The 241,319-nt window shown below is 39.3% G+C and overlaps 9 protein-coding genes across 15 annotated transcripts; 7 read left to right on the top strand and 2 right to left on the bottom strand.

Moving 5' to 3' along the window:
* Positions 1 to 18,401: 18,401 nt before the first annotated feature.
* On the top strand, positions 18,402 to 26,312 carry rcn1 (reticulocalbin 1, EF-hand calcium binding domain). The gene is made up of 6 exons (XM_031756956.2): positions 18,402 to 18,920; positions 20,939 to 21,132; positions 21,260 to 21,438; positions 23,543 to 23,603; positions 24,809 to 25,008; positions 25,365 to 26,312. The coding sequence occupies exons 1-6, from the start codon at positions 18,694 to 18,696 to the stop codon at positions 25,470 to 25,472; spliced, it is 969 nt and encodes a 322-aa protein (XP_031612816.1). The 5' UTR covers positions 18,402 to 18,693; the 3' UTR covers positions 25,473 to 26,312.
* A 6,202-nt stretch (positions 26,313 to 32,514) lies between these two features.
* Positions 32,515 to 40,738, bottom strand: wt1b (WT1 transcription factor b). 5 transcript variants are annotated; one of them, XM_039611412.1, is made up of 10 exons: positions 40,601 to 40,738; positions 39,892 to 40,366; positions 38,554 to 38,676; positions 37,710 to 37,809; positions 36,379 to 36,459; positions 35,762 to 35,867; positions 35,532 to 35,679; positions 35,346 to 35,435; positions 34,609 to 34,701; positions 32,515 to 34,478 (listed from the first exon to the last, which is right to left on the bottom strand). In XM_039611412.1, exons 2-10 carry the CDS (start codon positions 40,298 to 40,300, stop codon positions 34,357 to 34,359), a joined length of 1,272 nt encoding a protein of 423 aa, XP_039467346.1. In that variant the 5' UTR covers positions 40,301 to 40,366; positions 40,601 to 40,738; the 3' UTR covers positions 32,515 to 34,356. The 5 variants fall into 5 exon arrangements, with proteins under 5 accessions (XP_039467346.1, XP_031612818.1, XP_039467335.1 ...); XM_031756958.2 differs by having other exon boundaries at positions 40,557 to 40,713; XM_039611401.1 differs by having other exon boundaries at positions 40,466 to 40,675.
* A 9,987-nt stretch (positions 40,739 to 50,725) lies between these two features.
* On the top strand, positions 50,726 to 55,812 carry eif3m (eukaryotic translation initiation factor 3, subunit M). The gene is made up of 11 exons (XM_031756933.2): positions 50,726 to 50,877; positions 51,522 to 51,654; positions 52,170 to 52,308; positions 52,406 to 52,529; positions 52,680 to 52,774; positions 52,926 to 53,009; positions 53,102 to 53,201; positions 53,665 to 53,746; positions 54,197 to 54,340; positions 55,043 to 55,103; positions 55,584 to 55,812. Exons 1-11 carry the CDS (start codon positions 50,836 to 50,838, stop codon positions 55,705 to 55,707), a joined length of 1,128 nt encoding a protein of 375 aa, XP_031612793.1. The 5' UTR covers positions 50,726 to 50,835; the 3' UTR covers positions 55,708 to 55,812.
* A 3,622-nt stretch (positions 55,813 to 59,434) lies between these two features.
* prrg4 (proline rich Gla (G-carboxyglutamic acid) 4 (transmembrane)) lies at positions 59,435 to 63,355 on the top strand. Its single transcript, XM_031756936.2, has 6 exons — positions 59,435 to 60,023; positions 60,138 to 60,301; positions 60,395 to 60,422; positions 61,263 to 61,404; positions 61,865 to 62,035; positions 62,154 to 63,355. Exons 1-6 carry the CDS (start codon positions 59,918 to 59,920, stop codon positions 62,179 to 62,181), a joined length of 639 nt encoding a protein of 212 aa, XP_031612796.1. The 5' UTR covers positions 59,435 to 59,917; the 3' UTR covers positions 62,182 to 63,355.
* A 1,442-nt stretch (positions 63,356 to 64,797) lies between these two features.
* qser1 (glutamine and serine rich 1) lies at positions 64,798 to 79,496 on the top strand. Its single transcript, XM_031756926.2, has 13 exons — positions 64,798 to 65,378; positions 67,580 to 67,689; positions 67,826 to 67,963; positions 69,291 to 72,587; positions 72,925 to 73,247; positions 73,447 to 73,563; positions 73,646 to 73,779; positions 73,873 to 74,054; positions 74,167 to 74,304; positions 74,419 to 74,516; positions 77,456 to 77,602; positions 77,780 to 77,875; positions 78,052 to 79,496. Exons 1-13 carry the CDS (start codon positions 65,269 to 65,271, stop codon positions 78,190 to 78,192), a joined length of 5,031 nt encoding a protein of 1,676 aa, XP_031612786.1. The 5' UTR covers positions 64,798 to 65,268; the 3' UTR covers positions 78,193 to 79,496.
* Positions 79,497 to 84,770: 5,274 nt separating this feature from the next.
* depdc7a (DEP domain containing 7, paralog a) lies at positions 84,771 to 92,589 on the top strand. The gene is made up of 9 exons (XM_031756951.2): positions 84,771 to 84,939; positions 87,030 to 87,492; positions 89,156 to 89,262; positions 89,378 to 89,570; positions 90,063 to 90,283; positions 90,410 to 90,552; positions 90,630 to 90,755; positions 90,904 to 90,982; positions 91,105 to 92,589. Exons 2-9 carry the CDS (start codon positions 87,038 to 87,040, stop codon positions 91,326 to 91,328), a joined length of 1,548 nt encoding a protein of 515 aa, XP_031612811.1. The 5' UTR covers positions 84,771 to 84,939; positions 87,030 to 87,037; the 3' UTR covers positions 91,329 to 92,589.
* A 222-nt stretch (positions 92,590 to 92,811) lies between these two features.
* cstf3 (cleavage stimulation factor, 3' pre-RNA, subunit 3) lies at positions 92,812 to 103,441 on the bottom strand. Its single transcript, XM_031756928.2, has 20 exons — positions 103,202 to 103,441; positions 102,492 to 102,596; positions 102,225 to 102,320; positions 97,419 to 97,451; positions 96,744 to 96,841; positions 96,597 to 96,663; positions 96,474 to 96,508; positions 96,265 to 96,391; positions 96,089 to 96,166; positions 95,814 to 95,976; positions 95,454 to 95,563; positions 95,205 to 95,321; positions 94,893 to 95,111; positions 94,695 to 94,797; positions 94,502 to 94,571; positions 94,208 to 94,403; positions 93,944 to 94,094; positions 93,734 to 93,828; positions 93,541 to 93,601; positions 92,812 to 93,363 (listed from the first exon to the last, which is right to left on the bottom strand). The coding sequence occupies exons 1-20, from the start codon at positions 103,226 to 103,228 to the stop codon at positions 93,164 to 93,166; spliced, it is 2,151 nt and encodes a 716-aa protein (XP_031612788.1). The 5' UTR covers positions 103,229 to 103,441; the 3' UTR covers positions 92,812 to 93,163.
* A 1,938-nt stretch (positions 103,442 to 105,379) lies between these two features.
* On the top strand, positions 105,380 to 146,674 carry hipk3b (homeodomain interacting protein kinase 3b). 2 transcript variants are annotated; one of them, XM_031756945.2, is made up of 16 exons: positions 105,380 to 105,714; positions 114,085 to 115,387; positions 130,180 to 130,303; positions 134,154 to 134,273; positions 134,754 to 134,840; positions 135,359 to 135,543; positions 135,629 to 135,788; positions 137,028 to 137,151; positions 137,275 to 137,396; positions 137,635 to 137,759; positions 138,424 to 138,591; positions 138,682 to 139,002; positions 139,092 to 139,238; positions 139,427 to 139,689; positions 140,782 to 140,921; positions 141,713 to 146,674. In XM_031756945.2, the coding sequence occupies exons 1-16, from the start codon at positions 105,642 to 105,644 to the stop codon at positions 142,181 to 142,183; spliced, it is 3,933 nt and encodes a 1,310-aa protein (XP_031612805.1). In that variant the 5' UTR covers positions 105,380 to 105,641; the 3' UTR covers positions 142,184 to 146,674. The 2 variants fall into 2 exon arrangements, with proteins under 2 accessions (XP_031612805.1, XP_031612804.1); XM_031756944.2 differs by having other exon boundaries at positions 137,272 to 137,396.
* A 1,579-nt stretch (positions 146,675 to 148,253) lies between these two features.
* On the top strand, positions 148,254 to 202,625 carry kiaa1549lb (KIAA1549-like b). Of its 2 annotated transcripts, XM_039611369.1 has the most exons (23): positions 148,254 to 148,740; positions 170,212 to 170,565; positions 173,563 to 174,048; positions 174,174 to 174,289; positions 178,316 to 178,535; positions 178,849 to 178,982; positions 179,574 to 179,742; positions 183,643 to 183,702; positions 184,888 to 185,039; positions 185,512 to 185,683; positions 186,253 to 186,416; positions 186,875 to 186,910; positions 188,460 to 188,650; positions 193,620 to 193,750; positions 194,654 to 194,778; positions 195,306 to 195,535; positions 196,334 to 196,466; positions 196,636 to 196,674; positions 199,190 to 199,558; positions 199,644 to 199,735; positions 200,053 to 200,201; positions 200,398 to 200,549; positions 201,817 to 202,625. In XM_039611369.1, exons 1-23 carry the CDS (start codon positions 148,521 to 148,523, stop codon positions 202,078 to 202,080), a joined length of 4,158 nt encoding a protein of 1,385 aa, XP_039467303.1. In that variant the 5' UTR covers positions 148,254 to 148,520; the 3' UTR covers positions 202,081 to 202,625. The 2 variants fall into 2 exon arrangements, with proteins under 2 accessions (XP_039467303.1, XP_039467308.1); XM_039611374.1 differs by lacking the exon at positions 196,636 to 196,674.
* The last annotated feature ends 38,694 nt before the right edge of the window (positions 202,626 to 241,319 follow it).

Here is a 241,319-nt window from a genome sequence, read left to right as displayed (position 1 = left end):
CATGCTCAGAGCGCAACAGGTGAGGGGGGAACGGATGCAGGAAAGTCCCACTCGGGGTCTATAGATGCCCCCTGGCTGCTCCTCATGACGTACTCCGGCTGTAAGGCTAAACACGTTTGCAGAGCTAGGTAATTACATTACTTATATTTGTAGACAATCCCAGTGTTTTAGTCCGCGCTAAAACCTTTTTATTTCTACAGCCCTATAAAGTTGTCACTGTGACTCATAATGGGGGCTTTAGTTTCCCTTTTACTAAGGCAGGCTAAAAGCCTCAAATCCTATTTCACAACCTCTGATGTTTGTGTCAATTTGAACAAGACTGAGTAAATGGGCAACCGCGCCACCGCTTGTCTCTCAGGAAGAGACCGGGGCAGCGCAGGTACGGGCCAGTCAGGACTGGCTGTGTTTGGGCCATTATTTAGAGGAACAGCCATTAAGAGGCCTTGATACTGTGCAACGCAGCAGGGTGCTCGACATCCGCGCTGGAAACCGCACGGCTTGGTCCCTGCTTATCAGGCTGTCAATAAAACGAGATGGGATACAGCGGTCGAGCCAGGTGCTCCCTTTCCCTTCCCACACAGCCCCGCTCTCCAGAAGCAGATCAGGCGTAAACGCAAATCTGTCCAGCCGGTTTTCCCTCTGCCGTCACCACGCTGCTACACAAACCAACCTTTCTCTCTCTCCCTCTCCCCCCTCTTTCTCTCTGTGTCCCACACACACACACACACACACACACACACACACACACACACACACACACACACACACACACACACACACACACACACACACACACACACACACGCACATTAAAATCATACTGTCAGTTTCTGAATTTTTATGTCAGTAGGGAAACAATTTTGCAACTCAAATATTTAAGATAGCAAATATCGACCCACATTTGCATGCGATCCCAGTCTTTACGCCTATACTGCATATTTAACAACCACGGACACTCCAGCCAAAGTTAAATACCTGACATTATTTAGGCCTACAGTGAAGATGCTGACGTGAAGGGGTCTGTAAGGATAACACGCGTGAAACTTGGATTTAAACTACAGTAGCTCAACCCTGCCCGGGCTTTCCAGGGAGATGCCAATCTCTTGCTCTCTGTGACTGATCAAATTTAAAACAAATTGTGTAATGATCGACCTCCCTTCTCTAGCCATGCAGAACATTATGTTGCCATAGCCTACGCCTCATGAGCTTATTGTTTACTGTCGCTGTAGCAGACAGAGAAAAATGTCCAGGGGACCGAGCACGTTACCAGAAAGCAGAGGGTGCACGCAGAGCTGATGCTGCGTTCAAAGGGGGCATTTCATCCATCTAAATTAGGATTAATTGCAATGGAGATAAGGAGGTAAGTTCTATTTGAACCTCGCGTTTAAACTTGCTTCAAACGAGAATTTGTTAGAATATTTCTTGTACATTTAGTCTTAGGATTTTTTTTTTAGAGCATATTGTTTTTATTTAGCGTCAAGAATATCTTGCTGGGCCCACATGAGTTTAAATAAGACCAAAGTTAGTCAACCACTCCAACCTGCTGAAGTGATTAAACTGCCAGGCCCAGTTCATGCGCTCTCCGCCACTCAAACATCTGGCATGTAGTGTGAAAATGTTTAAGTTGCACATCTGATATTTACAATTTAAAACTACAATGTCCAAAGATAATGTATCATAATTAGCCCACCCCCTCAGCCGACGCACGCATACACGTGCACAGACACATATTCCTCGTTTCGGTCCTTTCTTTCCCCTGTGTGAAATGTTTTAATAAGCCCTACACGCTCTGTGTGCAGAGTTTGATTTGTTTTCTCTCCATGCTCCCCGGCCCTGGATCGAGACATTAGCCGAATTCCCCCGGGGTGATTGGATGCAATTTGTCCGGAGTAGACAGGCACGTCCTGGATGTTAGGAATTCACTTTGGCTCAACGTGACAAGTCTGACTTCGATCTACAATCGCATCTGCAGTGCAGGGAGCGGAAAGATTCAATGCCATTAAGTGTTCTTCTGCCCCCTTTTTTGCGAAGTAACGAGATCATCCATTTGCTTACAAATATTCATAACAGTTCATTTTGCGAAACCTCCAATCTCCTAGTGAGGCCTGTGTGGAGCGTTAAATGTGGGCTGCTCATGGTCAGTTAGGCTGGAGAGAGAAGTCAAAGAGGCGATATTATGCCCCCCAAATCTGTGACCCTTTAAATTAGATTAAAGATTGACAGTGGTCTGAAGTTAAAAATAATAATAATAATAATAATAATAGCAAAGTGTTAAGACTGACACCTGCCACTCAGACTTGACTGTGATTGATTCTGATGCTTCGTGCTGGCAACAATAATGTTGCTGTTTTGCGCAGGGCTGAGTAGGCGCATTTATCACTCACTTGCCAGGAGTGGCTGAAGTCAGTGTCCGTGTCGCGCTGTGAGCTGACAGGGGAAAATGGGAGCTAACGAGGTTGTCAGATGTCCTGACAAGACAAATGAGAGCTCGTCACTCCCTGCGCTTTAATAACGTTTAATGGAAACGTATTGCGCCGTTCAAAATAAAGTGTTACACGTACCGGGGTCTGATGGCGACGCAGTTAATTACGCACGGCGAGGTAAATTACGCATCAGCTAAAGGGTGTTGGCATGGATTCAGAACCACCAAACAGGACTATCTATATAAAAAACCTATGATTTGTAGGTAATAGAGCAACCCGACCTTGGATTTTGTTGTTACTTTCAACAGCTAATTAGACCAAGCACATAATTAAAAGACGTTTTCAACATGTGGCCAGTTTAGTCACAATGAAGGTCTTTCTTTTCAAAGATTATCTTAGCAACTGTTGGAAGAAATGTTTGTGTGGAAAATAGAAAAGCACTGAGAGGGAGAGCTTAAATGTGACAAAACAGATTCGTACGCATCAACATTTACCTGGCTAATAAATCAAATATAAATCAAAGATCTAACATGTTGGACTGACTGGGTAGTTCTTGACCTGTTAAGTATATTATGTCATTAAAACCTTAAAGCATGTTTCTAACTTCAATTCAGACCTCGTAGATGGAAATTATTTTTATTATAGATTTCACATATCTTATTTTGAGGAGTAATTATTTTTCTTCCAACGCGCCTACATAAAATTTAGTTCTTTAGGAGTTTTTTATTTATTTATTTGTTTAAATAATAACTTCACTAATTTGTATGTAGAGCTGGGTTCAAATCCAGACAAGACTCGAAGTGTTTTATGGTGAAATGTAACACTTGTCACCAGTCACAAGCTTTGCAGTGGTCTGCGCTAAGAGGGTTTCACCATTACTCATGCTAGGATTGTGGTCTGACTGTATTTTTGTGAATAACATTGAGCACTGAGGTTGTGCATTCTTCTGTGTAATTCATGGTGTGCGATATAGTCAACACACGGTATGGTAGTTGTGGTCATGATACATAATCCCCAGGGCTGGCAGAAGCTGGGCTTCAGCATGCTGCTGAGACAATTTATCTGGGTCTGCGTTGTATTGTTAATATTTGGTTAACCCGCCTGATAGTGTAATTGATGTGCCGTGCACTGCAAGCAGCTGCTCTGTCTTTCCGTGTTGGTTTAAAATGATATTTGCTTGATCAGCTGACTCGGGATAACTAGAATAACCGATGATTGGTAAATGCAGGAGATCATCGCACGTCAATGAAAACAATCTGACTGAGTCAAGTCCGCCGTTTTAGTAACGACCAGGTGGACAAAAATATCTGAGCATCATACAAATAAAACTCAGCAGAGTAATGATGCTTCCACAAAGCCTAGGATCCTGTAATGTAATCTAAAAAGTGAGCGAGGTAGGGTTATACACCCTAGTTTCAACGAGCATGATAAGTGACAAGTGTATAAAAATCTTATTCGACATGGCTCCTTTCGGTGAAGGAGGCGGGCTGTGCGCGTAAAAATAGACATTACTTCGCTAATGCCATCACCTGGCCTCTGGCACTTTTCTATGCAGGGTCGGAACACCTGCTGCAGAGGAGCAGAGGATCCGAGAAGGGGAGGTAATTAGACAAGATAGATAGATAGATAGATAGATAGATAGATAGATAGATAGATAGATAGATAGATAGATAGATAGATAGATAGATAGATAGATAGATAGATAGATAGATAGATAGATAGATAGATAGATAGATAGATAGATAGATGTGGAGCACAGGCCAGTGACCCTATAGCTTCCAGCAACAGAGGAGACAGAACATAAAACACCAAATGTGACAAACTCAACGCAGATCTGTGTGATATGTATAAATGGATGCCGCGGCACAAGGCTGTACATGAACTCACACAGATAACTGGGCTATGTAAAACAACACACACTAAATCAGGCAATAACGACGACAAACCGTCTGGAAAATAGACGCACATAGTGCAGCAAGAAATCACTTCTTCCTCCCCTCTCCCTCCTTCTCCTTGTCTGGATGACAAATCCTATCCTGGAGTAAATATTTTGAGGATAATTGAACTGATTGTTATTTGCAAGTTTCTCTGTCTTGAATATAAAAGCTGCGGCGTGCCTGTGCGCAGTCATAATGACTTTCAGACCATTGGCAAGATATATTCATAATGTGGCGACTCTTAAGTCGCTAATATGCAATTCTGCTGAATATGTCAGGACGCATTATTGATTTGGCTTTTCTGTCTCTTTGGCGAGCCGCAAATGTTCTTTTAACACTGGAAATGGGAGTTATAAGAGGGCTGCAAAGACTCTGAAACGTCGCAAAACAGAAGAAGCTGACCTCTCCGCTACTTTTAAGAAAGCTCACTAGAGCTCACTAAAAGCTCTGTAAAGCCTGCCAAATTCTGAAGGGTAAAAGCAAAAAAAAAAAAAAACGTAGGAATTGTAGCCATGTTCTAGACAAACGCGAAAAAAAAAACCTGTGAAAATTGTGTTTGACAACATGTTTGTATCTTATTCCAGAGACACTTTGTTGTACCTTGAACATATAGATTATTGAGGACTTCTCTGAGAAAAATACGGATGATTTTCGGGTCACTGCTTCCCTATTGATCTTATTCACTCCATCCTTTACAGTCCGGTTATTCAGCAGCACCCCGCTGTGGATACACACTACATTTCAGTCTATACAGTGTTAAGCCGACATACTGGCTACAGAAAGCCTCTGCACAAACCGCGGAACGTTTCTAAATCTAATCACAAACGAACCGTAATTAGACAAGTAATTACCGGCGTAATTAACAGCCTCTTTCTGCTCGCTGTGCTTTGATATGGACGGGCAGCGAGCTCTGCGCTTTATGGCACACAGGCAGCAGCGGCGGATAAAGTCTTTATTATTATTACTGGAAACCCATCTGGTAATAGCCTTGCCCGAGACCTCCTCCCCCCTAATCAAGGTTTTAATTAAAGACGGTTGAGGGCCACGGAGAACAAGAAGGCCAGTAATTAAGACTAACATTGGACCCTAACAGATGCAACCCTCCTCCTGCGTTGGTGCAAAAAAAAAAAAAAAAAAAAAAAACACAAACCAAGACTCGCACAGTCTTTTATGTATGGATGTAATATTCAATAAATCGTGATGGATGAAGTGTGGTTTGCGGTTGCTGCTCATCATGATGCATCACGACGCGAAATGAAAGCACAAACTCATTTAAATACAACTATTTTCTCGTGTAACTTGCACTGGGTTAAAATTTGAAGTATAATTATGTCAGAGTAGAAAATGGGACAAAACTCTATCCTTGACACTAACAAGGCAGGTTAGTTGTGCGTATAGGTCCCGATATACAATAAAGTATTAAACTTTAATCTGAGATCAGAGGTACGTGCCCATTTACTGAGCGGAGACGCGGTGGTTATGGTGTTTGTTTTCATATTTCTTTGACATGTATTGATTTGAAGACAGCTGCATAGGTTTTTGTAGCAGGAGAGAGCCCCCGGTCACCCTGCATTAGCGTCATGCCTGCGCATTAGCGCGACACTGAGGGTCCAAGCAGGACACATCACACATCAACGCAAGATTTTGGTTCAGTGTGCCGGTAACAGTTGATATTGCATATTATTAACTCATTTCAATCTAACAAAAGCAATTCGCTTTATTGGGTCAACGGTTGAATTTTAGAGTCTTCCTGTGTTTCAGGTATATATTGTGCGTAAAAGTGCACCTGGAACATTACACTTTAAGCCTCTGCTCCCGATAAGCTCACACCACACCCAATCACATAGGCCACGCTGTTTCAGAAACAATGACAACTCTGGCACTTGTGGTGATGAATGTTCACATTTGCTTCGGTCAATCCTCATTGATTCATTTTCTACCCTGTAAGCGCGCGCCAACGCTCTTACATACTAAGAGTCTTTCTCCATAAGTTGCACCCTAAAAGTAAAGGTTTGCCCCTCTTCAGATGGGCAGACAGATGGGCAGAAGTTTAGCCAAAATCTCCCGCAAAGTTCTCTGGCTGCTCAGCCACCACTGGAGAAACCTACACGAGATTGCACTTTGGCTTCTCGAGCTATACTTGGACAAACGACAATCCACCGTGTGGTTTTAAAGTAAAACGCTCAGATGGAAAGAGTCCATCCCTATTCAACTTTTCCCTAAAAGATTGCAAGAACGAGAACTCCAGCCAAAACAGTCTCCATGCTTAAACTTTCCTCTTACTGCTGCAGAGACACGTGTGCGGTCTATATTTCGTAATATGCTACTGACACACAACCTACTATATTTCTTCCATACACTGCACAGTTAAGACTTCACCTCAGTGATATACTATACTATTTAAGAACAGTCTTTGCTAACAATAAAACAGCGCAATTTCACCAAACCTTCACAATAAAACTCATGAATACCATTTCGAACTACATATTAAGCTCAGTCTAAATCATAGCAAACATTCAAAACTTGGCCTGCAAGCCGCAGCTGCTCTCAGCTCCACTGGCAGCGTCATCGCGCTTCATCATTGCCACTTGTGGAGCTTTTCTGCCCCCTAGCGCCGAATTAGACATCCACAAAAATTCATATAATGTTGCAGAGTGTAAATACCGAAACGTGCCGCTGAGTTAATTTGTACTCTCCTGACCAAAACTGACCTGGCGCAGTTTGTAATCAACTCAACTGGTAGACATTGTGCCGAATGATTGCTTTCACTGTTTGAGTCCACTATTTATGTTCTGGCTCGAATTAGGCTGTAGGATTTAATTAAAACTTGGTTGTTTCGTTCATTTGTTTGTTATGTTTATGCATGTTTGGCATCATTGTTCAGGAAGGCCGAATGGAGACGCAGATTTTATATACAGACTTTTGTTTTAAGATCCACATAAGATGACGATATGTATACCGACCTTCCTGCAAGAACACTGACATCATCATTTATGATGTCAGTGTGAAGTCTTATAAAAACCTACATTCATGAACAATTTCAATATATACAATTAAATGTTCTGTAGTTTACTAGAGTTTTTAAACCGAGACATTTTCATGCATCTGTTCAAATATGAAAATCTTAATAGCTTCTGACAAATATTGTCTTTTTGTCATTTTCACACATCGTGCAGTGATGCAGTTAATATATGTACAGAGTTCCCCATTGAGTCAACAGACCTGTCATATCACTTCACAGTTTACTTTGGCAGACTGCATGCATCCATCTACTTGTCAAATTCTAATACTGCTATAAACAGTGTGTGGCTTGAATAGGTCAGTTTATAATATCTGGCACACTGGCTAATGAAATTATAGATATGTGTAAGAAGAAAAAGATTAGAGATTTACTATTATATATTTCTGAATCAGCTATAAATATCCCAAACAATAAAAGAAAGAAAAGATACAACAGACCACTGTCAACTTAGTTAATTTAAAGCTTTACTGACAAGTTATCTAAGGGCTTTATGCACAAATCATACTTCTCACACCCTCTGAAATAATATAGTAGTCTTGAAAAAAACACTAATATTTAAGTGGTGTGAAGAATAAATGACCATTAAACTTCAAAATGAATCAGAGTGTACAGAAAGGTTCCTGGTTTGAGCTGTTTGGGCTGACTTCAGGGTAACTAAAAACCTACAAAGCCTGATTTTGACTGGGTATCAGTTCATTATGTAGACTTTAAGTTTTAGTCAGTGATCTATCAATGAGTGTAGCAAACTTTTCCTATTTAAACTGCAAAACATTTGCTTGAGTTTTCCTACTCTTTGTTGCCGTTTCCTTCACGAACACTGACCAGTGGCCAGAACTAACCCATCTTTTTTTTTTTATTACAGCTACATCACTTGTTACAGGAGAGCAGTTCTGTAAATCTTTCTGCTCCAGGTACATAAGAAGGAAGCAAGCAATTATCCTTAATATCCCAGTAATGTAAAAAGAATGAGACTTAATTTTCCATCTGGTTGCATGGTGAGAAATGTCAAATGTATTGGATTGAAACCGTTGTTTTAATCATTAAGGGAGAACGGTGAAGGTTGATGAAGAGGTATTAAGGTTTTGCTGCTCATGCATAATTTAGTCTATTGATCAGGTGGGTCTGAAGCTCATGCAGCTTTCATATGTATGTCCTACTTTGATCATTTTGTCAATCTTCCAAAGTGTGAAAGTGCTTTAGAATTTGGAATATAGATTGCAATGGCCTGTAAGGGAATATTATACTAACATTAAAGGTGAATATTTTCATGATATTTTCGCTTGACCCATAGTTATGGCATTGACAATAGTCGCACACATACATTCACCTTAGTTCACTGCAGAATTTTGTCATGTAATGGAAATGTGCTTCCCTTGGAGAATCTCCATCTTTTCCTCTCTCCCTCTGTCCCGCTCTTTCTCACTCTATGCATGGAGGGAGGCTGGCATTTACTTGACAATTTCTGCCTTTAAGTGCACGCTTTAAGTGCAGTGTTTTTATCTACACCTAAGATAGCTACAGACCAGGACAATTTAACAGGCAATTTAACTGACCGTGTGTTAGTGAAGCTGTCTGAGTCCCACTCTTTGCCAAAGCGCCATGGCATGATGGATGTAGGCAGTCTGGGCTAGGTGAAAAGACGCACACACACAGACGCATACAAACACACACACAATCCTACTGAATAGTGAGATACACAGACACACACCGCCCTGCCATATTTTCCCAATACAAACGCATATGGGCCCATCCACAGCCAACCCCCTTCCATTAAGTCAACATCTTGTGCTGGCGGTTGGAACAGTGAAGGGCTGGAGTCAGGTCGTCCAAATCCGTCAGTAAGAGGAGGCATAGGCGTTTGTCATCCTCCTCTCTGGGCACCATCCTCCTGGAAGAGAGAAAGGGGGGACAGAGGGTGGTGGAGCTACGAAGCATCTGGCTCTAGTAGCTCCAGCTGCAGGGAGAGAAGGGGGACAGGAGCTGCGCTGCAGCCCAGGGGAGACACTCTTTTTGCAGCCAAAACCTCTCCACTATTCTATCTGCTGGATGAGGGAGCGGAGAAGCAAGTCAGTGAAAGAGTTTGCAAGAGCTGTTAATAACCTAAAGAGTGGAAGCAATAGTAGTACACTAAAAAGACAGATATTTAGTTTCTTAATTACTTTATACTTAAGTTCCACTGATGTAGTGTTTCAGTTATGATTTGTTAATGCTCTGAGAAGATGAATCTCGTTACATCACATACTATTAAGGTCTTTGTAGTAGTGCTCATCTACTAGAGTGTCCTCGGCCACAGAAATGACCCTGCAGCGCAAAAGCTGGAAAACAGTATTTGTGGCATGTGCACACCCTTGAGCACGGTTTTCCCTCAAACATGCCACAGTGTAAAGAAGGTGTAAAGAAAGTATTGTAATGCCAACTGACTAGAAAGTTGAACCAGAGGAAAATGTCACCCGAATGATGACCCATAAATCACAGGCCACAGTCATGCAGCCAAAGCCTAGAGACACCCTTTAGCATCTAGCGTCAGCACACACACAAATGATGTTTAGCCAGTGGCGGGCATTTAGCACCAGACTCCATCAACTCTGAGGGTGCTTTGTCACATATCTATGGATGATTCAGAGCCCGGAGACAGCATTTAGTATTAGCACTTAATGTTCCACTGTGTTCCAGGGTTTGTTTTCTGGCTATATAGTTATGCTGATTGAAGAAAGGAGATCAAATTATGTTTTGAGGGATTGGATGAGAGGACCTCAGAGGGGCAACACATGCATTGCTCTCTTATTGTGAAGTGTGACCTTTATGGAGGGAAGATCTAGGGGCCGAAAGAGTCCCTCTGCTCAATCTGAGATATCCGCTAGGATTAATTAACCCCATTCTTCCATTAGGCCATTGGGATTGCTAATTAGGTTGAAAGAAGTCCTGCAGGAGTCTCCACATACTGTCTCTCTGATCTCTGCCAGGTGTATTGACTTCATATTAAGTGCTGCTTTTCAACTGGGGCATCTTTATATTTTTATTTGCCGTTGTAGAACTAGAAAGATGTTAGGGAGCAATGGGAAAGATGTGGTGGGACAAGCAGCAGAGGTCTACAGCCAAACTAGTGAAGCGGTTCATGGGCAGTACTTTAATATCCAAAGCACTTCTCATTAAACCATCATAGTGTCTTTACCCTTGGGACTTGAGCCACTCCAGCCACACTTCACATGTGGTCGAGACAATTGGCAAACAAGTAACAAACACAAAACAAAGAATTCAGTGGTTTTGAACATCTCTGAAAAACAAAAATCTCCCTGTTCTTCCACACCATGGCCTTAACCACACTGTGAAGATCCTGTTATGGTTAGCCAGAGAAACAAATGAAATTAGCAGCACAGATCACAAGCATCTGTTAGATGTCACTAATGATATGTCAAGGGGGCTGCCGTGCGCTATTGTTCCGATCGCCTATAGATGCACGTCTGTGTAATCTGATAAATGAGTGAACATAAATTCGCCGCTCTTTTTCTGAAACCGGACCATTACTGTCAATCACGTAGACGGCTACAGCGAGCCAGAGGCTGCCGGCTCGCACAACAAGCACTGGTCCCCACAGTCTCATGATGACGGTCCCCAGACAGTCTGCTGTAACAGCTCCAGCTAATCTTCTTTTCATGGTCTTCATTACGACCTGTCAGAACATAAATTGACAGTAAATTGCCATGTTTATTAACACTGCACTAAAACAGCATCCTTAACTCTCCTGCCCCCTCGTGCAAATGTTAACATTTAACAGTGACCAAGAGGATCAATTAAGATGCGGCATGAAATCATGCTGCGCTCAGAACAAATGCTCTCGAACAGACGCACACACATATAGAGGTCCCCGCATTCACAATTCCACCTTAATATGCCTCCTCAAAGATTATGTCCTCTGTTGATGACCCCCCTTTGAAAACCTATTCAGACAGACACTTGCTTGCCACATATTTTCAGCTCGAGTAACGCTGGAAAGGAAGGGCCATGCTTCACGGAGCACTGCATCAACAGAGTCTAGAGTCTGAGACTTGCAGCGGCCTTTGCCATATAACACAGTAATTACTAGATCAAATCTGTTCAAATTGAAGCAACGCTGTTCTGTGATCCCTCCTATACTAATCAGCACACTGAGGTATGGCTGTGCGACTATAAATTGCTGACTTAATTAAAACCAGGACCTCTCTGTCATCTAATTACAGGGAGAAAAGGTTATTGCTTCAATGCAATTTTCCAAATATGATTCCTTCACAGTTATTAAAGGCTCAGGCGTCGTTTATTGTTTCAGATTTTTCAATATGGAAATGGCCCCGGTGACAGACGTAATGACTCGGGGAAAACGCTTCATCTCGATACTGGCCTGGCACGGCCATTTGTCTAAGATAAGTGGAGCGGACAGGAACGGGGGAAATGTCATGGGAGGTATCCCATGATTGCCTCCACTTTACAGTTGTCATTAAACAGAGCAAAGGTTTCTTTTCTCCTGTGTGGCAGCAATGAGAAGTTTATTAATCTATTGAGTATAGTGAGGGCGGTGAGTTATTGTTACTATGAAAATTCACAAGGGAAGAGGAAAATTGTTTAATTCTGTGATGAGAGACTCTGTGTTCGCTGTTATTGTTCCGCTCTAATCACTATTCCACCTCAAATCTTCCACAACCTGAAACCTGACAACAGCAACAACAACAAGAAACATATTAATGAGAAAAAAGCAGAGGGAAATCCCAAGAACGCAAACCAAACAATTTAGTGGATAAACTGTATTTACCACAAAAGTGGTAAATACAGTGAAGAAATCAGTGAAGAAAAAATGCAGAAAAAAAAGTTATTTTTTAAGTAATAGTTTAAATCATTTTCTTAAACATAAAAAATACATTTAAAAAATACAAGTGGAACTTCAACAGTGTACTGTCTGTAAAGTCTCACTTCATAGTATGTTGAGTATGTCCACTTAGAGTGCCTCTATAACTCTTTAGTGCTTTAAACTAAGCTTCTAAAGCTGTTTCCACCCTGCAGTCTTTTCTAGACATTACTTAATCAGATATTAAGCAGTCTTTAACATGCAGATCCTTAAGACAAAGTTCACAGCTTCTCCCGCATTCATTACCCAGGTACCCTTGGCTAAACCAGACAGCATGGTTAGCAATCGTTGCCACTGTTTTTGTCTTGATTTCAAATCCAGGCAGAGCCCTGCTCTATGGATTTTGCATGTTCTTCGTGTGTTTGTGTGAGCTCCGGTTTAATAATAATGTATACTTTATTGATCCCCCGTGGGGAAATTCCTCTCTGCATTTAACCCATTCACTCAGTGAAGCAGTGTGCAGGGACGGTATCTTGCTCAGGGGTACCTCAGGGTAGCCGTTCAGTGGATTCGAATCCCTGACCTTCCGATCATGGGGCGACCACGCTACCAACTGAGCTATCCCCGCCCCTCCTAGGTTTCTCCTGGGATCTGATAACAGGCTGCCTAATTTGACCTGGGACACTCTTATAAAAGAGGCTTTTAATCTCAAGTCTCACTTCTTTGATAAAGGTAAACATAAAATGAAAAATCAAAAAGTTTGTATAAAGGAGTGAGAAACTGTATGACATGGACTATGTGTGAGAAAGAGCAACTTCACACAAGGTCACATCCACAGATGACATAACATAGATTAAGGGTCTGAAAAACCAACGTGGAAGTGCTTTAAACCAGCATTCTTATAATGATCGGCAGAGGGGTGACTCTTTTGGTCTTCCAAAAAAGAATCCCGGTTGTAGAGAAATCCATGTCAAATCTGCCCTCAACACTTTCCTGACAACTTTACGGCCTCAATCGGTAGTTTCAGGTCATACTGAATAAAACAAGAAACCAATGAGTGTGTCGTATCCTCAAGTCAGATCCACCTCTCGCTGATCCCATCTACTTTCAAAACACCAAGATGATGACGATGAACGCGCTCAGCTTGACGTTTCATAACGGGGCTTCACTATCAAATGAGTGACGCCACAGCACGATCAATCTTTTACGTGAATGGGAGTACAGCTCAGTTCTTTCTCATAATCTTCATTTTGGCAACATTCTCAGTTTTTGTGTGTTAGTGAAATACATCATGAGGCTTCTCATTTAACATTAAAATCATTGCATAAGTCTGCATTGTTTTATTTTATTTAGTTAGTTTTTTGTCGCCTTTGTGGCTCAGAGTTACAGAAAAGAGAACCACGTAGTCCTGAGCTGCAACTGAAAGACATCAGACAACAAAAAAGGGAAAAAATGACATTAAAAAGCAAACATAGACAAGTTTCTAGCTTCTCTGTCTTCAAAAGCTTAAAGAAGATACTTGATAATACTAGTAAATGAAATGTTGCAGGCATGACTTCAGGTATACAGTAAACAGCAATTTTAAAAAAAAGAGCTACAATTATATTTACTGTCAAACTCACTTCCATTGTGCACGATCTCAGTTATTTATAACCTTTTAATTATTCAGATGCTCTGATTAATTGCTGTTGCTTAATCAAACTAACAAAGCTGTTGTCGCACCAAAAGAAGATCAAAAATCTGATAAATGCAGTGTGTGTCTGTAAGCGCGGGGCAAAAAGAGGCCATAACTGAACTGAATTTTCTGGACACTAATGCTCTGTGTCTCCCACCATAGGGTTTTCTTAATTACATTAACCAAATGCATTCTGCAGTGTGTGCAATCTCATGGTTAACTGAACACGCCCGTAGCTGCAGCCCCCTCCCTGTTCTATTCCTTGGTGAAATATTCATGTTGAAAGCCACTCTTGCCATCCACTTTCTCCTTCCAACATGTTAATGCCCGCTGTTGTTCAGCCATGCTACCATTGTTTGAGAGTATAGTCTTCGGCATACAGGTAACACCTAAAAATCTGCCCCTGTTGTGTGATCTAAAGTTAATGAAAGGGTCCAACTATCAATCCTACTAAGACCATCATCATCACCAAGATAAAAATCCTGTATTCTTGTATATCCATATGTATCTTTAGGAAATGCATCTCTTTGGGAAAACACATTTGTATTTCTTCATGTCTGCACAGCACACTGATTCAAATTGACCAGGCAGGACTAATTTAAATACATTAACTATTCATTAATTGAATAAAGAGGCTAGTTGGCCCCAGGGCCTCTTTATAATCATAAACTGGGGTGTACTGTTTATGCAAAACAGCAAAGTGCCATGTGCTGGCTTATTATGCTAATGATGAATGGCAAAATACATGTTTCTCCTGCCCACAAAGGAGGATTAGGCATGGCAGTGTCAGCAAGTTGTTTCCAGGGTACAGAGTCTGTTCTTCCATATTACCTCATGTTGAGATGGGGCTCAGTAATGTGATTCTTTTCGTTTTCTTCACGTGGATGTGATCACACACCCCTCGCTACACCAACTCTTCCTCTACCTCGAAACATTATATCGCAAGGACTTAACTAAACTGGATGACTTCACACTCTCGCATTGACTTATGAAGTTATCTGTAGTTGAAGCAATCTTTTAACTTTCCACATTCTCAGATATTGTTTATGATCCAAAACCCATGCTCTTTATTTCTTAAACTGAAAAAAATTAACTTAAAAACTACTTTAATTAAAATGACTAAAACCTAAACTAATTTAAGTAAATACTCAAATCTACAGTGCTGTGCAAAAGTCTTGAATCAGCCTCACACTTCTTTATAACAGAGTGTTCTTCAACATATCCTGGGCTCTCATACAGAAGCTTTCTTGTCATTTGTTGAAGTAGTCTTCATTAATAGTTCTCCAGGCTTCTTGAAGGACACTCAAAGCTCATCTTTGGATGTTGGCTGCCTTTTGTTCCCTTCTCAGTCAAGATGATCCCACATTGCCTCAATAATGTTGAGGTCCAGGCTCTGGGGAGGGCTATCCATGGATGGATGGATGTCAAATCCATTGATTTGACAAAATCTCCAACACTACTGGCTGATATGTGGTATGATATACAATATGTGACATATGCGATATGTTATACAATATAACAGTCTTCGGAAAGTTGTGTTGTGCAGAAGTCAGGTTGGTACACAGCTGCCAAACCTATTTGAATTCAATTGAATTCAATTTTATTTATATAGCGCCAAATCACAACAACGGTCGCCTCAAGGCGCTTTATATTGTACAGTAGATCCTACAATAATAGATACAGAGAAAAACCCAACAATCATATGACCCCCTATGAGCAACCACTTTGGCGACAGTGGGAAGGAAAAACTCCCTTTTAACAGGAAGAAACCTCCGGCAGAACCAGGCTCAGGGAGGGGCGGGGCCATCTGCTGCGACCGGTTGGGGTGAGAGAAGCAAGACAGGATAAAAGACATGCTGTGGAAGAGAGACAGAGATTAATAACAAGTATGATTCAATGCAGAGAGGTCTGTTAACACATAGTGAGTGAGAAAGGTGACTGGAAAGGAAAAACTCAATGCATCATGGGAATAACCCGGCAGCCTGAAAGAGGGGCCTGAAAACTGAAGGCTCTCCTTCCCATTCTACTTTTAAATACTCTAGGAGTATTAGTATTTAACACTATTTGACAACTGTTAAAATTCATATTATGGCGAGAACCAATCAGCTAAGTAAAGAGAAACGACAGTCCATCATTACTTTGAGAACTGAAGGTCAGTCAGTCCAGAAAATTGCTAAAACTTTGAAGTGTAGTCACAAAAACCATCAAGCACTAAGACAAAACTGGCTCACATGAGGACCACCCCTGGAAAGGAAGGAGTCACCTCCGCTGCTGAGGATAAATTCATCTGAGTCACCAGCCTCAGAATTCGCAAGTTAACAGCACCTCAGATTAGAGCCCAGATAAATGCCACACAGAGTTCCAGTAGCAGACACATCTCTACATCAACTGTTCAGAGGAGATCATGCGAATCAGGCCTTTTATGGTCAAATAGCTGCTAAGAAGCCACTACTAAGGAAAAGCAGCAAGCACAAAAGATTTGTTTGGGCCAAGAAACACAAGTACGGACATTACAGTAGAAATCTGTACTTTGGTCTGATGAGTCCAAATTTGAGATCTTTGGTTCCACCCGCCGTGTCTTTGTGCGACGCAGAAAAGGTGATCGGATGGTCTCTATGTGCATGGTTCCCACCGTGAAGCATGGTGGAGGAGGTGTGATGGTGTGGGGATGCTTCGCTGGTGACACTGTTGGGGATTTATTCAAAACTGAAGGCACACTGAACCAGCATGGCTACCACAGCATCCTGCAGCGACATGCCATCCCATCCAGTTTGCATTTGACCCCAAACATACCTCCAGGCAGTGTAAGGGCTATTTAACCAAGAAGGAGAGTTAGCCCCCAAAGCATTTCTTTGGGGCCAGTATCCCAGTGCTGCACCAGATGGCCTGGCCTCCACAGTCACCTGACCTAAACCCAATTGAGATGGTTTGGGATGAGATGGACCGCAGAGTCAAGGCAATAGGGCCAACAATTGCTCAGCATCTCTGAGAACTCCTTCAAGACTGTTGGAAAACCATTTCAAGTGACGACCTCATGAAGCTCATCGTGAGAACGCCAAGAGTGTGAAAAGCAGTAATCAAAGCAAAGGGTGGCTATTTTGAAGAATGTAAAATATAAAACAGGTTTTTAGTTACTTCACAATTTTTTGTTTACTACTACATAATTCCATATGTGTTCATTAATAGTTTTAATGCCTTCAGTGAGAATCTACAATGTAAATAGCCGTAAAAATAATGAAAAACAAATAAATCACAAGGCGTGTCTAAACTTTTGACTCGTAGTGTACATACATACATACATACATACATACATATCTTCTCTACTCAACACAGGAAATAATAGAGGCTACATCCGCTCAGCTAACCATCCAACTCGTTTCCAGAAAGCAGTTTAAAAATCAAGGGCATTAAGGGGATACATTAGTGCACATGGCATGAGTGACACACACATCTATGAAGGGATTATCACTGATGAATAATAAATCAGGTTTTGGAACAACATATGCTGCCAGGCTTTGTCTTTTTCAGGCAACACCTTGCCAAACCACGTTCTGCACATGAGTACAAGAGTAAAAGACAGTGGATGCTGAACCGGCCTGCCTGTCATTCACCCATTGAAAACGTTTTGGAGATTATGAAATACAAAATGTAACAAAAGCAAGCAGCTCAAACTACAGCGATTGGCCTCCTCAGCTTCCAGATGCTTAAGTCTTTAGAAATATGTTTCTGAAAGCATGTTCGAATCAGCATTTTTTTTAAATGTCCCAGTTTCAACATCTGATAGGCTATGTTGTCTTTTTATTACTAAATATAGTGCCTGGCCAGTACATAACATTCCTACTAGTCACCCTCCCTTCCTTCATTTTCTCCAACACTCTCAGACACACTAACACACACACACACACACACACACACACACACAGACACATTCAAAGATATTCCACAGCTGTTATCTTAACAAGACTTTAACTGTGTCATGATGCAACAGTTATTCATTCAGTTTCTATAGCAGCTAACATATAGAATAATCCATCTAAATACAGTAAGCAGTACTCGTAAACTACTATAGTACATTTTACGGATTCAAGGAACTTTACCCTCAAACAAACATCAAACACTGAAATCAGTTCCAGCATGTTTTACCTTAAACGTTTTACACTGTAGCAGCGAGCTGCATACTTGTGACTGATGATGTTTTTAGACAGCAATGGGTTATTTATATCCCTGTACATCCGCGTAGCTGTGCACACAGCCTTTTCATTTCAAATGCACCTTATTACAAGTTGGCACAAAACACTTAAACAGTTCCCTAAGACTGTGTGTGTTACTCCCGTTCTCACTGGTTGCTCACTGACCCACGTTGACTCTCCTGCTCTGGTCGTTCGTCAGCTTGCAACGTGGCGCCCGAATCCCTCTCGTGTTACCGACATCCCGTGGACCAATGGGGGGGATTCTGGCAGTGGTTGAGGCTGGGGCCTGCATGAAACGGAGCCTGTGAATGGCTGTACGTAAGGCGGCAGGAAATCCCTGTTTGGTTGCATCCCTTTCATTGGGATAAGGGACAGGATTGCCTAAAACTGTGAGGACCGTAGGTGTTTATGGAGGACCTGTTTGCGGGCGCAGGTTGCGTTTCGTGGGTGTTTGAACATTGCTGCAACATTGTTGCGCTCCGCCGCTGAAGACAGGACAAAAAGTCGGCGTTTAGCGGTCCAGCAGTGAAAGGAGCTACACAGCCGCTTGATCATTGTGTGTTGTGGTGTTGTAGGCCCGTTTTGGAGATCGCTGTGCCCTCTGAGAGAAGTCAGGTTGAACACAGACTGATGGCCGGCTTCAGCTTCAGCTTCGTGTGCGCTGTGCTCCTCTGCGCCGCTGTGGCGCAGACCAAGCCGACGCTGAGAAAAGAGAGAGTTCATCATGAGCCAGAGCTAAGCAGGCAAGCCCACGAAGACAATAAGAGCTTCCAGTATGACCATGAGGCCTTTCTGGGCAAAGAGGAGGCCAAAACATTTGATCAGCTCACCCCTGAAGAGAGCAAGGACAGGCTCGGGTAAGGAAATGCTACCAGCACTCTGCCACATAAGCTGATTTTTGGTATCTGAAAGTGAAGTTAGTGACAGGCTTGGTGGGATTTCGAAGGGCAGGCTGGAGCTTTTGTGTTTGTTTGTTTGGTTTTTTAAAATCACACAGTCTGCCGCTGAAGCCCGTTGCGTGTAACTGTTCAGGCTAAGAACATTAAACATTTAAAAACATGGGAACATGTGCCTGTGAAAGCACTCCTGCTTTATTATGGCACCCACACTGTTTACACACACTGTACACTTAATGAGTATTTGTAATTAAGATTTCTGCAGACTATTAAAGATTCATTTATAGGGGTGAAGTTTAAGGAAAGTTTAATCGCCGAAGTTCTGCACGTAGGTATTCTGTACAAAACTGCAGTGTACTCAGTGTGCCACGTGGTTCTATTTGCAGGATTCTTCTAGTATTAAACGGGTTTTTTTTTTCTTCTGCCACTGCTGCAGTGACAAGTTGGCACCATGTGACGCAAGTTAGTCCAGAAAACTCCTGCTTGTTGTCTTGAAAGAGGGAGGACCCCTGTAATATCACAACGTGGCAGCCCAGGTCTAAGAATACACCACAGATGCACTGCAGTTTTTAGCCTTCTAAACTGGGTTTGCCTGCCCCTCCCTCAGAAATCGTCTCTATGAATCCACATTACTTGTAGGAAATTATTTATTTATTAATTATTAATCCAGCCTGTTATTAATCAGTATCTCATTGCTAAAGTCTTCAATCACTCTATATTTTACTTTTATGCTTTCCTTCTTACATTTAATTGGTTTTAAGCGGTAGTTATCTAGTCTGAAAGTCTTTCAAAGTTTTTCTTTGGACATCTATTTTGTTTTCTCCCCTAATTTTTAGTCCATTCCTTTATTTTCATTTTTATTTTTTGTTTCTTAAATCACTTAACACTAACATGAATCATTCGAGCGTTAAAAAGCAGGAAGTGGACAGTTGGTGAACAATAAAAAGGAAGTAGCAGGTCTATAAAGGACTAATTACAGCAGATGAACAGTATCTGAAAGTTATGTTCTTAAGAAAAAGGACAAAAATCAACCGAAGACTTGACGCAGGATCAGAGAGACGAATCTGGTCCATCTATTGTTCACTGAAAGCCTCATCAGAAGTGGTCTCAGTGGAAGGGTTGCTGTGAAGAAGCTTCAATGGGGAGAAAAAGCAGAGATATCCACATTTGAAATTTTGGATTTAAATTGTTGTATGTGTGAAGAAGAGGTCAGGAGAAAGGTGTAACATTAAGTATCTACAGCCATCTGTAAAACAGTGGAGGCTCTATCAACTTTACGTACTGTCACTTTACAACACAGAAAGGAAAAAATATTCAAATAAAACAAAATAATAAGTAAAATCTGCACTTGTCAAGGTTTGGGTTTGCATTTCAGCCGGTGGTGTTGGGGATCTGGTCAAATTTAACAGAATTACTGATGCAGAAAAATACCATTAGATTTTGATCCACCATCTAATACCATCTGAAAAGTATCTTATCAGCAAGACTTCATTTTTCAGTATAGCAATGATCCCAAACACAATGCCAATGCGGTTAAAGCATACCTGGACTGAAAAACACACATTAACATTATCAGTCATGGACTGGTCTCCCCAGAGCCCGGACTTCAACACTACTGAAGCTGTGTGAGATCATCTTGACAGAGAACATTACAAAAAGCAGCCAACATCCAAATAAGAGCTTTGACTGTTCTTCAAGAAGCCTGGAGAATTGGCCCTGAAGCCTGCTTAAAGAAGAATAAACACTGTCATACCAAATACTGGCTTTCAAATTTGTTAAATTGTAAAACCTCAATTTTTGCCTTCTATTTTGAATTTCAGCAAATTTTTGCACATTTCAATAAAACACTATTTTCAACCAAAATATAAAGAAATGAGGGGCGGAGTCAATACTTTTGCACAGCACTGTATGTAGCCTATGTATGCCTATAAGATCTAGTTGATATATCACTAATATCTCTCTTTGCACCTGCCCAACAGAAAAATTGTGGACCGAATAGACAGCGATGCAGATGGCTACATCACCACAGCTGAACTCAAGGCTTGGATAAAGCGCGTACAGAAGCGTTATGTATATGAGAATGTGGCCAAGGTGTGGACTGATTATGACCTGAATAAGGACAATAAGATTTCCTGGGATGAGTACAAACAAGCCACATATGGATACTACCTCGGTATGGGCTCACTAGTTCAAGACACATGATGTATTTTTGTTTTGTTCTTTTAGTACTAAAGTATTACATGGCTATTAAACCCGATTCATTTTTTAGTCATGTTTTTTTTTTTTTTTCACCCTCTTAGCCAACCCGGAAGAATTTGAAGATGCCACGGACCAGTTCAGCTTCAAGAAGATGCTCCCTCGTGATGAGAGGAGGTTTAAAGCAGCTGATCTGAACAGGGACCTGGCAGCAGACAGAGAAGAGTTCACAGCCTTCCTCCACCCTGAGGAGTTTGAGCACATGAAGGATATTGTGGTTCTGGTAAGCCCTTTGTGTTCATATGATCTTTAAGTAAGGAGTACGCACATCAGACCTGAAAGAAGTGACGTTCCCAAAAGTAAGAGCACGTCTGCCTAATGAGAAATATGATTTAATTCCAAGAGTTTTGAGTTTCTGTTCCGTGTGTTTGATCTCGCTACTTAAATAAATGTGCTACATTTGAATAACCTCCTAATGAAATTTTAACTTGGCCCAGAAATGATTGAGTTCCTATATTTTTTTTGGGAACAGGTCCAGTGGGACAAACCGACCGTCCCATTTAAAACTCAATCTTTAAATATAAATTCGGCTTCGTGGAATGTGGGGTGGCGAATGTTAGCAGTGATGCACTATGCTGCTCTGTTCATAAAATTTGTACTACCCATTTGACAGAGTTAATTATTAATCTCTCATTTTTATGATGTTGCTGAATGTTACCAAAGAACGGTTCAGCCAGGGGTGTCTTCACTGATTGTGGTGAATCTGGCTAGAGCTAACACGATAGTCACACATACATACATGCTGCATTTATACTTTATACATATAATGAATTTTTCAGAAACACTGATCTTTCTAAAACTATGCAAAAGAATGAGTAACTGATGGTACATGCGATCATAGGAAAAACATTAGAAAGGATGTGGCTGTAGGCTAGCTTGAATGATAACTGAAGGAGATTGCTGTGCAGGATCAGGGAGGAACATGAAGTTGGTAAGCGCCAACTGGAAACCTACACACACTTCACATTTCTACCTTCGATCTGCTTGTGTTGCTGCCATCTACTATTGGCACCCGAGAGCTCCTGTACGCTACAAACACGGAACAATACCAGTCCTTAAGAAAAGTAGATTAAATTTGGCAGAAGAGAAATCTTTCATTCTGAAGCGTAACACTTTGCATGAGCATTCACATGTATTTGGCCAAAGTAAACAGAACAGAACTGGTCATAAAGTCAGAGAGATGTGAATAATCAAGGAGGCATAGTTATTGATTGGGAATTTAGGAAAACTAGTCAGGAAGCAAAACTTGGATGCATGTGGTGGTGTTTATGTAGGTCTTCATTTCGTCCTTTTAACACACCACTAAGAGAATTTCTGAATTTCAACCTAAAAAGAGTTACAAAAGGGTCAGTTTTAGTGATCTGAAACTGATGTGAAAGAAAGCTCATATAAAATGCTTTAGTTCATTGCTGAACCCATTATGTTATTTTCCAAGCAAAGACAAGATTTTATAGCAGAACATAGGTTTTAATTATGATACTGATTATACTGCTGTGAATTGTGATGTCCTTTTTGCATCCTTAGAAAACGGAGAACATCTTATCCTTTCAGTGTTTATGAAGATCTACACTGGAGAAAAATCTCTTTTTGCTTACCCTGCACAGGTTATGTGGGTTTAAGAAAAAGATTTTTTTTTCTTTTAGTGAACTGTTAGAAATCCTTCCATCCACCCATCCATTCTTCTGCTACTTAGCAGGGCATCCTCCCTGCCCAAAACACTGAACCTAGGAGGCATCCAGGAGTCATCCAAGTCAGATGTAGGAGTAGCAGCTCTAATCTAAGTAACTCCAGAACAGCCAAGCTGCTTGCCCTGTCTGTAAAGGGACCCCGAACACCCTTTGGAAGAAAATAGTCTCTGCATCGTGTATCCAAGATTTCATTCTCTTGGTTGCTATCCAAAGTTCGTGACCATAAATAAGAGTAGGAACCAAACTGACAGCTTTGCTTTCATGCTCAGACCACTACAGCATCCACATCACTACAAGTGCCACACCCACATGAACAAAACCCTGAGACACTTAAATTCCCTTCCCTTTAATTAACCAGTTAGCCAAATTCACATACTGTCAGATCCAGTATGTTACAGATAAATCTAGTGGAACCAAGTGTTTGCTCAAAAAGGGTAAATCATTGTTGAGTGCAACTCATCAGCAGTCCTGTATTGTTGCGTCACTCTGCCAGCCCAGCTGTGAGCAGAATCTTATAAATTCACTTTTACACCCGAGGGCTGCACGTTTCTCTTCTATTACTCAAAGTGAAAGTTCCTCTATAGTTGACGTGCCCTTGTGTCTTCTTTTAATGATATCACTAACTCATTCTCTATGCAGGAAACCTTGGAGGACATTGACAGGAACGGTGATGGGCATGTGGATGAGGACGAATATATCGGTGAGTTAATTTAAAAATTGAATTAATTTAATTAAGCAATTGGTAAAAAAAAAATAAAACCCATTAGCACTCAAACATCCACTTTAAACCTAACAATATACCACTCAGTGTTTTTAAAACACACATTGACAAATTGTAGCATACAAAGATGAACAGGAATGTGAATAAGGAGCATAATATTTCAACAATTTGCGTCAATCCCCTAATCACTGGAAAAAAGTGGATTTTAAAGTGTTGCAGGAGTTTGCAGTAACTTTTCAGCTCTTTTTAGAAAATAAGAAATATGTGCATGTCCTCTTAATAGCATTGTGTGTGCACAGTTCTTTAATTATGAATCATTTAGTGTTGATGATTTTTCTATCAGTACACTGAAATGACAACTCTGCTGAAATAACAGGACACAGTGGATTGTATAAACTGTCATTTAGAACTCCTGATAGCGGCCTTTAAATTAACCATGCCAGATAGAAGGTCTCCAGTCCAGCCAACTAGATGGCTTTGCAAAGGGGGGACTTTAAATGTCGTCCCAGTGGAGCTAATATGCGTTTTCCAGCCTTATTACTACAGATACATCACCCATTGTCTACCAAAGGTGGTTAACCCAGAGAACTGTGCTGACAGCAGTGTTTCTAAGTAGACTGAAAGGTGTGGTCTGCTGGCTCCAAGTTGAAAGAAAAAGTTTGACACCACTACTTGAAATTATTCAAGCACTGTGATGTCACTGCTGACATATGGCTCAGTGTGCTGAGCATAAGTGGTATTCGTTGTAGAGCGGCTGCTATTATCTCTTCCCAGTGCTTTGTAAGCTGTTGACTCTCATCTTGTTTAAAATTCATGATGTTGAACGTACTTTACAAAAAAAGGGAAACAAGCATTGTCACAACACAGGAACAGAGAACTGCATAATGTCAGGATGCACAGATTGGCATGTGATGGTGACAAAATAAATGATCTGGTTTTTTTTAAATTCCACCTCCACTATAGATGAATGTTAGGGTGTTATTCATTCAGAGCTTCAGTGTCATTAGTGTTTGCATTGGAAAGCTTGCATGTGAAATGGTGTACAGTATGTGTATGCCATTTCTGTAGGAATTTATACCAGGAGTGTATTTAAGGTGTAAATTGTGCGTTCTCTTCAAGTGCAAACTAAAAAAATGTCAAAATGTCTTATTCAATTGTTCTTTCATCATTTCCTTGGGTTTCAGCGGACATGTTTGCACATGAGGATGGTGGTCCAGAACCAGAGTGGGTCAAGACTGAGAGGGAACAGTTCTCCGACTTCCGAGACTTGAACAAAGACGGAAAAATGGATCAGGATGAAATCCGTCACTGGATCATGCCACAGGACTATGACCATGCACAGGCAGAGGCCAGACATCTGGTGTACGAGTCTGATCAGGACAAGGTATACTGTTAGAGCTATATTGATATGATTTCATATCTATTGCTTGTGCCCTTGTGGATGTGAGATCTAGTCAAAACAGGGTTCATTAGAGTCACTGGGTACAGGCTGGAACCTGTCCTAGCCGACAGAGGGCAAAAGTAAGGGTACGATCTGGACGGGCCGCCAGAGTGCAGGCACAGAGACGGCATGCAAACTCTACAAAGAGTTCATTTTCTTCATTGGTGTATTTCGTTTTCAGTTCACACCAGAATTCTTCACTTGAGTGTTTTTCTGCTTTCGGGAGAGTGTTTTTGTTTACATTTAAATAAGAGCTTTTTTTAATCATCACATTTCACACGTTCTATCTCCCTTATCAGGATCAGATGCTGACTAAAGAGGAGATCCTCGAGAACTGGAACATGTTTGTGGGAAGTCAGGCTACTAACTATGGAGAAGACCTCACCAGGAACCACGACGAGCTCTGAGCTCTCACTGCAGCTTCGTGTGTGTGTATGTGAGGAGCGCTGGTCTACAAAGACACAATCACACACAGTGACAGTTAGAGTGGGACAGATGTCAGTTTGTTAGACTTCAAACCAACACTGTACCAAATGAGAGGACGCATGAGTGTCGATCCTACCACTAACTCTGTGGGTCTGTTTCAATCTTCACATTGATGTTGTGCTTCTGACATTCAGGAGCAAAGCCAGACCCCGTGGACTTACTTTCCAACAATGGTGCCTTCCAGCCGAATTGCCGGATTCATTGCCTCAGAGATTTGTGTAGATAGTCTGTAACAAAACTTGTCAAAGCTTAGTATTGTCAGACATGGGAACAATTTTTGATGCTAATGTGAAACCACAGCCCAGAGCATTTGTTCTGAATTTATTTATTTATTAAATTGCTTCTGAACTTTAGGTTTGAGAGGAATATAGTGTTCTACTAAAGGTCTTTTCCTTTTCAGAAAAACAGACAACACAAATTTAGTTTCTTTTGTTTGTTTGTTTACAGTTTTATTGTCCTGATGACTAAAGACTTTTTGTATTCTTTAAGTATTTTAAGAGTTGTTGATTACTGATGTTTAATGGCATGGTTTTTGCACGCATTTGGTTTTAGTGTAGCCTGTGAAAAAAATGTTTCTCCACATTTAGTTTGAAATGTATTTATTGGTATACGTAAGGCCAACTGTGTGCTCAGTGTTCACATTTTCACTTTTTGATGTTTCATTTTTAACTTTATCTGTTTACAACTGTCTGATTTTAAGGTCAATTAGGCTAAGGCCTACTGAATATGTAAGAGGTGGAAATAAAGTTTCCCTTCCTTGATCTCTCACGAGTAAGTTCTTGCTTACTTTTACCTCACTCCAAAGACTTAGGTACAATGCCAAGACAAGGAATATCAACCTGGATTATCATTATTATTATTATTATTTTAGAACAATGTAGTGTGTGTGTGTGAAAATAAATTGTCAGTAAAACGTTCTTGGGATTTTTGATCAGGATACCGTTACTCAATTCCCCCACACACACTCACACTCACTCTTACACACACCTTTTTTTTTTTAAATTTTTAATGTTTTCCCTGTCTTGATGACCCAAATCCAATTTGCGTAATTTGCATACCACACAGACACAAACTTGCATTAGAAGCTGCATATGCTCACAAAATGTATCCATAAAAGGTGGATAAAAAGTTTTGTGTGCTTATGACGTTAAGCTGGAGGCTAATCAAAGGTGTTCATAGGAACTATAGTTGCTATGTGATTCCACACATGTAGAAATACAGTTTTTTTTGGGGGGGGGGGGTTGTGTTTGAGTTAAAGATGTCATGTCTTATTAGAGGCCAGCTATTTCCCATTGTTCAGTGTTTGTTCTGAGTTAAAGGGCTTTCAGCAGTGAGTTGAACTTTATTAGTTAGACTTTGCCAATACACACTTGGATCTCTTTTACCATCAGAACGGCCCTAATTCTCCTTGGCGTTCTTAGTTGTGACATCCAGTGTGGTCTTCTGCTGGTGTACCCCATCTGCTTGAAGGTTAGACTTGTGCAATAAAGTATGCTCTTTGCATACCTTTGTAATTAGTGGCAGTCTAATTAGAGTCTGCCCGTTTTCCTCTGATCTGTGGCATCAACAAGGCTTTTTTACTCTGGGAACTGCCACTCACTGGATATGTTCTTTTTAACATCATCCTCTGCAAAATCTAGGCATGGCTGTGCAGGAAAATCCAAGTATATTGTTGTAAGTGCAGAAATAGCGGCACCAACAACAATGCCACGCTTAAAATCACTTAAATAACCATGTTTCCTCATTCTGATACACAGTTTGAACTTCAGTTAAGGCAAATTGCAGTTTTAGGTTAATTATGTCTAAATGCAGCACGGTGAGACGATGGAACTGATGCCTCACTATAAGAAGGTCCTGCGTTCAATTCCACCACCTGGCTGGGAGTTTTTCTGTGTGGAGTTAGGTTTGTTCTCCCCGTGTTTTCATGGATTCCCTCCAGCTACTCCGGCTTCCTCCCACAATCCAAAGACATGCAGTTGGTGAATCTAAATTGCTCATAGGTGTGAATGCGAGTGCGAATGATTGTCTCTCTCTCTGTGTGTTAGCCCTGCGCCAGGCTAGTGACCTGTGGTAGCCTCGATAGGCTCCAGCCCCCCTACGACCCTGACAAGGATAAGCAGAAGAGGATGGGTAGAAGTCTAAATGCTTAAATGTATTGGGTGGGACTTCATATATCTAATACTACTAGCCAAATTAATAGCGTAACCTCAAACATAATCCTGGGTTTCTGCAGTTTCTGAATTGTCAACATTTACAGTTATTTACATATTTTCCAATAATAAAAATCATTATGCATGCAGAAAAGTTAAAATACTAATTTTCCACTGTCAGTGTGACACGGTGTCATGCTCTCTCTGTGTCCTTTGCTACAAATAGTAACAGGTACAGGTGAACACTGGTGTTCATCTTTTTCACTGACTGGACACCAACATACATACAACACGTAATACTTTTAAACACACCACTGAGTTTCTCAAAACTTCTTTCCTAAGGTGCTGCAATATTTAATTTTTTTTTCAGTCTTTGTCGGTGTTTGAATGCTGCCTGTCCTTATAGCTTTACCAATAAAGACAGCTAAAGGTACAGGCAACTCAACTTATCAAGTCTGGATTCAACTTTTTATTCATTGAACATCAGGAACAAGCGCACGCTATAGCACACTTCTCAGGACTAATTACAGACTTCACACACACATACACACACGCGTGGAAAGCAGACATGGAGTTAAGCTGACTTGCTGTTGCTCCTGGCTGTTGCAGTAAAACTCTCAGATGTAACTGAGAAAGCAGTTCTGCCACCCAGCCTGTCCCCTCTGCTTGCTCATGTGGAACATATGGATATATGTGTGCCAGTTAGCAAGACAAGTCAAGCGGGACCAATGCGATAAAGCTCATTAGGAACAAGGGACAGAGCAATGTATGTGTGGGCTGTGTTATTCTGTTCTAATGAAAGACCTCCTTCTTCTTCACTCTCAAACTAGAAGCTAAAAATGGCTACAAAGCTATCCTCCAAATATCCAAGTCATGTTTGATATTTTTACTCTGGTTTGAATTACTTGAGAGCTTTTTTTCAGGTTTAAATAACTTAACAATAAGAATGTTTTGTTTTTGCTTTTTTCCATAAGAATTTTTTGAAATAGGCTAACAAACATGGGCATGGCTCCAGTTGTACAGTCATCCAAGAATACATGAATTTCTTTATCTGTCAAAAAGAAAAGGTCCAGCTCTGAGGAAGGTTCAGAGCGGAGGTGTCTGTATTGTTTCCTTCTTTTTTTTTTCTCCGTTAGATAATATAATATTTTCTCTACTGCTTTGCTAAGGAGTGTGGAGTTTGTCTTGCTTCATACATTTGAATAATTGCACTAAGTTACTCAATGTACTTCCTCCAGATACCATATGAGGGTTGTCATGTGTCAGGGTGCATCTATGTCCTTGAGCCAATGTGTGAGTGAAGGTGGACAAGTATTAGTAGTGCACAGAGATGTAAAAGAACCAAATGTGTGTTTGCATGAACAAGATGGGGGATTGGGGGGGGGGGCGTGGACTACCTGCCTAGCGGCCATGTTTAACAGTCTGCTCCTCCTGTTTATGATAGGTTCTAGTCATTCACACTGGGGGAGTGTGTGCACATTAATGCCTTCAGACGGCTCTCATATGAGTGTCTGCGTAGATCAGCCCCTCTCCTCTGACAATAATGAGCCCTCTGGGTGAAAACAGGGTGGAGACAGTGGGAGAGGAGGGTCATAAAGTGCAACATATTAATGTCTACAACCTCACCCCCACCCACCCTTCCCATCCAATACAATTTCCAAGTGTCCACCAACAATCTCCTCTTAAAGAGCTTTTTTATAGCACACTTCTATTTCCATATCAGCAATTAACAGCTCCAAAGCCAAAATGACTGCTACAATTAAACAGCCACCATAACAAAGTACGCATAGCATCCAATTCCCCCTTAGCTCTCCTCTCTGACTCTCATAATCACGATGCCCTATTTTTCATCCAAATGTACGCTGCTCCCTCATCTTTGTCTATTATTATGTCCTGTGTTTGTTCCTTCCACCCTGGGGATTTATAGCCCAGGGTGTTGTTTGTAATGATCTTTGGGACATCTGACCCATCCCGTTCTGAAGCTTTCATAACAAGCTTTATGCCCATTATATAATAACAGGCATAAAGGCGAAAAAGTCCAACTATTTTTTTCATTAGCTTTTCAGAGAAAGCTTATATATATGATACGTGGTTTTAATGTGACAGCTCAAAGGATATTATGTATTAATTTCTGTAGTTATTAGGCTAAATATTTGCTGTAAACAAAGATGTTATTAAAAAGATACATAACTTTTAGAATAGTAACATTGTTCTTATGATTATATATTGTTTGATACAAGTATCACACCTACTTCCTGGTCACTCATAAGCTGTGCAGTCGATGGGGATAGATGTACTAATGAAAAAAATATACATATATAAAGTGTCCAGTCAACATGAACTTACCTTAGCTTACATTAACTACAGTGAACTGTACCAGGCATTACCACCTACTTGTGAACTTTTAACGCTGCATCACAAAGAAATTTTTGTTCAGTTTCTTGCTCACCAGATGAAATCTCCCACAATCATTCTTCTAGAAGAACTCATCAGAAATGGACATTTCACTGAAAGAGCTCATCCCTCCGATAGTCATAATGAACATTAAAACATCCAATCATCCTCAGTCTCACTTAAATCACATAATTAAGTCTTTCCACTATGTAGAATATTCAGCATGTCTTTATATGATGTTGTTTGCCCCCCAAAAAAAAAAAAAATAAAAAAGAGGTATTCAGGATTTTTCCACCTCACTTATTCAGGCTAATATGTACAAACAGCGTATATGTGAGGAATTGTTTGCGTATGAAGACATTTCAAACATCCAGATAACTACAGAAATATATTTTTCCTTCCTGTCTAGGCTGATTTGAGGGAACTGCCCTCATGCAAAGGCCATTACGTTTGTCATCCAATTCATGTGATTGTATTTAATTGTAAATGTGGGCTAATAAATTTGTTTCTACTTATGGACAATTACTCTTGTATCTTTTCTTTTACCAAAGAGAATTATCTGAGGACTTTACTCCTCCTAGTGGTGGTGAGACAGAATAAGACGTTCACCCTGTCTTTTTTTTTTTGTGAACTGCACTTGCGCTCATCTATCACCATGAGTTTTTATGTGCCCATCAACACAGTGTAGATAGGGAATCAGCAATTAATGACTACACAATTAGAGAGAAGGCTTTAAAGAGCAATATATTTCAATTTAGGAACCATAAACTTAGTGAGTTGGTAACTAATTGTAACTGCCTCAGGAGAAATGGGAGCCCTTTGGACTGAGGTCAGGAGACTCAAAATCAGTTTCAAACACATTTCAAATGGCTTCTTCAGTCACCCACACATTCTGGCAAGCTGCAGCATATCTCACATGATATACGCTTAGAGGAACTTCTCAAGTTTTAATTAAAAGGCGGGCAAAGTGGCCTGCAGTTGAGTTGTTTTGAAATTCATCACAGTGAGGGTGGAGACAATGCTGTCCCCGTGAGACTTGATATCTTTGGACAAAATGACTCTCTCGCTCCATTTGTCGACATTTTCATCTCTCTTTCTGTGGGTTTCTCTCCCCGTGTCCCAGCATCTGGATACCTTTGGGATGGAGAGGGGAGACAAGGTCTTTCCCATTCCACTGTTCCCCCAGGGGGCATGAGTTGGTTTGTGAGCTTCTAGATCACATGATAGAGACACATCTAATCCTGTTAGACGTTAATATCTTCCCGTGGCACAGAAGAGACAGCAGGAGGGAGACATGATGGGAAGATAAAAGATGAAATTTCTGATGAGAACGTGAATATATAAAACGTGCTATCTGCTTCTCCTTGCTGTCCCACATATTGGTTTGTGGTTAGGGTATACGTAAGTGTGTGTTTGTTCCCGTGTCTGTGTATCCTCATGGGATCTTTCCGGCTGCTGCCTGCATGTCTAACAGACTCCTCTCAAGGTGTTTTCCCCTCGCTGTCTTTATGTATCTGCTCCATCTCTGCTCCCTGAGTGAGAAAGTTTACCCTGTAGGCCCCATCTGAGCTCCAGGCCCCCCAAGGCCTCTGCATTCCCAAAGCTCCTACATACCAGAGCCCCTCAGGCTCCCTGCTTTACTACAGGGAATACCCCCAAGAACCCCTAGACCCCCTCAGACTGTGAAGCAGCAGCTCTGCACCAGAGAGCTAGCCCGAAGGGAGGGGGAGAAAGCTGTCTGGGAATAAAACTAACAGCATGCTTCACTTAACATGTGAACATTACCTGACAGCGCCTCCTGTTGGCACAGCATTGTTTTTGCATGCGGGCCTCCTTGTAACCCTTCTGAGTTGTCTCTCTGGAGGGTTGACCTTGTTAACAATCCCTTGGGGCTCCTAGGAGCCTGTGTGTGCTACATGTGCATTGACCTTTCCAGTTCCTGGAGGTTAAATAACGTCTTTTGGCCCAAAGAAACGCAGCGGGAAATTTATGCTGATGTTGGAAGCACCTGGGACTTCACCAAATGACATACTGAAAAATAAGACCGCTCCTTTTTAAGCCAATTACAAAAAACAGCTTGTTGTTCCATACAACTAAATCATGAAAAAAGGCACCTTTTCCTTTGCTTTCCATGTGACAGGGAATTTAAATAACTTTTACTTTTGATAGAAACCTTTTCGGGACATTGCATGTGGTTGTGGAGGCTGTGAAGCTAGCAGGCCTGCTGTCCTACAGATGTCTTGGGCTGTGCCTTACCAGGTGTACGTCACCTGAGATTACCCATGCCGACACCCCTTAAAGGCAAACTGCCAGCAGTACAGCTGAGGGGGCATCTGGTGGCGTGTGCGCGAGCGAGTGTGTGTACGCCTATGTGTGTGTTCATGCATTCAGACTGGGGGTAACATTTGGCAGGATGGGACTGAGTGCATACATTTATTGTGTTATTTGGGTAATACACATGCCCGCAAAGAAATGCAGAAGATCAGTGTATAGGGCACAGATCTGAGTGAGTGTTATAGTCATTGGTAGTAAAGACTGAGGACATTTAAAGCATCAGAACCTCATGCTCCGCAAAGCCTTGCCAATATCCAGTAAAGAGTGAACTGAAGTGAGTAAAATGTTCAGCTCTGTCTTTCACTCTGTCCCTCTGATCTTCCAGCAATTCACAACACCCCCGCTGAGAGAGAACAAAGACGAGCCCTTCTTAATCAAAGTGCACTGGATTAAGAAGCAGAAAAAAACATCACAGAGATACTACCTCCCTGCCATTATGGGAATTGGAAAACAACCTGAATCTGCACTTCAAATGAGCCGTCTGTGACCCTGAAATAGGAGAAAGGCATTTTAATCTTTGTTAATTCGTCAAGTGTAAAAGGGCTGCGGTGAAAAGAGCAGGTACATACTGTACTCTGTTTGGGCTTCTGTTGAATAAATGTCTTCTTTAAACGTGCACTGTGCTTTCCATATGCGAGCACACTGATAAGAGTTAAAACATACTGTGAGCCATGCAACAACACTTTCTGCCCACACTGAGTCATATTTTATTAACACACCCGCTGAAGCTGAATCATCCCATCGCCTTTCCTCTAGATTTGCACATAAGCTGAAAAACACACACTCTACTGAAACCATGTATATTTCATGGACCAAAATATAGTCTGTACTGATACTCAACCTGACGACGGGCAAGAATAAATTGGACATCTTCAGGCTGAGATGGTAAAATATAAACAGTATATGAATTCAGTCACAGTTGAGAACTCGGAGTACAAGTTCCATTTGCAAGACGAGAAAGGATGACACTGCCATCATGTGGATAAAAGGTGTAAAGTGCTGTTCTAAACTGCAGGCTATTATGTACAGCAAGAACTCAAGCATGTGCATGTGTGCATTTTGGGGCCCAGCCTGCGTAGAAGGGGGCAGTCAGTGGAGAGCAGCCTGCTGACACTGAGGTATGTGTCTTTTCTAATGAGATTTATTGGGCTCCAGATGTTCCTAGTTATGAAGATGTGTGCTTGAGATTTAGGAGGGTGAGATCTGCACCCTGTCAGAGTCACAGAGGGGTGCTGTTTTACTGTCTGTCACCCACCTCACACCCCCACCACGTCTCATAGGTGGCCTCTTAACCTGACAACACCCACACCTCCTTTGTCTCTCGCCAACACAAGCGCGCACTGATGTGACTCAAGATTTTATAAATGCACAAGAATATAGAAGGCACCATATATTGTAAGCAAATGCACCACATGAAGTATATACAAAGCAATCTGGGCAGTCTAATGTACACTTTAGGAAGATAAAGATACCGACATTCCCACAACCGAAGATTCTCTGTGTTCGGCTTAACGGACAAACACTGAGGAGTTGTTCTTATTGCTCTAAATCCAGTTTACAATGTCCAACATATTCAAGAGGTGAGACCATTTTAAAAATAAAAGAAGAAGCCAGTGCATGTGTCGTAAAATATTCAAAATAGTATGTCAACATTTTCCTCATCTCACAAAGTTTGGCTCAGCGTTACTGTGGCATTATACCCTCTCAAAATGGCACTTTTATTGCTAGTAGTAGTTGAAGTGCATCTTGAAGACCTTCGGGATCATCTGTGAGTCCTGACGTTGACGCAGGCATCAGCTGCGCTCGCCACTTCGGCAAGTCTGGCAAAGGACCATAACCGCTGACCAGGATCCAGGCGTCTTTTTCTACTAGTTGGCACAACATACTGTCACATTCCTCTTTGTCCTCCTCCTCCTCCTCTTGCTGCTCAGATGGCAGGCTGCAGCTTGGTCAGGTTCCTCTGGTGCATGCTGTGGTGGCGCACCAGCTCGTCAGAGCGGGCAAACTTCTTCTGACAGTTGGACCAGCGGCATGTAAAGGGCTTCTCACCTGACAAGGAGGGGACACGCAAAAAAACGGAAAAACAGGAGAAAGCATTGCTTTAGAGTGAATTCAGTGAAGGCACTTATTGTGTGTAAATCAATTCGAATGGAGAAGTAGAAAATAAAGGTATACGCACTTGTTTTACCTGTATGAGTCCGAGTGTGTGTCTTAAGATGATCTGACCGTGAAAACTTTCTCTGACACGTCTCACACTGAAAGGGCTTCACTCCTACGCAGAGATGACGGTTGTTGTTGCACCATCAGAAACATGAATGAGTGTGGAAAAGGTGAGGAGAGGGTCAGAAGTTAAGTGTAAGATTAAATGGTTAAAAATTGCTATTAAGAAAATGTGATAAAATTTACTCTAGATTTATTCTAGATATGGGAATTCTAGCATTCATGGATTATAATTGATCACTCTGGTTATGCAGCATTCAGTATTATCAATTAAATAAACACAAAAGCGCAATACATAGAAAAATGATTAGTTTCTTGTAGTGAATTAATTTCTAAATGTTTATTTTGTGGTGTTCCTGGATTGAATTATATGGTTTTATGCATTACGGGGCTCTTGAAGCAATAATGATGGCTGCTATATTTATAGAAAGCAGTAAGAGGCTTAAGAAAAAAGAGTTAACAGGAGAATAAAGGCAGCAGCCAGGATTTTATAAATAATGAAACACTAATTACAGTGACTCATTTCTCGCTTCAAAAAATATTCATTAATCATTCAAAACTGCCTCCTCCACACTACCAGGAAATTCAAAATCCTTTAAGTAATTACTTTTTAAATGTATTGTCCAAAAAGGAAACCTGATGTACCTATCTATAGTGGAATGTGGGATTAGATATACTAGCTTCACACCACTCTACCTGTGTGTCTGCGCTGGTGTCTCTTTAACTGGTCCGAGCGAGAGAATCTGCGGCCGCAGTCTGTGAAATCACACTGGTATGGTTTCTCTCCTGCAATACAAACCAGCTGTCATCATCGAAGCCTAAAGTCATTACATTTCAAAGTGGGCAGGACAAATGAGTACAAATGTTCTAATCAGCCTCCACCTGTGTGTTTGCGGCCATGCATCTGCAGATGGGACAGTTTGAAGTATCTCTTGCTGCAGCCGGGATAAGCGCACACAAACGGTCTCTTTTCACTGGCCTCTGAAGTCTTCGCAACAGGGGAAGTGATACCAGATACCCGTCTGACATCCTTTAGGAAGAAAGGAGAAGGATTTACACTGAGGAAGTTCACTTTCTGTCTTTGTTCATATGTGTGACCAAATCTGACTAACCTGAAGTCCTCTGAAGACGCCGTGGGTGTGTATGTGGTACTGGGTGCTGACAAGCATGGGTGGAGGTGGGGCTATGGGGTCACTGTCATAGCTGGTTGGATGGCCGCTGGTAGGCAGGAACAAAATATTCTTCAAAATTACAAGTTAATTATAACAGTGGAGTAGGTAGGAGATAAATGCCATGTTTCCTGAGGGATTTCCAACTTGATTTCCAAAACCGTTTCTCCTCTTCTCTTCCAAACAATCCTTAAACATGCCTGCCTCTAACAATATATCCAGGGCCCTGAAGATATATTTTCTCACTCAGCTTGTAAATTTAGGTGACAGGATCCTACATAAACTTCATCTGAGACTTTTTTTTAAATTTTTTGAGCAAGGAAAGCTTCGTCTCACATTCTTTAGCACAAATGGCCCCGTCCTTCTGTTTTCCTTCTTTTTTCTTCCTTTTTTAAGGTTTGAATGACTTTATAGTAGCCTAAACCAGAAAACTTTCAAATACTCAACTCAGTATTTAGAACATGCATTAGAAGTGAAAGACTGCACATAAACAAAGCACCAGTGAAGACTAAAAACTGCACCATATGGTGTTGAAAAATAATAAAAAGCGACAGTCTCACCTCTTTATAGATGATGCCAGGGAGTTCATTTGGTTCCATGTTACACACTCCAGCTGAGATGCCATTTGGTACAGGTTATCACTGAGTAAAACATACAGCATACGGCATTAACAGGGTTAACACTGCACTTACAGCAGAGTTAGGAAAGCAGGGGAAAGTAATTTATAGGCTATGTTCAGTTTTTTTTCTTTATTATTTGGTTACTTTTTGGAAATAACCTTGAAATTAATAATCACAGACAAGATTTACTGTGAATTCCTCCTGACAGTTTTCTTCCCTTGTACATAAAATGAAGATGTTTCATTCAGGGGAAGTCCAAATGGTTCACTTATTAACGCATGCTGTCCACCCACCACACTCCTCACTGGCCTCATTAAAAGACACAGGCACTGAGCCATTCTTTACCTTGGCAGATCACACTACTTCACACAGACACACACAAACACAGCACACAAACTCGCACACTTGAAGATGGGATTGTGCACTCATTGTGGGGGTGAGAGCCTCTGTGCCTAGTACACCCTGGACCCGTGGATGACATCACTCTGTCCTCGGTATCATTAATGGCGGGAAACAGTTTCAGGGGAATTCTGGACCACATTCCTTGAGAAGTCCTTGAGGGAAGGATTGCGATGGCTCACTAATCAGTTCTGAACTATGTTAAACTGTGCAAAGACTCACTGATATCTGACATATATACACCATGTGTATGAGCGCGTGCACCCGTGTGCGTGCTTGTTTGAGGGTTTCCAGTTCATGCAATAGCTCTAACAACAGTGCAGTCTTCCCCATTCTTATCAGCTGCCGTCCCAGTATTTGAGTTGTACATGTTCCTTTTCTTCAACAACATTGCAGGCCAGCATTTGAAGAATTTCATAATTTACCCTTTGAGATGTTTTCCATCCAAACGAAAACAAGTGAGAAACACGTCCGCAGATTCAAATAAGCAGATTTTCAGTGGCAGCTTCTCCGCCACTCTCGCAACTCTCACTTTCACTGAACTTGTCTGTTTTACTTTTCTCCTCATTTTTCCTGAGGGTGGACTGAGACACATCAGCAGTAGATCACTTAAGTGTTTGTTTTGGCCTGCTGAGCACCAGTGGGCAGCACTTAACCTCAGAACAAATTAGGATTCACAACCCAGACGCTGTAGAGGCAAACACGGGGCTTAATGTGGGATCAGGGAGAGTTCACACTTCTAAAAATTACCAGCAAGTGAGCAAGCTGCATATGGTGTCAGTGGAAAGAATCTGACATTAACTGATGACTGGGGACCAGAAAAAAGGGGAAATAAAGCAAAAACAAACTCATACAGGGATAAATTATTGTACCTGTTGTAATTTCGCAGCAGCAGCGCTTGGCTGCTCGGACAAGAGTCTGAAGGATTATGGCAGCCGAACATAGGATTAGGCGCTGGAAATTGCTGGTCAACTAAATCAAAAGAAAAAAAAAATACAATACAAAGGCTGGTTTAAAATAGGGATGCAGTGTTTACATCAATTTCATTTTCAGATTTTAAAATAATATGCTTTTTTTAAATGAAAAGCTGATAGTCTAGAAAAGATCATGAAACTGTGAAACACATAGAAAAAAACAGAAAACGTTGAACACATCATTAATTTTAGTGGTTTTTGGTTAAAATTATATATTACATACAATACATCACTGTTCCACATTTATTTTCTTGTGATATAAACGCTTCTAAACCATTGATATTATAAAGAATAATTTTTCCAGACACACTAAATATATTTTTAAAACAAATATGAGTTCATTTCAAAGACACAGGCACGAACAGCAAGAGAGAAAAAATAACAGAATGGAGAACAGGTCGTTGAGAACCACTGGTCCTTTTCAGGTTCACATGGTATATTGGTCCCTAGACAGTTTTTGACATTCCAACAGAGTCGCATAAAGCCATTTCCTCAAGTTATAATTTCCAGAATCATTAACCTTTTGTATGCTTGAAGAGCAAGCGGGAGAGTGTGTTTATGTATGTCTGCGTATATGAATATGTGTGCAGACAGAGATGGGGAGAGATGAAGGGAAATGGATAATAGCGGTTCTGTTGTGATATGAAAAATGATGGGTTACTTATATAACCTTGCTGTGACACGACAGCCTTCCAGTCTGCAGATCATTTCAGTGAAAAGGCATCGGGGCGTAAAGAGTTACCTATGCTGTTTGGCGGTGACAGTGTCTCCTCGTGTTTGAATGACAGGCTGGAGAGCTGAGGAGTGTGGTGAGACGGCGTGTGACCGTAACTGGGATTGCTGTCTAAGCCGACTGCTCCATAACCTGAGAGAAAAAAAACAAAAAACAAAAAAGAGAGGTGATGGAAATAAAATGAGCCTATTTGCCTGCTCGAGTCATTAGATCATCATCTCAAACATCACTGCAACATTCTGAAGCTTGCAAAGTCTTCAGTATCTGGTCAGTTATCTATATCCCCTCGATAGTAGCTCTTAGTCCCTGGCAGCCTTACCGCAGGGAGACATTCATCGCACTACTAAATCCTCTTTCCTTGTAACATATTCTTTTTCCCCCCATCTATCTTTGGCTTTGTGGTTGCATTATTTATGGCAGGTGGAAAAAGAAATTTGGCAGACACACCACAGATGGACTGATGTGAGCTACTGTAGCATATGCTTTGTAAAAAAAAAAAATAGAAGGAGAGAGAAAATTTTAAAGAGTATCATTTTAGTTATTTGACGGGGAAAGAAACATGTAACGAAAATGGTGCAACTATTTTGATGTATTCTGCTGTAGCACACAAGTATTGTACAATCACAAGGAAAGTGAATGTGATGTTTATTTTACAAACACAGTATGAACAGTTTGTGATATCCTGTGTCAGGCCCAAAAGGGATGTCAGTAAATTTTTAAGAAAAATGACTCACAAACGCCCAGATTCCTGCAACTTGCAGAAAACCACTCTGTTTTATCACTTCATCAAAACCTACTTTGCGCTGGGCAAATAAGACTCACTGCCATGCATATTTCCTCTGAAAGCCTCAGCAGCAGGCAAACATGTAGGTTAAATGTACCCCAGCAGATAGCAAATGCAAGTATTGTTTATTACAGTGGCAGATGTGTCTTATCTCCTGTACAGAAACATTGAACCATAATGTATGTAGTTTCATTTTTAATTATGATTCCAGATAAGAACCAAACTAATCTTCCGCTTTGTATAAAAAGTTGCTCAAACAGCAGCTGAGGTCAAAGGACTCCATTTTTATTTTTTATACTTACATTTTTTATTTGATAAGTATACATGCAATACTATGTTAATTAAACCCAAAACTGAGAGGTAATAATAATGATGATGCCAAAGGACTTGTGATTTGAAATGACCTGGTAAAGAACATGACATCCTGCTCAGACACAGCATTACTGACAACCCCCTTAAACATGAAGAGCACATTTAATGGAAGTATAGAATGATGATGTCTCTAAAAAGACATTTTATTGATTGATTGTATCACAGAAGGGATTAGCAGTAAGCATGCTTACCCTGATTCCTAGGTGTAGGAGGGCTGTCCACACAGCTGGGCAGGTAGGTTCCATTGGGAAACATTCTTGGCTGGTTTGAAGATGGTTCTCCAAAGGCCCCGGTCCGACAGGGGCCTGAGCCTGTAAATTGGCCAGTGAAATGCACTGTGAAGGCCCCAAGTCCACAGTGAGGGTCCTCTATCGGATCAGCGGTGCCCCAGCCAGGCTCCTGCTTGATGAGGGAATGGTGGGAGGGCAGGGAGCTGTATGGAGAGCCAGGGTGGAGGTCCAGCATCTGGGTCCACGGGCCCCCGCCAACAGACATCCCACAGCCGCCACCAGCTCCTGGTAAGGATGGCACAGGAGGCGCAGGTTGTAAAAGGGTCAGATCTGAGCCCAGTGACATGGTTCCACACGGTTCGGTCAACATTAGCGAAGAAGGTTCAAGAAAATCCAGTCCAAAAAAGTAGTGATCGTATTCCAAAAGAAGGTGCAACTAAGAAATAAATAAAATAAAAATCACAGTCACATTAATGAACTCTTAAGAGTGTAACAAAAACAATATCTGAAGAAACAACAAGCATGGAGCAAATACTTCTGCAGAAACAGACATCAGTGGTCACAATGCGCTACAGGAGCCATGTTTCCAATCTTTTGCGAGAAAGTGAATAATGAAAATAACTGACTGTTGAACAAAATCTGGATGCCAAATTTCAGGCTCCCTGGGTACCTGCCGTGGATTTGGAGTGGGAGCCTGTGAGATAAACAGTGCCTTGTTCCTCTGTCTCTATAATGTCTGGCTTTCCTTATTCTCTTGAAGGCTCAAATACTGAATAACTCAGTGAAGAAGGGGAGGAGCAAGAGAGGATGAGAAGAGGATGACTCCCTTGCTTTTCCCCAGCCAGCTGAGACTGCAAATCTTTTTATTGTTTTTACAGACTGCACTTCTGAGTAGATTCTAACTAATGTCACATTTAGATTAGAGGGTGTTGTTCTTCCTTCTTTGTTCAAGTTTAAGTGTTTCTCCTCGATTGCACGTACATGTGCACGAAAGAGGGAGTGTTACATGTCCAGTGTTCAGGATGCAGAACAAACTAGAAACCTGAGCAATTACAAATAAAATTTAAAAATAAAAAATGTTTTCAAACATGTGTTCAAAAACAGCAAAATGAAAATGTTAGTCAGTGCACTGGTGACCTGAGCTGTTCTTACAAATGCTTATCGCTCTGGACTCCTATGACTCTGACTCTGACTCATTTGTTTTCAGAAATATATACTTTCAACATGTGTACTTAATGTATGAAGCAACAGTTTAAATGCAAGACATGAAAAATGTTGAGAGAAAATAAGTAAGTCAGAAGACAGCTGCTCGCAAAAACGCTGCACTAGACTGAATAAAAATTACAGGTGAAACAGTAATTGCTCAAAATGTAAAAATGGTAAAACAAAAATGCATAAAATGTGGCCGGAATTTTTCCATTTTGGACATGTTACTGTTTTTTACTAAAAGCGGCTCACATAAACTCCAGGGCCTTGGACCAAAGCCACATCACACTGAAGGATAATTATTTATTAGTAGCGAGGGTGTGTGTTTGTGTGCGTGTGTGCATGTGTATCTGTGTGTGTATGAGCATGTTAAAGATTGGGTTTTGACCTTAACTCAGAGGAACTGCACAGGAATGCAGTAACTTCAATATGCCTATAAAAACCAAGACAGCTGCTTTGGATCTTTTAACATTACAGTATTTGTGCGATCAGCACTCGGGTTCCTCCTTCTTTTCTTTAAAAGCTTGAAAGAATCACAATATGTGCTATAAGCAGTGCAGCATAACAATCAATCATAGCCGGCCCGAGATAAGACCACGGTAATCTTCAAGCTACAAAAGTGCTTGTATCACTTTTAGCGTTTGTTTAAAATGCAATATTATAAAAAATGTGATTTGGTATTGGATTAATGAGGTTCATGTTAGAAATCTTGAAACATGGATTATGTGCAAAAACTGTCTGTCCTCGCTACGTACTATTTCTCTTATAGCCCAGAGTGTGTGGATAATATGCTCATACTCTGTATAATGTTTGTTCTTTTCCTCCCGGGGACATGAATGAGAGCAAAAAGAGCAAAAGTCGTAAGTAGTCTGTCACTTCCAATTACTTTAACTCTGAACCAATGCCAAACTGGATAACTTTACGATTCAGACCACAATACTGTAGATAAATTGTCCATCAGTGAATTAGTGTGAGACATGGTAAGAGTGTTAACCAGTTTCTTTCATCACTTTTTGCAATGTAATTCAAGAAACCAGTAAATGTTATTGACCCTTGAATCAACTTAAAAAGAAGTGGTGGGTGAGTTACTTTTGAAATGGGAAACAGAGAGAGAAGGAAACAGTGAAGGAAAGAGAAGGAAAGAGGGGACAAGCTGCTTTGAGTGATGAAATAACCTGACAAACTGCTGAAGTGACATTACAGAGACAATTCTCAGTCATTGTTGCAAAATTACAGTGACGCGTCTTTCAGTACTCATAGAAAGTACTTTGAATTGCTGCTTTCTGAAATATTCCTGGAATTTATTGACCGTATCTGATGACATCCATTACAGTGGTCATAACCTTAAGAATGCCCTTAAAATTTAAAGCACAGATTCATCTGGGTGGTTTGCGGACATGGAGAAGATTAAGAGTTTTCCGACTTGCTCTATTCTTGGAAATAAACAAGTGCAAAGGCAGCCCCACATCCCTGAGGAACACCCTGACATTTAGAGGATGTCCACATCGCAGATTTGAAAATAGAAGCAAAGAAAATTAATTTCTCCCAATGCAGTTTTTCAAAACCTTGTGTGGTCCGCCCATCACAAACAAACAGAAACTAAAATGATGTCCTTTATGGACAAAAGGTTGTGGCACAATTAAAAGTATCTTGTCAAACTTAGAAAGAGAAAGAGGAGGAAATGCAGTGTGTCTGAGCCAAGGCAAATGCTGGCCGTGCCTTCCAGAGTGGAGCCTTTAACGGGAATTCATCAAAGGTGAAAGGGTCGGGAGAAAACAACCCTTTCAAGCCCTATGACGAATGGCAGTCCCCAAATACACCCATTCTTCAGATCGATCTATGGTTAACTCAGGGTTTAAAACAACATTACTGTGCAGTAGAAAGGAAATGGTCAATACTGCCTCTGACCCCTAACAAGAAATACACAAGGCTGGAACTTTCTACAGCACAATGACTAAGGGGGAATTTGAGAAGCCAGAGAGATGCATGATAAACTACAGAGATATGTGACCTGGCAGACAGATGCAAAATAAATTACTTTTTCCATTTTAATAAACATCTGCGTTCAAGCTACTGGATCTGAGCATAGGTTACAAGGCAGTTTCTGTTTTTTAAAACAAGAGAACTGCTGATTTTAAATGATTTATGAACATTTTTGAAACATTAGTAATCACAAGTGCAGTAGCTTTGGTGTGGCTTTTAACAGCAGCAGAGAAATGCCAAAGAGCAGCAGGTGTTAGTTTGATATGTTGAGAGTGGCACAGAAAAACCCAAATCCTTGCTTATTTCTAAATATGCTGGTTTCTGTTAAACAGGAAGGGTACACATGGAACTGTTTGTTCCTTACCTCAAATTATTTTTTTCTTCTTAAAGAGAACACCAAGCTATGTTTTATAAAGCCTGTACACTTGTTTTAATTATCCCATATCAACCCCAAGCACTCTTCAAAGCGTGGTATATCAGACTGGAGATAAGAAGCAGAGAAGAAAAGTCTGTGGGAGAATGTGCGTTTCTGCAGGTCACGTGTCAGGCTCAACACTTGTCCAGTGATGTTTTACACACCCGCTGGTTTCTTCTTATTGACCACTTTTATTCATTTGAAAAGCTTCAGTAGGGGAGCCTGTGTGAAATGCAAAAAGGAAATCCACTCACTTCACACTTTTTTTTACGTACAACTTAATAGTTAAAATAGGGGCTCAGCCCCCCTTTTGACACAAGAACTGCCTGAATTCTTCGTGGCATGGATTCAACAAGGTGTTGGAAACATTCTTCAGCAATCTTAGTCCATATTCACATGACAGTTGCTGCAGATTTGTCAGCTGCACATCCATGATGCGAATCTCTCATTCCACCACATCCCAAAGGTGCTTTATTAGACTCAGATCTGGTGACTGTGGAAGTCATTTGAGTACAGTGAACTCACTTTCAAACTCAAGAAACCAGTTTCAGATGATCTGAGCTTTATGAGAGCATTGTATGATTCACTGTACACTGTCATCAGGGATAAAGGGATGGGCATAGGCAGCAACAATACTCAGATGTTTAAATGATGCTAGGCTGGTCTGTCTCAAGAAAACATCCCCTTCACCATTACACCACCTACAACACCCTTAACTGCTTAACAAGACAGGATGGAGCCATACTTTCATGTTGCTTACGCCAAAATCTGACCCTAACATCAGAATGTAAGAGCACAAATCTTGTAAGACAAGACAATGTTTTTACAAACCTCTATTGTCCAGTTTTGGTGAATCTGCTTGAAATGCAACCTCAGTTTAGTGTGAGTTTAGCATTCTTAGCTAACAGGAGTAGCAGCCGATGTTGTTTTCTGCTTCCGTAAACTGCCTTTTCTTCCTATCTTGGTTGTAACAAGTGGTTATTTGAGTTACTGTTGCTCTTCTATCAGCTCGAAGCAGTCTGGCCATACTTCTCTGACCTCTAGCTCATCAGCATGGTATGTTTGCCCGGAGAAGTATTGCTAACTGGATATTTTTTCTTTTTTGGAACATTCTCTTTAAACCCTGGACATTGTTGTGCAGAAAATCCCAGTAGATCAACAGTTTCTCAAATACTCAAACCAGCACATCTGTCAGCAACAACAGCACCACACTTAAACCACTTTTTCCCTCATTCTGATGCCCAGTTTGAACTTCAGCAGGTCATCTTGACCATGTCACATGCTTAAATGATTGAGTTGCTGCCATGTGGTTGGCTCATTAGATATTTGCATTAATAAGCAGCTAAACAAGTATATCTAACAAAACTCATGTCAACCAAAATAAATGCTTTCAACCAAATAATGCCTTGCATTTCTGAAAGCTTTATTAATCTCAATAAAGTCAATAAATTACACAGATCATTGCACTAGTCTTTTTCTCATTACACGTCTCGACTAGTAAAGACACAAATACACGAATTAATTGTAAAAGGAAATGAAACAATCAGCAAATTGAGCACTGCAGTTTTTAGCTTGTAGCTATTTTCAGCAGCAGAATAATACATGTGTCATCCACCAACAAGAAACAGGGTGGTACATGTGTGATTAACGAACAATAACAAATGTCAGCACCCTTGTTCATTGCAACATGTTAGTCTGCATTTTCTTTAAGAGTTGTGGGACAATGAAGCATTAAGGCACAGAAAGAAAAAACATTTTTAATGATAACCAACGACAAGAAATGTGCTGAACATGAAGTGTTTGAATTGTTTTGTTGCTACTCTCGGTGATTTGTTAAAGAACAACTAAAAGGCACTTTATTCACATGTTTGTATTTCTCTACGTTAAAAAGGTAAATGAGCCTTGTGCAAGCCACCAAAGATAATCATACTGACCTTGCATATAGCATTAATTAAAACATCTGGCCAAAAGATGACTACATGACCTACATCTCACTCTGGGACATATCTGTGACTCAGAAGGTTAAAAATCTGTTGAGAGTGGTTTGTGTCACTTTATGGGAATGTATAAGTACAAGCATAAGCATAAGCATATGACGCATCATCATCGTCATCATCAAATTGCAATCTGAAATGAGACAAAATACCACTAAAAGTTTAATTTTTATTATTATTATTATTATTTACAGAAGTTAAGAAACCAACTTTGAATTCTGAGGAACTTCTCATATGGAAAGTGTAAATTATTATTTTACATTGATTTCATATGTCAGTGCCGCGCTAGTGAGTTTTCCTCAGTAATGTCTCATCCTAGCAGATGGGTGTGTGTCAAGATCAAGGTCAGTCTTTATCGGTTCTTTACTGTAATTCACAACCTCTTCCATGCTGTCGCACCCTAGCAGCTGTGCCTGAGGCATACACAGTCATCAGAAAACATTGTAAGATATCTGTAGTGGTTAGAGACTGTTGTCATACCCTCGAGGCTCATTCTGAAGGTAGGTGAGGAAATGTTTACAGGATAACTGAGATATGCGAACAGTGATGGGAAAATATACAAGTTACCGCAATCAGCACAAAATGAGACTGTGAACTCTGACACATGGTTGTAAGGAAATACCGATTTACTGCAATTTTCTCAGTCCTGATACAATCATATAATTGAGCTTTTGTATATTATTATATTGATATTGGTTTACAGAAATCTGCTGACTATCAAAATCCTGAAAGCAGAAGCAGAAGAGGAACAGCAGCAATGTTTTGCTCTAGTTTAGTAAACCTTAGTGGAAAAACACAAAAACACCTGTTTTATTTGTCGCTATCTGTCATTCACCTGGCCCTTTTTCAGAGTTTCTACTCATTTTCTCAGATTTTTTATCCGATCTAGTGCTCAGCTGAGATAAAATGATTTTTACATTCATGTAAATGTTGAAAATAACAACATCAACAATGCATTTATAGACTCAACACTGGAAATACATTTTCAGTATACTGGATGTAGAAAATGGACGGATGGATGTGAAAAGTACTTAAACTTTAGGAGGTTGATTATCAGATACTGTGGCATCTCTGAAAAACAAAGCAACAAATCAGAGAAGTTTGACTCTCTACTATAACAAAAACGCAGGCCTTAACACAAATAACTCATGAGCATGGAAGGAAAAGTTGATGTTCTAATCTAGACGATCTTTGTTTGGCCTGGAAAATAAGTCTGTTGCTCTATTAAAAGAAAAAAACAACAACAACCTAAGTTTGTTTGTTTCAACACTGTAGCCAGGCTGACTTCATGTGATACCTGATGTAAACAGCACATCTTCACCACTCAATTTTTTTCCATTCCCAAGTCTTTGTATAACATTGCCGCATGTCATTCATTTGTTGTCTTCTTACTTCATTACTTCGTGTATTGTCCTGTTTCCCTGTCCTCTTTGCTTTTCTCTTTCAGCCCCTCCCTCACCTTCTACCCAACCAGTTTGCTGGATGTTCCATCCTCTTAAAAGGGGGTTTTCTTTCCCACCGTCACAAAGTGCTTGTCACAGGGGGGCTGATTGATGGTTGTGGTTTTCTCCAGAATCCTGTAGGATCTTTCCCGTACAGTATAAAGCACCTTGCCCCGACTCCATTGTTATGATTTGGCAAGATATAAATAAAGCTGAATTGAATTGGATTGAAAACACTAAATAATTTCTGGAAAAAGAAAAAGACACAATTCTGCTTTTTTAGTCAGTTACATTCATTACTGAGAAAGTTTTAACGGTTGTCTGTTCTCTGTCTTCACCATTGCATTTATCAGCACTGATGAAACAGTCTAAACAGAATCTTGCAGCTACAGGGTCACGTAGTTGAACATGCCTCTAATTAGTATTTCTGAGCTCTGGCATCTATAGCTTCGAGCCAGACATTGCACAATGTATCCCCGGTGGAAACGCATTTGATTTTTTTTTTTTTTTTTGACTGTGTCTGTGACTTTTAAACTCTTATTGCCCCTACTAGCCTGTGAGAGTGTGTAATATAAACACTCTCTGATGACAAGAGGCCATTCCATCATCGACAGAGCCACAATTCTAGTGTAGTGACTCAATCTATCTAGACAGGAAAGGCAGAATTCCTGGAAAACAGCAGCTTTTATTCCCTGCTGATGCCATTAGGTTGAAACAGAGCACACAAATTCCACATTGAGGGATTAGCAACTTCAGATAACTCAAAACCACAAATGCAAACTCACACTGATTGATTGCTGTGATCCTCAGTGTGATATAAAGCGGAGCATTATGTGAGATAACAGTGGTAAGATAACAATGGTGTTTGATTATTTTTTTTCTGGTGATCTAAAGACTTTTTTTCACCCATCTAGAAGGTGTACACAACACAGCCGATCACTAGAAATTCTATGTGGACTAAAATGATTTTTTCACAAGTGCAGAGGTGTAATATTAGCTGCAGTGCGTGATTGATTATCTGATTGAAGAGGAGATAAGTGATCACAAGAACTGACCAGCTATCACAATAAACAGGCACTCAGCTGGATGAGACTGCTCATCAAACATGTATTCAGAGCGGGAAAATGAAACACACAAAACTGCAAAGGCCATTACACAGACTTATTGTATATCCATTTCCTGTACACTTAACCAAAATTACTAGTTGCCCTTACAATTATGGTGAATTTAACCTAATCAGCACTTTTTTAGCCTTAGCACTTTTTAAAAAACTATCTAAAGAGGACTAAAGACAAATTTAAAACCAAAATAACTTCAGTACGGAGTGGAAAAAAGTAAACTGTGCTAGTAAACGAGTTATTGTGAAAAAAATAAATAAAAACCCAGAGGTCATAAAAATGATTTATGATACAGTTTTTGCCTGCATTTATGAACAATAAAAGCCCATTAGATTGGCCCCATAGGATTTTATATGCCATAGAACACTTTGGCCTTAGACTTATTCATACTTAAGGCCTTGACTTGAATTGTTTATTTGTTAATTGTATGTTTTTACTTCTTTTTTTTAAAGGGAGGATGGGTCAGCTTATAAGTAATTAACAAGCAATTTGCTCCACCTAGAGAAATAGGGAAGTTACTCATGCGATGCTCTCTGACAAGGTCACTGGCTGATAGATGAGTCTGAGCAAGGGGATCTTTTGGAGACTGTGAAAGCAGGCAGAACTGTGGGAACCAGACAATTAGTGGGTGGAAGGTAGGCAGCCATGTTGGATGACAACCATGAGACTGGTTTACATGGATACTCATCACTTGGCTGGTCGACAGGGAGAAAACAGACACCTGGGCTCAACCAGCTATTACGACACAGTCATTTATCTTTGAGGAGGCTGAGCAGGCAATTTGCCAGCAGTTTAGCATGAGAGCGTGTGCAAGTTCCCTTCAAGCAAATAGGGATGAAGTCAGTGCAGACATTTAACAATAAATATTGTTTCCAATTAGCTTTAGCAGACATATACTGTGGGTAGAGGAATATTAAAGATGGAGCATGAACCAACACCTAAAGTTCTTATTTGCATTTTAGTCCTTTTTGAAGTTTTTCTACAGCTACAATGCAGTCTTTAAAAAAAAAGAAAAAAGTAATAGTTACAAGATAAACACATGAAAACGATCACTTTCTGTTCCCCCGAGAAAGATAACAACCTACCGTAACACAGACACACACACACGTACACACAAAGGAGAATTGGAATTTACCATAACACATGTCCCTAAAAGAAAATTTTAATGAAAAATCTTTGGCAATGTCTACCATTATTTCACAACCTTATACGGGAACAATGCTTGACAAAAGCAGAATTACAACTAGTCTTTCACAAATTCTGCTAACAAAAACAAACAAATGAATAAAAGAGGGGAAAAAATACACCCTAAGACACATCAGTGTAAGTACCTGAAAAAAGTGTGATAGCTGCTGCTAGCCTATTTTCTTTCTTCTAAAATCATCTATGCCAGTTTAGATTTATAATGATATAAGACACGCTAAATCCCAGTTTAATACATGTACCAGGTACGGGCTCCTCTGAGTTAAAAGGTTTATTGCACTCCAATTTCAGTGCTATTTTCAGAGCACTGTTCGACAAATATGATAAAGACTATTAAGCATCATAACATTCCATGACACTTTAAAGACCTTTTAAAGAAGACAAAAACAATGTCTCACATGCACCTGGAGCTTCAAAGCACACAAAACTCTTATTCTGGACTTGAAATACACCAGGCACTTGACAACAGCTGTTAATCAGATAATGAAAGCCTCGGCGTTACACAAGCACACTTGTGGAGAAATGGCTATAAATTCTTTGCCATGACAGCTCACAAGGGCAGGGAGAGCGTGAAGCTGGGATATGGTACCAGGCACTTGCCTTCCCAACAAGATGACGCATCATACGAGCACTATGATGAAACGCTTCTTCAGCCATTTCCCCTCAGTCCACTATTTTGAGCTATTTATCCTCAATGCAACAGACTTAAGTTCCCTTTCTGTAAGTGCTATGAGAAATAACTGACTACTAGCCAGTGATGATGCAGTGTCATGGGTTTCCATAGTTTCCGATTTTGTGAAAAATACACAGATCCTAAAGGCAGATGAGGTGAATGTTGGAGCTTGGAGTTGAATAAGACTCCAGTGTCGTCACCCTGTGCTTAGATGTCAGTAACTCGACTCCATGGTTTCAGGGTGACCTCCTGCTGCACTTACCCTCTTCACCTCAATCACCAAGTGACCTGCCATTGTAACAATACACAGGATCCCACATGGTATAGGGGCCCAACACGTGCACCCATAGGTCAGCGGGTGTATGGTGAAGAACACTGCCCTCTGACACTGGCGGTGTTTCCTACTTTGGAGAGCTTTTGGCCAGACCTTCCATGGTGGTCTGCAAAGATGGACTACAGCTAAATCAGATAACCTTTCACGGGGTTCAGGTTCACCTCTCATCCAAGACATCCAGGGATAATCCTCCAGGAAAGGAGAGGAATACATAAATTAGAGGCAATGGAAGCCAGAGGAAGTCATGACAACCACAATTTAGGAGTTTTCACAATATATAAACAATCATGGACAGGAATCAGATTATAGTCTAATTCGTGTCCATTAGATTAATGCTCGGCGTATTTAAAAGTAGCAATAAGGACATTACACAAGCGCCAACCAACAGCCTTCGATTACGGCTACTGTGGCTTTAACAAAACATGACCCGGAAGAAGAATTTTGTCGCCGGCACAGTCTCCTTGTTCTTTTCCGGTCAGAGCTCTGTAGTGGTGCGAGCGTGGATTTCATCATCTAGGCTCACAAAATCACAAGAAAATGAGCGTACCAGCATTTATCGACATAACGGAAGAAGATCAGGTACAATCTACGTTTACAATAACTCGTTGAGTAGATATAAGCGTTATATTGTCGTGGATGAGTCGCTAAATGATACCCAATCAAAAAACTTAGCATGCTCGCTAGCTAAAATGCTAACCGTCGGTCGTAGCAGCTGATATCTGCACGCATATGGTTAGGATATGCGTGGTAAAACATTTTAAGTAAATATGTTAAATATCCTGTCATCCACATTTTCTTGTAGGTAATTTAATAGGTATATTTTTAAGATCATTGTGCTTGGGGTTTAGGGTGTCGTAAGTTTCTTTTGGGGCTTAATAATAGCTAATGTTGCTAGCTGTTTAGCCGCACATCTAAACAAACAAAGGCGTAAAAATTCTACACACACGATTCTACAGGCTAGATATAGATGGGATAATACCTTCACTCCAACAGTTGCTTGTTGCTGTCCACTATAGATCTACAGTCCATATTTTAGTCAGCCACAACAAAGAGATGCAAGAGTATAGATAAATAAAGTCGTCCATACCTTTTTCTTAAATATAATGTCCACTCTGATGCGAGCACGTAACTTGCCACTCTTCGTTCTCTTAAATGTTGAAATGCTCTGTATTTACTGTGTATTTTATGTATTGTTTTTAATATAAATGTATTTTGTACTGCAGGCTTCAGAGCTGAGAGCCTATATTAAATCTAAAGGAGCTGAAATCTCAGAGGAGAACGCTGAAGGCGGTCTTCATGTAGATCTGGCTCAGATCATCGAGGCGTGCGATGTCTGCCTTAGAGACGATGATAAAGGTAGGCAATGAAGAAATTGCTGCCCCTTTTTGATTAGCTCATCCTCTTCATCCTCACCTCAGGCCTCACCTCCTGAACTGAACTCAGGGCTCTAATGCACAAAAACATGCATAAAACTTGTAAACTCTTTCAGGATATTGTCATAGTTCCTTGTTGTCAGACCATCCCATCTTGGGGACAACAAGCTGGGTATAACAACACCATCTGGTTACAACATAATGTTATCCATGAGTGTCTTAAAAGTCACACTTTCTGATAAACAGTTTGATTACATTCTCACATTGTATGAGTGTTCATTTGATTAGTGTCAGAGTCTGACAACATTAGCGCCACTTCATATACTTTGTCTATAAAAACATTTTTGTACATAAACAGTAGTTTGTTGTGGGATGCAGAGGGTTAAGTTAACTTGTCTGGTTAAATTTGCTGTCTTGTTAAATGTTTGTTTGACAATTAATGCCCTAAAATTGTGCAACAGTGTCTTAATGCTCATGGCCCTCTATGTCTCTCCACAGATGTTGAGAGCGTGATGAACAGCATCGTGTCTCTGCTGTTGATCCTGGAGACAGACAAGCAGGAGGCTCTTATTGAAAGCCTATGTGAGAAGCTTGTGAAGTTCCGTGAAGGAGAGAGACCCTCCCTCAGAATGCAGCTGTGAGTCCCATCGGGTCCTTTCCCTGAAGACTTTCAAAATAAGAGGTTGCTTATTTAATTGCAATTATGTAATCTCTTTTACTTTCTGGTGTCACAGGCTGAGTAACTTGTTCCATGGCATGGATGAGAACACTCCCGTGAGGTACACAGTCTTCTGCAGCCTCATCAAAGTGGCCGCCACCTGTAACGCCATATCCTTCATCCCCACTGACCTTGATCAGGTATATACATTCATGGTGATTAATCCGTATGACTGGCCAAAAACACTATAATGCAGTGCCTTGGTTTACTGAGCTAGTAAAACAATATTTCTGCATTTTCTTTTTGCCCTTTGTAATTAATGTATCATATGTATTTGTGCCCATAATCAGGTGCGCAAGTGGATTGTTGACTGGAACCTGAACACAGAGAAGAAGCACACACTTTTGAGGCTGGTATATGAAGCACTTGTTGACTGCAAGAAAAGGTAAATCCACATAGGGTTTCTTTGTGCACGGATTACTTCAAGAGAAAAGAAAAAGGACAAGATAAAATTTGGACATAAGACTGTATGAAAATGTTCTGCATAGAATATCTCAGTAGAAGCATTTTCAACAATATAATTATTTATTTTATAGCGAAGCTGCAGCAAAAGTGATGGTTGAGCTACTTGGAAGTTACACAGAAGACAATGCTTCACAAGCACGCGTTGATGCCCACAGGTAAGCTTGTAGAACTTGTTGAACGCTTGACATTACACTTCAGCATTGTCCTCCTCAGCAGTACATTAACGCGTCTGTCTGCCGTCTCTTAGATGTATCGTCCGTGCTCTCAAAGATCCCAACACTTTCCTGTTTGACCACCTGCTCACCCTGAAACCTGTTCGCTTCCTCGAGGGGGAACTCATCCATGACGTAAGTGCTAAAGATTGCATAGAGCATTTATAATTATTTATTTATTAGGCTTCTGCCGCCACGACCCGGCTGCAGATAAGCGGAAGAATATGGATGGATGGATATTTATATATGTAAATGGAAACATCTGCCCCAATAACCCTCATCACAATTTGCCCTTCAGTGCCTGTCATACTCCACAAAGCACATAAAGCATCAAACAAATTTATTTTTATAATGCTGTGTCATGACAGTACAATCCACGTCAAACATGAGACTGGTTATTAAGTTTGAGTGATTCACTTGAGGAATCTAGAACATTTCTACCTGAGTGTGTTCAGTCTATGACAAAAAATTATTCAGGGTGCGTCTACAGTTTTCAACAATCTGACGTAGATAATTATAACAATTTTTAGCCTCTGTGAACAAGCTGATTGTACATCATACAGTGGCATTTGACCGTCTTCTCCCTCTTCTTTTTCAGCTATTAACCATCTTTGTGAGCGCCAAATTGGCAGCATATGTCAAATTTTACCAGAATAACAAAGACTTCATTGATTCTCTTGGTAAGTAGCCATAATGTGAGCTGTTATACACACGACACGTGTAAATGCAAACAGAAACCAGAATACAAGGTAAAAAAAAGTGTATAGATTATTAATTATATGTAATAGAAATGCACGGATGAGATTTTCTTTTATAGTTTACGTGTAGCTGAGCATTGTTTGTGCTTTGAGGAGCTAGTGTTTCTCACACAATCTTGTGCTGTGTCAGCACTACAGAAAAGTGCATTCACGTTGTTATCTTCTCACTACTAAAGGTTTTAGTGTAATTAAAAGCTTGTGTAGGATGTACTCTCAAAACAGACCCTGTGGAGTGATGTTTGTGTTAATGAGTAGATTCCCTTACTGCAGTCTCCTAAATCTAGAAACAATTAACACAGGGAAACTCCCTGAGTCAAGACTAATTGACTGTGACTGTTTTGTGCTTAATGATCCCTGCATGTTGCTTTCCAGGCCTGTCTCATGAGCAAAACATGGCCAAGATGCGTCTGCTGACATTCATGGGCATGGCGGTGGAATTCAAGGAGATCTCCTTTGATACCATGCAGCAGGAACTGCAGATTGGAGCCGATGACGTTGAGGCTTTTGTCATTGACGGTATGAACAATTCTTGCCATGTTCCTCCCTTAAAACCTCCCTCAGTTTCTCAAAACAGAAAGCAGTGGAAAGGAAAGTGATTGAACATGATGTGAAGCGATTCTAATGAATCATATAAGACCAGTTAGACTTCATTGTTTGTTCATCAGTAAGCAGAGTAGCCTATTAAAATGCATTTTTTTCTGGTGTAGTCCCAATTTTGCATTTTATTATTCAGTAAAGAAATAAGATAAGCAAAACATTTTTCAGTAGTCATTACTTCACTGCTTTATATAAATCTACTGGACAGATTTCAATCTATCAATCAAAACAGTCACTGAAAATATAATTTAATTTGGGAGAAAAAATGAGGTACATGTTTACACTTTGTTACAAAATAATCTTTCCCCGTGTAAAATCCTTTCACTTAAACATAAAATTTAAATCTTTTATAAGGTAATTATATTTTCCACCAGTCAGCTGTTAAATTTTTAGAGCAAATGGTTTTTCCTGCCATACAACTCCAGCTGCATTTTTGTGAGGTTATTCCTACCTCCAGGTGTATTATGTCACAGCACTTTGGGATCAAGTCGGTTTGAAATCTTAAATAGCATTCGCTTTGTAACAACCACTTGTTTTTATTTTTTCAACAACAAACCTGTTGACATAATGTCAGAACTCTTGCTGTCTTTTAATCACCTCTTACCTGCTTTTTCATTTTAGCTGTTCGGACCAAAATGGTATACTGCAAAATCGACCAAACACAGCGAAAGGTTGTTGTGAGGTATGTGGTCATTATACATTGTTCTCTAAACATATTGCGTCATTATTCTGTTGTTATATTATTCTGTTTTGTTTTTTTTATTAAAGACAAGACTTTCTGATCATCTTGGTTACCTTCTCACTGGTTTCAAAAGTAGAAGTTAGAAGTGAAACAACTTTAAAAAACTGCAGTTCTGTTCATTTATAAAACTTCAGGTTTATATTCAAGGTCTCACATTTGTGAGGCTTTATTTTTTCATCTTCTTTGATTAGGGTTGCTTTTTTATTTATGTTATGCTGGAGGCTGCAGAAAATGTAATTGTTTTTGTTTTTTAAATTCAAACCTGCCTCATTTCAGTGTTTAGTCATGTCTTAAACAAGACTGTAGGGCAGTGTCATTAGCTTATCATAGCACATTTATCGAGCTCTGTGTGTGACTTTGGCCTGTGTCATTTTTTAAAAATGTTTTAACATTGGTGCTTTTCTATCTCCACCCCTTCAGCCACAGCACACACCGCACCTTTGGCAAGCAGCAGTGGCAGCAGCTGTACGACAGCCTCAGCTCCTGGAAGGCCAACCTAGCAACCGTCAAGACCAGTCTGCAAGCCCTGTCACCTTCCGCTTAATCCCACTTTACCCCAACTGTTTAGACTGGTTCTTAGTGCTTTCCAAATTCCCAGACTGCAATGGTCGGTTTTTTATTCATCCAATAAAAGAACAGCGACAGTCAACTGTGTTGCTCTTTGTGTCTTAATCTTTTTTTTTTTAAATTTGTTTTATTAATGCTCAAAACAAACTTAATTTTATGTACATTAAAGTGCCATTAATGGGTAATAAATGTGCAGTAATGAATCTTTTTAGACAACTACCCCATGTCATTATCTAACCGAGCTGTACAGTGACTTTAATTGGGGCTCATCCTCTAGTGGGTCTCAACATCTGGTTTTAGTTAAAGGTAAGCATGCCGGTAAACCAGATGAGCTGAGGCTTGGGGTGAGAAATGGCTCTCAAGAGGAGGGTCACTTGTGTGTGAACACAAGAGAAGTGACAATGGCAGTGTGAACTTAGAATGACCCTGTTTGCTTAGGTCAGAGCTACAATACGTACGGCACTGGCTGATTCAGCGCCTATGCAAATCTGAAGCTGTCCGTTGGGTTAGTAGATATACTGTTCAGCTGTGGTCAGCATGATGCATTGTATGAGAGCATCTGAAAAGTTTAAAAATAAGGGCTTTTAAGTTTTGCTGTTAGATTACTGTGGCCTCGCCCATTGATATAAAGTAAACTGCCATTTCTTTAGCACAATAATCTGTTTCAGGCACCACTCCAGAGCATCGGGATGTGTGAAATCTAATGATATATTGCCCAGGCATTAGGTGTAAAAGGGCTCTGTTGGCGTTATCTCCCTCAGGGACTATGGTTTAATCAGCACAAACTGACAAAGTGCAGAGTACTGACATTGCACCCTGGAATCTCCACCCCCTAATCCACAGTGCTTTTTCTTTGACAGTTAAACCTACAGCTGTTTACTTTTTGTATTGGACTGCCTCTAATTCTGTAAAATTAGCTCTTTAAGTTCTGCTAAGAAAATGTTTTACTAAGATTAAATGGGCACAGATGTATACATTTCTTGCTATAGTAAACTTTTTTTCCTATCATACCAGAGGTCTGCTATGGCTCACTGCTCACTTCTGTCCAGCTGCCCACAGGGAGCAGCATCCCCTGTTCTTATCATAGGGCGTAAATCACAAAACACCTCCGAAATACAGCCACCCGCAAGGTGGAGCACAGAGCAGATAAAATAACAGAATGTGTGCAAATTCCTATATCTTACATTCTTTCAGCATATACTCCATTTTCAGTGAGCAGTTACTTCTCAGGTACTTCTATCGTTCTGGGTAGTGGTCCTTCCCCCTTCCTGTATCTAATTTATCTCACTGGATTTAAGTAACAGTTTCACACTTGTCTTGAGAGTCTTAGATGTAAGTGCTATTTACCATGGTTGGTATGCAAGCAGCATGACCACTTGGAGTTTTTAATATTTCGGTAAAGAAAAGCAAATTACTTCATATTGCATTTGGGAGCTAAGCTGCTAAATTGGCCTCTTTTGCACGTTACAGCGAAGGTTATCAAAGTTGGATAAAAAACATGTTAGAATGATATCGGTTTACTCTCATATCTACGATTCAGAAGGTTAGTGGTTCGATCACTGGTTTCTCCAGTCTGCATGCCAAATATCTTTGGCCAAGTTGCTGTCCAGTGCATCCAGCATGAAGGTATGTGAATGTCAGATAGAAAGCACTTTCAGCAGAGAAAGAACAAGTGCTTGTGTGAGTGAGGCAAGTTGTTTAGAGTGCTCAGAAGAATAGAAAAGCGCTCTATAAGAGTCCATTTATCTTTTAGCCCTTTATTCTAACATTGTTCTTTTTATTCCATCACGTGTATATTATTGCTATTGGAAATCAGTTTCAAATAATAAAAAAAAAAACATAAGTTTTTAAAAAAAATGCACTGTTTAGAATATACACGGTGGTTTCCTTTCCCCTTACAAAATCCAGTTGTTTAGTTTGTCTGGTTTCAGAAGCTCATGGGCTGCTTGCCGCAATTTTTAAGCAATGTTAGAAGTTCCACCACAGAAAACAAGCTTGTGATGTTTTGGAAAGGCCCTAACTCCATGTGACCCACTGAACTACTAACTGTAAAAGAAAAGAAAAAAAGTCAAGTTCAAGTTCAGTCTCTACCAGTGGGGGGTATAACGTGTATTACAGTAACACATCACATTACATTTCCCAGCATCGCAGTAATGCAAAGCATTACTTTACTAAATTTAGTAATTACATTACAGTTACAATTATGTCATTAAAAATGGTTCTTCAGTTATCTGTGTGCCAGGTGAATAGAAAGAAAAAAAAAAACATATTAAAAAAATCAAATAAACATCTTTTTTTCTTCCTGAGTATCTGTGCTACAATCAGCTGATTTCAGTTCCTAAAGCTGAGCGCCAATGCCAGCCCAGTAGCCAGACCCTGATTTTCAACATGTAACAAAAGCAGTGATGAGTTTTGAAGTCCTTTAGGGCTTGTTTTCGACTTTGCTCTCTGACATAACACATTAGCTAAAGTCTGGAATATCTAATTTCCTTCATACCTTTTCTTTGTATTGACATTCCTCTGGGGAATTCCAAGACTCTGACAGTGTCCAGAGATGTAGCCTAGTACAGCACAGAGGATCTCACTGCTGTTCAATTAGCACCATCCAGTAGGCTGCAAGATAATGTTCTGTTGTATCCTATCTCTGCTTTACATAAACACAGAGTAAGAGGCCCAGAGGCTCTGAGACAGATATTTACATGGAGAGTGTGAAGCATAAACACTATTATAGGATGTGCTTTGCCAGCCAAAAACAAAATGAAGCAAAACAAAATTTCTTCTTTAAACGTGTCCTCCCATTATTTTGTTGCTGCTTCATGTATTCCTGTTTGTTTTGTTTCTAAGGTTTCTATAGCAATTATTATTTGCACTCGAAAGGGCAAAAATTTGATGTGACCCGTATGCCTCTTCTTTGTAAAAATGACTCCAGACTCCATTACGCAACACTTCCCACACAAGCCCTGTGTTTAGTGTTGTAGTGTAGTCACCAGTTCCTGAGCTACTGAGAGATCTCTTGAGACAGAGTTTAGTGCTTTTAAAAGAGATCTGATGCACAGATCCAAAAAGATAGCATTGTGTTACAGCAGTAATTTGTGCCTAACCATTAAATGTGAAGATACAGCACTGTAAACATGTGAGAGACTCAAGCAGTTCAGATGTCCGGGCAAAGTTTATAAGTTTGTCCCTTTAAAAGGTCACAAAGTAAAATGACCCCCGTAAATCAGAGTTTATGTGAGAGAAGTCCTTAATCCAAGATGTGAGTGTCTGAGATGGAAGTATGACACGTGTGTTTAATAGGTATCTTTATGAGATTGTGCTGCACTAACGCATTTATGTGTGTTTATTGCTCATACGGCACATGTATAGATATATAATAGCAGAACCATGACTGGTCTTTTTAAGGCTGAGGTGCCTTACCACTTGGATGATTTTAATGTAATTGGATACAATCGCATTTTTTTTCTTTTATTGTAATAAACGATCAAATAATGTTTTTTTTTAACGCATATCAACAGCAAGTTGATGCTTAGGAGAAGAAAAAAAAGTCCCCAAAACCATTTTTCATTATTCATTGGGTGGAGTAACATGCTATCTGAGTCATATAGAACTTATTCAATACTTTGTTGTGTAAAGTTAACTTTCCTGGCTCCAGCTGCCACCTAGCGTTCACTGTTGTACATATTTGTCATACAGTTCAGGTAAACGTGATCGATTGGTCGAGTCTGCCCAGGTAAACGTGAGAGATAGCTCGCCAGCGCAGGCAGTGCGGGAGTAGCTGACGACACATCTATTTTGAGTAAACAAGTGCTTTTTTTTAACGGAACTTTCATAATCGGCTTTGAGACGAATTCATCCTTCAAATGATCGTATTTTTACTACAAATAATGATGTCATTTTCTCTTTCGCCGGAGGAACTCAGCAAACTCAGCCGCTGTTTGTGAATATCACCGAACGTTTCCTGACTTATCTCATCAGCGCCGAGCCTGAAACACCTGACGCTCCTTTGGACTGGTTTCATTTTGTTGACGCTGAGCTCTGTTCGTCTTTATTTAGCATAATGTAGAGGACGGAAATATTGTGATTTGTCGTTAAAGTGCGCACACAGTATTTTCCAGAAGCAGGGTCGCTGTCGATTATCATCTGCCTTCTGTACTCTTAGTTAATGTCGCGCGATTGTCAGTGCGCTCATGGCAATGTTGCTTCATATGTTTGTTCTTTTTCAATTTTTCACCTGTGGAGATCTGGCCTTTGTGGGGCAGTTACCTTCCGAAAATGAAGAATCACAAGACCAAGGTAAGATTTTTGTTATACTTTATTTTAAGAATTTAATTCTTAAAAGTTCGTGTTACCCTGTATACATCCCGATATTGTCGCTTTCCTGGAAATAATGTGTTTGGATCCGCCCAGTGTTTGTAGATGAGGGGCACGCAAATTCTTTCCTGGGTCGGCACCTGCTGTTTAACCGGTTTGACTTTGAAATGTTCGTACCTGGAAACTTGGAAAGGGAGTGTATTGAAGAAATCTGTAATTACGAGGAAGCAAGGGAGGTGTTTGAAAACATCCCAGATACAGTTAAGTGATGCTGATGGGTAGGATCATTAATTAACAATTAAGAGGGATTGCCATGTTGACTAATCTTCTTGTTTGTTGGTTTCTTTTTTCAGGATAGATTTTGGAAGGATTACACTGCAGGTAAGAGGGGGAGAAGAAATATCTCAAGTTTATATAAAATGTGTCTGTATGTGTCATCCAGGAAGTTTGTTGATGAAGCTCTGACTTCACTGTAGTAGTTGTTGTTTGTGTAAAACCTGTTTCACCATACACCAATGAGTGCACGGTAAATATGAAAGTGCAGCTTCTATAAGTTAAATCAGTCAAACTGAATTCCAATTCATCAGTTCTCTTTCCATCCAATTAGCGATTTAGACTTTTTTTTGTATTCAGTTTACAGATGAGTGACAAATTAGTGCTAGGTGGGTCCTCACATACAAAAGATTCCCTGTTTTAGATCAGGAGGGGATACAGTACAAAAACACCCTCGGGATGTCACACGCGAGTATGATCCTTGTGCTGGTTTGAAGGTAGACTAGTTGGAACAATTGTGTCTGGGAGGGGATCCAGTCTGAGATCTGCTCCAAATCTAACACACAGCTTCATCCACTGTAGCAACCCAGCCAGAAGTACCTATATTAGGTGCTGGCCTAACAATTTATTATTGCTCAAAGAAGTTATGACATTTGAGTTATATATATTTTTTTCTACTCACCAAGTCATTCATTGATCCCATCATGTCATCATAATGGTAGCAAGGAAAAGATCAATCCCGCTCAATAGAAATGCTTCATCACAAGATACCGGTAATCGCTCAAAAGCTTTGTATTGATGTACGTTAACTATGCCAGCTACCCTTTATTATTCACCTATCAGATGTATCAGATGTAAATGAAATGATGGTTGTCTTCTCGATAATAACTGGCACTGCCATCATGAAACAAGTTTGACACTTCCTCTGTGGTTTGTGATGATTCATAGAAAAAGGTGGCCGCCCTTCACGTGTTGATGTGGTAGCTCTTTTGGTGGGACTCATTGCTGGTGGAGTGGCCATTGTTATCTTTGGCATCATAGTATGGCTTTTGTGTCAGCGCAGATGGAAGGGTAACTTAAGCCATACAAGGTGAGTGAGAAGAATTCGTGACACTGTCCCAGTATGTCTTTTTCACCTGTTTGAGAATTATTCTGCCAATTATTTTCTTCTTTAGTCATTGTTTCTAAAAAGTAAAACAATGCATAAATTATGTGTTAATTTCCCAAATCTGATGAAAGCAGAATAAACAGAAATAACTTGTAATATTTTTCATAACCCCCACCAAAAAAATGAAATAACCCATTCAGTTTACCATGATATATGAACGAGTCTGACGTACTCTGAATGTGTATTTTTCTTTGCACTCATAATTGAGTTTTATATGGCGCTGCTCTTCTGTTACCCCTTTTTGCTACACCAAATGTAACATCTACAAATGTATTTCATTGTGCACAGTTATATAACAAGAACAAAGATGACTTTCACCTTTGATACTTGCACTTTGAGCTTGAAGTACGTCACAAGTGAATGACCACTATGCTTGTCACAGTTCCATTAGGGTGCGCCAGAGGAGGAGTAATGCTTCTCTAATAGTGCGAAGGCTAGAGGAGGTCTCCCTGCACCCTGTGCCTCCCTCCGACGACCCACCCGGGCTTCCTTCCTATGAACAAGCAATCGCGACAAATGGGCCGCATGATGCCCCTCCTCCTCCTTATCCTGGGTACGTGTATGTTTGTGCTTTTATTTGTTACAGTCCATGATGCAATTTTATGCGTTGATTTTTTTGTTTGTTTTTTTAATTTTTTAAAGTTATCTTGGTTTTTTTTTTTTTCTTTTAGCTCACGAACTGGGAGTACTCGGCACTAGGCTTTCAGTACGACATGCGTGCACATCTGTGAGAGGACAATTAACAGCTAACACCTAAACTGTGCAATTATGTTGTATCACTTTGTCAAATATCACAAAATACTAACTTTCCCTGATTAGCCTCCCCTTTTCCTCTTTTATATTTATTTTTTTTTCCTGGTCTGATTGGGGTCGTCTTTTCTTTAGCAGCATAATCTTAAATATTTTTCTTGTTCCACCTTCTTGATATCCTAGTGCCAAACATTTGATTCTTCTTTGTAATGTAACTGCAATCTCATGATGAATAAGCTTTCTAAAATATTTTATGCACTTTGCTGCTTTTTTATCAAGATGAAAATGAAGGAAGAGCTGCTTTGTACACAGCATGCATAGTGACACTGAGAGCAAGATCAGGAAGATGTTTTATTATACAGTATCAACTGTAATAAAACAGACTGACTGATTTGTGTAGTCATGCAGCTTCTTACTGCTGTTGCTCCTTCAGAAGGAAAACCTGCAATACTGCTTTTATTTGTCTGATGGTAATGCTGACGTAACTGGAAAATACTTTTACAAATACTACCTGTGTATTTAATGCACTGGTCTTCCAGCATACCTGTAATATTCACTGCATATTTTCATTGTTTTTGTAAACATAGGCAGATCTCTTTGCTGTTTTACAATATGTCAAAAAACATCTGCATGTTTGAACTAATGACTGTTCTCTCCAATGTGAATTCATTGTTTATTTTTTTTTTTCATCTACACTGTGATAATATTTTTTAATGCAATACAGATATGTGGAAGCACAGGCTTCACAAAATATTTCTATTTATCTAGAACATTTAATTAATTTGAGTGAAATGACATCAGCTACTTGACTGCAGTTTTGATAAGGATCATTGTAGGAGTATTTGTGTCCCTGTAAATTATTGCAAGGTCTGAGGGGTTTCACAGAGCCACCTTTTCCTCTGAATGGAAATCAGCATCCTTTTTTCCAGGTCTCCCTTTAAAAAAAAAAGAAAACAAAAAAATTTAATCTCAAGGGGCTTCCTGGTTCAAAGGTTAAAAAAAGGTTTTATAAACATATTTTGAGAATTTATTGATATAGCTATGTTAAAGCTGATCTGATGTAGAAGTATTTGAAATTGAAGTCTTTTATATTCCTTTTAATTAAAATTGCTATTTTAATTAACTTGGTCTTGTCTTTTGGTGTGTGTCTGTGTATGACTTTGTGACATGAAAACAGCAGGTGCAGGAGCCCATGGCTGTTATACCAAGTTGCCTTGCGGTAGATGTTAGGAGCTATTTTATGTTTTGCTGTTTCAGTGGATATATTTAGGGTGTTAATCAGTATTATGAAAGACGATGGATACATCAGTATCATTTTATTTTATTATCTATAGCTCAATATGGCTTTCTTTCCTTTATCAGCACACTGTTTATGCTGTTCCCTCCCAGGAGAAAAGTCTCTCTGAATCTACACAGATCTGACTCGGGACATACAGGATTCATTCCTGTCACTAACATAGAGTCGGTGTTACTTTTTAAAAAAAACATTTTATTCAAAACTCCCCACCTTGGACATTTGTTGTGGTATGGCTTCAAAACTTTAGTATTCAGAATAGCACAGGATACTAGCATAAATCTTTGGTTATGTCTTATTTAACTTAAGTCATTGAATGTGAAAAAATTACCAGTGTAATTTAGACAGCCATCCAAGGCAAATAATGAAAGATTTACAGCATTTTTAGATTTTGGAGCGCCTTACATGCGTTCTGTTTCAGATACATGAGCTGATTGTTTAGTCAAAGAGGTTAATACAGCTTTTTCACTCTCTCACACTCACACACACCAAACAAACATGCAGGCATGAACAGCTGCAGCTTGACCCACAGCTCCTGAGCAATGAGGCGATATCAGACGTATCTGTTATCGCTTGTGTTATATGTTGGTGTTGTGATTGCAACATCGTAATAATGTTCGTCCAGGATCAACATTGCAACTGACCAGTTACGTGTTTTGATGTTACAGCTTTGGAAGGTGAAGGAAAAGGGGGAGGGAAGGGGTGCCTTTGTTTATATAAAACTTTTTTCTGGAACAAATGGTAAGCATTTCAAGTATTTTCTTTGTTAATTTATGCAATATAACAAATGAATTATCAACCTAGCTTGGCAGTATAAAAAGAGTTAAATAAATTTAAATTAAAACTAAGCCGCCTACTAATGCATGACAAAAAATTCAGGTGAAAATTACATTTCTGTTATATATTTTTACATTATTTTTTAAATTATTTTATTTTATTTATAGTACCACCCATCTATTGACCAGACTATTTTGTGTATGTTTATACTTGTGAAGAACAAAATCAGATAAGAATAAAGACCACATCATGTAAATGATTGGGAAGCTAGATTTAACTCTGATAATGGTCATGGATATTTTGCGGTTAGGGTAAATGAGGAAATGAATACAAGTTCAGCTAGCATCCTCTGAAGTAAAAAAAAAAAAAAGCATAGCATTTTGTACATGCTGCTGTTGTTAAACAGAAGGTCAAAGCTCAGGTAGCCTATGCTTGAACACTTGTTTTAGTTCAGGGAGAACAGAGTTCACAACTCGCTGAGGCAGACCGGTAGGATCACTCTTCATTCAAAGGCAGCGCAGCTGCACTGGTACCAGCTTTAGGGTTCGCCTGGTGGTCACGTGACTTTTTTCGCGTGGTGAAGGGAACCGTCGGTACAACATCTCGCTTCGATACATCTGCTCATAAAGTCGATACCGTGCCTTGTCGGAGAAGTTTGCTTCTAGCGTGACACTGCAACTCATTTCTAATGTGAGAAGTTTCAGTTAGCCTGCTAGCTGCAGCCAAGCGTCAGTGCCTTAGAGAAGTCTCGTGGCAGACTAACTTTACGTGACGGGAGATGAACAAAAAAATAACGAAATCACCCGGTGATACTTTTTTCCACATGATAGCAGCTTGACGCTGTTTTTTTTCTGCGGACTGTAAATTGCATTGACGGGACTTGCCTCGGTCGGTGGGTCCCGGGCTGCTGCGATGTGTGTCCGCTGCTCCACGAAGCTCTGCTGGGGAAGTGAATCTTTCACCGGATGATGGACAGGAACTACCCGAGCTCCAGCTTTGCGGACACGCTGGCTCCACCAGCACAGACCGTAGCTTCGTGGGCCTATGACCGCGGCTCAGCTACTATCAAGCCAAGGTAAAAGATGAAGGAGAGGGCGGGTCACCTTCCGAAGGAAATTTCGGTGATGGAGGGCCTAGCTTTGCTTTTGGAGAAACGTGCACAGGTCCTTGCGGTTGTCGGGAACACTGGGAGAAATGGTTAAATGTCACAGACGCTGACTTGTCAGTGGTTTCTTAGCCGTATGTTACTTTTCCCCCACCTTGCTAATTTTCGCTAGCATATCGTGCTTTCAGCATGAGCACACACAGAGTCAGTGAGCACAAACTACTCAAGATAATTGCTTTATATCTCTATAATAAGTTGGCCATTTGGGTATCCTAAAGTAGCATTTTATCGTTGTGTTTTCTTCAACCACAGGTGCTCGTCAGAGGTAAAACGAGAGATAACTAGCAACCGAAGCTAGTTACTATTAAAACAGTTACAACACTTCAAATTAGTAATTTTGTTTGCTGTGGCGACATGTCTAAATTTCTGTAAATCTGTGCTTTTGCTCGAGTAATGAAAGCTTGAGGTCCTTCGTTATATATAGTCCGTGTTATCACAGAACTTGCAAAAGCTGTTGAGGTCTTAGTTCGTGACTTATGACTGATGTGTTATAGTGTGTTCTAATTTGCTATAAAAAGGGGCCATCCTTAATGGCAACATTGTTTTATCTGGTACAAATAAGCCACATTGTTCTACAAGCGGGACAAAAGTAACAGTCTTTGTAGAACAGATTAAAAAAAAAAAAGAGTATAAGTTAGACTGTAAAAACAAACCAACAAAAAAAAAAAACTCTGTCATGTCCTGAAAGGCAAAAAATGTAATAATTATGAAAAGTGGCTATGATAAATAATGAAGTCAATTATTGTGGCTGATCTCTGTTTCAGCAAATCTAAGATTACACCAGTTTGTCTTATTTTATGACCTAAATAACATAAGATAATGGTTGCTGATTAGCAGTGATGTTTCCATTCTGAAATCCAACTCATCAGAGTAACATGGTATTTAGCATGTTGTGTGTTGCACTTGTTGTTATCGATTCTAAAGTGTAAAAACGAAGCTAGCAAAGATGAGTTGGGAAAGAATCTGGTGCGTGCAACTGTTGAAAGGAACAGAGGGAGAGACCCTCCTTCTTAGTTTGCTTCATCCACCAGTATTTACCTTTAAGGCAGCAGTTTAGCTCAAGCCAAACTGCATCTGATTAGCTGCCGAGCAAAAATGTCATATGTCAGATTTTAAATAAACATCCCCTCAAAAAGATGGATAAAATTGACTTGGCCAGTCTATTTATTGATTACTTTTCACACCATCCAAATGTTTACAAGATATAAATGCCTTACTCACTTAGCCAAAATGGTTGCTAAAGAATGAAGTGCCTCATGTTATACTGCAAAATGTCAAATGACATTCTTAGGCAAACAAATTTTGACAAATCAGTGTCCTGTATTGTTATATAATTGTTGTTAGCATTTGCGGTGGCCTCTTGGACTAGTGTTTTTCAGTAACAGACAAATAGCCACAAGAACCCTTGAAACAATAATACAGTCATCCAAGAAATCTTTTGGACGGTTTTACCACACTGGTGATTGGTATTGTTTACTTTACATGACACATACACAACTTGGGTTGCTATGTTTTGTTATAACTATAATACAGAGAGCTGCAGTTTTCTTCCTCGACAAAAAAAGTGTGAGAATTTGTCGACAATAAACTAACAAAACTTTAGAGACTGAATACTTGATCTTGCTTGCTGTACATGAAGAGTAATTCACAGTTACTTTAGAAATATTCGTACATCTTCACTTTTTTGCATAGTTAAGATGGTGTAGAGCTGTGTATAAATCAGACTACGAGTATAAAAGTGTCAGCGTTTCCTTGAGCACTGCAGTCCCAGTCGTTTCCAAAAGGAACATATATATATCAGGATATTTTTGACCGTTGTCTCTCATGGCAGCCTGATTAGCCAGTCGACTAAACCTTGATCAGTGAGATAAATTTAGGAGTTTTACTGCAGCCATCTTGGCAGCACTCCATCAGTCACACCATGTCATAACTTTGTCAGTGTTTAATGTTAATTTGTGAATAAGAGTGGCAAATTATAAGTGTTTCAAGAAAACCCCCCCATAAATGCTTATTTTAATCCACTGTATATACTCACACTTGACTTGGTTGTGCACTGCCGTTTGTAGAGATGATAGTTCTAATGAATCCCCTACATTTGTTTGTATATGCAGCCCCAGTTACGGTGCAACATACCTTGATGCCGAGCTCCTCCAGCGGCAAAGCTACACTACGACGCACCAGCTTCCCACGTACACTACATCACATATTCCTGTTGCAACAGGTGAGTTATGGCATTATAATCAAATATTGTTTTAAAGTGACCAGTTTTACCAGGTAATATGTATTCATGCAGATATTTTTGGTTTAAGCGCATATGCATTCTGTGATCATCTTTCTCTTCCTCTTTTGAATGTCAGGAGCACTAGAGTCAAACAGTAGTACTCCCGAGACCTCAATCATGAGCTTCCTTTCAGCCATGGAGTCAAGAAGCCTTCAGGCTGGTCCTGTTAGTGCCTCATTGCTTTCTCCTTATAGACCCCCATCATGGCCTGCTGGTGAGAACATCAGTCTTTCAATCTTAGAGTTATTATCTTTAAAGAAGAATTCATTAAGTATAGAGAGAGTGTAACACGCCATACTCTGAAAACCATGCTCACGAGATGGGGAAAAATTTAGACCCTAAAGTGTGCAACCAAATGTTGGAACACTGAAAAAACTACTCTTACTAGCTAAAAATATTTGGTTTCACTATGTGTAGGGATTGTTTTAGCAACCTTAGCTGTTAGAAACTGAACGTTGTCTATATTTGCAAGCTGCTGTAATCTGATAAGGCACATGCAAGTGCAGTAACATTACTCTTCGCTTTTAACTTTTCCATGACAAAATGCATGCTTCATAAATAGCCATACAGAGTGTCAGGATCTTTCCATTTCCCATTATTCTTGCTCATAGTGTTCCAAGTCTTATTGACAGTATCTATTTTTGTCTTATAAAAAGCTCAGTTTCAAAGTTCTGTAGTTCTTCAGCTTATAAAAACTCAGTTTTGCCTTCTTTGCCCTGTTGGTAGTGCATGCTACACAGCAGCTTTTAGGTATTTTTCAGTTCAGTGCTAGCAGGTGGAACTCACAAGGAGGGCCTTCTGTGCAATGCAAAGTCAATAGAAAGCCACAATTGCACTTTTTTCCCCTCCAATTTGGGTGGGACCTAAATGCACTGTGTGAGCATGTCTCCATCAATTTGTCTCTATTTCACAAATAAGTTAGAAGCTTAGGACACTATTCGACTTCGCACCACCATCTGTTCTGCTGGCTACATTGTTACATGTATACAAGTGCTACAGATAGGGTACTGTAGTGCACTCTGATCTGCTCTGGTAGACAAATTAATATATGTGATAGACACAATTTATAGATTACCTTTAGCATCTTTTTTTCTGAATCAAGAAAAACTTGCATTGATACAAAATATTTGTCAAGCTCTGTTTCTCAATTCATCTCACTAATAGAGCAAACAATGTGTGTATGTATGTCTGTTCTTCACTTTTCTCAAACACTGAGTGTATTGCTGAGGACCTGTGTAAGCATTTGATGTTTATGGAAGAGGGGTGATAACATTTTAATGCCTTCTTCCTGTTGCAATTCAACCAGTGGCTACCACTATATTACTGTTCTAGCACCCTGCCAGGTCTTTGTTAATATATGCTAACAGAGACCTTGCACTGTGTACCTATGGTCCAAAGGCTGAGTATGATTAAAATGAAATATGTTGGGGGATGTTGGCATTTGAGATTTTGTTACTTTTTGCACATGAATTTTGTTTATTATGAAAACATTGCTTGTGTAAGATGCTTCTAACTATGTTGTGTGTGTGGTTTCCATGCAGGCTCCAACTCCTCGACCACAGAGCTATATTTGACTGGTGCCCTGCCTTCTACAGCTACTTTCCCCTCTACACCTGCGCTTTCATCCTGTCAGCACACAGGTGCCTATCCTACCAGGAGTTATGCCACCAACCCTTCCCTGACTCTCCAGGATCCTGCCTTTAGCACTTCTACCAATGGCCTGTTTTCTCACCATGATCCCCTCCTGCATCTTAAGTCTAACCAGACTGTGCTTCCCACTGCCTTGGCCTTCAATCATCTTTCTGCCTCTGCTCTGGGCTCAGCTCTCCCTGTACAGTCCTCCACTTACCGCTCAGCCCAAGAGTCTGCACCCCACCTCTTGCAGCCCCAGTTCAGCCTCCTACCTTCTACCCTATCTGCCACTCATGGTGCGCCTCAGCCATTTGGGGCTACAGTTTTCTCAGGCTCTATTGAAAGAGCCCTTCAGCGTGAATGTAGTGTGATCAAACACCACCAGAGGCCTTCTAGTATCCATATAGCCTCAGAGCAGTTACCTAGTTCGGAGCAGTCCTTACAGGGATATTTCGGTTCAGGCAGCGAAGCAGATGTATCCTACCAGCAGGAACCATCCCATCAGCCCTCCGTGTCCTGCAACCCCTCCACAGGAGCAGATTCCTCTCAAGGAGTCAGTGGTTCCCTACAGCCCAAAACAGATTGTACAACACAAGTATATTCATCCACTTCGCTGCAGAAGACGAATGAATGTTCTGCCAAACTAGCTCCACAGCCTGCAGGAAATGAAGAGATGCACTCTCAGAACCTGTCAGCGGGGTCTCCTGAGCGTTATTCCTCCCCTGGACTGAAGCAAAACTCTGTGATTATTAACCAAGAGGCAGTCCAGCTGTCTAGCCTAATTTCCAACAGTTTATCTCAAACTTATATGACACCTCATACACAGTCACAAGCCTCCAATTCCACTTCAGACAAACTCTCCTCCCTTTACGAGACTCTCCCTTCACTCTCCAGCCAGTCTGACAATGTGGCATCTATTAGTCAGTCTCTTGTTTACTCATCTACTCCTGGGCTGAACCAAGAGCATGGCATCCAGTATGAAGCCCAAGTACAGAGCTTGTGTCAAGGAAATCTGTCTGAGAGCTATCCCACATCCCACTCTCAGGGTGCCTCAAATGTGACGTATACTTCTCAATCACAGGTGCAAAATTCAGTGACCCAGTCTCAAAGCTTTATCACAGGAGAATCCCTTAACTCTTCTTTCCCACCCACATGTGTACAGAGCCTGCCCACATCATCTACAGTGGACTACACCCTCATGCAGGCCTCAGTGGGAGGCAAAACACATGAAACTCTGTCCCAGCAGCAGCACTCACAACCCAACACATATGTTTTGTCTGCACCTTTGCCTACCTACTCTTCAGCAGCGCAGGCCTTACAAAATAACATATCTACAATACAGGACATAAAGCCAGCATATGGCAAACAAAAACTTGAAGAGGTGCCTCTCCAAGGCCTCGAGGCTCTGCGGCAGGTCTCCGTGGAGGCCTCCATAACATGTAACAGTATAGTTTCACATAACAATGTCATCTACGTTGTTTCAAAAATGGATGATCACCCCAAAGCACAGAGTGTTATTCGAAGCAGTTCACGTTCTGATGACCAGATTATGGGACTACGTCATGTAAAGGATGAAAGAATGGGTTCTCTAAGCCAACACCACATTCATTTAACTAGTGCCAGTGGTCATGAAACTTCTAACACAAAAACTACAGACTCCACCATTGAATCCTCACATATCCCCCTGTGCTCAGAACCGCTCAAGCAGCATCCTCTCCAACTTGAATCTGCTGAGGCACAGCAACAGAATCAACATAACCATAGCCAGACTCAGGCTATAGCAGCCCACACCCAGTTTATTGCTATTCCCAGTGCTCAGGTTCATCCTGAGACCAATCAAGTAATTTTGCTCCAGCAGCCACTTTTGAATAATAGTCAGAACACATCAAAGGTGATACCAGTGCAAGCTATTCAATCGGGACAAGGCCTTGGCCCTGTTCATGTCCAGTATCTTCAGATGGACCGAGACCTGCTGGGTCCAAGTGTTACAGAAACCCAGAGTCAGCAGGGCACAGTAGTATCTGAACCAAGCTCAGAATGTCCTACTTCTAAACATCACTACAGCCAGTTGACAAGTCAGCAGTCAAGTGATGCCAAAAACCACTTTGCTGTCAACTCTATTTGTTTCTCTGACTCCATTCTTCTTCCAGATGACAGGAATATTTTGTCAAATGTTGATGACATCCTCGCTGCTACAGTAGCTGCCTGTGGCGTGTCACCACAAGACTTTGTCAAAGCTACATCCTCTGCTGAGGCTGATATGGCAGTGATGGCAAGCCCTATTGATTCCAAAGGTCACTTCCAGACTGTTGATTTAAGACACATGTCACCTAGTTTCTCTTCAGCACAACAGCCAATTATCACTAACACTATCTCCCAAACCATCACCATGACATTAAACGGACCACAGATGACAACAGACTGTCAGGGTGGATCTGGTACCCACAACAACAATAATGAGCTTCACGCGAATGGAGACATAAGGTGCTCTGACAACAACTATCACTCAGCTGGGCAGGTATATGACTCCTCAGGTCCCCAGAATAGAATTCAGGCGAATGCAAAGTGTATTAAAACTGATGATGGACTCATGGAAAGTCCAAATGGTGAGGACTTCACCAAAAAGAAGGCTCGCTCTAAGTCACTGACTAAAACAGGCAGTCACGAAGAGGATGGTGGACTGGCAAGACCAGCCAAACGTAGTGGGCAGACCAAGCGGCAAAACTCGAGGGGTAGTGATGTGAGCTCACCATCTGCGTCACACAGTTTATATGATGGTTGTCCACAGCAGGAGAGAATCAGGCAAAAGATTCGTGAAGTGGAAGAGAAACAACCAGAAGTCAAAACTGGCTTTATTGGCTCCTTCCTAGACTTTATCAAATCAGGGCCCAAACAGCAATATTCTCCAAGTCCAACACGAACAATTAATCGCCCTAGAAAGGCTTGTACCTCATCCAAACAGTGTACTATGCCAGCTTTGCCTCCTAAACTGCCAACTTTGCCCACGCCCTTAATTCCCCAGGACAGTCCAGTAGTAAACTCTCAGCAGAAACGTCTTGATGAAGATCTGCAGAAGAACTTGGAGACCCTGCCATCATTCAGCTCTGATGAAGAAGAGAACACTGGAAAGAACCAGGCTCTGAGGAACAGCATCAGCTCAGCTCTCTCAGCTCTGGATGAATCTTCAGATCGGAAAACTAGGACAGGTAATCACACTCTGTAGCATATGGTACATGCTCAGTAAATATGTATCGACACAAGAACCGTGCCCAAAAATGCCAAGGTATTGATGCTAATGAAGTGATAGTAAAGAAAAAACAACCAAAATAAACTGATGTTTAAAACCAGCAAATAGGTTAGTTGGATCCCGTTTGTATTTTTTTCCTGTATATTGTTGTAGAAACCTGTAAAACATCAACACTCTGTAACAGTGTGTATCTCATGCTTGAGACAGAAATATTGTTTGCCTAAATACAAGATAGTGAACTTTATTAATTTTCCTTTTTCTGTCTCTAAAATGGCCGTGAATTTGTACTTCTTCAGATAATCAGTTTCAAGGTTCGATGATGAAGCCAGAAGAGGTTCCCAGCATGCCCCACGCTGTCACAGATAGTGCGCCTCCCGTGACATCCTGTGTGCTGCAGGTACCCACTCCTGCACAGACAACAAACGCAGCCTCGGGAAAGACTGTTTTTGCAGCAACAGAGGAGTCCAAAGAGACACCACCTGGCCAGCTGGCTATGCCTTTAAAGAGTGTGGCCATGGCAGGACTCACTGATGAGGAGCTGTCGGACAGCGGAGGAGAAGGAATGTATCGTGAGAGAGACGAGTTTGTTGTCAGGAATGAGGATATTGAAAACCTAAAGGTACGGGAAGTGAAATGAATGCTTGTTAACACTTGATATGGGCAAAATTGAAAGTGACACTGGCATTTCAAAACTAAACCTTGATGCAATGCAGTGCAACCTAATTTAATTCCTCTTCAATTGTTACTGATAGACTGGGAAAAAAACTGCTTCCACATACTGAAGCCTATTCTGCATTGTGCTGTGTTTCTCTGTGCAGGTGACAATGAAAGCAGGCAGTGAGCCTCCAGCCATCTGGAAGGTACAGAAGGCTCTGCTGCAGAAATTTGTGCCTGAGCTGAGGGATGGAAAGAGAGTTTTCTCAGCTACAAACAGTGTAAGTGAAAGTAGACTATACATATATACTTTGATTATACAAATTAGTTTTGTCAACTAACAATTTCTTCTTGTCTATTTAGTATCTTGGGTACTTTGGTGATGCCAAGACCATGTACCAGAGGGTGTATGTGAAATTTTTGGATACAGTTAACAAAAGGGAATATGTACGCGTTTGTAGTCAGAAGCCACGCTGCAAACCCATGAACTCACTAAGGTAAGTGTAGACTACTGGCTCCTATAATTCATAATAGATTTTTCTGAGTAGTCACAGTTTTTTTTTTGTTGTTGTTTTTTTTTTGTCACACAGGGGTCTTCAGGTGAAAACTTTGCTGGGCTTGACAGCCACTCCTACAGTTTTCCAGAACCAAAAGCCCAGACCCAAACAACTTAAGCCAAGAGCAGAGCCTCCACCAAAAAAGAGGAGGAAATGGAAGGAGTTTTCACCTACTGCCTCTGGATCATCTGCAGAAGAAGGAGGTGAAGAGGATGGTAAAGAACATGTTTAACTTTTTAATGTTTAGTTTGTTGTCATAATCTCGTCACACTCTCACTGCCCTTCGATGCCTCCTGTGTGTTTTATCTCTCTCCCGTACACACTCAGAGTTAAACCCTCCGCTACCGTTTGCTTCCCGATTACTCAACACACGAACCATGAAAGAGACATTCAAGAGCTTCGTGGAACTTCTCATCAGTATTGCCTTAGATGAAGATGTAATGACAGCACTTGAAAGGGCAAATGGTGAGCAAGATACCCTTTGGACATAGAGGAATTGTTCTTAGTTAGATTGCCTTAACAGTTTAGGATCCCTCATATCATTTTTTGCTGACTTGTCTTTTGTCTCATCTGTTTTAGATGAATTGCTGCTGCCACATATGAAAAGAGTGGATGGAATGATCACTGACAACAGGAAACGTTTACTTCACAAACTACACATAGAGCAGGTGTTGAAGGTGAGTGTGGAAATGAAGCTGCACATAAATGTAGATTTGTGTTGTCTTGATGGATGCGCAAGGTAAGGAAATCCCCCCCAAAATATCCAGAAGAACAGAATACATTTTTTTAGGGTCGATTTGTGTTCTAGTCCCATGGAAGGTAAAAGTGGTGGACGTGTACCGTACTATGCAAAGGTCGCGAGCCACCCCTCATTTCATTACAGTCCAGCCCTGGTGCCTAACCATTTTTAAAGGAATGTTTCTTTTGTTTGTTTAAGACATGTAACACTGCCCTATGAATCATTCAAGGATATACCTAACTCAAGGGAGGAACCGGTGTTGTATCTGCACATAACAGACAACTTAGCAAAGAACCAGTTTTAATTTGTGTCTTCAGGCACCTTGGTACTGGCTGACTATCCCAAAAAAGATACATTTATCCAAATTCGTTAGTTGAATCTATGAGAAATGCCACAGATTGTGCAGTTTGACAAGCCTAGAAGGTGATTCCTGAAGAGCTACTGGCTGAAAAATTGTCATATCTTAGAATACGGTATAATCGACGTTAAAAAGAATTAGAGGAAAGTGGACCAGTGAAACTCATGTCCTTAAGAAAAGGAAAAACAAATCCAGCAAAGTCCTGACACAAAAGAGATACATCTGACTCATCAAAACAACAGATTAACAGTGTCTGTAGTAGCAGGGCTGGACTGGGACAAAAAATCGGCCCGGGCATTTTGACTAGAGACTGGCCCACCAGGTATAGGAAAAACCATAAAGCCTTTGAATGAAAACAAACGCTGTTGTGACAGTGATGTACGCTGTCTTGTTGGTATATGTATGATTTCTATACATTTTATATCAGATAAAAACTTTGGTTGTAAGATTCAGATAATTATTTAATAAAAGCTAGACATTTTAAATGAGAATAAGAAAGAAAAGTATTTCTTTGTGCCCTCCTTTCCCTGTTAATGCCCTATCTGCCCCCCTGGCAAAACTTTGCTAGACCCGCCCCTGCCCAGTTACCAGTTGTTAGCTACGTAAAAAAAGGATCCTGATGTTATTTGTCTCAGAAACAGTTCATAACTTCCCTTCAACTCATTAATGTCCCCTAAAAGGTAAACCTGTTTCTCCATCACCTGTTCAGCTCTGATGATTCAGTAAGGACATCTCCTGGTTTCATCTTCATGTTTCCCTCTCACCACATATCCAAACCGATATCATGACCAGCAGCTTTTACAGCTGTGGCTCCAGCAAACATCAGCTGATACTAGGAATTAATATTAAATAAATTCTAACAAGAGCTGATTAAAATTAATCGTGCTGCTGTTGTTTAGCGCGACATCCGCTGGTTTCCTGTTTCTGGCGCAAAGTGGGCGATAAACAAACAAGAGAGACGGGACTTGCGTCAGAAATACCGATCAGCTGATCATTGATCAGTTTCATGATTGAATGAGAGAAGAAGAGGCAGCTGACAGCGTAAAGACGCAGAATAACTCCAGCTTTGTGTCTTTTTCCATTCTAGCTGAAGTACGGGACAAACTGCGTTCCTTCTCAGCTCAATATGAAACGCGTAATATTTTACTCTATTTTATTCATAAGGTTAGTTAGTAAAGTTCACTATCAGTAACATCATAGCACCCACCCAGCTGTATAGAAACTCCGTCATGCTAGCTAGTACGCAGTACGAGTTATTGTAACTGACTGTAAAAAGTCAGCACAATGAAAATAAACTCCACCTAAACTTGGTTTATATCTGACCCAGAAAGACTGCAGGTCATAACTTCTTACCTGAAGTTCAGTTCACCTGACACTCGGGCCGGCAACCGCCTCGAGTCTCTCCTCCTGCCTCCCCTTTCCCTCATCCACCTGCTGGCCTCTGTGGAAGCTCCGCTATTGCCACCACCAAACAACTGAGCTATTTTTATACATCTGCCAGCATCTGGCCAATCCACCACCTTTCATTGTTTACACCGTTACAAAAAAACAAAAAAAAACCCATCGGCCCATTAAAAACGAAAAATCACCATCGGCCCACTGGGCAAATGCCCGGTATGCCCAATGGCCAGTCCAGCTATGTGTAGTAGGGGTGTCAAATATAAGGTCTGGGAGCCAAATTTGGACCTGCAAAGATCCAAATTCAGCCAGCTGTTTGACTTTGGAAAATGTGAATGAGGGCATAATTTTTTGTCATTTTACAGCTTTTCTTACCCATAAAGCTCTCCTTCATGGCCATTCACAGTACACCAAAGTAATTCAATTTTAGAATTCTGTCATTTCGCACATTACTTCTTACAATCTCAGCTGAGTCATGCTGTCAGATTTCTTTCATTTACTACAGTAGCATTTCTTTACCATGTAGGGAAAACGGAGACATCATGTTGAAATTGAACTTTTTTGTGTTATATTAAGACATCTCATTGATTAAATGCATATTTGTGTTTCACATTGACAGAAATTGGAATTTCACCAGTCTGCCCCACATAAGATCTAAAGTGGGCTGTTTGTGGCTTGCAATGTAAAATGAGTTTGACCTCCCAGGTCAACAGCCAGTCTATAAAACATGGTGGAGGCACTGTCGTGATTTGGTACAGCATTTCAGCAAGTGATTGTGGTGATCTTTTAATAGTTTTTGGAATTATGAACACAGAAAAGTAGCATTAGTTTTTGATCCACCATATAATTGTATGATGTGTAACATCTTCATATTTTCAGTATGACAATGATCCCAGTCAATCATCAGTTGGCAGCCAGTCAGCATCTTGACTCATTAGTTTCACTGTCGGAAACCCTCCTCTGGCTTCACTTCTGGTTTCACATGAGTAAGATAGTAATGGCAAAATGCAAATTTTTTACTTCAAAAGTTGCATTCTAGATCTACTTTCATTGCAAAAGGAAAATAAGCATTAAAGGATCTTTACTGCACTGTGTGAACCTAAGTAACTTGTGTTCTTTAGACGGCACTAGACAGCTTCCCAGAGATCTCAGTGGTGACTGAACTGAAGAAGGATGGGGAAACGCCAGCCTTCAAGGTACGTCTCAGTGGACGAGCCTACAACAAGAAGACTATGAAACCCCAGAAGAGCCCTAACACTATGCCTCAGGTAATTGTACTTCTGTCTGTCCATAAGAGGGCGCAGGTTCTCCGTTTGTTAATATTCATGTCTTTAGTATTGCTGAGCACTGAAGCGACTACCTCCTCTCATGCTGTTTGACTAATATAAGAAAATGAAATATACTAATTATTCAAATATTTTTTTAATTGTTTTCCCTTTTTTTAGGAGTATACAGTAGACCAGCAGAAAACTCAGTGGTTTTCTCTATACCACTCTTTGCAGCATTACAAGTACCACACATACCTCATGTGTAAGGATGAGGTAAGACAATGTGTCTAGTTTCTGCTGAATGTATTAAGCTGTTTTTGTTTAGTTTTAAATTTTATTTTGAGTTCTGTATATATTATTTTGCAGATTTAACATCACTTGCATACTTCCACATGGAATTTATTTGAATTAATTGTATTTTATGCTCTGTTTGTGGTGTTGTCCTTCAGATTGCATCTCTGCGGGTGCAGGCAGGGGACCTGGGGCAGGAGGAGACTGTACAGAAGTGTCTGCAAAACGGGGCTTGGGTAGAGGGGCTCTTTGATCGCTTCGGAGAGCTAATCAATCAAGTGCAGCAGGCCTGCCGATGAAAGCCTTTAACATGCTTGGTTTAAAAAAAAAAAAAAGTCCAACTTTTGAAAACCAGAAAATGCCTCCAGCTCAAAATGTGGCCGAGAAGGATGGAGTGAGTCTCTTCGTCAAGCACACGGGTCTTTCGGATAAACTGACTTGCCTGTTAAAGACTGTTGAGAGACTGTGGAGTAAAAGTGGCAGGAGTGCAACAGTGAGACATACACTGTTTATCACTGCATCCCAGCAGAAACCTGGAACTTCATCAACAGAGGACAAGAACTTTGTTCTTGGGAGCATTTTGGAAGGCTCCCACGTAGTACTTCTCCTAGTCTTTGTAGGTTTTTATAGTTAAAAGCCCACTTTTATGGGCTTTTTCAATTGGGCTTTTTAATTTGTTTTTCTTTTTTAAGTTAAATGCCAGATCATGACCAGAGAGTATGCACAATATAGAAGGCAATCAGCACAGGAAGTAGAACACAGCAAATACACAAGCAGAGCAAGCCTTTGTCAATCTTTTAAGTAAGCTCACATGCAAAGTTGATCTGTTGTTTTGTTTAAAAAAAAGAACTATACATTATATATAACTATAGTTATATACTGTTTGCAAAACATCACATTTGTAATACGGTGCCAGCTTATATATATGTATAATGTACATTTTGTAAAAAAAAAAAAAAAAAAAGCAGGACGTTGGAACAGCAGCAAATCTCTCTTTAGCAGCTACATAAGTGCATCTATACTATAGTTTAACATTTGTGTTTCAAGCCAACCATTTGCTTATAAGAAACATCTTTGATTGGAATCAATGCAGTTCCAGTACTGCTTTTTATTAATCTTTTTATTAATCTCAGACATTATTACCTTGGCTTATCTATGGGTAAATGAATGCAAATGAATTGCTTTACAGACATAGCCTACATTTTATGATAAAAGTATATATTTTCACAGAAGAAAATGGTTATTTCTAAGACACGTTTTGATTATCTTTTCACAGTTTTCCAGAATTTACTCTTTCTAAGTCATTTATTTTATTCTGTCATAAATAATCTTGTTCTTAAAGATGCAGTTTGTAAATAAAACACTGCATGTATTAGGTATGTGTTTTTCTAGGATATGTTTTTTGCTTAGCACTCCATGAGATTTTTTCTGGAATCCCTTTTTTCAGAGCAATTATTTCTAAAAAACGGAACAAAAAAAAATGCATTCTGCTATTCAGAGCCATAAAAGGATAGAAAAATTGACCTATCATAAAGCGTGAACAAACCAAACTATTAAACCAGGGTGTGAATGTGCATATATAAATACTGCCTTTATTATGGAATCTGGATTTTCTTGGGTGAATACCTTCTGAGACTGATTACAATCTGAATCAATGTATTCTCATAAAATCCCTACAGACACGTCACATAATGCCACCATTGCATTTGGTCATAATTTGGGAAGTTTGCAGCAGTACTGACTAGTCATGTGACACCTTTTATCTGTTTTTGCACAATCACCAAACCACATGGGGACTTTTCTGCAGTGTTGCAGTAATATTATAGAATAACCAAATAAGATTTTTTTTTTCTTGTTTGACTAACGTTTGATCAAAGTCGATATAAGGAGATTGTTTCATTATCAACTGTAACCGTTTTAGAACACAGATGTACTGTTTTCAGTGTTATTTGTAACATTGCTACAACAGGGTCCAAGTGCTACATTTAACATATTTGAAAAGTTAATCAAGCGCAAGAGCCCAGCAGAAAACGTTACAACAGTCTCGCTGCAACCAAATAGTCTGTATGGATTTTTCAGCGTAACCAGTCACAGTTTGCTTCTCAGCTTCCAGAGGGGTCTGTTTATGTTAAATTTCTCTTGCTTGTTGGAAGTGTGCTGTTAATATTGGCTCACATCTTCCATGAGGACACAACGAAGTGAGAAACTTGCCATGTTGCTCGCCCACAGCGCTCTCATGACCCGAACTTTTCACATATTAATGGGTGGCTGACTTTGTGTCGTCTGAAAGAGTCTCTGGGCTGTTGAATAAAATATGACTGTCCAGCCAGACCAGTCACAATGCAAAAAAATTACTGGCAATCCCCAAAAAACAAAAGTGTCTCTGTACTTCACTGACAGCACTGTGAGGAAAGCCACTGTCCTCTGTCCTTTGGAGTTGGAGAGGCTCGGGGGTGGAGGACAACCAGTCAGGCAAGCGTTTGGGATTCCATTACGGGCACAACGGGTAGGGAGAGATACTGAGCGTCTGCTCTCCAGATGAAAAGCATATGAATTTTAATGCACTGCATTGTTCCATATGTGGGAGACAGACTGGAGGCACCCCCGAGGCACCATGAGAATGTGAGAAGGGCACAGAAACGAGGTGGCTGTGTGCTGCGTAAGGCTGCATGCCACTGACAGTCTTGAGGTTAGAAATAAATGTCCCTTAGTGAAACCTGATGCACTGAGTGTCGACGATGATCTAGTTTAAAATCAGACCTGTTGTGTGCACATGTGCAGGGTAAAAAGTAGTTATCTGTGCCAAGTAGAGTTACCAATTTGTATTTGCTGCAGCTGGAGTCTTCTACTGACAAAGTCAAGATCTGTATTTGGGCGTTAGTTGGTTTTTTGCTAATTGCCAACAAAGTTTTTATTTACGGTCAGTTTTGAAATATTTGTTCTTTACTTAAGGTTTTCCACTTTTGTTGCTGTAGTTTATGCTGGGTTTTACTCACCTGCAGCACTTCAAAAGTTGTCTAACACTTACATACCATTGTGAGACGTTTGCATACATACACAGGCATTAATACTATGGTAATTTGAGGCTTTTAATCATTTTTTGAACTGTTCTTTTTTTAGAGTGGAATGATTGTACGGTCTACATTTTTAACGAGTTTGAATTAATTTTGGATTTTCTCTAATCAACACAGGGTCATAAGTTTACATACAGGCTCAAATAAATACATACAAGCCCAATGATATTTAGTTAAATACCACTTAGAAAGTTGCACCTCGCCTAGACCTTCCAAGGCGTTTTACAGGTTCCCATCAACAAGCGTTTGGCGTAATTCTGCCTCGATATTCTTACCAGAGTTCATTTTTATTGGTCGGTGTCCCGGCACAGACGCGGCTTTAAAGCATAGTCCATAAATTTTCAGTAGGTTGAGGCCAGAGCTTTGAGAAGGCCATTCCAGAAGCTTAATGTTAGCCTGCTCTATAAACCAGTTTTGATGTATAAGTTGCAACCATCTTGCTGTTGACTTGAGGTGAATTTCAAGACTTTTGGAGTAGTTCTTCATTATTCTTTATTGTACCAGTGCCAGTTGTAGCAAAACAGCTCCAGACCATGATGCTACCACCACCATGCTTGATCAATGGTGCAGTGTTCCTAGGTTTGAAAGCTTAATGTTTCGGATGATCTGATATCGTCGTGTTGGTGTTGTTCCCAGATCATCATGAAAATGTTGTTCCAGGATCAACATTGCAAGTGACCAATCAGAATGTTGTGACGTTATTCTTTTGCGCGCCAAGCCATTCATGCAACATTTGAATTTCATAAATGCAAGGACAATATCAATTCTGCTTACCGTTTATTAAAGGGTTAGGGTTAGGATTAGGGTCACGGTCCGTTGATCGGCAGACAGAGGCGGTTTCTCGCAGCTTAAGTACAGTTTTTTGTTTTATGGCGGTTTTTCCCGAAGTCGCAAAACATTGAAGTCACAACATTCTGTTTGGTCACTTGCAATGTTGATCCTGGAACAACATTTAGTATGATGATCTGGGAACAACACCAACACGACGATATCAGATCGTGTTAATGTTTCCTCCTCCAAACATACTTCTTGTCATTGTGACCTAAAGGCTCAATCTTTGTCTCAACTGACCATAAAATGTTTCTTCAGAAGGCATTTAACTTGCCCACGTGGGTAGCTGCAAATCTTGGAATCTGGAGTAGTTTAGTCATTCTAAGAGACCTTCCCAACTTGTGTAAATCTCATATTCTCCTCTTATAGAATACAGTTCATGGTTAAATGTTAATCCAGCAATATCTTCTTCCCTGGCTTCTTCTCCATCACTGTTAACTTTATTAGTGCAGTATTATTCCATGCTGCGAGACTGTATTTTTTATATGCAGTTGTATAAAAATACCTACGTACACCTTTACTGCTTCCAGAGGACAAGTAGCAGCCAGGTGCTGCTAATCAAACGAACTTGCCTAACTGACCATCAGTAAGTGTGGCCACCTCTGTAAAAGCAGACTTTTTGGCAGTTTGTTGTTCTGGAGCAAGTTTGGCTTGTTTGAAAGAGTTGCCAGGAGAAAGCCCCTTTTTGTTTAAAAAGTATGTGGCCACACAGCTTAGGTTTGCAAGTTGTATCTGAACAAACCACAAGAGCTCTGTCATACTGTTCTTTGAACAGATGAGACCAAAGTGGAGATGTTGGTGAAAATGTCCAGTGCCACGCCCGGTGAAAACCAAACATGGCATACCAACACAAATACAAAGTAGTGTAGAGTCGAATGTGAACACATCTGTCCCAGAACTAAAGTTTGCTGAAACTAGGTCATGCAACAGGACAATGATCCCAAGCACAGCGGCAAATCTACAACACAATGGCTGAAAATTAAAAGAATCAAGCAGCTGCAATGGCCTGGTCAAAGTACAGACATGAAACTGATTCAAAGGCTGTGAATAAACAAACCTCAATGAAGTGAAGGAACATTGTAAAGAAGAGTGGGGTCAAATTACTCCAGAGAGATGAGGTACTGATAAAATTGTACAGAAAACAATTCAAGTTATTTCTGCTGAATGTGGTTCAGCAAGCTACTGAATCATGGGCTGTACTTAGTTTTTCACAGAACTGTAGTCTTCTTATTTGAATGAATTTTGTTGGAGAAAATTCCTAGGGGATATTTTTGTTATCATCTTACCTGCATGACTGATAAGTGTGAAGGTGAAGGAGAGGGAAATATACAGGAGCTTCCAGGTAATTGGCGAATAACAGAAATGTAAATATTGCTTTGACCTTGTGGGTTAGAATTACTAATGGTGTTAACAAGGGTGTTTTCTCTGTGTCTGTCACCCATCTTGTATATCAGTGCTGGCATAAAACAGGTTTTACTCTTCAGCGTGCTCTCAGCACTCTTGTAAACTGTCGTCAGTTTACAAAATACCAGCATATTTGACCGCTGTGCATAGGTGAAACCAGTTTCACCTGAATGAAGGTATATGTGCTCTTCATATGTAGATGTGTGATCACTGTATAAATCCACAATGGGAGACATGCTTTGCTAACACACATAATGCTCGATATTATACATTCCAAACCCGAGGTACAACAACTGTTAGCAACCAGTTTGGCACTACAGGCATCCCTGGTTTTGTTTTCTTATGAGACAAGAATGTGAGGCAGGTATTTCGAGACAAAGCGTCATGGGTATTTTGTCACAAAGACACAAGACACGCAAAAAAAACCCCGGATATAACAAAAGCTGAGGCAGAGACTTGTCAAGCCTGTAAAACACTGAATGTGAATGTAAACAAGAAAGTCAAAATGCATGTGTAAATCAGTAAGACTGGCCTTGCTCAGAAGCAGCTCAGGTGGATGTATGAATAGGGGGTTCAAACCACATCTATCTACCTGCGCTTGATTAGAAGAAATGTAGGATCTATTGTGGGCACATACCTGCTGGTGAATAGCAGCGTATTTCAAAATAAAAGATACGTAGAGCCCAGAGGGCACTGATCGAACCAGTTTCCCTCGGTTGCATACCTCACTTGTTGCACCATACTTGTCTCTTGTGATGATAATAATAGCTCTCTGCCTTTCAGTCTCCTTTCCTGCAAATGATTGACATTTTGTCTAGAAAAGAAAAAATGCATCAGGTTAGAGTGTATTTTCTGAGTTCATAAAACCTCTTCCTGCTACAGCTCATATGTGTTTGCTCTTGGGTGTGTAAGTGTTTGTTTTTGAGATATTTAACCTCGGTATATTCAGCAGTACGGTGTTCACATGACCCCAAACTAGGTGGAATAGGCCAGGTTTGCTTTTGACACTTGAGGTCCCTACAGTCCAACTTGTGGTGTCTACTGTTTTAGCAGTACATGGGAAAGGTTGTTTTCTCTCTCTCTCCCACAATGTCCTTATTCTTAAATTAGAACTTTATCCTGAAAAAAATGTTTAAAATCTCGTCTCCCATCTTCCTGGGAACAGCTATATCTGCAGGTCTTTATCAGACCAGATTTACTTCCACTGTAGGCTTTTAGGGTGTGACCTAGTCTGTAAAAGGTTATGTGAAAGCTTCCTGGATGTTGGAGCATTACTTGAAAATGAAAGGCATTTACTGTAACTCCAGATAGCACCAGTCGGTGACTTTTAAAAGCTCCTTTGCAGATCACACTGCATCCTATTATAATGACCAAATCTATGATAAAATAATTAAAGCTAACGCCGATAGTGAAACCTTATTTGATGGTAACAATGGTAGTAATCGCTTGCCTTTTATTTAGACTTTCAGTTGGTGGAGATAAGCGTAAAAAAATGTAAAATCCAAAATAAGGTATTTAATGCGCCTATTTAAACTTCAGGGAAACAGTGAGAGCCTCGTTATCACGCTGGGAGGGCGGTGATTGGGTCATGAATAATGTATCGGGATGGGAGGAGACAGTTTCGGGGTTGACTGTAGTTTAGTTGCGAGCGTCACGGTGTGTATTGAAGACCAGGGACATGGTCTGAATGGCTTTCTTTACAGTCACTGGAGGAAGTTTTCGTTCATCGAACACCAGGTAAGATCGATTTAACCACTCCACGTACTTGACCAAGCTAGATGTTACTTTTTGTGTGCGTGTGGTAAATATATTGTTGCAATCTGAGGAGTTTGCTTATTTAGGTTTCTAATCTGCGTTATCGACATGTGTCTTTTAATCCCAATTTAATGTAGATTTCATGGATTTTACGCACGCCGTGCGTCTGGAGCAGGAAAGAGAAAGAAATCAGAAAGCTTGATTCAGTGAAGTCGAATCGTTGTGACAAATGACAAACCACGGTTAATCTTTACAGAAAGTATGCTTTTAAAAGGAGGACGACCTTCATAAATTCCAGCCTATTTTTTATGCTCTGTTAACTCTTCAGAGAATGAGTTAATAACTGATAGGTCGCAACTTTTTTGGGACACTTTGACATTTGGTCAGTGTAGCAGCAGGTGGGGCAGTGTTTATGTTAAAAACAGCGGGTAGAAGAGGGTAGTTTGTGTGGACGTGGGCCAGCGTCTACGATGTGGATTCGAATCCATGGGGGCCAAAAAGCCAAACGGCGTTCAGCCATAGCGTGTTCATGTTGTGCCCTGAAGCTTGATCAGTTAATCTTACTAGTCACAACATGTTGGACGAATGAAGGAATCTGCCACAGGCTATTAAGAACCTGCTGTTTAAGGCCTCTTTTTAAGCATTGGTCCTCTTTCTTGTTAAAACAAAAAAGAATCTAAATCTTTCCCCTTTACTGCAGTAGGAAAAACTGTATGAGCCAGCATTCTCACGAGGGAATGATCCCAGTGCTGAATGCTCCCTGTGCGATTATTTACCGCCACTGATGTGTACAAACAGAAGTGCACTATTATCCTGAGCTGAAATGCAGACCTGACATTCCTTGCATTCTCCCTTTTTATATTATTATTATTGTTATTATCATTATTATTATTATTATTAGTAGTATTATTATACAGAGAGGACAATAGTCATAGGGAAGGTGACTGGGGTCAACTATGCAAACAGGGCTCAAATCTCAACCTGGCGCAAGCAACAAGAGGTGACAGAGCACAGCCTGTTCCCATGATTGCTTTGACCCATATTTGACCTCCCACTTTTTTTTCTTTTCTTTTTAACAAGCATTAATAGAAATTGTTCAAATCCGAATTTACTGTGGTAATCCCGCTAATCCAGGGACCCCTGAAGGGATTCTCCAGATGGTCTTGCTGCAACTCCTAAATCAAGGATTTCATCGTGATAATGCAGCTCTTTCCTTTTGTTAATTATGTTGAACAAAAAGCATGGCAAATCTTTAAGATTTTTTTGTCTTTCATTGGGAGTTTATATTTATTTTTGACTGCCATGTCCATAGTATGGATTTAGATCTTTTCTCAGTGTCTTAAAGTAATGAAATAAACATTTCAAATCAGTGCCTCATCGCCCTGTTATGTTCCTATTGTGCATACAAACCTTTGCAAGGTGTTCTTCCTTGAACAGCTGCAGCCCCAGTTGTTCTTTCCCGATATGTAAATCTGCACTGAGGACAGTTTCTTCTCTCCCAGAGGGAGAAGTGGTTTGACGTAGATGTATGTCATTAGGCAACAGATCACCGAGATTAGCGAGCACACACTTTCCTGTGTTCTCAATGAGCTGTTGTATCTTTGAAAAGAGTGGGAGAACATCTGCTTGCCGCTGTATTGTTCCCAAGTGCTTTTCACATTCAAGTTTTACAGATAGGTCAGTAATCATTTTTGTCATGTTCTGCTATCATAACATGGAGTCTGGCTGTTGCTGTCAGTTCCTGATTTATGGCAGCTGGCCTCAGCGAGCCTCTCTCCGATTCACTCCTAACATTTGCTCAGCAGGCTTTAAATGTTTCCTGTTGTGAGATATAAGCCACACCAACATCTCACCGAGGCTAGCTCTGCTTTCTTTCACCAGTCTGGCTTGTGGTGGATGACACAGTTTTATTTTGTTTTTTTTGTTTTTCTTTCCAAAGACAAAAAAGGAAAGACCCAACAATCAAACACAGAACAGGAAAGAAGACTTGTTGACAAAATGCACAAACTCACAATATCATCATTAATCATTACTCACAGCTTTCTAACACTTTCTCTTGATCCTTCCATCAGAACGAGGCATGGCTGGGAAGCCTTTCCGAGCCACCTACATCTGGACCAGCATCATTTCAAATCTGCATACTCGCGTGGAAGTCAAACGTCGGCGTCACAACCTGAAGTCTTACCATGACTGTTTCTTGGGTTCAGAGGCAGTGGATGTGGTGCTGGCACACATCACCCTCAACCGTTTTTTTGGAGATGAAGCAGTACCCCGCTATAAAGCTGTCAAACTTTGTCAGGCGCTCATGGACTCGAGGGTATTTGAGCCCGTGGGAATTAAAGTATTTGGGAAGGAAAAGAAGAAAACTACATTTGAGGACAGCAGTTTCAGTTTATACAGGTTCCTGAGTCCAGAAACTAACTCGTCATCTACGCTGACTGGCACCAATTCTCTTTCCACTAATACCATTGAGAGCGGCTATGACTCACCGAGCATGGAAAGAAACACGAAGGGCTATAGTCCTCTACGGGAAAGGTACAGACATAAAGTAACTATTTCAGATGTAATCTGTGATTTGCTTAGCTCTCATTCCTTTAAGGTAGTGGTTAAATCCAGTTTAGCTTCAGATGGTAAGATTTCTAAAAACTGGTTTGGCATGAACAAAAGGTTTTAGAGTCAGAACATTCAGTCATGCATTGATTTCACACATTTTCAATTTCAGTTGATAATTTTCAGCTAGTGCTTTTCCCCAAATCTAATATTTTATAAATAATGATTAGGTAGATATAAATCATACTGTTTTATCTCCCAAACATTTGATTTGTTTTCGAATTGAGGGTTTGGACTGGAATGGTACTAACATAGTGCTTTTCTACTCTTATTTGAGCACTCAAAGCGCTTTGCTACTGCAAGCCTCATTCACATATATTCATACAAGCACCTTGATCTATCCCTAAGCAGTTTTGACATAACAGTCACACACTCACACTTTGATCGATGTATTGGGAGCAACTTCAGTATCCTGGCCAAGGATACTTTGACATGTCAGACCCTAACCTTGATGGTTAGGCTCTCTGTCAGTAGCCAACCCGCTCTACCTCCTGAGCCACAGCCACAGATCCATAATGGCGTGATTGTCTGCATACTGAAAATAAAGCTGAGCGCAAAAACAGAAAACAGGTGGAATGATTTGCAGGCTAGTACAGATCAAGTTACCACCATCAGCAATTAACCTGTTATGTTAATATGTGAGACCTGTTTTATAACATGTACAACACTATTTCTTGGGCGACCTCCCAATTGTGACTCACCTTTGAAACACAAAATTGTACACTTTCATTTTATTTTATTGTTTCATTTATTTAAGCTTTATTTAACCAGTTAAATCACTGAGATCAAGGATCTCTTTTACATGGGATATCTGGCCAAGAGCGACGCAGCACTAATGCATAAAAACAAACATGAGATTAAATTAATATAAAGACTTGCTCACATAAAACACTTGCAGACATTCGTAAACTGTAAGGATTTCGATCAAATTTCAAACTTCTTCTTCTTTTTGGCTTTAACTACACTCAAATAATGGCACCAAACATCTCATCTACCTCGGCTTGAAACTTTAAAATTTCCTTTACCTTGATGCTGGAGAATTCAGAGTTTTACACAGGCTGTTAGGATAGCAAAGTTTGGCAGAATGCGTTAAGCATACGGGGCTAACACATGGCCTCAGCACTTTGTGTTTACACTCTTTTGATCTCTTTAAAATCTGATGTTGTTGTGGGAGGGACAGACATGGGCAGACAGCAGGTCTGATGGCTGTAATGAGAGATGAAAGATTCAAAGGAACCATATGCTGTTTTAGTGTTTGAACAAGGCTTTTGTTATTTGCAGCATGGGTTAAGTCAGTCTTAATAGGTATAATTTAAACAAACAGGGAAAAAAGTGGCTTTTGTTTAATGGAAATCCTGTTTGTCCTATTTAATTTCAGTCAGAAATAGCTCGTTTTTGCAAAATGCTTATTTGCAAAATAAGCATTTTTAAAATGAAATATGCACAATCAAAACAGCAGCAAACTGTGATTGAATCAGACATACTGCATAAAACATTTGTTTACTGATGCCACTTCTGTTCCTGTAATATGTCTGTTTATTTTGCCTCCTCTATTTTGACTGATTGCTGCGATTACGCAACTCTGCAGGAAAGAAGCACAAACAACAGACAAATCACTTGAGGACGTGCTGGGAAACCTCAACCTCAGCTCGACGATTACCCCTCAGATGATCAACCTCGGCCTCTCGCAAGAGCGTAAGTTGCTTTCTGTCTTTGATGAGCTTGACATAAAACAGGCACTGTGTTTTCACGCTGCATATGACTCAGCATTCTACACTGTGTATTTGTGACTTATATGGTGTTTTCACAGTTGTAGATGAAGTGTGGCACCAGCAGGCAGTGTTCAGACTGTTGCAGTTAATAGAGCTCCCCCTGTTGGAGAGCTTGTTAGAGGGTAAGGAGACATCGAGGCGTGCCCTACATGGCATGGACAGCGACCCGGACCTGTTGTATACATCAAGCTACCTAGACAGAGAGGTTCTGAAGGCCTTCAGTGAGGCTCAGTAAGTCCACTCATTTCTTCTTCTTCTTCGTTTTCTAAACGTTGATCAATTCACATGAGTGTTTCTGGTGACCTTTGTTAGACTTTAAGACCTTCACGCCACGCCTCACCAGATTAGCTGGTCTGCTGATACTCATTTTCTGCTGCTCTGCAGACGTACAATGTGTATAAAATGGCACAGCATGTCTATTTGCACTTGTCCTGCTCTTTAACTTAAAGAAAAGCGCTCACCAATTGAGCACTGCTTTTTTTATTTGGTAGTAAAATTATGTGGTGGTGTAGAGATAAGAGTCATTGTAATAATGGTTATTCATTGGAACTGTGTAGAACTGTGTCCCTGCATTTACATGTAGTAGTTATATGCACACCACAAAACTGCAAACCTTCAGTTTGACTACAGACTGTCTTGAAGTTTGTTTATTAATTCTAATAATAAAGGCAAAATTTCAAATGTACATATAAATATTAAATCATAATACTTTCCTCTCTTCAGGGCTGATGAGTGGATGTCAGGAGCAGTGGACTGTCTGGAGTTTCTGCCTGATGAACTGGTGGTGGAGATCAGTCGAGGTCTGGCTGCCTGTGGAGATGACCTGATCCGGTGTAAAAGACTACTGTATCAAGTCCTGACTAAGCACTACGGACACACACAACAGCCACCTCTGCTTAGCAACCACATTTTCGATATCCACTCCGGCATTTCCGAACTACTCGGTATGAGAAGGCTCTGTCAGCTCTTTTGTATAGATACAAGTTTACAGTGATGGATGTGAATCAGATCTTAGGTTTATGTAACTGCATCCCTGCCTTTTTAATGCAACTTTTGTGCTTTATCAACAGTGAACGGGAAGCGAGAGCAAGCTGTGGAAGCGCTCCAGCTGAGCCTGAAGCTGCAGGACTCTCGCAGCAGGGAGGAGCTGCGTCGGCTCCTGAGATTCATGTCTGTTGCAGCCAAACCGGAGGAGGTCAAACTGCACAAAGAGGTCAGCGCTAAGGGTGTGTCTTGTGGAAGTCTGTACATCTTTGCTGGCTTTTTACTAACCCTAGATAATTCTCCTAGATTGAGAACAGAATGGCGGTGAAAAGGTCTTTCTCACGTGCCATTATCTACAGCAGAAGACTCTCCAAAGGAAAGGTGGACTTGATGGTTCTGTTCATGATGGATAACCACTGCGATCTGTTCAAAGTGAGTGTTTCCAGTTTGTCTCTTTGCTAGTGTGTGTCCAGTGTTGTAGGAGGGATGTTATCTTATGTCCTTTACAGTCGCTACAAACAAGTAACAGCATATTTGTTTGTAGGAGAAGTTATAATATTTTTGCTGTCTCTCCCACCAGATTCCTGTCTCACTGCACAAGATGGTTAGTGACAGAATAACGAATATTGTGAAAGGGAAGGATCCAGATATGTTGACAGGTTTGCAGATTTTTACCCCCCACAGTCATCATTGCGTACATTCAGATATTTAACTGCTATTTCTGTTAACTGGGGGCATAAAGAGGAATTAATTTTTGGTTTTCTGTCTCTCTTTACTCCAGGATCAGCGTACTCAACAAGAGTAAGCACTGAGGTGTATTCACAAAACGCACGAAAAACCACTAAAGAGGAGCTCGTGTCTTTATTGCGGACAGTCCACGAGAGCCCTACGCTCTCTGATAAAGAAAAGAGACGGATGCTTGGACAGTTTTATAAAGGTCATCCGGAGATATTCGTTCAGTACTTTGGAAATAAATTGTCCACTATCAACATGTTGTTACAATAATATTTATTAATTTAAAAAGACCATATACTATAAGGTAAAGAACAAAAAAGCCAATGCAATCCAGATGATGTGAAAACGTCCATGTCAGCGAGTGGATTTTATGTAGACTACTGAACACAAATGTGAATCTTAATAATCTTAATTATTTAAGGAACTTGACATTTTCTTTTGGTGCAGGACACTAACATGAAGTTTTAAATGAAACTGTTACTTTCCGAGAAAGACAAAATGAACCGAGTGTTCTTTAGTGATTTTTTTCCCCCCTTTTCTCACTGCAAACCATCTTGATGGCTTGATGTTTTGTAGCTAGAAAAGGGCAAATCTGCTTGCCAGATTTTTATTTTTTTTTTAAGATGTAAATGTTCCTTGTGTTTGTGCAATAGAAACAGTGTTACCAGTAAAAATGTTCTCAATGTGATGTACAGTATGGCTATGTGTGAGTAACCCTCAAACGGAAATTTGAAACTGGAAATTTGAAAGTCTGATGTTGAACTGTAGTAAACAATAAGACGCATTCATGAGAATCGACCCTCTGGGTTTTTGTTTGTCGCATCACATCAACAAAACAGATGTTTGTGCTTTTTTTCTTTTGTAACTGAAAACCTTAGCTCCATTTTAGTGGCAGCTTCAATGCCTTTTAAGTAAGGTTCAATAAAACCCTCTGCACGAGACAAGGAAATTGCTTCCATATTTCTATGGAACAGTATATAAAATTAAGAAGGATCTAAAATTTGTAGATTCCACACAAAATGTGTTTAGCTGAAAAAAACAAACATGAATAATTTGCCACCAGAATGCTGAAAAACCCATCAGTGTTCCAGTTGTTAAGTTTACTTTAACAAATTATTTTTGTGTTAAAACAAACCGTTGCATTCATGTTTTATTACTTGACTGACAGTACTGAAATCTAACGCTGCTTTCAGCTGAGTTTAAGAGGAAATGTGAAACAGTTTATCCTGTTTGTTAAATAAGAAAGTGAATGGTTACCGAGTCCTAGAACACTAAATCACAAAACTCCTAAAATATCTGTAATAATTTGAAACTACTAAAAGCTGTAAGAGAAGACTGACAACTACTTTACTTTATATGTGTTATGTGCATCATATGCATTGTGTTTTTGCTTCTGTAAGAATTTGTGTCTTATTGACTGGGCAGACTGTATGCTGCTAAAGAGCATACAAAGCTGTGCTAGAGAGAAAAATACCTTCTGAGCACCATTTGAAAACAAGCAGCTGGTTGATATTAAAAATGTTTGCTTATGTGCAGTGTTTTTGATTTTGTCATGAAATGAAGATCTGCTTGGTAGTGACAGCAAAATGCTGCCAACCAGAATTTTGTTTAAGGCTTTAATTATTAAACTTAAGGACAAAACATTGAATCTTCCACAAAAATTGTAAAATTTTATATTGTGCCCCCCCTGCTGGTAATTGTCATAATGAAGCATTACTTCAGTTTCAAAGTCATAAAAAAAAGCACAGTCGGGTTACTTCTTTCTCACTTTTATTGAAAGAAATTGTTTCCTCCAGTTATCTAAAAAAAAAAAGAAAGAAAAAAAAAGGAGCTTGCTTCCACTTTGCAATTCCTCATCAAACATGGCCAAAACTGGGAGGTGTGCCAAAATCAAAGGCTGAATTAAAAATTTTGTACAGTATAATGGTCAGTCTTTAAAAATAAGAACTGCTGACAAAACAAAAGCCACGAAAACACTCAGGTGCGGAGACTTTCTGTAGGTTTGTGTGTACGCTTCTCTTCTGTACCAAGATGATGTATAATCTGTCATTCTGGACATGTACATTTATCCTATAGGACCAGCGGTTAAGATTACATTCTTTATTTTATCGAATCCTCTTCTGTTGGCGTGCGCGGTAGATGTCGTGTATGGGAGGAGCAATCGCTCCTTTATCATCCTCCTCGTCTGAGTCTGCGTTAGGCCTCTTGAGTGACTTGGCAATAGTGTGGTTCTCCATGGATCCGTTGCCCTCCCCTCCTACATCAGGCTGTCTACCAGTGATCAGCTCTACAGCAGCATCAACAGCTACAAAGAGCAGGGGTAATGAAACAAAAGCAGGTCAAATGAAAAGTACAACAACCTGTTAACAAACAGTTAGGCAGCGTAGACCTGCTGCTCTGTCACTACAGCATCCATCACCACAGCGTTTCTTCTAATGTGACTAAAAATAGTTGTATGGATTCAACATAAATGCAGACTTACTCTCAGGAAGTGTGCATCTCCTGAAAGTTTCCATGAGCTCATCCACTTGAACAAAGGGACCCTGCAGCAACAAACAATCACACGCTCTTTTGAATCCAAGCAGCAAGGAGAGGGGAAAAAAAGCTGTTCCTAACATCTTTTATTCATTGCCAGTAAATATGAGCTTGATAAGTGTTAAGCTGCTGCTACTAACAGTGAAGCACGTAGGCGGAGGGAGCAGCTTCATTAGGATGACAGCAGCTGGGGGGACTGGGAAAACTCCACCAGGGACAGGGTGTAAACCTGGAGCTGCAGGGAGAAACACGAGAAGCTACGTCAAAGATGAATCCTTTCATGCTTTATGCAGCAGAGAGAGCAGTGGAAAGATGCACTTGTAGGTTTACTGGATTTGAGGACTACGTACGTGCAAGGTGACGTGGCTGGAAGGGGATCATCTGATTTGTGTCTGGTTTGGGGTACTCAGGTTTACGGTCAACTTCGTCCTTTAAAGCAGGTACAGAGGGTGCCACCACAGTCTCTGGGAGAAGTGCTGCCAGTTTGGCACGTGACACATCCTACAAACAACACGCAGATACAAATTAAGAATCAGTTCATGTCAGCAGAAAAGCTAGAACCTGCTTATTTTTGCAGGAACAGATACTGTGATGCCAAATGGGAAAACACACACCTTGTATCCAAGGGCCTTGAGTTCACTGGTGGAGCAGGGATAGAGGTCCATAAACTTGTATCTATCTACGAGTAAGGCCGTTTCTTTGCCCTCGTATTCATCCTTAAAGGCCATGAAACGCCTGCGCTCAACTTTCAGAATACTGGCTAGGTCTCCTATGTTGCTCTCGAAGGCAAGGAACCGGGCCCAGATCTCACTGAGGAACAAAACACACGTCACAGTTAATAAACATGAATATCGATTGTTATGTCATAAACATACGCGCATACAATTCAATTCAGTATTTGACATTACCCCGATTTTTCTGGTGATAAGCTTCCTGAGGTGAGGACACGTTCAAACAAAACCCTGGTGTTGTTATCCTCTGAAAGCCAAAAATAACCTGATTATTTACAATAACAGGAGACATTTTTACATTACAAAGGAAGAAACTAAGACATTACTATTTCTTTGATATCAAAAGTGACCCACAGAACTTGTTACGTACCATTGAGGTGTGAGAGGTAATCGATGTATGCAAGTATGTACTCTGGAATGTCACCATACTTCTTCAAACCAAGCTCAAAAATTTTAAAGGCCACTGATTTATCCTTTTAACAAAAAAACAACAACAAAAAAGCCCTTAGACGTGTATGTATGAAAAACACACAGTTCATATACTACACATTCGATCACATGTTCTTACCTTGCTGCAGTAGTATTCCATGAGCGCTGCGGTGACGTACACGTGGTGGCGTGTACGTGGATCTTCTCTGGCTTTTTTAAAGATGGTGCGACCTGATTTGATGCCCTCAGCTCTCCTGGCAAACTTCATGTACTGGATGTAGACCAGTGTGGGGTCGATGTCTTCAATCGCCAACAACTTATTATAGATGCTGTGGACCTTTTCGTACTTCATGCGACTCTAAGACAGCAGAAAAGGAAATGTGCCGATAAGCCCGCGTGCCTCTTTCGGTCTGGGTTACAGAGTGTGCAGAATTCGTAAATGGAGCCTCACCTCCTCATAGTCAGCAAAAGCAAAGTACAGAAGCATGTTCTTTTTTAGAAGAGTCCCGATGGCACGTTCATAGATGTTAGCTGCCTCATCGCTGAACAGCTTTGAGTTATTCATGTCCTGAGGGGTAGGGGAAGAAATACAGACTTATGGGACTGTTTGAGCTGAAGTTTGGCTTTATTTGAAAAATACTTAAGAGCTTTTAAACAAAAATTTACATAAAATTTCACAATGATAGGGTTCATTTCTCACCCCTTTCTCTGCCAAAAGTTTGCTGGACTGCTCCAGGTACTGTGCTGCCTCATACCATATGTCAGGATGGTGGCCCAGGACCAGCAGGCACTGTTCATAGGCAAACATCACTGCACCACAAAAAATAAGAGTTAGTGACTAAAATATTGGCTCTTCTTCAGCACATCTCAAGAATGCACATGGAGAAAAGCGTTAATTCGCGCCCTCTAGTGGCTTCAATCCCACATGTCATGCATTACCCACTGACTACAGTTCAAAAAGTACTAAAAAAATTACATATCAGCGTAATAACTGGAATTACTCCCGACACAAACACAGAATATGATTTACCAACATTACAGGTTGGCCACAAGCAGTTACCTCTCTTTGTAATGAGGGTCTGGTCTTCTGTGCGCAGTGGGTTGCTTTTTTCCCACTGAATATACTTCTTCCACATTTCCACCTGCTGCGCTTCCTGAGGGGAGTTCTGAGGTGGTACTGATGGTGCATTCCTGTCCAGCCCTTTCATCACTGTCTCATACTCCTGAAATATGGAAACAATACAGAAATCTGTATTAGTTTTTACAAAGAGAGTACACAGGACAAAGGACTGCACGTAGGCCTGTGCATACTTGGGACACTGTGCAATATCTCACCTTAGCTACTCTCCTGGCATTCATGTAGTCTCTACTTCGATCCTCAATCATCTTTTTGGCCAAATGTACATTGATACCCTGTTTGTGAGACAGACAAGTCAGTCTACCAGTCACTCGGTACTCATGTTGAAAAACCAAAAACTCCATTTAAGAGCAGAAAAAGGTGGATCACCCGCCTCTTCATATTTGCTATAATCTCTCCAGAGCTGTTCAATGTTGATCATAGGGTTCACGCAGCCTCTCTGGTACACCCGCCGTACTGCGGTGATTCGCTGGTTCTCTGCATATGAACCCACAGCCTCACTAATAAAACAAAAAATTTCAACATTAAAGAGATGCTAAGAGAGCTGATTAACAGTAAGGTCATGAAACAAAAAGCACTTACACTCCCTTGAGGAAATTGATGTAGTCCACCCAGATCTGAAAGAGTAACGGATAGCTATTATGCAATAGTAGTTTAAAAAATACTCACACCATCAGTACAAATACATTGTTCAGATTTGCATACCTGATATGACATAATTTCCATGCCAATTTTATCCAGGGCAAAGTCATAAGCCTGGGCCATCTTCTCTCTGATGGCAAGAAGAAGATGGTGTAAAATTGTATGGCAGTAAATAAATGCACAGTAAAACAATGCAGCTTGTCATCTTACTTGTAGCTGGGAAGCTTTCCTTTGGTCTCTCGAACATATGACAGGTAGCATTTCCACAGGTCGATGTGCAACACTTTCATTAGGCATCTCTGAAACAACTACAGGGGCCAGAAGATGTTAGACAACAAAGCAGATAGAAACACACTTTTATATGTCATATACAGTCACAACACTTTCTCTTAACTATTTGACTTTGGATGCAGATCATCTGTTAACAATGTAGCAGGATTGCTACATTTAACTGCATGAAACCCAGAATACCAGATTTGTTCATGTTCAAATCTTTGACCTACAATGTATTTCATGTATATCAATTTATTGCCTTTATTTAATATTTATAAGTGGGATAAATGTTGAAAAGGTTAAAGACATGTAAAGACACATTGCTAGTGTGGAAACCTAGTGAGAAAAAAACCCCAGTGTCATCAATTGAGTTCAAAAAAGCGAATAATCCACTTCTAACATTTCAAAGACTTATTACTGATTTATTAAATTAACATTTTCTATTTAATCACCATTTCCAGGTGCCTTTTAATGGGTACTATAATGGTCTGTATGCACATTCCCTTTGAAATCAGAAACAATACTTAAATAGTGTATTTAAGAACAGTCATACCACCCTTCCCAGATTTTAAAATTTCACTTTCAGATTTCACGAGTGAGGCGGACACTTACCTTTTCTACCTTGTCATAGTTTTTAGCCTTGATCTGAAAATAAGAGTGTAATGCAATGTTAATTTTCCTGTACTTTTATGGCTTATCGGAAACATGCATTCATGCAAATGTAACAAGCATTCACAAACGCACGCACACACACGACCTCAAAGATCAACAAAGTGAAATTCACACAAGAATGACAAACTACTTTTAGAAAGGGGTTTATTTTCACTGTAGTTGCACCACATTACCCAGGAAAAATACTGAAATTGGACTTCAGGCTGAGAAATCCAGCATTCAGAGAAAAAAACAAAAAGGCCTTTTTCCACATAGCTCAAAGCCTCAGGTGTGCTTGATCCATTAGTATGTAGAGGTAAGGCTGTTATTTCTGTGGCATAAGCACTGTAGAAAATTGTAAGCACATCCATTTTATCCATAGTGCAATAATAAACATGTGAAAAATGTTTGGGGGGTGCGATGAATTAGGCTTATGGTGACAAAAACAATACTTTGCATGGCTACACTGACAAAGCACGGGTCACTGCTATAACATGAACTGTACTTAAGGACGCTTAAATATGTAAAATGTCAGAGATGTCATGAAATTATTAACAATGTCCTGACACTGCAGCTTAGACAGTTTACAGATTAATGTTAATATTTACACAGAAATGTAGACCAAATTCTAAACTACTTGTTTTTGTGCGACTTATTAAACAAAAATACTAAGACTGCAACGTTCCTGTGGCTGTAAGGCCCAATGTAACTGCACGCAATTTTAGACCTAAAAGAATAATATTAACATAGCAAAAAAAGTTTCAAGGTCAACTACAATTAATTAACGGTGGAACTCAATTTTCAATTTCTTTTCAGTCATTAGGAAATGTCTTAAGGTGCTTAAGAAATAACCTACACTTCCTACTCTTTAAAAAAAAGAACAACAAACCCAGACATAAAGCACCAGTAAACCTTTAATAATAAAAGAGGAAGAATACAGTGACATGTAAATCTTTGAACTCTTCAAAACCTCTGTTACTGGGCGTCACCGAGTAAAACTGAACTCTGAAAAATATGAAGATAAATAAATACTGTTAAATACTCTTTAGAATATAAGGAAAAGTTGCAAAGGTGTGCTGCAACTTTTGCATGCCACAAAACTTTTCTTCGAATGTAAATGCTGCTCAAAAAAACACAATAAAAATCTAGGGGACACTTATATCACATCAGATTTTGATGAAATATTCAAGTTAAAAAACCTTTATCACCAAACACTGTACTTTGTTGATTTAAAAAAATGATGTACCAAGGCAGTGGAACCTAAGATCATAAACTCTTTACAAAATTATTAAGCTGGCCATTAAAGTAAAGCTTGAGTTATTTAAGCAAGCTTTGACATAGGAATAGAAATGGCATAAGATTTAATACTAGAATGTCTAAGCTTTCTAAAATGTAGTGTATTTGGTTGGGTTACTTGCTGAAAGGGTTAAGTGTGAGACAATCACAGGTAGCCTTGTCACAAAATCTTTTACTAGAGCTGATGCAAATCCTGTTTTTGTGTAATACTGGAACAGAGAAGTTACATAATGTGCACAAATTACACTGCAGTGATGTTTTGTTTGGATGTATCTGCCTAGGTGGTTGCAGAAAAGCTCCTGATATCTAACATGCCACATCCCTTTTCGCACTAGGTTGCATAATCACTTCAAGCACAAAATTCTACTTGAGATGACATGCTGCAACACACCTTTTTGTTAATGCTTTAGAGCTTACTATCAGCTTACTTTAACTGAAAAAAATGGAAAGCTCACAAGAAAAACATGAATATAATTATACAAACAGCTTAAAGTAGAGAAAGCCCTTCAAGGCAGAAGAGTAGTAAAGCCCCATAATTTCTATTTAAAAAAATAAAATGCAACTTCTTCACTATTTGTTGAAGATAACTACACTGAACTTTCCTTGGGGTGACCTAGTTTCTGAGAAATGCAATCAAAACGGTCCTAATGCATGAGTGCGGATTTTCTAAGTTTCCAATGTTTGAGGTCCACCATCCAACAAATGAATACAGTACTGGCTGCCATCTTTCAACACAGCTGTTAAGGTAGCGCAAATCTGCAATTCATATGTGAATACACAGTAGCTCAACTGCATTTAGTTCCCATTGTCATAAAGGTTATACAGGAGGATCCACTCTGAGAGAAAACAAGACACGAACTTAACAAACGTAGGCACACTTTTCCCTGTTGTTCCCTCTCAAAACATTTTTATCCATCAAAGCACAGGCTGCTCATACTGTTTAACTCAAACAATCAAGTAAAGTTAATGCACCCTGAAGGAAGCCCAAAGTAGGTTAGCCCCATTAAGCTCTTCTTACAAACTGCATGTAAAATATTTTAGTAAGGGTACAAAATATAGATAAACCTCAGTCTAACAGTTAAAAACAGCTGGTTAGTCTCACTATACAGTGCCTATATTAATCAGACACAACTTTGTATTTTGATCAGTGTGCTGCCTCAACCCAACTGAGCTGTGGTCTCTAAAACTAGGTCTTCAAAAGTGGTGAGTTATGAAGAAGACATGCTATGATCTGCACAGAGCAAACGAGGCCTTTAGAAAATGTGCCTAACACACAGAACAGTGGAAAGAATTTTGCATCAACTTTAAGTGAAGAACACTATGAGGATTTCCGACTACTTAACTCTTTAATTTTTTTTAAAGTTGAGATCATCCCCCACATACTTACCAGACAGACTTTCTTTCTACACTAACATAAAAAAAAAATAAAAAAAAATACATATATTACTAACACATACATCAAACTACGATAGTATACAAAGGCCTTGTGTTGCTGGGGGAAAAAACCTTTGTCTGTTTTAGTTATTTGACTGCTATTTCAGCTAACAGAAAGCTCAATGCAAATATGCCAGAATAAAAACTGGGTTTGGGATTTTGGAATTAACTGTGTTTGGTGGGGAAAGAGGACTAAACAATGTGGGGGTTAAAAAAAAAATAAAAAAATCTATTTGCCCTTTACAAAAAAAACCACCTTTAAAAGTATTGTATAAGATCAGATTCAAAAATCAGCTTTATTAGTCAAGTATGCTTATCCATATAACAAATCTGACACTTGCTTACAGTGCTTCCCTGCCTTCTTCTGTTGCTACCAGCTGACCTCTAAACTACACACAGTAAAAGCTTAACTTGAAACGCAAAATTTTGTAATGTCAGTACTCTTTACATTTTATTTGCTTTGCATTTTATTGTAAATGCTAATATTATGTATAGGAAAAAAAAAAAAATTCAGTCTACAGCCATGTCTTCTGTAGGTCCACAGCTTTGTTTAAAGCTGACAGTAGATGGTGTATCTCTTATTCGTTTAAGATTTATAATTACTTTCCTGCTTTAAAAAAAATGGATCCTAAGCAAACATCTAAAGTCAAAAACCACATATGTTCAAGTTTTTTTTTTTTGTTTTTTTTTTAAACAAAGTGACTTTAAATTAAAATATTTTGTTTACGAGTCAAGCTTCCAGACAAACAACAAAAAAACAAAAGGGCACCAGTGATGTGTAGATGCAACTGTTTTATTTTAACCCTCTGGCTTGTCTGCTGCAGATTACCAAGCAATAGCCCAATAATAACAGTAACAGTAGACAACTCTAATAGCTTGCTGTTGATACTTTTAGAGGGACTAAAAAGTGTGGACTTTAACAGTTATGCATTACTGATGCAAATAAAGGAAATTGCTACTGGTCGTTTTTGAAAAGACTAGTCTGTTTGGAAAAGGTAGCTGCACATCTCTCCCTGTATTTCAGTGTGTGAAGACCAGGGGTGGACACATGGGGGTGATGTAACCTCACACAGGGAAGAAACCCCCTCAACCAGCCAACTACAGCCACTATAACCTCAAATAAACCCACATTCGGTGCACTGCACAAAAGTAGCAAGTCTCCAGAAGGCAGGAGTGGCCTTTTAACTGGAAACTAAAGTCTGATGGTTTGGTGCAACTTCCTGTGTAACGTTTGGAAAGTATTGGTTTAAAATCAGTTGCAGTCATCTTCTGCAAAGGTGAAGGGCATCAAGGTTATTTTATTGGGTTAGCAAAAATTATTTGTTTGGGGAGGGGGGAATAAAAAGTCATTCTATCAGTAGCAGCGAAGCCTGTTGATGGCATTGAGGCAATAGGGTCACTTGTCTTCAGGAGGAGTGGGGAGAAAGAAAGGGCCACACAGTTAAAATGTTTTTATACAGTTACCCAAAAGAAATGACACAGGAGGCAATAAATTGACACAACAAGTGAATAAAAGGCTAATGCACTCCAATACTATTAAAATAGTTTTAATACTGTTGCAGACCAAACATGCAACAAATGCACTTTACCCCATTAAAAATATGGCGCAGAAAATGTGTACTTTAAAATCCTGGGAACATAAGAAGAATTTTGTGGAAAAGATACTGTTAGAACTAATTCCCCCCTTGTTTGAATCTTTAAAAAGGCACAACTCTTAAGAAGTCAAGCAAGAGCCTGGGAAATAAAGTGTTTCACATCATTCTTCACGCATGTTCAATCCATGTCCTTCAGTTTTCAATCACTCATTAATCGTGACTGTTGATGGCAATCTTGTAATGAAAACTACTAAATTTAGGACCAATAGTTCCAGCTGAAGTAGGCAGGCTCAGCGATCCAAAATAAGAGTTGCGACTTTATTGGTCATTAAAGTAAGACATTTTGGTCGTGTGAAAATCACATTGTTGATCATGTGAGGAAAAAACAAAAATCCCAGCCATGCACACTAAATAAAATTAAAAACAAAAGAAAAGTCTTAACCTCAGCTTCAATGTATAGCTTCCAGAATCTGCCAGAACTTGGGAACTGTGAGACAAGTCGCTCATATGTCTTCCTTGCTTTGTCTATGGGTTGGTTCTAAAGAAGGAAAATGCATTGACACCTCATACTATTTAACATATCAAAAACCAGTCATGGGAGGAAAAGATTTTATGGCTGCTTTGTATTCTAACATTTTGTAACCCGAGCCCACCCACCCTTATCCCCCAGTTTCCTTAACCCCAGGAATACAACTCTGTGTCACTAAACCTGTGCTTCTCGAATCAGAATGCTCCATGCGTCAAGGTCATATGGATTTTCTTCCAACTTCTTCTCTGCCTTCTTCACCTTCTCAGGGATATATTCTGCTGCTGCCTGCAAGACAGCACAAAGGCACAGGGACAACATAGTTATGCCTCTGAATAGTGCTGGGGAACAACTAATCTAAGGGCCAAGTGCTAAGGCAGGCCCATCCTGAGGCTTAGAACATACATAAGTAGGTTTAGTACTCAATTGTAGTCAATAATAGAATAACTGGCAACCACACTGCAGTGAAAGGTAGAGAAATTTACGAGTATTTGGGTGGTAATTCACATTACAAATACAGAACGGTGTCCAATTAGCTGGCAAGCTAACTCCTTTTACATGGCGCGACTAAGACCACATTCGGTTAATGTGTATTAGTAGATTATAAAGTGTTTAAATAAACTCAATTGGTTTAACAACAAGCGTAAAGTAGCGACTTTACTACAAACGCTTATATCCAATATGGCGAACGGCGGGCTAAACTTGCAGCTTTCAGTCGTAACCCAAACAAAATACATATCTGCTACTAGTACTAGCTAAAATCGACGTAGAATAAGTCGAAACATAAGCAAATGCTACCGCTTTGTCAACTTTCTAACATTATCCAAAATAACACGGTGTAAATCATGCATTCTTTTTAGCACGGGTTAGCTTGACCCGCTGCGTGTAGCTACCTGTTCGGCCGTTGCCTCCGTCGACATGGCTGGAAGAGTAACCTAGGTTAGAAATGTCTTTATCAATTGTGTGAACACTCAAAGAATAACGCGATGACACGTTTTTAAAAACAGTTCGTAATCGGCATAGCTTCAAAGAAGACGATCACATTGCCATCAAGCGACTAGCCGCTCAACGGCTCGCCGATGTCTTAAAATGGCGTGAAACTCGTTTTCCGCTCCGCCAGTGGCAACAACAATAACAGTTCCGGCGCGAGACCTTCAAAATAAAGCGCCGATCTCTACGAAAGCGAGTTTGACAGTGTGCCCTTTGCCCTGCATCCTCTGAGTGCAGTTCATCTAAAGTTACATTGTATGTTCTGTACACTATATTGTGTAAGAAAGATGGTTTACACGATTAAAACTACAGTCTATTTGCATTTTTTCAAGTTTATTCTTTTTTTTTTAAATAAAATACCATGAAATTCTAAATGTGCCTGGTAAATTATGTTTTACTGTGATGTGCATCTGCTAATGTATGCCAAGCACGTACACTCAGGTGATTCCTATGCGACTGCAAACCCGTGTTGCAATTTTGACCTACAGGCGGCCTCTAGTAGTCAGTCACTGTACAAATACTGACTTGTACCTTAAACCCTAGGCTTATTAATCCTTTTTGTGTAGATAAAAATAGATAAATAATTTTTTTTTTTAAATTCGTTGTTTACTGAAATTGCAGAAAATATGTCAATCAGTAAAACAAAGCTTGTTTTGTGCTGCAGACTGCTGGCCACCTCACTGGCCAATAGGGGGAGACAAACGATAACCATCGAGAGCGCGCACTTTCATATAACCGTCTGGCAAAATCCAAGCAGACCAAAGCAAAAGACCACGGAGCCAGTTCACGAGTAGACAGCTGTCTTTTTTTCTTCTTCTTTTTTCGTCCATACAAACTATTTCAGCAACAGCAACGCCGTGTTCGGTCTTCAGTGCTAAAGGAATTTATACGGGGCCTTCTGCACATGTGGGTTCTTCTGATTACCTCCATTATCATTCCAGCTGTGTTTACCCAAGATAAACCAAGTTAGACAAGAGGTGTTCACACCTGTTTTCCAGCTGACCGGGCAGGCTCTGTGATTTGTTGTGTGTAACTCGGGTGAGGACAGATGAGGACTGACAAAGACAAATGCCTTTTGGTGGATTACATTATAGCTGGTCGACTCAGACACCAGGGGCTTATGGGCAGCTTTTTTGCCAGCTGGGTGCCTCCTGACTGTCTGAGCAGTAGATTTCAGCTTGGATTTCCTTAGAAGGCTGGTCAGCATGTTTTTGGAATCACTAGTCCTACCTTTCATCATATTGATCTAGATTTCATATCTCTTCCAGGATCAGAATTAGAAAATAAAAACTGTTATTGGTGGCCTTTTCACAGCAGATCAGGTGAGCAGTATAAATAAAGAACTAAAAAAAAGGGGGGAAAAGTCAGGAGTGGAATAAAGATGTGCTAGGACAATCGGTTAAGCAAATACCTTCTATCTGGGGCATTGGGGGTTGTGTCAATGTGAAGCCTAGAGTAAGTACTAGCTAGCTTATTTTTAGAACACATGATAGAAGGATGGCTAAAAAGAGGAAGCTGCTGCTTTTGGATTGTACATTTTCATATTCTATTTTTATTATTTTCTTCTAACTTTACTAGGCTATAGAAAGTATGCAGCTAACACTTTACTAGAGGAATAAATCATGAAGCAATCACATTAACAATTCAAACTTTATTGTTATTATTCTGAATATATGTAAAACAAAAGTTGCAAATTGTATTTCACATTCATTGATGTTAGCTATAAATCCATCTCATCCTGGCAGAACCCGAAAGGGACTGTAGTATTGCATTAACACTTTACCTGTGTTTTATTATACTTCAAATGTAAGCTACATCTCTGTGTTCATTCTTTTGTTCCTCTCATCCTTCGCAACACCTTTGTCTTTATCGTGTATGTTGTCAGTAATTTTCAGTAAACCTTATTTCTTTTTATGAAAAAAAGCTCCCCATTGTAGTGTACTGTTTTCTGTCTAACCGACTTCCCAGAAACGAACCAGTGAATCCCCCATCTTTGCACCTGCTCTGTAATCATTTAATCTGGACTGGCCAATGCCGTCAGTTCGCAAACATTCGCTTCCAGTTCCTAGAGAAAAGAGACATGTTAGAGGCTGGCAGGCCCGCGGAACGGTGCGTCTAGACAGGGTAACGGACACCCTTTACAGAGATGGGCAACGCTGCCCAAAGAAGACGGAGACGCGTTTGAATTGTGTAGCTACGACGTGGGTTCGGTGTGGTGTTTCTGGAAGCTCATATGCAAGAGTTATTTAGTGTTTAAAATGTGGGAGATGGTGGCGTTACCGAGAGCGAGCTCTCCCTTCCTGTCGTCTAGGACAAGATGGCAGCAATGCAGGCGAACTGTACATGGTATGGATTTATAAGTCCATAACATGTTCAGAGAAGCCCTGGATTATACTTATAGTGACTCTATGTGAAGGTAAGCAGCGGGGTGGTGGGAAGGCTATTTTTCTGTGGTGTTTATTTAGCCTTACCTTTGAAATGGTAGTCTAAATGTGACGCAATACTAAGTGACAACTTAGCTACAAACTTAGCTAGCGAGCTTTTGCCTTTATAACCCAATATGTAAGCATTCGGTTCGTGCGCAGGTACTTCCCCCAGCACTTTGGATATTTGATTGATTAAACCTGAATTAATTTTCTCTTTTAGTCAAACTGCGGTGTTACTATGTGCAAATTATTAGCGTGAGTGGCAACACTGACGCGTTTGCTCTTTTCAGTGTTGTCACGGCGACCAGTTGATTTATTTTAACAAGGTCGGCTCGTTTAGCTTTGGAAACTACAATCGCTTGTTCTAATGTTAACTAACTCTAAATGGACGATAAGGATCGTGTGACTTAAATAGTGAGTGCTGTGTTAGTTAAGGTTACATTGGGTTTCGCCTGTGAGTCAGTTAACATATGCTAGTCAAAGATTGTCGCATAATGTTAATACTTTATCATAATCAGGCATGACAAAAATAAGCAGACCTTATGTACAACTCAGTCATACTTTTTGGTTTAAATTTGTGCCAGATGTATGGCAGTGCCACGTGTTGTTAAATTGTAGTTAACTGGAAGTCTAATTGTGATGAAGCATTTGAAGTATCTCTATCATTTTCAGACGTTTATGTTTTTCGGTAATGATGATCTAGAAACCCTCTTTCAGGTTAGAATACTAACAACAGCTCATTGAAGTGCACCCAGACTTGAGTTTTCCTGGACCAAAAATATGAAGCTGTTTTTGTCAGCAGGCATAAACACGTTGGAAGAAAAAAGGTTTAAGAACCCAAAGTATCAAGTTAATCATACACTATATCTGTAATGATCTGCTTGGTGTTTTGCCGCATTGACTGTGGTGGTTTTGTGTTAAATATAAAGATTAGGACGTATAAGTGAGTTCCTTTGTGTGATCCAGCAAAATTAAAGCGTGCTGTGTAATTGTAGGCAAGATTATTTGAACAGCCAGCTATTTATGTGGCGGCAGCCATAGTGAGGTTCCTTCTCCTTTTAAAACTCAGAGAAATTCAATACCCAGACTGTGGCTTGTAAAGCTAATGTACTTTCCCTGCCTTACAGTTTTTTTCTTTTTCTTTTTACGTTACCAGTAACCCTTGTCTGATGTAAATAGCATCAAGAGACTGTCCAGTAATGTGTTGCTCATTTGGTTATGAGTAGCTTAGATAAACTAGTATTCAGGTTTCACAGCCTATTATAATACCTTGTTGACGTTACTACCAGTGAGCGCTTGTGACACTCAGAGTAAAGTTCAGCACTGCACTGCTATTATTTTGTGAATTTTTTTTCTCCCCTAGATACTCTTTTCTGCTGATTATGTCTGTGTTCTTCACGTTATCAGTAGCATAGAAAGACCACTAATGCATGGCTGTGGGTGGCAATGATGGCAGTAATGACAGACGAAAGTCAGGCCAGTAAATAACGTAACTAGTGGTTTACCTTAAAGTAATTGGTATTAGTGAGCAATTTTGGTTGGTGAGTGAGGGAATAATGACTGCACATATCTACTAAACTTGGGGCAACTGGTTATCTGTTTTGCACTGTGGCCAGCTTAAAGACCGGTTTGTGGGTGATTTTATCTTGAGGTGTGGGTACAGACATGAGGTAGTAAACAAAACGGAGTGATTGAGAGTGTACGTAAGAGACCACCGTGACAAGAAGAAGCTGTGATTTAGACTGAATTGCAGAAGTGTTGGGTGGTAACTGTGTGCTATCTCAAAAAGTAAACATCTATTACAGCTCACAGGGGGTAATTACCAGTGATCTGGTCAAAACCTGGATTTTATTTACATTTCAGTTGCTTTTGTTCAGAAAGTGGAGCGGTAAAATAACTCACTCTGCTAGTCTCTAATGGCTTAATGAGTGTAAGACCTTGTGGGTGGCTATGATAAATCATTACCTGATTGAAGTAAATTCTTATTTTTGTCGGTAGTATTTTGTTGTGTAACTTAGTTCACAAGATGCAATAAGGCAGTGGTTAATTTTTAAGAGAATGAATGAAGTGAATGGAAAAAATGGGGAAAATCTCATTATAACTCCATTATGGAAAAACAAGACAAACTCCATTACATTTGCAGTATAGAATACAAGACAGACTCAATGACTCAAGACAGATGTTTGTATTGAGCTTTTTATTTATTTTTTAAACCCAGCACTACTTCAGGAATACACTGGTGTTTTTCTATGATGTAAGTCATGTACATTGTTTTATTCTGTACTTTGCAGAATCATATTTCACCAGAATCATGTCAGAAGTGAAATGTTTAGTCTGCACAGGATCTTTCATTTCGGAAAATCACCTGGATTTTCTGTGACGCTTGTGTGTCTGATTATGTGCGCTCCTTATTTGCAGATTTACATAGTTCCCATTTAAAATACACCCGGTGCTGTTTTGAACTTTTGAAAATGCTGCAGTGCGTTTGACAGACTTCTAAGCATTGTCTTGAGTAAACCTGATTAGCTCTTGTAGTTGTATGCGGCCCGTTTTAACTTTGAGCTTTTTACATGCTCTTGAATCTTTTTGTTTATTTTTTTTATTTTTTTCTTGAAGGGGGATTTCTCTGTAATTGTCACCATAATTAATCTCTTCAGCGTAATAGCTAACTATACTGCACATTGCCTACAAACTGGAGCTATTTCAACAAGAAGACTGCTAAATGATAGTCATAAGTTCACAGTTGAAAAATCATGAGGTCACATGCTTTAGGAAATAGAGGCTTTTTATCTAATGAGCATACAAGATCAAGTTCACGAGACACAGCACCACACTGTGCCGTGAGGTTGTAGGCCTGCAATTTAAAACAGCAATGACTGTTTAATTCTCAAGGCTACATGGCAAAAGCAGAAAGTTGGGTGGGTTGAAAATAGGTGTTTTTATTTCCACAATGACAGTCTGTATTTACCTTCATCATCTGATGAGAACATGTCTGTTTTTGTTTCATGCATAAACTTTCATATTCTGGGTCCTGTTTGGTAAAAAGTAGCCAAAGTGAGTTTGTTCTTTAAAGTTGGTCTTAAGAATAAGAAATACTTTATCTAATATTTGGGAAATTCTTTTGTTACAACAGCCGGTAGCACATCTGGCAAGAAATGCAACTGCTTGAAAAAGTGTTTTTAAAAAAGACTGTTGTTTAACATCAGCGTGTCAAGATGGAGGAAAAAGACACTAGGGATTAAACGTTGCCATTTTCTGCCAATTAATAATAAATATGATTATTGTTTATCATTAGTCATCAGAGTTGAATCGTGTGTTTTGAAGAGGACTGGTGTTTATGCTTGGTGTTACACTGTTCCCCACTGGAATAAAAAGACGATATGGTTCACTTTTGTTTAAAAACTGTAGCTGATTTAGTGAAATATTTATATATAAAAGGATTTTTTTTTCTTTTTTTTGTTTTGAGTTTGGTACAGTAAGCAGAGCTTCCTAACAGAATGTGTGAATGATGTTTTGATATGCTATATGACAAACAGCCACACTAGAGGTCGGTGATATAGTCCTAAAATTCTATTGCAATTTTTAAGAAAATTTGTGACAATATAGGGAACAAAGTTATTGAACTTTTTTTTTTTTTCCAATTGGAAATTTTAAGTAAGCGCATAAAAAGACTGCTTAACACTTATAATAATTATATAACAATATAAAATAATTAAAATAATTTAGCCTTTTAACTTGCCAGGAGCCTGTACTTAATAAAACTGAAAAATATTTGCTCCCTGGTATTTTAGATTGTGGGTCAAGCTTAAAGCTGCTTAAAGCCCTGTTTTTTCCACTGTGTAATTGCATCAGTAATTACCAGCCACTGCTTGGTCTCTCTGTTGTATTGAGTGCCGTTATATTTGTTTATATTTGGGTTGCACATCATCAACTGCTAGCATCTCCTCTGTCATAGCCTGGCTGTACTTGTTGGTGTGTTTTTGTCTAAAGTGGTGAAATGCGTTCATCGTGTCTTATCCAAACTTTTCTCATTGTTGTGTGTCCTAGGGAATGCAAATCCATGGCATTGGTATAGCAACGATATCGCAATACAACATTTTTAAAGCACAGAAGAATTTATGCTGCTACTGTTGCTAATGGTGTGATCTGGCATAGGCCCGAGCAACGCACAGCCACAAATAGTGTGTATAGTTCCTAATTCTCTTCCTGCAGCACTTTATGTTTACATGATTGTTGAGGTGTGCTAAGCTGCATCGTTATTAAAAATAAAATCATTAGTGCCACTCGATGTTAAGCTGCACCATTTCTGTTCTTATCTGATGATAAAGAATAAAAATAATACTCAGGAGAGGAAATGATAGCTGTGGAAAAAAAAATATTGATGAACATCATGTTGGATGGTATTCATATTAAAACAAATGTTTAAATGTACGTTTAGGTGAACACAGGGTTTTTGAAAGAAGATTAGTGCTTGTATATAGCCTTCATATACAAAATCTGAAATTGACAAATTGTCATGTTGTTATCTTCTGCAAAACACTGAGTGTCTTAATCTGTCATCTCACCTATGATGACTTCAGTCAGTACCATTTGTTCCTTTTGGCCAGCTGTCTAGTGTTTATTTTCTTTTGCATTTAATTTTGAGTAGCTCAGGGTCAAAAGTTTAACTGTGAGCAATTACTTAGCAGCTCAGTCTTGCTGAAAAGGTTCTGCAGCTTTGAAGGATGTAATGTAATGCCACAGGAGGAGCCTCACAGCTGACCAGGGGAGTATCTGGATTCAGATGGTAATAATAGCAGCAGCTGCCATTTCTTGCCTTAGATCATTAGCCTTGACAACTAAGGCTGTCTGCTTTTTACAGCCTTGTGGTATGCTCCTCCAAGTTACTTTATATAGTGATTGTAATTTTGTAGCCATCCAAATTAAATCAATCTTAGTTTCCTTTGAAATCAAGTTCTAGATTGAAATTACTGGAAGCTCACATTCAAATCTAGACATCCTAATTGTTCAGTTGGGCTCCAAGTGCTGTCTCCTGTCTGGGGACTCCATCAATTAACGTCTCAAATCGCAAGGCACAAAGCTGAAACTGAAAGTATAAGTATTTCATATGAGGGTCAGGAAGAATATTGTGATCATGCTGGCTAGACGGTGTAAAACCTGACTGAATAATGGTCTCAGAAAGGTCAGTGGTGCAACAAAGTTCTTAGTTTTTTTTTTTTTTTTTTTGTTGCTCTGAATGGCTGCATTGTATGTTTAGTGGTTGCATGGGGTTACATTTGGATTACTTGCATAGTTGTTAAACAAACAGTGAAAACACAGAGGTCATCCTTTTGTAATGTTGTCCACTTCTGTACAGGATTCATAAAAATGGAGCGCAAAGATAGGTTAGATATGAGTAAGAATTGATCTACCAATGCATTTTCCATTGTGTTGGGAAGTATTTGGGTACACAGGTGACTAATAGAAAGTGTTCATAAATAGAGCAGGGCGATATGGCCAAAAATATTTATCACGATATATATTTGAAAATTTGCGATAACGATATAACTGACGAGATAATTGATGCGAGACAAACTACAACTCCACAACTTTACTAGCGCAAAAAAACCCTCCATCCATTTATTTTCACTTAAACAAGCAGCTGTTTTTTTTTTAAATATGCATTAAAGCTATCTAAAAATTTAACAGTGCAAATGCAAATTCCTTGCTGAAAGTTTAATCAAAAGGCATTTCCAGTAGAAATGGGCTGACATATCCTGAGCATAACCATGTATAATATCCACTGAAGTTAAAAAGAGGTGCTTTGCAACATTAAACTGCAGTGTGCCAAATAAAAAAGCCAAATATGTATTTTTCGGACCATAAGGTGCACGGGTTTATAAGGCACATTAAGTGAAACAAAGCAGTCAGATAAATCAAACTTTATTCAACTCATTCTTCTTGCTTCCTCCACTTCTGTACCATTGATTCATTAATGCTGTATTCTATCACAGCTGCTCCATTCCCATGTTGTTGCAGTATATTAATGACTAACCTTGTATTGTGGATGGATTATCTCAGTTGTTCTCCTGACTGAAGTTTGGTCCGCTAGCTTCCTGCTAACTTCTAACTCTGTTAAATGTAAAAAATTCTGTTTTCATGGATGCCTGGATGTTAAACACCTGGTAAAGCAGCAATGCTGATCGTTTTATTAAAGATGAAAGAATTTAGACAGTTTTTAACTCTCAGTGATGCTGTGTGTTTGGTTGACTTTGGGACCTGAAGCCGACGGAGTTTAGGACCCAGATTACTCCCAGATTTACAAGCACCTTAGTCCGACAAATACGGCAATAACGACGGCACGCTTGTATGTTCTACAAAAAAAATGTGCTTTGTTGTGTATCTGACGGACAAACACCAAACCAGTTCCACATCACTGAAGTTGCACCATTTTTACAAACCGATTCTGGTTCATCCGTTTCACTCAACAATCGGCCATGTGCGTATGAAAACAAAGGCACTGCGCATACGTGTTTTACCCATATTCTATCGCGATATTTCATTTTCTTATCATTGCCTAACATTGTACCGGTATTACCGTGAACGGTATAATATGGCCCAGCCCTATTCATAAATTAACATTAGTCTTGAGTTTGAACTTCAAGTATCTTGCAGTTAGTTTGGGTGTGTCACTTGTGCTTTTGACCCCCTGGAAACTTGAGCCCTGTCTGCAGAAATGACTCAGTCTGAAACAGTAATTGTAAGTAAACTAACCTGAGTATCTGGGGCAGATCAGTATATGTGTAAAAGCACATAAAATATAGACCTAGTGTGGTTATTGAATAGTGAAAAAATAATATAGTATTTTCACAAGGCCTAAAGTGAGTCTTGGAGGTCTCACCTAGGATATGTTAAATTGCGTTAACAACAGTAATGCAACTTAACTTTAACCTACCCAAGTCTAACGAACAGCATTACAAGTGCATTTTAGTTTGTGGTTTGAAGTTTAAAAGTAGAGTCCTTATGTCACTGCTTTTACAGTGGATCTCAGGACACTTGCTTTTTGGACTCTTGTTGTTGTTATCTTTTTTCTTTTGAGCCCTACTTGGGATAAATTTGATAAAGTGCTTCTTACTAAAAAGACAGTAAATGGTGCCACCAAATAGAAACACAAGTTGTGATTGTGCAAAGAGCTGCCAACAGAATAGGTTGACCTTATCGCGGTGCTCAGAATAGAGTCAGAGGGATAGCGCACAGTGCTAGTGTTATCACAACAACACAAGTGGGCTTTCCATCAGGGATATTTATTTAAGGAGACGTTACAGAGGGACCAAACAGCCCATACCTGTCTAAGCTGTGTACACTTCTTGTTTTTTGATTGATCTTTTTCAGTTAGTTGGAGATAAGACGTTAAGAGTAACAGTGCTCCTGTTTAGCATTTAGAGCATTTAATGATATTTGTCCAATTTTGTATTTAGATGAACATGCTTCTTTTAAATGTAGTGTCAATAGAGTCCAGAAGCATTGTATCTCAATGAATGTGGTCCAACATGAAAGTAGGTCATGGGCTGTAGCATGTTACACAGTCAGTGTCTGATACAGTAACTGTATTAGTTTTGAATATGGTTTTTAGAGGTAACCAGAATCCTGAAATTTGTTATACTTTTTACTCTTTGTTGCTTTTTTCCACATGGTTTAGTTTCAGAATATTCTAACTATGCAGGTGTTTCTGTGAGTTCTAAGTGCCTTACCCTCACTCACAAACATACACAAATGATGGGGGGAAAAAGAATAAACCATTCTTAGACAATTGGACATGTGGGCTTGATGTTGCTATATAACGTTATTCTTATGTTTATTTGTCTCTCAAACTCGCTCCCTCTCCATTGGTTGCCTAGAGACCTGCAGTAGGATGCATGGAAATGGCAGGAAAAGGTCAGGCAAACCTTTGAGAAGTTAGTCATCTGCTATGTGGAGGTGTTGGTGGGATTGCAGTGGATAGTGCAGAATGGTGAAGGTGTTCTGATGTCGTCCACTACAACAATCTTTCTCTGAGCCATATGACATATGCGGATGTGGTGATGGGTGGGTTGTTGTTAGTGGTGAACAACTCATTGCAGTGTCATCAAGGAGGGGTCAGACAACAGCAAAATTAGACTGGTGGCATGGGTTAGTTTTTGTGCACTCAAAGTCAGTTAGTCTAGCCCTTGACCAAGCAAAGAGAAAAATGCTCTGGGAAATTTGGCATGTATTTTTTTGACAGATTCTAAAGCTGAGTTCAAGTGTGCTTAATTGCTCTTTTTTGTGGTAACATGACAAAAATGGACAACATTATTTGTTGTGGATCTAATTAAATTCTTTCTATTCTTTATTCTCCACAGGTATGGCCTCACAAGTCTTGGTCTACCCACCACACGTTTATCAAACCCAGACAAGTGCCTTTAGCAGTGTGAAGAAACTCAAAGTTGAGCCCAGCAGCTGTGTGTACCATGAGAGGGCACACCCACGGACTTTTCTGAACAGCAGAACCTTTGGCATTGTGCATCCAACGAAACAAGCCCACTCGTTTGTGAACCGAGACTTGGCAGTGGGCCTGAAAGTGCGTGGAAGACAAGAGTACCCGGTGCAGACGGTCGTGGTGCGTGGTGTACAGAGACAACAGCCCGGTAAAAGAGGAGGTGGAGCACCAGGCCCATTTGTGGCCCAGCAGCAAAGAGAAGCAGGGGTTGTCCAGTCACAGGACAAGGAGCAGCAACAGCAGCAGACAGACATAGCAAGTGGGAGCAGCAGTGGATCAACAGGGGCAGGAGGAGGAGGAAGGGGAGAGGGTGGTGAGGGAGGTGAAGAGGAAGAGGGCGACAGAGAAGAGAACTGTGGAGGTTTGAACTCAGCTGACAGCTCTCAGCGATGTGGGCTGAAACGTAAAAGTGAGGAGCTGGATAACCGAAGGAGCACCATGCAGATTGTGGAGGAACTGTCAATGTTGCCTGCCATGTTGCAAACGACGACTGTGGGGAATGCAGCCATGACAGCCCCAGCGGCTGTGGGGGCTGGAGCGGGCCCCTCCAAACAGGCTGTAGGGCATGGGGCTGTAGGCGCAGCAGGAGGGACGGGAGGAGTGGATGGAGACTATCAGGTTGTGCAGCATGAAGTCCTCTGTTCCATGAAGAATACTTATGAAGTGCTGGATTTCTTGGGACGTGGCACATTTGGTCAGGTAGTGAAGTGCTGGAAGAGGGGCACAGGTGAGGTAGTGGCTGTCAAGATCCTGAAAAATCACCCTTCATATGCAAGGCAGGGTCAAATTGAAGTTGGCATCCTTGCTCGTCTGAGTGGAGAGAATGCAGATGAGCACAACCTGGTGCGAGCCTTTGAATGCTTTCAGCACCGCAGTCACACCTGCCTGGTATTTGAGATGCTTGAACAGAACCTGTATGATTTCCTGAAGCAAAATAAGTTCAGCCCACTGCCCCTGAAAGTGATCAGACCTGTGCTACAACAGGTAGCTACAGCTCTGAAAAAGTTAAAAAGCATGGGTCTGATTCATGCAGACCTTAAACCAGAGAACATAATGCTGGTGGACCCAGTGAGGCAACCCTACAGGGTGAAGGTGATAGACTTTGGCTCAGCCAGTCACGTGTCCAAAGCAGTGTGTTCCACGTACCTCCAGTCTCGGTACTATAGGTGAGTACATCTATGAATTACAAGATTTTATTTGTTTTTTCATTTTTTTAATGGGTTCGGTATTAGTTCAGTGCAGGTTTGTACTCTGTATCCATCCCGACATAATTAGTTTAAAAATTTCTTTTCTCAAGCAAAACAAGGAAATGTCTCCCTACTGCACAACATCCTGTGTATTTAGAAGGCACATACCATAGACTGAAAAATTTAAAAAATGTGACCCTGCAGTGTTTACTAACAGACTACAAGCTAACTGCTCATCTTCCTGGGGCCACTGAAAAATATGTAAGATGTGGGGGGAAAAAAAAAAAGACTTTAAATCAAGTTTAAAAAAAGTGTCTTTGTGAACATTTGTTGCATTCTTGCAGGGTGGATCTTTGGATTTAAAAGTGAAGGGGATTAAAGATAGTATGTTACAGAAAACAAAGGGAAAAGCAAACACTTAAAGACTGATATTATATGTGTACATGTAGAGAAGGGTAATGACAGAAGTTGGTGAATGCCATGCCAGAGGCAAATGGGGGTTCTCTTACAGGCTCTGTATAAGATGCAAAGTAGATGTAATGTCTTTTGTTTATGCAGGAAAAAGACCTGGGCCTCTGATAATCTTTGGCATGCAATAAGAAAACCAGTGAGACAAATTACTTGTGGCATTATGTTATGAATTCTTTGGTTTGATTAGAAAAACTGGCCTGAAGTGATATCAACTGCTGGTGTAAGTCTGGAGTGACCTAGTTCACTGTTTGGTTTCTGTCTTTTTTGTATAGGAACCTTGAAATGATAAGAGGATATAAATTAGTCTTTTCATACTAATAGGTTCTTAGATGTCTATTATTTGCAATAGCTTGCGTATATATTTCATAAAGACGACTTTTCTTTATACTTGTAGTCCCATTGAGACTCAATGTTTCGTTTACAAGAGACCTATTTGAATTGAATTGAAATTGAATTGAATTGAAATTTATTTTCAGTCAACAACAACAACAATAACAACAGATTATAATTTTACATAAAAGTACGCAAACAGTAACTGAAAAAGGAACAGGCTGAAGCCTTGTGGCTTATAATTATCCTATCCTATCCCTATCCTATATTTCAGAGAAACCTATTAAAATGACAACAACAATAACAGTATTCTGTACATATGCTTTTAACAATGAGATATTTTTGCTTAACTAATATTGTAATTGGAGGATTTGTTTAGTCCAACCACATGAATTTTATATATTTATATGAAATTTTATATTGTGTTTGAGATTGGGGGTAGAGGGAAAAAAAAACCTTTAAGTCTGATGACCCTGTTTAAAACATCTTTTTGACTTAAAGGCTGTGGGCAAATGATCAATGTATCATTTGCCCACACACACACACACACACACACACACACACACACACTCTGAGCAAAGTCAAAAAAAGAGGAAATGGGTGAGGTAAATGTGATGCATGAGTTTAAGACAAATCCGTATGTTATTGTTAAGCTCTGCTAACACAGCTCATATATCGCAAACAAATGGAGACAGTCTGTGACTGTCACTTTCTCGCTACTGGAAACATTAGGTATACAGGCCCACTCACTTGCTCAGAATTCACTGCATTACTCAGACTTTTTACTAGGAAGATGGCAGGTTAAATGTCTGATCTGAAAAGCATCAGACATTTGTGTTTTTACGTAGAGAAATCCCCCTGGGTAATATTGAAAGATTCAAGGCTGCAGTGCATGTATGAAATCAAGTTAAGGTGATGCTTGGGTTGATTGCCTCACTGGTATACACAGTAGGAATGGGCAAAAATGTGAAAATTGACTGCAAAGTATTTACATGAACAACTTAGAAACTGTGAATAAAGATTGCTGGCTCAGATCCATCCAAGATGGAACTGTTTGCCTTAAGAGGAGAGCAACTTAGTGGGTTTGTTTCTTATAATGATAACTTATAATAGCTTGCTAATTATTGTTTTCAGGAATTACAGCCATTTTTATACATGCGCCCTCATTTTCAGAGGCTCAAAAGTAATCGGACAGTTGACTAAAAAAATGATTTATGGAAAGGTGAGGTCTGTTTCTGTTGTTTTCCATGAAAGATTAGGCAGATTTAAAAAGATGTGGAGTTTGTTCCAAGTATTTAACTTAAATTTCATCACCCTTCACTGAAACTCTTAATATGAGGTACAAAGAGATGGCCTCCTTCACTTGATTCAACATAATCAAATCAAAAATCAAATCAAATCAATTTATTTATATAGCACTTTTCACAGGATAAAAACCACAAAGTGCTTCACAATAATATAAAACAGAAATACATAAAATACATTAATAATCAAACACACAGCACAAATCTAATTAAAAGCCAATCTAAATAAATGAGTCTTAAGCTGCTTTTTAAAAGAATAAATACAATCAAGGCAACATAAAGATGGAGGGAGAGCATTCCACAACCTGGGGGCCACAGCTCTAAAAGATCTATCACCTCTAGTCTTAAAACGAGTTCGTGGGACTACCAACAGCCTTTGATTAGATGATCTCAGGCTGCGAGAGGGAGTGTGGGATTCTAAAAGATCGGAAATGTAGGCTGAGAAACCAAAATAGAACCTGCCAGAGAGAGAACAAAAAATTTAGAAATTGCCTAATCTACAATGTAGTATATTCTAGACTATATTCTAGACTGGTTGTGGAAGACCATAGAAAATAACTAAAGATCGCGACTGCAAGTTCCTTCCTTGGATAAGACGCACCCCAAAAAATCTAACCAAGTAAACCTAACCGTTGAAGGATAGGCATATCATTGTCAGTTTACAGCCAAGAGGCGCCATCATCAATGTAAATACAGAACACACTTAAGAACAGGAGTGTTAGATATAACATAACATCATCTGTCAAACATGGTGGAAGCAGTGTTATGTAATGGGCATCAATAGCTGCCAGTGGTACTGGGTAATTGGTGTTTATTGCTTAGTTTCAGCCAAATACTGCAAAACTGATTGGATGGCACTTTGTCACAGTGCAAATAGAGTATGACCCAAAAGCAATCCCTTCTCAACCCAACAAAGCATGCTTTTTAGTTAAAAAAGACAGAACTGAAGTAAGACCCACAAACCAGCAGCAGATGAAAGTGGCTGAAGGAAATGGCCAGCAGAACATCAGAAGGGAGGAAGCAGTTTGGAATGGCCATGGGTTGTAGACTTCAGGCATTCATAAGGATTTTCATGTAAATATTAAAAACAATCTTCTTATTTAAAATGTTTGTCCAATTACTTTTGAGCCTCTGAAAATGGAAGAATGTGCATACTTTGATAATTTGAATAAAAGCTGAAAGTCTGCACTTCAGTCACATCTAGAATTGTTGGTTTTAAAAATCCACTGTAGTTATTGTACAGAGATGAGGTTCCAAAAAATGATGTGTTACTGTTTAAAAACTTGAGAACTATACTCTATCAGAGCAGTTGTCTATTCAAATGGAAAGACTGAGATATTAAGGGCTTCATACTATTGGTGCTTCTAACTTGGTTTCTTTGCCTGGGACGGTTGAGGATTTATGAGCCACATTCAGAACTGGCTATTGTAGTGAGCAGCTTTTGCATAGAATTTGAATAATTGTCCCTGCCTGCACAGTCAGACAGTGGAACAGTGTGCTTTGCAGGCAATTACTGTACTTTGAATAAAAATGGATGCAAATAGTATTTGATAGCTGTATTCATTTGCTTTTACTGTAGATTGTTCTTTACTGTCTAAAGTGAGAACTTTGCAATTACTTTGACCCATTCCCTGCTCATTGTTTTATGGGAACAGTGGAAAATACTTGCTAATTGCAGTTATTCCTTGTGTTCTCCTTTCATTCCAGGAACTCATCAGGCTTTTGTGTGAACGTTGTTGCGATGCGTATACACTTCATTTCAGGAACTTGTTAAAAATAAAAGCGTCAAGGTTCTAGAAACCAGTCTCACCACTTTAATGGTCGCTGGGACATAAATGCTGCATGTACAGCAAGCCACGAAAAATACCCTTACTTACATAATTACTATGATAATGTGTAGATATGCCTGCAACTAGAGCAGGGCGATATGACCAAAAATATTTATCACGATATACATTTGAAAATTTGCGATAACGATATAACTGACGATATAATTGACACTAGACAAAATACTTTAAAACTCCACAACTTTATTAGCGCAAAAAGAAACCCATCAATGTATTTTCACTTAAACAAGCAGCTGTTTTTTATGTGCATTAAAGTTATATAAAAATGTAACACTGCAAATTCCTTGCGGACAGTTTAACCAAAAGGCATTTCCAGTAGAAATTGGCCGACATATCCTCAGCATAACCATGTATAATAATATCCACAAAACTTAAAAAGAGGTTATACACACACAATACGGTAATATTATGTTGAAGCACAGTACGTATCACTCCGCGAGGCTCCTGCCTACGATAGCCGTAATGCTCCAACAATCCATCAAGCGGTGCGGGTCCGTAGCTTAGCAAAGTCGTATTAAGCTACGAACCCGCATTTGACAGATTTTTGAGCGCCGTGTACCACATAAAATCGTTTCGAGGTCAGTAAACACAACCAGAATTCATACATAAGGCACACGGGATTATAAGGGGCACTGTCGATTTTCAGAAAAATCAAAGGATTGATTTTAAGTGTGCCGTATTTTCCAAACAACACGGTAATGACGACGGCCCGCTAGCATGCGCTACCAAAAACAGTGCTTTGTTGTGTATCTGACGGACGAAAGCTAAACCAGTTCCACACCACTGAAGTTGCAGCATTTTTACAAACCAATTCTGGTTCATACGTTTCATTTAACGATCCACTTTCGCTCTTCTCATTCTGCGTCGCCGCCATGTGCGTATGTAAACATAGGCACTGCGCATGCGCGTTTTACCCACATTCTATCGCGATATTTCATTTTCCTATCGTTGCCCCAAATTACACCGGTATTACCGTGAACTGTATGATATAGCCCAGCCCTACCTGCAACTACACAGCTGAAAGTGTGACTTAGTAACATGTTTGGCTCATATGTTTGCTGGTTCTGTTTACTCTTTGTGGACAGAGGTATGACGTAGCACAGGAAATGGTGGCTGAAGATGCAGACCGGGAAACCAAGCTATGCATAAAAACAGCCAAGCAGTGACGCAATTAAGAACTGTACTTTCCAATATTTCGGTTGTTTGTCATCTTAACTTCACTGTCTCTCAAAACTGTCTGAAAACAATTTCTGATGCATGAATTTCAATTATTGCATTATTTCATCACAAATACTCATTTAGCAAACCTCTTGGCTGCGAGGGGAAAAACCCCACTTAGCACACCAAGGGGTGTGAGCTGGCCAATCAGCCAGCAAAATTTGTGATTTGGAACAAAATGTATACTTTCGTGAGTTATACAATTCTTATTAATTTCCAATTCTAGCCTTTCCTTCCAAAGTCATAACAGAGCTATAACTTTTTTGTTTTTCCTCCAACTTTACTCTTTCCATCAATTTGATGGAGGCTGGCTTTTGTCCTATCATTTCTGTTCCTCAGCTCTTTTGGATTCTTTGTATGCTGTTGGAAAGTAACGTCAGTCCTTTCTGTTTTTGCTGTTTTCCTATTTTCCATGTACCTTCTTTTAGAATGCACAACTGTTGAGCTTTGATCAATATTTGATGTCCCATCTTTATCTATCTTTAACATCTATTCTTGATATCTCTGATAAATAGATGGATTTCTGCATTTTCAAGTCACACCAGCACCTTCATCTTGTCTTGCGTAGTCACATATTTGCTCTTCATGCGGACAAACTACTCTCTGTCAAAATGGCAGGGCTAAAATCTAGATCACCTCAAAGTCAGGTGTAAGCTCCTTTGTTTTGGTTTTTTTTTTTTGTTTTTTTTGCATAAATGTTCAAACTGCTACCCAACAAAGCAATTCATAGCAATCCCATGACACGGTGTTAAAAGTATAACTATACAAGTTCAATATTAACTTGGTGTTCTAATGTAGTGTTTAATATTTCATTTTAAATTGTACATGCTGAAGAACAGAGCCCCGCACAGTCAGTCATTCAGTCTTGACTGGACTGAATGTTAAGCTCATATGTCACTTATTTATTTCAGAAAGATTTGTCAAACTGTAAGCAGATGTTTTTTGTTTTTTGTTTTTGTTTTGACTATATTGACGTTTTGTTTATTTTTTTTACCTATGTTTGATTTCATTTTCCTGTTACAGCAAAATTGTTGGAATGACAACAGACTAATGAAGGGAAATATCTATTGTAACTCTGTTGTCCCTCTGTAGTTTACCCCTGTGGGACAAGAGTATGCGAAGCACACTGTGGGGAAACAGCGTTGCTGAGGGTGAAATTGGAGGGTTGCTAAAAATAGCTCATGGGATGCTGGCCAGTGTGCTTTGACTTCTATAGATGGTGATGCACATAGGCAGCCAGAATGAAATAAGGACAGCTTGAAATACTAGAGAACTCTGACTTACTTGTTCAAGGTCAACTAGCTCCACAATGTCAGCTGTTTTGATTCCCATATGTCGATGCACATTTCTGTGTTCACTGTGCTGAATGTTTAGTTCACCTCTCTGAGACAGGAGTTTGTGGACACCTCAAATCTATCACCCACTCTTACCAATAAGTTTGACAGATACACTGACTGCTGCCACAATTTACAGGTATTTGGCCATTGGCCACTTGTAATTTGCCACTCCAGTTTGCATAGTCAGCAAAGCTGGAGTGCTCACAGCTCACAGCTCTAGGGTAGAATTGACATCTAAAAATTACGGTCCCTCCAACCATCTGCTATTTTAATATTTGGAAATTGGAAATATTAGGTTGTATTTATTTACCTTGAGCATATCATAGTAAATATCCTGAGTCTTTACTGGGATGAGTTCATGACATTTTCTGTTAGTTCATTAAAAAGCCTCCCCAGGAACAAATACCATTCTCTTGCTGGAAATGTTCTTCAAAAAATGTTTTTTTTAATGGGATAAATCACAGAAGTGAGTGATTGAGACAGGTTTACACTGGCATGGTCATTAATTCTGTGAAACAATAAGCTGCGCATCATTCTCCTATCCATGTGTAGAATAGCTGGCCTAAGACTGATGGATTAACTGTCCTTGAAAAGTAGGTCTGTGAGCATTTATTCCATTGGACACTCTTAGAAACTTATTTGTGGGCATGGAAACTTGTGCACACACAAGCATCTTCCCTTTTATGAACAAAGTCCTTCTCTAGGCTGTTGGGTAAAGGGTTTTTTCTAAGTATTGATGTGGTCAAAGTAGCTTGCACTGGCTTGCAGTCTGTCATTTGGCAAGCACTTAAAGTTATGCACTGTCGAGACTAGTTCTCATAGTACTTTTTGTGATTCTAAATGCTCTCACAAACAGCAGTAGGTTTGTTCCATTATTATGTTTGTGTCACAGAGTGGTGTGGATGGCTCCTTTTGTAAACTCCCACATCTGCACTCCCACTGGAGTGGTATTAGCTGTTGTTGGTGTCATGGTGTAAAGTTTGGACTCAGGAGAATATTCCCCAGCCCTACAAACAGTATGATGGTATGAACAGCTAAAGCTGGTGTTTGGAGCAGGTAATAGAGCATTTTACCAGAGGCAATATTGGTGACCCCGCAAAGAATGTAGAATTTAATGTTTCAAAAGATGAAATATATGTGAACATAACTCAGTATAGACACCTTTTTGTTTTGATACAAATATTATTTGAATAATGAACTTTGTACTGTAGTATTATTATCAATGCTACAGTTCACTAAAACATTGTTCTTTTAGTTGTTAGTACTGCATCAAATTAAATGGTTTTGCTTTTGTCTGTTTGAGTTGGTAGCTTAGAGCACAAACATAAGGGGGAAAACAAAACTGCACAAAGTTTAGCTTTAAACTTTGAATCCAATATCTGCTTTCTACCCTGTTCTGTAGTTAGTTCATTTTAGAGGGTAGTATTTTAGGGGTAAAAAATTGTAAGCTGGCAAGTACATGCAATTTTTCCAAAGTCTTCCCAGTGGATTTTAAATATCCAGAGGCATTTCGTTTTCCTGTCATCCTAAGCCCAGAAACAATTTCTTTAGGCCATCTTAAGTACCTTCTTAAAACCATCAAAACAGTAAAAAACACATTACAGCTGAACTGGAAAAAAGCTTTCCTAAAACTCAGCTCTATGTCAACACGTTGAATGGTTTACATCTGTAAAACATGTCTGAAAGCCTCGTATCCTTAATCTAAGGCCTGTGTAGATCAGAGTGCAAGTGGTTCCCCCACCCTTTGTTACACTGCCTCTGTGTTTCACTGAATAATGCAGGAAGCTCTGAGTGTGTGTGGTATTGCAGTTCCTGGTAAAGGCATGCAGTGTGGCTCCATTCTTCCTTCATGGAGGAACCATGTTGTCAGTTCTTCTTTGTAGCTGACCTTATACCAACTGCAGTGTGGTTCAAATAAATGTCTCTGTCACAACAGTTTTACTCAAAGGCTTGTGTAAGCATGCAGCAACAGTGATCCTTCCCTCTTCTAATGTGTAACCACCGTTATTTGCTCTTCTCTGTATGAGCTATTTAGATATCTCTTTACACTTTAATCCACCCTGCTTTGTCCTCAAAGTAAAGACCCAAGGACTATTTCTGGATTGTGAGATAATGGCCATGAATAAGAAATAAAGATAGAATTGTTGGTTATAAATAATAAAATATGTTGTCAGTATTTTTTGTTTGTTTGTTTTAGGTAGAAAAATTGTATACAAATGAAAATGTTTGGGTCAACAACTTAATGCACACATAAACAAATCTGTAAATGAGCTAAAAAAATGTAGTTGCAGCTTCTTACCATTGCCTCTGCCTATTTGAGTTTAATTTTATTACTGTAGATGAATGTCATAACTGCAGTGTAGGAAGGTTACACCTGGCATAGTGGCAGGCCTTCTCTGAGGACGTTTTACTGCTGTCCTTGGCATTGCTTATTAGGATGGTTTCTGTCAATGACAAGGTAGCAGTCAGTGCAGTGTTATTAACATATTATAACACCTTGTTCTGAAGTGACCTCACCAAACCAAATGCTAAATGCTACACTGTGTCGGCCCAAATATTTTATGTGTCTATAAAACCATTGAATTGTTCAGTCCACACCAGTTAACAAATTACTTACAACACAGCACAAACACATGGATTACAGGAGAGCAACAGCACTTATGTTCTTCCAAGTAAAATTTCTGGTTTTGTCCATAGAAGGTATAAAAAAAAAAAAAATTGATATAATTATGGGCTTTGGAAGGTGAAGCCAATGCAGAAGTCTGTAATCTGTAAAATGCCCCTCTGTAAAAACCTTTCTGATCAGTATATTGGCTCGGTCACCTATTTTGAATCATAATAAATGAAAGATTCTCTGAAAACTTTGCCCATTGTCGAGTTCAGAAAGGAGGACTGTCTAAGATATGCTCATTGGCTAATAACCTGTGATTGACAAGTTTTTCCTTTGGAGTTTGGCAATCAAATCCACCCCTGTTCTCACATCTGGTTTCAAAATTTCAACCTGACCATGGTGAATGGTCTTTACAAACCAATGGGTTATATTGTTGCTACCTCCATCTCTTATTTTGTTACTAGGACGCTGGGAAGGATGTAGAATGTGAGATTTTGGATACAATTGTTGTGTATAGTTACTGTTAATTTTTTATTTTTTGTGTGTGTGTGTATGTGTGGCTCACAATTGTTTTGCCATGGTCTCTGTTGGGAGTATATGGCAATGTATTGTGTCGTTTTTCTAATGCAATACATTGTTGATACACTGTTGGCAAATATCTGTTTCTGTTAAAATGTTCAGGCACTCTTAATTCTTGTGTCTATTTGACTTTGCATCAGTTTAAGGACTTTATTTGATAAGCAGTTATTACTAATGCGGGTAAAGTGAACAGAAGCACTTAAGTAACCTAACCTTTGGTAAAGAAGAAACTAAGTAAACTAATTGTATTACCACATTATTAAAATTGACTAAAACCAGATAATACAAATTCCTCTGTATTGTCCCTTTAGTCTGTCTGACTGTGTCTCATAGAATCACTGTATTGTAATACCATCATGATTGGTAACATATGCTGCTGGTATTATATTGTGAATTGCGCTGTGATTCCCAGTCCCTGTCCTACAGCAGGACTTTGCTTAGCTTCTGTGCCAGAGTCGCATCTGTTTTTTTTTGTTTGTTTGTTTGTTTGTTTGTTTTTCCTCCACATCTGTTTCTCTTTTCTTTGGTAGTTCTTAGAGATCTTAAAGTTAATTGCATCCATAACATGTATACTTGGCACTTTCCCCTTACCGCTGAAGAAGTGGGCAGTTACTTAGATGCTTGATAAAATTCTTACCAACTTGAAAGGGAGGCCGTACACTTGTGGGCAGGGCAAGAGGAATGCAGGTGTTGTGTAACTTCAATTTTTAAGACTTTTTATTTTGTACACTTTGTTTAAAGTTTTAAAAAACATGTTTAGCGCCATATTCTGTCAGTACGGAAGGTGACGTGGAAGGTAATGTGGTTGGTTGCGGCCAATAGACTTAAATTAATTTATTGTATGCAGAGGAGCATGAGGACACTAGAACTAAAAATCAGTTTAAGGGGATCACTTTAGTGCTGCTCCGGGCTGCAACAATGAGTTTTATGTTAGGAAACCGAGGATATACTGTCCACTTTCACTGTCTGTCTCTTCAGCAGTAATTGACTGCAGCTAGCCAAACAGCGGCAGCCAAACGGGAAAATCCAGCTGTTAGATGTAATGTTCGAGTTTGTAAAGCGCCCTATAAATAAGATCAGTGTGGAAGATGCACTCTGTTTGAGTCACCAGACTGACAAACTGGAATCCACACTTCAACTTTTCCTCATTGGGCCACGTGTCCCCTTTAAAGCTTATTGAGAATACAAAACAGTCAAGGCAATATGGGAGCTTTCTTGTCAACTAACCTGCTAAAAGAGCACTTTAAAAAATTTTCTGTAACGGAAAGGTTGAAATGCCAAAAGTGAGCTAAAACTGTTATATAAATATCTATTTTTTCTCTTTGTTACTTTTGAAGGTACGTTTCAGAGATAACAGATGAAGCCTTCTGGAAGCTTTGAGGCTGTGAGGAAAGTGATATTATAGTCAACTCGTATCTCACAAATAAGACTTGTTTTTAACTCATGCAGTAGCATCAGTCAACAAACCTAATGGACACCCTTTTGTCTTCTAATGGAGAAAAACATTGTAGGTTTACAGCACACTAAAGCATTAGAAGCAGATTGACTGCATTTAATAGCCTGTAAAAGTAAAATAATGCAGCAATGATCTGTTGCTGTATTCTGCGGTTGTAAAACATAAACTGGTTTTGGATGAATTGGTACCCGTTGTGGAGTAGCTATGAGGCATCAGGTCACTGCTTCTGATAATGCATCTGGTAAGCAGAAATTATCATTTGACTTTGAGTTTTTTGTCTCTTTCCTTTTGTCAGTTCCTCCATTCATTTATTCCCCGTGAACACTTATTCCTGCTCAGTTTTATGAAGTGGGTCTGTATCATGATGTAGACAGTTTTGTTGTACCCGTCTTTTTGTTTTTTTCTGGGATTCTTGCACGTGGCAGTGAAGAGTCACGAGGCTTCGCTATCTCAACTTGTGCGTCATATCCTCAGAATGAAAAACAGATTCAGTTTCATAGAAAGGCGGTGAGCTTGAGTTAGGTTGATTAGGATGGAGCCCGGCAACCATGGCAACATCCACTTATCCCCAAAACTAAACGAAGGAGTCCTGCAGTTTTCGGTTTTTCTGTCTTTCTTTGTTCTCTTTATCTCCGTTTGGCATTTTATGTGTCGTATTACTATTGTGCATTCAGAAGAGCAGAAGAAAATGATCCACTCATTTTCTATGTGTGCTCTATGTGTATCAACAAGAACATTAATCTTTATGTTTTGAAATAAATAAATGAGTCACCTGCTTTAATTCACATGATTATTTTGGATGATGCATTCTTTAAGTCCATGATTTTGTTGATGGCTCAGGGCTCTTGTAAGGAAAAAAATTAATGTGGTCAGCAGCCATTCTATGCCCTCATGTTGACATATTGTATATTTCTCTGACAAAAAAGGGCGACCGTGGCTCAGGGGGGTTGGGAAGGGCACCTGTAACCGGAAGGTCGCCGGTTCGATCCCCGGCCTCTCTGTCCTGGTCGTTGTGTCCTTGGGCAAGACACTTTACCCTACCGCCTACTGGTGTTGGCCAGAGGGGCCGATGGCGCGATATGGCAGCCTCGCTTCTGTCAGTCTGCCCCAGGGCAGCTGTGGCTACAACCGTAGCTTGCCTCCACCAGTGTGTGAATGTGAGCGTGAATGAATAATGTCATTGTAAAGCGCTTTGGGTGCCTTGAAAAGCGCTATATAAAATCCAATGCATTATTATTATTATTATTATTATTATAAAAATGCTGTACTGATGCTTATAAAGCCATAATACTGGATTGTTTTGAATTAGTGGGGGCATTGTTTGTGTGGGACTTAGTAGACTGTCTTTGACTTTTAGAAATAGGGAAGGATTGTGCATAAAGGCAGGTTATTGACACCAGAATAATTCAGTGAATCTTAATTTTTCTGAGCAGGTAGGGTGTCACAGATGAAGATGGAGCTGTTCGATTTGATTTGGCATTTCGTTGTGAAAAGAACTTTTGGTTTTTAGTTACACAGTGGTGCCTAACTGGAAGACATACTTAGTGATGCCTTGCATTTGTTTTAATGAGACTTATCAACCCTATGCTATATTGTTTCCCCACACACAGACATTTCTTACTGGCTGCTCAAGTACATTAATAATCAGTGATCCATTTTAGCATTATTTTATTTATTTCCTTCCGAGAGAACATTAAAAGACTGGCTCATATTGCCCTGCCTTGGACTGCAGCTTTTTATAGTACTGCGTTTCTGCTCTGGAGAGCTGGTGTAAGCTGGAGGACCATTTCAGCCAAAACCTGTGTCAGGTGAAGAAGTGGTTCATTTTTCTCTATGCCTTCCTCTCTGAGAAAGCACAGAGGACTGTTGACAGCTGTAGGCTAAAATACAGTCTGTCTGTGGGACAAGAGACTCACTGAAAAGGCAGCTGAACATGTGGGTAGTTTGTCACAATGGTTGGACATTTCCCGTATAACATGATACTTCCATGCATATCTGAATGAGAGGATGTGTTCCTCAAGGGAAAAAACTTTTTTTTTTTTTTTTTTTTAAATATAAATAGGACAGGCCTGTACGGCGGAAATGGTTGGCATACCTTCTACCTAGGTTTTCTGGTACTATGTTGGCTACTCAAGCAGCTGTTGCATTTGTTTTTAATAGGTGACGGTTGGTTTCCTGTTTCTCTCCATGTGTCCCACACCCTTTAGTCTGATATGACTTCACAGATGTTGCTGACTACTTCTTCCCTGGATCTCTTTAATATGTACATTGAAAGTACAGGATCATCTTGGTTCATATGTCCAGTTTGCAAAATGGCAGACCCAAGATATTTCTTGAGCAGATTTCTTTGGAATTAAACTGTGTGTGTGCACGCCTCTGCGCGCGTGTGTGTGTACAACAGTTCTATACAATGGATTATTTTACTTTTATGTATATGCTTAATGGAAGTTAAATAACTCTACTCCTCAGGTTTCTCACCAATGTAATCTTGGGGCCAAGTTAGTCTGAGCAATGCCATTATCTGTAGTTATTTGTATTAATAGCAAATGCATCCATAAGCATCTGGTATGATATTTATATCTGTATACTGATACAATTTCAAAAAAGTAGAAGAAATTATGTTGAGTTTTCTCTTAGCCCTTTAGACATGGCATAAAAAGAGCATTATTTCTTTCTGCAGTGAACTGCATGGCACTCTTAAGACATTATTCTGTAAAGCAGCTTTGTGAAGGCTCTGTTTAGCACGTACTGTTGGTGTGCTAGATACTGCTTGTGTCTTATTGATTTTAATGAGCTTGGAGGTCACTCCTGCACATTAAGGTTTGTGAGCTCTGAATACATCATACTGTCAGTGCTCTGTCATGTTGCTAAGGTTTGTGGTGTGTTCTGAATACTAAGTTATTGACTGTCAGCATATTTTACATATAGTCATCCTGACAGACTTGTGTCACCATGAGCCTTTCCCATGAAGTGGCATTGCAGTGCTTTTATGGAGACGTAACATTGAGCAAGCATGTAGGGTGAAGTAAACTAGTGACTACGGCTCTTATTTTCTATCAGACTTGAGCGTCAAAGCCTGTCAAAGCTCTGATCCCAGCCTGGCTGACCTGCTAACCCACTGGCATGGCCTGCTGACGCACTCCAGCTCCAGAACACACACAGTACTGGCTTACAATTCTCTTGGCACTGTTACACACAATCCTATTTGACTGGCTATCATCAGGAATTCAGTGCCACTGTTTGCTCAATACTTCAACTCTGGTTTATACAACTAACATTTCAGCAAACATTTTTTTTCTAATGAAGAAAAGATTTTAAATTGTTATTGATGTGTGGATTATGTCTGCACATTTTTAATTTGTTAATAGCTATGCCCATAACTCCTGCTTTTAAATGGCTGTAACAGCGAAGGCCCTGCAAAATGCAAATTTGCTATTTTTCTGAACATTTGTAGTTTACAATAAAAAAATAAGTGAAGTGGTTGGATTTATTTGGGTATGCTCTTTTTCTTTTAAAAAAGGGCACAATAGAACATTTATTTTTTAGTACAGTCATGTATGAATTTTAAAAGCTTTTCAAAGGTACTTAAGTATTTTTTGTTTATTCTCTGCTCCACAGGGCTCCAGAGATTATTTTGGGATTGCCGTTTTGTGAAGCCATAGACATGTGGTCCCTAGGCTGCGTGATAGCGGAGCTTTTTCTGGGCTGGCCTCTTTACCCCGGGGCCCTGGAGTACGACCAGGTAAACAGCCAACCTTCTCACCGTGCACTCTTGCCTCATTTCTTTTTGTGGGGATTTTCTGCCTCTTCATCTCTGCTGTGTCGTCCCCCCCCCCCCCATCCCTTCTTTTCAGTTTTTTTAAGTAACTTATTAGGCATTTCCAACTTCCACTTTTAATTTCTGTGACTCAGTTTCTCCTCTTCATCTCAACACAGAAGCTTTTAAAAGAAAACTTAGGAGGTTTATGGAAACAAAAGCTCTTGTGCATAGTTATGCTCTGAAATAAATATTGCGATGGATTGTTTCAGCAAAGAAAGCGACCAGGAGTGTAAAATTGCAGTTTAAAAAAAATAAAGAGAGAAAAAAAAGAGATACTTGATGTTCTGGTTTCTTTGTGATGTACTGACCCTGAGGACTGTATTTGTGACACTGAGCATTAGGGTATATTTTTGTGATTGATGGTATGTCTATTAAAAGCTGTTGGATGCCTGCCCCTCCCAGTGGAGCCCTGACAGTGTCTTCCCAGGACTAGACTGATCTGGGCTTATGCTGAGCGGCTTTCCCCTGCCTTGGAGCCCCATCTACTCAAAGCCTGCCAGCAGAGCTCAGTCGGATCCTTTCTGTCCAATGCAGCACTTTACATTACTCCCCTCAGCCGCGTGCTGCACACTGTAATCATACCAAGGTATTTTTATGCCCTGATATCATTTTTCACTCTCTGTAGGGCTGAGACAGGAGAGAGAACTCAACTTCTCTGAAAGAGATTTGACTCGAACACAGCAGGACAGGCCTAAATATGATTAATTTGTTTTTGTACAAGCCAGTCAGAATGTCACAAGTGGTTTTTGGAGAGAACCACCTCAAGTTAGGATTACATTTTTTGTATTTGAATCTAAACACAATGCGAACACTGGCGATTGTGGCAGTGGTTTCATGTAGAGAAGAGTTCTTTCTTTTTCTTTTTTCTTATTCTCACAAATTGGTTGAAATACTTTTTACTGATACTTTTTTTTTTTTTTTTAAGACCTTTGTGACTGAACTGTCCTGTGATACCAAACCCACATGTCTGAAAGACTGCCCACTGGTATAAAGGGTTCCCTGTGTGCTTATTGAATTGCCCCAAGAATGGAAAAACAACCAGTACAATTAACCTTCTTTGAATTTAATCATCAGTCAGACTATTTTGTCCCAAAGAGAACCACAGCTCTGTCAGTAAAAGAAAAAACACATACAAAGCTACTTTCTTTCCATTTCAACCTTACAGTCCTTTAGCATAGCCTACCTACCATCACTCATATTGAAACATGCTGAATTACAAAATTGTAAACATTCCAAATTTATACATGTTAAAGAAGATGTCTTTCAGTCTAAATGTTCTGCTAGGGTACATTGGCAATCATGTGTTAGTTCCCTTAAGTGAAAGCATTTGAGAAGTTTAAGTCATGAGTAATCATTAACTGGCAATTCCATTGCAAACCTTAGCAAAGCAGTGGTTTGTTGGTTTGAGGTATTTTCCAAGAGTCATAGGTTGATTTGCCAGGAAGTGACTGACCCTCTGCCATCCTTTCTTCTCCCTTTTTCTTCTCGTCTTTCTACATGGAGTCTTGTTCCATCCTACACAGCATATTGTATTTATAACTCTAGCTCCTCCTGCTTCCTTGCTTTCCTTTTACTTACTCAACCCCACTCTTTACCTCATCTCTTAGTCACGTTATATTTTACTTCTACATGAGGCCTCTTTTCTGTTTTAATGCGCTTAGTGTTGCCTTATTAGTGGCTACGATTAGTGAAGATGCTGGGGTCTCCACTATACCACCCGTTATCTCTTTGGCCTTTATTTAAATCCTTTCTGTAGTTCTTTTTGTTTCTTGCTTGCTAAGCCATGCAAGTGAGAACAGTGGCAGTCAGCATGTGGAATTGCAGATGGCAAAGTAAAATGAGTCCTTGCTATCATTTCTTCCAATATTTTCCTTTGGTACTCAGCCTTGTCTAATAATAAGAGGTTGTATGCATGGTCACCAATAAAGAGTGTTGGGTTATTAGGGGTTAAAGTGTCAAAAGTGAAGGAGAGAGTGTAGGCTATGAGCTATAATTCTATATATATATATATATATATATATATATATATATATATATATATATATATATATATATATATATATATATATATATATATATATATATATATATATATATATATATATATATATATATATATATATATATATATATATATATATATATATATATATATATATATATATATATATATATATATATATAATAAAAAAGCATTATTTATAGTCCGCTTTGTTATCAGGACTGTCATAAAATAAAAGCTGCTGTGCTTCCTGTTTGCCCTGCAGCAGGCCCAGGCTCGCTTGATAGTTGTTTTGTGAAGCTGTAGCTTTGCGCCAGTGATCTCACTGGTTTAAGCTCTTGGCAGAGGCACGCCTTCAAGGAAAAATAAGGGTTTTCCCATCACAAAAATTTTCCCACTCACGCACATTGGTGTTTTTGTTTTTTGGGTTTTTTCTGTTTTGTTTTTTTGGCTGCTGCTGTTGACATGACTAAAGATTAGCTGCAGTATTTCATGAAAAGAGGGGAATTAGGCTAGGGGTACTTTTGGGATGGAGTTTATTAGAATTGGCAGTTTCAGTCATCTTTGATTATTTTATCAATAGTTCTTGTACAAGACAAAAAAAATGAAAGAAATGGGGGCTGGTAGATGTACTTTAATCAGCCTTTATTGGGGATATGGGATTTGATATGAAAGGAAGAACATTTCCAAAAGCAAAAGTGAAATGGACTGTGATGCAGTGTGCTGTGTAATAGTTGAATGTAAGGGGATCTCCACCATCCCATCAAAGTCACTTAACAAACAAGATTGCGCTCATCATGCATCCCATCAGAGTGGGAGCGAATGCAGTGCTTTATAACCTCACATATGGCCAACTGATATGAACGAACTGTCCCACCCACACACAGACACATTGCAGAATTTGCACCTCAATAACACTCTGATGCAAGTTAGCTCACGCTTTAGCATCACGGTGGCCAAAGAGGCCAAGAAGAATGTTAACAGAGTAAATGATTCCAACAAAAACATGTAAGTTAAAAAAAAAACAACCCTGCATATGTTGAGATGACGACGCAACATTGGCATTCCAGTATACAATTGGGGACATGCATATTTCTTTGCCTTACAATTATCTTGATTTCACAGTGTTATAGGATTATATTCGTCTATTAGCGCTACATATGAATGTGTGTGTGTACAGTTCCCTTAATCTTTGTCATTCCTACATTGTGGCTCTTTGCTCTCTCTGCGTCTTAGCTGTGCTGAATCTGTAATGATTGTTGTTCATTACACTTGGGTGTGATTGACGTCAGCCAGGCTTCTCACTGCTGTCCTCTCATAAACCTGTGTATGACTTTCTTGTCTCACAGCATGTGTGACTGACATTCCTGTTGCCCAGGAATGTATTTGACTTTGAGACCATAGGACCTTGTTTTCATAAGTTGTTTTCATGAACAGACAGTGACATCTTTCAGACATCACAAACTACACTGGATATAAGGTCTTATTTGGGTTTAGACCTTTCAAGAACATGCCACATTCAAGGTCTTTGGAGCAGTTACCACTGTGCGCACATCCACACAAAGTAACTCTGAGGGACCTGTTAGTGTGATGTCACTGCCAATGACCTTGTAAATTTCCATTAGTACACAACAGTGCTGCAGTGATGTTAGTTTTATGAGAGAGTGATAATGATGGTGAAAACAGTCTTCCTTTCTGAAGTGACTATTACAGTACTTTATTTTCTTCATGGAATCTTTTCTCCTCCCTTTCTCTTCTCACATTCAACAGATTCGCTACATTTCTCAGACGCAAGGTTTGCCAGGAGAACATTTATTAAATTCGGGGACAAAGACAGCTCGGTTCTTTTGCAAAGAGTCTGACTCGCCTTATGCAGCATGGAGACTAAAGGTGAGGAGTGTTTATATACAAATCACAGAAATGTATCGAATTTGAATTCCTTATTTAAAACACCTAGTTTCTAACCTTTTTGGGAAAAGCTTAAAGGTAAAGATGAATTGGAAATACATTCTTCCTGTCGGTAAACAGTAGTTGCTGTTCCTAGTATAGACATGGCGGTGTCTTTCCTGCAGTAAACTGAAACTTGTACACATAATTAAGATCATTGTCTTATCTCAAGTACAATGGAGATATTGTATTTACACTCCACTTATCTCAGTATCAGATTAAGGCTTTTTCTTTGGACTTTTCTGATGAAACAGTTTACTGGCAGAGCCAGTATATATTGGTAGCTGTAAATGACCCAGCCTACAGCTAAAGCTGTGAATACAAATGATTCAGTTCATAGTAAGAAAATATTAAAATCCCAAGTAGCAAGTGCTCTACTTCGTTCATATGGTACATCTCCACTAAATATTTTCTTGTCTACAGTCAACAGATGAGCATGAGGCGGAGACGGGAATGAAATCAAAGGAAGCAAGGAAGTACATCTTCAGCTGTTTGGATGACATAGCGCATGTATGTTCAAAAGCTTGGACCACAATGTACTTATCGGGACTTGAGAGGAAGTACAACATCAAAGGTTTAGATGTTGTAGGCTACTAGGTCTTTACCAGAGGAAGTACACCTACACACGTATGAGGAGAAGACAGCACACATGTTATTACTGTGAAAGAAAAAAGGTTGCTCTTGAATTGCCTTCCCCCCTCAGTTGAATGGTAAACCTAAATTCAGAAGCAAAAAGGTTCAAGTTTCAGTCACACACAAAAAAAAAACCACAGGTGGAAATTCCCACAGTGACTGTCGATGTCTGTTCACGTCTGTACTTTTGATTTAAACGTCACTAGAGATTCTTGTGAATTATGTTCGTTGGCTTTTCTAGAAAATGCGTGTTCCAATAAAAGTGCTTTAATTAATTTTAAGCAGATTATATTATAGATTCATAATTTACTTTTTTTTTTTTTAAAGATGATTATTTTATCTGCTGCTTGTCAGCTATTTTGACAAGTCAGCCTAAATAAATGTTTGTATTCCAGGTGAACTTGATGATGAATTTGGAAGGTAGTGACTTGCTGGCAGAGAAGGCAGATCGCCGGGAGTTTGTGAGCTTGTTGAAGAAGATGCTGTTGATTGATGCAGAAGACAGGATTGCCCCCGCTGAAGCTCTCAGCCATCCGTTTGTGACGATGCAGCACCTGCTTGATTTTCCACATAGCAAGCAGTGAGTTACCTTTGCCTCATATTGTGGAACTGGTGTAATTTTGACCTTCCTATATAACTTGTACTCCCCATGTCTCTGTCTTCAGTGTGAAGTCATGTTTCCACATCATGGATGTTTGCTGGACTCGTCCCAGTGCATATGAGGCCGCAAACCGAAACAAAGGGCCTTTGATCAGGCCTGTAACTACAACCGCTGCTGCCTCAGCCAATCACCCTTTCAGCAAGATGACTGCTGTCCATCCTCAAGTAAGTTGGTTTTGATTCTTTTTACACACAGTAATTATTGCATCCAGAAATTAAAATATTCAAAAACAAAGTTTTGTTTCCTGAATGATGGAATAATCCCACATGATGTGAATTAATAATAATATGCTTTGTTTTTGTGCTTCTGTGAAGAGTAATTGTACAGACCTTGCTTTTATTGCTTTTTTGTGTACTGACTTGTCCGTCTTATTGCGTCCTCGCACTGCTGTCATGGCAACAAAAACACGTCATGTTTCTGAGGTCATGGCAACAGTGCAAATCAGTGTTGTTGCTGAGGAGAAAAGAGTAACTGACCCTTTTTTGGGTTTTGGATCTTTATAATGCAAAACAACTCAGTTTATTCAACATGCACTGACAATGAACATGACTAATAGTGACATACATGCATACATACATTACCTGAATAACAATGTAATGGTGACATAGGTAACCATTAGTACACGTGAAGATCACATTATGTCTCTCTCATTCCAAATCAGAACTAAAACCGGATAAGAGTACCAGATGGCATTTATTGAACGATAAAACTGATGCACTGTCATTTCTGTTATGTTTATGGGCCGCTATAAAAGAAAGTCAATGTTTATCATTCAGGATGCGGTGGCTTTCTTAGCATTACCGATTTGAAAGGCTGCTTTGCGTTTACAGTCATGTGTGCGGGGGCTGGGATACATGCAGGAGCTGTAGCAAGCTGTATAGACCTAGTTGTTGTTAGCCAATAAATGTGATTATACCCAGGCACGAGAGAAGCATTAGTAGGGAAGCAAAGGAACATGCTCGACTGTTTACCCCTCAGGCCAGTCAATTCTTGAGCATGTTCATAGCAAAAGGTGTCTTACAACAGGGAATATCAACAGCTTAAGAGCATACCCTTTAAGCTTAGTGACTTTCATTTCTTCAAGGACTGCATTAGTACAAAAGTGGACCTTGAACCTATTTTGATTCGGCAACTTAGGAAATTCTGTGTGATACGGGTTTCAGGTGGGCCTACACCTTGTGAACCATTATCTGTAGACTTATATACTACTGTTAAGCCAAAAGTTAACTGACTACCCAATAATTTCTGTATTTTGATATACGTTTCTGATCTCTCTCACCTGGGGGAAAAAAAATGCTGCTGGCATGTTGCCATCTGCTGGCTCTTCAGTGCTACTGATCGTAATTACAATAAATCTGAAAAATGCCATTATCCCCTTTTTATTATTATTTTTTTTCCTCTAGGGGTTAGCTCCATCAGCGGCCTCAGTAATGCACCCTGGCATACCACTGCAGACAGGAAGTGGTCAGTTTGGATGCAATGAATCATTTCAGCAGGCTCTCATTTTATGTCCCCCAACCATTCAAGGTAGGACATGTAAAACTTTATTTAATTTATTTGTCATGCTTTCAGTCATTCTTATATTTATTTGTCACTCTCCTTTTTGTGGCTAGACTTAACATAGACATTTTCTATTACCTCCCCCAGCAGGAATCCCCCCCAACACAGCTAAACCAGCAGGTTACTCTGTTCGAATGGAGGCCTCTGTGCCACTAGTCACACAAGCACCCTCGATCCAGCCCATACAAATCAGACCTGGAGTCATCACACAGGTAAGGAGGCACTTAAAATGAGGGAATATGTACTGATATGAAATGTTAGCTTGAGGTGATTAGTGTGCTTAAATCAATGAAATGTTTTTCATTTAATATATATTAATTACTTTTTGGTAGTCATTTAAAAGGGGAGAAATAACCATGTGCGAAAGAAGTTCAGATTTGACCTTTAATGTACAACCTGATGAAAGTAAATTCTGCAATGATGCAACTTTGCTTCTCTGCACTCCAACAGTCTTGGTCAGCTCGTGCACAGCAAATCTTGGTGCCCACTTGGCAGCAGGTGACATCGGTGCCCCCACCACCAACCACTATGGCGTCTGACACAGTGGCTGGCTCACAGAGATTGGGTGACTGGGGGTAAGACATGCATCTATTTCAGGAGGTTACACTACACCGTCTTCCTGATGTGTCATCCATATCATTTCCCGTCTGTATTTATAGTTCCATCGCATATTATAAAAATTATTGATGCTTAATTATCTTTAGTTTCCGTGTGGTAGGAATGGACATGCTGTTCTCATGCTGCGTGCTTGCTCCACTGAATGTTAACGATCTATGAGTCATAAGCTGCATTTGTGCCGCAGGAAGTTTCCTGAGGGACCACAAACCTTTGTCAAAACTCTGTGTTATTCCACCACAGGAATTCCAGTTTATAATAAGTTCTGGGGAAGTGTGTGTGTGTGTGTGTGCGCGTGTGTGTTTTTGTGTGTGTGTCTTGCAGCACCAAACATTTATTTGAACCAGACTGCCTTGGTCATCGCACATTGAGTCTTCATAATAGCTCATAAAACATGTTTCAACTCTAACATTTTTGCCTTTTTGAGTCGCCATTTGCAAAGTGGTGGATAGAATTTGTCTAATCTTTGTCATGGCAGTCCAGACATCCAACAGTCCAAAGCAAGCTTTTAGTTCCTTGAAAAAAATCACTAAAGCTTCTTGAGTACTTTTGGTAGAGATGTGGCCACACCCATCAATTTTATTGAAAGCTGTGCTCAATTTGAGATCTTTGCTTTATTTGCAGGAAAGTGCGTCCCCATGGTAACCATTACAGCTCCATGATTGCACACCCTCAGCCATTCTTAACCAACCAAATGACCATGTCCACCCACCAGCCAATCAACATAGGCATTGCACATGTGGTGTGGCCACAGCCAGCTGCCAACAAGAGAGCCAAGCCCTCTGTGAACAGGTATGATGCATGTTTTTTTTTTTTTTCTTCCCTTACGAAATAAGGATGCAAAAACATGAATCTGACAAAGCCTCCTCTGTTCTTTTCTAGGTGCAACATCTCCCAAAACACTAACATCCAAAATTTAGCATGTCAGTCCCCAAAGATGGCCGATACAGCAAAGAATGTGGACGAGGTAGAGGAAGCCAGATGTCCAGAGGAAGGCCACGCTATTGGAGAGGAGCGAAGAACAGAGCCGGTGGAGGAGGAGGATGAGAACTGCTGCAAAGTGGAGCCAGACTGTGAGGAGCTTTCAGTTTCACAGGAGCAGAGACAGGCTATGGTGATCACTGACCTCACTAGCCCAACTGTTAGCGTCATCAGTATCAGCAGCGATGAGGAGGAGGGCACGCAAAGACATTCAATTGGAGAGTGAGTATTGACTAGAATGCTCCTCTTCCTAATATCTCTTTAAAACATTCAAATTGAGTGTCTGATTTGATACATCTCTCTGCACACAGGTGTAAGGGGAGTGCAGATTGTGAAGCGTGTCAGAGCACCGTCAGTATGGAGAGAGTCTGTTCTCTCAGCAGTCCAGACAGTACGCTCAGCACCAGTTCTTCTGCCTCAGCTCAGTCCAGCACATCACCCTGCAAACACCCCAACAGGTAAAGTAGGGATAGTAGCTTCAGACTGTGCTCGAACAGATGAGATATTACCTGGTTTTAAAAGTCTCCATTGGACAGATTAGCCCAAATTTTAAAATAGTACAAGGCAACCAAAAGAAGTGTGCAACAGTGAGAGATATTCTGTTTAGCTACCATGCCGTAAGTTGCCTTCTTCATTCTTATTGCAGCATGTCGGACGATGAACAGGAGAGTGGTTGTGACACCGTGGACAGCTCGCCTGCATCACATACCTCTGGCCATAGCAACAGTCCCTTCACAGAAAGGCGCTATATTGCTGACAGCAACCAGAACTGCGAGCCTTGCGTCGCATGTGTTGCCCCGGAGACCGAGCCCAGCAAACCAACAGTTCGTACGGTTGTGGTGCCTCCAATGCGGGTGCAGAACAACAACAATAACAACCCTGCTGTCAGTGAAACTCATGGCAACACAGGTAATGGTTCACATTTGCTGCCAGATTTATACACATGTTCTTACTCTACTTAAAAGGGGGATGACCAGTAGATTAACACACTGATCATTCTAAACTAAAATGATATGGTTAACATGACTATATTCCTTCATTGTGCTCAATTGCTAAGTGTCTGAAGTATACTTAAATATAATTGTTGAGTCAGACAACTTGCAAATCCGTGACTAGGTCGCACTAGCTCAAAAGCCTTGTCACCACTGCTGCCGTCTGCTCCACAGGTCACGTGGCCTTGGATTATGTCGTTTTAGTAGGCCACAGAAGTTCTCACAGGTGATTATGGGTTGCGTGCCCTGACATATCTGCTCTGATCGTTGGAGTGGATATGTGTTTGCTGTCAACACTTTTTACTCTGACTCAAGGCTGAGAGACCCTCTGTTTCTGTGTGGATTTGCATTTCTTGAATCTGCATAAGGCATGTGCAATTGCCCCAAAGATATCAGTCAGTATTTCTTTATTGGTGCTAGACTGGAGTTACACATGCTGTATGTAGACTTTATAACAGTTGTGGTAAGTGGGACCACGGGCAACAACTGTCATTTAAGATCTTCCTTTTTTATAAATAAGACCTGTTATATGTAAATCCTTAGAAAATCATACAGATTCATATTACCCTCATGTCTCCAACCTCCAAACTATTACAACTAAAGGCACACATAAAAGGGCACAGCTTCCTATTCTAAGGCTGCCGTGTCTATTTTTAGCTGATGGTCTGACCCCCACTATAAGCTCTATAAACAAGCTTAGTTACAAACTCCTCCCTGATTCCCAAAACATATCTATTTATAATCATCTAAATGAAAGAACAGATATAACTATGTTTAACGGTTTGGAACTGATCAAGCACAGCTGAAATCACCAATAAGCCTTCAGAGCCTCCTGCCACAAATGTTGCCATTTCTCTGGATGTAGTTGGATCTCTGGCTCAATCTTGTTTGCCTGTTATTTACAATCTAATATTGTTAGTAGGACACTGTGTTGTTTGTGTTTATAAGCGTCATTTCAGTCTTTCTGTGTTCTCTTCTGTGCCCCTTTTCACATGACCTGCTTCCTCAGGCTTAGAGTCTTCATGCCAGTCCAAAGGGCGCAGTTTTCCTGGGCGGCAACATCATCACTCCACTCCCCTCCTCAACAGGCCTCAGAAAATTACCCCTGCATTCCAGCCCCAGCAACAGCAGCCTATTGGCTTTGGGCAGGTAGGCACATGCAGTCGCATACCGTGAACGTAAATAAAGATACTAGTACAAGTAAACTTCTTAAAAAAAATAAAATTATATCTGCCTCATCAGGTAACATTCACTAAAAAATTATTTGCACAAATTTGAGATTTTGAGAACAACAATTTTGACATAAGAAACTTGTCCTGAAAGGGCAAAATATGTTTCTTCTTCAAAAGAAGTCTGAACAAAAGCATAAAAACTTGGTTTTAGCTCCAGGCAGAAATAATCCTGGTTTCGACAGTGTGTCTTTATGAACGTAATGGCTGTTGCTTGTAGAACGCCTCATCTTATAATTTTTCAAGTGTTTTTCTGGAATGTGAAGCAGCAGTGGTAACTTGTAAAATAACATGATATTATTAAAGTATTAGATGTACTTGTGACTACACTCACTACAGTTTAATGTGTGATAAAGAGCACAACATTTGAATTTCAAATATTTCCTTTTTGAGGTAGTGCAGCAGTCAAGTTCATACTGTAAGTGGAACTTCTCTGGGAGGAGCAACATCATAGCAGCGCTCCCAAATGGTGTCAGATGATTTAAGTTTCCAAATGTTTTTAAAGATGAAGGTATTTTACTTTGATACTGTTCATTTACTCTTATGTGCATTGGTGCACAAGCAGATGATGCCGCTGTCGGTCACTGATAACATGGAAGACGTTTCCATGCAAGCGCATGGAAACATCAGCAGCTAGTGGCTCGTAAAGACTCACTCGGTACCGATGAATCGTCATTGAATGTAAAATGTTTTTGTTCTTTGCTCCTTCAGGTGCAACATTTCAGTTCCTGCCATCAGGAATGGAATGGCAACTTTTCCCACCGGAGACCACAGGCCTACATCCCTCCCACCATGCATGGGCACACTTTCACTCTCTCCCACAGCAGCCCAAACCACACTACGGGCCCCCATCCTCACCTTGGAGGACACCCGCACTCCCAGCCCACCATACTGTCTTACCCTCCATCTGGTCCTCTGGTCACAGCTGCACCTGTGGCCCACCTCCTGGCTTCTCCTGGGGCCTCCCGCCCCGTCCTTCAGCCAACCTACAGCATCTCCCATCCGGCAGGCATTGTGCATCAAGTCGCAGTAGGCATCAACCCCCGGCTGCTACCCTCCCCCACCTTGCACCCCCAGGGCCAGTTCAAGCCCCTCTTTCCCCCGCACTCCTACATTGCCTCTCCCGCCTACGGCAGTTTCCCTCTCAGCCCTACCAAAATAAACCAGTACCCTTACATCTGAGCATGGCTGCTCAGGTACCCTTCATACCACCTGAGGGCTAAGTGAGCAGGGCGAAATATATCTTTAACCACAAACAACATGGTTTTTATTTCTGAAAAACCATGGCACAACCACAGAGAAAGCAAACTATTTTTTGAATCATGTAGACTTGAGTGTAATTGAACTTCAAGCTTTAAAAAACAAAAAACAAAAAAAAGAGTTCCAATGGTAGAGATGATTTGGCAAAAATTAAGAAGGAAGTAATGTATGAATGACTGAATGAAAGAATGAATGAATAGTTAAACTCACACTTAATGTGTTTTGCACATTTGATATATCTTTGCATTGGATCTTCTACGAATACTCCTCAAGACAGGTGAATAATTGGGGTGTTGTTGAATAGTTAGACTTTGCACCCCTGATCCCAGCTATTTTTCTATATTGCCTTCTTATGTGTGCAAGACACATTCATCTTTGTAAAGCCATCCCAGTCTCTAGCTCTAGATTGACAGATGCACATGTCGTCCACAGTGTACGTCGTACTGCGTTTGAAGTATTTGTACCTTTTCGGTGTCTTTTGGTGTTTAGCAATGTCAAGTCAATTAACCGAATTAAATAGGGTTGTTCCTCACGCTGCATGTGGTCTTGCATGAGCAAAAATGTAAACGGAAAGATGCATAGACGTTGCTCTTATTGTTTGTGTCACAAGACTCGCTGCATTGTATAACTGTCCCCAGCCATAGTGCCTTACATATTTGAGGTTGTTAATGTTACTACTTATATATGACTATATACATGAATATTAATGTACTGGACTGCAGCACTTGAAATTCCAATCAGTCGATGCATCCTATGTGTGAGTGTATATATATGCACATGTGTATATGTCCATGCATAGCCTGCATGGATGTGATGTATCGCGGATAGCGGTGCTTATTTTTTGGAGTCTGTGTATATTTCAGCGTGTAGTGAGTTAATTTTTTTTTCTTCTGTTCTTTCAAGTAGAACAGCGTGCTTTGCTGTTGCAAATGCCTGCTGTTTCATTCAGTTCATTTTATTCTTTTTTTTCCTTCTCATTCTCCAGTTCCCGAATGAACTAGTGTACAAAGTGCAAGTACTGAGTATTGCTTAATATTTGATAATCACTTTCTATTCAGTGAAACTCTTACTACTAACAGTATTTGTACTGTTTGAAACTGCAATACAATCTAAATAGTCGTTGATTATTCTTCATTTTTCATCTTCGTATTTTCGTTTTTGAGTGTTTTCACTTTGTTTTTGTTTTTTTTGTTTTTTTTAGATGTTTAGAAGTGTGGTGGGCATGGCTTTGTTTAGGTAAAGAAAAAATGCAAATTAATTCACGGTATGGAATCTTCTAAGCCTGAGCAAACCATGCAGTATTTGATATACACACATATATGGACATATATTATAGAGCTAGACTATTTAGTACAGATGCTTGATAAGGTGTGAGTTAATTGTGTGCAATTCTCTCATTTATGCATGTGTGACAAAGTTAACTTTTTCACTTTACATTATACCATTTGTTAAAGGCTTACGGCTTATCGGTGTCAACTGCTTATTTTATACATTCCGTCAGGGAGGATATATATACATATATAAGACGGTAGCACCAGTCTATATATATGTAGATATGCTGCGTGTGTGCGTTTTTGTTCTATTTTCTTTTGTTTATTTTACTAGTTACGTGTGTAGTGTGGTTTTTTTTTTTTTTTTGTCGTCTTTTTATTTTCAAATGAAGTTGCTTGTGCAGCACCAAAGACTGTAATTCATTTCTTGAGCAAGGTAGCTATTCTGTTTGCATAGACCTCAGTTGTACTGTAGTTGTAGAATGGGGTTAAATTAAAACAAAAAAAAGTTGTATTTAAAAAAACAAAACAAACAAAAAAAAAACCAGCTGAGGTTTTGTCTAGCTTATTGGGCAATTAATAAGTCGTATCATTTCTTTCTTGAATGTATCATAGATAAGCTGCTATATGATTGCCACTTCAATAGCTGTGAAATTAGGTGATTTCTCTCTGAGTTTAAACCTAGCGTTGCTATTTTTGTATAGGTCCCTAATTATCTGAAATAGAAGTGGTTTTGATTTTTGTGTTTTGCGTTCATATTTGAAGTGTCATTGTAACTACTGTATTGCTGATGATGAACATTAGTTGCATTTGTCGTTTCTCGGGGTGCGTGTTTTTTGCATCAGTATTTTATCCTTATTAACCTTTTGGGCTCGTCACTGCATATAAATGATGTATCGATGTAACTTAATTTTTGTATGTTTTCATATTGACGTTTTGTACACATCTGAAGCTGTAGCTTGCAGGATTGAGTTAACTTTTTTATTGTGCGTAAACGGTGTGCTACCAGTACTCTCGTGGGTTATGAGGGCACTGCGAGGGGGGGAAAAAGAAAACAAAAACATTGTGTTCCATTGGAAAACTTCTGTGTTGTTTCCACCAGTCACACACAAACGCACTTGCCACTAAGCACTTATAGAGGTAGGGAGGTTTGTAAGGGTTTGGGTGATTAGACTGTAAGAGAGAAATTTAGCCCAATTTTTCTGTTCTAAAATGACGTTTTCTGACTTGTTTTTATTGTTAAATTGGTTTGATCAAAGTATTTATTGCAGCCCTTTTATCTGTTCAATGTTATATCTGGCTAGGATATCAGTTTCACAGTTTGATATTATAAACTGCCTTGAGTTCAGATCGCTCTCCCCTTTATGAGTGTCTAATATCAAAACGATGTTTTGTCGGTGCGAAACAGTTACCGTTGTGATATGTCCTTTCTTGAAATTGAGACAGTGTGAGCAGCACTGTTTATGTGCCTTGAGATTCAGAAAGTGAGAATTCATGCTGGTGATTTCTTCCCGATTTATTTGAGGAAGGCGTAGAATTCAGTAACAGTTCCCTACAGTGTAGAATGGACAAGTTTTTAGCAGACATTTGACCAAGAGTTTAAAGAGGAAAGTAAGAAAAACAAGAAGCAGAGAATAAAAACAACTCAAAGTAGGACTTCATCGTAGTGAGTCTTCTGATCAGCTTATACACATGAACAGCGTAGTGGTGGTTCTCCGCTTGTTTCAGACAGTCGCCACGTAAAACCTCTCTGATTAATACACACATGCGTGCGCTTTGAATGATGCCACACTCACTCAATGGTCTTTGGATAGTCACTCTGGCTGAACAGCAGATGCAATACTTTACATTGTGCGGTCATTGCACCACCAAGTGTTCTTAGATAATCTCCATGCTTTACATTACCTTGCATGTACACCTTAGATGCTTCACTTTGTCTGCCTAGAAGCTGACTGCCTAGAGCAGCGCTCCTATCATGCAAGCTGAAGCTGAGTGGGAGTAACCAGAGCACGGCTGACAACACTGGCCTTTTAAAAATCAGAAGCTATGTTCTGCGTTCTGGACGAAAAGAGCTCTGTCGAGGAGGTTGTCATCTTCTCTGTCAGTCATGAGTGCAATACTCCACATTTCGACACTGACATTGATATGGTTGTATGTTTTTTTTTTTTTTTTTTTATAGCTTTTGTCTGACTTGTATGCTTTACTGATCATACTCAAATATCCCTTTGGGAAAGAAAGCTTATGATGACAAGGCATGGACTTGGCAGATTAGTGCTTGAAATAGTTCCCCCAATAATAAGCATGTGAAATGTAATCTGTGTTTTGATTCCTTCAAAGGTATTCACCAGCAATGCGCCTGCATAAACTCTCCCGTACTTGTTTAGGAAAAGAATGGATGCAAGAGGAGAGAAATGTTAAAACTGTTTTTAATTTTCCACAAGATTGACACCTTGATTTCTTTTCTTTTCTTTTCTTTGAGGATTCATGTAACATTTAACAGATAAAACAGTCATTTGTAAAATTACTTCTATTAATGTTATGACTTTGATATGGAAAAAAAAAAATCCTCTGCTGCGGTATTATCCTTTAGAGATCTTAATTCAGGGTGTGTATTAGTCTAATTGTGCTACTGTGTAACTGTTTGATTTTAATATGAGATTTGTTTTACTCAAGCTCTTATTTTCAGTTTTCTGGTCACCTGTATCAATTTCAGAGTTAATTCACACTGCAAGTTATGGAATCATCTGTTTGGATTGCTCATCAATTAGACTTGGTAATGAAATCTGAACTGTTACTGTTTTAATACCTGTAGATTTTTTTTGTGGCTTTTATTTCCTCCTGTTTTTGGTTCGTTTGCTTTTTTAATTTTGTGCTACACTAGTTTGCCATGTAGCAATTGCACTGTGCAATATTTACAGTATGAGGACTGGGAAAACTAACTCTATGGATGTGATGTCTCTTTACAGTTTGCGATAGTGTTTCCTCTCTAGTTCTCAGTGATTTAGGTGTGACCAAGCCTTCTCTACTTTGTCACATTAAGCGGGTTTTCCAGGTGACTCTTTTGGTGAGTGTCAAAATAAGACTTTATGGTGTATTATTGTTAAGATTCACTTTGAATTAAAAAAAAAAATCTATTGATGCAGTTCTTTCTGATTTGGTCTGTTCATTCACATTAATGCAGGACCTTTTATAAGTAATATAAACAATAGGACACATTGGACTCATTTGTATTTGTTTTAGTGTGTGAATGGCAGGAAAATTAGAGTTTGCAAGGTAGTATCTTTACATTTATTGTCAAAAAAAAAAAAAAAAACTATCCCTTTAGAATTGTTTCAGGAGAAAATTGCTCAATTATCAGACATGAGAACCTGGAATCAGACGAAAAAAGAGTTTTCTGTCAGTTAATCTGTTTCATTTAATCTCCAAACATGAATATGTTCGGATGAAACTGAAATTTGAACCTGAACACAATAAACTGCACCTACTGAAGAAGATTGTGTGCTGTGATTGAAAGCTCCAAATCACAACAACAGTTGCCCCAATGGGCTTTATATTGTAAGGTAAACACCCTTCATACAGAGAAACCCAACAATCATATTAGCCCTTATGAGTAAGTGCTTTGGTGACACTGGGAAGGAAGAACTCTCTTTTCTAACAAGAAGATGCCTCCGGCAGAACCAGGGTCTGTGAGGGGAAGCCACCTGCTGCGACCGGTTGGGAGTGAGGACAGGAGGACCGGACAAAAGACAGTGTGAAAGAGTAAATAAGATGAATAATGGCTAATGATTAAATGCAGAGTGGTGTATAAACACAGTGATAAAACGTTAATAAGAAGAAAGCCCCCAGCAGCCTAGATCTACTGCAGCGTCACTAAAGGGGAGGATTCAGGGTCACCTGATCCAGTCCTAACTATATGCTTAAAATCTATATTTTTGATTATATTATAAATTATGAATAAATTATCTATTATATTTTAAATTAAAAATCAACAGCTGACATCTGGAGAAACTCATAGGAGGTATAAACGGGAGGGTATACGTCAAAAGGAGGAAAAACATCGACGGCAGAAAAGTGTCTCCTGAATTAAAACCTGGAGCTTGTTCCACACATTCTTAAATCCGAAACGCGAGTGAGCACAATTCTGATTTTTCGAAAAATTTCAAATGATTATGATTGCTAAATTACCTCAACCGCAAAGACGTGTTAATTTTCAAATGAGGTTCTTTTGGTAAAAATCTTGTTCAGCGGGCTTTGGTGTTGACGACCTGCTGTGTTTTCTGGGTCTGGCCTGCCATCCTGTGGACATCAAGAGGTACAACAGACATTATCCGCACAATTAGGTATTCATGCATTAATTACGGTAACCATTAAGAAAGACAATGTACGTGTTAATGGACTACTGTCACGTGATTATTATCGTTTTTAATATCAACCCCACATGTAAGAGCGCAAAGAAGACCTCCCATCATTTTTTTTTTAACCAGCTCCACATAGAAATCTATCTGATTCTTAACGAGTTACCGCCAGCAGAGGTCGTCCTGCCCTCTCGTTTCCATTTATACTTCCTCACTACAATTAACAGAGAGGTTAATTCGCCCAGTTTGGCCAGGAAGGTGGCACACTTCAAAATCATCCAGCCTCAATCAATCAGCGGTAGGCTGGCCTTTCTTTCGTGACTGAATGTTGCCTGTGCGCAAGTAAATGCCTGCCATCCACCTGGACCAGGTCTTGATGTGGCACTTCACCGCCAACAGCTAAATGTCAAACCTTTGGCAAAGTGCGCGCGCCGCCCTGCGCCACACGGTGATGATGGGTGGACCGAGCGGAGAGGGGCGATAGGGCACATTTCTTAATTTCCCTTCAGCGCCGCTTCCCCCACCATCCAGACCTGGACACGCGACGAGACCGCGGGACGGCCCTGTTTCCCGTTCACACAGCGATCCAATGTATTATTCACGAGCGAAACTTCAGCAACTTGTCCACTGGATATGGCTCCCGGTTTGAGGAGTGGGCGGACAGGTCACCCCAGAGTGGCGGGAACCGGCGGGGCAGACCCCGGTGGGTGCTCGCCGCAGAGGACGGATGCAGGAGGAGAGGGGAGGTGTTTGAGGACCAGGTTGCGAGTCGGAGCAGCGGGGATGCTTGGAAACTGTCTGCTGTCTGTAGCAGTGCTTTTACTTCTTGTCCGGTGCTCTTTGGCCGCAGAGGGTAAGCACGCGCCGTCGCGCTATCTGCTCCAACATGCCGTGGCAGAGTGTGATTTTTATGCGTTCACATTTTTCACATCTAGGCTGTGACATCTGCTGTGGAAGAATGAGAACATGCTGAATGGAAAATGGATCTTTTGTTTAACACGGGCAGCGTTTTGTAATCCGCTGCTGGGTGCGTGATTCACGGGCTGTGTGGATGCAGCTGTGGTCTGCTCAACAGCTTTCTAAATCATTTTTAGGAAAGGAAATGAAAACTTCTATCCTTTAGCCATGAATCCAAATCTCTACAGTGTGATACACTGTTGGGCTTCTGCAATGAATGAGATTAGGGAGTATTTTCAAAAGACCCTGGACAAGGTCTCTTATAATCGGCACTGCCACGAGATGATATTTTAGGGATGCTGTTGATTCTGGTCTACTCGGGGTTTGCTCATATGTGATGTAACGCTCACCTGAGCCTGAAGCCTTTGTCTCACTGATCAGATTGCACTGCACAGAGCTCAGAGCTCAGTTTCTCCTCAGGATGAGCAATCTCATCCTTAACGTTGTCTCCCAATTCAACTTCACTTCCCCATTGTTCCTTTGATGGCATTTTATTTGTGTTGCATTTCAATGACAGAGGCTATTAAACCCCATTATTACAGTCAGTAACGAGCTTCAATGAGTTATTCTGGGAATGCAGTGCAGTGCGGTCACAGGACAGTGTTTCAGAGCATCTGGGTCAGCACTAATGACACACATACTGCTGCCCACTGTAGGTCTGTTTGTCTCCTCTGGCATGTGAGGCAGCTGGGGTAAGGTTGGCCGACTTAGCTGCCCTTCAGCCATCACCGTTTGCAGGGAAAAGTGCTTGAAACAAAAGAACAAGACCGTCAGTTTCTTCATGTGCACTGCCTCGACTGCACAGGTGTCTTTGAAATTGTGTGTGTGTCCACGAGTGAAAACAGAACAGACACAAGGTGTTCTTTGTAGGACCTAAAGTGAGAGTGGCTCCTTCAGCCCTTTCCAGTCTGCATACTGTGATGTAGTGGTGGCTGTAGTCTCACCTCTGCTGATGCACTGCTACAGTAGCAGTCTCCTCCTCCTCCATCCCACCACCACCTCCTTTTCACAGTCAGCACATCCATTCTTAAACACATGAACACAGCAGCAGCACCTGAGTTGTACAGACAGAAGTGCATTTTCTACAGTAAATAAGTGATTTTTTCGCATTTATCTGTGCGCTGTCTTTTAGGCAGCATCAGTGGAAGCTGCACTCTTTCCTCCAAAACATGATTCCACCTTTTCTCACATTTGATTCAGTCGATGAGAGTATGTACACCACATAAAGTTTAATTGACAGATTGTTGTATTTAAGTGTCCAACAAAGGACATAAAACATTCCTTTTATGAGCTAATAGCAAAAAAAAGAAAGACAGAAAGAAGGAAAGCAATAAAATACAAATAAAAATGCATAATACTATCACATAATGGATATAAAGTACAAAATAATTACACAGAAACTTGAACACTGCAGTCTTCTATAAATTAATTCATGCAACATTGACTGGGGTCCATTATGTTTTCTCCAATTATCCTTGAGATGTAATGGGAAACGATGGGAATACTGATGCCATTTTTCTTTTTCTTTATCCTCTATGTATCAAGAACAAACCTAGTGGCAAACTAAACTAACAGAGGCACGTCAGACGTTTATAAAATCAGACCTCAATGTCCAATGAATTCTCTTTTTACCTTAAAAAGGTACTAATAGAAAGCATTCTATAGCATTGAATGCTTAAAGGAGCACAATGGGGTGAAGTTGACGTGAAAGAAGTTTGGAACCTTCAGGACTCCTGAAATGGGATATCTGGTGGTTAGTGGTTATTGCTTAACAGCAGGTTACACAGGGGTTCACACAAGGGTGTGGGGTTCCCCTGTTCTCATGCTCCCTGTGCCTATGCTGAAGAGGTTCTGGTGGACTTTCTGATTATATAAAGGAGAGGGGGAAAAAAGGAAAAACAAAGCTTCAGAAGCCTTCTACAGAGACGAGAGGACGACCGTCTCAGCAGCACTCCAAAAATCAGGCTTTTATGGTAGAGTGGATAAACTGAAGCCACTCTTGAGTAAACATCACCGATGGCCTGCCTGGAGTTTGGGTAGAAGAAAAAATGATTTTCTGGTCTTATCAGGAAAACAAAAAAGCCATCAAACTGCAAAGACTTAGAGGTGGCAATTTACAGATGCTTTTCATCCTATCTGACAAACCTTGATAGGAGTGGGTTATGCCTGGGAGATCTGGATAAACTGGCTAAATCCAGTTACCCATAAAGCTCTGTCAAAGTGGCTTTTACAAAGCTCAGAATTAAGGAATTGTGCATGTTTTTTACTGAAACATTTCAGTTTTTCATCAGCACACTTTCACCTTATCATTATGGATAAATGTTTGACCTCAGGTATAGAAATTGTCCTCATTATACTGTGCAAGAAACAGCACCGAGCAGCTCATTTTTTAATTTATTTTTTTGCTTAGGATTGCATTTCCCTAAACTAATACCCAATATATATTCTGGTTTAGTGCTATATTTGTGTATACCTTTCTAAGGATTACTAAATAAAAAACACACTTAGTTTTCTGAACTCACTGCTGAACCAGAACAACATGTGGTTTCTATGGTAACACCAATTTTTGACTAACAATGACATTTCCCCTTCAGACTGCTCACCAGTCAGTGTCAATGTGGGATGCTGCGTCAGCGTGTGTGTCTCAAGTAATTTTCCAAGCAAAGATGAAGCTTTTTCCTCATGTTAGATTGTTGTTGAATTAATTCACAGAATCTCGCGCTGGCTTTATTGCTTTCTTATTAACAGTTGCTGAAATTATGCCCGAGGACGTGCAGAAGAGCGAGCTAAGCAAAGGCTTCTGTATTCCTTCCACAATCAACTGACTACTTCTGACGTAAGCTCTGTTTACTCCTGCAAGCACAGCCCGCCCGTTCGCTTATGAGTGCTGACAGCTTGGTTTTGACGCGGGGTTAACCTCATAGACCTCTGAGTATGAGAAGCCATCCCTGAGCTGTTGCCAGTCATCACTTTGTGCTTAGGAATTCATTGAAAGCAGGCATGAAAGTAAGATTGAAAGCCATTTCCTATTTGCAAAACATTCTGGGGGGTTTTTACTCATAAAATGAATGGTAATGTGAATTGAGTGGCTCGTGACACTATCTGTGTGCCTGCGTTTTATAAGTCTTTCTAGCTGTGCAGTTTTCTTTTTTGTGTGCGTTTTCTGTTTTCTTGCATCTCGATTAGTCTTTTTGGAGCTGTCAGGATGGTCAGTGTGAGACTAACTTCTACAGCTTCTTTTTTTTTTTTTAAACACCACTCCCTGTTGATTTGGTACACTGTCTACATGGGCTGTGGGTTTTGAGGAGTATATTCAGTTGAGGTTCTAGGCCTATTAACATCTTGTTAATGATCATGATTGGCTACAACTGGTAGTTTCTCTTTGTCAGCATAAAAAGGATTGACGAATACTCTGAACAATGGCAAAGGCCAAGGAACTCAGTGAACATCTAAGAAGGTCTCTTGAAGCCATTTCTACTACAGGTTACAAGATCATTAGTTTAAATGACGGTATCTAAGTACTTTGTCAACACTTTGCCAAGGACTGGAAGAAGACCCAAACTGTCACCCTCAAATAAGAGCAAGTTGGTTAGGATGTTCATGAGCAATCAATGAACCACCAAGGCTCAAGTCTGCCATAAACTGGAAACTGCTGAAACACCGGTGTCACTGTCCACAGTTTTACATAATCAAGGACTAAGAGGGTGGCGACCAAGAAAGAAGCCACTGATCCAAAAACCCAAATAGTTGATTCTGTTCATCTGGACATTGTGTTTTCACTGGGAGAAACGTTTCGTCACCCATCCAAGTGACTTCTTCAGCCTCAACTGACTGCAGGTTTCCCCAACCTTATAAGCAGTACGTATGCATAATGACTGAAACTAGCACCACTGACTAACAATGGGCTGTGAAGTCAGTTTCATGATCATTAATAAGCAAATTGTCAGGACCATCGATCAATGAGTACCATTCACATGTACTGAATAGAGGTATATGTTTGGAGGAGTAAAGGTGAGGCTTTGCAAAATAAGAACACTCTAGCAGCTTTTAATCACTGTGGTGATAGCGTCGTGCTTGGGTGCAGTTTTGCCACCGGTGGTGTTGGTACATTGCACAAAATGGAAATGGATGAGGGCTACCTCGAAATTCTTAAACTTCAAATTGTGTCCAAAGCTTGGACACAATTTGGATGTTCCATCAGGACAATAATCCCAAACACATGAAAATGAAGTTTGGAATGGATAAATCAGAGTAACATCAAGCTTCTGGAATGGCCTTTCCAAAGCCACAACCTCAACCCTATTGAAGATTTGCTGGATCTGTGTCAGGAAACCAACCTGTTTAAATGAACTTTAACAATTCTACCAAGAAGAGTGATGAAACATCCAGCCAGAATTATGCCAGAGGTTTGTTGATGGCTAACGAAAGCATTTGGTTGAGTTGCAACGTGCAAAGGGACATGTGACCAATTATTAGTGGGGTTGTATATATTTGATCCTGTATATATAATTTTGAGAGAAAATCCAAAATAAATTCAAACTTTTGCACCCAATTCTTTTTTTTAGTATTTCGTCTTGAAAGATGTATGCTAAAAAATCATAATGTCTTTGTGACCAGTTATTAAACTAAAAACTCAATTTATTAAAGCAAAAATGCTGTAAAACACACACACAAGAAAAAATTTCATTCTCCATCTGCCGTTTTTTGCAGGCTATGCAGATGTTTTACTGGGAGACAGTGGCACTTTAAAATTATAGGAATGAAATAAATGAAAATGCTGAAAGGATATTGTGAAGTTATTAAAATATATTAATGCTGGCAATCACTCTGAGAACAAAGAACATTTATTGTTATTTATCTCTGCTATAATTCACTCTCTTTCAGACTCTTTCTATCTAATCTTAAAGGGGCATGCCTTTTTTTCCCTCCTCTGCCATGCAGGCAGCATTTCTACAACACATAGATGTATTCTAGGAAGGGCAGACTAGCTTCTAATTAGTATCATAGACCATCTGCCTCGCATTGCCCCATGTATAGTTCTGTAAAATCAGGAAGTATTGTTTGTGTAGAGAGCTTTCTGCATGTTTGTCTCCAGTATCTATCTGTACCTATGTGCTTTCTTCCTTTTCCCTCCTGTGTCCTTCTCTATTTTGGCTCTTTGGTTTAGCTTGATGGCAGATGAATGCTTGGCTCTGCTGCTGCTTAAGAAAGGACAGCGTGCCGTCTGATTTATTGGGACACGCTGTATAATACACCACACTGCTCTGCACAAGGCCACTGTTGAGCACACACTGCATAACACTGGACTGCCTTACAAGATGGCCTGATCCTCGAGGAAATGTCAGGAAAGATCAACCTATCTGACGTAATTGTATGAATAGAATCTGTCTGTTTGAATTTAGTGATTATCATATTAGGGGAACTGAAGTTCAAGTGAATTAAATTCAGAGGTTTATGTTAGTGTTTACAGGTACTGCATTCTCGCATAGCTGCTACAGTTATCATGCAGTGGCTGAAGGTGGGCCCAGCTACACAGGTTGTCACCAGACTTCATGTAATAATATAATTGATGAGGATGTTGCGTTATTTATCTAAGCCTAGCAAATCAAGAATGGCTAGTAGAATGTGGAAAAGTGACCTAATGAGCTAAAGTACATTCATTCACAATGTCTGGTTTGCCACATGCCTTTAAAACTTATTTAACATTACATTTAAAGTGGATAGGGCTTTATTAGCTATTTTAGATTAGCATTTCTTGCGTTTGTCACATGCTTGCATTTTAAAGACGTAAAGAATTTAAGATCTTTTGGCTCAAACAAACTAAGTTGGGAACAGACCAAGATTTTGATATATGGGTGTATAAATAGTCGATATAGTTAGAGATGGAGTGATTTAAATCTTTGGTGATGTGTTCAGTGTTTGCATTTACTGATAAATTGTCAATCACGTTTAGCTTTTGTGAGATATTGTGAATGGATGGGTCAAAACGCCAAAAACGCTTCCTACTTTCAGATTTGTTGAGAAAATTGCATTGTTGCTCACGGAATGATGACCTCAGCGATCAATTTAAAGTCTTAGTCGCTAATTTCAGCAGGTTTTTAATACAATATGATATTTATGCAGGGTATTCCTTAGGATATGGCTACCTTTCCGAAAAAGAAGTCACTCCCATGTCAGTGTGCAGTGTCCTCAGTTTCTGAGCCAGGTAGACCCCTCGGATGTTGACGAGGAAAATGTCTTAACTCATTGCATAAACCATTTATAGTACTCAGCCCTCTCACAGTGTTATGAAAAACGTGCCGCACATGCAAGTTGCAAAAATCAGAAGGCACACGACTTGCCGTAACAACACTAAAGTGTGGCGTGTGCCAGTAGCTGTGTCTTTCATTGGCGTCATCGTTGCCAAAGACAACAATGGCTAGCATGAAGTAGGCATAATACCGTAATTGCAGTTTTTGACCACTAGGGCAAAGAAAAACTTCACAAGCCACCACACAGTGTTGATGCTACCATATCCAACATTCTGCATACTTACGCAAATCAAAATTGGAACTTAAAATGAAATCACTGAAACTGGCTTTCACTAAAGAGTTTTTGTGTTTAGCACACCAGTGAGTTGTTGGTTATTGATAAAAAGCTATGTATGATAAAGTTTGTGTAATTTTGATGTAACAAAGAGAGGTTTACATAGTTTAGTGCTTGTTGTTGTTTTGAGTTTATAATTTTGAAAAAATGTGTGCCAACAACAGTTATTACCAATTACATTGTTGTTCCGTGACCCTGTTTTAGACCAAGAATTCTCACGTTCCAACCTATCAAAGGGTTTTCACATTGCCGTGTAAGTCTGAGTATGCTATTCTTTTGTGCGCTTTAATTGGATTATATAGAAATTGGGGCTAGGCTTGGATAATTAATCGTCTGTCAGTTTCCAAGAGAACTGGATCATCGTAACATGAGTAGAAGAGCAAACAAATTCTGATTTTAAAATGTAAAAAGGTAGCTGTAGTCTTTTGATTTTTCCCATTAAAAGAGGTTTCTTTTAATCTTATTTTTTAATCTTACAGTTTCCAACCATATAGTGATATATATATCCTCTTATTATTCATAAAAATAGTATTACTTTATCAGTATTAGTTATCAGTTCTTCACACTTCTTATAATCTAGAGTGCAGACCGATTAGAGTCCCCAGGCTGAGGCAGATTAAGGTCGTTTTTGACTCTGGAAAATCACAGTGCCATTGACAGTGTACCATGAATGTTTAGACTCAATTATCATTTACTCTGTTTTTCTTTCTAGCTTCAGTAAAGCAGGCTGAATGTGGAGGCAGCCTACTTTATGTGAAGATGACAGAATCAGTGAAGCATCAAGAGTAAGCTCAGTTCGTGGAGAGCATTAAAGGAGAAATTTTACAGTCTAGAAGTCTATCTTTTTAATCAGTAATCCAGTTGTCTTGTGACCTTAAAAATGTGCTCTGACAGGATACAGAGGTGGTTTTAGTGTTCACACTTGACTCATTTGCAGGTGATTTGAAACATTTGCACAAACTGAACTAGAGGCATTCAGTGCTGAAATGTAAGTGATCTGAACTACAGCGTCGTGTAAAGTATAAAACATGCCATGCATTTTAAACATGTGATGAAATCTACTCACTTGCATGCACATTCATAAATCTTTACTGTAAAATTTGTTAGATTTATCTCCATACCTTCATGCTTTTAACCATGTCACCCACAAAGTCTAAAAATGAAACACGTTGTTCCCCATAGGCTCATTCATTACTGGAATAATCTGAGTGTGTAACTGTCTGAAATAGAAAAGACATTTACACACGTTTCTGTTCATCTGTGGAAAAGTTATTCAAGTTCCAGACTTTGTTTCTCTTCATTTTTCATAGATAGCCTTCTCAGGCTTCAGATACTGGTTCATTTGTGCTTGTGTGATTTTTCTAATGTACATCTTAGCACTTTATAACACCCAAAAATGAAACCTTATGATAAAATTTAACATTATGAAGTCATTGTAGTAGTTGCTGATTTAGTTTTTTCTTAATATCAACTGTATTCCATCTTTTTTTGTCTAATTTTAGGTAGAACTATAGTAAAACAAAAGGCCCCATATATTGCACAGGAGAACTTGAACTCAGTGATTAAATAACATTAGTGAATGTCTCAGTTTTTCATCCACCGTCCAAAGAAGCAAACCGAATTACCCATTTAACCGCATGGTGCAGTATGAATGAAATACAGTTAAAAGTGCAACTGTGCTTCTACCTCAGTGTTTCTTTATTTCCTGTGAAACTGCAGCATGTTGTATGATTAACAAAGGCAAAAAAAAATGTCTCTGCAGGATTAGATTATAATACACACACTACATCTCAGTAATGTTATTGTCAGCAAACTGGCCAGTCCTTGACAGTTGATGTTATTAGACAAGTTGTGGATAATAAACATTGTAGTAGAGACGGGGGAGTGTCTGCTATCACATTAAAATATTCACAGAATATCCAATTCAAGAAGAAAGTCTGTAAGCAAAGAAGACAAATAAGTGGAGCTTGGCGTTGATATAAAGAGACGGACACTCTTTGGATTGAGATTCAAACTGATGGAAGAGGGCTGCATTGTTCTGTAACTGAGAAGAGCTTTAAAATTTAAATCATGTATCAAAAATCAGGGCAGTTTGCCTCATTTGTCTTTTCATTTTTATAAAACGAATCAAGACTGATTGCAAAGTGGTGCAGCAAATAGTGGGAATAAATAGGAAAAGATAATATGACAGAGCGATAAGAAAAAATCACCCCACGGTCTAATCTTTACACGCTAACACTTTGAATCATATGACATCAAAATGCACATCAGAAAAATGTCCCCATTTTGATACAGATGTGTCCTATTTCTCATTCTCATTCTGTAGAAACATCCGTCCTCTTAATAGTATCTGTCTGCCCAACATTAGAGTCTCGAAAATACCTTCAGCATTACAGTTCATGTCACTGAGTGCATGCACTGTGTGATGTTGGTTAAAAAGATGAAGATTATTAGGATTTGACCTTTCACAGTTCTAATAACATCATCTGTCTACATGTGGTCTACATGCAGTCCACTAGAATAATCTCAATCTTTCCTAATTAAGGAAAACCTTTGAATGATATAGTTAATCTATGGCCCAGATTCATTGAACAATTCTACTTGGGTAAAGTATTGATGGTTATCTGCTATCTAATGGCAGCTGTACTACATATACATATATATATACGTGTTGTTCTTAAGGGAAAACTCCCACTTAAATACCTGGGACTCTCCACCATTTGTTTTTTAGAACTGAAGAAGTTTCTCAAATGAGAGCTGAAACTTCTACGGGAAACTTAAAAAGGTCTAGTCACTTCGTTTCCAAGCTCCTTAGATTACCATGACCTGCATGACTGAGTACCTACACAGGCATTATCTATTCTGTTTCCCCTTTTTCAGTCTCTGTCAGATCTTCATTCAAACAAACCTTCTTTGTCTTGCCTAAATTTTTAATTTACTGACAGTTCAAAAAACAGCCTGTAAAAAGAGTTTATGTCCATAAATTCTATATGCAGTATCTTTTAGATATGAGCATGTCTTATAAGTGCTCTCTGTTCGCATAATTATTCTCGCAATTAACTAGCTTAATTAGATGTTTGTGTTTTTACTGAGCTGAAACAGTCTTACTTAATTACTTCTTAATCATTTGACTACATGTAAGTTTTTTACTTTTTTTTAAAGATGATTTTTAATACAATCTGCAGTATGCAATTTCAGCTGCATTGCAACATGCAACAACAGAGTAAAATAGCGTGCAGTAGACCTAACAGCATATCCTTTTCATAACCAGTTCCTGCGGAAGTGACATAAATAAAACCATTTCCAGAGTGGACACTGAAAACAAAAAAAGGATATTGTTTAATAATGTGTATGTTTAAGAGGCGGGGGTTGCTCCAGTGATAACAGTTTATGCACCCAGCCAGATGTTCACCATTATGATCCTATTATAAATATCTGCAGAATTAGCATGCTCACTGGCTTGTCAGTATTTGTATTTCAGAAGGAACTTAGATAGCCACCATTGCAGTAGCAGCTGCAATGTGACAACCAGTGGCCTTGCGGTGAATTCAGGCTGTAATGGAGGTTTTTGCTTGAGAGCACATCCATCATTCTGCCTGTTGAAGTCAGTGGTGATCCCTTTGTTTGCTTCGACTGTGTGGCATGTCAAGGTTGAGCGTCTACTCGCTGTGATGTGAAGATGAACAGTGTCAGTGTTGTAGCGCAAACATGCATTGGTTGACCCGGTGTTCAGCTGTGGTAAACTGCATGACAGACCAATATCTTTTTTATTATCACTTGCATTCTCTAGTTCATGCTTCAACAGATCATTTTGCGGTTTTTTTCCTTATTAAAAGGCAGCATATGGCCATATGATACTGCTACATTGAGGTGAATTGCCCTGCAGTGCATAACCAAGCCTTTTCCCATTTTGCTACTTGCAGACATTGACAAAACACAGTTAGTAGTTATATTATTTCTGACAGGGCTACTTTAGTCAAAACAGGGCTGTTATTGCATCTGCATATTGCTGTTCTGGGACTTTCCAGCACTTACAACAGGAGAGCAGCAGCAACGCAGGACCTCAGCATAGATCAGAGCACTAATCAGAAATAGTATGAATATTGTAAAGAGGAGCTGGGATGAAAGTGAGGTTGCAAAGCGGCTTGTAGAGGCAAAAGCATCTGTACAAGCATCTTAAATAGCATCCTCCATATCAGGCTTTCCAATAGAATGTGTAGAAGGCTATGAGATGAAATGTGATAAAATTGTCCAAAAAAGGAAAGCAACATGATGGAAAATAATATATAATTCAACATAATTCAAGTGTTTAGGTTATATTTTAGATGTTGATGCAATTAAATTAAAATCATATCATCACTTTTATAAGGTGTTTTAAGCACATAAAGGCTACAAATGCCTCATTGTAACTCATTCAAAAGTGATTGCTAAGCATCATGATGACATCACAGTTTCTGATATAAATAAGAAACTTCGGAGGCATAAGATGCGCCTGTGATTTTGGCCACACAAATCCTGATCATGCAGAAGGGATTTGTGGCAAACAGAGATTTCATGTACTCTAGTGTGAATAAAAAATTCTTCAAAAGTTCAGTGTAAAAATGAGATCTTAATCTAGACTCAACATCTCTTGCATATTCAGATCACATGAAGAAATGTTTTTTATACACTTGTCTGTGAAGGTTCTCAGTCATCCAGGTCATCGTAGTCTCAGCAGCTTGGAAAGAAGCTCCTTACACTTTTATACACTTATTTGCATTTCCTACTCATGTGCATTTGTCTCTGTAACAAGACGACTGGCTCACATGTTCCTCGGTTCAGCTTTGGTTGGCTCTGTGGTAGCAGAAGCAAGATGACCGCCATATTTGCTATTAACAAATTCTTCTTTAGATTTTTATTAAGTATTTTAATAAAGTGCCTCGTCTCTGGAAATACACATTGTCCATTAATAACAGTTGGAAACTTTAATTTCCAAATCCCATAGAATCCCTCCTCAAAACAGAATAAACATGAGCCAGTGACTTTGGGGACTGTTGCTGCAGTAACCCCAGATTACAGAGCATTGTGATTGCATTACATAGATTTGACATTCTTGTGCTTGACTCCAGTGTGGATTTAGAGGGAATCCCAAAGGCTTAACAGGCTTATCCTACCTTGTTATCCCTCATTGTCCTCTTCCCTCCATCATCCACATGCTACAGCTAACCTCTGCAGCCCTGTGGTCAAGAAATGGGATCAGAGTCCACACATCTGCTCTTATAGGTCTTATAGATCACTGATTTGGAAATCGAAAAGATCCATAAGACAGTTTTGGTGTTGTTGCTTTGGGGATATATTATCAGTTGTAGTGTTGTCTACCTTTCTTTAAATTGTAGTTTTCCTTGGCAAATACTCCTTAAATCCAAACCTGACCCAATTATATGAAACAGCATAAATATTTTGGTCTTTGGTTGAGTGGCTTCACCATCCCATGTGTATGGTCAAGTACAAATCTGTGCAGTGTCTTTGTTATGTCACTTAAGAGCCTTGTAAATATTCAGCTTTTGCTTTTGTGTTTATGTTAATACGCTTGAGAGCAAGTTGGTTTGACATGGAAAGCATGAATTATGGCTTCGACAGAATCAGAGTCACCATTACTGCAATTAATTACATTGATGTTAAAACTTCAGAGGCAAGACGGCTTGTCTGACAATTTACCGTGAATGAAGTTGTTTAGGTTAATGAGTATTTATACTATAAACAAATGAGACCTTTTAGAGGTTAATTGTGTTCTTTGGGGATTAGATTTATGCATTAGTCAACTGAAAAACCAGAGAGAAAAGATTTTTGCTTTTAGCACACATGGAGGAAATGCTTAGAAGAGGTTGATGTTTATTCATATACTATTACTTTTTTTCTTTTTAAATATCTGCTTATCCTTTTTTATGCTTTGCAAAACACAATTACTTGCAAAGGCATGCCAAGGGAGGACAGCAGGTTTCAGCATTTAGCAAGATTTGAGATAAATGAACAGAATTCACTGAAAAAATGTAATGAATTTTTCTAAATTGTAACTCCAGGTAATTAAATCATAGAAGCGGAACTGATTTGACTGTAATCTAGACATGTTCAGAAAGTCGGGCCTTTTTGCTACTGGAACAATGAGATACTGTTGTGCTGGTGTTTAGTGCAGGGTATGTAAGATACAGCAGGTAAATTCACTGCTCTGTCACTTTGCAGGACGAGCTTTGACTTCCTCTGAAGACTCTCTGAGGACCCAATTAGATAGTGAGTGCAGAAACTTGTGATCTCCTCTACAGCGATACCAGAATAGAGTAGCAGAGGGTGACACAGGTGACCAAGCTGAACTTTACCTGCTGTGATGTGACGGTCTTTTAAATAGCAGACTGCAGGCCTCAGCTATACTTACAGAGGTCATTCTGCAAGCAGATGCTGATTCTGATATATTTTGTAGATCTTTGTGGGGCCTTTTTTTTATTGTTAGCAGGGATGAGGTGAATAGTACATTTATTTAAATATAGTTTTGAATGGGGATGATTAAATCTATTTAATGATATCAACCTTGTAGGCAGCTATTGGCCTGCTGTCAAATAGGATTACATTTAGTTGCTGTTGTTTATCTGTTGTGTGCTGTTGTTAAAAAGCAAATATAATAAAGCTAAAAGGCTTCAACAATTATTTTTCATTAAGATCTCTTTGTTTCCCCACTCAAAAAGAGGGGGGGGGGGGGGGTGATAACAACAAAGCAATCAAACAAGAAAATCTTGATTAAATCGATACATTTACTTGTGTTTAAACAGAAGATAAAACTCGGATTAGTTGCCCACATGTTAAATTGTCTATATAAAGAACCAAAATGAATATGAACATAATAATGAACAGATTGTGCAAGTATATAGTATGAAGGGAAAGCTGACTAGTGACTTCACTCCAGTTTAGCAAAAGGGGCCCATGATTTTCTATTTCTATGCTTTTGTTAAGCTTTTAATCTCACACTGTGGGCCATCTAAGGTTGCTTAGAATGGATGGCTGAATGAATGGATGTTCGAAATTAAGTGGTACAACTGCATACCTTAGAAGGAACCTTCATCTTCACTCATATGCAGTCAGCTGCTGTGTCACTATCTGATGACAGCCTGCCATGCCAAATGGCTCCTGTAATCCCAGGCCCTTCATAGCCCCCAGCATGCAGCTAAACTCCTACATTTGTACCCTAGCTTGCTCTGAAATGTATGTTCCCAGGAGATGAACTCTTCAGTTTGATACAATTCCTTCTTCTTAAAAAACAAAACAAACAAAAACTCTGCTTACTGATATGTTTTTGGTTACTGATAAATCAGTGAAGTCACATTTTTGCAAATAAGACAAGCACACCAACACTAGCTCAGTTACTTTTTACTTTTGGGAAACGAGTCAACTCAAGGTCATGATGACTATAGTTTTTGCAGCCTATACATACTCAAAAATTTGCCATAATATAAAAAAACCATAATGCAATGTAAAAGTAGCAACAAAAACAAGAAAAAAACTAACTAAAATGTAGCCATTCACTACGAACTAGCAGTGGTACAGATGACTGATGTGACTTTATGCCTACTTTTAAAGATCAGATTGTCTGCCTTTTGTTCTCGCAAAACATAAATGGTTTTAAAATGACTATTTCCAAAAAATAAAATTCAATCTGTAATTTCCTTTTTTTCTGAAAGCATTTTTTTCTTATTTGCATGTAGAGCTTGGTAGAGTTTGGGTTGAAAGGAGCTTTCTGTTGGCTTGTCTTTTTTTTTCAGATAACATGAAAAACATAGTTGAAGGTGTAGAAGTGCTGGTGTGTACATTCAATGCTTAATCATTTTAATAGACCACCACCCAATGTAAGGTATTGGTAATGTGAGAGAAAGAGAACACTGTAGGAGTAAGAGAAAATATTCAGTAAGTGGCAGATGTGCTGCTGACAAAATACAGTAAATGGGTGATGCTATCGTATCAATATTGACTAAAATCTCTGAGGAATGTTTCAAGCACTTTTTTGAATCTATGTCACAAAGAATTAAAGCATTTCTGGAGGCAACAGGCATCTAACCTTGTCTTAGATAGGTGCAATTAATGAATTGAAGTGTTTGTACACTGTAATCTGTACAGTAATCAATTCTAAAAGGAAGATGAACAAGATTTGGAGACCGTGAGGAGGACAAACTCCCTTTTTAACAGGAAGAGACCTCACGCAGAAGCAGGGCAGCCACCTGCAACAGCTGGGTGGAAGTTGAGGGAGGAAGAGTCTAGTGGAGGAGTCCAATGCACCATGGGACATCACACAGTGAAATACAGTAATCTAGCCTAGAAGTATCAAATATCTTGAGTAGTTTTTTGTGACAGGATGCTCCTAAATTTTACAGTAGAAGGATATTGTGTGTTAAAAGAAATATTTAGGTCAAACATTTGTCCTTTGCACTAGTAATGAAGGCATAGGTAAATCTATCAAGAGTAATGTGCTGCGCTTTTTCACGTATTTGCTGAAGCAGCACCTTGATTTCCGAATTTACGTATGGAGCCATAGAAATCAGTTAACTTTGGATTCAGTTACTCTGTTTTTTTGCCAGAGGGTCTGAGCAAGCAGATATATGATCTCTCGTGCGAGAGTGGAGAGAATGTGTCCCCTGTCACCTTCCAAAAGCTTGCGAAAAGCCATGAATTATTGCACTCTGGTGTGTTGTACTAAGCCAGTGCTGGCCGAGACAAACATGGAGACACTCAATAGGAACATTATCCCAATACGCCATATAGTGATGCAGATACTGGGAGGAATTAATTAGTGTTGGGCTAATTAAAGAGTACAATGTAACAGCACTGTTTTAGTCTCTTATAATACCCCAAAGTGAATGTGACCGCTTCTTAAATCGTTTTTTCTTTTACATTTTCCAAATCGATTCTGTGCACCTTTTCGTATCTTGAAAAATCAGGATAACTCATAACGATCAGATTTTTCTAATCTCACAGCATCTAATGTCAAACCTAAATGGGGTGGGTTAAGCTCAGACACGGGGACAAGGACAGCCTTTGTAAGCAGTAATATGAGCGGACAGACTGCAACAACATAAGCCATGACTACAGTGTTCTGAGCTACATCAGGACAGAAGTCAGTGTGTTGACATGTCAGGCTGAAAAAGCTGAAGAGCCTCAGCGTCAGTGGAAAGGCTGACTTTCATCTGGAGGGACAGAGAGAGGAAGTGAAGAGAAGGAGAAGAGAGAAAGAAGAAATAGAAAAAAAATAGGTGGCTAGAGAGAGCTCGGCTTCTCCTGAGTCAGGGTATTGTCAGGAGATAGGTTTTCTCCTCTGAGGACTTAAAAAAAATCTCTTCATCAGTGGAAAAAAAGGGACAGTGATTGGGTCAGAAGATTTTTCTAAACAAACAAGATTTATGCAAAAGCATTAAAAAAAGTACAAAAAGCACTATAGGCGGATGGATGCACTAAGTGAACATTACTATTGCACTTAAAAATAGATTCCTTTCAATTGTGGTTGTGGTGTCAGTCAGGTGGTGACCTCTTTGGTTGCTAAACAAAGTAGTAGAATACATTTTTAAAAATAATTAATGGTCTCCATTATGGAGTTTAAATCATACTTAACACTTGACTGTAACTTGTTTAGTAAACTGTGGTCACATTTAGTGTAAAATGGACGGCTACCTGGTGAATGACAAATTGCTACCAAATGATCATGCAGTGGCAGTCACACATATGATGCCTAGTTTCTACAAAGCGAGATGCTCAAATTGAGACTTCACAGCAAGATTCTGCAACCCAGTGAGTGACAGTGGCTATATCTGTTTTTTATCTGTGGTATGTGGCAAAAAGGCTACAAAATCAGCATGTTGGGTGTCAGCTGGAGGAAGCGGACACAGCACTGTTGGTGCAAATACGGGTACAAATCTGGGTGGCTGTAGCTCAGGAAGTAGGGCAGGTCATCTGCTAATGGCAAGGTTGGTGGTTTGATCTCTGAGTGCTCCAGTCTTTGGGCTGAGATACTGAACGACTAGTCGCTCTTCGATGGGTTCATCAGGGCATGAATGTGTGTGAATGTTACAAATTTATAGAAGCTTGTTTCTGCCACTAAAAGACTTTTTTTTCTTAACCATCGGTATTTTAAAATGTGGTTATCTAAAAATGGCAACGTAATTCAGTGTTAAAGGTTTTTTTTTGTTGACTTTGAGTTATTTTTTCAGCAATTTGAATTAGTATGTGTCAAACCCTAACCCTAATTAAGTTAGTAAGTCAAAATCTTGAGACAATAACCTGAAATTTCAACATAATAATCCAAAATCTAGACTTGTCAAACATTTTTCTCAGCACTGGAAATAAGCTCCTATGCAAATGCGTGTCTAATTAATATATAATATGATAACAATTTTTTGTATTAATGAGTATCCAAGTATCAATTTTTCTGACCAACCTTTCTCATGCATTGGGCCTATCCTGAACTATTTTTTAAATGACCAAACCAACAAAGAGTAAAAAAGAACCAAAAGCAAACGATAAAGTCTTTGTTCAAGTTCATGACTGACTGAACGAACATCTCTTTTAGTACATTGTACGCATCTCTGCATGGCTGCAGAGTTCAGTGTCCACTGGGTTCTGTTCCAGACAGATGAGGCATGTATCATCCTGCTGCGCTGTTTGCACCCCATGAAAATAAAAAAAAGAGCTGGGTGTGTGACATTCTCCCTCGCATCCACACTGCCACCACAGCAGTGCTTGGCATCACTGCCAAATGCTCCTTCTACTCCTCTTCCAGCCCTGCACAAGCATGATACCTCCACAGAGAGAAACACAGCGACAGTATGTGAAATAAATCTGTTCAGATACATTTTTTATAATTTAAAAAAAACAACACCTCAGAGCAGTTCTATATGCTGTTTCCTACCATAGACAGCCAAAAACGTAAGAGGCACTTCCTCGGCAGGAGTTGGCCAGGCTTTTCAAATTGGTTTCTATGCTCCCAGGCCTCCATCTAGTTCACTATTGAATTACACTCACTTGTTTACCATTTTCTACACATAAGAGAACAAAAACAGCTCAAAGCAAAAGGGGAAGCAATGTATAATATGAGTGCAGCACCAGGAGCCCAGTAGTGTCATGTCCATGTCTGGTAGCTCAAAGATCGTGTTGGCTGAAGAGAGGAAAAAAAAATCAGTGTGGAAATGAGGTCTGTGGTTTCAACGTGCTGCTTGACAAAGGTTTAACAGATAAGTCAGGAATGTGCAGCTGTCTTTTGACTAATAGTTAAAAATGTTATTTATCACACATGTCTGTAGTTTTGACTTCTTGCAGAAGGCTATAATGTTGTTGCTAAACCATGATTAGTTAATGTTTTAGAAACTGACTCTATACTGCCTAATAATTCATTTGCACAAATCATATACTGTATATTTCACCATATTCCAGCTCTTTGTTTAAAGTACGTGATACTGAACTAAATAAGTGAACACAACACAGTGTTTTTATGGCTGCAGCATTCACATGGTATCATCGCAGGTGTGTGGTGTATATTCTTATACACATTTCCAAAACGTGTACTTGGTGTCTTTCAGATTGAAATCCAAAATAACAAGTTGTTGCAAAATGTAATTAATGGTTGATGTCTTTTACACATTCACATTCCATCTTTTTTTTATCTTAACTGGATCATTTTTAGTCTTTCAATTGCAACAATGTTAAAATCCTAACCTGTTTTGTCGATACAGTGTCATTTTATTTAAGTAACCTAAACAATCAAACACCCGCTTTTCATTTATAACCCATTTGAATTGTTCTAGTTTTGGTCGAGATGCAAATTTTCATTTTGTTATACTGATTGACTGATATTTTCTGTTTTTTGAGACAGATGTGTGATGGTGTGAACAGTCTGTAGACTTAAAGGCAGTTACAGTTTTTCTTCCAAATGACCTAAAATGTAATAATTTTCTTCTTCTCCCACTGCCATATTCACTTTCACAGCCCATCCTTTTTTATTATACTTTCACATTTCCTCTCTGCTTTTATCTGCAAGTATTGTCCTCTGTGGTCCATTGTTAAAAATCCTTCCATATGCTCAGCTCCATCGGAGCAGGTGGCAAACCACAGGTGGACTTTACACCTTCACTTGGACTGGCATCCATCCCATGAACCAAAAGAAGTCGGCTTGCTAACTGTGGGATTGGGGATGGGGGGTAGAGGATGGGATGGAAGAATGGAAGTGTCACGGCGAGTGAGATGAGCCGTGTGGAGATAATCAAGTAGGATCCAAATGCAGGCACTTTGTAAAGGTGAGAAGGTGGTTTATTGAAATACACGGCACAGGGAAAAAATGGCAAACGGAGACAAACTTAAACTATACTGGAAACAACTAAACTACGGAGCAGGAACCAGAACATGAACATGAAAGACGGCGAGCAGAGGCAGATGACGGTAGACAGCAGGGATAACACACAGAAGGAGCAGGGTGGATACACAGACGGACCAGCAACTACAATGACAGAAGACGCGACTTAAATACACACAGAGAAACACAGGGAGATTACACACAGGTGGGGGACACAGCTGGGAGTAATCAACAAGACGAGACAAGAGGTAAAACTGAACACATGAGACGCAGACCTTCACAATAAAACAGGAAACAAGAACACTACACACTACACTACACAGACACAGAACTAAACCCACACAAAACATGAGAACACAAACCCTGTGAACAAAACCCCAAACCAGAACCACAGTAATATAATCTATCGTAAATAATCAAAACACCAGAGAACCCCAAAACACTCCATAATGCAAAAATAAACCCAAAACATAATAAACTCAGAATGCTGGGTCGAACCGACCCAGAACCGTGACACTAAGGTAGTATCTCTGACCTTTTAGCAGCCTTGAGGAAGGACAAATATCCTTTATTTTGTTAAACTCCTTTGTGAATAGATGAGAGCAATTACCTTATTTCCACTCTTTCTTTTGTATCGCTGGATTTTAAGAATGGATTAAAAATTGCTGTATAGCAGTTTCACTAATCACATTTTACCACATTACAGATTTATTGGAGAAAAGGAATTAAGTGGGATCACAAATACAGCATGAGGGGGCTGTGTTTAAGGAACTAATACTGGCAGATAATAAAATTCTATGATTTACTCCTCTGAAAACAAATTATAAAAAGCATTATGCCAATTCTCTGGGATATTGGTGACATTTAAGGCTACATTCAGAGTTATAAACCTGGAACTTTTGCTAAATGCACGGGTATTAAATTCTATTACAGTTCTCATTTAATATTCTGTATTTCTACTGATAGAAAAAAAGTGTTTTCAGTCCCAGCTGTGTTAGTACACACTGCCTTAGGCTAATCGTGATGTGTTGTACAAAAAAAATGAAATAGACTCAAAGATTTCACAGAATGTGCTGGACACTTAACATACATTCATTCTATGCTCAAGTATGTATTTATTAAAAGAAATGAAATTGAAAAACAGATCTGGCAAAATAACATATACACTATTTGAGTATCTCTTTTGCTTTTCTGAGTACTCGGGTATGTCAAAACAGTCCCCAACTCGCTTCGTCTTCTGTCCATGTCTCTCAGACACTAAGGGGTTTTACTAGTTAGATGCACTTTAGCAAGGGAAGCATGTTGAGGGGGTGGAAGATGTGAGAGGAATGCTAAGCTTCATAAATGGATAAAATAATCCCTGTATGGATGTGTTGACGATGTGCCGTGAATAAAAGAAGTGGTAGGGACAGGAATGGAGGAGAAACAGCTCAGCTTCAGCACATTAATGACCTCCAGCATCTTGATGATAGCTAATATTCTCCAGCTGTCTCTCTCTTTCTTTTACTGAGATGTAATTTCTGCAAAGGCACAAAACACAGTAACATGAGTCCAAAGTGGTTTTTTAGGCGTGCCATAATCTTTGCTGTACTTTAGAACATGGTTGCTATCTCTTGAGTAATTCTATTTGTTCCACTTTGAAGACTGTGCCTTTTCCTCTATTTTGGGAATACATGTTTGCCCTTGGTATATTGTCTGAGACTATTAGAAACCTATCATTATATTCCTCTAACTGACTAGTATTTGTGATATCTCTCACAATCTTAAGAGATTGTACACTGAAAGTATTATTTCTTTCTTTTTTTTTTTAAATGATAGCTTATCCAAAATATCACAATTACCCCTGACAGCCACATCCATTTGCACATGTGCTTTGTTTGATCCTGTGTAACAGTGAGACATACCAGTCTCTATGTAATGGCCTCATCTGTCTTGTTTACAGAAAAGTAATACTGTGCTGACATGCAGGCTGAATGAGTATGCACAATGCAGTGGCAGTCTGATTTTTCACACTGTCATTTAATAGGACAGGGCATCAGCATGGCATTTCATACAGGTTCTAGGGCTTAAAAATTCAGAAATGTGTTATTCCGTACCACTGCTTTTACCTTTAACCTTGTCCTGCTTTATGTTTTTCGATAGCTCTTTAATTAATCTCCAACTGACTGTTGGACAGCAGAAAGAACAGCAGAGCATCTGGACCAACATCAATTCATTAATGATTTACTAACATTTTAACTGCAAACTCGAAGGCTTCTAAGAAGTGAGCTTTGATGAATTCATAACTCCATGACTGCAGTAGAAATCTCAATGTATTGGCTATTATTTGTTTGTTGCTGATTTACAGATGTCCATGGGTATGCAGAACAAGAATCTGTTTCTTTGTAACTTACTGAACCATCTTTCCCCTTTATGTCCTCATAACAGAAAAATCCACCTACGATGCCTCAGGCTCCTCACCTTTACCGAGCGACCCAGCAGTCACAGGCGTTCCTGCTCACCCATCGGCTGACCTGTCAGTGGCTGAGGAGGTGCCTTTCCCAGTTGTCCATTCAGACAGTCACTCAGACACTGATGCGGAGGGCTTATCGGGGCAGCCTGCTTTTTCTTCTGTCTTAACCATGATGGCAGGAACTGTCAAACATCCAGTGAGCCTTGATCAAAGTAGAACCTTGCCAACTATCACCAGGGATGAGATCCATACCACCCAATGGCCTTCACGTAATTCCAGCCAGGGCTCAGACATGTCCTCCTCATCGTCACATGTGGGAGCCAGCTCAGGTTTGACTTTTAGCATGTCTCAAAAACACGCAGCACCGCCTCAGACTGCTGATTACACTGTCTCCAGGCTGTCACATGTATTCTTCACAAACGGAAACAATATTGTATCATCGTTTCCATCATCAACCGAGTTGACACCAATAATGTCTTCTCCATCTCCATCCACACTGTCTGTGCTTTCATCCTCCGTGCCTTCATTTTTCCTGTCACCTTCCACTGAGTGGACAGACAAAGCCCTTCAGACAGAAACAGCAGCGTTATCAGCAAGGTCTCAGGGTTGGTCAGACAGTTTAACAATCCCACAATCCACCACTCAGTCACTTGCTGACCTGCAATCTGTAAGACGGGAGAGACAAAACAAAACAAGCAAACGGCCACACTCTTCAAGTGAAACCAGCATTGATAAAAGCAATAAAGTAACAACACATTCATCAGTGGACAGAATCTACACTATGAGTGAATTATACACTAGAATTGCAACACCCAAAGAAATCCGGACACCAGTAACCAGCACATATACACCCTACTCTACTCCTAACTATAGTCAAAATCTTTTAAAAACTTTGTACAGACCTACTCAAATGCAAAATCCAGGTATGAACTTTGTACCCGCCAATAATCTTGAAATGAACGCCTCATTTCCCACTAAACTGGAGAGTCAAGCTGTTCAAAGGCAGCAGGGAGCTTCACAAGATCCCACATCAGCACTCCTGTCTGCCCATCCTAAAGGCTACTCAATTTCTAGTCATATCACACAGTGGCTTCTAAACCAAACGGCATACATGGAAAAGGAATTTAAGACAGCAGGAGATAGTCGCACTTTTTTTCACGAAAGTCATGCCATCATGTCATCACTCAGCTCGCATGTTGGGACTCCCACTGTGTCACCAGTAATGGCGATCACACCAGGTGAATCATTTTTTACAGTTTCCTTGGAGACTCCACCAGGTAAAGTGACTCTCTCTGAAGCTGCAATCACCAAGCTAACAGGTAGCCACTCTGGCATGATGTCCTCAGAGCATGCTTCTAATCCTGGTGATTTACCGATCGCAGCGGGTCACAGCAGTCCCAGAGTCCCTGCCACTGATGTAATTTACAACCAGGGAGAGATAACGGCAGCAGAGCTCAGATCTGTTTCCACTCATGCTCACCTGAATAACTCAGTTTCACTCACACAGCTGAAACCTGATTCCACCACTCGTTCTATCCCCAGTTTGAGCACCAGAACAGGAACAACATCGTCTGCACTGGAGTCAGATTTGTTAAATTTGAGACCCAGAAATGTTCAGGAATCTGTAACTGGGTCTTCCAAGGGCATAACTCACTTGCACATAGATTACACAAATTCAAAAACTTTATTTCCTAGCAATAAGATAGAATCTCTTTCGGGATCTGCAAATGATATAATTTATACAACCAGAAGCCATTCACACCTCAGTCAGCCTACGTACAACCCAAACTATAATAATATAGATGAGCTATCTTCCAGAAGTGAGATATATTTTGCAAACCAACCCAAATCTATTTCATCACTGCAAATAACTTCCTCAGAAGGACCTCTTCAAACAAGGCCTTTGCCTGATTTTTTCCATAAATTGTATACACTTAGTTTAACTTCTCAAAAATCTGAAGAGACAGTGGTGTCCTCTGATGAAACCTCTTCTCATATAAAATCAGAGGGAGTGACTGAGATCCACACAAGAGCAGAAAATAGTAAAATATTGCAAGGTTCTCCTTTATTTAATGGAAACAATGAATCTTCTCTGATCAGTGATACTATGTTTTACAAGAAAGAAACTCCATCAGTGTTCGCAACACGCTTCCCATCTCTCGGGACTAAAACAGATTTTTTCATGCTGACTAAAGGCTCTGCAGGTTCTGGAAAAATCTCTACTGAAATCCCCTTTTTACCAGTGACAGCTGAACCTCTTATGAGAGTTTTTCACAGAGACAATGTGACATCGGTGGGTCATAATGAACCGTCAGAAATGACCCTAACACAAACAACAAACTCTTTTTCTCACTCTCAGGGACCAATCACTAGTGTGAATAGCAATAAATCTAATTTTCACCTGGGCAGAGAAACAAACATGCCCTCCCATGTTTCCCCTGCTGTAACTACTTCCTCCAGTGATGGACAAAAAGGCATGGAGACATGGAGTGCTATTTTCAGCTTGGGCACAAAACTAATGGCACCATATACAGAGTGGAAAACCACCAAGCCTATGCCTCTTGAAAGCAGTGGCTTTAAATTAGAAAGCACATCTATAACCTTTGACAGGGTAAAATCTAATTTACCAGCAGTTGGTCCCTCATTTCAAAATCCAAAGCTGGAAGACGGACAAGAGCGTAATGTGTACATGCTGAATTCTGCTGATTCAACAGCTGTTGCCAGTGGTCCATATCCAGCTCATCCAACTGGTGACTATCCATCTTTTGCAACTTCCGACTATAAGAAATGGAGCTTGTACCCAGCTAATTTTAAGTCATCTATGGCTGTTAATGTACAGCAAGATGTTTTTTTGCCCCTGACTCATATAACTACTGATTCTGCAGCATTTTCCCAAGCTGCTCATGTTGAATTGATATATAAGAGCAGGAACAGCCCCTCGCTGACAGCTGTTCCCTCTCTCGAATCTGCATTTGATTCTGCTGTAACACTTTCAAATAGCCCTGTGCATAGTATCTCTGATACTGACAGCAAGAGTAAGACAACTGATTCCATCCTGAAGACATCAACCTTCCCAGCTGACCTGATTTCATCCTTCCCTTCTTATCATTCATTGTCATCATCATCATCGTCATCATTTTCATCGCCATCTTCATCCCCTCTCTCATCCTCATACATAAGAAAAGCGACCATGGATCAAGGCACTGCATCTTTAGCCGTCTCTCTAAATGTTGAGCAATCCTCATTTCCATCATCATCACCAAGTTTGATCTCATCATTAGATTCTAATCACTCACTGGTAGTGACTGAGACATTTGTTCTTACAGAGGCAGAGACGGATGAATTAACCGCTGGAACTTCCAAAACAGTTGGACTCACTTTCCCCAAAGAAAAAGAGGCTAGTTTAAGCCCCTCTCAATCAGTCAGAATTACCCATTCTGCTGGGCCTACCGAGAGGACAACTCAGGTATCACCTCTGACCCCTCGACAAGACACCACGACAGCCTCTGTTAAGCTTTCCACCACTACGACTTCAACCACAAAAACTAAAAACTCCACCACTACCACGCCTTCCCTAAGAGTCACTACACAGTCAACCACCACTACCACACCACAGACCACGTTCGCGACCAGGAAAACCACAACCACCACAACCGTCAGGACTCAGTCCAACAGGAGAACATTCACACCACCTGTCCTAAGAACGAGCCCTCCCAGGGGGGTCACGGCTGTCTTCATCTCACCTTTCACCACTACCACAGAGACTCCACCACAACAGTGCAACATCACTGAGAGAATGTGGGTGAAAACAGGTAAACAGTACTTTTTGGAGAAGTCTTAGAGAAAAATAATATAATGATATGTTTTTTTTAATTTATTGCTCTGACTTGTTTTGTCTGTTGCCTGTCCTGTCTTGTTCTTTTTGTCTGTCTCTTAGTTGTTTCCATCTATGTGAGGAGAAACAGGCTAGACAGCATTCAGAGGCAAAACCTGCGAAGGGGACTAAGTCAAGGCCTCAGGAAAGCTCTCAATGATACCTCTGCCCAAGCACAGGTCAGACTTTCACCAGTTATTGCTTATTGTGCTACAACATCTTTTTCATGTTTTTAATATATATAACATAACTTGATTTCTTCAAATATGGTTGAACAAATATATTTTTTTACAGCTTCTCTTGAATTACAACTTAAGTTAACACTTTTGTTATGCATTTATGGTCTCTCTCTCTCTCTAGTTTCACAACCTATTTAACAATAATAATTTAATAATAATAATATTATGTTTTTTTTCTGGAAATTAGGGTCCTATTTAGAGAAGAAGAGAAGATAAAGTAGGGTATCTTCTAGGGTGTGGATACCTTGTGATTGCAAAGCCCTACTGTTTCATTGACACAGTTTTAATGTCTTATGAGCTTGCCATGAACTCATGAGAGTCAAATTCCCTTTTTCATAAGATTTGGTTTAAAAAAAATTGCTTGAACCCTCAAGAAGCCTGAAAAACTATTCAGCTTAGACAATAACTAAATAAATGAATAAATAAATACATTTTCAACACTGAAGAATTGTTTTCTGGTTGTGCACTCTCCAGAAAACCAGAGGTTTATAAGCATGTGTTACACACTCATACCCAGGACCCTCATGTAGGCTGTGTGAGAAGAAATGAAGACTAATATAGAAATTAGGTTGACTGAATGTGTCCCAGAAGGCACAGAGTGATGTCACATATTTGACTAAGTGTACCAAGATTAAAGTAAGATGCACGTTAGGACTGTAGCGGTGCTGTAGATATTTACAAGACACAACCTGAGTGTCTCCAGAACCTATCCATATTTCACACAATCATCTTTTTGTGTGTGCATAGGTTAGTTGTGAACCAGTCATAGCCCCTGCACTGCCAAAAGCCACCTTGTCCTTGCAGTAAGCCTCCAATACCTTCACTCAATGTGACTTAGGTGTGAGAAAAGCACCAAGTGCGGAACAGAAATGTCTAATTGTGAGGATCTACCAAAAACTTGCTCTTGTGATGTCAGTAAGATGGTAAACATATGAATATACGAATAAAGCACATGCAAACAATACATTTTGTTATAAAAAGAGTCTTCTGAGGTCTGGAAGTGAATACAGAGAAATCTGTCTTCATAGCACTGTCACAGTCACAGTCATTGCTCCAGGATTGAACAAATGTAAAGTGCACCTGTGTGTGTGTGTGTTTGTGTATGTGTAGATCAATGAAATGCCTTATTGTGTTGTATTTCTCAATCTGGAAGTATCAAATATTTGAGAGTGAGCCTTGTGTATTTGTCCTGGCGATGTGAAGGTCAGTGCTCTCACATGTTCGCTCTCTGTAGTCTCTGAAGGTGTCTTGCTTCAGTGCACTCCTGTCACCCATTTCAGCATTGCCTGGTTTCCTTTTAGTAGCACTTCTTTCTCATCCAATGAGAGGCAAGCTGTTGGCTGGGGAAATTGCTTCTGTGTTTAATTATAGGTTATAAATGGTTGGGAGGAGAGTGATGTGCTGAGCTGATGCTAAAAAGATCACGAGAAATAGACTAAATGAACTGAACCTCAGGACTAAGACCATTAAAAAAATAATACTGAGCTATTTCCGTGTCTTTCATGGAGTTAGGACTCTGCCACAACTTGAGAGTTTTTGAATGCCAATAGTGGGATCTGTTCGGTTCGTCTGCTGCAGTCTGTCACACTCTTTGAGACAGAGTTAGTGTGTGTGTGTTCGAAATGCAATCTCTTAATAACACCTTCACATGGGTGAAGCCCAAGAGGATGAAGTGATAATAAAGGGCTCTTTTCACAGAGCTCGTAACAAGGCTGAATTGTGAGGAAGCAGAGTGGTGACTCTCAGCTACAGAGACTAGGCTCTCAGTGTTTCGGCTAGTGGATCTCCTTGTCAGCACAGGCTTTCAGATGGGTTTAGATAACGGATTTGAATGGTTTCACCTCTCATACACGCACGCTAGATCTGTCATCATTCCCTTTTCCACTTTCACTGTACTCGGAGTTCATGAAGAAGTCAAACTCTTACTGACAAACACATACTGTATAAATTTTATTCTGTGATGAGACAATTTCCCAAACACACAGATTTTGCATTTATTTCCGTGAATGTATTGATTCCGGTCCTCTCGGGTTAGAAGTGCAGGAACATAAGCCTCTTTGTCCCAAACTCACCTATTTAACAGTCTCGCTCATGTCTCTCTTCTCAGCAGCCCCTCAGGCCCTGGTGGTTCTCGCCACATATCTGTATTCCATGATCACTCCCTCCTCTTCCTGATGCTCTCATTAGTGACTTGGATAATAATTACAAGTGCATCTTCCAATTTACTGTGAACGATTTCATAGCATGTATGCAATTTCTATTTGAGTGATTTTTACTATATGGTAAGATTCATTCAAATAAATTTAAAAACCGTTATAGTTTTTTTTTACAGCAGAAATTTCAATTTATTATAGCTGGAGAAGTAAAAGGTGTGGCTGATGACATTAACAAGCTTCTATTCTATTTAGTTGTCTTAGTAGTAAGTCAGCAGACATAACATATGAATCATCAGGTTTGGACATCATTGACTTTATTCTACATGTGTTAATGACCCTATACAACACACAGAACAATGTTTCTTAAAAACGCTTGTTCTTTGAGACCTTTAGAAACAATATTCCTCTGATCATATTTTTCCCCACAAGCCACATCAGTGACTTGGACATCTAGTCGTTGTCTACAAGTGATTTTCATTCCGTACTAAGATGAATAAAAAGGCAAAAAAGCAGTGGCTATCTGAAAGGTCCGCTTGAGATGTCACTTTACTTTTTGTGGTTGCATTGTGGGTAATGATGCAAACTGGTATGCAGTGCTGCATATACCAGCTTTATGGTGACGTTAGATTTACATCATCTTATAATAAAGTATATTTTTTTCTGATTTTGGAATATGAAAGAAACCGCTCAGATCTTTAAGGAGGTTCTAAATGCAGACATTAATTTTGCTTAATTTATTTTATTCCTAGCCTGTAATATATTGTTTGGATGATTTTTTTTCTCTACAATTTTACTGTGCTTTTTATATTGTTTTTTGGGTATTGGATATTTTCCATTTTTTAATGTATTTTTATGTATTTTTTATGACTACATTTAGTGGGTTAGCATATTTGCTTTCTTCTTCAGAAACCAGAATGTATTTTATCTTAATATACTGTATGTTTAAGTTTCATTAAAAGTGTAGAAGGGATCATTTTTCTTCATTAAGAATGGCTTCTTGACTGTCGCCCTTCCAGTGAGGTCATTTCTAATCAGGCTTTGGCAAACAGTAGATGAATCAAATAGATGGGCCAGATGCATCTCTCAGGTCCTGTGACAGATCTGGATTTTTGCCTTTTCCTTAAGGACACAACTTTCTGATATTGATATAGATATGCTCATAGGCCTGCCACTTCTTTTGTCATCTATTTGTCCAGTTTCCTCAACTTTTTAAGGAGACACTGCTGAGATATGTTGAGTTTTTGGCTAGTAGCTCTTTGGAAATCATTTTGTTGGTGCAAAAACAGAATTTTATTCCTGTCAAACTATGTGATATTTGGTAGATTTTATACATTTGTATTAGGAAATTAGAACAAATTGTGTTTTGCGTGTGTGTATGACAGGCTGTGGCTAGAGACACAATTTAAAATTGGTTCTTTGCCAAGTTGTCTTTTTCTAGACAGAACACTGGTTCATCCCATGGTTTAGGTGACTTTTTTATTCTTGGATGATTCATAGGTATGTGTTAAGTAAAAAAGAAATCCTCTGAAAATTATTAGATATAATGACTGGACTAAAAGCAGCCAATGTCTGAATAAATTTTGAAAGCCTGGAGAACTTTTGCTCAAGCCCATTTTAAAAGAAAATACAAGTTGGGCTCTAGGTATGGCTCAAAACTTTTTCATAGTACTTAGCACATCATAGAAGACATGTTGAAAATACCTTCTTTAATCATGGATTTGTAGAGGCAATCATTTTGTAATTAATGGTAAAATGTAAGCAATATGGCTTCTCAAAGACATCCAACTCTGTTTTTCTTTTTCTTTCTTAGGTGGAGACTGTATTTGGTTCTCCCAACATGACAGTGGCTTATCACGTGACTGGAGGGGATATAGTTTACCCTCCGTCTGTAGTGATGGAAGGCTTGGCATCCTATGGCCGTGATAAGCTGATTGCAGACCTGCGGCAGTACCTCCCCATGGTAACAGCCCTGCCCCTCCCGGTTGCATTATGGAGACCCAGCCCAGCCACAGGCTTCCAGCTGAAAACAGGTCAGCCAGTGCTCAGTCAGGTTGAAAAGAAAAAAATAAGTCTGCTTGAGACTTGCAGTTATATGTTCCTTCTTTGACTGTGCACTGGAAGGGTATGAAGTGTGAAAAGAAATTCTGTGATACCACATCAGAGAAGGAAATGGCAATATGGCATGTAGGTACTTATAAAATAAGCACAAATAAGTCAAATTCTAAATGTTCCTAATATAGTTATATACTGTCAAAGATAGCAAAACACACTCTTACAGGCTTTTGAAGAATTCTTTGATTTTCAGAATGCAGTTTGTCAGTTTGTGTTGTTTTTATGTTGCAGTGCTACAGTTTGTGGGAGTAGGCGATGATCCTCGGTCCTGTCGCTTCTCTCAAATGATGGAACAGAGGCTTGAGAAGGTTTTTTCCGAAGCGCAGGCCAAAGTGCTCAACGCTAACAGCAGACTCTCTGTTCAGGTACTGCGGGGGAACCTTTGTGTTCTAGTCCTGGAATTGCGTAGGCGTGCCGCATGCTGTCAGGATAGATATTGATGATAAATAACTTAATTTTGTCCCCTGTTACACTTCAGGATCACCATGTGGTTTATGTGATGTGGCAGCCACAAACAGCTGCAAACTGTGTGCAGTTTGAGCAAAATTGTCCCTAAGCATATTGGGCTGTGCCTTTTTTTTTTTTTTTTAAAGAACTACTTCTGAGATGCAAATTAATTATGCTGGAGAGGCATTGGTTATATTAATTTTAATGTGCTGCCACATTAAAGTGCACCCTATATTAAAAATAATTTGACGTTCATGCATGGATAAAGCTACCGTATTTTTGAATTCTTTTATTCATACATACATATTTCTCTGCTGTCGAGATTCTTGGTGATATTTATCATTAAAGACAGTTACTGTTTCCGTGCCTCTCCTGTCATTTAGAAAAATATTTATTAGAATTTGCAGAGTACAGTATACAGTGTAATCCTAAGCATTTTGCTCATATTACCCACACTTCTCTACGCTTTGTTCTTTTTCTGACCTCGGCTTTTCTTGTGTTTTTCCTAGATGCTGAGTGTCTCTCAGGCAGCAGGATCTCCTGCTGTGTCACTGGTCTACACTGTAAAGAATGGGACTGGCTTTCTTAATGGCACTGCTGCCTCAAATCTCCTTGGTCAGCTGTCAGCTGAGCTAGTGGGCTACTTCCTCTTCTATCCGCCACTTATTGTTGCTGAGCGTGAGTTGCAATTTGCATTCTGAAATGAGTGTTAGTCATGAGTAATGCAACAGGCCCTACAAGAACAAGCATCAGAGGTAGTTCTTGGGTTGATTTGTTCTCTTAATACAAAAGAGATTCCAAAAAAGAGATTCCTGGTTTTGATCTTTAGTTTGAAGCCTTTTCCATATACAGGTTTCAGGTTGTGTCTCACAGGGCTTTCATGTTTGGCTCTAGTTGTTTGGACACTGAAACTTTAGTATTGATTAACTATGGTAGAAATCATGCCCTAGTTAATTTAATGCATTCTGAGCTTTTTGCATTCACATGGACTCAAAAAGCTTCTCTAGGCATTGGCAAAAATCATAAATTTCTTCGCTAAGCCTGACTGACATCCAGTTTTTCAGTAATTGGATGTTTTTGACTGTTCTTATGCTATTACAATCACAGTTGTTTTTTTTTAACATTTGAGTCATTTAAAGAAAGTTGATGAAAAGACACAACTAAGCCTCTGCCTTTCATCTCAGCCTCCTTTGAGGGCATGCTCAGCATCCATCTGTGTTAGCATTGTACTTGGAATAAAATAAAGAGTGACAGGGAATCAGCAGGAGTCTAAACAGCAATCCCAGTAGAGTCCTTTGGCAGCCTGTTACCATCCCTAGTGTAACTGCTCAGTGGATGGAGATATGGTCGACATGGACCTCAGATGCATGCAATATAATGAGACTTATTTTTATGGTACGTTATTAATCCCTAAAGGAGGGATTTGTTGTTTTGCTTGACCCGGTTCACAGTAAATGTACAATGAAGGTTCAGCAACAGAACTACTCTGATACACACACACAAACAGAATTTTACCCAGAAATCGCCTGGAGATTTTTTGTGCTTCAGTCTATGTCTATCATCAGCAACACTTTGCATACTGGCTTCTGGAGTTGTGCTTCCTTGATGCGCTGCAGTATGTGTAAACAAAAGCAATGGGACCTTCAGAATGTGTTAACCAGAAGTAGCAAGTCAGCAACAGCTAGATATAATCCATCATGTACCCCGAAGTCAGCCTGTCATATTACATCGCACATTTTGCTTGAAACCCCTGCAGATAATAGCCAAATGCATCGGAAGGGGAAATGATCTTTCGTGTTCAGCAGTCGTACAGCGAGGCACTTTTTCAGCTTTTTCTCTCGTGCTCGTCGGAGTTACGTTTTGATCATTACAAGTTCATACAAAAGGTGTGTTTCCTAACCTGAAGGCATCCTGTGCAGACACTGAGAGCACTGATGTCCTGCTCACGCTTTACCTGTAGTATTATTATCTTAAAGATTATATGTGCAAAATGGGCCTTAGTGTCTTGCATTATGTAATCCAGTGTAAGCAAACCTGTTATCTAGCTCAAACAGGTCTGGAGAGATTCTATTTAAAGACTCACTGGTCAAGCAGACTTCAGGAATAAAGAGGAAGCCACAGGACAAGCTGTGGATTTAAAGAGGCTGATGTGTGGAAACTGCACCTCTGGTTTGCTTTCTATTCAAGCAGAAACAAGACTCCCCAGCTTGATTGCAATAGTTTCTAACCAGGTTCAGTGCTTGAACATTTCTAGACTGTGGTCAGTTTGAGAAATTGTTAATCATTGGACTTGGACATTGTCATGGTCAGGATCACACCAGAGCTGATACTTTATATAGGACTATAGGCTTCCTTGTAATAACCTCTGCCTGAGTTCAGTCTTAGTTACATTTTATTTGAACTTTTAGTCTTCTTCATGTTCTGCTGTTGCTAAGGACATTGTGGGAAGAGACCAAACAGATTTTCTAACCTCTATACCTCTAAACTTGTTTGGATCTTAGAAGGATTCAGAACTGAGTGTTAACGTTTGTCAAATAATGGTAATAATGTTTTCCATTCACATCACCAATAGAAACTCTGAAGTAATTTAATAGCATGCCAGTGATTGTAATGAATCCTCACCTTTTCTTGTGGATTTTCTAATTTCTTTGAATCCTTTTATCGCCTCTATATTTTCAGTTCATATCAATTTTCTGTATGGTTTATGTTTAGTAACAAGTTAAAGGAAATTGTTATCAAAATATATGAGATTTCAGTGTCATGAGTCAAAGATAGTTGCATTTTCTCCAAGCGATATGAGCTCAATAAAGCTATGACCTCTCTGTTGGTTAATTTTTTTGTTTTTTTACCATGTCTTTTAAAAAATATATAATATCTAGAGTGTCACCAGTGTTGCACTCATGTTAGCCTAATCACAGTATTTACACAAGAAGGTACTTGCTCTGTATTGGGAAGGAGAAAAGCCTCTAAAACTGAATTTTAAGAAGTAAGATGGTCCAAAGGTTGTGCTACTGAGACAAAACAAAAGGGGTGCTACCTCTAACGGTTAAAAATACTAAACGAAGCTCTTATGCTCCAAAAGCATCTACGTGCCTGTCTAGAAAGAGAAGTTTCCCTGCTCATAGCCTGGTGTGTCCTGGGCAGAAGAAAGAAAACAATGTAAGATTAAATATTTTACGTTTGGTTTGCGTCTTCCAATCTGACAAATCTGGGATCTGACCTAAGTGCCTCTGAGGATAGATAGCAGTCTTGGGTTTCACATTGTTGAAATCAAGATAGATAGGATTTCCAGTAGTGAGCATTAAACTAAAAACCACTTTGTGTTGAGCCTGAATTAAGTTAGAAAATCAAGTAGCCTACAGGCATATTGTTTCAGTTGCTGAGCACAGAAAGAGAGGAAGGCAATCTCGGTAAAAAGAAGAGACTGAGGGAGCAGATACTGACATGGAGGAAAATGCCAGAGAGACAGTGGGGTTAAAGACAGAAGCGTGCAACAGTGATTTTGTTTGTTTTGTAGCCTCACAGTTAGTGATATTACACTGCTCACAGGAGGTGCAAGCATATGCTAGCAGCGGCTGCCTCCTCACTTCAAAGCCAATTATTGCAGTAAATAATTAACTGTGGGGGATTCTCCTGCCACCTTAGGCTCTGCTCTGACAGCAAAGGCCCGCGATCTCATACGTTCCAACGTGCAGTCTGGACTGCTGAGTTCAGCTCTTTTACACCCCCTGATTTGCAACAACCTTTCTCAAATGTAATGAGTGAAGCTATTTGGAAATGTTACCATTTTAGACTAGATCATTTAACTTTTCAACATGTGAAGGTACAAAGTAGGGAAAATTAATAATAGCTTTTGCTGGAGAATATTTGGGATTTTCAACGTTCTCATCAGAAAACAGCAGAGGTTCACACAAAAGCTTGCTAAACCTTGCTGATTGTTAGTGCAAATGACTGAAGCTTATAGACAGCACTGAACTGATTTTGCTGACAGCCTTTCAGCCCTATCCATTATTGTTGCTAAAGCCCTTACTATTCCTCTCACCCTTCTCCCCCACCCGTCTCTCCTGTCATGCCTGAGTGTACAGTTCTGTGAGTGTGCTTTCACAGACCACTGATACAGCATTCCCCAAAACACTGCACCAGTCTCTAGCACAACAGCTTAATCAGGCAGGAAATAGATGTAACAGAACACAGAGACAACCAGAGCTCAGACTGCTTAAAGCTTCCCTTGCTTCTGTATTTGTCTGACATTCAGTGATAATGAGCCTTTAAAGTGAGATATCAACACACAAAATGTGCCAAACCTTCAACGGCTTACTGTACATTTTTCTTGAAAGGCTTCAAAAGTGTTGGTACGTTCGGGCCAAATTAACACCACCAAAATGATACATTCACACTTGCATCAATAAATATGATGGGCTTTTTTTGTATGTTGATTATATTCAGGTCATATACAATTGTGCAACAGAGCATTCATCGTAAAATCTCAGCGTGCAAAGGCAAATGTAAGCTACACTACTGTGTGGAAATCATATATTGGTATTAACTTTGCTTTCAACTTTTTTGTTGTCGTTACAGCAATGGAATATCACAATCTGAACACTTCAATAGCAACCAGAGACTTCTGGGTTGTTACAGGTAGGGATATCATTGCTTCCTGACTGTTAAAATCAGAGCTCATTGGGAAACTCGTTGTCTATAATATTGAAAATTCGATTTTGATAATGCTTTGCTCTTGCTTTGTGAGTGGATTATTTACTTATGAACTGCCATTTAGTTATGACCAGTCATCAAATCCAACCAATTCCCAGTCCTCCAACGACTTCCTGGAACATTCTACTTCTACAGTTTTGAAAATATTCATGGGAACTTTAAGAAATGAACTGATGAACTGTCTCATTCCAGAGGAGAAATAAAGTACAAAATGAGTCCTAGTAAATGTTTTCTCTGTGGGTGTTTTTAAATAACTAAATTGGCTGAGGAGCAATACACTGATCAGGCTCAGAATTAAAACAACCTGCTTAATGTTGTGCAGATTTTCACTATAGTGCTAAAACAGCTGTTACTGTATCTGTTGGGATGTGGGCATGCCAGGTATGGTGTTTAGCAACAGATCCTTTGTGCTCTGTGGGTTGCTGTGGGTGGGGCATCCTTTAATTGGGGTAATTCCAGTACGTTCTATCTGGTTGGGATTCAGGAGAGTTTGGAGGCTCCGTCAATGCACATATTGGTGATTTTCTAAAACCTTTCCTGATCAGTTATATCAGTGTGCAAGGGTGTAATGTTCTGCTTGGAGGGAGGGGGCAGAACCCAGGTTGTCCGAGCAGAACATTTCATTATAATGAGACGATCAGTAGTATTTGCGACAGCTGTCAGGGGTTTTAATGTTGTGGCTCATTTGTTGTTGTATATCTGTAAGTTGTCAAACTGAACGAGTCTTTCAGATCACAATCTGTTGCTCTACACCTACTCCAGTGACACTTTGAGTCACTTGAAAGTCAGCCCCACACTGAAGATGAGATCCAACCAGAAATATAGCTTTTCTGCTTTTTCCTATTTATAACAAGGTTCTGAATGTCTCATAAGTTCATATCAGAATTAACAGTGCTTTGGCAACACTTTAACTGGTCATGCCAATAATGAAAGCTGAATTGAATTCCGAAGCAAGCTACACTATATTACAACCCGCACACACACAGACACACACATTTCTAACTGTGCCTCTGTCTTTTCTTTTGTACTCCTTTCTGCCCTTGCCAACCATATATTTTTTTTCTCTTCACAACAATCTGGCCATCCTCTTTATTTCAACTACATTTGCAGTGATCCAGGATGTGGATAATGCCAGCCTGGAGGGACAGTACCAGAGCTTCGCCAGTCTAATGGAACAGCGTCTGGCAGAGTTGTTTGTGTTGGCGGGCCAGCAGGGCACTCGTTTTAGACGAGCAACGACTGTAGGCAGCTACACTGTCCAGGTAAGAAACTGGCACTGCAGCCTGTAGGGAATGCCAGTCATCTAAGATTCTTATTCTGATGTTTTGCCTGACTGCCTTGGCATGTCAGAAGTCAGATTAGTCAAATTTGTTTCGTGGGCTTTTTTCTCCCAACAGTATGAATATTTCATAAGATGTACACTTTGATACGCACTTCTGCACACGCTTGCACGATTATTTGTGGTCAACCCCTGATAATTAGGTAGCTTTTCAGCTCATCATGTGGTAATTGCTCATCAAAACAAGTCAGAGGTTGAATATTTTACCCAACAAGTCCTTTCTTTTTTCATGCAGTTTTTCATCATAAGAAACTCTCCTAAATGCAAGATTTTATTTTTGTTGTATTTTGTGAAATATAAGTTGGTACATAAGACATTGTAATAGCCGTTGAATAGGTTTATGATGATTGTACAGCAGTTCACACACACACACATCCCTTTTCATACCCAATCAGATGGTGAGCATCCGCCGGATCTCAGGGTTGAAGAATCCGGCCGAGATGACCTACTATGTCCAACACAATGGCATTCCTTTATTGGGCACATCAGCTGCCAAGGTCCTGAACACAGTGGATTCTCAGACTATGGCGCTCACCCTGGGCTACTTTGTCCAGGTGCAAGCAGAACGTAAGCAAAGCATCCTTCTAGCATTTGACAGCTAGGAAAAGTGACGCAAACACAGAGACAGGCGAATCAAAACACATGATTCATGCCGAGTTTGGAAAAGAAAAGCTGGTGTTGTGGTGAGAGACATAGAAGAAAAGGTTGAGAAAGCTCTTTGCTGTCTAATCTCTCTGAAATGCTCCCAGCGGGACATTGTTTGTTTGGGCTACAGTGCAGCTTGCTGCTAAGAGAAGAGACAAGGGGGGAAAAAGGGTGAGACAGAGTTTGTGGGTGGCAGGGGTGGGAGGGGGGATGCAGCATTCTCCTATGCACTGGATTGTCGCCTGCAATAGCTGAATGAGGCGCAGTGTATGTCAGCTTGAGCCGTATGCAGTGCTGCAGTGTAATGAATGGTTCTTCATGTTTTGTCAATACAACATGCTGAGGACTCCATTATATTTTAATGAACAAATCAAAGGACAAATGGTTATCATTTAGAGCCTACTGGATGTCATAAAGTAATGACAGGTAAAAAAAAAACAAAGAAACAACAAAAAATAAAAAAATCAACAACTTATTTAAATTTTTTTCAGCTGTCGTCAAGAACCCTCCTAATAACCTTTGGATAATCGCTGCTGTTTTGGCCCCGATCTCCGTAGTAACACTCATTATTATCATCATCACAGCTGTGCTGTGCAGGAAGAATAAGAATGACTTCAAAGCTGATGCCATCGGTAACCTTAACCCTCGAGCTAAGGTATTTATCTTATTCATGTACTGAGCTATATTTTGGTAATCAATTCATTGTTTAAAGATATTTTCAAGCTTCGTGACCATTTGCTGCTTGTCTTAATTTGAAGGTTTGGATTCTTGGCTAGACAAAGACGTGAAGACCTTGAGTTCAGGGATTTTTTTTTCTGATAGATGCAACATTAAGAGACGTACTGTCTGTCACTTTATTTAGCAGCTACAGACTACAGATTGTGCGATGTCTGCCATCTGTCATTGTGTGATCAGGGTCGGTGATGCTGGGATATGTTAGCGACTTTTTGTTTGTTATTCTTTCGGATTTTGTGTTTTCTGTATTTTATTCCACAGTATCTGCATTATCCCATTTCAGTGCCCTCTTTTAATGCATTAGCAGAATCCTAGTCAATTCTGAACACAAACCCAAATCACACATACACTGTTTAAAACATTTTCTCTGGCTTTTAGATGGCGTACCGGAGAGATGTGGGCTATTATCACCAGGTATCTGTTTCTCTGTATTCCTTCTCATTACTGATCTGTGTTTTCATTTTCAAGGCTCAGCTGTGCCAGCAGTGGGATTTGAATGGGATTTTGGGCAGACAGCAGCTATTATATATTGTAATAAATCCTGCTGTGCTGATGAAAACTAAGGGTACAACAGGAATTCTGACTATCAAACCTGCAACAATGAGATTTCCCTAGATAAAAGAATGGCATTGCCTGTACTTGTTACAGTATAGCAGTCACCACATGACAAATCTGAAAGACTAAGGCTTGCAAGGAATGGTTTACCAGCAGAATGAGCGCTTTTATTTGTGTGTATGCTCATAATTGCTTAGTTTGTGTAGCGAAAATGGAAAACTGGTTTAGTTATTGCTTCATTCAGAGTTTCGGCAATTACCTAATATCTCCAGCTGCATGCGTGTCGTTTTTGGACTCAGTGGTTTACTGACATACATCACTGTAGATACATGAAGATGCAAAGTATAACGCTCAGCGTATCCCACTGTCTTATTTATGAATTTTCATTAGTGAGAAAGCAATAAAATCTTCAGTATTAGACTGCAAAAGATCCTGCAAAGTCTTATGATGTAAAAAAAACCCCAACATACCAGCTAAATTCTATAAAATATGAAATACTCAATGTTATGAAATATCTTTAGTGAAAGAATATCCAGTTCCTTCTAATAAGTAATGTAAAAACGCTCAGTTGCTCAAAGATAGCTTCAGATAGGTTAAATTTAAATAAGTCTCTTGTGCTAGCTCTTCTACATTACTCAGCGTCAGCCAGCCAACTCGTTTCATCACACACCCTTGTTAGAGTTTTCTCTTTTGAAACCAGCAACAGTAGTGGTTTCAGTTAGTGAGAAGACAGGATTCAGTGAAAATTGTTTCTCTGTGTGTGTGCTCTGTCAGCAGAGAGAGGATGAATGTTCACAGGAGTGTCACACTTTGTGATTTTGCACCATGTCTGGGTTACTTTGAGGCAGTGATGTGTGTCTGACAATTTATGACACTGTGATGGGAGCGGTCCTAAATATTTTAACGTATGTGTATGTATTAGTGAGTGGGTCTGAAGTATTTTGGCTACTACTGTTTTTTTTTTTTTTAGCATACTGGCTTCAGGTGTTAGGTAGAAGCCTGTACCTTTTCTCGCTTGTCCTCAAATATTTTTTAATATATAACTTTATTGCTGTATTTCTGTGAAAGTCTGCAAATCCCATTTTTGTCACCGCCCACTGCAAGTCATTTATTTGACAAGAATTTGGAAGAACATGAAAAAGGGCCTCAGTTAAATCTGTGCTTATCTTTTTTAAAGGCGCAGCGGTGCAGTAATCCCCACTTCTTTTCCCTAAATCCTTTGGACATCAAAATATGCACTGTGTATTTTAGCTATACTGAGATATTTGTAACACTCGTTCTGGGCAGTTTAGTTCTGTGTTGCTTGAAATGGTTACTTTTTTTTGACAAGAGATATGTGAAAAAGAAATCACTCTCACTTCAGCTATACTTTTTGTCACTCTGCATTTTCACCCAACTTGTCTATCAGCCAGTCCAAGGTTTTGACTATGCCAAACAGCACCTTGGCCAACAAGGAGGAGATGAGGAAACACTGCCTGTCAGTCAGGATACCTTAGTGATGTCTCTACAAATACGGGACACACCACTTTCACTAGAAAAGGCTCTGCAACAAGATGGAACTGCCAACAAGAAAAGTCTCACCACTGACAAACACAAAAGGTATCGCTCACTCTAAATGTTTTTTGCCTACGTGACCTGTATTGATCTGGGGTAGAAAAAATGCATAATGTTACTCATATTATAGCAATGATTATGTGTTCATTATTTTATAAGAAAACAGTTAATTTAGGTGTTTGTTTGTCTACAGTTTTTTGGTATGTATGAGTGTGCAAACCCCCCCCAAAATACTTGAAAACTTGCCTGTGACATGTTAATTAAAAATTGTGTCATAATTTTTTCAGAGTGTAGTGCAAGCACAATAAGCAGAAATGGACCATGCAAACTGAAGTATTTTGGCAGGTAGACTGATTAGAAGTGACATCATAAAGCAGAGTCCCAGATGACAGTAGGAGATAGTGACAGGACCCCCTGGAGCCTAGAAGCTGGTGGTGGAGCAGAGTAAGCAGATGGCTGATGGAGATTTTGAATGAGACGTCTTGGACATTACAAATGAGGTGGAGATGGAGAGGAAGAGAAGGGATGCATGATGATTTTCAAGGCAGGATTTAAAGAACAAGGAGTGGGAGCTGATTGGCTTAGAGAAGGCAAACAGAAACAGAACATAAAAATAGACCCGAGGGAATAGCACAGCTCTGTTTATCACAGCCCTCTTGAACCTTGTATCCCATTAACTATCAGTAGTAATGACTTAATGAGCTTCTTTACAAATAAAGTTCTGACCAAAAAGAAAAGAAGAAAAAAACCTAGCCTTCATACAGAGCTGGCAGATGTATGATCAAGTAGAGCAGCTTTAGAAACTGCTGATCTTTATTCAGTTTGTTTTTCTTGGCATTAGCTCTGAGAATAACTACTATGACACTAGACATTAAAGGAAATGCATTGTGTCCAATAAATCCTTATTTGTTCATATAACTAATGAGTCTTCCGCACACACATATGATCATGGAGATCCACAGGGTTCTGTGCTAGGCCCGATATTTTTCACAAAAAATAAAAAATAAAATAAATAAAGTTTTTACAATCCATGTAGCTTTAGCTATCTGAACTGTTAGTGAGTTAAGCCAAGAACTCTGAGGACATAAATCATGATCCGATATGATGATGGTGCTGAGGAAAGGTCATATCACATAAGATTAAAACAAAGCTACAACTTACATTTTCAGGCTTTGCTCAACCTCCCAGCTGTCTGAGTTGTGTACTTCAGTCAGGATGCTGATGTTTTCTAAAGCAGGGGTATCAAACTCAATTTCACTAGGGCCAGACTGGGAAATGAGAGCACTAAAATGGTTTCATTTAATCAAAAATAATAACAATATCCTGAATTATATTGTTGTTGATGTCCCGTAGAGCTTTCTTATACATAAATTATTCCACAGAAAGCCCCCTAAAACTTCCACATGTTGCCTAACCATCATACTGTTTAGTCAAACAAACTACATTCTGGTGTGAGTCACTTAATAAAGGAAGAGACATCCTGATAAAAGCAAAATAATTTAACCTTTTTTTTGTGCACATATTTCTACAAGTGTATTGTCTATTTCACAGACCTCGACATGACAGCTCAGTAGCTGCGTGTGAATATCCTCCACTAAATGGCTTGTCTCTTCTATTATGAAGCTTGCCTTTACAGCTCCATCACTTTGGGATTTGGCTTGTAAAATCACATTTTTGTAGCTGCCTGCCTCTTTTTAGGCAGTGACTTTTTGAAGCCTCTATACCCCCTACATGGCTCTGTAACTTTGCTGGCATGTGGTTTCAAAATGACAATAGAAGTATATGAGATCGTTTCTTGGGAAATGGATGCACATGGTCCTCTCTTTATGCTCAGCGAAGACATCTGTCGTACTACACAACTGTCTAGCTTCAGCATTGGATTTGCATCTTTGTGACATAGGGTAAGGTTGTTAGCTTGTACATAAACTAAAAGGTGGGCCAGATGAAAATTTGTGAAGGGTTGGATTTTGAGTTTTATGTGTTTCCTAGATAAATAATTTAATTGATTTTTTTTTTTTTTTTTTTTTTTTTACAATATATGTGTTATCACACAAGATCACTACTAATGCGCAAAGTGCCTGAGTTATATAAAGAAAGGCAGGATGATAAAACATAAATTTTCCTGTCCTATGCTCTGTCCTTATTTTACCCCAATGCTGAGTGATAGGCAGCTATAAGCAGAGTTCTCTGCATGGGCAGGTGAAATTGACCTTTTTCCCCATCTGACAGTCAGTCGCCCTGTCTCGGTAATTAATTGCCATGTTAAATCATGCTAAATTATTTAATCAGGGAATGCAAAAGGGCATAATATTTCAAGGCCATGCAAGATAATGATATTGAACAAAATTTATGTAATAGAAAAGGGAATCTATGGGCTAGTGGTCCTGCCTTAATGATTTTAAAGACTCCTGAGGCAGCAAAAGTTTTTAATTTGTTATTCATCAAGATACTAATGAATAACAAAAAGCTATTAAAGTCTTCATATGTCATCATTAAGTAGATTTTCCTGGTTTTTAACCAGCTATATGCACTTATCCTAAGACGTACCAAGCCTATGATTTACCTTTTTCCACCCTGCGGTCTGTCCTCGCTTCATCTGTTATAAAACAAAGCCTGGCTCCAAGTTTTCAGAGCGGAGAACGTTTGCTGTAGAGGTTAGTTTGGAATTCTTGTAGCATTTTTTCATTCATTCATTTCTGTTGCAAATTTGGTAGTGTTTTGCCTGGTCGGTTCAGAGTACAACAAAGAAGGGAGGGCCATGCTGAAGCAATTTCAGCTAAGTCAGCATTTATTAATAGCAGCTCAACAAATATAAACCAAACAAACAAATGAAGGTGGCCACCCAGGAGAATAACTGAAAATCAATCAAATCATAGCAAATGTAAATCTTGCTGGGTGGCTAAAAGGCACCAGCCTTCAAGGTGGGAGGAGAGAGAACCACGTTCGGAGAAAAGAAGCTTATACAGAGTCCTGATCATGTGAATTCAGTCGGCGAGTGCGGTAAACAGAGTCAGGGATTTGTATCTGAAATAAAAAGGAAGAAGCAGAAAGCAGGCCAAACAGCAACTATTGACGCAAGGCCATCACACTAATTGGTTTTAAAAACAGTTCCAATAACATCAGTGTCAGTGACTCATTTTTATAAGACTATTATACTCTCCAATTTCTAATCTTGATTAGGCAGAAGTAAAACTACCAGTATTAATTAAAATCCTGCTATTATTATTACTATGGTGCTAAAATACAGGAACCATGTGCTTCAAAATTTTCCCAAGTGTCGCTTAACCAGAGAGCTCAAGGTTGTTCATTTTTGTTTACTGTTTGGTAATGTCAAACAATAACCTTTAGTTTTAGCTTTTTCATAAATTTAGACACATCAATAATGTAAACCGATAGACTAGGAATAGTGTGGTTTCACTTACTTTGCCATCCTGTTTATTTAGCTCATCCAAACGAATGACTGATGAGCTTATGGGATATCGACGCATCCATCGATGGTCTGTTAACTCGACCATCTCTTCTGCAATGACACAATTCAAGTATTGGTCAGATTTTAGTGAAACTTGTGCACAATGATCTGCTAATGGGGCTTCACCGAAACTATTCCCAAGGTTATGGTCATATTTGTAATTTTACTGGCGCTTTTTCCATTTTTACAAGAATTGCTACTTAAGTTTTTGCAGATATAACTGTTTGTGAGCCTCCGTGGATTTTAGATGTCATTAGTTTGTGTAATACAGCCAACAAATGACAAAAAACAACATAAAATTCTTTCTGTACTTCATCTATTACATTAACCTGTCAATTGTGATTGATTATGAGCCGGATGAGCTATTTTCTGATTGACTTTCCATTCAGCATAACAAGAGAGTAGAATATTAGATATACTTTAAACTTAGATTAAAGGGGGTAAAATGCCACACTGTTGCATTTCACCAATTTGTTATCATGCATCAACTAATACACATAGCCTGTAAAAACCAAAACGTTAGCTTTTAAAGTCAAAATCACAGGCAAGGAAATATTGTTAACTAAATCTAATGTGGGCTAAAAATATTTTTTTTTTTTGTCAACATCTAAAATCATTTCACAGGATAATGTTATTATATGATGATGTGCATCCATATATACTGTATCTCTAATAGCCTTAAACCTAAAACTCTCTCACACCGACAGTGTAACCAAAATCTGTCCACCTCTATAAATTTTATACGTTTCTATGCAGCCTCAGACTATAGAGTGGGGCTAGCTCTGCAGCACTGCCTCAGTTAGAGCACGGGGAGGGTAGCCACTGTTCCACTGTCTTTCTTTGCTGTTATCAATTTTAGGCAGACAATTAGGGGATAGACCATGGTGCTTTGATGTCACTGTCAGCCTCGTGGTCTTTTGAGCCGAGGCTTGATCGCCTCTAATTCCAAGTAGAGTACGGCGTTTGAAGCGAGTAAAAACAACAGTTTGGATGAAGCAATTGTTTGTCCAGCCTTGCTTCACTCTGGACATAAATGCACGCTAATCTGACATGTACTTTGCACATACATCGACACTGCATATGTAATACAGACACAAAACGGGAAGATAAATGTCCTTCATATTGCTAATTTTTTAGCAAGAGAATTAGACGATTGCTGTCTTGTTATTACATGTTTCAAATATAATAATGGTAAAGTTTTTTGTCAGTAAGATGATTTTTCTATTGTTTGCTTTCATTTTACTGCAAAACGAATGAGTCTCAGTGAACAAAGTGAACATACATGATTGAATAGTCTTGATTTCACTGATATACTATGAGCAGGCAGCATTTAGTGATGATTTTAACGTGGGCACACATCTTTTTTATCTTTTTTTTTGCTATGCAAAAAAAAAATAACGTAATAGCACATTGTGGTAACAGGACAAAGGCTTGAGTGAGCGAGAGAGGAAGGTGAGGTTGTTAAAGCGAGGGATGACATAACCTGGCTCTGAGCCCAGCTTCCTGAGAGCTCACCGCCTTTCTTGTTGCTATGGTTACTTGCAGCAAGTTGCCAAGTGAGGATGGTTCCGTCATCAGCAACGAATCAGAGAAGCCCAATTCCGGCAGGGGCCTGACGGTGTCGAAAATCACAGCACAGCAGAAACTGACAAAGGAGGAGACTCGCAAGAGGGACGGTGAGAGTCACACGCTGATGCAAATACAAATAATTTGCTCTATAGCTCCTTTGCGGACGAGGTCAGGTGTATGACAGATGTTTTTCCATTCTCTCCTATGCAAAACACTTGCATAGGAGGGATGTCTACTGCATTTCTACTGCAGCTGTTTTTATATTCCAAAATAGGTAGCTGTTCAGCAATAAGCATAGATGGATCTGATCAATATACATGAAACAGAGAGTCTGCTGGCATAATACACCGTGTCAGACTAGCAGATGTTGTGACACACTGACACAAACACATGCTTGAACACATGTATTAATGCAAAACAGAAAAAAAGCCAAACGACCATGTGAAGTCAGCCTTCTCGTGCTCTTGTAGCATTCTGTGCAGTTTAAGCGAAAGCCATTTAGATGTTGAATTATTTGCTGTTCTATTCTCGTCCACTGAAGCTAAATGTTCTACATGTGGTGGATGTGATTGAAATTAATCTAATACTCTTTAAATTAGATCAGGGTTGCTCGATTATGATTTTCTTAATGCTTAGATTTGAATAATTCATCAGCTGAGTTAAGGGAAAGCTAGGACCGAATCTAGTTTGTCTGATGCTGAACGAGGAACTAAAGTGCAAAGTCAGTTTTTCTTCATTTATCACAGAGATGCAATGCCACAAGTTTGGAAGCCAAATCTATCTTTGTGATCTATTGTCTCCATCCAAAAACTCATTTGCTGACACAGACAACTGATGTTTGACATAATCCCCAGTGTGAAGAGGTGACAGGAGCCCTTGGGTGGGCAGGCAGGGGTGGTTATCAGACAGACAATGAGAGAGTGTGACCGTTTATTCCTCTTTGACTGACAATGTAATGATTAGAGGTATTTGTAGTCTCTTTGTGAGTGAACTCCTTCTCTGTTCTTCAGATCCATATGACACCTCCTCTGGCTCCCTGCAGCTTATCTCCATAAAGCCAGTGGCAGCTCAGACCAACTACTCACATCCAGCATCCTCTGACCGCAGCCAGGACTCAGCTATTGTCAATGGAGAGGTGATGCATATGCACACATCCTCTCAGTTGGATACTTTTTGAACAAAAAAATGTGTCATAGAAGCTGGAAGACATAGAATTCTGCCCTTGCATACTTCTATCTTAAGTTTAAAATCACCAGGAAAAAGTTGGCAAAAGGTCACATCTTTCTGTGCTACCCACAAATAAACACATTTTTAATCAATATCTGATATTTATAGGAACCTCATCCAGCTGTCATTTCCAAGAAGGATTTCCAGTAGAACATTTTTAGAAAACTTACAGTGAGTCTAAAGAAGAAGAAACCTGGAAGTGGATGGTTCTATAATTTATTCTTGTGTTTTAATTTATTTTTCATGTCAGTTGTAATACTGAAGCAACATAATGAATTTTTAATAAGGGTTCATTTTCTGACGAACCCTTAAGAGTCTTCTATTCACACCTGCCTTCTAAGACAAACCTGTAACCGCATACAGAATAACCTCATGTCTGCATTTGTTCTGATTGTCCCCTGTTCTGCTACATCCTGTGGCCTACCCTCTCTGCAGGTGAACTTGGCACTGAAGCAGAAGTCGGACATTGAACACTACAGGAACAAGCTGAGGCTGAAGGCTAAAAGGAAGGGCTATTATGACTTCCCGTCCGCCAACGGCAGCAGCAGTGGCCGGGCTGTGGCACAGAGACAGCAACACGGTCATGAGAGGACTGCCGATGAGCATGGAAGACCGCTGGAGCCTGATGATGAGCGAGGTTCTACTTATGTCAAGTCTCACAGAAGGTGAGGGGAGAGTAGGGAAGCAGCTGGAAACAAGATTTTACTGACTGTCAACACAAAGAAAAATCCATTCTTGCTTACAAGTTTGACCCACCACATGTATCATGTTCTTCATATTGGTTGATTGGACTTTTAATCATGGACCGCTAGCAATCTCTGCTCACCCCTGCTGTGCCTAATTAGCTTACCTCTATAAGTGAAAGTGCCTCCTCTAATACTGTTATTATCCATTTATGCCATAGTAGGTAGTGGGAGTCCCATTAGGCCTTTCTGATTAGACTGATCCAAACTCAGAGCTTCCCTAATGGAGATAATTCAGGGTTTTGGATGGACCACTATGCTGGTTCTGTCCTGTTTCAAACATACAGATGCACAAAAACATGTGTAGTACTTGTACTTTACATTTAGACATCAGAATAACTCACACTCATCTGCTAACCAGCAATGTTCAAACCAGAAAGTGGGTTTGTGTGTTCACTTGATGACCATTTTACTGTGAAAAAAATAAATCTTTCAAACAATTATTTGAAATCTGTCCCAGAACCTTTCTTTGATATTCTTGGCATTTTCTAACATGTCACATCTCATCCGTCTGTGTTAACATTTCAGGTAGCTTTTATACTTTTCCTCGCCCTGTTCATAATGTCTGGCTCAATAAAACCTGTAAGGTTTATTATGTCTTCCCTCACCCCTCACTACTTGCCACTGCGGGGAAATTAAAACTGAAAGGGTAAATGTTTTAAGTTAATAACAAAACCAGATTTGATTTGCACTGAATCCACTCTTTACTCTAATTGGCAGGCACTCGCAGGTAGGGCAGGCGGCCTATCGAAGCAGACAAAGCTTAAGCAGTCCGAGCCCCGGAGGAACAGAGATGGACCTGCTTGTAATGAGAGAGAGACCCAGGAGAGGCATCCGCAACAGTGGCTACGATGTGAGTTATATTTCAACACCGACCCTGTCTGCCCAACTAGATCATCCAACTAGCAGTTAAAAGATAACTCTACACAGCTTCTAGTCTATTTTAAAAAATATGCACCAGTTTATAAAAAATGTGGTAATTTTAACTCTTTTTGTTACTCTTGTCCTTGCTGCCTGTGAAGCGATCCTCTGATGGGGAATTAAAATCCACAGGCTTCATTGTGAGTAAAAGATATTTCCACAGTTCAGCTAAAACTATAATGAGGGTTCATCTGTCTGTGTTGGGCAAACAGAATGCATGTCTTTCAAATTTCCAGTTAATTTTAGTGCAAATTGTCCCCTTTGTATTTCTGTAGACATTGTTAAGCTGCTGTGCAGCTGTAGAGGGACACTTAAGACAAGAGGGAATTTTGTACAGACTACCAGCAAAATGGGGGAAGAGCAGCTTGACAAGACTAAAGCTGTTTTTCACATTTGGCACTGCAGCCCTGAACTTTTCTCGACATTATCCCGCAGAGCTGTATGCGAGAAGCACATTTCTGACTCAGTCGGAGAATACAATAGGTAATTACCTGGAGAATTTACATCCGGTGAGTGGACGCCGTGTGTCTTGCCTCCTGCAAGCTCTACCCAGGCAGCACCCTCACCTGAACCAAACAGAGTATTTCCAGAGCTGAGAACACAGCTTTCCTGTAAGAGAAAGGCTTCAGTTAGACATAGGGATGTGTTTGAACACATTAAGAGGCGTTTCTGCACAGCCATTTTTCACTGAATTGCATTAAGAGATCATATCATGTGTGAGTATAGCATTTGTAAAAGCCTGTTTAAAGACAGAAAAAGATATTTATGTGTAAACTCATTTAACAAAGCATTTTAGCAACACTGAAACAAATGCTGGTATTTATTAAATGTATTTATATGAGGTAATTTGCAACCTGTGTGTAGAAGACTGCACAAGTGGCTTTTACTTTTTTGATGTATTACTGTTCAACGGTGCCCGTGTTTCTCATTCATTTTAATAGTAATTAAAGAAAAAGTTGCCTATTTGCACTGAATTAAAAGATCAAAATCAATCCCTGCTGGCGTTCAGCCTTTTTCTCCTTGCAGCAACAGAGCTAGAAATGAGTTATATTCAACTCAGGTGTGGTTTCAAGTGTGCCCCAGCCAGCTGAAGGTAGAAAAGTGGTTCATTTATAATTAAGAGCTAAGATTTATTGGGTCCTGTCGTTTTGATATATAATGCATCTCAGGAAGACTGGTTTATGTCCCTACTGTTTTATTGGTCCATTATGGTTCTGTGTATGGCTTTTCTCTGTCGTGAAGACTGAACACAGGTATGGGAGCTTCTAAGAGTAATCAGGCAGACCATTCCTAAAGAGGGCTTTCATTCTGAGCTAGTGCTGGAAATATTTCTCTGAACTTCCACTGACCTGACAGCCATCTGACTTTTCATGGGAGAAAAATAAAAGGGTCTACTGGCTCTTATAGCTGTAGTATGGGCACCTATGTTGAATGTTACTGTTTTATGCAATTATGTGCTTTTTCTTCTGTTGCAGGTTACAAATCTGGTCTGGCAGTTTTTTGCCTCCAATTTAAATAGATCAGGTGTTTGAGATGACTAGCTGGTGTCGCAAGCAAAACAGTGTGTTGAAGTCTTTGTTACCAACCTTTCAGCTCTGTTAGAAATATGGCACAATGGCCAGTACAAATTACAAGATTCTTTCTCAGAACTCCTGGCCCTGTACATTTCAGAGGGCCTCGTGTAGCTGCAGGCTCCATCATTGCAGATATATTTCTCTGCTGTTCTGTGTTGCAAGAGGGGCTGATTTATGAGGTGCACCACACTAGGTCTCCCATGACTAGTCTGTATTCGCACAGGAAGTAGGACAGCCTCAACTCATATTAATTTATCACTAAATATGAGGACTGATTTCATGTGGCTAAAGAGGAAGTACGAAAAGACGGAGGGAGATTAAGTCCGAGAGTGGAATACATAGAGTTGAGAGGACAGTGGTTATGTATAAAGTATCAGTGGCCCTTCTCCTAAGCTTACTGTAACCAAACTCATAACAACACTGGATTAAACTATTCCAGCAAATTAATCTAGTACACTCAAGTGTATGTTAAACAGCCTCTTCTAGCTCAGTTATCACTTTGTTTGCAACCTAGTGACAGAGTTACAAAATGCATTACAGGACTTGTATCTATTAGCATCCTGACAATTCAGTGTGGAAAGGCTACATTTAAAAGTATCACATAAATTTGAAAGTCAAAGCATGCTTTCCACAAACCATCAGCATAAAGCTACCGTGAAACTGATGCTTTTATTCTCTGAGGGCTAAAGTCATCACTGGTGACAACCCTAACCTTAGCCTAAGCCCTAATCATAACCCTGTAGTTTGGAGACAGTAGACATATTTTTTTGAGGAAAAAAATAGGCTTTGATGTGTCTCAGTTGGAATGATCATTTCTTTTTGACTTGATTGCTAAAATCTTAACTGTGAACCTGAGATTAGGGTTTGGGTCACCACAGATAATTTCTTAGGCCTCAGAGGGTTAAACTTGTGCCAAAATTGCATATCTCATCAGTCTTGTTTGTATGTTGCTTGTAACTGTGTTTTGTTTTTTTGTTATTTAAGAAAATGAAACAGATAAATATAGGCTTTTCAACCAAATGTACAAGTTGTCAGACTTTAGTCTCAGTTCACAATAGTTTCTCTACGGTAACATTTTCAGACTGAGCCAGAGTTGATTGAGGAGACAAATGTTGATCGTCTAATGGGACCGCGGGGATACATGTATGGACGGGGCTTGAAAGGCCACTCAGAGACATCCACTCTCAGCTCACAACCGTCGATTGATGAAGTGCGACAGCAGATGCACCTGCTGCTCGAGGAGGCTTTCAGTCTGGCTTCAGGGGGGCAGTCCACATCCGGAAGGCACTCCCACCACCACCAACCAAACCACTACAACCCTGCGCCGCCTCCCCTCCCTTATGCAGATGTGGTGACCAGTGCACCGGGTACAATGAGCTCTGGACAGGGAGGCCTCCAGTGGGTGCCATCTTATGGTACAGATATGTATCAGTGTAGCCTGCCGAAACCAGTAAGTTGGCTGAGAATCACTTGTGCTCTCTAATACCTGTAATAAAGAAACGTTAACCCTAAATGGCTTTCACAATCTGTTTAAGGCCTTTCGCTTCACCCAGCTTCCTGAGGCCATGGGTTCTCCTCCCCCTTTACCACCTCGCACTGGGCCCCCTCCTGGGACTTCTCTAAGACGGTAATGCTGAAGATATACACGAGCACAGCTGCAGACAGACCGTCATGCTTCTGCCTGTAGCGCCCAAAACCCATAAGATATTCAACATTTATTCATATTTAAATGCATATTCAGGGACTAGATAGTCACTGGGTGATGTACTGTGGCCAGCGCGATTTTAGGGCTTGTGTAAATTTTAATATTGGAGCAGTGCATTGAGAGATGGGAAGAATGTTAATAAGGTGCCCACTTTTTCACTCAGCATGTGTCTGCCATCTAGTGGTGTAGTATTTCAGTATGTCTTTGTTTATTGCCTCGCCAATCTCTGTCCAACTTAGTTCCACTTCTGATTTGGGGCCTAAGGGAAGGAGCTTAGAGACATCTGTCACTGAAATGCAAAGTCAACATGACAACAACCCATATGGGCCAACCACTAGAGCAGCACTTCCATCTATCACTACAGAGCAGCCTGTGTCCAACTACTCAGGTAAGCATAAGAAGGAGATGACTTTGCACTTTAAAAGCAACCCACAGTGTGTTCCACTGTGCTTTAATGCCAACATTACTTTTTCAAGAATGGAAAAATATTTGGACAAATTAAAATGCTTGAGGTGAAAAGCTGAAATTTATGAACCCACAAATGAAATTAGTCAGCGCCACTCTCTCTTCTCTATTTTTCACAGGAAACCCAATCACGGCTGTCTATGCCATCCCAGCCACGAGGCCCGGTTACTCAGAATACTTTGTGTCCACACCGCCCACCTCCTACCACAGTCCCTCTTGGATGTCTTATCCACCTGAACCGGAGGATGTGCCGCCACAGTGGGCAGATTCTGTAAGGAAGCTCATTTTGTCCGAAGCACCCAAGCCTACTGCAGAATAATGAATGTACAGCGGTAGAATGTCGTTACCAGATGTTGGAATTAAACAGGACAGTCCGGCTTAAGCTGTTGTCCCATAGCTCCAAGAGATCCTTGGACTAATAATTAGATCTTTAAAATAAACTCCTCCAAAGGAATTTCTTGAAGGATTAAGAATAAATTAAGACTTTGAACAGGTTAGAGAATGGCTACAAACATAAGATACATGTAAGGTTGTTTTTTTGTTTTCTCTTATTTTCATACAGTTTCCTGAAACACACTATTAATCTGATAAAATATATTAGATAATATTAAAATGCTTCAACTTTTTTTTCTCTATAAGTTCAATTCAAGCCTAAAGAGCCATAAAGCGTGGTACTGAAATGACATGAATTAATAATAAAAAAATACCAAAAAGGAGTCTGTCACGTAGCTGGGATACCCCTCCCCATTAAACATTTTTTTGTCCTTTGTCTCATTATGGAACTGACATTGATCCAAAACACATTTTTTGCCCAGTCTCTAACTTTGAAGATGACTGGGACTCACTTAACTTAGTAGTTGTTAAGCACAGTCCTAAATTTTCCTATGTTTTTCATTACAATTGGAAAGGCTCCATTTGTCTTGTTAGATGTGTTATTGCAACCCGTGTGGCCTATGTGTCCCTCCCTCCCTGCACTCTCCCTGTTTGTATGAAATGTTTTTTGTCTTTTTTTTTTCTTGTCTCTTTGCCTGTTTCAACCAAATGCATTCATGCAGTGTCTTTTTGCAGAACCAGTGTCATTTAGAAACCATTTGCTGAACTGAATTTATGGCTGGCGTTGAGTGGACACAACAAAACACTGGGGTAGTTGAGCACATTTCTTAAATGAACACCTTTTTTTTAAAATTTACTGTTTGCTTTTTTTTTTTTTTTTAGTTTTGTGGTGTGTAATGCTGACACTTAAAATTTGTGTCTTCATGCAAAAGTAGATTTTTGTTCGAAGCAATGTTTGAATCAAGTTGCATCTCAGTTTAATATAGTTGTAGAGCTCCACACTCATTACTTTCCTTGTTAAGTTGGTCCATTTTGTGTATATTTTGTGTTATCACCCATTCTTTTTAATTAGTGGTGCAAGAGAAACTGTTCACTCAGCAAGATGGAAAACTAACGAATACTCTGTCTTCTAACAAAGTCATTTTTAGAGGGCAGTAGTAATGAGGTTTCTGTATTTCTGATGCCCTGTTCATCTTGTTTTTCAGGTGCCCCTGCCTGGGTACGTAGAGGCTTTTCCTCATCCTCGCTACCCACAGGGGAGCCCCACCAGGCTGCCTCTGCAGTATAACCAGACACTGGAGCAGCCACCACCTGCCCCAAGCACATCATCCCAGCAAAGTCTACCCCAGGTGCTGAAGGACATGGACAGTATGCCCCTGAGCAGCCTCTCCACCTCTGCACTTGTGCAAGCTATCCGACAGGAGGTGGCAAAGCTAGCGAAGAAGCAGAATGACATGTTTGAGTTCTAGGTTTGATTCTGCTCCTATGTGGTGGCATTCCTATGGACAGATTTTTGATGTTTGTACTCTATAACAGACTGATGTTCTTTATCCACTGATGATCCACTTATTGATTTCTTTTCATACACCATTGATGTTTTTTTAGCTCCTGACTTTAGGGAAATGAACAAAAGATTATTGCCATCCTCTGTTGATGATGTCCAAAGTAAGTACACACATCTCTCTGTAGATATGTCAATAGGATACGCTAAATATGGAAAATATCTTTTTTTTTTCCATGATCACAATTTTTTGGGTAATCAGAGTTAATTGAGAAGCGACAACCCCGTAGCGTTATTGTCTGTACTGAGAGGACCAAATTCTTCCTGTCAGATGGGTAAGTATAAACCACAGTGTATATGAGCATGTACAGTATAAGGACATTGTGTATCTAATCTCCTTTTATAGAACGTTAGCTTGAACAAGATGGGCTCGATCAATATCTGCTAATTTCCGAATCCATATAATATCAAACCAGTGCATCGCTTTTTAATGTTTATTTGCAGATCACATAATAACACCAATAACAACAAATGCTTGTTATCTTTGGTGGACTAATATTTTTCTTTCTTTTTTTTTAGTTTAAACTAGTTTCTTTAAATTAAGAAATGGTTTAAATACAGTGAATGAGTATTTGTGTTTTAAGTTTAACCCAAGTTAACATGACGATGCATCCATGATGATGTGACTGATGAAATGTATATCTCTGTGTGTGCAAAGTGAGAGAATCATTCATGATTGCAGTATTTGTTGGGTGTTCAAAAAGTAAATTCACTTGGTTAGCATTAAGAGACCTTTCCTTTGAACAGTAATAGGTGGTTATTATAGTATATTACTGTTGTCAAATACTTAACCATATGTTTGGCTTTTTTTATGTAGAAAACACAAACACTTTGGTTTTTGAAAACCCAAATGAACAACTTTGAAGTCAAATCAGCTGGATTTTTATACTTTATGATTTGCCGATGATTCAGCACACCTACTCTACAATTTCAAACCCTTAAACAAAATCCAGTCTCTTAAATGCTAGTAGTATCGCCATCGTTTCTTGTAAAGTTCAACTATAAAGATAGTGAGTATAATGCTTGTTTACTGCCCCTAAAGCATCTCGATGGTCTCAATGAGCACATTTAATGAATAAAATGCCACGTTTGTTTAAAGTACTGACACATAATGAGGTTCTGCATCACCACTCCCATTCAGAAGTTTAAGCGCACAAGCCATCGTGTCATGGTTAAGAAACAGTGTTCAAGATGAACATATCACTGTGGATCATCATTGTGCCCTGGAGTCATGCTATAGAAGACAATTACCTTCATTTTTTGGGAAGTTTTCATATGTAATGAAACTAAGCCAGGTCATAGATAAAAATATAAAACATGCCTGCCAACCTTGAAAGTTAAAATGTGAGGCCCAGTAAATACAAGCTATATAGTATAGAAATTTACAGGTTAAATAAAAGACCAAGCCTTGAATGGTATAAAGGACACTTATTACAATTATTTCAGCAGGGACAAAAAGAAAGGCGGTCACGATTATTCTCTGGAAAAATGAAAATAAATCCTGCTGACTTTTCTAAAGGGATGGGTTTAATTTAGCCAAATTAATTTGGCCACCTTCATCAACTTTGTTAGCCTCATGTTAGGACACCATATTAGGCCCCAAAACAAATGTTTAAAACTCCCATAGAAGGAATTCTTTCCTCATATTTCACTGTGGCATGAAAGGCTCCAGCAGGTTAGTTTGAACTCTTCATGCATAATTGCTTGCACGGGAACTGAAAGTGGGACTGACTGAAGATGAGTGCATGTAGGCCTACACCAGGGATGCTGCAATATATTTGTATACACACTGAGATGGTGACTTTTACTGATATTCACGTGGAATGCTTTGCTGATTATATTCTGATCAATGCTGTTGTGGGAAAGCAGTCAGTGGTGACATAAAGAGTGAAGATGCCTTCAAATCATTGTTTCCTTTTATAGAGCAGTATTGCTTTTTCGGCAATCCTGGATGAATTTAGCCTTTTTGCCTCATGACTACTTAACAAAGTCTCCTTCTTTTTCAGTAACTGTTATTTTATACTCATCCCTGTTGATGTGTATGTAGTAATGAAGAAATGTTGTCTGTCCTAAACTCAACACAAACTGTCTGCTTGTTTTTATTAATTTTACTGATTATTCAGACAAGCACTTGTGTCTTAAAAGCTGTAGGTAATACAGTGAAACCATTTTTGTGTGTACCAGAAGTGAACACCTTTCCACATTCTCATGCTGGATATCTGAGAAAACTTAGTGATATGAAACAAAGGGGTTTTAGGTTATTATTTGATTTGAAAAAAGATGAGTATTTATTCTCTAAAATTAAATACAAAGTGAGCTAAATCTATTAAAAAATAAGTGTTCTTTTTCTTCCAGGCTGGTTTCTTATTTCTTTTCATCTGTTTGACCTTGTTAGATTCAATGATCCTCTCATATTAATCTGACAGAGAGATGAAGAGAATGATTGGAGACATAGACATGGTTGATGGTAATTCAGAAAAACAACAGATGCTTATAGATGTGTAAAGTAACTTGTCATAGACTGCATGGTTGTGACCCAACAGCTTTTGCTGCGTGCAGCCACCAGAGGCAGCATTGAGCAACTTATTACAAAATTGAAGCTTTCTTTAATTTTAAAAGTTTTTTGGCTCAAGTAGCATGACAGCCACATCCATGATTGCCATATTGCCAGGAAACTTATCTCTCCTGTAAGTAAATTGCTTATTTTTGAATACCGTAATAAATACAAAGACTTTGTGGGGAGATATTGTATGCCAGGGATGTCCAACTCCAGGCCTCAAGGGCCGGTGTCCTGCAGGTTTTAGATGTATCCTTGATCTAACACAGCTGATTTAAATGGCTAAATTACCTCCTCAACATGTCTTGACGTTCTCCAGAGGCCTGGTAATGAACTAATCATTTGATTCAAGTGTGTTGACCCAGGGTGAGATCTAAAACCTACAGGACACCGGCCCATGAGGCCTGGAGTTGGACACCCCTGTTGTATGGCAGCATGACTTTAGTAGAGACACATAGTATATGAGCAGGGTTCTGGGGCACACTTGGCATATTACTGTAGGTGAATTCACCTGCAACCATTTAAAGCTTCAACAGGCCTTAAATTGCATAAACTCAAGCAAATATTTAAAAAGTAATGTGTCCTATAATATAGAAACCTGTCTCTTGTCAAAGACTTCTTTGACCTGACTCGGTTCTGTAACACATCAGCAAACTGTGGAGCAAGCATATTCTTGTTTGTGTTTCCTGCCAATTCAGGTCCATGAATAAAAGTGTCATTTCTGACACTACTGCAGAAGTTTGTGGCAAGCTCAACACCCATCAGAGTAGCTACGGATTATATGAGCGAAGACCCAAAGTGCCATTCTGATGCCACTGAAAGTGCTACAGCTGTGACAGGTAACAGTGCAGCAAAAACTATTCTGTCATGTTGACAGGTGAGCATACTCACATTTACTCTACTCACATACAGTTTTTGACTTTGCACACATACCATTTTTGACAGTTGAGCTGCAGTGAATCATATCACTGGCAGGGCTGACAGAATGTAGCTTTATTTTTCTTCAGTACTAATAAGAGTCATAATCATACTGAGAGTAATGACTTTGTTTTCACATGCAGACCTTTAGCTATGTTTCTCTAAGAAGAAAACCCCCAAAATGTAAAACTCAGGAACCAGCCAGTTAATAGAGCTTGTGCTGCTAGTCTTCAGTTTCATATTGCTGTGCCTTTCACTTGGTCATCTTTAGTAAAATCTCAAAGGCTAATAAATCCCTACAACCATCCCTTTCTTGTTGGAAAATGAGGTAAAATTACCTAGAGGCTCAGTTCTATGACTTTGTTGGCTATATTTACAGCAGCTGTAGGGAATGAAGTTAAAGTCATTTTGCTTTTCTAAAATTCTGAAATATTAAAAAGCACTTCTGGCAATGTAGCCTAATATACATTCTACCACACAGATGCTTTCAAATGTGGGTCCTGACTCTTATTATGCCAAAACAGAACAAATGAATCTGAGATGAAATATTTAAAAAACAAATACAGACTTTTACAGAAATTTCTCTGAACTTTAACATAACTAAAGAGCTAGCATACACACATATTCTTGTTTCAAGGTCAAATAACTTGTGTTAATTCACTATAATACAGTGCTTCTGTTCATATGACCTTATTGACAAGAATACTTATGTATGTCATATTTTATTATCCTCATGTTTTGTGTACCAGCATGAGCGCCAGGCACTTTTGCCTTTTGTATGTATGTGTGTACAAAAATAATGCAGTAAATCTGTAGTTCAGTATTTTACCACTAGGGTTCTCCCTAGTGCCATGCAAACAAATGCCCTCTCTCTGGAACTGGTAAATAGGCTTCCAAGTCAGAACACATCTAAATAGCCTTTACTTCTCATAAAGAGAGAGCTGCACTGGTAATATGCATAAAATGTTACATGAAGGACATGGACAAAACCGGATTATACACTACAATTAAGTAGGGTCAACCGAAAGTAAACCAAATTTAATCATGTATCAAGTTGCATTTAAATGTTTTTTAGTAATGCAATCTCTTTTTCATCTGAGACAGATGAAAAAGATCTGCTCAAGAATAGATGTATAGACTGGAATATGCCAGACTGAGATGTTTCTTGCCTGTTGTTACCATAAACATCAGAGTCTCCTTCACTCAAAAATCAAAGTGACGTCTTTTTGTCCACCTTTGTTGTGCAGATTGAAGTATGTTCAGGGTTGAATAGCAGAAGGTTGTTTCAGATGAATCTTCTGAGGGTGGGAATTTTGTTTGTGACAGTCTGATGTGAAAACTTGAACCAGCATTGGATTAAATTAATTAAATGGACTAAACTAGTCAATTACATGGTTTTCAGGTGATGATGTAATTCTAAAAAAAAACTATTACAAGAGTAGTAGCATTATTATTGGCATTATTAATGCCAATATGCCAGTGACTGATTTAATAATTGGTAATAATATTATGACTTTCTACTAAAAGCACAACATCGAGGTATTGAAACACACTGATGCAGCTGCCATGGTTTCCAAATGCACTGTTCAATTCTATTAGCCCCATGAAAGATGCATATGTATTTGTTAGAAGTCAGACCACCATCATCATTAATATTACACATTCTAAAGTCAGCTCTGTGTCATAGCATGTCCAGTTTGTGTCCATATATACTCTATATATTAGTTATTAATGCAAATGTTACACATTAAGGTTTGAAGAAAAGTGGGGAGCCTTAAAACTTTTGGCAGATTTGAATGAGAATACCAAATCTGTACGGTTCAGATGCTTTTGTCCATCACCGGTGCTTTGATGTTTTAGGCCTTATATCCACACCTCTGCTTTTGTGTCCCCTCTCCTGACTAACTCTTATCTATTTCCCCGAATCCTCATTTTAATTCAATGAAATGCACAACACATGGAAGCAGTCGTTCTTGTATTTGATATTCTCTCTCCCAGGTAGAGTGTAGATATAGTTAGAGCCTAATTTGACAGTTGTAATTAAATGTGATCGAACTCTGAAGGTCCATTATCTCTAATAAAGGCTGCTTAAAGTAATTATAATGCAGACTTCTGAGAAGACATCAGCACAGAGATTTGATAATTACCACAATGATCAGTACAAGGACCGGTCAAGGGTGGAAAACAAACTTGAAAGTAACTTAACAAATTTCCTGTGACACCGCAAGTGACATTTTCTCACATTGATATTCACAACTATGTTTGCACTTTTAACTCGTAAACTGAATTCTGACTGAGGTATTGCTGGGAGCAGAGAGAATTTGTGAAATGAAGCGTAACTGTTTTGGTATTAGTATGCGTCAGGAGGTCCCGATGAGGCAAATGATACATCACTTCGCCCTTAAATTACCTAATGACAATGGATATCCCCAAAGATAACATTTTCTTCTTGTATCCATATCATTTGATATGGATGAAAATGACACATTGTTTTCCACTGACTGAACTCTTCCCCAGTGGTATAATTTTAATATGTGAACTCAGTGGGTGGTGGATTGAAAGTCAGACTCAGAACCAGACAGACTGAGTCTCATTAACTGAGGCGCCTCTGAACTACACGGTGGAATAGAACATTAAAATTATCTTAGTGCCTGTCGTGCCTCTGCAGCATATGCTTCAGTTTGCATGAATCATGCGCGTACAGTAAATAAAGCTATGCAACTTTTTCTGTGTCAGGGCAGTTGGGCTTTAAATAGACAAACCTTTAGGGTTTTCAGTACAGTGGTTGTGTGTGGTGTGGTTCAGGCTGCTATTTCATGTAATTCTATTGATTATATCTGCCTACTCCAGTCGGTGCATCATAGCAAATTCCACTCTGCAGAAGTTCAGTCCACCTCCTTAAAAATATGAGGGGACCACTGCCATGACCTGCTTACTCTAAGTTTAAAACTTTCCAAAGTTTGTCACTCTTAACTGACTCCATGAAGCTAAAATAACTGGATGTCCCTTTCTGCCTTTGCTTTCATGCACTCTCATATTTAGTGTTTTTGCAGAACACTACTCTAGGGGCTGTCAAAGATACTTAACAGACAAATCATATGATAATAATGTATTGTAGTTGCTGTTACATTTATATGACTGAGATTTGTGTATTTTATTATTTGCGTGACCATTTGAGAAGCAAAATGTTATTAACCTTATTAAATAAATTAAGAAATCTCAGGTGGATCAGAAAACATAACACAGACAAATCTAAATATTTGTCTGGTTAAGCTGATCAACTAATGAACTAATTTGCTTGAAATACCTTTAAGTTGAAATTTATTTTTCCACCAACTTCTCTATTATCTGCCAGAGATAGTGATTAGGAGAGGACCCAGATGCAGGACACGAAGGAGTAACAAACAAGAGCAATCTGTTTAATCAAGGCTGATGATGAGATTTGCGCATTAACAAAGTCCAAAAGGTAAAAACACAGGTGCACAGTGACATAGGTCAGCTAGAGGAACCTAACAGATAAACTAGAGGTGGGAGACACTGGAGGATGTATACACAGAGCACTAATTAGAGAAAAAAAGACACAAGTGAGGGCAGAAAAACCGGGGAAAGCAATCAGGGAGAAGCACCGAATCACAAAGGAGGGAGAAGACAGGAAGAAAAACTAAAATTAAGTACAAAAGAAAACAAACCTTCAAAATAAAACAGGCAATAGCTAAAGGACACTAACATAGACCTGAAGAAAATTACTGAATAAGAAATCAGGGACAAGGGAACACAGCAACATAGACTAGTATTAATAGTATATATGAAATAGTAGACTTTCAATACATAAACTAGCATAAACAGCAATTAGAAACTCAAACTAGCAATAAATAAGGAATACCATAGAAAACAAACTCAAAAAAATCACCCCAAACTTAAACTGATGTGTAAACAATGATGTGTGAGGATATAGCAGCTAATATAGCTTCATTGTGCTTCATGAAAATATGGCAGTCTCTCGAAATAGAAACAGGAAAAGTCTTGTAAGTGCTCAGTAGTTAGTGCAATGCTTGTCTTTGTGTTCATGCTTGTATTTATCCAATTCATGGATATTTCGGTGAATGAAATACAATAAGTTAAGTGTTAAACGAGTGAAGACAGTCAGGATATATTTATTCACTTTGATGTGTTGTGCTCTTAAAGGAATAAGCTCTGTGCTCATATTCAGGGTCTCATTTAATTTTGCTGGCAAGTGGCTCAAGTGACTATAATAACCAAAGAATGTGTCCTATTAAAGAAAAATGTCAAATTTTCCACTCAAACTTAAGGAAAGAACTCAGACGTAGGTGCTTAGCAGCTAAATATTCACAGGTATTCACTGCTTTTAAGTTTGTTACTGTTTCACAGCAGAAAGTGAAGTGTTGCCCCTGTTTGTCTTTCCAAATATTTATGAGGAAAAGCCATCAAAAGTCTTTATACTGCATGTAGAACTGGGTTGGAAGCCACTTAGTAGTGACTAGCAGGCTGGTTCCTCCTTCGCAACTTGGCCATTAAATTCCAGCCCTGTCTCGGTTCTAATGGAAAGCATCTAAAAGCCTTTGGCTGGGTGGAATATGCAGAGCTTTGGCTGTAGCATGAGCTGAGAAACTGGCAAAGCTTACCTCTGTTATTTGGATTAATATCCCCTGCACCTGTTTTCTGGGAAATTAATGGGTGTTACTGTAAGCAGCCTTCTTTCTTCCTCAAATCTTTTCTGCTGATTTCTCACTTTCTTGACCCCTTCTGCCAGTTCTTTTTACCTCTCTCTGTTGTCCTTCCATACTTTCCCTCTGTAGATTAATTGGTCAGTGATACCATATGTTAAAGAGTGCTGAGCTCCCCTACCCAGCTGTTTGAAACCTGAGTAGTCAGCAGAATTTAGCTGCCTGGCCCTCACTTGCCACTTCTTATGCATTTGCTCCTTCCGTTTCCAGTCCTCTTCAATGAACCTCCTTCTGTCTTTTATCCTTCTCACTTGTGTGCTGCTTTCTTTGCAATATTCCCAGCTAGAAATGTCATGATGTGGCCAGTTTTAGTCTTATGATTACTTTTACTGTTGCAACCTCAACATTTTTTTAAATGTTTTCAAGACAAAAAGTTTATTTTTGCAGATTTCTACAGATTATATAGGAACAAAATATCTTTACCATTTCTCTACAGGGGAAATGAGGCCAGCTAAAGAAGAAGAGCAGAAAGGCGGTTGGTCCAAATGACATAGCTGTTCATGTATGATGTGTGGGAGAGGGCAGTAGATTTTTTGAACGGGTTGTTTAACACAGTTCTGCAGAGTGAGAGGATGCCTGAGGAAAGCAAAGGAAAGGTGTACTGATACTGATTTTCATAAAATGGGTGATGTGCAGAGCTGTAGCAAAACGGGATAAAGCCGATGAGCCACACCATGAAAATGACAGACTGTTGAAGCTGGGTTAAGAAGAGAAGTGACAATTGGTGAACAGCAGTATAGTTTCATGTTGCGAAAGAGTACTACAGATGTGATATTTACTTTGAGAGCGCTGATGTAGAAGTATAGGGAGGGTCAGGAGTGGCACTTCGTCATTGCGGATGTAGAAAAGACATGCATGTGATAAGGTGTCAGTGACGTAAATGAGGACGTGCAGGGGGTTGATGTGACAGAACAGGTTGCTACCACGCTGTACCATCTTCTTGTTTTGGCAACCTGTAAAGCGATGAGCCAAAAGAACAAGATTTCTCTAGACATTGCGTTCTTGTATTAAAAGTAAATAATTATTATTCTAAAACTTTCACAATAAACTTGTTTGAATGAGTTCAGATTAATTCTGCTGTTGTTTTCCTTTTAAAATCAGTTCCAAATCAGTGCCTAGTTAGCATAATATTTGCCATTTAACAAAAAGTTTTATCATTTTATTTCTTGAGGAAAAACCAATACAGTGCCTCAAAAGAGGTGATTAATTGCTTTCCTTTGCCAATCAAAATGACACATTTAAAGGCCTTATTGGCTCTGCAAAGTTGTGATTGGCATTAACTGAATGATTGCAAAATAACCACCAAGTCAACTGATAATGAAAATAATTAATTGCAGTACTTCAACAGAGGTTGTCGTGTTTGTTCTTTACTGTGTTTATTGTGTATGACCCAACAGTTAATTGCTTTGTGTAGAGTGATGATAAAAGAGACCTCTCTTTTGAACTGTTATTGTTTGTGCATCCTTGCCGTGGTTTGATTTTTAGAGGCTTATTGGGTTCCCTAACGTGATGGTAATTAGAATATTTGCATTTTTTTACTCTGGCGATTTCAAGTCGTTTACATGCTGCACCTACAGTCAGAAGTCACCAAATCATGTTTGAGAGTTACTACAAATATTTGTGCATTACTTTAACTCACATACATAACAAGGATAAACAAATTTTAGCATAATTCATGAAATAAGATTACCTTCCATGTTAGAAGATGGCCTTGTGTGTGATTTGTGACCGCACACAGGGAAGTGAATGGGAAATGAGTGACTCTCTGCTGGGAGTGTGTGAGCAGTAACATTATCAGCTGATTGCCACAGCCACTGTGAAGTGCATGCTGACAGGGTGATTAAGTTATTTAAATCTGTTCCATATACTCTAGTGTCTACATAGGACAAACTTTTCAAAAAATGAAAAAGAAGGTCTAGTGTCTTTTTGCATATGTGGTCCAGACACAAGGTTACAACTGTGAGCCTTTGCTAGTGTGTGGGTTAAAGTCATGATAAAACAAAAGGTGTTATGTGTGAGAGACAACAAAAAAAGTGTAGCCCTTACCAAGTCTTGAAATTATAACAAAAATGGAACGAAAATGCCAAAGCAGCAGGTGGAATTTCTAATTTTATTCAGTTTGGTTTTATTTATATAGCACCTAGATCTAGTTGCTTTAAGGCACTTTATATTGTCAGGTAAGGACCCTACAATAATACAGAGAAAACAGAAAAAACCCAACAGTCAGATGACCGCCTGTGTGCAAGCATTTTGGCGACAGTGGGAAGAAAAAACTCCCTTTTAACAGGAAGAAACCTCTGGTAGAGGTTTCACAGAAGAGGGGCCTGAAAGCCAAAGGCTCTGCTTCCCATTATTGTCATGGTTCTGGGTCATTTTGACCCAGCATTTTTAGTTTCTTGTATTTTTTTTTTTTTTTTCTGTATTATGGTTTATTTTCTGATTCTTTAATTGTCCTGTTTTGAACATTATAATTCTAAGTTTCAGTGTTGTTCTGGTTAAGAGTTTTGTTCTCAAGTTTTAGTTCAGTGTCTAGTCTGTGTCTGTCATGTTTCCTGTTTTACTTTGAAAGTCCGTGTCTCATGTTAGTGTGTCCAGTGTTACTCTCCCCTGTGTTGTCATCATGTTTCATTTGAGTCGGCTGTGTCCTCATGTGTCTCCAATTCTCCTGATCACCTCGCATGTGTATTTAAGTGCTCCGTCTCCCTTTGTTCATTGTCACGTCGTCTGTGTTACCTGCCACCATGTCATCGCAGTCAGAATCGTCATTGTCGTTTGTAGTTGAGTCTTAGTTTCTCCAGTTTAGGTTGTAGTTTAGTTTAGCCACTGTCCCTGCTGTTTTGTCATGCCACCTTGTTTCAGCCATAATAAAGGCTTGGCTTTTGTTTAAAGTTCAGTTCCGTCTCCTCGCCTGTGTCTGCTCCTGGGTCCACCTCACTCACTCCACTCGGTCTGCCCAGCGGACCGTGGCAATTATACTTTTAGATACCCTAAGAACCACAAGTAAATCAGAGGAAAACGCTCTATTGGGTACTATTGCTCTATGGTACCAGAGGGTTTTTTAAGATAAGATGAGACCGATTATTTTAAACCTTGTATGTGACGAGAAGAATTTTTATTTTTGATTCTGGATTTAAAAAGAAGCCAATCATCTCTCGTCTTGGTAATTAATTTGCTAGCCACTAAGTTCACCCAATTTTTGGAATAGCATGTAGATCTACCTTTAGCACCGATAATTGGAAGTAATCATTTTCTGAATGAATTTATCAGTCTGTCACATCATTGTGCAGGAATTATCACTTTTCTTCACATTGCTGCTGTTGAAGTTTGCAGACAACCATTTATGAACAGTTCTTTCAAATTATGCCAAAACCTTTAAGTCTTGTTGAGATCTGAAATTTTGACTGGGCTGTTGCAACACTTTCTTTTCTTTTTCAGCAATTCTGTTGTAGATTTTTTGGTGTGATTGGAATCATTGTCCTGCTACTAGACACAGTTTTGGTATAGCTTTAGCTGTTAGAGAAATGACCTTACATTTGACTCCAGAATACTTTGGTCTCCATGGTCGACTTACTGACCGCAAGTTGCGAAAGACCTGTGGCTGTAAAACAAGCCCACATCATCACCCCTGCATCACCATGCTTGACAGTTTGTATGAGGCATTTGTGCTGATATACTGTGTTTGGTTTTCACTAGGCGCAGGAATGCACATTTTCATCACCACTTTGATCCCATCTGTCCAAAGCACATTGGTCCAGAGGTTTTAAAGTTTGCTCAGATGAAGTCATGCTGTCATGTTCTTTTTGGAGAGGCTTTCTCCTTGGCAACTGTTTCCAAACAAGCCACATTAGTTCCATCTTTTTCTAATTGCACTATCATATATGTTAACATTAACAATCTAATGGATGCTGGTACAGTCTGAGATGTAGCTCTTATGTATTTGTAGTTTTTCTGATCATTGCAGGGTCTGACCTTGGGGTGAATTCGCTCGGATTTCCACTCCTGGGAAAATTGGCAACTGTCTTTGTCTAGTAGTGAATTATCATTCTCACCATGGAGTAATGAATTTCAGATTGTTTGGAAATGACAATATAACCCTTCCCAGGCTGATGGGCAGCAATAAGCACTCTAAGATGTTGATGTCTTTTGTCCTTGACATTGTGTTAACACACACCTGAATCCTTCAGACTAGCAAACTGCCCAAAATTCAGCTTTTATAGAGGTGCTCATACTTTTTTATAGTCAATTAATCAACTGTATTTGATAAGCATTACCTGGCTTCTGCTCACCCTCTTAATTCCTATGAAAGCAACAAGGTTGTGTAATTTTTTCAAACTTCACTTTTATTAAATAAATAATGATGCATACATCACGTGCTGCAGAGATGGGCAGTAACGCATAATCCGATTACTTTTTCCAACTAACGAGTAAAGTAAGGGATTACTATTACCGCGGAAGCACTAGCTGGTAGTCAGGCCGTACACGTGTCCTTGTGCAGTTGAAAATAATCCACAAAGTCCGCTTGTAGTTGAAAACAAACATGCAAACATTTATTTCTACAGTCTTGAAATACAGTAATCCGTCTGAATGTTCCTGTACACTGCAAAACACGGTAAGAAAACTGTTTTCTTACCACAGCTAGTTTTTTCCACAGCTAGTTAAAGCCCCGTTACTCCACAGTGCCGATCGCGACCGCTCCCCCTGTGCACCCTGCGGGTACCGATCGGGTTTCCGGTACGGATCGGGTAGCGACACCGCTTACTAAACCGTGATTTTGTTTGTGAGAAAGTCTCATTACAATGACATACAAGCGTGCGACATCCGTGTAGATCAACAATGGATAATATGGAGTGCAGGAGAGAGTACGACCATGCAGAGCAAGCTTGAAAGTACTGACATTACTTTGTTTGATTCTGTAAAAAGTGACAAAAACATCGTGGATCGCCCCATGCGTAGGGCTGGACTGCGCTAGCTAACCGTGCTAACGCGTTGACGCCATGCAGGCCCACGCGCATTAATGCGGTTATGACGTTAACGTCATTTTAACGAGATTAACGCTGACAGCACTAAAGCTATTACTTAATGAAGCCTTTGTGACACTAGAGTAGACAAATAAAGAGAACAGATTTGATTAGGTGTTCAAAATGAAGATTATAATCTCAATCGATATGGATGATGATTTAAAGCACCGTATATACAGTATTTACATTTTAAAAGTTTTTAAAAAAGTCAGTTCAACAAAATCAATCTCACAGGTGAACCTTGCGAATTTAAGGTATTGATGCCGACTAGTCTCTTTAAAATTCACAGAGACACCAAACCAACCAACACAACCTTTCATTAGAGAAAGGCTACTGGTGCAATTGTATTCTCACCTACGTAAGTGGTGTCCTACGTAGGTGAGAATACAATTGCACCACTTGGTAAATTGTGCTTCCTACCTTGTGTACCGTTACTTGTCATACTGCTGCTGTCACAAAAAAGAATGTGAAATGAGGCAAAGCAAGGAATGAAAGCCAGAGTACCAGAGAGGTTTATTGAATACATAAATCACTTCCTGGATAGAGGGTATGTTGTTTCATTGCTAATGGATCTCCACTGGAAGTGCTCTGTAAATCACAGTAACCACAAGCAGTACTACTCAGAGGCAGGACTCCACAGGCAAAACGAGAAAGAAGACATTATTCTGTTGCTTTCTATTTTGTTTCCCCTTTTCCTTCCATCGCCCTCTTGCAGGGATTTTGGTCCACATAGAACTGCAAAATAAGCAGTATTTAGGTTACTGCCTTTCTGCTCTCTGGGTAAATAGGTACTTACTCAGCTCAGTGGGGGTGGTATTAATCCCTGATGCTGCACAAAAAACCACAAGTTTCTACCTGACCAGGCAGCTGTAATGTCCTCATGCATTGTTTCTCAAAGTAGTCTGAAACATGATTTAAATTCATGTGTTTTGCATCTGATGCTAAAAAAGGGATTATTAAAAAACACTATTATTATGTCCATTTTCTTCTGATTGAAGTCCACATGGCTTAGTGATTAGAGTGTTTCTCTTGTATGCTAATGCAATCAAGGACGTCATGTGAATAATACCCATGAATGTCAAGATGCCACATTTAAACCAATGCATGTAGTTGCAAGGTGATGGTGTTGTGCACTGTGGTGCGTTACTGTATCCTCTCCAGACGCATATTTGTACCACAGGAGTTGAGGACCAGAACACCACAAGAGACTTACTCTGAGCATCTTTATTCATGTCAAAACAGTTTGTATATCACATTACAATTAGTATATATTTTAGTGATCCCACCCTTTTTACTTACTACTAAGCATCCATTGTGTAGGTCATTTAAAAAATATCACTGCCAGTTCCCTGTTTTACATGGAAAGAATTGTTATTTAGAGATGGAAATTATTAATAACTTTGCGATTCTGATTCCATTATTGATATCACTTATCGATTCGATTCCTTATAGATTCACTTATCGATTTTCATTAGGTTTTCATTGGCTCCACTTTGAGATTCATCAAAATATGAGATTGAGATTCATTACTCATAATAAGCAATTTATTGCACATATTACACAGAACACTTTTTTCAAAGTAATTCAGTATGTCAGTTAATTATTCCCAGGAGAAATGAACTCATTATACAACTTGTTACATTACTTGTGTTACTCTGTAAAATGTCCTGAAATGCACAGTCAACAACATAAACCTTAGGCTTCAGTTCCACACACCAACACAAATCCCTATGCTAATGATGACACACATATGTTTTTTCTCTTAGTATTTAGGTATGAACATAAAGTTAACAACACAAAGATGAAAGATGAAAACCAGCACAAAAAGACTTTACAGCAATCGACAGTAATTCTACTTTAGCAATATGAAAAGGTAGATACTGAGGCTGCGGCCTATGGAAGAGGATTAGAGCCACTGGGGGTAAAAAAAAGTGGTGATGCCTCTTTTTTTCATTATGAGAAAAAAGTCAGAATTATGATTTTTCTCTCAGAATTCTGAGATTTAAATAATATCAATCTGATGAGTTGATCTGTTTTACAGTACTGAACACAGCCAGTCATTAGGCTGTGAAATTATATTTTTAATTCTACATTTCATTTTTTTAGGTGAATTTTATTTTAAGTATTTCAGAATCAACTTTAAAAAGACAAGTTTTTATTTATGTATTTTTTTTTAAAGCCCATCTAAATGTGTTTCTAAAGTCTAAAGTTAGCAATCATTTGAAATAATCATGAGATCAGTATTGATTAGACTATAATTGAGATTATGACTTCATGGTAGAGCAGCTATATTTGTCACCGGAGTAATGAGAGTTAAATTGGCGAATGTGATTATAAACAATGTGTTTAGCTTCCTGCTTACACAACTATAACTTAAAACGTCTAATGTCATTTGTTTTGGTCATTTGTTAGACCATCCTTACATATCATACATAAATACATTGTTAAACTAACGACATGATTCTTGCTCTATTTTCATAATAATTTATTTCTTTTTAAATGAATCAGTTCACGACAATCTCTGTAGAAATGATTTTGAAATGATGAGACAGATTCAGTAAGATGTCCACGGTTCCTGTCTGTTGCCTTTTAAAGGTTGACAGTGATACTGACCCACTCTGTCTCTTTCTCTGAGGGGTGACTTTGACTTAGTGCCCCTGGGTTCTGATTCCTTGTGCTTTACTAGCCTCGCTGAAGCGATTGCACAAATTCCTCAGTCAAAAAAAAGCTTATTAGAAGGGAGAGATAGGTGAACTCTGACCCCATGTCCACATCTAGCTTGGTGCGTTCACTCCACACTTTCACTTTCAAGGAAAGGGTGACGCGTAATCTTGGCTTTTGGCTGCAAGGCATCTGAGTGTTACAGTATTACACTTGTTTTCTCAGTTGCTTTGGCTCAAAGTGACACTTCAAAACTATATCAAAAAGAGCTTTGTTTATTCATTTATTCATTCATTCATTATTTCTTAACGTTTGAAAATGATTTAGGACATCTGTGGACATCTAAGATGGTTGTTGGAAAAACACTGGTTTTTCCATCTTTACACTGAAAATGAGAACATTAGGATCAGGAGCAACAGGCTTTCCAGTGAATCACAACCTAGTTCATAGTGCCTGTAGCATGCCAAGAACTTTCATGTTTTTCATACTAGTCCATATGTTTTCTTATGTGCAGTGCTGTGTAAATAGTTCTTTTCTTTCCCTTTTTCTGTGTACTTTATGGTGTGTCTATTAAAAGAAAACTATTTCTCTTTCATAATACATGCAAGTGTAAATGACCCTTAATTTACAAAGTACAATCAAAAACTTTCATTCTTCACTTTAATGCAGGACAGCATTCAGTTATACTCAAAAAATAATGGTAAAAATGTGTGTGAGATAATTGTGAGTTGTTGAGAATTTGGACTGTCCTGTTTTGCAATATCAAAGAGGCTTTTCATTTTGGTGGAATAACCTAATTATTGACACAAAACTTGTTTTTCACAAGAAAAGCTTAATGCTCTTTGACAGTTACAACTTTTTGTGGATTATCCAGTTTGTTTGAGAACAGGACATGTAAACTGTATGGCTGTATGACTAGAGCTTCCTGCAGAGGGTCATAACAGTTTTTAATATTCTTTACTGAGCTGCTTCAGCTGTGGGAAAATTAGTTGGGTATTTTTTTTTAATAATGAAATTAAATGCGTGGTATGTCTTTTGTATTACCCCAGGCAGGAATCGGGGTAAAATGTTAGATCATTTAGTTCAAAAGTCATTTGTACCCTTGAATGAACAATTCTTTCATCCAAATAGCCTTTTTAAATGCTTCAAATACACTGTGTAAAACACCATTACAGTAAACCATTACTGTGCAATGCTCAGAGAAACTGCAACAAGACCAAAAGCTACATCTCCGACTCTACAGGCCTCAGTTAAATTTTAAAGGTTAAAGTTCACAACAGTACAATTAGGGAAAAACCTGAACACGTATGTTTTTTGTAAGGGCTGCCAAATGAAAGCCTCTTCTCTCTATAAAGAACATGTCAGCTTATGGTTTTGGAAACAATTGTACAACATCTGCCCTTTTTAGAGATGAGGCGGAAGTGGAGATTTTTGGCCATAGTGCATAGTGCCTCATGTGGTAAAAACTAAATACAGTTATCATCTGAAACACCTCATACAAACTGTCAGAGTGGTCATGATTTGGGCTTGTTTTGTAGCCACAGGACCTCGGCACCTTGCAGTCATTGAATTGACAATGAGCTAGCATATGTTGACCAAATTATTCTAGTGTCAAATGTGAGGTCATCTGTTCAACGGCTAAAGCTCGACTGAAACTGGGTCAAGCAACAGGGCACTGATTCCAATGACACCAACAAGTCTACAACCAAAAAAGAAAAAGAAAACTGTTGCAGTAGCTCAGGGAAAGGTCAGACCCTAAGAGAGCTGTGCATAAACGAATGTCTGCAAGCCTCAAATAACTGAACACTATAAAGATGACTAGGTTAAAATTCTTTCACAATGACATGAGAGATTCATAGGATCTTACAGTAAATTAGTGCTTCAAGTGATTGCTTCTGGCTGTGGGATCATTATCGTTTAATGTAAAATAAAATTGGCATCACTTGTAAACTTAAACAGCCAGTTTCTTAAAACTTTTGTTGTATGTATAAAATTATACATAGGAACTTATGAATTTGTAAATGGTGTGTTGCACAAAACTGCTGTGAAAAAAATGCATGAATTCACCAGAATACTTTTGACATTTATCCTAATACTTTATACATTTTTCAACAGCAATGTCCTCTAATGTGAAATGGGAAGAAAAAAGAAGCTTTTGTTCTGTTTCTTTACTGTGTAGCATTTCCATAACCCTGAATGAATATTTGTGGCGCTAAACCTCATGTTAGAAATGTCGTTTACGAAATTATCCACATTCTCTAACTTGAGGAGTAATGAATAGAGCAAGTTGTAGAGAGCAACACAGTGAGCCCTTCATGCTCCCTAACAAATATGAGGATACTGAGCAACAAGACCATGTAAATATACTGACCGTCACCTTTTTGTCTCCCCTCTCTCTGGAATGATGGATTCTCATTTGGATAATGTGCCGTGAATGAAATAGCAGTCTGGTACAATAACCAGTCTGCCAAATGGTTCCTAATTAATATATTTTACCCACTCTATTGGACTGTAAAAACACATTTTGTATTTTTGTAAGCCTGACATTCACTTTGCGCTTTAATTTATATAGACACAAAAGCATAAAAGAAATAATACCTGAGAACGTCTGGCATTTCAGGGCTGTCAGAATGCAATGATTAGTTTAGCCTTTTCAAGGATACAGCTGTCAGTTCTTTTCAGGGTTTGGGCTTTCTTTTGAATAGGTATGTTCTTTTTAATGTTCGTCAAGAGCACAGGTCTGAAAGACCGTTAAGGAGAATAGAAGTAATTCTGGAGAAATATTATTAACTATTTTAATTATTACTATGCAATTTTGTTTGCTTCTTCAGTCTCTTAAAAGTTGTACAAATTGGACAAATTATCTATCATTTTTACTCTGACAGATTGCATGCTGTTACTAGAGTGAGTTTATTAAATTTGTATTAAATTAAAATGCATGAAAACAGCAGGTAGCTTGTACATTTACTAAAGAAAGAATTTTTTTCTGTATTTTGGAACATGGCTAAGGTATTGAAGAAACTCTTTTACAATTATGCATAGATTTTGCAATTTTGTTATCCCTGTAAATATTGCAGAATAACACATTTATAGTTAAGTGACCTAGAGCCATTACAAAGTTTCTTAACCAGTGTGCTGCCTGGACAACCAGATGCGTTTGGTGCTTAGACTCGAGAGTCTTAGTCCAGTGGAGGTTTTCAATTAGATGCTTTTTATGGCAAAGCATCCTTACAGAAGTGCACCATGTGGTCTTCATTTCAGGGAAGCCAAATTTGCTGTGTTTTATAACTAAGTGACTCATACAAGAACTAGTGACTATTCAAATAATTATGAGTGTGCTTTCTGATGAAGACTAACATGTCATATCAGTGAAAAATTTCAAATTACAACTGTTAGCTCTTCAAAAAAAGAAAATCTTGCATTACTTTTTAATGTTGTTGATTCGGCTGACTTGATGGGCGAACATGATAAGTAATGCTGTATGCTTGTGTGTTTGTGCGAAACAGCATTATTAGTAGTGACAATGTGTCCAGTCGACTATGCTCTATCTTGCTTCTTGCAAACAATAGAAATGAACTGTAATCATCGCTATTTGCTTAAACATGTCCATTTTTTTCTTTTGCTGTGTGAGAGGTGCAATCCTATTCAAAGAGAAGTGCTTGGCTGACTCTGACTTCTTTTCAAATGCAACTTGCATCTATTGTTCCATCTATACTGAACTAAAATGAAAAATAGCTGTGATCACTTATGAACACATTAGCCCCACTTCTTTCTTTTCATTGACTTACGTCTGTGAAAACATATTTGATATTAATAGCAGCCTTATGGTATTCTTTTCTAAAGAGCTCCAAAATCTCTGTCCTCTCTCTGTACAGTACTATTCTGGCTAGCTCAGGTTCAGCAAGGCAGGGATTTGTACAATAGGTGGCCTCTTTCCACAGGGGGAGAAATGATTTCTAATTCTGAAAGAACCTACAGCTTGGAAATTGCAGTTCTATCACACTACTACCCTTCCCGGTGAATACTGACAAGCCCATATCTTACACTCAAACAAACTGACATTGCTGAAGTGGACAGGGAAGGAAGTAGATATGAGAGCTTTGTTGTACCCCTTTAGTGGAAGGAGTGAGAGGACACTGCTGTGTCCTTGTGAAACTCCTGAGGACTGCATGTTAAATGTCATTGCCTCTTAATCATCCACTGCATCATGATGCAGGCTCTTTATGGGCTGTCACTTTCCATCCAGAGACTATGTACTTCAGCCACTGTGGAAGCATGTGGCCACAAATAGCCAGACTTCAGATCAGGACTATGCTGCTTTGTGCTGAGCTGTTATTTTTTCAGGCTGTGAATCGTCCATATGTTCCATCCTCAGAATAAGATATCTTAGGAATGCCTTTGGGGAATTTCATTCACAAGTGGAACAAACGGTTACTTGGACAAAGGGATGAACTGATTAGAATTTGATAATCTAAAGTCAAGGTCATAGTTGTACCAAAAAGCAAAATATTCAGATTTCAAAGGTCAAGTTTATTTATTATCATTATGCAAAACTTGATTTAAACAAACAAGTCAATTTATAGCAAATCTAAAAAAATGTAGTAATGTTGAATTAATTAATGTAATAAATTAAAAATGATCACAGTGACAGGAAGCTAACAATGAAGTGATGTGCTCTCTGTTTTTTGGTTTTAGTAAGATTTGCTGCTGGATTTTGGGTGACCAGTAGTTTGTTTAAACTATGTCGGCGCAAATATGCATATAATGAATTGCAGTAGATAAAAGCATGTATGGCTATCTCTGGATTTCTTTTAAATATAATTGAGCTGACCTTACTGAGTCTCCTAATCTGCATAAAACGCAAGCGGGCAACTTAAATAACATGCTTGTTTGCTGTGTGAGGTGTCAAAAGTGACACCAAGGTTTTTCTAATACTGGCACAACTTTACAGGTAAGGAGCTCAGGTGTATTGTAGTGATTGTTGTAGATGCATCAGTGTGCACTTCTGTCTTATTCATATTTAGCTGCAGTTTAATGTTATGGGTACTGTCACTGATGGCACTGAGTCATTCTCATGCCCAATATTGTTATAGGGTCTTCACTTCACAAAATAAAGTGCCCTGAGGCAACTGTTGTCATGATTTGCTATATATTTGGTATATGAACTGAATTGAAATGAACTGAATTGGGGTCAAAAGAGATGTACAGCTGCGTATCATCTTTACAGTAGTGAAAACTAGCAGTGTGCCTTTGTAGGTTCAGTCACAAAATGACCTAAACAGAACCTTCTTCTGAGACTTATCAGAGCATTCAACATCATGAACAGATGTCTCACAGGTCTTCACATGGCAACTTCATTAAAGTGCACTTTCAAACCATCAGCCTCAACTCTGCCTTCTAGGCATAGCTGGAAATAAAATAAAAGACTCTAAAGTGGGCAGCACAGCATTTCTCATCATCAGCTCACAGCAAGAAAGTTCTGTGTAGAGTTTAACGTTCTCCCCATGTCTGTGTGATTCTCTCTGGGTACTCTGGCTTGTTCCCACAGTTCTAAAACATTTGTGGGTTAGGTTAATTGGCAATTCAGTAGGTGCGAATAAATGAATACTTCTCTGTCTCTCTGTGAAAACCCTGCAACAAACAAAGCTCCAGCCTCCTTGTGACCCTCAACTGGATAAGCAGAAGAAAATAAATGAATGGATAAAATACAAAAAAAGAAAGTGGACAGTCGCATCAGAAACTGGTCAAGGAAAAATAATAAGATGGGTAAAAGAACAAAGACATAAAAATGGCAAAGAGTAGGACAAAAGTGGTACAGATAGACCTTGGCTTAAAGTACTTTGGTGAGAAATGAAAAGGAAATGAAAGAAATGAAAACAAAAAAAACAAACAAAAAACAAACCAAAAAAAGAAATGAAAAGGGGGAATCTTATAATGTTTGATTTTTTGACTCTATTTCTTTCTTTATAAATTGCTAAAGATTAATTGCTTGGTGGTGATTTACTGTTGATTGACTAAATTCTACTGGCGTTTTCTTTACAAGACACTTTTATCATGTCTCTTTTATTAAATCTATTAAAATAATAATATGTATCATTTGTATTGAAATACTGGGTTCGGTTGGAATGCATTTGTCCTTTGTGTTGAATAGTTCAGCTTTCACAAGCTATTCATTTATACAAAGGAAACTGTAAATAAAAATCTTTCTCGACTGAGTCAGTGCATGATTGGCATACCCAACATGTTGTCAAAGTGGCAAATCTATCATATGTACAATGTACTGGAGATAAACATTAGATTAGTATACGATCGTCACTGACTGTTCTTTTCAATTTCAATTTAATTCAATTTTATTAATACAGGGCCAAGTCACAATAACAGTCGCCTTTGTATTGTAAGGTAGACCTTACAATAATATATACAGAGAAAAACCCAACAATCATATGACCCCCTATGAGCAAGAACCAGGCTCAGGGAGGGACGGTTGGGTTGAGCTTTTATTTGCATTTTCTCACCGTCAAGTTATTCTCTTAGAGATCAAGATGAAAAAGTATGTTTTGGGAGAGATTTCAAAACCTGTTTTGAAATTCATAAACGTTTAAATGAATGCTGACGTGTCATCAAATGTCCAATTTTTGGGTCTGAATGTCCAAGTGAAAAAAAGAGTCAAATAACACAACAACCTTGATCCCTCTGAATTTGTCAAAGCTGCAAGACAAATTCTAAGCTTATAGTTTTAGTTTCACTTCAACAGACAAATTATTGGTTCTACACTTGTTCTCCTGGGTATATACACACTATATAAGATACTTTTTGCTAAACTCTAAGCTTTTATAGCTTGATATGCAGAACTACGCATACTTTCCATTCGACATTCACACTGCACCTACCTCCGGAAAACATAAGGCGATGCTGAAGTTTTAGGGCCACACTTAAGCAGTTAGAAAAAAACAAAAAAACAAATAAAAAACAGCAAACAAATAAAACCCCGCAAAACAAGGGCCAATAACTATCACACTTCTAACAGTCTTCCTGACTTATAGTTAAACTCTTCTTGCATCGTGATACTAAGGTTCCATGTCCTAACTGGCTTGAACATTGTGTCCGTCTTCTCAGCAATAAATATAGGGCTGTTTAGTTAAAATATTTCTCCGGCAATGCATAAGAACTTCACTTTGTAGGGATCCTGAAGACATAGTTTGTGGCCAAATATAAAATATGTAATGTCTTGTATAATTAATATAATGTATCTTAGATTTAGCACCACATTTCTGCAGGCAGTGTGTTATTTTTGTTATATTTAATTTGGTTCTAGATTATACAAAAAAAGAAAAAAATTTTTGCCAGCTTGTTTATATGGTTGTATGTGTGCCAAACATTTCACTCCATGCAGCTGCAATCCTCCTGATGTTTGAATGAGCTTTGCCAAATGCAGACCCAGCAGGAGTACCGAGCTCTGCATCAAAATGAGTTTCAGTAATAACCACTTAGTACTCCAGAGAAACTGAGAGACTCTGTTGCTGCTACTGCATCCCCAAATAACTTAATGCAGACTTTCCAAATTAATAAAAATAATTAATGGGAGCCCAATTTTGGATTTGTAATGACCTATTTTAAGGGCTCATTACTTGCTGCTTTTAAAGTTAAGTTTTAATGACTGAACTGTCCAGATGTTTTGCATTTACTGATAGAGAAATTGAGATTACCATACACAATCCAATCAAAAAGAAAAAACTGGAAAGCTATATATTTCTTATTTTTACTTTGTTTGTTTGATGTATTGTTCCATAATTTCATCAGGAAAACAGGTTGATCAGCTGCAAAAAATTACCTGCTACCTACTTTTACTTGACCTTGGTGGAAAATATCACAAGATCTAGGAAAGGAGTGACAGAGAATGACTTAGGAGAAGAGAAGTGTAGCCTACTAGAGACTCCTTTCCTTGGACTCACACTGGACAACTTAACAAATAGGGTGGCAGATATGTGTTATATAGAAATGAAGATGGACTACATATGAACAGTTTACTCCACTCGAACATGTGTTATTTCATGTAAGTCATATTAACAAGAACCACTGGTTAAAAAAAAAAAAACTTCATCTTTTTTTCCTTCTGATTTGAGTAAATTTATTTCGGGTCCTAGTTTATTTCATGATAGTGAACATTACTAATGCATAATGTTTAGCTTAAACACACTTTCACCACTTAATATAGTTCATATTTTAGACAATATGAAATATAGAAATATACATTCTTCATGCAAGTAGCACCTTCAATCTGACAAGAAGCAGTTTTTATTACAGCAGTGTGATGCTCATAGTTCACAGTTTAACACCTGAAAAATCAAAATGCAGGTTATGGAGCTGGACATATGCATTCCCTACCTGATGTAAGTCTTCAATTTTAAACAAATTAATGTGAACACAAAGTCCAGATCAGTACAATTTGAAACTCTGATGCAACTTAAACTTGCAATCATTTTTCTATTTCTATTTTGTCTCTGCCTAAAAATAAAATCTTATGGAAAAATTCACTGAATATGTTTGAATGTTTGACTGCAGTGTTAATAGAGAGAACGGCATTCACATCTGTTCAAGTTGCACTGCGTACAATGCAATGTGCCCTTATAGATTATAGATAGCAAGCTAAAATCACTCAATAATTCATCAGCCATCATTATTTTAAGGAATTATTCCAGATGAATGCAAATAAGGGTAACCTGCTTGAAGGTAGCGTATGATAATGAAAGCAAGGTTCAAAGTACATCCTGCAAAATTATGCAGTTTAGTTTAGCTGGATTTAAATGGAATTGACATTTGGTTTTATTTCACTGTTTTCTGACTCCTTACCTCTACCCCAGTCTCAGCCCCCACACATACAAACATATACAAACCCAAGGAAGCCAATAGGGAACATTGCTTTTAGATGTCAGATTCCTGCTTGGGCTTCAAGCTGTACTTTTTATGTTAGATTATGGAAAAAAAAAATCTAATTATGAATTAAATGAAGGGTATTCTGGTCTTACAAGTATATAGAAGTATAGCATAATGAGGCTAGCAATCTGTAGATTAATTAGAAAATGTCTACATATATATCTGAGTCTAAGCCTGTGTTCCATGCTTCCTTGTGTCTCATTATTGGAAACACGTCTACAACAAAAAGGGTTATTGATCCCCTCAGAGTGCCACGCTTCTTTCCACATACTAGATTAAAGGGCAAAAAAGTGCCTTAAATGAAGTCCTGCAATTTATCTCATTACCACCCATCTCAAGTGTAGTGTAAGTGCCTTTGAAGAAAAAAGTGTTCAAATTAACTAGCGAAGGTGATGCAAAGGACACAGAGTTTCTATAGGGAAATTAAAAAGAAATTTATACATACTGGATTTCCCTTTTTTCTTTGCTCTGCTTTGTGTAATAATGAACAAGATGTTGAATAGAATTATCAGCAAACATTAGATTAAAAATATTCTAAATCATCATTAGTAAATGATAATTATAGAAATTTCTCACTCTATCTGATCTTTCCCCTTTTTTATCTTCTGTTGTGTTTTTCTTCATTTTAAAAGCCATTTTAACATTTAGTAAAATTATGAATAAATATTTTATTCTAATCAGAAATATTCATTATTAATTTTGTGTTTTGGGTCTTAAGTAAAGTGAATAAATTAAAAATTTGATTACCTCAACCATGACTCCCAAACCAAGGTTTATACCATGCCAGCAACTTTGTGCATTGGTGCAACACTGAATTACAGACGTGTCAAAGGTCATTGATTTGATTTTAGGTCTCTTTTTTCCGTTAATCTTGATAGGCTTTTCTTTAAAAAAAAAAAAAAAGAATCAGTGGTCAGCCATCTGTTGTCTTGATTGTTTATTCGGCTTATGCGGGTGGGATGTCAGGAGCCTATGTTAGCTGTCATTGCGCAAGAACTTCTTAGATATGTAAATGTTTTCGTTTCAAATAGTTGTGCAAGAACTGTGTTAAATAACAGCAAAACCCCAATTTCACAGAAATTATCTGCTGTAATGAAACATCTGTTTTTTTCTATGAACATATATATATATGTATATATAGTATATATATATATATTTTTTTTTTTACAGTCCTTCAATCAGTTATCATCCATGTGTGACAGATATGTGATATCCTTGGTTTCCCTAAGCCCACTTTCTGTTCTCATCTTTCCCCTAAGGTTGCCCCTTCCTGAGCTTTGCTCTGTCCTAGGTGTCACCCTATTAATGAGCAGTTCTTTTATCCTGCTGTTGTTGTTTGCTTGCTCATAAAGAATCAACTGATCATCAGTTTTCCTTCACTGTGTATTTTAAGATATTTACCCTACAGTATAAACCACCTCAAGATGTTGCTGTGAATTGTCACTATATAGATAAATTGCATTTCCTCTTCTTCTTCTTCTTCTTTTTTTAAAATGAGAACATCTAAGTCAAAATGTTACTGTATGCATATATTTTATCTTTCAGCAACTATATTTCCTTGTTGGCAGAACAAACTGTCTGAGTAATGGTGCTGTTTCATCAGCCACTATATGTTACTTTCAATCTTTTAACTTTCTTTTTGAAATTGTGTAACAGAAGCCAACGACTACCACATAGTGATGGCTGAGGCAGGATTTTAATGCTTAACAGGAGGTTGCCACTGAAAATTTTGTTGGCAAACAATGTGATTAGACAGTGTGAAATCCAGGCACCAGCAACTGCAGATTAAGGATCATTCAGAAATACCAATGTCAGAGTGTCTACAGTTCAAGTCCTTACACAAAATCATTTTAGAATGAAACATCTTCAATGAAAAATGATGAACTACTGCATTATGTGCAAGTATTTTTTGTAATATTTTGCAATAGGATGGTGTTATAAGTAACCAAAAACATTTTCTTTAGTTCCCTCTTTTTTCTTAGAAATTAATGATGCTTGAAGCAAAGGCATGTAGAATATTCACTTATTCACAAAGCCAGCTTCAACATCTTTAAAATACAAGAGAAGAACATAACCGGGCAGAGGGCTTTTACAGTAGTAGGTACCAGTATCACCATGTGACTATTGTATCACACAATACAAAACAGCTTCTCAAGGTGGACATAGCCACCTTGAGGCCCTCTTGAGCTGAGCATTTTGCCCCTTGCCATCCACTTTGAAACACTATATTCTCATACAAGGCAAGTAGGACCTAAACCATTTTAGTTTCAAGTTCCAGAAGACAAAGATAAGATAAAGTGGAATCATTTCTAGTTTCAAGTTCACACTTGAAAGTCTGTTCATTAGCTCATCAAATGGTTTGACTAAGATTATGCATTTAATGAGAAGTAATGAGAAAATGATCATAGATTTCTGAAAAAGTGGACTTATCATTGCAGACAAAGGTTTGTTGTCCAAACAACAAAAGTTTTTTTTGCCCTCTCCATGCTATTGTCTGCATTTTCCACTGGTAGCAAGCACATCCTGTAAATAAAGTCTACGGATGTTCTGAATCAAAGACCACCCGAAGAGAGAGGGATGTTGAGGCCTCTGTATATCATGGTTTGGGACAGCAGTGTTCACTGCTCTCACCTTGTGAGTGAATAGGTTGTAGCAATCTTGAATGATAATGCAACTCCTCACAGCATAGTCTCTTTATCCGAATCCCATTTGAGGAATTTTCTGGCAATAGGTGCAAAGAACTGCTAGGGATTGATATGCTTCCCTTGGTGCAATGCAGGGGAAAACAATGAGATTTTGATAACCACTTGTGAGCCATTTTATCATGGTGATGATGTTGCAAATAACCTTATTTGTCATTTGTCATTTTTTAATGACAAATAAGATTATTTAAGAAAATAAAAGGTGAGGTATAGTGGAATGGGTGTAAATTAAGAAGGTGAAAACCTGCACTTTGAGTTTAGTATTGTTTTAGCATTGGTAGTATAGTATTATACTTTTATACTTTACTTTTGGGAAACATCACAACAATGACAACAACAATCTTTTCTAAAATGCATACATACTGTTAATAAACAAGACCCAATGACCTTTGCACAGACAAGGCAAAAATGGAAAAATAAGTCTGCCACAATGCACCATGTAGAGAAATCCTCACTCCTCCACCACCACCAGGGGTGATGATTTGTGCTTGTTTTGCAGCTTACGTTGTTTACCTTGATATTCTAGAGTCAAATGTGAGGACATCTCTGTGTGACATCCAAAACTGGGTGGTACAATAGAACAATTCCAGACACAGTAGCAAATTTTCAGCAGAATGGCTGGAAAAGAAAAGAAAGTGTAGCAGGGTTCTAGTGAAAATCAAGACCCCAACCTGATTGAAATACCGAGGCATGACCTTAAGAGAGCCGTGCATTAATAAATGTCCACAAACCTCAGTGAACTGAAACAATAGCGCTAAATCACAACATTTGCCTCAAGGCGCTTTATATTATAATGTAAAGACCCTACAATAATACAACAGATATACTAAAGAAGAGTCAGCCTGCATTCCTGCACAGTGATGTGGGAGATTGATAAAGTCATAGAGAAAATTGTTACTCGGAGAGATAATTGTCAGCAATGGTGATATTATGTAAGCCACTGATTTGTGGTTGTATTTAGTTTTTCACAGGAGTCCTTTAAAACCTTTCTTTTTCACAACTTTCATAATTAAACGCTGAAGTGAGGAAACAAATGCTGACAAGTAAAAAAACAAAACAAAAAACAACCTTAATCAAAAAAGAAGGACAAGGTGGACTAAATCTGAAAGGAACACAGAGGATTGCGCACAAGTAAACACATGACTTGAGGAACACAGAACTACACATTTACAGATCCAGAGGAGTAATTGGGGATTTGTTACAGATGGGGGGATAAGACACAGGTGCAGTATCAGGTGAGGAGAAATAGACAGGAAGGAAGCCAAATCCACTGCAACTAATTGACAGTACTGAAACAAGGAGACACTGGAATATGGCAAAAAAGAGAAAAGAACAGAAAAACATGAATGAGTTAATGTAGGGGGAACACAGAAGGACAGGTGCAGACAAAACAGAGGAAAGAAAAACACTGAGAAAATAAATAAATAAATAAAATACTACTACTACTACTAATAATAACAACAACAACAACAACAACAACAACAAAAACAATAATAACAACAATAACAATAATAACAACAACACTACTAGACTAAGACTAATAACAACTTCCTGAGACAACTGGGGAAGTACAGTCTTCCACAGGAGCTGCTAATCCAGTTCTACACTGCAGTCATTGAGTCTGTCCTGTGCTCCTCCATCACAGTCTGGTATGGTGCAGCCACTAAACAGGACAGGAGCAGACTGCAGCGGACTGTACGGGCAGCAGAAAGGATCATCAGTGCCCCCCTGCCCTCCATCCAGGACCTGTACCTCTCAAGAACCAGGAAACGGGCAGGGAAAATCATCACAGACCCCTCACACCCTGGACACAGACTTTTTGACCTGCTGCCCTCTGGCAGACGGTATAGAAGCCTGCAGACCAGGACCACCCGACATAGGAACGGTTTCTTTCCCCTCACCATCTCCCTCCTAAACAGTTGATCTGTCACACTGCTCCCACTGCCAGACTGCAACTGCACCTTATGTACATTCTGTAGTATTCATTCCACCTCATTTCATTTCTGTCATCCTGTATTCTATGTATATAAGTTTAGATTGGTTATTTATAGTTGGTTTACACAGCTTTGTGTATGTATGTGTATGCATGTGTAATGTATATATAGACACGTGTGTGTGTGTGTGTGTGTGTGTGTGTGTGTGTGTGTGTGTGTGTGTGTGTGTGTGTGTGTGTGTGATTTACATTGCTGTGCTTGACAGTCACCATCTACCGGAACCAAATTCCTTGTATGTGTCTGCACATATACATGGCCAATAAACACAATTCTGATTCAGATTCTGAAGAGGAAGAGGAAGAGGAAGAACAGCAGAAACCAAAAACACGAAACTGAAAGTCAGCATTGTCATACCAACAAAGTTAAGGAATAACACTGAATATCAAAATGAACAATATAACGTTTTTGAAAATAACAATAAAGTTAACCAAACTTGATCTCAAAGCAAGAATCCAAAACTGAAGGATCCAAATCTAAAGACTGTGACAAAGTTTAACAGCCTCGATTCATGTTTTTAATGTATGCTTTGAAAGTCATTTGGTAAAGCTACTCTCCTGACTTGATTTATCTTCATCTTGAATTAATCACCAGAACCCATCAGATATGAGATTTTTTAGTGAAGTATGATCTGAGAACACAAATGTTCACTGCTTATGTTCCATTTTTGATTTCACAGTGCTGGAAAATCATGACATCGCTACCAGTGATACATATAACTTCAGTTCGCTTTGAAGAGTAGTTCATAAAATAATATTTTTTAAAAGAAATATTTTGTAGGTTTTTTTTTTTTTTTGTTTTGTTTTTTTTAGTTTTAAAACACTGAGCGTCATGTAAAATAAAGAATACCTTTTAACACAAGGGACTAAAACAGGCTTAAACATGAATTACAAAGTGATGTCATAAAACGGCCCTTAAAAATATCACAGTCTTGTTTTAACAACACGTTGTTTATCAGTTTACAACATAGTAACAATAAATCAGTTTAAGCATTGCTTTTTGCATGTCATATAAAAATTTATAATATAATTATAACATTTTAAAACCTCTGGCCCTTTAATAGCTTAAGTGTTTCGTGACTTTTTTGGGAAAAAGCAGTCACAAACACTGCTGGCTCAAGGTGTTGCTGTCTTGCTGAAGGCTCATCTCTACATTTATCTTGTCAGGGTGTGAATGAGCAGCACCTGAAATGAGCTGCTTGCGTATGTGCATTGTTGTTCTTGTGTTTTATCATCAACCCACTGAGTAAGATGGACTTCTTTGCTGCATATGAAAAACCAGTCCTCTTTAGATTTCTAAGGTCTAGCTCTATCCCAGACACTGTTGGTGTTATGTCCAACTGTAGCCATAGCAGTACACTAGTCAAATAATATACCACCTTTCATGAAAGTTTTGCTTGCAATCCTCAAAGACGTGAATAATAGATTTTGTGAATGTTTTACAACGATGCCATCTCCAAGATGAGTTATGATAAAGCAGAGACAATATAGGTTAGAGACACTGCACTCAAATAATCCTGAATACAAATAAACAAAGACAGTGCGGAAAAATAATTTTAAAAAATCATATTTTTTTACCCAGTTTCCAGTTACCTGATAATTGGTAAAACTTGCTTAAAATCAGAAGGTATCCTACTTCAATTTACATATTATGTGATAGTTAGATAAAAGCATTTTATTGGACAGTCAGCTCAAAGGCTTACTAAAAACCAGCTGATTTTATTAATTATCGCCATGGTTACCATTCTATAGTCACTACAAGTTTCTGTTGCATGCAAGTGCATATAACACAATTTCAGTTTCCAAAGATTGAAAGAAAAACCATTCTTCAGCAGCACAGAAAATTACATCGCTGCTATAAAAGGACATGCTGTTCTTCCTTGTTTGATGGAGAATGATTTTGTCAGCACTGATGAGATACATTATTTGAAAGACAATGAATGAATGGGATGGGGAGAAAGTGATGCAGCAGATAGGTGTAATTAAAATATCCTTCCACTGGGATTTCATTTATCTTGCTTCTTCTGTCAATGATTTATTAGGTAGACTGGGATGCAGGGCTTTACGTGACTCTGACTTTTGTCAGTTTAATCACATTTTGCTGTTCGATACAAAAATTATTTCTCTTTTATTTTGGTAGATTTTCAATGACATCAATGTGGAAGAGAGCCACACATATTTTTTCTGATGCTGCCTTTCTCTGTGAAGTTTATGTGTTCTTCCTGACCTTGTGCAGACTTTGTTGTGAATGCTGCCTATCTGGATCTAGAACAAACTTTCAAAAGATAATCTTCTAAAACTCAATAGTGTCATTTTACTTGTAGATTTAAATAAAGATGAAAAAACACTGTTATGTTAAAATCTTGCAGATTGTATGTAAGTGAGATTGGTTTCATTTATCCAGGGAACTGTTAGAAGGGAGGACTTGGATTCAGAATAAATAGATTCAGAATAGCAGTGTGCTTGGTGGATGGGCTTTGAATTTAGTTGAGGAATGATTCTCATAAGGTTAAAAGCCTATATGTGCTCATTTGTCACATGGAGTTGGTACGTTTCTGTGCCCTCGCTTGGTGGTCTGTGCTGATGAAGGTCTTTGCTGAAAGACTGCATGGTCTGTCACACATCAAGAAATTTCCTTTAAACTTTTCCCTCTGCTCTGTGAAATGCTTGTATTTCTTTTATTTACCTTTGTTTTAGCAAAATAATAATTTGACAAATGAAACTGCCCCGTGGATCACGTTGATAGGTTTTTGAATAAAATTAGGACTTCTGTATCAGAGACCATGTTTGAATCCAATTTCCTCTCTAAGTTTATGGTTTCGGTTAAATGTTGAAAACTATGATGGTTTTCTTCTTTTTTTAAATCAGTTCACTGTTGATCTTTTTTATGCATTATTCCAGGGCACAGTTATTCTCTAATTTCAGAGGAGATTTGGGAACTTACTGAGTTTATTAGATGTAATGAGGTTTTTTATTTGATAGTATCAAATTATGAACAGCGATTGAGTCATGTGTTTTTTCTAGTCTCACCCGCCTATTGCGCTGATTAATCAATCTTTGTTTGAGAGGATGGTATTATTCTAGTCGGTTCCTTAATTAGTTTGGATGGATTTTCTTTTCTTCAAAGAACTCCTACAGTTTTTCCTCTTCCAATTTATGCTGGCTTTGCTTGAAAAGTATAATTTCTTTTATAAAATCACATATTCCAGTTTTCCAGATGCATCATAAAAACATTGTTAGATGCTGGTGGGAGACAAAGAAAAACAAGATCAAATGTCATGTGAGACAAGAGTGTGATTGCTGCAGTGTTTCTCTAGCACTACATTAAAGCTCACAGATCCTTTAGAGCCAGCCCTCATTTCAATATACATGGATATTGCTAGGAAAATGAGGAAAGGGAGCAGAGGTTAATTAAAATATCTGCAAACATACATGGACATTGCATATAATGCAAATGCATACAGTTCTTAAAGTCAATATTTTGTATGACCACCTTAATTCTTCAACATAGCTTGTCCTCGGTTAAGCGAGCTTTCTTGTAAATAAGTAAGTAGTCTTAAGTAGTCTTCAGGAATAGTTCTACAACCTTCTTTTTTAGGACATTCCATTCATGCTGGAAAATGAGGCTGTTGCCAATCAAATGCTTTCCAGATGGTGCTGCATGAAGGTAATTTCTGCATTTATGATTCCTTCAGTTTAAAATATCCTCCAAAACAACAGGTTAAAATGCAGTCACAGACCATGACAGAGTCACTCACTGTTTTACCTCTCTCCTGATGACTCGTCACCCCATAAGATATTGATTGTCAGTTCAGTTCTTGTGTAGTTTGGCATACCTTGGCCTTTTCTCCCAGCTTCCTTTCCAGTTCACCTTTTCCACTGAGACATGGCTGAAGGGCCATGTTTCAAGTCCTGTGTCAAGTCTCTGCTCTAAGTATTTTTTTTTTATGTTCATCACTCCTTTTGTCCTCTTTGTCCAGTTTCCTTAAAATTTGAAAGACACCCTGCACACGATGTTGAGATACGACAAATTTTCAAACTCACAGGTTTTTGGTATTCACCTTGTTGTTGACCCAAATTATGTGTTTTTGTGGTAGGCCGATATTGAGAAAGTGTTTAAAGATACAATTTAAGTTCTTCGCTAAGTTTTCTGTTATATGCAGCCATAACACACTTTTAACCTAACATAGTTAGCTGCCTTTTTTATGCTTGAATGATTTATAGATCAGTGCTAAGTTGGTAAACAAACAAGAACTTGTAGTTAATGCTGCTATAATCCACAGCTCACAACGCAGTGTGACTATTTTGTTACTTAAAATTCTGCTCCCATTATGCATTTAAGAGGTTTGCGTTGGTTTTGTAGTCATATGATGTGAACTTTTAGTTTTATTTGAATCAATATCAACTCTGTTTTTCTTTTGTTGTGTTACATTTTAGGCTTCAAAGTTTTAGGATAAGTATTACGCTTCACACCAAATGTTTTACTGCGCTTTGTTTAAACTGGGAAGTACTGGCACTAACCGTTAATCAAGATTTGATCTGTTCAATCAAACGCTGAGTATAAAGCATACTCTAGAGTGCAGTAAAAGTGAGTGGGAGTCAGCATGGCCAACAGCTGACATCCACGTCAAAAGACCATGTTAAAAGAGATTCTGGTATGTTTCTAAGCAACACACAAATGGACAAACACACAGAGATAAAGCCAGGAGTGGGAGATTTACTCTTTTTTTTATATTCCTCATAGTGTACTTCAGCCTCCTCTGATCCCTGATAGGCCTACATTTTTCCTGTTTCCAGTTGCAAAACATCACAAATGTTCCCCATAGAGCTCTACGCCTCCAGTCTCTAGGGGATCAGTCAGCTCTACACACTTGCGGTTCAGAATCTAGTACTTTCCAAACTCCCCTCTCTCCCACTTGTTTTTATTGTAATTCAAATAGAAAACACAAGTTTAATTGCTGCTGGAGTACATAGAGGATCAAGTGGTGTTCGCTGAACTGTTCATGGAGATAATAATAATAATAAAAATGAATCATTACATAATCATTAAAGCCACAACAGAATCGGTGCATTGCATCGATTCATTGCAGCCTGATATTCTCATTCACGTCACCTCGCCCTATACTGTTTCTGATCTTCTGCAGCCCTGTGTCAGACAGCCTCCTTCAAGTCTCTACCTCAGACCAATAGAGTGCTTGACATTGTCTCCTCCTTGCTAAAGTCAAAGTCAGGTTAAGATCACAAGCTCTTCATTAGTATTCAGGTGTAGGAAAGCACACTGGAGCTGAGTGGGCCTCAACTGTGGCCAGAGCCTGACTCAAACAAAGAGCTATTGAGAACTGTTAAGCAACAAGCATCCAAATTCATCATTCGCATCGGTGCCAGTCTGCAAAAGTTGTGAATCATTGCAAACCTTTTAAATCTACCAGTTTTGAACTGAGCAATGCTATAACAGAAAGGACCGTGCTATATACATTTATGCCTTCATGAGAAATGTGGGAAATAGCAGTGTGGTTACCTCCAAATCACAAATAAAGTTAAATTCTCTGCATGTGGATAGTCTCAGTGTTTACTGTGGTTGATTTTAATATTTGTTCTAAAAATGATCCTTTCCACACTGGAAGCGACCCTTATGTAAGCTTATCCACCTCTGTTGCAGCATTTATACCACTACATTAGTCTGGCTGGAAATGGCCAACCCCACTCCTCCCCACTCCTCCCCACTTCCCCTTCCATTTCCCCCTCGTTCCCTCTCTTGCTCTATGTTTCTATTTAGTGTCTGCAAGCCTGCATCAGACTGTGATGCTATGTAAGCCTATATCTTTAGTGAAGTCACTGAAACATCTGCTGTCATCTCAGATTTTTGTCACACCTGCTCTCTTTGCAGTTATAACAACATCTGTACCCAAAGGAGTCATTTTAAACAAAAGGTGCCTGCAATAAGAAATTAGTCCTAAGATTGTCTTTTTGTCTTTCTGTGTCTTGTTTGTGTCTCTATTTATTTTTTGTCTTATCATATCATACTATAAATCCACTCATGATAACCCTTCAGCACAGAAAAATCATCTTTTTTCTTTCACACAGACTTATCTTTGCGTGAAACAAACGGACGTTTCTGCTCTCACAGATTTCAGGCATTGAAGGTTATTCAAAAAAGGCTACTTCATTTTAATGATAATCTAATTTTACAGGGACTGATAGAAAGAATATCGCTGTTATAGCCTTTCACTTTTTTTTTTAACAATTCCAACTTTCGTTTTCAGTCAACTTTCAGTCAACATGTGTTAGAAGGCTGTCAACACACTGCCCTTGGCATCTTCTGGGGCCTTACACTCCTACTGCAGTTACGTATCAGAGACAGACACATGCACCGTGCGCTTCTTTTGTCCATATTCTTTTGAAACACACCTCCCAACGTGCCAGGCAGTGATGAGTAATGCCTGAGGCGGAGATTATATTGGGAAGTAGGGAAGAGTGGTTTCATGTGAAGGTACTGGGGTTTGGGGGAGTTGATTGTGTGATGAGAGAAAACAACAAGTAATGCCCCGCTGTTGTGATGATCCCTGAGACTAAGAGCTACCCAAATCTATATTAGAATGTACATGTTAGAGAGAAATGCATCGGTTTATTGCCTGGAGGGTGGTATGAAAGTGTGTCTTTTAGTGTATGTGCGTGTGTGTGTGTGCGTTTGGGTGGCTGCGGTGTAGTGCTGGCAAGTGGATGGGTGTGTGCTCATCTCAGGATAGAGAGCGCCTGCAGCCCTGTAGCTTTTATGTCTGACAGTTTGTATTGCACAATGACTAGTGTGGATTGTCTGCGAAAGGATAAATTGTTTGATTGTGAGATCTAGTTAATGTCTACAATATACAGTAGGTATAGACGGAAGGAGGATGGAACACAGAGGAGAAGGGATTACATTTTCTTCTGCTGTGGGTAGCATTAAAAATAACATCACAAGGTTTTCACTTAAGATGATGTTTGTCCTTTAATGTCTTAAAGGATATGTATGTAAACATTAGTCCAGTTTGAACACTTCTTTTCTATACTTATTGCTGGTAACAACTTTCAAAAGTGAATATTTTGTGGTTGTTTTCATTCATTTCAAAAAGCCAGTAGTTCTTAGGGCAGACTAGTTTACAGATGGAACGCATCAAATAAAGAATGACTTTTGAGAGCACTCATTTCTATAAAAGCCATCAGCATGGTTAGCCTAACTATTAATCTGGATTGAGGAAAGATGGGGGTTTGGGCAATGGTGGTTAGATGTAACCTTAGTATCAGAAGCAGCTGGCAGGAGCACATTAGGTTTACATCAGGCATGCTCATTTGGGATTGGTTTCATCATAAATGAGAGGTTAGGTTTGTTTTAAGCTTATTGATTAAATGGAGTGAACTGGGTGGTTCCCTTTTGAATTTTAAATGTACAGAAGCAGGAAACCTCATGAGCCAAGAAGTGTGTAAGAAAAGAGAAGAGAATGAAGTACTTTTCTATTCTCGTTTAATTAAACTTTCACCAACACTTTTTGTAAATCATTGCCTTTATGCCTCAATCACATAACAATAGTTCAGTCTAACAAAAGTCACTTCTTGGCATGATACAAAATTGTAAGCTTCTACAACAATGAAAGAATGAAGCTGATGCAAGTGCTTTATCTTACTTGATAGGACAGTTGTGTTTACAGTGAGATGTCAGGCCCAAGCTCTCTGAGTCTTGCACCCAGTCTGAATGTATTATAATCATTATCTGTTATTTGGTGTTGTTTAGCAGATCCATTCAGACTTCAGTAATTTTTCTTTTTACTGTCTCTTTTCACTATCACACGCTGTTTTTTGAGTGCTGTGCAATGAATAAAATGGAATATGTATATGCTGGATATGGATGTTTTTAATAAAGGTTTTCTGACCCCAAAAGAAACAGGCCTATTTCAAAGGCACTTATGTGCAATTATTTAGCTTTTAGCATTCTGTTTTTCCACACTCTCATCTCTGAAGCACTCAGTTCAATGAGAGAGATTCAATGTCTGTCATTATTAAGACATACTACATACTACAAAACATGAATATGTATTTTAAAAAGTTTAATTGGACCTATTAAAGCTGTATTGTTCACATAGACAGAGAATATAGGTAAGAAGAAGAAAGGTCATCCCAGTCATTGAAGGGATTCAGCTACTAAATACATTCAGCCATTCTTCCCAAACCCTGATATATCTGTGATACACAGGAAAAACTATCAGCAGAGTCTCCTAATTTTATAATGCTACTTCTTAATATATTAGATAAGTTGATATCAGCCTACTTTAATGTGTTCCTTTCACAGTGCTTCTAGATCTGCTGATAATGCTTAACTTACATAGATTCATGTATTAAAGAGAACAAAAAATTGTGTTATTTGCAGATGACATAATGTTGTATCGACCCAGTCTATACCATTCTCTTTGTGCTATAATGTAATTGCTCTGTCATGGTCCTGGGTCAGTTTTTGTGTTTGTTATGGGTTATGTTCTAGTTCAGCAGTGGTCTTTCTATAATGAGATGGTGCTACCATAGCTCTAAGGCCTTCCGAACATGTGTATGTTTTAGGATACTGGTGGATGCAAGTAAAAAGGCCATAACAAAAATGGTTTAGTTAGCAAATTACCCACGCGAGTACACTGGTTCATTGAGATGTTATATATGAAAAATATGATCGTGTATGATATTTGTGCAATGGATATATTTAACTTTTGATTACATTTTTGCCCCATGGCCTTCCAATCATGGAGCAACCACTCTACCTACTGAGCTTCCCACTCCTACATGTTCTAATTGTCAAACATTGTCAAATGTGTCCAGTGCTGAAGAGGTGTCTGAATTACCTGTTTTGGAGAAGAGAGCTTATAGAAGTTAATCTGTCTTAAACTGTTTAAACATCACAGATATCTTTTTTTAGATATTGCATAATATTGCATGTTATTAGCTATGTTTTTGTCCCTACCATACACACAGATTATCTGATTATATTTTTGTAGGGAAAATAGAAATCAGAAGATAAAACAATAGAATATTCTACTTGAGGAAATTTTGCTGAAGTCTTTTCTGCATGTCTTGCTATATGTATGAATACATTTGTACTGTAGGTAGCCCTTTTTTTTTAAAAAAAAAGATCAAATCAGCCCTTGCACTGAGAAGCAATACTCATCTTACCAAGTAATAAATGGTTTGTCAATTATAAGCATATAGCACAAGACTGTTTGGTACCCTTTTAAATGAGTTTGCATCCTAACATGATTTTTAAGTGGTAACAAAATGGGCAGTGTTTAAATAAGAGATACAGACCTGCAGTGCTTCTGGGCATGACATTTGAGAAGAGAGAACATGAGCATCTTCAGCTAACACGTGTGGTTTCCCAGCCAAAGGTCAGGAACAAGTGGAAGACTGAGCTTGCGAAAAGGTCAAAGTGTCTTTGAAAATGCTGCTAACAAAATAGTATCATAAACAAGTATTCATGTCAGGTTCGTGAAATCTACTAACGTGCCGTTAGTTTTATTGGAAAATATGATAGATAATGTACTGAGATTCTCTACTGACAAACTATTGTACAAAAATACAAACTGGATTCCAAAAAGGTTGGGACACTAAA

The sequence above is a fragment of the Oreochromis aureus genome, linkage group 1, assembly GCF_013358895.1.
Source record: "Oreochromis aureus strain Israel breed Guangdong linkage group 1, ZZ_aureus, whole genome shotgun sequence".
Classification (NCBI taxonomy): domain Eukaryota; kingdom Metazoa; phylum Chordata; class Actinopteri; order Cichliformes; family Cichlidae; genus Oreochromis; species Oreochromis aureus.
Note: the sequence above shows the minus strand (reverse complement) of the source record. Positions and strands in the feature narration are given on the sequence as shown.

Bases quoted from the DNA above. Each gene is read 5' to 3' on its own strand.
- hipk3b (XM_031756944.2), top strand. From the start codon at position 105,642: ATGGTATGGATTTATAAGTCCATAACATGTTCAGAGAAGCCCTGGATT. The intron at 134,841-135,358 runs GTATGTTCAAAA...TTTGTATTCCAG, and splicing joins GTTTGGATGACATAGCGCAT to GTGAACTTGATGATGAATTT. The intron at 135,544-135,628 runs GTGAGTTACCTT...CTCTGTCTTCAG, and splicing joins GATTTTCCACATAGCAAGCA to TGTGAAGTCATGTTTCCACA.
- kiaa1549lb (XM_039611369.1), top strand. From the start codon at position 148,521: ATGGCTCCCGGTTTGAGGAGTGGGCGGACAGGTCACCCCAGAGTGGCG. The intron at 185,684-186,252 runs GTAAGCAAAGCA...AATTTTTTTCAG, and splicing joins TGTCCAGGTGCAAGCAGAAC to CTGTCGTCAAGAACCCTCCT. The intron at 200,202-200,397 runs GTAAGCATAAGA...TATTTTTCACAG, and splicing joins GCCTGTGTCCAACTACTCAG to GAAACCCAATCACGGCTGTC.
- prrg4 (XM_031756936.2), top strand. From the start codon at position 59,918: ATGGCAATGTTGCTTCATATGTTTGTTCTTTTTCAATTTTTCACCTGT. The intron at 60,024-60,137 runs GTAAGATTTTTG...GGATCCGCCCAG, and splicing joins TGAAGAATCACAAGACCAAG to TGTTTGTAGATGAGGGGCAC. The intron at 60,302-60,394 runs GTTAAGTGATGC...TTCTTTTTTCAG, and splicing joins TTGAAAACATCCCAGATACA to GATAGATTTTGGAAGGATTA.
- rcn1 (XM_031756956.2), top strand. From the start codon at position 18,694: ATGGCCGGCTTCAGCTTCAGCTTCGTGTGCGCTGTGCTCCTCTGCGCC. The intron at 18,921-20,938 runs GTAAGGAAATGC...CCTGCCCAACAG, and splicing joins GAGAGCAAGGACAGGCTCGG to AAAAATTGTGGACCGAATAG. The intron at 21,439-23,542 runs GTAAGCCCTTTG...TTCTCTATGCAG, and splicing joins TGAAGGATATTGTGGTTCTG to GAAACCTTGGAGGACATTGA.
- eif3m (XM_031756933.2), top strand. From the start codon at position 50,836: ATGAGCGTACCAGCATTTATCGACATAACGGAAGAAGATCAG. The intron at 52,309-52,405 runs GTGAGTCCCATC...CTGGTGTCACAG, and splicing joins CCCTCCCTCAGAATGCAGCT to GCTGAGTAACTTGTTCCATG. The intron at 52,530-52,679 runs GTATATACATTC...GCCCATAATCAG, and splicing joins TCCCCACTGACCTTGATCAG to GTGCGCAAGTGGATTGTTGA.
- qser1 (XM_031756926.2), top strand. From the start codon at position 65,269: ATGATGGACAGGAACTACCCGAGCTCCAGCTTTGCGGACACGCTGGCT. The intron at 67,690-67,825 runs GTGAGTTATGGC...TTTGAATGTCAG, and splicing joins ACATATTCCTGTTGCAACAG to GAGCACTAGAGTCAAACAGT. The intron at 73,248-73,446 runs GTACGGGAAGTG...TTCTCTGTGCAG, and splicing joins AGGATATTGAAAACCTAAAG to GTGACAATGAAAGCAGGCAG.
- cstf3 (XM_031756928.2), bottom strand. From the start codon at position 103,228: ATGTCGACGGAGGCAACGGCCGAACAG. The intron at 97,452-102,224 runs GTTAAGACTTTT...TCTTATTTTCAG, and splicing joins AGCTATACATTGAAGCTGAG to ATCAAGGCTAAAAACTATGA. The intron at 96,167-96,264 runs GCGGGTGATCCA...TCTCACAAACAG, and splicing joins ATTATAGCAAATATGAAGAG to GGTATCAATGTACATTTGGC.
- depdc7a (XM_031756951.2), top strand. From the start codon at position 87,038: ATGGCTGGGAAGCCTTTCCGAGCCACCTACATCTGGACCAGCATCATT. The intron at 89,263-89,377 runs GTAAGTTGCTTT...GTGTTTTCACAG, and splicing joins CCTCGGCCTCTCGCAAGAGC to TTGTAGATGAAGTGTGGCAC. The intron at 90,983-91,104 runs GTTTGCAGATTT...TCTTTACTCCAG, and splicing joins GGATCCAGATATGTTGACAG to GATCAGCGTACTCAACAAGA.
- wt1b (XM_039611401.1), bottom strand. The intron at 35,868-36,378 runs GTGAGACTGTCG...CCTGCCTACCAG, and splicing joins CTGGCATCATCTATAAAGAG to CGGCCATCCAACCAGCTATG. The intron at 35,680-35,761 runs GTTAGTCAGATT...TTCTTCCTAAAG, and splicing joins GCGTCTTCAGAGGACTTCAG to GATGTCAGACGGGTATCTGG.